General features: G+C 55.2%; 95 protein-coding genes across 95 annotated transcripts in view; 51 read left to right on the top strand and 44 right to left on the bottom strand.

The window, feature by feature from the left end:
* KRP23_9038 (MORC family CW-type zinc finger protein 4) overlaps positions 1-1676 on the bottom strand; it is a gene marked incomplete at both ends in the record, with an annotated part of 1927 nt that extends 251 nt beyond the window's left edge. Inside the window, 4 exons of the mRNA XM_067894551.1 lie at positions 1-316; positions 398-468; positions 544-1554; positions 1655-1676. The exon at positions 1-316 is cut by the window's left edge and continues 251 nt beyond it. Coding sequence (XP_067743977.1) covers positions 1-316; positions 398-468; positions 544-1554; positions 1655-1676 — 1420 coding nt within the window. The remainder of the gene's footprint in view (positions 317-397; positions 469-543; positions 1555-1654) is intronic.
* A 129-nt stretch (positions 1677-1805) lies between these two features.
* On the top strand, positions 1806-2390 carry KRP23_9037 (putative gamma-glutamylcyclotransferase; the record flags this gene model as incomplete). The annotated part of the gene is made up of 1 exon (XM_067894550.1): positions 1806-2390. One exon carries the CDS (start codon positions 1806-1808, stop codon positions 2388-2390), a length of 585 nt encoding a protein of 194 aa, XP_067743976.1.
* Positions 2391-2474: 84 nt separating this feature from the next.
* Positions 2475-3923, bottom strand: KRP23_9036 (ATP-dependent protease ATPase subunit HslU; the record flags this gene model as incomplete). Its single annotated transcript, XM_067894549.1, has 1 exon — positions 2475-3923. One exon carries the CDS (start codon positions 3921-3923, stop codon positions 2475-2477), a length of 1449 nt encoding a protein of 482 aa, XP_067743975.1.
* A 111-nt stretch (positions 3924-4034) lies between these two features.
* On the top strand, positions 4035-5018 carry KRP23_9035 (Non-structural maintenance of chromosomes element 1-like protein; the record flags this gene model as incomplete). Its single annotated transcript, XM_067894547.1, has 5 exons — positions 4035-4076; positions 4152-4212; positions 4276-4400; positions 4510-4598; positions 4664-5018. The coding sequence occupies 5 exons, from the start codon at positions 4035-4037 to the stop codon at positions 5016-5018; spliced, it is 672 nt and encodes a 223-aa protein (XP_067743974.1).
* Positions 5019-5123: 105 nt separating this feature from the next.
* On the bottom strand, positions 5124-5902 carry KRP23_9034 (NADH dehydrogenase [ubiquinone] 1 alpha subcomplex assembly factor 3; the record flags this gene model as incomplete). Its single annotated transcript, XM_067894546.1, has 5 exons — positions 5124-5347; positions 5407-5482; positions 5552-5593; positions 5662-5733; positions 5807-5902. 5 exons carry the CDS (start codon positions 5900-5902, stop codon positions 5124-5126), a joined length of 510 nt encoding a protein of 169 aa, XP_067743973.1.
* Positions 5903-5992: 90 nt separating this feature from the next.
* Positions 5993-6880, top strand: KRP23_9033 (tRNA-specific adenosine deaminase 2; the record flags this gene model as incomplete). Its single annotated transcript, XM_067894545.1, has 5 exons — positions 5993-6043; positions 6106-6210; positions 6290-6510; positions 6590-6699; positions 6786-6880. 5 exons carry the CDS (start codon positions 5993-5995, stop codon positions 6878-6880), a joined length of 582 nt encoding a protein of 193 aa, XP_067743972.1.
* Positions 6881-6902: 22 nt separating this feature from the next.
* KRP23_9032 (putative tRNA (cytidine(32)/guanosine(34)-2'-O)-methyltransferase) lies at positions 6903-7870 on the bottom strand (the record flags this gene model as incomplete). The annotated part of the gene is made up of 2 exons (XM_067894544.1): positions 6903-7781; positions 7844-7870. The coding sequence occupies 2 exons, from the start codon at positions 7868-7870 to the stop codon at positions 6903-6905; spliced, it is 906 nt and encodes a 301-aa protein (XP_067743971.1).
* A 265-nt stretch (positions 7871-8135) lies between these two features.
* Positions 8136-9410, top strand: KRP23_9031 (uncharacterized protein; the record flags this gene model as incomplete). The annotated part of the gene is made up of 1 exon (XM_067894543.1): positions 8136-9410. One exon carries the CDS (start codon positions 8136-8138, stop codon positions 9408-9410), a length of 1275 nt encoding a protein of 424 aa, XP_067743970.1.
* Positions 9411-9485: 75 nt separating this feature from the next.
* KRP23_9030 (CBL-interacting serine/threonine-protein kinase 17) lies at positions 9486-10888 on the bottom strand (the record flags this gene model as incomplete). Its single annotated transcript, XM_067894542.1, has 2 exons — positions 9486-10583; positions 10679-10888. The coding sequence occupies 2 exons, from the start codon at positions 10886-10888 to the stop codon at positions 9486-9488; spliced, it is 1308 nt and encodes a 435-aa protein (XP_067743969.1).
* Positions 10889-12248: 1360 nt separating this feature from the next.
* KRP23_9029 (Phosphatidate cytidylyltransferase) lies at positions 12249-13937 on the top strand (the record flags this gene model as incomplete). Its single annotated transcript, XM_067894541.1, has 1 exon — positions 12249-13937. One exon carries the CDS (start codon positions 12249-12251, stop codon positions 13935-13937), a length of 1689 nt encoding a protein of 562 aa, XP_067743968.1.
* A 244-nt stretch (positions 13938-14181) lies between these two features.
* KRP23_9028 (Protein/nucleic acid deglycase 3) lies at positions 14182-14888 on the bottom strand (the record flags this gene model as incomplete). The annotated part of the gene is made up of 2 exons (XM_067894540.1): positions 14182-14517; positions 14595-14888. The coding sequence occupies 2 exons, from the start codon at positions 14886-14888 to the stop codon at positions 14182-14184; spliced, it is 630 nt and encodes a 209-aa protein (XP_067743967.1).
* A 186-nt stretch (positions 14889-15074) lies between these two features.
* On the top strand, positions 15075-15746 carry KRP23_9027 (Glutathione-independent glyoxalase DJR-1.2; the record flags this gene model as incomplete). The annotated part of the gene is made up of 2 exons (XM_067894539.1): positions 15075-15140; positions 15210-15746. The coding sequence occupies 2 exons, from the start codon at positions 15075-15077 to the stop codon at positions 15744-15746; spliced, it is 603 nt and encodes a 200-aa protein (XP_067743966.1).
* Positions 15747-15855: 109 nt separating this feature from the next.
* KRP23_9026 (uncharacterized protein) lies at positions 15856-17232 on the bottom strand (the record flags this gene model as incomplete). The annotated part of the gene is made up of 1 exon (XM_067894538.1): positions 15856-17232. One exon carries the CDS (start codon positions 17230-17232, stop codon positions 15856-15858), a length of 1377 nt encoding a protein of 458 aa, XP_067743965.1.
* A 278-nt stretch (positions 17233-17510) lies between these two features.
* KRP23_9025 (uncharacterized protein) lies at positions 17511-20129 on the top strand (the record flags this gene model as incomplete). Its single annotated transcript, XM_067894535.1, has 1 exon — positions 17511-20129. The coding sequence occupies one exon, from the start codon at positions 17511-17513 to the stop codon at positions 20127-20129; it is 2619 nt and encodes an 872-aa protein (XP_067743964.1).
* A 227-nt stretch (positions 20130-20356) lies between these two features.
* On the bottom strand, positions 20357-21676 carry KRP23_9024 (EARP-interacting protein-like protein; the record flags this gene model as incomplete). Its single annotated transcript, XM_067894534.1, has 4 exons — positions 20357-21089; positions 21163-21425; positions 21488-21571; positions 21635-21676. The coding sequence occupies 4 exons, from the start codon at positions 21674-21676 to the stop codon at positions 20357-20359; spliced, it is 1122 nt and encodes a 373-aa protein (XP_067743963.1).
* A 78-nt stretch (positions 21677-21754) lies between these two features.
* KRP23_9023 (putative zinc finger CCHC domain-containing protein) lies at positions 21755-22968 on the top strand (the record flags this gene model as incomplete). The annotated part of the gene is made up of 3 exons (XM_067894533.1): positions 21755-22346; positions 22405-22551; positions 22616-22968. The coding sequence occupies 3 exons, from the start codon at positions 21755-21757 to the stop codon at positions 22966-22968; spliced, it is 1092 nt and encodes a 363-aa protein (XP_067743962.1).
* A 230-nt stretch (positions 22969-23198) lies between these two features.
* Positions 23199-24167, bottom strand: KRP23_9022 (uncharacterized protein; the record flags this gene model as incomplete). The annotated part of the gene is made up of 2 exons (XM_067894532.1): positions 23199-23274; positions 23389-24167. The coding sequence occupies 2 exons, from the start codon at positions 24165-24167 to the stop codon at positions 23199-23201; spliced, it is 855 nt and encodes a 284-aa protein (XP_067743961.1).
* A 188-nt stretch (positions 24168-24355) lies between these two features.
* Positions 24356-25291, bottom strand: KRP23_9021 (uncharacterized protein; the record flags this gene model as incomplete). The annotated part of the gene is made up of 1 exon (XM_067894531.1): positions 24356-25291. The coding sequence occupies one exon, from the start codon at positions 25289-25291 to the stop codon at positions 24356-24358; it is 936 nt and encodes a 311-aa protein (XP_067743960.1).
* Positions 25292-26255: 964 nt separating this feature from the next.
* KRP23_9020 (uncharacterized protein) lies at positions 26256-27303 on the bottom strand (the record flags this gene model as incomplete). Its single annotated transcript, XM_067894530.1, has 2 exons — positions 26256-26334; positions 26408-27303. The coding sequence occupies 2 exons, from the start codon at positions 27301-27303 to the stop codon at positions 26256-26258; spliced, it is 975 nt and encodes a 324-aa protein (XP_067743959.1).
* A 157-nt stretch (positions 27304-27460) lies between these two features.
* On the bottom strand, positions 27461-28461 carry KRP23_9019 (uncharacterized protein; the record flags this gene model as incomplete). Its single annotated transcript, XM_067894529.1, has 2 exons — positions 27461-27566; positions 27653-28461. The coding sequence occupies 2 exons, from the start codon at positions 28459-28461 to the stop codon at positions 27461-27463; spliced, it is 915 nt and encodes a 304-aa protein (XP_067743958.1).
* A 132-nt stretch (positions 28462-28593) lies between these two features.
* KRP23_9018 (uncharacterized protein) lies at positions 28594-29529 on the bottom strand (the record flags this gene model as incomplete). The annotated part of the gene is made up of 2 exons (XM_067894528.1): positions 28594-28678; positions 28760-29529. 2 exons carry the CDS (start codon positions 29527-29529, stop codon positions 28594-28596), a joined length of 855 nt encoding a protein of 284 aa, XP_067743957.1.
* A 352-nt stretch (positions 29530-29881) lies between these two features.
* KRP23_9017 (uncharacterized protein) lies at positions 29882-30535 on the bottom strand (the record flags this gene model as incomplete). The annotated part of the gene is made up of 1 exon (XM_067894527.1): positions 29882-30535. One exon carries the CDS (start codon positions 30533-30535, stop codon positions 29882-29884), a length of 654 nt encoding a protein of 217 aa, XP_067743956.1.
* Positions 30536-32375: 1840 nt separating this feature from the next.
* KRP23_9016 (uncharacterized protein) lies at positions 32376-34210 on the top strand (the record flags this gene model as incomplete). The annotated part of the gene is made up of 3 exons (XM_067894526.1): positions 32376-33575; positions 33641-33922; positions 33986-34210. 3 exons carry the CDS (start codon positions 32376-32378, stop codon positions 34208-34210), a joined length of 1707 nt encoding a protein of 568 aa, XP_067743955.1.
* Positions 34211-34306: 96 nt separating this feature from the next.
* KRP23_9015 (uncharacterized protein) lies at positions 34307-35725 on the top strand (the record flags this gene model as incomplete). The annotated part of the gene is made up of 1 exon (XM_067894524.1): positions 34307-35725. One exon carries the CDS (start codon positions 34307-34309, stop codon positions 35723-35725), a length of 1419 nt encoding a protein of 472 aa, XP_067743954.1.
* Positions 35726-35967: 242 nt separating this feature from the next.
* KRP23_9014 (RING finger protein 148) lies at positions 35968-37208 on the top strand (the record flags this gene model as incomplete). Its single annotated transcript, XM_067894523.1, has 4 exons — positions 35968-36015; positions 36083-36549; positions 36612-36864; positions 36936-37208. The coding sequence occupies 4 exons, from the start codon at positions 35968-35970 to the stop codon at positions 37206-37208; spliced, it is 1041 nt and encodes a 346-aa protein (XP_067743953.1).
* A 238-nt stretch (positions 37209-37446) lies between these two features.
* Positions 37447-39168, bottom strand: KRP23_9013 (UTP--glucose-1-phosphate uridylyltransferase; the record flags this gene model as incomplete). Its single annotated transcript, XM_067894522.1, has 5 exons — positions 37447-38517; positions 38588-38704; positions 38771-38873; positions 38939-39036; positions 39112-39168. 5 exons carry the CDS (start codon positions 39166-39168, stop codon positions 37447-37449), a joined length of 1446 nt encoding a protein of 481 aa, XP_067743952.1.
* Positions 39169-39448: 280 nt separating this feature from the next.
* KRP23_9012 (Lysosomal Pro-X carboxypeptidase) lies at positions 39449-41285 on the top strand (the record flags this gene model as incomplete). Its single annotated transcript, XM_067894521.1, has 2 exons — positions 39449-39626; positions 39694-41285. 2 exons carry the CDS (start codon positions 39449-39451, stop codon positions 41283-41285), a joined length of 1770 nt encoding a protein of 589 aa, XP_067743951.1.
* A 148-nt stretch (positions 41286-41433) lies between these two features.
* On the top strand, positions 41434-42691 carry KRP23_9011 (Dolichyl-diphosphooligosaccharide--protein glycosyltransferase subunit 2; the record flags this gene model as incomplete). Its single annotated transcript, XM_067894520.1, has 2 exons — positions 41434-41664; positions 41741-42691. The coding sequence occupies 2 exons, from the start codon at positions 41434-41436 to the stop codon at positions 42689-42691; spliced, it is 1182 nt and encodes a 393-aa protein (XP_067743950.1).
* Positions 42692-43754: 1063 nt separating this feature from the next.
* KRP23_9010 (FYVE, RhoGEF and PH domain-containing protein 6) lies at positions 43755-48784 on the top strand (the record flags this gene model as incomplete). The annotated part of the gene is made up of 6 exons (XM_067894519.1): positions 43755-45783; positions 46747-47430; positions 47502-47628; positions 47695-48175; positions 48265-48494; positions 48640-48784. The coding sequence occupies 6 exons, from the start codon at positions 43755-43757 to the stop codon at positions 48782-48784; spliced, it is 3696 nt and encodes a 1231-aa protein (XP_067743949.1).
* Positions 48785-49709: 925 nt separating this feature from the next.
* KRP23_9009 (uncharacterized protein) lies at positions 49710-51602 on the top strand (the record flags this gene model as incomplete). The annotated part of the gene is made up of 1 exon (XM_067894518.1): positions 49710-51602. One exon carries the CDS (start codon positions 49710-49712, stop codon positions 51600-51602), a length of 1893 nt encoding a protein of 630 aa, XP_067743948.1.
* A 234-nt stretch (positions 51603-51836) lies between these two features.
* On the top strand, positions 51837-52475 carry KRP23_9008 (Pre-rRNA-processing protein TSR2; the record flags this gene model as incomplete). Its single annotated transcript, XM_067894517.1, has 1 exon — positions 51837-52475. The coding sequence occupies one exon, from the start codon at positions 51837-51839 to the stop codon at positions 52473-52475; it is 639 nt and encodes a 212-aa protein (XP_067743947.1).
* Positions 52476-52565: 90 nt separating this feature from the next.
* On the bottom strand, positions 52566-55210 carry KRP23_9007 (X-ray repair cross-complementing protein 5; the record flags this gene model as incomplete). Its single annotated transcript, XM_067894516.1, has 6 exons — positions 52566-54197; positions 54266-54392; positions 54463-54781; positions 54844-54895; positions 54982-55140; positions 55196-55210. 6 exons carry the CDS (start codon positions 55208-55210, stop codon positions 52566-52568), a joined length of 2304 nt encoding a protein of 767 aa, XP_067743946.1.
* Positions 55211-55326: 116 nt separating this feature from the next.
* Positions 55327-56795, top strand: KRP23_9006 (DnaJ-like protein subfamily C member 8; the record flags this gene model as incomplete). The annotated part of the gene is made up of 4 exons (XM_067894515.1): positions 55327-56049; positions 56109-56169; positions 56238-56653; positions 56739-56795. The coding sequence occupies 4 exons, from the start codon at positions 55327-55329 to the stop codon at positions 56793-56795; spliced, it is 1257 nt and encodes a 418-aa protein (XP_067743945.1).
* Positions 56796-56847: 52 nt separating this feature from the next.
* On the bottom strand, positions 56848-58267 carry KRP23_9005 (uncharacterized protein; the record flags this gene model as incomplete). The annotated part of the gene is made up of 4 exons (XM_067894513.1): positions 56848-57061; positions 57121-57614; positions 57687-58062; positions 58254-58267. 4 exons carry the CDS (start codon positions 58265-58267, stop codon positions 56848-56850), a joined length of 1098 nt encoding a protein of 365 aa, XP_067743944.1.
* A 103-nt stretch (positions 58268-58370) lies between these two features.
* Positions 58371-60107, top strand: KRP23_9004 (2',5'-phosphodiesterase 12; the record flags this gene model as incomplete). The annotated part of the gene is made up of 1 exon (XM_067894512.1): positions 58371-60107. One exon carries the CDS (start codon positions 58371-58373, stop codon positions 60105-60107), a length of 1737 nt encoding a protein of 578 aa, XP_067743943.1.
* A 215-nt stretch (positions 60108-60322) lies between these two features.
* On the top strand, positions 60323-63568 carry KRP23_9003 (uncharacterized protein; the record flags this gene model as incomplete). Its single annotated transcript, XM_067894511.1, has 2 exons — positions 60323-60908; positions 61872-63568. 2 exons carry the CDS (start codon positions 60323-60325, stop codon positions 63566-63568), a joined length of 2283 nt encoding a protein of 760 aa, XP_067743942.1.
* A 127-nt stretch (positions 63569-63695) lies between these two features.
* KRP23_9002 (uncharacterized protein) lies at positions 63696-64091 on the bottom strand (the record flags this gene model as incomplete). Its single annotated transcript, XM_067894510.1, has 1 exon — positions 63696-64091. The coding sequence occupies one exon, from the start codon at positions 64089-64091 to the stop codon at positions 63696-63698; it is 396 nt and encodes a 131-aa protein (XP_067743941.1).
* A 486-nt stretch (positions 64092-64577) lies between these two features.
* On the bottom strand, positions 64578-65066 carry KRP23_9001 (uncharacterized protein; the record flags this gene model as incomplete). Its single annotated transcript, XM_067894509.1, has 1 exon — positions 64578-65066. One exon carries the CDS (start codon positions 65064-65066, stop codon positions 64578-64580), a length of 489 nt encoding a protein of 162 aa, XP_067743940.1.
* Positions 65067-66873: 1807 nt separating this feature from the next.
* Positions 66874-68103, bottom strand: KRP23_9000 (uncharacterized protein; the record flags this gene model as incomplete). Its single annotated transcript, XM_067894508.1, has 1 exon — positions 66874-68103. One exon carries the CDS (start codon positions 68101-68103, stop codon positions 66874-66876), a length of 1230 nt encoding a protein of 409 aa, XP_067743939.1.
* Positions 68104-97127: 29024 nt separating this feature from the next.
* On the top strand, positions 97128-98300 carry KRP23_8999 (Phosphopantothenate--cysteine ligase 1; the record flags this gene model as incomplete). The annotated part of the gene is made up of 1 exon (XM_067894507.1): positions 97128-98300. One exon carries the CDS (start codon positions 97128-97130, stop codon positions 98298-98300), a length of 1173 nt encoding a protein of 390 aa, XP_067743938.1.
* A 100-nt stretch (positions 98301-98400) lies between these two features.
* KRP23_8998 (putative bolA-like protein K11H12.1) lies at positions 98401-98875 on the bottom strand (the record flags this gene model as incomplete). The annotated part of the gene is made up of 2 exons (XM_067894506.1): positions 98401-98787; positions 98849-98875. The coding sequence occupies 2 exons, from the start codon at positions 98873-98875 to the stop codon at positions 98401-98403; spliced, it is 414 nt and encodes a 137-aa protein (XP_067743937.1).
* A 196-nt stretch (positions 98876-99071) lies between these two features.
* KRP23_8997 (AP-1 complex subunit sigma-2) lies at positions 99072-99851 on the top strand (the record flags this gene model as incomplete). Its single annotated transcript, XM_067894505.1, has 5 exons — positions 99072-99074; positions 99154-99332; positions 99410-99518; positions 99594-99629; positions 99702-99851. The coding sequence occupies 5 exons, from the start codon at positions 99072-99074 to the stop codon at positions 99849-99851; spliced, it is 477 nt and encodes a 158-aa protein (XP_067743936.1).
* A 283-nt stretch (positions 99852-100134) lies between these two features.
* KRP23_8996 (uncharacterized protein) lies at positions 100135-102888 on the top strand (the record flags this gene model as incomplete). The annotated part of the gene is made up of 12 exons (XM_067894504.1): positions 100135-100147; positions 100212-100315; positions 100383-100448; positions 100524-100568; positions 100646-100921; positions 100992-101078; positions 101145-102016; positions 102095-102227; positions 102296-102418; positions 102486-102566; positions 102635-102718; positions 102778-102888. The coding sequence occupies 12 exons, from the start codon at positions 100135-100137 to the stop codon at positions 102886-102888; spliced, it is 1995 nt and encodes a 664-aa protein (XP_067743935.1).
* A 67-nt stretch (positions 102889-102955) lies between these two features.
* Positions 102956-103793, bottom strand: KRP23_8995 (uncharacterized protein; the record flags this gene model as incomplete). The annotated part of the gene is made up of 2 exons (XM_067894502.1): positions 102956-103378; positions 103449-103793. 2 exons carry the CDS (start codon positions 103791-103793, stop codon positions 102956-102958), a joined length of 768 nt encoding a protein of 255 aa, XP_067743934.1.
* A 148-nt stretch (positions 103794-103941) lies between these two features.
* Positions 103942-104340, top strand: KRP23_8994 (uncharacterized protein; the record flags this gene model as incomplete). The annotated part of the gene is made up of 1 exon (XM_067894501.1): positions 103942-104340. One exon carries the CDS (start codon positions 103942-103944, stop codon positions 104338-104340), a length of 399 nt encoding a protein of 132 aa, XP_067743933.1.
* A 1313-nt stretch (positions 104341-105653) lies between these two features.
* Positions 105654-106756, top strand: KRP23_8993 (uncharacterized protein; the record flags this gene model as incomplete). Its single annotated transcript, XM_067894500.1, has 3 exons — positions 105654-106317; positions 106386-106511; positions 106575-106756. The coding sequence occupies 3 exons, from the start codon at positions 105654-105656 to the stop codon at positions 106754-106756; spliced, it is 972 nt and encodes a 323-aa protein (XP_067743932.1).
* Positions 106757-107156: 400 nt separating this feature from the next.
* Positions 107157-109456, top strand: KRP23_8992 (Copine-4; the record flags this gene model as incomplete). The annotated part of the gene is made up of 3 exons (XM_067894499.1): positions 107157-109087; positions 109164-109218; positions 109304-109456. The coding sequence occupies 3 exons, from the start codon at positions 107157-107159 to the stop codon at positions 109454-109456; spliced, it is 2139 nt and encodes a 712-aa protein (XP_067743931.1).
* Positions 109457-109667: 211 nt separating this feature from the next.
* Positions 109668-111676, top strand: KRP23_8991 (Copine-4; the record flags this gene model as incomplete). The annotated part of the gene is made up of 3 exons (XM_067894498.1): positions 109668-111307; positions 111384-111438; positions 111524-111676. 3 exons carry the CDS (start codon positions 109668-109670, stop codon positions 111674-111676), a joined length of 1848 nt encoding a protein of 615 aa, XP_067743930.1.
* Positions 111677-112299: 623 nt separating this feature from the next.
* KRP23_8990 (Two-pore potassium channel 1) lies at positions 112300-113337 on the top strand (the record flags this gene model as incomplete). Its single annotated transcript, XM_067894497.1, has 1 exon — positions 112300-113337. The coding sequence occupies one exon, from the start codon at positions 112300-112302 to the stop codon at positions 113335-113337; it is 1038 nt and encodes a 345-aa protein (XP_067743929.1).
* Positions 113338-114390: 1053 nt separating this feature from the next.
* On the bottom strand, positions 114391-115353 carry KRP23_8989 (uncharacterized protein; the record flags this gene model as incomplete). Its single annotated transcript, XM_067894496.1, has 1 exon — positions 114391-115353. The coding sequence occupies one exon, from the start codon at positions 115351-115353 to the stop codon at positions 114391-114393; it is 963 nt and encodes a 320-aa protein (XP_067743928.1).
* Positions 115354-116518: 1165 nt separating this feature from the next.
* KRP23_8988 (uncharacterized protein) lies at positions 116519-117403 on the top strand (the record flags this gene model as incomplete). The annotated part of the gene is made up of 1 exon (XM_067894495.1): positions 116519-117403. One exon carries the CDS (start codon positions 116519-116521, stop codon positions 117401-117403), a length of 885 nt encoding a protein of 294 aa, XP_067743927.1.
* Positions 117404-117473: 70 nt separating this feature from the next.
* Positions 117474-119420, bottom strand: KRP23_8987 (Nicotinamide/nicotinic acid mononucleotide adenylyltransferase 2; the record flags this gene model as incomplete). The annotated part of the gene is made up of 3 exons (XM_067894494.1): positions 117474-118520; positions 118583-119068; positions 119130-119420. The coding sequence occupies 3 exons, from the start codon at positions 119418-119420 to the stop codon at positions 117474-117476; spliced, it is 1824 nt and encodes a 607-aa protein (XP_067743926.1).
* Positions 119421-119528: 108 nt separating this feature from the next.
* Positions 119529-121043, bottom strand: KRP23_8986 (uncharacterized protein; the record flags this gene model as incomplete). The annotated part of the gene is made up of 2 exons (XM_067894493.1): positions 119529-120299; positions 120381-121043. The coding sequence occupies 2 exons, from the start codon at positions 121041-121043 to the stop codon at positions 119529-119531; spliced, it is 1434 nt and encodes a 477-aa protein (XP_067743925.1).
* Positions 121044-121498: 455 nt separating this feature from the next.
* On the bottom strand, positions 121499-124135 carry KRP23_8985 (Leucine-rich repeat-containing protein 9; the record flags this gene model as incomplete). The annotated part of the gene is made up of 6 exons (XM_067894491.1): positions 121499-123019; positions 123105-123176; positions 123254-123481; positions 123558-123829; positions 123891-124011; positions 124082-124135. 6 exons carry the CDS (start codon positions 124133-124135, stop codon positions 121499-121501), a joined length of 2268 nt encoding a protein of 755 aa, XP_067743924.1.
* Positions 124136-124920: 785 nt separating this feature from the next.
* Positions 124921-126182, top strand: KRP23_8984 (E3 ubiquitin-protein ligase DA2; the record flags this gene model as incomplete). The annotated part of the gene is made up of 5 exons (XM_067894490.1): positions 124921-124994; positions 125071-125203; positions 125275-125369; positions 125426-125510; positions 125604-126182. The coding sequence occupies 5 exons, from the start codon at positions 124921-124923 to the stop codon at positions 126180-126182; spliced, it is 966 nt and encodes a 321-aa protein (XP_067743923.1).
* Positions 126183-126585: 403 nt separating this feature from the next.
* Positions 126586-127200, top strand: KRP23_8983 (RNA-binding protein 48; the record flags this gene model as incomplete). Its single annotated transcript, XM_067894489.1, has 1 exon — positions 126586-127200. The coding sequence occupies one exon, from the start codon at positions 126586-126588 to the stop codon at positions 127198-127200; it is 615 nt and encodes a 204-aa protein (XP_067743922.1).
* A 17-nt stretch (positions 127201-127217) lies between these two features.
* KRP23_8982 (putative kinetochore protein SPC25) lies at positions 127218-128135 on the bottom strand (the record flags this gene model as incomplete). Its single annotated transcript, XM_067894488.1, has 4 exons — positions 127218-127336; positions 127424-127525; positions 127596-127844; positions 127919-128135. The coding sequence occupies 4 exons, from the start codon at positions 128133-128135 to the stop codon at positions 127218-127220; spliced, it is 687 nt and encodes a 228-aa protein (XP_067743921.1).
* Positions 128136-134662: 6527 nt separating this feature from the next.
* KRP23_8981 (Secreted RxLR effector protein 73) lies at positions 134663-137383 on the bottom strand (the record flags this gene model as incomplete). The annotated part of the gene is made up of 1 exon (XM_067894487.1): positions 134663-137383. The coding sequence occupies one exon, from the start codon at positions 137381-137383 to the stop codon at positions 134663-134665; it is 2721 nt and encodes a 906-aa protein (XP_067743920.1).
* A 314-nt stretch (positions 137384-137697) lies between these two features.
* KRP23_8980 (Ultraviolet-B receptor UVR8) lies at positions 137698-152124 on the top strand (the record flags this gene model as incomplete). The annotated part of the gene is made up of 1 exon (XM_067894486.1): positions 137698-152124. The coding sequence occupies one exon, from the start codon at positions 137698-137700 to the stop codon at positions 152122-152124; it is 14427 nt and encodes a 4808-aa protein (XP_067743919.1).
* A 99-nt stretch (positions 152125-152223) lies between these two features.
* Positions 152224-153774, top strand: KRP23_8979 (DEAD-box ATP-dependent RNA helicase 36; the record flags this gene model as incomplete). The annotated part of the gene is made up of 1 exon (XM_067894485.1): positions 152224-153774. One exon carries the CDS (start codon positions 152224-152226, stop codon positions 153772-153774), a length of 1551 nt encoding a protein of 516 aa, XP_067743918.1.
* Positions 153775-153917: 143 nt separating this feature from the next.
* Positions 153918-154831, top strand: KRP23_8978 (putative holocytochrome-c-type synthase; the record flags this gene model as incomplete). The annotated part of the gene is made up of 2 exons (XM_067894484.1): positions 153918-154348; positions 154426-154831. The coding sequence occupies 2 exons, from the start codon at positions 153918-153920 to the stop codon at positions 154829-154831; spliced, it is 837 nt and encodes a 278-aa protein (XP_067743917.1).
* A 205-nt stretch (positions 154832-155036) lies between these two features.
* Positions 155037-157214, top strand: KRP23_8977 (Kinesin-II 85 kDa subunit; the record flags this gene model as incomplete). The annotated part of the gene is made up of 1 exon (XM_067894483.1): positions 155037-157214. The coding sequence occupies one exon, from the start codon at positions 155037-155039 to the stop codon at positions 157212-157214; it is 2178 nt and encodes a 725-aa protein (XP_067743916.1).
* A 775-nt stretch (positions 157215-157989) lies between these two features.
* Positions 157990-159366, bottom strand: KRP23_8976 (uncharacterized protein; the record flags this gene model as incomplete). The annotated part of the gene is made up of 2 exons (XM_067894482.1): positions 157990-159285; positions 159364-159366. 2 exons carry the CDS (start codon positions 159364-159366, stop codon positions 157990-157992), a joined length of 1299 nt encoding a protein of 432 aa, XP_067743915.1.
* A 330-nt stretch (positions 159367-159696) lies between these two features.
* KRP23_8975 (uncharacterized protein) lies at positions 159697-160221 on the bottom strand (the record flags this gene model as incomplete). Its single annotated transcript, XM_067894480.1, has 1 exon — positions 159697-160221. The coding sequence occupies one exon, from the start codon at positions 160219-160221 to the stop codon at positions 159697-159699; it is 525 nt and encodes a 174-aa protein (XP_067743914.1).
* A 341-nt stretch (positions 160222-160562) lies between these two features.
* KRP23_8974 (UPF0705 protein C11orf49-like protein) lies at positions 160563-161788 on the top strand (the record flags this gene model as incomplete). Its single annotated transcript, XM_067894479.1, has 6 exons — positions 160563-160995; positions 161059-161226; positions 161279-161375; positions 161441-161506; positions 161569-161632; positions 161696-161788. 6 exons carry the CDS (start codon positions 160563-160565, stop codon positions 161786-161788), a joined length of 921 nt encoding a protein of 306 aa, XP_067743913.1.
* A 130-nt stretch (positions 161789-161918) lies between these two features.
* Positions 161919-164116, top strand: KRP23_8973 (Aurora kinase A-A; the record flags this gene model as incomplete). The annotated part of the gene is made up of 10 exons (XM_067894478.1): positions 161919-162201; positions 162269-162937; positions 163028-163097; positions 163172-163216; positions 163297-163372; positions 163449-163501; positions 163571-163628; positions 163689-163778; positions 163851-163940; positions 164009-164116. 10 exons carry the CDS (start codon positions 161919-161921, stop codon positions 164114-164116), a joined length of 1542 nt encoding a protein of 513 aa, XP_067743912.1.
* A 568-nt stretch (positions 164117-164684) lies between these two features.
* Positions 164685-167121, top strand: KRP23_8972 (E3 SUMO-protein ligase SIZ1; the record flags this gene model as incomplete). Its single annotated transcript, XM_067894477.1, has 4 exons — positions 164685-164840; positions 164909-165352; positions 165420-166175; positions 166267-167121. 4 exons carry the CDS (start codon positions 164685-164687, stop codon positions 167119-167121), a joined length of 2211 nt encoding a protein of 736 aa, XP_067743911.1.
* Positions 167122-167356: 235 nt separating this feature from the next.
* On the top strand, positions 167357-169281 carry KRP23_8971 (Splicing factor SF3a60-like protein; the record flags this gene model as incomplete). Its single annotated transcript, XM_067894476.1, has 6 exons — positions 167357-167455; positions 167533-167633; positions 167698-167854; positions 167932-168014; positions 168075-169063; positions 169148-169281. 6 exons carry the CDS (start codon positions 167357-167359, stop codon positions 169279-169281), a joined length of 1563 nt encoding a protein of 520 aa, XP_067743910.1.
* A 171-nt stretch (positions 169282-169452) lies between these two features.
* KRP23_8970 (uncharacterized protein) lies at positions 169453-170952 on the bottom strand (the record flags this gene model as incomplete). The annotated part of the gene is made up of 1 exon (XM_067894475.1): positions 169453-170952. One exon carries the CDS (start codon positions 170950-170952, stop codon positions 169453-169455), a length of 1500 nt encoding a protein of 499 aa, XP_067743909.1.
* A 293-nt stretch (positions 170953-171245) lies between these two features.
* KRP23_8969 (Protein DJ-1-like protein B) lies at positions 171246-172041 on the top strand (the record flags this gene model as incomplete). Its single annotated transcript, XM_067894474.1, has 3 exons — positions 171246-171335; positions 171402-171596; positions 171694-172041. The coding sequence occupies 3 exons, from the start codon at positions 171246-171248 to the stop codon at positions 172039-172041; spliced, it is 633 nt and encodes a 210-aa protein (XP_067743908.1).
* A 4443-nt stretch (positions 172042-176484) lies between these two features.
* On the bottom strand, positions 176485-177549 carry KRP23_8968 (uncharacterized protein; the record flags this gene model as incomplete). Its single annotated transcript, XM_067894473.1, has 1 exon — positions 176485-177549. The coding sequence occupies one exon, from the start codon at positions 177547-177549 to the stop codon at positions 176485-176487; it is 1065 nt and encodes a 354-aa protein (XP_067743907.1).
* Positions 177550-178081: 532 nt separating this feature from the next.
* Positions 178082-178981, bottom strand: KRP23_8967 (uncharacterized protein; the record flags this gene model as incomplete). The annotated part of the gene is made up of 1 exon (XM_067894472.1): positions 178082-178981. The coding sequence occupies one exon, from the start codon at positions 178979-178981 to the stop codon at positions 178082-178084; it is 900 nt and encodes a 299-aa protein (XP_067743906.1).
* Positions 178982-179220: 239 nt separating this feature from the next.
* On the bottom strand, positions 179221-179598 carry KRP23_8966 (uncharacterized protein; the record flags this gene model as incomplete). The annotated part of the gene is made up of 1 exon (XM_067894471.1): positions 179221-179598. One exon carries the CDS (start codon positions 179596-179598, stop codon positions 179221-179223), a length of 378 nt encoding a protein of 125 aa, XP_067743905.1.
* Positions 179599-180299: 701 nt separating this feature from the next.
* Positions 180300-181401, top strand: KRP23_8965 (Mitogen-activated protein kinase kinase 3; the record flags this gene model as incomplete). Its single annotated transcript, XM_067894469.1, has 3 exons — positions 180300-180879; positions 180945-181271; positions 181349-181401. 3 exons carry the CDS (start codon positions 180300-180302, stop codon positions 181399-181401), a joined length of 960 nt encoding a protein of 319 aa, XP_067743904.1.
* Positions 181402-181602: 201 nt separating this feature from the next.
* KRP23_8964 (uncharacterized protein) lies at positions 181603-183108 on the bottom strand (the record flags this gene model as incomplete). Its single annotated transcript, XM_067894468.1, has 1 exon — positions 181603-183108. The coding sequence occupies one exon, from the start codon at positions 183106-183108 to the stop codon at positions 181603-181605; it is 1506 nt and encodes a 501-aa protein (XP_067743903.1).
* Positions 183109-184100: 992 nt separating this feature from the next.
* On the bottom strand, positions 184101-185175 carry KRP23_8963 (Very-long-chain 3-oxoacyl-CoA reductase 1; the record flags this gene model as incomplete). The annotated part of the gene is made up of 2 exons (XM_067894467.1): positions 184101-184172; positions 184261-185175. The coding sequence occupies 2 exons, from the start codon at positions 185173-185175 to the stop codon at positions 184101-184103; spliced, it is 987 nt and encodes a 328-aa protein (XP_067743902.1).
* A 248-nt stretch (positions 185176-185423) lies between these two features.
* On the top strand, positions 185424-186077 carry KRP23_8962 (uncharacterized protein; the record flags this gene model as incomplete). The annotated part of the gene is made up of 1 exon (XM_067894466.1): positions 185424-186077. One exon carries the CDS (start codon positions 185424-185426, stop codon positions 186075-186077), a length of 654 nt encoding a protein of 217 aa, XP_067743901.1.
* Positions 186078-186707: 630 nt separating this feature from the next.
* KRP23_8961 (E3 ubiquitin-protein ligase RGLG3) lies at positions 186708-188158 on the top strand (the record flags this gene model as incomplete). The annotated part of the gene is made up of 3 exons (XM_067894465.1): positions 186708-186912; positions 186970-187101; positions 187167-188158. 3 exons carry the CDS (start codon positions 186708-186710, stop codon positions 188156-188158), a joined length of 1329 nt encoding a protein of 442 aa, XP_067743900.1.
* A 348-nt stretch (positions 188159-188506) lies between these two features.
* On the bottom strand, positions 188507-189535 carry KRP23_8960 (uncharacterized protein; the record flags this gene model as incomplete). The annotated part of the gene is made up of 2 exons (XM_067894464.1): positions 188507-188522; positions 189036-189535. 2 exons carry the CDS (start codon positions 189533-189535, stop codon positions 188507-188509), a joined length of 516 nt encoding a protein of 171 aa, XP_067743899.1.
* Positions 189536-190284: 749 nt separating this feature from the next.
* On the bottom strand, positions 190285-190839 carry KRP23_8959 (uncharacterized protein; the record flags this gene model as incomplete). Its single annotated transcript, XM_067895890.1, has 1 exon — positions 190285-190839. One exon carries the CDS (start codon positions 190837-190839, stop codon positions 190285-190287), a length of 555 nt encoding a protein of 184 aa, XP_067743898.1.
* A 1409-nt stretch (positions 190840-192248) lies between these two features.
* On the bottom strand, positions 192249-193535 carry KRP23_8958 (Phosphoglycerate kinase, chloroplastic; the record flags this gene model as incomplete). Its single annotated transcript, XM_067894463.1, has 1 exon — positions 192249-193535. One exon carries the CDS (start codon positions 193533-193535, stop codon positions 192249-192251), a length of 1287 nt encoding a protein of 428 aa, XP_067743897.1.
* A 1471-nt stretch (positions 193536-195006) lies between these two features.
* On the top strand, positions 195007-197943 carry KRP23_8957 (Phosphoserine aminotransferase; the record flags this gene model as incomplete). The annotated part of the gene is made up of 1 exon (XM_067894462.1): positions 195007-197943. One exon carries the CDS (start codon positions 195007-195009, stop codon positions 197941-197943), a length of 2937 nt encoding a protein of 978 aa, XP_067743896.1.
* A 169-nt stretch (positions 197944-198112) lies between these two features.
* KRP23_8956 (uncharacterized protein) lies at positions 198113-198937 on the top strand (the record flags this gene model as incomplete). The annotated part of the gene is made up of 4 exons (XM_067894461.1): positions 198113-198191; positions 198263-198585; positions 198649-198781; positions 198840-198937. The coding sequence occupies 4 exons, from the start codon at positions 198113-198115 to the stop codon at positions 198935-198937; spliced, it is 633 nt and encodes a 210-aa protein (XP_067743895.1).
* A 320-nt stretch (positions 198938-199257) lies between these two features.
* On the top strand, positions 199258-207638 carry KRP23_8955 (Protein NO VEIN; the record flags this gene model as incomplete). The annotated part of the gene is made up of 2 exons (XM_067894460.1): positions 199258-199546; positions 199612-207638. 2 exons carry the CDS (start codon positions 199258-199260, stop codon positions 207636-207638), a joined length of 8316 nt encoding a protein of 2771 aa, XP_067743894.1.
* Positions 207639-207713: 75 nt separating this feature from the next.
* KRP23_8954 (COP9 signalosome complex subunit 3) lies at positions 207714-209277 on the bottom strand (the record flags this gene model as incomplete). The annotated part of the gene is made up of 3 exons (XM_067894458.1): positions 207714-208572; positions 208640-208972; positions 209051-209277. 3 exons carry the CDS (start codon positions 209275-209277, stop codon positions 207714-207716), a joined length of 1419 nt encoding a protein of 472 aa, XP_067743893.1.
* A 236-nt stretch (positions 209278-209513) lies between these two features.
* KRP23_8953 (uncharacterized protein) lies at positions 209514-210512 on the top strand (the record flags this gene model as incomplete). Its single annotated transcript, XM_067894457.1, has 1 exon — positions 209514-210512. One exon carries the CDS (start codon positions 209514-209516, stop codon positions 210510-210512), a length of 999 nt encoding a protein of 332 aa, XP_067743892.1.
* Positions 210513-212485: 1973 nt separating this feature from the next.
* Positions 212486-218250, top strand: KRP23_8952 (Chromodomain-helicase-DNA-binding protein 6; the record flags this gene model as incomplete). Its single annotated transcript, XM_067894456.1, has 2 exons — positions 212486-212537; positions 212612-218250. The coding sequence occupies 2 exons, from the start codon at positions 212486-212488 to the stop codon at positions 218248-218250; spliced, it is 5691 nt and encodes a 1896-aa protein (XP_067743891.1).
* Positions 218251-218344: 94 nt separating this feature from the next.
* KRP23_8951 (NHL repeat-containing protein 2) lies at positions 218345-224284 on the bottom strand (the record flags this gene model as incomplete). Its single annotated transcript, XM_067894455.1, has 4 exons — positions 218345-220026; positions 220987-221149; positions 222101-222679; positions 222737-224284. The coding sequence occupies 4 exons, from the start codon at positions 224282-224284 to the stop codon at positions 218345-218347; spliced, it is 3972 nt and encodes a 1323-aa protein (XP_067743890.1).
* Positions 224285-224421: 137 nt separating this feature from the next.
* KRP23_8950 (Ribosomal RNA small subunit methyltransferase mra1) lies at positions 224422-225307 on the top strand (the record flags this gene model as incomplete). Its single annotated transcript, XM_067894454.1, has 4 exons — positions 224422-224652; positions 224727-224817; positions 224888-225126; positions 225209-225307. The coding sequence occupies 4 exons, from the start codon at positions 224422-224424 to the stop codon at positions 225305-225307; spliced, it is 660 nt and encodes a 219-aa protein (XP_067743889.1).
* Positions 225308-225496: 189 nt separating this feature from the next.
* Positions 225497-226539, bottom strand: KRP23_8949 (Nuclear migration protein nudC; the record flags this gene model as incomplete). Its single annotated transcript, XM_067894453.1, has 4 exons — positions 225497-225928; positions 225999-226063; positions 226132-226270; positions 226345-226539. The coding sequence occupies 4 exons, from the start codon at positions 226537-226539 to the stop codon at positions 225497-225499; spliced, it is 831 nt and encodes a 276-aa protein (XP_067743888.1).
* Positions 226540-226616: 77 nt separating this feature from the next.
* Positions 226617-227816, top strand: KRP23_8948 (Peroxisomal biogenesis factor 3; the record flags this gene model as incomplete). Its single annotated transcript, XM_067894452.1, has 1 exon — positions 226617-227816. One exon carries the CDS (start codon positions 226617-226619, stop codon positions 227814-227816), a length of 1200 nt encoding a protein of 399 aa, XP_067743887.1.
* A 362-nt stretch (positions 227817-228178) lies between these two features.
* KRP23_8947 (Histone-lysine N-methyltransferase, H3 lysine-79 specific) lies at positions 228179-229711 on the bottom strand (the record flags this gene model as incomplete). Its single annotated transcript, XM_067894451.1, has 1 exon — positions 228179-229711. One exon carries the CDS (start codon positions 229709-229711, stop codon positions 228179-228181), a length of 1533 nt encoding a protein of 510 aa, XP_067743886.1.
* Positions 229712-230008: 297 nt separating this feature from the next.
* Positions 230009-231658, bottom strand: KRP23_8946 (Glucose-6-phosphate 1-dehydrogenase; the record flags this gene model as incomplete). The annotated part of the gene is made up of 1 exon (XM_067894450.1): positions 230009-231658. One exon carries the CDS (start codon positions 231656-231658, stop codon positions 230009-230011), a length of 1650 nt encoding a protein of 549 aa, XP_067743885.1.
* Positions 231659-243683: 12025 nt separating this feature from the next.
* On the top strand, positions 243684-244109 carry KRP23_8945 (uncharacterized protein; the record flags this gene model as incomplete). Its single annotated transcript, XM_067895889.1, has 1 exon — positions 243684-244109. The coding sequence occupies one exon, from the start codon at positions 243684-243686 to the stop codon at positions 244107-244109; it is 426 nt and encodes a 141-aa protein (XP_067743884.1).
* A 15399-nt stretch (positions 244110-259508) lies between these two features.
* On the top strand, positions 259509-259934 carry KRP23_8944 (uncharacterized protein; the record flags this gene model as incomplete). The annotated part of the gene is made up of 1 exon (XM_067895888.1): positions 259509-259934. One exon carries the CDS (start codon positions 259509-259511, stop codon positions 259932-259934), a length of 426 nt encoding a protein of 141 aa, XP_067743883.1.
* Positions 259935-264423: the final 4489 nt, after the last annotated feature.

Genomic DNA, 264423 nt, shown 5'->3' with positions numbered 1-264423 from the left:
GTGGGAATAGCGGGCCTTCTGGTGCTGAGCAGCTAGCCAGGAGCTCGTCCCAATTCATCCAACAGGCAAAGGGTTCAGCAACCTTGTTCGGGTCCATGCCACCGATGAGAGGACGCAGCTTCAGACACTCCGTACATTGCACAAACTTACGTTCGCCATCATCGTCATTTGAGTGTGTGTACTTGTAGTGATGCGCAGACTTGTCCAGGCGCTTGCAGCGCTGAATATAATCCTGCGCAAATTTGCGTTGGCGGTACTCTACCAAATCCGCTCCTTTCATTAGCACAACGAGCTTCTCCTCTGGGGCCGCGCATTTCTGGGATAGCGAAGAGTTAATGAGTTTAGGCGCAGGTCGTTTCACTAATAAAAGGAGGTATCGCCCTTACTAGCAACTTACATTGTGCCGCTTGTCCCATCGATTCATTTTGCAGTACCAAACTGCCGGCAGCTCTGACACATTCACTTGGTCTGTACACACACGGTCACGCATTGTAGAGGTCAGTCTCGAATAAATCATATCAACGTACCGACACGATATCTTACTTGGTAGTCGACGCCATTTTTGACATTTGTCGCACTGTACCCAGTCATCCTGCTTCGTTGCAATTGGATTCGGTTTGATGTCGTCGTCGTCTTCCGCTGCCGCTTTCTTTAGTTTTTGTAGCGCAGCGCTACGTGTTTTCACAGACAACTCCGGTGACGACGGGGTATCGGGAGCAGCCGTCTCGGAACTATTAGCCGCAGCTTTCTCCTCCTTCATGGCTGCATTTACATTTGCAGACCGCATCGCAGTCGCTGCTATCGCCAACACTTCGCGTTCGTTTTGCTCATTGTTGCTGCCATCCCCTCCCTTCTCCACGGCCAGCTCCTGCTCCCTCTCCTCCTCAGAAATGAGCTGCACTTCAATGCCATAATAGTCCATGATGCCATCGTCGTCGTCAACAGGCGCCAAGCCTGGCCACAGAGATGACACGTACTTCACTCGTTCGTCGAGAGTCAAGCTCCCCGGTTTATCACCCGTCAGCGGGGCAAAATCTTCACCGCCGACTTTCACAGGTTTGTACTTCGGAAGAGGACGTCGTTCACGCGGAGCCATTACAGAAAAACTGTTCGTCTCCGTTTGACCCTCATTGTCGTTACTAGACGCCCAACCTGGCTGTTGAGACGGCTGCGTGCTTCTGCTAATAAGCGCGTCAAATAGCGCTGCCTCTCGGTCGTCGTCCTGGACAGACGCGTAGTATTCCTTCAGCAACTCCCTCTTCAGTCTGAAGATCTCTGCATGACGACTGGGGTTACTGAAGCCGCCATTGTGGCGTGGCAGACGCTCCGGCAGCAGCACCGTCGTGGTTGTACCGCCTGGGGACGTCACAGTCTTCTCCTCGGCCGGTAGTGTGGCTCGGTACGAGATCTGGCAGTGAGGGTAGAAGCGCACAAGGCGATGCATCTTGTTGTTCTTGGGTTTCATGATGGTGAAGTCCTTGAGCTCGAGCTCGCGCGGCTCCTCCGGCCGCAGCAGATACACGTCCACGGTCTCCGTCTGCGTGGGCACAGGCTCTGCAGCGAGGAAAGCGACGGCCAATCAGTCAGCTACAGAGCGTTCACATGTTGCAGAAGCAAGAGGTGCTTCTACATAGCAGACAGACGGAGCTCGCACCGTCGTCGTAGTCAGTGTCCATGGTGTTGAGCGCCGCACTGCTTCGTTCCTGAACTGCATACATGTACTTTGCTGCTCATTAAGTACGTCATGTATATATTTAACTGCATAATTTCGCTGTTCATGTGCGAATCTTCGGAAGACAAACGCAATGACCTCGAAGGAGACGAAGGCGCAGCGGACGGTGGTGTTTGTGTACGGGACGCTCAAGACCGGTCTCTACAATTACACGGCGTATATGAAGCCAGCAATTGAGCTGGGTAAGGCTTCGTTTGTTGGTGCGGCTCGTACGTCGCACGAGGAATTCCACATGGTCCTCGATGATCAGGCCTTCTACCCGTGTCTCTATCGAGCGCCGACCGAAGGCTACTGCGTGACCGGCGAGGTCTACAGTGTTGACGACGATACACTGGCAGCTCTGGATGTACTTGAGGAAGTCGATGAAGACTTGTACGCGCGCGACGTGGTCGATGTGGAGCTTGTGGCTGGTTCGCGGAAGGGGGAGGCTGTGTCCTGCCAAGTCTACCTCATGCCAATCTTCGACGACTTGCCCAAGCTGGAGCGTATCACCGACTACACAGCAGCGATGAACGCAAAATATGACGAGCTTATGGGTGACCCCCAGCTCGAAATTCTGGAGTGTATCTACGGCAAAGAGATCACCGACGCTGTGGAGGCTAAAGTGAAAGCGGGGATTGAGTTTGCAGACGCATGGAGAATGGTTGTCAAAGCGTGACACCGTGAGAGCTGCTACGATGAAGGGCCAATGCAATTACGACACTGAATCTATCCGGTCTGCATTTGACGTGCGTTACTTTGCCTACAGAATGAACTTGGACAGGTCTGTGCGGTCCAACACGTTGGAAAGACGCTGCTGCACATACTTCTTGTCGACCTCGAAAGTCACCCCGTTCATCTTGGGTGCGTGGAAAGACACCTCCTCCGTGATCTTGCTAATGATGGTAGCAAGACGGCGTGCACCGATGTTGTCCGTCTGTGCGTTCACCTGCTCTGCAATGGACGAAATCTCGCTGATGGCGTCGTCCGTGAATGTGAGCTTCACGCCCTCCGTTGCCATCAACGCACTCGTCTGCTCCAGCAGATTGTGATCCGTTTCCTTCAGGATCTTCTCGAACTCAGTAGCGCCCAGCGGTGAAAGAGCCACTCGAATAGGCAGGCGGCCCTGCAACTCGGGCATCAGGTCCGATGGCTTGGAGCGGTGGAAGGCACCGCTAGCAATGAACAGGATGTGGTCCGTGTACACAAGCCCATAGCGGGTGTTGACAGCGCATCCTTCAGTCAAAGCCAGCAACTCCTTCTGCACACCTTCGCCCTTGCGGTAGCTCGCACCGTTACCACCAGTACGACCCTGGTCACCAGCGCTAGCCAGCTTGTCAATCTCATCCAGGAACACAATGCCGTTGTGCTGCACGTTCTCCAACGCCCTCTTGACCACCTCGTCATCGTCGATAATATCATCCGCCTCTTCCGCTTCCAGACGGGGCAAGGCCTCCTTCACAGTCATGCTCTGCGTCTTGTCCTCGCTCTTAGCACCACTGCCGGAAAAGCGTGAGGCCATGAGCGTATCCAGGTGTTTCATCATGTTCTCCAACTCGGGCGGCATCTCCATCATCATGTCGGGGCTCGCCGACGTCGGGCGCGTCTTGCTCGACAGCGGTTTCAGCTGTACACGCACTTTGCGGTTGTCCGCCTTGCCGGTCGAGATCACATGGCGAAGCTCAGTCCTTGAGATATCGCTGAGCTTCTTGCGGTCCAGCAGGTCCACGAGTCGATCGATCGCGCGCTCACGAGCTGCAGCCGCGTGCAGTTTCTGCGCGGCCGCCCGCTCTAAGTTGACAGCCACATCCACGAGGTCCTTGATCATGGAGTCGGCGTTGGCACCGTAGATGCCCACTTCGGTGAACTTGGTCGCTTCCACCTTGAGGAACGGCGAGCCGGAGATCTTGGCCAACCGCCGCGCGATCTCCGTCTTCCCGGAGCCCGTGGGGCCACTCATAAGGATGTTCATGGGCGAGATCTCAGCTCGCAGCGCGTCGCTCTGCAGCTGGCGGCGGCGCCAGCGAGTGCGCAGTGCCACGGCCACCGCCTTCTTGGCCTCCTGCTGCCCCACGATAAACTTGTCTAGCGCGCGCACCACGTCCTCCGGGATGCGGTCCGCATCTCCTCGAGGGATCGTGCCGACCGGCGCCAGCGGGAGGTCCGTGGCGATGGAGCTGAAGCGGCGAAGACCCGAGCAGCGACGCAGCATCACTGTGACGTGGTGATTTTTGGCGAAAGTGTGGCGCGAGGATGCGTATGATGTTCGATGGGAATGCCGTTAGAGAGGTAAAAACGTTGGCGCCATATTTTCATTGTAGCCATGATGAACGACTCGGACCGCATGCTGCTGCAGCGCATCATGGTGTGTGCGCTGCGCTTTTCACGTAATAGAGTGGTCGGAGTGTGACTGGCGACGTTTTGGATGTGCTCTGAGCAGGCGGCGGGCGCGATGGAGGACCAGGAGTTGCGGCGTCTGGCCCGGAAGCTCACGGGCGAAGGTGAGTTGCCTGTTCCAGCTAACACAGTGCAGACCCCGTAGCTGACGCTGTGCCATGCAACAGACATGACTGCCTCGAACGTGGACCAAATGGTGAACAAGGTCGCGGAGAACATCCGACCATTTGCGCTCGACGTGCGCCGCGGCATGTTCGACGACGGAAAAATGTACCTGGCGGTGGTCAACACGGTAAGAAAGCAGAGCAGTTTACATTCAGAAGTATTATACTACTTCGAAGTAGATAACAGCTAGACGTACTGGAGTTTTGGCTGAATTTTGCTATATGCTGCTTCCTTAGAGCAACGATTCGCTCACAGCGTTCGGCAGTAATTTCAAACCCTGGGAGATTGTGTTCCTGCGCACGGCCATGGAGGAGATCGTGGAAACGTAAGAAGGACGTGCAGCCATCTTCGAATCCGCTCTACTAACTTATTTCTGCTGTTTGTGTGCAGTGAGGAAGGTGCTTTGGAGGAGGCGGACTTGTATAACCTACGCAAAAGTCCCACCAAAATCGATGAGGTGCAGGAACTACTGCGCAAGCTGACAGCTGAAAAGTGGTTTGCTCCCAGCGCTGTGCAACTGCCCACCCACAGCTACACATTAGGACCACGCGCATACTTGGAGCTGATCGCGTTCCTCCGCGACATGCAAGTGCAGAAGTGCCCAATCTGCCAGTACGAGCTGTTGCAAGGGGCGAGGTGCCAAAGGAACTGTGAGACTGTGGCTCACCATGGCTGCATCGACAAGTATGAGAACAGAGGAGTACGCTATAAGTGTCCCAGTTGTGAGAACCAAATGCGACGGTAAGCGGGAGACCTACAAGTATCTTCGGATAGCTCGGTTGGTTCTTTGGAGAAAAGCTACTCTTGAAATCTCTTGTAGTCGGTAGTTGTCCGTTTTCCTGTTGTGGTTTTAATTGAAGCCTTCCAGGCCATTACCAGTAGGGGCAACATTGGGGTCATACGGCAGCAGTGCAGCAGCCACTCTGCGGTCCTCAGCGTTCAGGATATTGAAGGTGGCGCAGGCGTTGACTGTGTCTAGATATTCCACCACGATGCCGTTCACCTTGAGCAGCTCCTTCAACTCCGGTGCAAGTCCGTGGTTAATGCGCTCTCCGCAGCCAAGCACCAAAATCTCTGCAGATAGCAATCAGAAGCCTGCATCCCAATCAAAGTGAAAACCGCGTCTGACGTACCAATCGGCGGGTTGGAGACCGTGAACACGGCGAGGTGCTCGCGTGTGATCTCCTCGATCCTCTTCGGCTTCCAAAGCTGCAGCAGCATAACAACATCCATGAGCCTCCTGCAGCAATAGATCTGCACCACTGCCTTAGCACTTACCATGGCGATCTCAGAAAACAGCGCCACTCCGCCCCGCATATTCTGCAGTCAAGACAGATATCAATTCACCGCAACGATAACGAAGCAGTAGAAACTGGAGAACAACGCACCACATCATTGATGACGAAGCCTCCTTCGTCGTACTCGGTCACAGACACTTTGGCCGTGCCATTAAGCATTTCCTGACCGTAGAAAAACAGTCCCGGCGATCAGAATAAAGCAAGATGCGAGGTCCAGTTCAGAGAGGAAGTCCACCTTGTGCATGTCGTGGCCGTAGTTGATCCATCGGCGCGTCAGCTGCGTCGTGGGCCCGCGGAGACTCCGGCGAAGCTGCAGCAAGGAGAGGCTCATATTCGTCTGTGCACCACCTCAATAGTGGCCCACCAGAAATGGGTACGCCAAAATGGGTTTGCCGAATGACCCATTTTGGTATATAGAGCAATGGTGGACATCGATGAGCATGAGTACTTCATGCGAGAAGCTCTGCTCGAGGTGAGCGTCAACAGATGAAGCTATCTGTAATCTAGATGCTCATCTTGTATTTGATGCAACAGGGCGAGAAGGCGTTGACTCGTGCCGAAGTGCCAGTGGGATGCGTGTTCGTGTACAAGGGCGAGATCATTGCTCGCGCGTCCAACCGAGTGAACGAGCTGTACAATGTAAGCGAGATAACAACAATTGGTGCTTGCTGCTAAGTGCGCATTGTAGTGGGCTAATTGTTTGCGACTGTTGCTGCAGGCCACCATGCATGCTGAGATCGTGGCGATCGAGTCCATTGCCGCCACTTACGGCGACACAGCAAAGGAGGTGCTGACTGAGTGCACACTGTACGTGACGTGTGAGCCATGCATCATGTGTGCGGGGGCTCTCGCACATGTGCTCATCAAGCACGTATACTTTGGTTGCCACAACGACCGCTTCGGAGGGTGCAGCTCTGTGCTGAATTTACACGAGCGCAGGTGAGCTACTGGGTATTTTGCTGATGGTTCCCTTTGATACTAACACATATGTGCTGCTTGGACTTTGGCCACTGAACAGTGCTCTCCCGAACAGTAATGTCCATCGTGGCTTTCCGTGCGTGTCGGGCATTCTCAAGGACGAGGCTATCACGCTGCTCAAAAAATTCTACACCAGCGAGAACCCACGAGGTAGAAATTCTACGCTCTACTAGAACGTGCTTACTTGCCTGAGGGTGATAGCTTGGTTCTAACTGCACTTACTCGCCTACCTGTAGTTGAAGATTCCAAGAAGAAAAGGAAGAAACGTGGCCCGGGAAGCGAGGAGAATGAGCCCATCGGTCAGCTCGCAACAGTTGAAAGGCATGATTGAATCTCTAGGTGATATATGTGGTCTATTGCTTGCTCTGCTGCTTCTTAAGTGCATTCGCGTACGGCGGGTTTATGGGCTTCTGCAGCGGCTCCTGATGGACATACTTGGCTGCATCGCCCTGTGCAGCATCATTTCCGTCGTCTTCATCAAGCGGGTACGATTGGTCTGCATCGTAGCCAAACACGTCGCCAGCGCCCAAAAACACCACGTCTACACAGACACCCCTTTCCGCCGACACCTCACTGGTGTGCCAGTCGTCTTCGTCTTCGGCGTCTTCGATGTACCGCAAATCCAGCAAGTTCCGCTCCATGTCCGGCACGAAATCCTTGGGCAGATGGAAATCCTGGCACACGACGAACGACTCGAAGCTGGAGTTACGACTCGTCTTGGGCTTAGCACACGTCACTTTGCTGAAGAAGCGACGCAGCTGCGCATACAGCAGCGACACCTCCTTGCCTCGGAAAAGTTTGGCCACGAAGGTGCCGCCATCCTCCAGGATCTGTAGGCTGATGTTGAGTCCTGCGAGAACGAGCTGCGCCTGGAGATACTCGTCCAGATCGTGCAGACCCAGCACGTCGGGGGCGCCGTCACTCACGACGACCTGCGCCTTCAGGCCACGGAACTGCGCCACGATCTCGTCAGCCGTGACCTTGTGCGTGATGTCGCCCTGCAGCTGTACGACGCCGTCCAGCGGCGCCATCTCCATGAGGTCCACAGCGATGATGGTGCTGTCTAGAGGAACGTGTTCGGCGATCACCTGGCTCCACCCACCGGGGGCCGCGCATAAGTCCACGACGCGCGTGGCGCCGCGTAACAACTGGAACTTGTCATCCAGCTGCAGGAGCTTGAAGGCCGAGCGCGCGCGGTAGCCCTGCTGCTTGGCCTTGCGGTAGTAGATGTCCTGCGGAAATTGCAGGTGAGCACGAAGAGAGGCCTACGCCCAGCAGAGAGAGGGAGACGCACCCGCTTGTCCTTGGACGTCCTGCCCATGCTGATGGAGTGGAGGCGATCGTCTCAAAGGGATTGTTCCGCCCTTCGATGTGCAGATGGTGACGAATGTGGCAGCAGTCATCGACTGTCCAACGTCTACTGTGCAAGAAGCATTATACTCTCCAATTGAGGCCCTGTGATTGGCTTGTCCATATAAGCGACGCTTACAGGACGTCAACTTTGAGAAACGTCGCAGTGCACCCAAGACGGCGCCGACTTGCTCACCAGCTGCATTCTGCTATTCACCACCGTGACACCACCTCCCATGAGCTACTCACACCCGAGCCACACCAACTTCCACGCTGGCAGCGGCACCTACTGCTACCCTAACGCCGACGGATACCAGCCGTCGTCGCCCTACGCCTCGTACACCCGGTTCGTCCAGCCGCCAGTGCTCGCTCAACCGCCCCAGGACGTCCCGTACGCCGTGCCAGTCGACGCCGCCCCCATGGCTTCTCCGCCTCCAAACGCGATCGACTACGCGCGCCCGCAGACGTGGCGCAACCTGCCGCAGCAGCAGGAGCGAGGAAGCCACATCGACGACGCGTCGAGCTTCAAGTCGGAGCCCATGCAGCGCTCCGAACGCTCCTCCAGCAACGCCAGCAACGCCAGCCTCGACAGCACGCAGCCGTCGACGTACAGCGACGTTGCCATGGCGGCCAACGCTTCGGTGGCCGCTGCTGCAGTCGCCCCAGGAGCAAGCTTTGCTTGCGAGAGGAGAAGTGCATCGAGTGCGACGTCCAGCGCTACCAGAAGCAGCGTGGATGCCGCAGTGGATACTATGTGGGGAGCCCGCCGCGCACGGGAGAAAGCCGAAGAGGAGGCTGACCAGAAGTTGCTTGATGCCGTGTGCAAGGCGTCGCTAGCTGAATACAACGAGCGCGAGCGAGCGCTCAAGGATTACGAGTCTGTGACCTCGCAGAGGTCCCTGGAGCACCAGACGTCCTCCGTGGCGTTGCAGCAGGCGAAGAGTGAGGCCGAGCAGCGCAAGCGTGCAGCAATGCAGACCGTGATTAACAGCAAGACGCGTGCGAGACAGATGAGCGAGAAGGCGCGTGAAGCCACCTCGCTCTACGAACAGAAGAACAGCGAGCGCCTCGCCAAGCAGGCCGACGTCGAAACGCTCAAGCTCCGAGAGGCGCAGGAGGCCGAGCTGCTCGCTATGCAGAAGCGCAAAGAGGAGGCGATGCGCAAACGCACTGAGGCAGAGCAGAAGGCGCGCGACGCTCGCGAGAAAGCAGAGGCAATGCGCCACCAGGCGTTTCAGGCTGCGTCCAAGGTGCGAGCAAACTCGCGCCGACAGATCGAGACTCAGCTCAGCGTGGAAGAGGACCAGCGTCAGCGAGAGATGCAGCGCAAGCTGGACGAGATTGAGAAGAGCAAGAACCTGGCTCGTCAGCGAAAGGAAGAGGCTGCCAAGAAGGCGGAGGACGCGCGTCGTCGTGCTGAAGAGCTTCGTGCGAGGGCGGAACATGCCCGAGCTGGACTTGAGGCCAGCTTTAAGTCTGATGCTGCTGCGGCGCCTACCTCGTCGGCGTAATACTTTAATATGAAGAAGTTGTAGCAGTTAAATATATTTTAACTTTCGCGTTGCCTTACCATTGAGCAATAGCTGTCATACGCCAGCTTCGTTCTCCAAGCTGGAGAAATTCGTGGGCGACGAAGGACGGCGCTTGATGACGTCCTCAAGACTCGCGCTCGAGCTGTATGTGCCATCTGAGCCGCTGGTGCGGCGACAGGAAAGAGAGCGACAGCGAACGTCGTCCTCGCCTTTGTGCTTCGAGCACAACCAGTCTTCCTCCACCTCTGTGGTGATTGATTCCTCTTGATTGTTGGCAATAGAAGAGTCGTCCTCGGGCGAGTCCTGGAACCAGCCATACGACAGCAAGTCTGTGACTGTGGGGCGCACTAGCGGGTCCGTCACGAGCACTGATTTCAGTAGGCCTTTCGCCTGGTCGGAAATGTGCGCAGGGTAGTTGATGCGATTGCGTGAAACATCGCGGCGCAATCGTTGGAAGTCCGAGTCATCGAAAGGTGCACAGCCTGTTAAGAGCGCAAAGATGAGCACACCCACACCCCACACGTCGGCAGGGCCCCCGCGGAAACCCTCACGACCGGCTTCGACCGTGGCGTGGAGAAAAAGAATCTCTGGGCTGCAGTACAGAGGCGTGCCACACACCGTCTTGAGTGGCTGCTCAGCGTAGGCCACCACCTCGGACAGTCCAAAGTCAATGAGTTTCACTTTCAAGTCGTTTGTGATCATGACATTCTCCAGTTTCAAGTCGCGGTGAAAGAGGTTGCGGCCATGGCAGTACTCCAGCGCCGACAGCAGCTGCCGGAACACGCCAGCCGCCTGGTCCTCGGGCATTTTTCCGTTCTCCAGCAGATGCTCGAGCAGGTCCGAACCCTCCACGAGCTCGTGAACGATGCAGATGCGGTGCGACGTCTCGAAGGCGCCCAAGTACTTGATGATGTTGGGGTGGTCCAGCGACTTGGAGATCTCGAGCTCCGACACGAGCTTTAGCAGTCGTCGACGCACGCGGTGCACGGCCTTCTCCGGCACGTACTGACCATCGGCCACCATGGAGCGGCGCGCCTCCACCATCGCCACCTTGTCAAAGACCTTCACCGAGACACGCTGACCCGAGGTGGTGTCCACGGCCTCGTAGACCTTGGATGTCGCACCGGAACCCAGCATGCGGCCGAATGTGAGCTGCAGAAAAATCAAGTCGCAGGGCAAATCGTCAGTGTCTCTCCATGCGTCACACACACCTCTTCTACCAACAGTACGCGGTGCTTAGTACGTACGCGTTGCTTGAGCTGCTCCTCGCTCAACACGTCGCCGATGAGCGCGCGCAGTCGGTCGTCGATTGACAGCTTGACCGGCTTCTTGTGCGTCGATGGCTTGCGTCCCAGCGGGGCGTGGACTTTGGCCGACATCTGCGGCGAGCCGCGGCGCTCGTTCAAACAGAAGAACGACGCGTAGCCGCCCACGAGCGTGTCCAGCATTGACGCCATGATACGAGTTCCTGATCCACGTGCGCTTGCTCTCCAGGCCGCAAAATGCAAAGTGAGCAAAATGGAACCGACACGGCGCGGGCGTGGATCCGCGTGCTATTTTTAGCCAATCGGAGCTGGGATACCGCGCATAAAGCGGGGTCACTCATTAGGGCTGGGGCTTAGACGGGGAGGATGAGTTACACTGTGGGACCGAATACCTAATGCCCACTGCATCATAATCAACATTACCGGCTGTAGCAGCTTTGACGGGCACCTATGGTCATAAATCTACCTGGACGCTGCACTGCACGGATGGAAGGTCATCACTTTATACAGTCATCGATCTCAGCGGGGGAGCTAGCAGTTTCGTCAGAGCTGCCCCCAACAACCACGAGAAAAAGGAACCAAGCGGCGCTGGCAGCTTTCGCGTCGGTGACGGCGGGCATTTCAACACGGCTGATACCACGGGCGTGCCGCCGAGAAGTCGTCGCTAGCGCGCATGCTGCGGTGCAAGCGCCGTATCAGCCAGGCCCTTCTCTCGCGATCGACGCGAAGTGTCATCACTCCGGGCTCAGCATGGCGTGCGCGAGTGCCCAGAGGGTTCTTTTTTCGAGACCTGGGACGACTGGCTGCCATCGTCCCAGCTGAAACGAGGTTGCTGGCTCGCGGCAAGTCCCGAAACGCCCCCCCCCCCCCATTTCCAAATTGAATGCCCATCTACCATCATGTCAAGTGGCTCGCCCTTGGCAATTGTCGAGGCTTATACAGTATATACCTCTCTCGCGTTCATAACGACCAGTCAGCGGCTGACTCAGCCAGAGCAACGAGTCTAGCAGCGCCAACTTGGTGTCACCAACTATAGCTACGACGAGCTGGAATCCTGCTGGCGCTGCAGCAAAAACTTGCGCGGGACACCTGATTATTTGCGGAATGATGGTAGTAGCGGTGTCCTGAGTTGGTGTTGCTTGGCTCGTTGGCTAACCGTTATGGCATCAGCCTCGACAATTGTCGAGGCTGCCAAGTGACACGCTTTATACTGAGCTCAGCTGCGGGGGCGGGTGGCAAGCGGACCCAGCACTCTCGCCAGGGCCGCTTGCAGGAGCATGTCGCTAACGGCGCGTTGAATGCGCATATTCATCTGTTACCATTCGTGGTGCACTGCGAGGTATCATCTCGTGGTTGAACAGCTCTGTAATAAGAGTTAGAGCATATCCAAAGGCGATGGCTACCGGTTGTCATCGGGCTCTGATGATCGCACTGCTCAAGGTTACCAGAACGTCTCCATTCCGATCGAAAATGGGCAGTTTGACCTGGTTATGCTCGTTGCCAGCGATTAAAGACGACCCAATTATTAACTTAACTGACTTCTCTCGAGACCATGGCGGACACTGCTCCGCCGCTCCTGGCGCCGTCGCCCGAGCCAAGCGCCGGTAGCTTCACGAGGCTGCCCGTGACACCCATGACGCCTCGCTCGCCAGGCTCCCCCTCCGCCTTCTTCTACCACACGGCGTCCACCAATATCGTCGTCCTGGCGCCGCCGTCACCGAGCGAGTCCAGCGTCTCGTGCTCCACCTCTGCGGGCTCATCGGGCAGCTTCAGCTGCTGTATAACCGCCAGGCGGTGTCTGCGCATGAACGTGGTGCAGCGTGTGCTGTCCGCGCTGGTGCTGGTCCCGCTCATCACAGTCTTCCTGTGGCTCTCGCCGGCATTCGCCACCGCCACATTCTGCACCTTCGTGACGAGTATCTGCTCCTACGAGTACGCGTGGCTGCAGCACCGCATCTACCTGCGCGTGATGACCAAGATGAACGCTTGCGAGCCACATCTAGCGGCCAACTCTAGCTCCGCTCTCGACGGAGAGAGCACTCGGTTGTCCGACAGCTTCAGTCGCAGCACGAGGAGCGAGAGTGGGGGTAGCAGAGAGGACAATGTAGCAGCAGCAGGTGGGTACATCGATCGAGGACGCACTGCAACCAGCATCAGTGGCGAGACCGTCCAGTCCTCGCCATTGACACCTCCGCCCCCACCCAGAGCGAGTATCGCGTCTCCACAGCTAGAGGACGAACCTCGTCAACGAAGACTCAGCCATGACAGCAACGTGCAAGACGATGAAGATTATCTGCATGACCCGAGCTTTTCAAACTGCGCTGTGTCAAGAATCGCCGACAAGTTCTTCCACCAGAACGAGTGGATTGCCGCGTTGGTCTTGTCGGCGCTTACAACTGTCGCTACCACGTCCGTGTTCCTCATCTACGTGAGCCATATCCCTGAGCTGCAGGAGAAGCAGTTGTACAAGCTGCGGTGGTTCTACAGCATCGCCACGGACTTCGTCGCCGCCCTCTGCGCATTTTCCACGCCGAATTGGAGGTACGCCTTCATCTGTCTCGTCGAGAAGGCAGTTTTCACGCTGTTGACCATGCACTCGACCGCCTGCCCGATCAATCGCTTCCGTTGCGGTGTATCCTTGGAGCCGGCTCAGGTATTTCTTTCCGGCGTGGTGGTCATCGTGTTTTTTCGCCTGCAAACGCGCACTTCGGGGCCCGCCACTTTCCTGCACATTGCGCTGGACATGCTCGGCTATCTGTACATCATCGGTAGCCTCTCAGTCATTGTGGCGTTTGTTGACGACGAGCGACTTGAGTCATACCGCAAGCTACTGATCGTGCTGCTCTACGTAGTCTGGGCCTCCGACACTGGGGCATATCTCACCGGAAAGCTGCTCGAGCGCTTCCACTACAGCTACTACAACCCGTTGGCATCACATTTGTCCAAGAACAAGGACTACGAAGGTACACTGGGAGCAATTTTCTTTGGTGTTACCGCGATGTTCATCTCGTCCGATCTGCTTAGTGTACCAGGCTCCGCGGTTGCACAAATTGGATTCACAGTGCTGGCGGTGATTGTGGGGCGGCTTGGAGATTTGTTTGAGAGTTTGCTGAAACGCGCTGCTGGTGTAAAAGACTCGGGGAAGCTGATTCCCGGGCATGGTGGTGTATTGGACCGCATCGACGCGCTCATGTTTGCTTCGCTTGTGTTCGCGCGATATTACGCTTCAATCGTGATGTGACGTCAGGCGTAGGCATCTCCCAAGCAGCGCGCACGAGGAGCCAGCAAAGATTTTGTCGTGAATATATTATCCAGCTCGCTGGAGGCTGGTTTGAATGGGACTTTAGTGGTAAGTGCAATGCAACGTGTCGTTGAAAAATAGATTGCCACGTACTTCGAAGTACTACGTTGTACATATGACGTGCTAAACGGGAATGCAACCACAATTCGGCGTGAGCCGTGCACACAAACGCGTCACGTCTTGGTTACGGCCAAGGGTACAGAAGCTCCTTGGCAGCTTTCTCAGCTGCTCGCTCTCCATTCAACAGCTGGACCAACTTCAGCGCAAACTCCAGTACCGTTCCGGGGCCTTGGCTCGTCACGCAGCAAGTGTCGACAACAACTTCTTCGTCGATGAACGCTAGGGTCATTTCAGACTCGTGGTTTAGCGAGCAAGTAGCGCGATTACCAAGCAAGCCGTGAGGGCTCAGCACAACTGCAGGTGCCGAGGAGCTTGCAGCAATCCAGCGCCCAGCTTGTTTCTGCCAGAGCAGCATCTTGATCACCAGGTCCGAGTCGCGCACATGGCTGACTCCATCGCCCTGGTCATGCATACATGCCATCAACAGTGACCAGTGCCGTTCAATTCTGAACTACCGATTTCCAATTTGCTTCCTACCCCAGGAATCACGATCAACTCGAAGTTTTCGAAGCTGCACTCTTCAATAGGCTTTTCAGCCTGAATGTGCAAGCCGTAGTTGCCCATGACGATGTTGCCCTTCGTCCGCCCGACCGAACCAATGATAACATGAAGACCGCCGCGGATCAAAACGTCGGACAGTGTAAGCGTCTCGAGCTCGTCGCTGCCGTTTGCCACGACAATCAAAGCTCGAGGCTTCACATGAGGTAGCGCCTGAACTGGGAGATCCTCGTCCTCCAGCGCTGTGTACTCGGATGTTCCACCCGCCATCATGGTTGCCGCTTCCAAGATCAATTCCGTTGTGGGCAGAGAACCAGGGCTTCACACGTAACTTGAAGACCGTTAGGCGAATTAGGCGAAGAAAATAAGGCGTCTGGGAGCAGCCATAGTGAACTTCAACAAGAATTTCGCTCGGATATCGGGCGATCACACTCAAATTTGTCGTCAACACCAAAAAACATGGCCCGAGTTGCGCAGGCTATCAGTGAGATCGTTAACCCGAAGCCCACGGCGCTTGTTCCAGTGGTAAGTTGAGACTTTGAGAGAAAAGCAGGTTTGACTCGTGTGTTTTCTGACGAACAGCTATGAATGCAGACTGTAGGGAGCGAGGAGATCGAAGTGGCAGCTCTTTGCGCTCTACTTGCTCGTGGTGGCGTGCGAGTGACAGTTGCAAATGTCGGGGGGTATCTCCACCACATTGTCAAGTTGGCCAAGGGCACCGACATCCAGGCGGACAAGCCGATCGATTTTTGCGTGAATGAAGACTATGATGTCATCGCAGTGCCCGGTGGGCCAGGAGCAAGGACCTTGGGTGCTTGTCAGGCACTCACGGCGCTACTGAGGGAGCAAAAAGCAGCGGGGAGGCTGTACGCCGCAGTTGGTGAAGCCGTTTCCAACGTGCTCTACCACAACGCACTCGTCGAAGGGCCTATGGCTGGTGTCCCTGATGACAAGCTGCTTCTGGGTGATCTGTACTCGGACGACAAAGTGGTGATTGCGGAGAACTGCGTGACAAGCGAAGGTCCTGCCACTGCCATCGCGTTGGCCTTGACGCTGGTGGAGCTGCTTCGGGGCGAGAAAGTGGCGCGCGAAATCGCCAATGACATTGCGTTCAAACCAATCAAGAAGTGAAGCTTGAGAAAACAGCAAGGCTAGTGAATGAGCAAAATTATGAGAACAATGTTTGCTGGATGGAGAGCTGTAGCTGAAGGTAGCTACCGGTAGCCTACGGCGTTGATACTTACTTTTTACTAAACGAAACACGAAGAATAGGGAGCGTTAGCGCTGCTTGCAATGAGCCAGCTGCTTGATCAACTTCAAATGGTAACTTGGTTTTCAGAAGATACTTCCCCGGCACAAAGACCGTCAGCACGGAATTTGTGAGGTCCACAGCAATTCGCTCCGACGCCGACTTCATTTTGGGCACGAGAATGGCTGCGACGACCTCATTTTCTCGTTGGCCAGGCAACAGTTCGAATCGAGGAGTCTCCAGTTGTGAGCTTTCGATTGCAGGCGTAGCTACCTTCGTTTGTGGCATCGGCGCCTGACTACCGTTTAGGGCCTTGCACCGTGATGCTTGCTCTTTTGTGAGCACCATGCCTTTGTAGAAATGACGGCCCAGCTCGTCTTGCAAATGGATATCCAGCTCCATATCCAAGCGCTTCTGAAGAGAGGCCACATCACCAGGAGCTACATCGAATCGTCGAGCCTTGTCGACGCCGCGTATGACGTACAAAAAGCTGCTGCCTCGCGACCAGGCCGTGTCTCGCTGCCCTACTTCGTGAAAGTGAGAGGCAGCACTGAACGGGTTCTGCTTTGGTAACAACAGCATATTGGCCCCAATAACCCTTGACTGCACTGCAAACTCTCCGTTCATATCAGCGTAGTCGTTTGCACAAGTGAAGATTGCTGGAATCCTCGACTTTGCGATGCGGTGGAGATCGGGCAGCCAACTGAAGAGCAGCTCGTGACGGTGCGAGTCCACAAAGTTGCCGAAGCCAGTGTTGTACCCGACAATGACCGACGTCTCAGACGTGCAGTCGCTGAAGTGCTGAGAGTCCTGAAAGTCTCCAAAGGTTCCTCGGAAGTGATACACCGAAAGATTGTCCGGTAAATCCTCTTTCACTGTGCCTGCATCTCGCTCGTCGACTTCTGGGCCGATGAAGAAGAGCGTGACTTTGGCGTTGGTGTACAAGGCGGCGACCTCGTTCCAGTAGCCGGTGATGCGCCACACGCGCTGCTCCGCCTTCTGGGACGCGCCCACCACCAGCACACGCAGCTCCGAGCCTGTGCAGAGCTGCAGTAGCTGCGCCACATGCAGCAGCGTGACGGGGAAACTCAGCGCGTCCAGCATCGACGCGTCGTACGTGGCCGTGGCCACCAGGTCCACGTGTTCATTGGGCGAGCTCCGAGACGCGAGAAACTCCTTCCACCCGGCGGAAAAGTCCACGGCGTGTGACGGGAACGGCGGCAGGTGTGGGAACGCCTTGGACTCGAGCCAGCGGAAGGTGCCGCTGTACATGCCGTCGCCGCGCGGGTCCAGCTTGAGCTGCGACACGACGGCATCATCTACCGGTTTCCTCTCAGCCAGGCGTTGGTGACGTGACTTCTTGCCCATGGGAACTTACAGCTGGCGACTAGCAAGAGCGGAAGTGACCGTCGAAAGGTCGCACGATCTTATGTTAGTTTGTAAAATTACGGTTCTAAGCGTATACATTTCTCAGATGTTTACGAAGACGCATTTTTGGCCAGTTGTATCGCGTCTGGAGAGGGGGAGGCCCAAAGAGCCTTCCCAATAGCCCACGAGCTCAAGCGAAGAGAGATCGTCCCCTCCCCAGCAGACACGCCCGTGTGTGTCGAGTGTCGTCTCGTGCGTGTCGTCGTCGGTGGTGCACCATGGCGGACATGAACCGTCGCAAGGGAGGCGTGCGCTCGCAGCAGAGCTACATGCAGCAGGCGGCGGCGTCCCAGCAGCAGCAGCAGTTCTCTCCCTACCAACAACAATTGCAGGCTCAGGCTCAAGCGCAGGCTCAGCAGAACCCGTACCAGTACCAGCAGTACCAGAAGCAGCAGCAACAGAGCAAGGCCCCAGGCTTCCACCCCAACAGGAGCGGAGGATACCGCAGTGCAGCCGCCACCGCCCGCCCGGGAGCGCCTCCCACGGCCGGAGCCAAGATGGGCATCAAGAGCGGCATGACGGTGGAAGATCTCAAGCGACTCACTCAGAAGAGGATGCAGCAGTCGTCCAACCCAGCCACGCCTAAGGCCACTGCGCCCGAGGGCTTCTCCTCCTCACGACCGGCCACACCCAAGATCAACATGGCAGTTGTCAATGCCACGTCCACCCCAGCAGCGGTGGCCACGCCGCCGGTTATCCCTAAGACTGGCATGTCGGTGCAGGAGCTGAAGCAACTCACGGCGATGCGCGTGGCGTCGCAGAATGCTCCAGTGCACGCGAGCGAAGTCACTGGACTCGTGAGCAAAGCGGTGCTGAACAACGCCGCCAAGTCGCACTACCGGGACAGTATGCGCAGCTCGCTCACGCCAGGAAGCACACCCAAGCGTTCGCATCACACACGAAGCAGCAGCAGCACCCAGTTCGGCAGTGCACAGTACGGCGGCTTTGGAAACCAGACCAGTGACCTTAGTCGCAGCCATGGACCAAGCGATCTAAGTCGCAGTCATGGCCCATTGAGCTCGGGCATGTCGGGAGATGTGATCCCCGTGCGTGGCCATCGGAGTCGTTCGCGCAGCTCGCAGCTGCCGAACGTTGACTCGTCCGTGGACAACATGCCCATGCGCTACTCGTACACGAGCGGCCAAACGCCGGAAGACTACTTCTCTACGTACGACTTCGGGGGTGGTGGAAATTCGACTTCGTCGCAAGAGACGGACCCTGGCCGCGGCAGTTTCGACGATGCTGTCGCCTCTAGTCGCAGCGCACTGTTGCAGTTCCCAGAAGATTCGTTTCCTCCGCCACCACCGATGGATGAAAGTGGTGGGTTTGTTTCTACAGCACTGCCGTCGTGGTCTCCGCCTCCGACACGAACGAAGAAGCTCAACGCCTCCGCAAGCAGCGGTGCTACGTTCTACAATCAGCAAACTTCCTACTACAACATTGCGTCGAAGGATGAATCGGCCTCCGCAAATGACAGTCGGGTCGCTGCAAATGAAACGCAGGACCAGAATGCCGTACTTGCGCCGCCACCTGGTCTCACGAGACGACCGTCAATGACGGTTCCCTGGCAAGTGGCTGAATCTGTGCTTAACACTCCGCAAACCAATACTGGTCGGAAGAAATTGCTTGATTCGGATGCTGATACCAACTCCGTCGGCCTTAACACGTCCGCTGCTGAAGCTGCAGCCCAGCTCACGGGACTCTCGCTTCAGTCTTCAACGCGGAGCCGTGGCAACTCAGGTGCACAACCCCCGGCGTCATCGTCTTCGGTGACTTTATCAAGCTCGCCGTCCAGTAGCGGCAGTATTCCCCAATCTGGAGGAGCAAGCGCTGCTCGTCGTGGCAGCTTCGGGAATGCTGCCGAGTTCTTCAAGTTCCGTCGACGTAGTAAAAGCCGTCTTGAACTTGCGCGCGACTTGTCTTTTGGTGACAACGGTGAGCTGGGAGGATACCCAAGTTACGGGACAGCGGGCGCGATGCCTGGCATCGCTGAGCGTCACGGGGACGCCGAAGATGGGATCCACGAGGATTCGGCCTCAGATGCGAGCTCATCTACTTCAGCCAATGATGAATCCAGCTCGCAGGACTACACGGATGAAGATGTTGTGCAGGTGACCGGCGGCTACGACGATACAGCAGAAATCTCGGGCAGTTTTGTGTCCTTTTACAATGCTTCTCGGCAGCAACAGGGCGGGCTTTCAGCATTATCGATCCCCCCTCCCCCCCCACCACCTCCTATGACGGATGACGAGGATGATGCTTCTACTACATCATCGACAAAGGGCAACGGCTTGCCTATGATGAGCCCAAACGGTGCGCGCCTGCGGAAGGTAGCGGAATTGGCCCGACGGGGCAGTCTGAGCAGCGAAGACAAGACTCGCGCTAAGGATGAGATTATTCAGAGCTCTCTGGGAATTGGCGCGAACAACGCGGCGCGCCTGCTAGCTACTAAGAAAGAAGACCGAGGTGACCGTGTGCCAGCTACCGCTCCGTCGATAATGGCGCCGCCCGGGTTCCCTGGTATGGGCAGCTCCGTCCCCCCACGCACAACGCCGAAGGCCTCCGGTAAGAAAATGCTTGCACCTGGATCTGGGATTGTGCGTAGCAGTACAGCAGCGCCATCGAGCACCTCTTCTGGTGCTTCCGCCGCTCCCGGGGCTAGTCCTGCTTCTCAGAAGACCGCTGTCGCTGGGAACAGCTCCTTGGAAGAGCGACTTGCTGCCGCGGCGCAGAGAGTAGCAGATTGCGTTGGCAAGGGTGATATGGCTGGATTCCAGCAGGCTATGGACGAGCTCGACTGGCTTCGCAACGAGGCCAGCAAGCTTATGCGCGGTTGAGTAAAGTTTGACGTGGAGCGTGAGGTGCGTGAAGCAAGCGTTAGTAGAGCAGCAGCGAGTAGCAGAAACCAACAACAACAACAAAAATTCAACGGTGTAGATATCGAGCGGAGGTGGGTTTTCCGGTCGACAGACGACACACAGACAGCAGGTCTCCAGGCCCGACGTACGAACCAGCCATAAACAACAAGACACACTAGCATGCCCAATTCACTTTGCCTTGCACACTAAAGCAGAATTTTATACTTCTCCGTAGATGGCACGTGGTTGATGGCAAGACGGCCGTCGTACGACACGGAAGCGAACATCCACGCATCTCCTCCGGCGGCCCATCGCGCGGCGTACACGGCATCCTCATGCTCTTCAACACGTCGAATCAGCGTGTCCGCAACAGCGGCCCCACCTGCCGTCTCGTCCATAAGGTCACGCTCATCCAGCTCGACTAGCGGCGACGACGAGATGGAGGACACTCGCCACAGAGCCAACGTTGCGTCCGAGCCTCCAGTGAGGACGAGCTGGTCGTGCTGCGGGTGATAGCATGTGCTCCAGACCCAGTGCGAGTGCGCTCCAAGTGCCAGCACCGGTTTACGAGCGTAGCGTAAGTCCCAGAACTTCAATTTGCCGTCGTCTCCACCGGTCGCAAGCGCGTAGGGCTTGTTTGGGTTCAAGTCGAGCGAGAGCGTCGCACTTGGGTGCGCGTCTTCTACACTGACGCTGTCTTGCTTCGCTCGAAGGTCCCACGTGCGTACACTGCCACCCAGTGCAAAGGTCAATTGCGACGCGTGATGCGGATCCCAAGCCAGTGCACAGACTCCTCTCTTCGTGGTGCCTCCGAGCATCGACACGTCCAGCTCCAGTTTGTCCTGCGCCTCCACGTCCGCCGTCATTTGCCACGTGCGCAGAAGCGTCTCATGTGCTGACGCGAGTGTCGGCGTGTCGGCCGTCGCATCCCACGCGACTCTAATTCACAAAATCACACAAACAGCTCATCAGTTGCAGCTCAAAGCTCTTCATCAGCTGATCCGCCGCTTACTCAGTCACCGGCAGTTTCTGAACCGGGAAAGCTGCTAACTGCGTCAGCTCTTGAGGTGCAGCAGAATCTTCTGCGTCTTCCTCCACAACGTCCGGCACTCTCCAGAGCGAAGCGTCTGCCGCTTGTCCGCGCTGCTTCCCGACCGTCACCAGCAGCTGGCGATCCGTCGGACTTGGCGCGAGACTCCGCACTTCCCCTGGATGGACGAGCACCTGCCGCGTGATGACGTCGCTGGCGTCGTCACGCACCTCCACCATGTGAACCTAATAGCAGGAAATAGCCCTCAGCGAATATATCTCGGGACCACATAAGAGGATCTTCGTACCTGATTGGGCTGGTTCAAGGTGCTTGAGCCCACGAAGAACTGCGCACGCTCCTTCTCCGCCAGTACCGGCGCTAGCGTCCGCACCTGCTCTCCAAGCAATTGCATCAGCCTCTAGCAGCCTCTGGATTCACACAGAGCCGTCCGCACCTTAGCGCCGAAGCTCAAGCTGCATCCTCCGCCGTAGTTCATATTTGGTTCAAATGACTAATTTGTGGTCCCTCTATTTTTTGGCCACCTCACAAAATTAGTGTCCAATACTTGCCGTAGATGTCGCTCAAGTTCCTGGGCCAGAAGAGCTGGCATCCCGCCAACAAGGCCAACCAGAAGCGCATTTGGGTGGCAGAGCAGACGGCGAGGGAGCATGAGGAGCGCGAGAAGGACAAGGCCAAGGAGGTGCGCAAGGCCAGGGACGCGCTACAGGCGCAACAGGCCGCTGCCGATGCGGGAGACGCCGCCGCTGCTCGCCGAGTGGCCAGTCAGCAGGTGAATTTCCTATACGCGGCGCCCCCAGGACTCCCAGAGGCCAAAGAAACGAAGGAATATCCTCACCAGACGCAGCTGCAGGAGGACGAGGCCGTGAGGGAGTTCCGACGCAAGGCCGACAGATGCGCAGAGCCGCAGCGGAAGCTCGAGAGATACGTGGGCAGGAGGGCGGACGAGACGCTCACTATTAGGGACCAGGTAGAACGATTTCCGATGCTCAAGGACGCACCGGTGCAAGGCAAATACACAGAGTCCATCCGCGTGAACTTCAAGCCTGTGGGGGTCCAGCTACGCAATGTGCGCTGCATCAGGTGCGGGCAATGGGGGCACCAGAGCGGAGACAGAGAGTGCAAGTTGAGAGACCAGAATCCGAATGGTGAGTGATTTCTTGTTGTTATTGGGGGATGTACGGGAGGATTCTGATGGTGGGGTAGATGCTACTAGGCAAAGGTGGGAGGACCCGGTGACGGAAATCAACAAGCTCAAGTCGGCGAAACAGGACCTTGAGTTGCGACGAGCGGCTTTGCCGTTGGAGATGCAGGAAGGAGGAGAAGAGTTTGAGATTTTGCAGTCGGACGATGGTAAGAAGTCAAGTTCGGCTATTTGTTACAAAGGTGACGAACTGACCCGTGGTTTTGGTAACAGATGAAGCGGAGGATGCGTATCTAGCTAGCTTATCGGCGAAACAGAAAAGGAGATTGCTGAAGAAGCTTAAGAAACAGTCTCGTGTTGCCCGAAGTAGCTGCGATGGCGATGGCGATTCAGAGTCGTCATCTCATCGTCACCGCTCCAAAAAGAAAAAGAAGCACAAGCGCAGACATCCGCACACGCATCGTTCGAGAAGTCAATCAGAAGACGAAAGAGGGCCCAGAAAGGAACACAAAGACATCCCTCAGCGTCGAAATGCGTCGTTGTCGCCTCGACAGAGCAAGCACAGCCGACGTTCACGGTCACGGTCACAAGATAGAAAAGCTCAGCGTCGGGATTCCAAGTCGTGAAAATGAAGATTGATATTGTCGACTTCAAGACAATTCCAGCAAGATAATCCAAGTGTTCACAAGGCTAACAAGGGAAAAAGAAGTCGAAACTTGTTCTGACAAGCGAATGAAGCTTCAGCTGCCTACAACTTGCAGTCAACTCGACATGCTACGGGACTGGAACCCCCATAGCGGAGTGCACGGCAATAGAAACGCGGGCAGTAGCGCGAGGAACAGCAGGAACTGCGCTGTTATGCACTGGTGGCGCCGTAGGTGGCACCCGCGACGCCAGCCATTCCCGAAGCCATACCCGAGGCTGGAGGACTGCTTCACTCCATGCGCGCGAATTAATACAAGACAGCAAGTACAGACAGGCACACAGAGTTGCACGCTCATTAGCCATTCTGCTTAGTCCCAATACGCAACGCAAGTGCGGCTCACCTGTCCTCCATGAGAGCCTGACAAAGATTGATAGCCAGCACAGCAGCAATGATCGCAGCTCCTTGTCCAGCGCTCGCGCGCACAGCGATGTCCGCGCATTCCACGGAGCTTGAGAAATGCACGTGTTTGATGGAGACTGCGATGAGGTACCAGACGATAACGAGACCACTGATCCAGTCTTGCGCATAGCGTGAAGTCAGCAGTCCCAGCACAACGACAACGCTGAGGTACGAGACATAGGTTGCGAGACCTAGGTAATCGTGATCCGAGTGCTGCATCGACATCGCCAGCTCCGTGAAGGCGACAGTCGTAACCCAGGCGAAGTACATCGAGATGGGGACTTCGTTGCACAGGTACAGGATCCAGTCAAACGGCCCGGCCTCGCGCGCATTCCGATCGTTAACGGCGTAGATGTAAAGCACCAGTATCGCCAGCCATAGCGCGAAGATGATCACGGTGGACGCGTACACATGGCTCCAAACGTACAAGAACACCCAAATAGTGTTGAGGATGCACGTCAAGCCGAAGCACAAGCGAAGCTGCGCAGGCTGGTTGGCGTCGGCGAACATCGAGTAGCGTGGTGCAAATACGTCCACCGATACAAGCACAGCTTCCGACGCGTAGACGAGAATCCACAGCACAAGGGCGTAGCTTGCAGGGGTGATCAGTGTTTCGTAGTCCCGCGCTACTGACACGAACTCCTTGGCATATACGATATTCACGACAGCTTGCATCACGAATAGCGCAGCGTTGATGAGAGCAAACCAGGTTCCTTCCATGGTGAATGGTACGTCCGAGTAGAGAGTTCTGCCAACAAGCGAGTTGAATGCAAAATGTTTTGGTGCAGGCATGACTGAGAATGTCGAAATTTAATGGTGTGATGTTTTTATTCTCGACAGTTAGGAGGCTCGACTGCAAGCGGAGACACGTACTCCGTTAGGCAGCGCTTCTCAGGATATGGGCCGATTCACACCGTCCCGTACACAGCAATTACTAGTTGCTCCTCGCCCTCCCCGTTAGCCCCTGTGCCGACTTCAACATGGGCAACGGTTGCACTTACGCTTTCAAGAAAGTGACGAATGCTCCGGACGCTGTCGATGATCAACAGCAGGAGAAATACGGGCTTCACGACAGTAGCTGCCGTCTTCAGCTTCTCGAAAGTCTCCTTTGTTTCACCCTCGAACGCGCACTTCCTGTGTGCCAGACCGACCAAGAACCAAGTTGCCATGAGTGCTACAACTGGGTCTCGGCCTTGAGTGTACGTTCCGAGTGCCAACGCCAGTATTCCTCCCATCAGCTGAGCGTAGACAATGTAGCTGAAGAAAGCGCCGTAGAGGTACTGGATTTCGTCAAGAACCGCAAAGGCGACAGCTCCAGTGAGCCACGTGAAGAAGAGCCGCACGGACAGTTCTCCCAGAGTGAAGATAGCCACATCAACGAGAGTATTCGGTGCTCGATAGCATCGACTGAGAACCAAGTAGAAAGGGAACGACCCGCACCACATTACAACAAGCGCGAGGGTGGCTAAGTGGCGTTTCCCATACAGCATCAACACCTCCCACATCGTAGCAGAGACGGAAGCGAGGCAAAGTGCCGAACTCAAGAAAAGTGGCTCACGAGATGCCGGGGTGGTGTAGCGCGCGATGAAGCTGCCAACTGTTGACTTGGGACCAATTGCAACACCAAAGTTGAAGCACATCAAGAGCGGTAGCGAGACGCTGAGCACGTAGGTGGGTGGGGCCAACAGGTTGTAGAGGTCTTGAAGGTATATGGTGTCGAGTGTGTCGAACTCGGTGGCCTCTGGAGTTGTTGCCGCCAGGACAAAGGTCCTGAGGCAGTCGACGTGCAGCATGATCTGCATTACGAGCAGCATCCCCTCGAGGGACATACTCGGTAGCGGCATGTCTGATGGTGTATTATCGGTAGCGGGAGGTGACTGCGCGAATGGATTAATGACTGGGAGGAACGCGTCAGTGATGAAGCGCCAGTACGAGATGAGCAAACTTGCGTCGCCATTCCGTAGAGTGCGTCAGATATGACGAGATGACGAGGCATCTCCGGCATCAGTAACAGGGCTGCCTTCGTACGTCGTTATTCACTGGAGTGACGATACTTCTTGCGCAAAGGCTGTGGTTGTATTTTGGTGGTTAGCCACTTCGAGCTTACGTTTTGACAGCAATAACAGGTACATATTAGATTTCCCCTATAGACGCAGTAAGCAAGATGCTGAAGCTCAATCTCCTTCCTTCATAAAATGCGTTGCGTACACGGCGTAGCTGAAATAATCGCCGTGGAAGAACTGTAGCATGTCAATGGCTGCAAAGATAACAGCTCCGTTACCGGTAAGCCACACGAACGTGAGACGCACGGACAGCCTGCCGATAGCAAGTTTAGTCAACTCTGGCGGACGCCGATGCGACTGCTGCGTTCCGTCCTCTAGGTTTTTGTAAAATATAACATCTGCACCACATTAGAATGAATGCGATGGGGGCCAGGAACACCCAGAGTTCCCCTAAGAGCATGTAGGACCCAAAAAGCATTGCTCTGAAGAAGGTGAATACAGTTTTCAAGTAAACTTTGCAGTGTGTGATGCACTCGAGAGGGCTTTGTGGACCAACACCACAGGTATAGAAACCCAGCACGAGTGGCAGCCAGACACAAAGTACGTAGCTTGGCGGTGTTAGGAGATTCTATCGCTGTTCAGGTTGGTTGAAACGTTGCTTGCTTCCTGTGGGGAGTTTTAAGCAATCCAGTTGATGCAGGAAAGCATTGAAAGCGGAGAGGGCATGTAACCAAGAATGGGTCAAAAACCTGGGCGGACCAATTGTATAAACAAACGTACACTTCAACTACGTATGGCATCGTGCTTATACTGTCCCATACTCTGCTGTCGTCTCGAACGCGAAAGGCTTAAAGTACTCGTCGCTGCCACTTGGAACCCTTGCACTACAGAGTCGCAAAAATGACAAAGTAAGCTACAAAATATCAACACACAACAGCAATGGGCACAGTCACGTACGCTTTCCAATGCACCACGTAGACGTATCGGACGCTGTCGATGAACACGAGAATCGGGAAAACGGGCGCGACGACGATGGCGACCGCCCGCAGTTTCCAGAAAACCTCCTGTGTATCTCCTGGGAAGGTCGCGTGTTTGAAGACAAGGCCGACCAATGCCCAGGTGACAACCAAACCCACCACTGGATCGCGGCCGTGGACGTACGTGCCAAAGGCCAGCACCAGCAGTGCCCCCAGCAACAGTGCATAGACACTGAAGCCAAAGTAGTTTCCGTGCAGATACTGCATCACATCCGCGATGCCAAAAATCACGTCTGCACTGAGCCATCCGAAGTAGAGTCGCACCGAGAACTCGCTGCAAAGGTAGTAGACCCAGGCCTGCGAGTATCTCGGCGTAGGGTGGCGCACTACGAAGAGGTAGAGCGGTAGAACAGTGCACCAAAGCACCGCCAACGCGAACGTAGCCATGTGCACCCAGCTGAACCACATGTCCAGCACCACCCAGGCCACGTTGGCCAAGCAGGAAAGCTGGAACCATTGGCGCAGGAAACTCGGGTCGTCTGACGTGAGGTAAAAGCTATACGTCGGGTAGAAGCGGTCGGTGACGACGGTGACGCCCGTGAAGATGTAGATGGGAACCCAAATGTAGAGCACGTAGGACGACGGCGCCAGAGGATTGTTGGGTGTGAGTGTGGAGGCTGTGGGGGTCGCGGAAGGCAACAGCGCGAGGGATCCGCTGCTATCCGAGGCGCCGGAGGCTGCGTCCGGAGATCTGGAGGGCGCCCAGGAGCCCTCGGGTGCGAAGAAGTAGACGCCTATGACGATCGCAATCTGGAGCAGGAAGAGCACAACGTTGGCGCTGGGCAGATGCCGCCCCGGAGACGGCGGGTCGATCATGGCTTGAGAGAGCACTTGGTGGCGGTAGAGGAAGCCGAAATGAGATACTGGTGGCTTTGATTGGCGGGAAATTCGAAATGAGCACTCAGGATTGGATGAAATAATTTCTGAGTTGAGATGGATACATTTCTGGCAGAGAGACACTGGCGAACAAGCATTAGGCGGTTGTCACCAAACGGATGGAGCCGTACTCGTTGTCCTTGGTGGATGCTTGGGAGAGTCTTGACAGTTTTCTCGGTCGTGGCGACAGCGGTTCTGGTGCGCTGAAGAGTGTCACAAGCCAGCAGTAGCAGCACAAGTTAGCGATCGGTTAGTTGCCTTGCTGGACGGATGAGAGCAGCCTCCGTACCAGTTGAATTCAATGGCCCAGTAGCTGCAGGAAACGAGCACCATTCCAACCAATGCTCCCACTCCGAGTGTCGCCGCCGCTTGCACTTTCTCGAGCTCCATGGACACGTCCGCGTCCAAGCCCGAGGCGTCTTTTGAGGTGACGCCAACGAGCGCCCACGCGACAACGAGAGCCATGATGGGGTCTCGGCCGTATGAAAGCCCCGACAAAGCCGCTACTAACAGCACAGCCAGCAGCGTCAGATACGTCGACAGGTGGAGAAAGCCTCCGTCTGTAAGCTGCAGCGTCATGGTCCAGCTCACTACAGCTTCCACCGTGATCCACGCGAAGTAGAGTCGGACGCAGAGCTCACTGCAGAGATACTCGTGCCACAGCACCGTCTGGACACTGCGCTCGTAGCTGGCGAACACGTAGAGCGGCAGCAGCGTGATCCACAGCAGCGACACGAGCACGCTGGCACCCAGCACGTGGCCGCTGGCAAGGACGATGCACCACGTGCCGTTAGCCACGCAGGACGCGGCGAAGCACAGCCGCAGCGCGTTGGGCTTGGCGGCCGAGTCGTAGAGCGACAGTCCGGCGTACGAGACGTCGGTGATGAGCAGGATCATGCAGAGCAGGTAGATGACGTTCCAGATGGAAAAGGCGTAGGCCGCGGGTGTGATCAGGGTGTCGTGCAGATCCCGCACGTCGCCAGCGTCGCCCACCGCCAGCCCCACGCACGTCAGCAGCGACTGTAGCACGAAGAACGCGGCGTTCACCCACGGGAGTCTCGCCGTCTCCTGCAGCAGCGTCGCGCGTCGCGTCGCCATCTTCTTCTTCTGCTTCTTTCCCGACAATGAGCCTCTGGCTGCTTGAAGCTGAGGTACTGCATATCGGTTTGAACGGGGTCAAGGTCAAGTCATGTTATAGGCAAAATTATGCTGTCTGCTACAGTTTAGGAGCTAGGCGTGGGTGGTGCCGTAGTCGATGTGTTGCGCAGTCTTGTCGCTGTAGAGCGGGGCGCCACTTTGCAGAGGTTGGAATTGCCTGGCAAAAAGAGAAATCGTTGGTTAGCAACCTCCACAAACGTTAGGTATGAACCACTTCACATCAAACATCACCACGTACGTCTTGGGGGCCAGCAGCTTATGCGCGATGGAGATGACGATAAAGGCGGCGACGATGGCCGCGCTCTGCGTGGCGCAGGCGCGGATGTTCACCGCGATGAGCTCGACGCGCGCCTCCAGCGTGGTGCTCTTGACTGCGAGGCCGACCAGCGCCCAGATGGCCACGAGTCCGAACGCCACATCACCCTCGTAGATGACGGCCGATAGCGTCGCCACCGCCAGCAGCGATAGCAGCGCAATGTACGACGTGAGCGACAGGAAATCGTCGGCAAAGTACTGCGCCGTGACGGCGAAGCTGATGAGCGTGGCCGCGCAGGTCCAGGCGAAGTAGACTGTCACGCCCAGCTCGCTCAGCACGTAGCGCTTGAGCTCGAAGCCGGCGTCGCGGCGCTCCTGGACGATGTGCACGTAGAGCGCTAAGAGCGCGAGCCACAGCACCACGAGCGTGAGCGTGGCGACGTTCACGTACTCGTTGGTGAAGAAGACGATCCACGCCATGTTCATGAGGCAGGACACGGCGAAGAGCGTGCGCAGCAGGTTGGCATTGGCGGCGCTCGAGTAGAACGAGACGGCGGGCCAGAAGCAGTCGACGACCACCGTGGCGCCCAGGAAAGTGTAGATGAAGCCCCAGATGCCGAACGCGTACGGCGCCGGCGTGATGAGCGTCTCGTAGCGACGCGACATGGGCCCGATGCTGCGGGACGAGTGCCCGTTCACGAAGAGCTGCAGCGCGTAGAGCGCCAGGTTCACCCACGAGAGCAGCGCCGCCATGATGTCGGAGACGATGTCGAATCTGTCGGACAGTTGGAGAATGACGTGCGGCTGGAAGAGAGGGGCGTTAGATAAATCGGAGCGATTTGGGATAAAAGAAGAGCGAGCTAAGGATTAGCGGCCGTCTTCAACATGATGAACGCGAGCGAAGTGCTTCCGGCCAATTGGATCGGGTCAAGCCAGGAGCACAGCAGGAGCAGGAGCATCGAGGAGGTGCTGTCAAGCAACTGGATCTGGGGTCCTCCGGTTCGTGGAGACCTCTAGAGACGAACTTTTCCCATGTATTTGCTCTTCTTGTCTTCTTCACTCAACACGTTAATAGTAACTTATCTAATAGCTTATTGGGGCAGCCTCACACGATGCTCGTGTAGTAATGGCACGTGGGCGTGTGGACTGAAGGCGAATCTCGGTTTCGGTGGGTCGCGTCGGAGGTCATGAGGCTGCAAAAGATGGCGAGCTCCTCGCACCCCAGCACCAGCGGGGCCTCTTCGAGGCTGGTGGGCAGGAAGAGCTCCGTATCGGGCTCTGAGGCGATTAGCTCGGGCTCTGCCTTGATGAAGAACACGTCGCTGGTCACCGAGGCTTCCACGGTGCGCGGTGATCGGTCAGTGCGGTCGGTGGCACACGCCTTGTCGTCGTCCTCGGCCGTGACGGAGTGTTTGGACCGCTGCATCCGCTTCTTGCGGTCCAGCTTTTTCTGGTTCAGGTTGGCTCGCTCGCGGTGGAACTCGCAAAGCTTGTGTAGCTTGCCGTTGCGCTTGATGGCCTGCAGGTTCTGGCACTTGCCCGTCCGGTAGCCGCAGCGAGCGGGCACGACCGTCGTGCTGGGCGTTTTGGTGCTCGACGCCTTGGAGCCTCGCGCCTTCTTCTTGCGCGCTTGGCTGCTCGAAGGCTTTCTGCCCGCGCGGAGCTGTCGATGGTCGAGCATGGAGTTGCTGGCCCCGTGTGAGGCGGGGGAGAACAGCACCGTGAGCTCCTCCTCCGACAGAGAAACGGCGTCCAACATGAGTCAAGTGCGGCGTCGAACGCAAAATCCTAAATGGGGTCTGCCTCGATTGAAGCGCGGCTGCACGCGGGTGGGTTGGCACTTGACAGCGGGCGCCCACAGACAGGCCCCAGTCGATCATAGACCGCGCTCCGACGCGAGCTAAGGAGCGGAGGAATTCAATGTGGGACCATGGGACTCCGCGGGAATCAAGCTGGCCGAGCGACAACCGAGGCTGGCAATGAATCGCGGCGACTGCGGACGACCATGTGGGCGCAATGGCGTGCTGGGACGTTAGACGATGGCGAGTCCCCTTCGCAGGAGCCCGCGTATAGCGAGCATCGTGCGACGGAATAGGACAGGAGGGCTCCGACGTCTAGTGCAGCGATTGCGGAGCTGTCGGAGCAAGTCAAGCAAGTGTGTCTGCAAGCTAGTCGCGACGCTTTAAAGCTGAAGCATCTGGGCGAACCTCGGTGCTTGCAACACTGCTACTGCTGCGCGGTGGCACGCCAACTAGTATAATAGTCGGCGTGCAGCTCCGACTTTCGTGCTGCAAGCCCACCGCACGTCCCACACGTCTGAAGCGGAGCTCGATTGACCCACGCTGGAAGGCCAGCGCCTCGACCGTCGATGCCTTCTCCTCTGGCGAACGCTGCGACCGGGTGCGCCGTCCTGGATTTATCGGGTGCATCTACGTATACTACGCGTTCAACTGGAACAAGGGCCGACGCCTTTTGCTCTGAGGAAGCTCTGAGGCTTCACGCATGCGTACTGTTTGTCCGCGCTTTGTGTGTGGGTTATCGCCATTATTGAGCCGCCCCGCAGTGTGAATACTTTGGTGACAAACAAACCTTTTTCTCGGTGTTGGTAGGTGACACCAAGCATTGGCAAGATCGCTGATCACGCCGCGGCAGCTGCAGGCTGGTAAACCACAGCGGTTCACGGATAGCTCTGCTCGACAAAACTGTAATCAGGCAGAGCTGCAGCTTGTCACCGACAGCGTCAGCGGTGGACTGTGCTCGCATTGGAATCGTGTCGCAATGGATCGCAGCAAGCAATACTCAGACCGCATCGGTCGTGCTGTTGAAGGTATGCGCGGTTGACTCGAAACGCGCCGCCTTCGAACACCAAGACTCGTCTTTACCTGTCCACGGCAAAGCAAAGAAGCGGTGGCTGCTGTCGCAGGCCATTTTGTGCACGATCCACCCATGACCAAGATGCTGGCGCCCCAACTTTATGAACGTCACCATTGTATCCTCTGGGCCATGCAACAACGCTACGGTGTGGCATGCAGATGATTGCAATGGATCAAAGCGAACACGGGTAATGGTGTGTCGCCGATTCGTGTTTGCTTTTGTTGCTGTCACTACGAAGCACTCGACACTGCTGGCGTCGGTGGGACTGCATCGGCCAACTCGCCAGCGGATTGGATCAACTCGTTTCCGCAGTGTGGACAGTTCTCATCTTCTTCGTCGAACGCTGTCAAGTCCTTCCGAAAGGGGTTGCGGCATTGCTTGCACACGAAGGCCATTTCGTCGGCAGCCTGCTGTCTATGATCGCTCAGCTCGAAGTGGCACTCGCTGCAATCGAACCAGCGGTTGCAACACGGCGCTCGAAATGAAACCTGCCCTTTGCACGTGAGCACAACGTCCATGAAGAGTTGAATGGGTGCGATTGCATACCTGCGCATTGGGAATGTGCTTGCACATGGCCGAATGGAGGGCGTGTTGAGAATGTGATGAGTATGTGTATTCTCGAATTCGCTATTCCTAGTCATGGGATGCTTCTCGTGTTTGTTGTACGAAGATCACCCGTATGCGGATCATGGTCTCAAACTCGAAATTGCAGCGAGATCACAAGAATGGCATCGGCACTGATGGCATTTGTGCAGGGGCTTGGGGCCGAAAAGCAGGACGATGATACCGCTGAAAGCAAGAAGAACCCAACTCCAGCGCGAGATGTGGACGAAGTCGATGAAGCAGAGGAAGAAGATATGTTCGGGGGCAGTGGCGACGAGCAAGAGCCGCCCCAGAAAGCACCGACGCTGTTGGACGTTGCCAAACAAGAAGCTGCTTCTGCCGCACCATCACTTCTGCAGGTTGCCCAAAGTCTCGAAGTCACGCAGCAGATTGACCACCCCAGACCGACGCTAGCAGCATTGGCAGCAGAAATGAACCAAGAGGAGCACGCTCGCGAAGCGGCTAAAGCTCAAGATAACAAGGTGCAGCGCGCTTTAGATGCTGCTAGCTCGGAGGTCAGAGTCGAACGAATCGCGCAGCGCAAGGATAAAGTTGGATCGGGTCTGAAAGCTGCTGTAGCAGAACAGCAGCAACAGTACGAAGAAGACGAATTCGAGGATGACGCTGCAAGTGTTCGCGCTGCAGCAGAAACTCTGGCAGCAAGCGTTGCAAAGGTGAAGTCTGTCGGCCATCGGTCACCCAGCCGTACTCGAGCGAAGGCCCCGAAGAAAGGGCCTACTTCCAGTCAATCCATGAGCAAGCTCGAGTTGCAACGTGCAATGCAGGATAAGCTGAGCGCATTCCAGTTCCAGCAATTGACGATCACTCAGCGACGCTTATTTCTCGCATCTCTGGCCCAAGCAGACAGCAGTAATAATGCAAAACCAAAGAAGCGAGTTGCTAACCGAGAGGCGTTGAATGAGCTAGCAAAAGACAAGTTCACGCTTGCTCGTCAGAAACAGAAGCCGCGGAATGAGTTTGCGCGATTGGACGACAACCGCCACTGTCGATTTACTCCACGTCTGCACAACAGCTCCAGCAAGAAGAAGCTTCCGAATAATGATTCCGATGACGAGGAGGGGCCGGGAGGCAGCAGAGGTGCCGCTCTTCGACGCAACGAGGATTTCGTACGGCGAATGGAGGCAGCGGAGCGAGCTCGTCGGGAACAACTCCGCCGAACACGTGAAGAAGCTGCGTATTTGATACGCGTGGACAAAAAGGAATGTCCTAGCTGTGGCAACCCGCAGTCGTACTCGGAACTCACGCAGAAGCGCAAGAAGTGTCCGAACTGCGGCGTCACCTACAAGAACCGCATCGCCTGGGTAAGTTGCATCAAGCCAGTGACCTTGATGTGAGGGCCACTAATCCTCGCTGTTCTGCTTTGTAGAGCGACGTCGCAAAGGAGTTTCTATCGCGCATGGACGAGTTCGAGCAAAGTCGCAAGAACAAGCACCGCGAGCAACAGGAGGAGAGCGAACGTAGAGAAGCTTTGAGCTGCAGACCCGAGGAAGACGAGGACTCAAAGAAGACATGGGAGGAAGTACGCGACGAGTTCCTAGGACGTCTGCAGTTGGATCTGCAGTATCGTGAGTTGTCTCGAGCCGCCATCTGGGACGAAATCCAGCGCGAATGCTCCTTCTCGCCCTCCATCACACGCCGAGCGCGTCAGGTATGTGGCGTGTTGAGTTGTAATTGCTGTTTCCCTTTTAATTTTTGACGTTGCATCCTTCAGCAGGAACTGGGCGACTTTGACGAGCGAGTGCAACGGGATCTGGACGAACGTCGACTGCGTCGTGAACAACTTGCCGCGAGAGCGAAAGCGGCAGCTGCACGGGAGCGAGAGTTCGAGCGCCGCAACTCGTCGGTCACGTCCAAGAAACACTACGCGCCGTCCGCTCCGTTCCAGGAGCGACTGCGCAAGGATCTCGAGAAGCGCCGGGCTCGCGAGCGAAGTTGAAATGAACTCAACATGGCTACTTTTTTTAATTTCGGTAATGTCTTAATTTCGGCGTTTATTTTCGGTCGCTTACTCACTTCAAGTCATTTCCCAAAAATGGCGGGTGGGGGACGGCAGTCCGTGAGCTCATCGCGCCACGCACCACCGCTCCCATTCGACCGCAGTCAGAATGAACCTGTGCGCGTGTATCCGCCCGAACCCGGTCGCAGCGCGTCCCTCGCAGCGTTGCAGTCGCTACCGAACAAGAGCGTAGCGGTTGTGGGACTGCTGAGCGCGAGCTCCTCGTCCTCTTCGCGCGCCTTCGCCTTCGCCAATCGCGTCATTGGCCGCTGCGTCTTCCGAGATGACGAGATGGAGTTTGCAAGCACCGTGAGAGATAACCGACTGGCTGCCAGTATCCATCTCTTCTACGATGACGAGGCCAGATGCATCTACTTGCTGGGTGTGGCACGGCCCGAGAGCTTGTGCTTCAGCCCCCTTGCAACGACCAAAGCAGCGACGCCAAGTGGCAATAATAAGAGCAAATCTCCACGTCAACGACAGTCCGTGAGTGGAGATCAAGATGAAGAGCAGACGCCGCTGAGCGAGACGCAACGGATGCGCAACGAGATCGAAGCGTTTGAACGCGAGAAGCTCAAGATGCAGGTGCTGCTCTACTCCAGCTGCAACCTCGTGATTGAGGTGAGGGAAAACGTGCGAGTGACGACGAATGTGCTGAAAGAGGTGCGTGCGCTGGGAGTGGAGAAAGCGCAGCTACAGACTTTCGTGCCGACCAAGCACTCGAAGCGTGATGGAGGACACTCGAAACACTCGTCTTCATCGAGTGGAGGAGGAAATGCTTTCGCCCCTGGTCGCTGTGTACCGCTGGTGCTGTATGTTGTCCCGGCTCCTGACGAGATTGTGCACGCTTCGCTAAAGACGCAGGGCTCTGGTCCTTCACGATCCGCTACGGTGGCGTATTGCAAGTCGTTGGAGGGGCGCTTGACCACGTTGTTTCGATCTCTTCGGGGCAGCACTGTTGGCTCCGTGCGCATGCGTGATACTCTCAGTGCTGCCAACCTGAGCAAGGAACGGCGCGTATTCAACATGGACCCTGCACACGGCGTGGTGGTGGTGTCTAGATGCACAGCCACCGCAGACGGACGACCCGAGGCGCAGCTTGAGAACCTCCTCGATGCATTGGACGCAGATATCTCTGTCGATGACATTCTGAACGACGAGTCGCTGCTACAGCCGCTGGCGGACGATGATATGGGGTTCCAGCGGCTGCATCAGTACTTGCGAAAGTATCTCGATCTGCTATTCTCGTTTTCGCCGAGTGGCAGTAAGGATGGCGGACGCACCGAGCTGCTGAGTCCACCGCAGTGGCTGAAGGCCTTCCACGCGCTTGTCAAAAGCTACAGTCGCCTGGACTCCAAGCGGAGACAAGAGACTGTAGCTCAGGAAGCCGCGGATAGCGGTCTTGGCGCGTCGAATTATCATGCGCCGGCGCTGTCGGCGTACCAGTTCGACTGACGCAGATACGTTACCGGATGGCTACACTCTGATATATGTATGCAATACCTGCCATAGGTTATGACTCATAACATACCAAAGGGTCTGTCGATTTGACTTGGATTCACTATGTGCTGCCAGATGTCCATCACACTGCTCCTCATTCAACCACGAAGAAGCTGCTGGGAGAAGACGCCGCGCCTGGTCGTCCAGATCGAGATCCCCGTGTTCTCAGACAGTCTCACGCCACCACCTCTTCCGACATGTTCCTCCGGTCACTCTACGGCTCGCGCATGCCCCAGTCGCTCCACGTACGACGCGTGTCGTCCTCCAGTTAACTCTCGTCAATACTAAAGTGTTTCTATCGTTTGTCTACAGCCTCGCGTGGACCCGCAGGCCTCCAGCTACTGGGAGGAAGACACTGCCAGCTCTCGAGAGATCGCGCGGGCCATGGACGAAGCAGATGATGAGCCCGAGGACGAATGCAAGAAGAAGAACAGCAGCGTCCTGGTTGCGGCTCTGGCCGGAGACGAGCACGCCAGCCGTCGCTACTCCGTGCCCACGCTGTCGTCTCAACTAGCGGCACTGCTAGGCCCCGACGGCTTAGCGCTGGAGGACGTCGAGGGTCTGCGGGTGGAGGACATGGGATCCTCACCCCTCAACGCGCAGCTGTCGCCCGCCGGCCTCATTTCCATTGCTGCTGCCGACATCGACGAGGCGGCCACCAACAACTCGCGCAACGTGCCTCCGGTCAATGGGGAGCTGGACTTGGCGTTCATCCGTTCGCTGCGTCAGGCGTCGACGGCTGCGGACGAGACGGAGGCGGACGCGCGTAACCCTTCGCTGTACGTTTGAACTTTGACCCAAATTGGCTTGCGAGACTCATTTTGCTGTGGAAATATTGCAGTGCAGCGATTAGTCAGCTACTCAGGTCCCTTCCTCCATCTACCAGAGTTGCGTCTGAGGAGTCGCCCGCGGATGTTGGAGCTGTTGAGAGTGAGAACAAGCTCCTCTCGCTGGTGCGTCGTCACCTGCAGATGCTCGGATCAACTTCATCATCGCCGACGCCTGTGGCTGATAACGAAGCGGAGGGGCGGAGCAAGTTGCGTTTTCTGTCGCTGCTCCGTCGCATCAACGAGCTCCGCTCGCAGCAAGTCGATGTACGCTATCTAACTTTTATGAGTTCTCGTTTTGTGTTGCTACTAACGGCGCCTGGATGATGATGGTGTAGAGCGAGAGCTGGGATGGTCTGCCGTACCCGCAGATCATTACGCTGCCAACGTTCAAGTATCAATTGCGTGAGCGCCACGAGGATGGAAATCAGGCGGAAGAGGACAGCGAGGTTAATAACACTGTTTGTGCGGTGTGCTATGACGAGTTCGAAGCGGAGGAAGAGGTGCGCGCGCTACCGTGCCTGCACTTCTACCACCGCGAGTGCATCGACCAGTGGCTCATGTGCCACAGAATGTGCCCTATCTGCAAGCACGTCGTTGCCGTCTATTAGGCTCAAGAGCCTCAACGCGCTCCGGCGCAGTACTTCTCATTCTCTTGGGGGCTTTCGTTACTGTGTGTGTGCGAAAGCGACGAAGTATGCCTATCACTCGTAATGTAAAGACAATAATGCATATGCATGTATTCCTTCACATCCTTCAGTCTCCTTTGCTTCCAGCGCTTCAAGTACAACTACGCAAACTCGTAAACCGAGCCTCTTTCTCCCGTCTCGTTCCTATATGCCGCCTGCGCTAATGATCCAAGATGCGCAGGTTGCCCGTCACCACCTTGTTTTCAAGCACAGTTCCTTCGGGCAGATCAATATGAGCACCCTCGTTCGCAACAAGAATTACTGTCCCCTTGAGTGTGATGTTGGAGCCGAACTTGACATCGCCGGCGACCGTGAGGTGATCTAGCTCCGTGATGTTGGGGATGCCGTGCCCGAAGCGCGCTAAATACTCCTTGGCGACCTGAAACTCTAGCCCAAGCTTCACGATAGGAATCGTAGGGGTGGTGCGAGCCGGGTTCATGATCAGACTACCGTGCTTGATCTGGTACAGGTTCGACTGCACGAGGAATAGGTCCGACGACGATTTCACGGGCAGAAAACGCGAACGCGGCACCTTGAGCCCAATGAAGTTCTTGAAAAGGTGGATCGCCTCACCCGCTGCAGTTTCCAGCTGAACGACCTTGTGGTTCTTCACGGTGCGGAACGTGACGAGGGGCTCAATGTCAATGAGATCCTGAGCCACCAGCCGCTGAATTGCGCGCAGATTTACCCAAAGATTGTTCGTGTTGAAAGTCTCGAACTTGTTGATGGCACGGAAATCATCCATGTGTGCCGGGGGCACCTGGCTTGCTTCCAGGAGATGAGGCTTGTCCTTGTAGCTCACAAGCGTTCCGCCCTGCACATCAGCGCGAGTCTTCTCGGTCACCTCCATGACAAATTCGGAGTCCTCGTTAATCATGTGGTACAGCATGTCCAGATTCACCGTTGCGCCCAGGTTGTCCACGTTCGAAATGAAAATGTACTCCTTGCCTTGATTGATGAGGTTCTCCAGCAGTCCAGACTCAAACAACGCGTGGTAAACATCGCCGTGGCCTGGAGGGAACCATTTGTTCCGCGTAGAGCGGTCATACTTGGTGTTCGGCAGCGGGAGCATCGTCTCCTTGACGATAAACGGGTAGCAGCTCTGGTTGAACGTGTGGATGCTCAAGTTGTGCATGCGGTACTTGCGAATGATGCGCACAGTCTCCTCGTGCGTGTTGAACGAGTTCATGAGCACAAGCGGCACATCCACACCATACACGCTGTTCAGGTACTGTGTCACAGTCAAAGCACCATCATCGTTAGCTACCAAACAACGACAATTGCGAAGCCATCGGGCGCACCTCCACTTGGCGCACAGTGAGGTCAAGGAACGACAGGTCCTGGCGCACTTCAATCGCGCTCTTGGGTCCTTCACAGCCCAGCGTCGTGCCCAGACCGCCGTTGAGCTTGAGAATAACCTACACATCGACACATATCGTTAGATTAAATGTCATGGCACGACAGACGCGTCACCTCTGACGCACCAGCTTGTCCAGCAGCTCGTGACGGAGGTTCATGTCGTTGGGGCAGCTCTCCACCGACGTGTTGCTCGTGAGCATGCCATTCGTGGGCGGCTTGACCGAGTTCCTGCATTGCACTCTGCGTCAGTCTCACACTGCACCACAGAGAGGGGGAGGAGCAGTGCGTCTCACCAGTCGATGGAGGTCTTTTTGACCTTGGAGTACTTGCGGAAGAGTTTGAGAAAGTTCTTCCGCTGGCGGTTGCCCATGAGCTCCTGCGACGCCAGCGCCTACAAGCAATAAAGCGGAGGACGAGAGTATTAGTCAGTTGAAAGCTTTGCAGGGAGGTCCAGGAACGCCCGCACCTCGGCCATCTGGTCGTCCACGGAGAACCGCGCCGGCATGTGCGTCTTGTAGTGCATCGCTAACTCTTGTCAAGTGTCGATGAGGTCGGGAGTCCAGGCGATAATGAGTTGGAACGAGCCGCGAACACTTCTCCGCCGCAGGTGCAAGTGAGGATGAACCTGTGTTGATCGCGAGCTGAAGGGCCCGTGTCCTTGTCGCCTCGTCACTCTTCTGAAACTGTGGCATGTGACGTAAAAGGGATGAAACTCAGAAATTCGAAGCTTACGCTTTTGGATCGCGGAGGTCGCGCAGCACCAGCGCTGCCGATGAGTGTCAAAACGCATTTTGCTGCCAAGGATGGCGTCGCGCAGTACCCGCCCAAACTCGGATTCCGCTCGCACGGGGGAGGTGCGACCGCTGCTCGCGCGCTCCGTCGGCTCGTCCCAGGGCTCCACGTCCAGTTCCAGACGCGTGCGCATCAACCGCTGGCACAGCCTCAACGCCCCACAGTTCTACGAGAGCATCTACAACACCCGTGCGTGCTGCCTGTCGTCTAGGGTCTAGTCTATCACTGGTACTGACCTGTTGTCTGTCGATTGTAGTGCTCAACTATGCGCCAGCCAGCGTCGTGGCGTTCGGCGGAATGGCGCTGCTCCTCGGCGTGTTCGTGCTGATCCACACGCAGCATCTCGTGGCCACGGCGGATCTCCCACGCAGCTCTCTGGAGGCGACGAGTCCTCGCACTGAGGTGTCTGCAGTGCCTCGGGTCCACGCAAACGCCGGCAACTGCTCGGAGCTGTGGATCGAACAGCGTGTCGACCACTTCTCGTGGCTGGGTGGCGCACCTGGTGGGTTGCCAACGACGTTCAAGCAGCGATACCTACTGAACACGCAGTTTTGGGACCCCAAAGACCAGAAGGCACCCGTGTTCTTCTATACGGGCAACGAAGGCGACGTGACGCTGTATGCCAATCACACAGGACTCATCTGGGAGAACGCTCAGACGTTCAAGGCACTCATCGTGTTTGCCGAGCACCGCTACTACGGCAAAAGTCTTCCGTTCGGTGACAAGTATATGGACCACCTGGCCTACCTCACACACGACCAGGCGCTCGCCGACTACACGGAGCTTATTTATCATCTGCAGAAGAAGTACGATGCATTCAACCACCCCGTCATCGCGTTCGGCGGTAGTTACGGTGGCATGCTGTCGGCTTGGTTCCGCATGAAATACCCCAACATCATTGCAGGGGCGATCGCTGCTTCGGCGCCTATCTACGGCTTCGGCGGGTTCCCGGACTTTGACGGCCAGAAGTACTGGCAAGTGGTGACGCGCGACGCAAGTCGTGCGGCAGGATCAGCAGAAAATTGCGTACCCAACGCTCAAAAGTCCTGGGCTCAGATGTTTGCGTTAGCCAAATCGGAGAGAGGACGCGCCACGCTGTCGTCATTATTCAGGCTATGCGAACCGCTGACAAAAGAGGAGCAAGGCGAGGATCTGGCGATGTCGGTGCTATTCGCCTTCGACACTTTAGCTATGGGAAATTTTCCGTACCCGTCAAGCTACCTCACAGGTGGTGTTGTGAGCCTTCCAGCTTGGCCCGTTCGCGAGGCGTGTTCTCATCTGGCTGGTGAGTTCCTCGCACCGGAAGAAGGTCAAGAAGTTGTGAATACGACGCTGCTGGAGGCACTTCGCGACGCAGCCAATGTCTTCCATAATGCGACCGAGGACCTGGCCTGCTTTAAGATCCCGACTCTGTGGGACTATGATGGTATCTGGGACTTCCAGTACTGCACAGAGATGCTTCCGCAGGAGACGTACTTCAGCACCAACGGCGAGACCGACATGTTCTGGCCGCGCAACACGACGTTCGAGGAGATCCGCGCGCACTGCCAGCGCGTCTGGCACACGACGCCCGACCCGGACGGCATCCGCGTCAGCTATGGCGATGAGATGCTGCGGTCAGCCTCCAATATCGTGTTCAGCAACGGCCTGCTAGATCCCTGGAGCAGCGCCGGCGTGCTGCACGCCCCGAAGGACGCCAAGGTGACGATCGTCGAGATCGCCGAGGGCGCCCATCACCTGGACCTCTTCTTCAGCCACCCGAAAGACCCGCCCTCAGTCGTCGCGGCACGGAATACTGAGGTCAAGATGATCCACGCCTGGATCGACGAGTTCGCAGCGTACAAGTAACGAGGTTGAAGTTGATGTAGCCATCTCTCGATCGCACCGTACAATAATGGTTACGTACGATTTGTTTAAAACGCTTCGACGATTTTTTTGCCAATCATACAAATCACACTGTATCCTGCCACGCGGTCAATTTTGAAGGAGACTGACGATGGCGCTCTCGAGTCGGCTGCTGGCCGCGTGCGGCGCCGCGCTGCTGCTGCTGTCGCTGTCGGTGGACGCCGCGCTCAACGTGAACATGAAGCTGGCCTCGTCGCGCGTGACGCTGACGGCGGACGCGCTGGAGGTGGCCGTCGTGGTGACGCCCAAACAGCCCAAACTCAAGCAGCTGACGCTCGAGACGCTCGTGGACACGTCGGGCGCCTCGGTGCTATCAGGACTGGTGCGTAGCAGTAGAAGGGACATCATCTTAATGTTATGCTATATGTACTGACGGGGGCGTGTTAACTGTTATGCAGACGCTGAAGGGCGACGGCAGCAAGTTCGTGACCAAGCTCTCAGGCGACAACAAGCTGCAGGCTGGCATGTACAAGCTCAAGGTGTCAGCCGTGGACGAGGAGACCAAGCAGAGTGCCTACGAGGTGCTGCAGCTCAAGGTCACGACCCCCGTGAACGTGGCCAGCGCTAAGGTGAACGGCAAGGCGCTCAAGCCGGGCGACAAGCTGTCGGGCCAGAGCTTCAACGCCGCCGCAGAGGACGCGCTCAAGATGGAGGTGGCATTGCAGCAGACCCACGACAAGACGCCCGTGGCGGCACACCAGGCGTTCCTCCGCTTCACGCACGCCACGGAGAAGACGGAGACGTACTTCGTGCTGACGGCCGACAAAGGCCTGGCCCACAGCACGACGCTGCAGTTCGCGGCGCTCAGCAAGAAGTTCGGCTACAACTCGGGCAAGCACCACGTGGAGCTCATCCTGGGTGCATCCACCTTCGAGAAGGCAATTGTGTGGGACCTGGGCAACGTGGAGCTGCAGCTTGGCGCGGCGCCGCCCGAGACGCCCTCTCCGCTGTACAAGAAGCCGCTGCTGTACGAGAGTGACACGACGTTGAAGGCGCTGCCCGAGATTGCCCACGTCATGCGCGAGCAGGACCCGCGACCGCCTGTGACCGTGTCAATGGCCTTCATGGGCGCTGTGCTGGCCCCGTTCGCCTTCTTCCTGCTGTTCGTGGCGCGTCTGGGGCTCAACGTAAAGCGTCTGTTCGAGGGCTCTGTATTCGTTTTTGGCTGCGTGTTCCTAGCGTCTCTGGGTGGCATCTTGGCTCTTTTCGGCTTCTACTGGCTGGAGCTGACCATGTTCCGCACCCTCGGCTACCTCAGCGTGCTGGGCTCCGTGAACCTCTGGTCGGGCCACTTGACGCTCAAGCGTCTCGCAGAAGCCCCCGCCAAGAAGACCACCAAGGTGGAATAGTGGGAAGCACACGTTTTGGCGTCTTGCTGTCGATAGTGACAGCGGCAAAGGATGCGAAGGTTGTGCACGGATAAAATGAAAACAAGAATTTGTGTGCCTTGCACGGTGCTTGCTCATAGTTCGCCAAGGGTCCTTGCGTGGAAGCAACCGCTTGACCAGGCCAGACTCATTCCCATTTTCATCTCCAGGTCCTCGTTATCCATGGGCGCTGATGGACAGCCACCGGCTTCAAAAGGTGCTTGACAGCTTTCACGCCGGACTTACGCAGACAGCCTCAGTGCCTGCTGGATGGAGGAAGGTCCCAGTGTCTTGCTCCAGAACCACCGTGTGCAATCGAGCAGCTACGCGCATGGGACCTTACATTTCGTCGTGCGTGGCGGCGAGCACCGCAGCCTGCGATGTAAAAGTTCTTGTGCCTGGATATTGCCCCAACACCGCCCGTGCTTCTCCCACCTCCTCGTCGGAGCTGACAGCGCAGTTCAGCGCCAATGCTAATATCGAACGCTGCCGCACCGTCGACACCCGCGGCCGCATGAGGCGTCCGAAGTGCCGAGGCGCAGCATTGGACAGCCCCGACGCGCTCTCACCGCAGGTTCAGCCGCACCGCCATCGCAAGCGATCTTTTGGGTTGGCGAGGAAGGTCTCAGGGTGAAGCCGCCATCATGCGGCAATTGAACAAGTTGCAGTAATAGTCAGCACCGAGCCAGTAGTCGGCGCACCACCGAGCCAAAACGCGTCTTCTCTCCTGAGCTGGTTGCACTTCATGTAGTGCGTACGTCGCCCCTCTTCGTCGACGTACTCGCTTCAACTTCACACAAAACGAATACCCTCCTGTAAGAGCTCGTGACGGCTTGACACCTTGCATGATAATTTACGTTATTTGCACTTTAAAACCCTATACCCGGCCAAACAGAAGGCCTTCCATCGGCGAAAACGATCTGGCCCCAATTTTCTGCGGAATTGCCGGAAGAAACGTCTGCCGAGCTATCGCAGTGTTCAGCCAGGGGCTCGCCGCTGCGCCGGCCGGCGCGGACAGGCGCCTTCATTCTCAAGTTTCACGGCCATGAGCAGCCCGCAGCCGCAAGCCGCCGCCCCGCGCACCGCGGCGCAGCGCAGACGGCACGTGGACGCGCGGCCCTCGACGCACAAGAAGCTGGCGCTGCGCCCGGGCATTGTGCTATTCGACCCGAAGGCTCTGGAGGGCGGCGCGGACTGGCAGCCGTCGCTGACGGTGGAGTTGCTGCCGGACAACCAGGACGAAGAGGAGGACGATGAAGAGGGCGAAGAGGAGGACAACCAGGAGGGCAATGATGTGGACCCGGACTCACCCGCGGCCAAGCAGGTGCGGCTACGTGCGCGCGTCATCGACGAGATCTGCGAGACAGAGAAGAGCTACGTGAGCGACATCCGCACGCTGCTGGACCACTACATCGTGGCGCTGGAGGACAACGCGCACCCCATCATGGAGGACGCGCAGATCGCCGTCTTCTTCAACAACCTGCGCCACCTCGTCATGCTCAACTCGAAGCTGCTCACGGATCTGCTAGACATCGTGGAGAGACGCGCGGCAGCCGAGGCGCTGAAGCGGAAGACTCGACGCAAACGCAAAAGCGTCAAGAGTCCAGTAGCAGTCGCCGTGCAGTGCGAAGCAGAAGGCGTCGGAGCGGTTTTCTGCCGCTATGCGCCGCTGTTCAAGCTTTACGGAGGGTACGCCAAGGATTACGAGGAAGTGGCGGCGCTGCTGCAGAATTTCGGGCGTGACACCCGCTTGGGGTTCACCAAGTTCTTGGAAACGTGTCAGAAACGCAGTGGCTCGCCCAAACCGTTCGAGAGCTTGCTAATCATGCCAATTCAGCGCATCCCGCGCTACAAGTTGCTGCTGGAGCGGTTGTGCGAGTTGACTTCGCCCGAACACCCTGACGCAGCTTTTCTAACAGAGGCGGTGAACCGCGTACGCGCCGCGGCGTCGCTGATCAACGAAACCGTGCGCCGCCAGGAAAATCTCGAGACAGTTCTGCAGGCTCAGCAAAAGTTTGCGGGCCAGCTTTCGCTGTTTACAGCGGACCGAAGGCTACTGAAGTCCGGGAGGCTCACTAAAATGTCGACGAAGCGCCAGGAGGACGTCATGCTTCATCTTTTCAACGACATTTTGCTGTATAGCGGCGTGCTGATCACCGGCGGATATCGTGTGCGACGAATTGTACACTTGCACTCGAAGGCTGTGGGTGTCAAGACGGAGTTACCCGCCGCGATCAGCGCTCTTTTCGAGCAGCAATCGCGACGCCGCGTACGTAAGGACTGCGGTTTCGTCGTGACTAGTCGAGAGAAAACGTTCATCTTGTTTACTGAGACCCCGGAGGCGCAGCGCGAGTGGGTTGACGCTATTGCAAGTGCTGCACAAGAAGCTCAGAAGAAGAAGCAGACTGGGCTCAAGGATGCTCTTGATGGCGACTGTAACGACCTCGAGTTGTGTGAGGGTCCGGCTGACGCTGCAGCACTTTGGGTTCCTGATGAAATTGCAGGCGTGTGCACAATTTGCAAGGCGTCATTCCGTGCCTACTACCGAAGACGACATCATTGCCGTCGCTGTGGAGCTGTGGTATGCGATACTTGCTCTTCGGGACGTGCACCACTGTTTGTTGGAGAGTCATCACGTGCTGAGCGCGTGTGCAGTCCTTGCTTTAAGATTCTTGACTTGGTGCGTCAAATTGCTACGCATTGGCTATCGCGGGTGGTCGAATTTCGTGGTGTTCTCCGTCGTCGTCGCTTCAATAAGTGGACTGAGCACTACTACGAGCTTCGTGCAGGAGTGCTTAAACAGTTTACGCTGGAGACGTCGCCGAATAGTGCCACGCCGGTTGCTCAAAACGGCAATGGTGCAGGACTTCCTAGCTCGGGAAGTGGCAGCTCTGTTGTTGTCGGAGAACCTCCAGGAGCAGGTGCTGGAAACACACTGCGGTGCTGCACCGATGAACTTACACTTGCCGGCGCCATTGTCATTCACCGCTCAGACAGCCGCGCACACAAGAATCGCTTCTGTTTTCAGATTTCGACTTCTGAATACGACGAGACTGACTCCAAAAGCCACCCAGGTAACAATGGACCTAATCAGCACAAGACAAGCCCCATTGGCAGGCGCTCGAGTCAACCTTCAGTTCGGCCGAACATCATGAAAAAGCTCTCGCCACTAAAGCAAGCTGTCACCCGCTTCGGAGATGCTGTATCCCGTCGACGAGAGCCTGAAAGTCCTGCCCCCTCTTGTGACAGTGCCGTTCTAGCACCTTCACCCCTTCCGCTGCACTCTGCACCAGACTCATCTCCAACCTCATCGCTTCTATCATCATCTTCGTCTGTGACGGCTGCAATGCACGAAAGCGAGTGGATCTTGTGTGCTTCAACCATTCAAGAAGAGGTGGCTTGGCGTGTTGCAATCCAAAGTTCAGCGGATAAAGCATTGCATCGCATGCGGCGTTCGCGGGTCACGGATTTTCCTGGTTCTCTCGCACAAAGCGGCATTTTAAGTTTGAGTATGACTTTGCCTTCGAGCAACTTGCGGGCCTCCTTGTCAGTGATTTCTGGCCCGAGCTTTATTGGAGCTGCTGGAAGGCGACGCATGTCGTCCCTCGACCGTGGAAGAGCGACAGACACCGAGCTGTCGATGGAATTTGCCCATGCTGCAGGAGAGGATCGCGATGCGTATTTGTTGGAACGTCGCCGCCGCCAAATTCTGAAAGAGATTATTCGGTCTGAGGAGAGCTACGTCCAAGCATTGGGTGAGTGCATTCGACTATTCGTGCAGCCATTGCTGCTGCGGCAACTTGAAGGACGGCAGATGTACCGACGCCGCCAGAACAAACGCAGGGGGTCCTTACGCCCAGTTCTTGGTGGGCCTTTGACTGCTTCTAGTCGACATGGAGTTGCACCCCCAACCCGGGGCCATCGTCGAGCAGGGAGCAGCGGTAGCATCGGTATCACTCGAGCTGGTGGCAGTAGCAGCAGCTTGCACAGTATGCTGACGGCATCTTACAGCGTAGCTGCTGCTGCTGCAAATACAGCGTCTTCGCTATCGAATACGTCGACGCCAACACCTAAGATGCTGATCATGGACGCTGATCTGTCCATCTTTTTTAGCAGCGTGGATCAAATTTATACGCTCAACCAGCAACTCTTGGACCATTTGTCGCGCCATCTCGAAGAAACCAGTGCGGCAGCATCGCTACCGTCGACCGCTGAAGATAGCCAAGCGGATGCCGTCGAATTTCCTGGCGTACGAGTGCACCGCGCTGGTGCCATCTTCCACGCATACGCCCCGCTGATGCAGCTCTATACATCTTACGCTAGTCGGCACAGCGCAGCGTTAAACGCATTGGACTCGCCACAGTTCGCTGGATTTCTTCGCGAGCTGCCTCCTGAGGCCGATGTGACTCGGCTGAGGCGCTACCTCAACATGCCAGTGGAGCGGATTCCGCGCTATAAAATGCTTTTTCAGGAGCTGTTAGGATCAACACCGTCCGAGCATGTGGACTTCGTGCCATTGCAGGCAGCCATTCGCAGCGTGGATCGTGTCGCGAGTAAAATTGAGGAGATCAGTGAGAGGCGCGAGAATGCGCGCGCTGTGGCAACAGTGAGTGCCAAAGTCGGGATTGATCTCACAAGTCGGCATTTCGTGCGTGACGGAATGCTGCGCAAAGTGTGTCGAAGTAAGGTGCAGACGTACTACTTCGTGCTGCTGGAAGACGGTAAGTGAGCCCCATGCATGGGTCTTGGAGATGAGCTTTCTAACGATGTGCTGCATGTGGATCGGTTTCAGCTATGGTGTACGGACGCCATGGTGGCCTGCACAAAAAGTTCCGCATGATTGATCTGTGGGAGTGCAAGGTGGCGGACGATACGGAGTCGATGCCGGGTGTCATTACGACTGTCGGGAATTCGAACAAGTGAGTCGTATCCGGTTTGTGAAGTTCAATTGAGTTGCTAACGCTTGCTGCTTGACGAAACTGTAGCGCTTTTTGTTTCTACTCCCCGCTCAAGTCGTTCATCTTGCTGGCCGAGTCAGAGGGAGATAAAGTAGCGTGGACAACCAGCATTCGCGATTACATTGGCAGGAATCTTCGAGGCCAGACGCACCCACGGCGCGGGAGCGCTCGCTCGGAGCTGCTGGTGGACAATGACGACGACTCCTCCAGCGGCTATGAGCTTGAAGGAGGCTTCGTTATTAAGAATGGGTGGCTGAACGTCTGTGGTGGCGCAGTGGCGACTGCAAGTGGGCCTAACGGAAGCAGCATCTCAAGCCCCAGCCCGAAGTCTAGCTCCAGCGTTGGCAAGAAGCCTCGACGACTGTGGATCACGCTGACGCTGCAAACGATCACGCTAGGCTCCACCTTCAAGACCGCTCAGCCTGAGGAGACGATCCCCATTGAGCTGTGCGAGGTGGCTCCTCTCGAGTACGAGAAGAGCTTCAGGATGCAGTTTTTGCACGACACGGTAAGTCGTTCACTTCGACATGCTCTCGCGACAATCGCGGAGCGACTCATTTTGCTCACTCGCTTTGCTCTCTTGCAACACCACCACAGAAGACGCGGGTGCAGACGACGTATGTGTTCGAGGCGCTGTCTCTGGCGGAGAGGGACGAATGGGTTCGAGCGCTGACTCATTGTATCTCGGGGGGAAACGAGCTGGACTTACGTCGCCGCAGCCTCAAGACGGCGACGCTGGCCCCGATCTTCATGTTCGACAAGGTCTCGAACGTCTGCACCATCTGCACGCACAGCTTCGCGGTGTATCGACCGCGCCACCACTGCAGGTACGGATACAAATGAGCTCGTCAGTGGCTTCCGGCCACTGATTCCTGCTGCCTTGCATTTGCCACATGGGAGGTCGTGGCTTCGCGGTGGCATCGCTAACTCGTATGTTGCTGTGGAAAAATGACTGGCTTGTGCGCTGGACAGATTGTGCGGGTCGCTCGTCTGCGGGAATTGCTCGAAGCGGCGGTGGACGTTATCGTACAGCTCGAGCAAGAAGGCGTCGCGCGTCTGCGATAGCTGCGCCGAATCGACTATGAGCATCACGCGCTCGTTCGCCGTCGAGGTGTAAAGGCAACTTCACCGCGCAATCCGATATCTTTGCAAAACCGCATCTTCAGAAACGGCGGTTGTCGCTGCGTTTGTATGAGTAGAACCTGTATAATAAAGTCGGAACCTGTACCAGTTTATTACGAAGGGTCACGTCAACGACTAAGCCGAATGGACCGGACGTCTCGGGGTGACAGCAACTTGTCTAACGGTTGCACCAGCTCTACATGTATTAAGCCTGTACTGCTGAATTGGAAGGTGCAGCCCTGAACGCGGCGGCGGACTGTCCTGCTGTGAGGACAGCCTGCTGCTTATAGGCGAGCCCGAGCCCCACGCAAAAGCGTCTTATCAAATAACACGGTAGCGGTGCTGGTGCGACGACATCAGCCGGGCGAGCCACGTCGGAAGGAAGCAATCCAGCGACCAAACGTGGCGACGGCTTCACCGAGGCGCATCTGCCTGATTTCCGGTCCATTTAGCGGAGCTGGTCGTGGCTGGCATCGAAATTTTAGAGCACCGTGCAGAGCACTGCCGGCTATTGCGCTGAGCGTCCACCGCAATCAATTACGCCGAGCATCAGCAGACCGAACGCAGGAAGGGAGGAGTGGCTCCGCTCTCTGGTCGCCAAGCAGACAGCTCTTGCGCCACTTTGCAAGAGACAACGTCGCTGCACCGGTCGCCCTGTTGCAAACGTCGACGGGCGTGCGATTGGCTGTACCGGAGGCTCTCCCGCGCGCGGATTGGACGAAAAGAGCCCTTTACGCCAACAATCGTTTTTTTAGAAGCCAGTCGCGTTTGCCGCCTTCGGGTCATTCTCCATACTGCGCGGCTTGGTGCTCCTATCCGCCGTGAGGTCGCGGGAAGAAGCTCCTCGCCTTACGAACACAGTAACTTATATTGGGCCATAGACCTCTCTACCCACTGCGCCTTCGGTCGTAGTACGCCTCATGCCGCTTTTCTCCCGGTCCTCGGAGCGGAAGCCCAAGACCAAGTCGCACCGTTTCTCGCTGCGCAAGCACCACCGCCACCTCTCGGACGCCAGCGACGACGTGTCCGCCAGCCTCAGCAGCAGCCACAGCAGCCACTCGGACCGGAAGGCGCCGCCGCGCCGCCAGACGCAGCCCGTGAGCCGCGAGCCCGAGCAGACGATCGTTGTGCCGCCCTCGACCAACGCGGTACTCAACACCAAGGCCCCTCCGTCCGCGCTCTCGTCGTCCGCGCGGTCCTCGGCCTCGACGCTCCGCAGCACCAGCCCCACGCTGCACGAGAACCTGTCGGGCGGGGAGAACGACACAGAAATCTCCGAGATCTCGGAGGAGTCCGAGACCAGAGACTCGGTCAACTCGCCGCCCCCGAGTATGCGCAACAGTCGCCACAGCGGACAAAATTCTTCGCGCAGCGCCCGCAATAGCCTGGCCGAGTACCGTCAGCTCCAATGCTCCATGTCGTACAAGAATCGCGTCAACAGCGACGCGTACCGAGGCACCAGCACCACGTCCAGCTCCAGCGACTTGAGGATGAGCGAGCGCATGAGCGACATGCGGACGTCCCTCGTGGACGGATTCCGCTTCACCAACACGTCAGTCCGCTCGTCGGACGGCCACAGTCTTTTGAATGCTCGCATCTCCGAGTCGTCCACGGCCATTACACCAGCAGGCCCCGCGGCGTCAGTGGATCTATCTGTTCCTTCCCCGACAAACCGGATTTCAGAGCTCTCGACCTCGTCTGGCTCGGCCAGAATGACGGAGGCCAACGTGGCAGCCCTACAGACACGCCGCGCGTTCCAGCAAATGGTCTTGGCCATGGAGGACGAGGATTCAGGTGACGAATACGAGTCGGACAGCGACGCATGGCACACGAGCAGCTCTCATAGCAGCACTGGTGTAGTACGACTCGGCGCGGACGAGTACAGGAAGTTCCAGTTCCGTCTTCGTCAACTCGAGGAAGTCACAGCGGAGCAGGCCAGGAAACAGGCAGACATGGAGCAGACGATCGAGCAGGAAGTGCAGAATCGAACGCAGAAGGTCGTGGAGGCCATGGAGAAGCAGATCGGCATGTACAAACAGGCGAAGGAGCTCGAGTGCGAGCGCGAAGTGCAGCGACGAGTGTCGGAGCACTTGGAGAACCCCAGGATGAGTCGCAGCGCTAGCCGAGCTAGTATGACGTCGGGCAGATCTTCGGCCTATGGCTTGCACACGAGCAGCAGCGTCGGCAGCTTCCGGGAAAGCTACAATATTTCTAGCAGCATCAAGGAGGAGGGCTCGCTGGAGAAGCTGCTTCACCCTCGACGATCGCGAAAGCGCCTTGAACAAATGAAGGAGCGCGAGGAGGCGCAGAAACGCGAGATGGAGCAGTTCCGGGAGTTCATTCGTACCACCGAGATGCGTGTCACCCAGACGCAGGGCTTGGATGTCGTCATGTCGGCGACACAACTGGAAAAGGCCAAGAACTGCCTGGAAGACCTGGCAGACCCGTTGCTACCGGAGTCGCTAGTGCAGTCGTCACCTACTGACCTCATCGAACTCATCTGTGTGCTGCGCAAGAACGGACGCGAGCAGGAGAAGCAGATTGAGGAGGCCAAGGGCCTCGTTACCGCCGCGATCGAAGCGCGCGAAGATGCCGAGGCCACGGCCCGCGAGGCTGTGGAGCTCACGCTCATGCTGGACGCTAGGTTAGACCGCGCGGTGCACGACGAGCAGAAGTTGGTGTGGCAGGCGCGCAAGCTCTCGGCAGCGGACGAGTTCCGACACGCGCGCGAGTCGAGAGAGACCCGCGGAATCAGTGCGGGGTCGTCCGACTGGCAGTTCGGCACGCCGGCGTCGTCGTCGCTGCTTGAATAACTGGCATGTTGATCTTAGTGTTCGTGCGTCGTAAGCGTCGGAGGCTCCTCGAGAGCTACACTAGCAGCCAGGCCAGTGTACTATAATCCATCCATATAAAAAGTTCCGAAGTCTCATAACTTGTCGGCAACTTCAGTTTTGACTCGCTCCGCTGTGATTGGTCGAAAAGTCGATCGCAGTAAGCAATGGCCGCAATCCATTCACTTGGAAACTACCAGTAGCGAGAGTAGCAATATGAGCACGACGGAGAGCATCATGCTGGCGGTGGCCCACGAGCACTCGAAGCAGTTCGAGGCCGGCACCATCAAGTCTCCGTGGGACTACTTCGAGTACAGCGTGAAGCTGGCGCTGGCTCGCTGGACGGCGCTGCGTATGGCCGTGGAGGGCGAATGGGGCGGCGGCGACACCCGACGCAAGTACGAGATCCTGCTGGAGGAGATCCTCAACGTCTTCAAGTACAACAAGGCGGTGTACGCGGACGCCATGTCCGACAACATCGGCGGCTACGTGGAGACGGAGTTCGGACTCATCTGCGAGGACGGCAGCGTTGAGGAGGTGGCGCAGCTGCTCACGGTGCTGGCAGACGAGTGCAAGAACGCGCGGTACGACCGCGTCAAGGCCATGCACGACCAGATCCGCTCGCTCTTCCCCATCGACCTGAAGGCTGCCAAATTGAAGACGCAGGACGATGGCGTCGGACTGGCCGAAGGCAGCGCGGAGGCTCTGGGAGCCATCGCAGAGGAGACCGGAACGCAGGAACCAGACGAGCCTCTGGTGGATGAAGACGGGTTCACGATGGTGCGCCGTTCCGCCAGGCGAAAGGCGCTCACCAAGTTCTACGACCCGTCGGCCGAGTTCCCTGGAGCGGCATAAACTGGCGTTGCAGCTGTGCCATAGAATCAAGTTTTGTTTTGCAACACAACCTCATGCTGTTAGTGACGCTCACTACGTATTCTCTTGACTCTACTCGAAGTCAGCGAACATGTCGTCGTCCTCCTCCATCGCCTCGACCTGGGACGACAGCGAAGCAGCGGCCAGATTGACGTCCACTTCTTCCTCTCCGTACAGGAACGCGCGCGCTTCTGCCGGTGAAACGTCGAGACTGGGATCCTCCGCGGAGCTCAGCAAGGAGATGTCGGCACCCTTGACAGCCTTCCACGCCTCCGAATCTTCTGTCAACGTTGTCTTCAACTTGGTCAGGAACTCGTTGAATTGAGCAGAGTACTGGATTTCGCTGCTTCGCTTACGGAAATGAGCTAGACACTGCAGTGCTTTAGGGAAGAATTCTGACCCGCTCTGGCTGAGGAACTTTTCAGTTTGCGTCTCCATACCAGTGACAGCCACCGTGAGCTGCTGGCGACGACTCGCTTTCGCCTGGGAAGACTCGACCAATGCCTCAAAGTCGGCGATGGGGTTCATCGAGCCCACACTGGTCACGTCGCCGCCATCCAGGAGCTCGTCCAAATCAAGCTCCAAATCGGAGCCTGCATCTCCTCCTGCGGCATCGTCATGCTCCTCCTTGAGATCTTCCTCTTTCACAGAGACACTAGGGACATCGCTCCAGAATGCTTTCTTCTTGCGGTCCTTGGCTTTTTTCACCGCTTCCTTCAGCTGGAAAGCGTCGCCAAAACTCTCGATGAGAGTCGAGATTTTTTCTTGCCTCGATGGGTCCATCTTCAAGCTAGATTCCATGTCCGCCGGAAGCGGAGGGACCCTGACAGACTCGTCTAGTGCCCGTGAGGACACCGCATGAAAGAAGCGACGGATCACTGGGTTGAAGCACGCACCCACTTCATCGGCCTTGTCGTCACGGATGCTCAGACTATCCACCAGCTTGTCTGCTAGCGATTGCTGCTCCTCGGAAGGAGCATATTTGCTGGTCTTCAAAGGAGCAAACTCGTAGTTCCGCACATCTTCCTCGTACGGCAACTGTTGCGACCACATTGCGTAGTAGTTTTCACCGTGTGAAGACGGTGCGTGGGGAATCAGCGCCACAATCTTGGGCGCAGCGTTCTTCCGTGACACGAAGCGAGCGATTATGACCTGATCAAGCTCTACCATTGCATCAATTAGCGCAGCGAAACACTGTGCTGCATGCGGCTTTCCTGGCTCAGCAATGAAGATATCGGTACCAGCCACAAACTTGGCATGATTGATCTGTGTCTTATCCAAGAAGCCCAGCGCCTTCAGCGATTTTTCCGTCAGAAACTTGAGAAATTCCACATCTGCCGAGGCGAAGGGGACCTTCTCCGCGCCGTAGCGATAAGCTTTCACCTGCTGGTCTGGAGGGACTTCCTCGTCAATATTTTGCGGCGAAGTGTAGCGTCGGTCGAGCTTTACTTTGCCTGCAGTCTCCTTTTCGTACGAGCTTTGCGACTCTTTTGAAAGCGTTGGCAACGTCGCTGTTTTGGTCTTCAGGTAGCAATACACAGGGATTTTCAACACGTCTCCAAACTCCAGAGGACCACGAAACTTCGTCGTCAAGGCTACCGTTTTCTTCATACCCTGCGCAAGCAGCTGCATCCGCTTGGCTACCGAGCACACCTCACCACCCACTTCGTTCGCGATGGATACGAGCATTTTCTCGTTCTCGGCCTGCCATATCACAAAATCGTTGGTGAGCTAGATGAAAAATAAAGCATGATCTCACCGCAGAAGCCTACCTTGATACGTTCCATGTCGCTTGGTTCTGTTGTTGGAACTTCAGCCTTAACGACTGCCTCTGGCATCTCTTCATCTCCGCCCTGGTTCTGCTGAGGCTTGGATGTCGTATTCTGGAAATCCAGGCCGCTGCGTCAGCAACAAGATACAAAATATCAGCGACCGCCACCTCAAACTAACGTAATTTAGCAGTACTGACATCACTTGCAGCTTGACCTCCATGTTCTGGATCATTGCAACAATGGACTCCAAGTCTCCAGCATCCGCGATCTTGGCCGCCGCGTCCGTGATCACCATCAGCCGTTTGTCGTACTTCTTGCCGTCCGTCCGGCGGAACAGCAAGTCTAGCGCTACGATCATTCCGTCCAGGATATCCACCTTGGTCTGCTCCGGCTTGGAGGGCTTCAACTCCCGCAGCCTCTTGACCATGTGCAACGTCGGCGCGTCGATGGAGTTCACCACCTGCACGTTGCGATACTCGTCCGAGCCCTGCTCCTCGTTCAGCTGGTTGTCCGTGTCTACGGCAACCACACAATGTTAATAGTTATTCACAAATTATAATATTTTACACACCGCAGACCTTCTGAGCCGTACGCGATGATGCCCACTTCGTCCTTGGGCTTGAAGAAAAGCTGCCACATCAGAAGCAGTAAATAATTAGCACACTTTCAACACTATACATTTAATTGGTCCACTTCCGTTATACTGTATTTCTAACCTTTTGCTGCACGACGCTCTCGACGGCAGCGAGGGCCGCGGCAAAGCGCGTGTGCTGCAGGTCGTCAGTTGCGTCCTGTCGGCTTCTGTCGGTAGCTACGCGTTCGCGCAGCGGCACGCGCATGGAGGCGCCCACGTCCAGCAGAACCACCACAGCTTCCTGTACACACACAATCAGACACAACAACAGCCAGGCACAAACCTGCAGCACGCACCTTGGAGCGCGACATCGTTCAGATTGCTGGATGAGTCACTTTGGGTATCCGAGTGAAGTGCAACCCTTCGTAATATGATACACGAACTTAACAGATTACCAAGGGTTTACACTTTTTACATCATCGACGAAATGGAGGAGTGGGCGGCGCAGGCCGAGGGCTTCAAGGCGGAAGGCAACCGGCTATTGGCCGCCAAGCAGCCCGCCGAGGCCGTGGAGATGTACACGCGCGCCCTGGAGCTGGACCCGGAGAACGCCGTGTATTTGAGCAACCGGTCGGCGGCCTATTTGGCGCTGGGAGACGCGCGCGGCAAGGCGCTGAAAGACGCCGAGAAGTGCATCGAGCTCCGGCCTGACTGGTGGAAAGGGTACAGCCGCAAGGGCGCGGCCCAGCATGCACTGCAGCGCTACGACGCGGCGCGGGCGACGTACAACGAGGGACTCAAGCTGGAGCCGGATAATGGGTCGCTGCTGCAGGCGTCGGAAGACGCGTACGCTGCTGGCCAGGCGCACTCCAAGAAACTGCGCGAGCAGGAGCGACTGCGGGCAGAGATGGAGCAAAGAGAGGCAGCTAATAGAGAGGAGCAGCGACCCAAGGAGGAGAAGAAGGACGAGCCTAAGGAGGAGGACGCGCTGCTGGCGGAGTTTATGTCGGAAGTACAGGAGCTGGAGGAGAACGCCAACTGCATCAAGAAGGAGGAGAAGGAGAAGCCGCCGGTAGATTTCGGCTCGTCGGACGCACAGGTCGAGAGGCTGCTGCAGCCGCACTTTAATTGGGTCAATTTGAACCCGTTCAGAGTGTTGATGCTGGAGGTGGACGCGACGGAGGAGGACATGAAGCAGCATTATCGCAAGGTACGAAGGTGGTTTGTTGCAGATTGTGAGCATGCGAATGACGTTCATGAATGATGTAGATTTCGACGATGGTGCATCCGGACAAGTGCCGCAACCCCAAGGCTCGCGAGGCTTTTGAAGGTGCAGTGCTGATTCTGGATGAATCAATTAGTTTGTACTGACTGAATATAATTTTGCTAAACGAACAGAGGTGAACAAGGCGTACAACCTCATCACGCAGGAAGACCGGCGTAAGGTCTGCATCCGTACGATTGAAAACGCCACTCAGCAGGTTGAGAAGGAGCGTCACCAGAAGATCAAGAAGGGAATCAGAGAGAGTGAGCTCGGCGACCTGAGTGATGCAGTGGAGAAGGCTGTGATGCGAGCGTTCGCAGAGATCGAGAACCGTCGCCAGAACATTGAAAAGCGCGAAGCTGCTCAGCGACGGCGCGAGGCACAACACGAGGAAAGAGAGCACGAGAAGGTCGTCAACATGTTCAAGCGCGAGCGCTCGTGGGCCGAAACGGATCGCCGGGATCAACGCGTCGGGAACTGGCGGTCGTTCCAAAAGGGAGGGAAGCGCAGGAAGGAGATGGATGCCCAAGGATGGAAAGAAGAAAAGAGGGTGCGTGAATTTTGTCATGCTGTTAGATGCCATCGCATGGTCAGACTACTAACGTAGGCATTTTCTCGTTGTGCTGACTGGGCAGGATGAGAAGAAGTTCGGAGAAGCAGACAATGACGCTTACAAGAAGGGATGGAAATAATTTAGACGCTCACGCAGCACTTCTGTCTTGTACGAATCGTTTCGCCTGTAGTCTAGTATGGATCGATCTCCATCATTTGGTCGTCCTGTGCAGCCATACTTCCATTGCTCGCGGTGGACTGCTGCTGCTGCTGCGGGTAGTTCCCTGTATGCTGGACTTGACTGGGCATGTATTGCTGCTGCCGCTGCTGAATCGCATATTGCTCCTGCATTTGGAGAAGGAAGGCATCCAGGTGACCCACAGCTTGCTGCCGACTCGCCTCAGGACTGCACAACCCAAACAAAACTGTTAGCGACCTACAGCACAGTCAACGAGACAAGCTTACCCATAAATCGAAAGCGTGAGCACGTTCGAAAGCTGCCTCGGTGAAGGCGCTTCTAATGCTGCGTGAGATGGCAGCACAATGTACGTTCCCGTGAACTCCTGGAACTTCTCCATTGTCTGGCCGTCTTCCCCGTGCAGCATAGGCAGCAGCCCCCGTGGAACTTTGTAGTACGTCACCTCAGACAGGTCGATGGTTTTGCTGCGCTTGGTGCCAGCGTGGTCAACCGTCATCCCGTCGTCACCAGCATCATCGTCAGCATCCCCTACATCATTCTCGCTACTCGACAGCGTCTTCTGCACCCTCAAGGACGAGGTACTGTTTGACGGAGTAATGGTTGGCGCAGCAGAAGGTAGCGGTTCCATTGTTGATGGCTGGAAGTTGAACACGCGCTCCATCGCGCGCGGGTTGGGCATGAACTCTTTGCCAACGAAGGTGAAGTCGATGCAGTGAGAGCGCACCCACGTGCTCGTCAGCCGCTTCCCGTGAAACGAACGCTAGACAAAGACACCAGTCAGTCATGAGTACGCTACACAACCAAACACTGCAGAGAGCGCTATAAAGCCCACCTTGTTCGAGACATGGTCGCGGAACATGTCGTTCGTGACGATGAACCCGTCGTACTTGACCGCGTAGTCGATCACATAGAAGTCGTCGTGGGCCTGTGACGGGGTCAAAATCACGTGGTCCTTCTGCACCAACTCATTGAGTAGCGCCCAGTCGTCCGTCTCCATTGCCCCGTTCTCTCTGGGGCCGGCACTGCCTGGCGTGGGTTTCACATTGAGCCAGAAGTTGGGCGCGAACGCCACGCACTTGACGGGGAATCGACCAGCCGCCGGCTGCAGCGAGCGGAAGAACTGGATGGCAGCCGCGAGCTTGGGAATGTGCGCTTTGCCATCCTTTTGACACGCCACGTTGGCTCCATCGATCACTACGACGCACTCTCTGCGTACAATCGACAAGCAGGCAGTTAGCACACCTAGTCGTCAGGAAGAAAGTGCTACCACGCTCTCAAAACTGCACACAGAAGAGTGCCTGAGGACGCAAAGCACGAGCAAGATGTGTGTCTACTACACTGCCGCAACGGTAGCAGCCCCGCATTGCTGTCTGCACAGATATACATGTTCGTCACGTACTCGATCGCCGCCATATTCACTTTTTGTTTGCAATTCGCAATTGACAAACTCTACCCCATGATTGGCTGAAAGAAGCCCTTTTCAACGAATCGAGCAGTGAGTGAGCTCCTCGCAATAATGGCCGACACCAGCGCTGCCCGGGTGGCCCACGTGAGCTTCGCTCCGGGCGCGTCGCACCTCACGTTGCAGCTGCGGCTGCACGACGACCGCAAGACTTTCTGCCGCCTGAGCGACGAGAAATTGGACCGCGTGCGCTACCGTCTGCAGCTTCTGGCGTCCAATGTATCCACCAGTTCCAAGAAGACGAAGAAGAAGAAGAAAAACGGAGCCACCGGCGGCTCAATGCCCTCCGTCAGCGTCAAGTTCCTGGACGCAGAGAACCAGGAGATCAATGCGAAGGCGGTGACGGTGGGCGACGCATTGATGCGCACCAGCACCCTCCAGGTCGGCGCCGAGTGCTTCGTGGTGTTACACAACCAGCCAATCGTGACGGGGCTCCAGGTGCTGGAACCTGTGCTGGTTGGCATCCCAGTGAACCCATTACCAAAGACGCAGTTTTGTACTGCTGACGAGTGCACGTGGCGCTGGTTTCGACTGCAGGACGAGGAGAAGACACTTGTGGGCACGGAGAGACGGTACACTCCTACGCTGGAAGAGCTCAACTGCAGGTTCTACGTGGAATGTCATGCTCCGACCATGAAATCGGAGTTTGCAGAAGATAGTAAAGCGGAGGTGGTGACGAGTCCTGTGATGGCAGGACCTAATCGCGATGTGTTTAAGGAGAGAAGACGCCTGGCCGCCCCGAGTGCCACCGAGAAATACCCAGATGCTGCGGAAGCGTTTCGAGTCATGAGCTACAACGTGCTGTACGATGGCTATGCAACGACGGAGCACGCGCAGAAGAACTTGTTCCCGTACGTCGATGCGAGCGTCATGAAGGAGACGCGTCGCATCCAGCTCATTTCCCAAGAGATCGAAGAGAACAACAGCGATATCGTCTGTCTCCAGGAAATGGGAGAGCATGTGTTCAAGATGTTCTTCAACCCGATGCTGACATCAATCGGTTATCAGGGATTCTACTCTGGTAAGACGGGAACGACGAACGAGGGCTGCGCAATATTCGTCCGAACAGAACGCTTCTTAGTGGTTGAAGAAGATACCCTCAACCTCGCAATGGCTGTCAAGAACTCGACCAACCCAGCAACGCAAAGTATTTTGCAGGACTATCCTGAAATCGCCAAGGGCATTAACCGGATCCCGTCAATTGCTCAGGTGCTCGTCTTGCGATCAAAGTTGGATCCGGCCAGGAATATCATTCTGTCAAATACGCATCTCTTCTACCGAGGAGATGCACATGTAATTCGGTTGCTGCAAGGCGCTGCAGTGGTGGACAACGTGAGCCAACGTAAAGCTGAACCAGGATTTGAAAATGCGGCTGTTGTCATGTGCGGAGACTGGAATGCACACCCCAGAGCAGCGCTGGTTGCCTTTCTCTTGGACGGGCAGATTGATTCGAGCCACAAGCACTGGCAGCTAGCCCCGTCATTCCGCTGGAACCTGTCCCGGGTTGATGAAAAGAGCACCGGAAGCCAAAATGGAGTCTCTACTCAGGTTCGTCCGAATCGCTTCGAGCATGCGCTTCAACTTGTGAGCGCGTGCGGCATCCCGGCGTTCACGAACTATGTTGCAACTTTCGTGGACACCCTGGATTACATCATGGTGGGGTCCAAGGTGTTGCAAGTTCGCGACGTATTCCCATTTTTCACTGAGGAGGAAGTGACTCACGAAGTTGCGCTTCCGTCATCCACATTTCCATCGGATCATATTTCTCTTGTGTGTGATTTGACCTGGTGAAGCACAGCACATAGAGCATCTCACTTCCAAGTTGTGACCCCATTTGATAAAAGAAGCGAGTGATGATTTCAGCAATGCTCCTGGTCTTCGATGTGTCTTGCTTGACTCGGCATCTAAATGAGGGTGAATGAACGCTATGACTGCAGACAGCCGACACCTTCATCGAGGACTGCTATTTTTACGAGTCAAGCGTCTTCATTCTGGAATTCGGGAGCATGGGTACGATGAAGAAGGCTCCGCTGCTGGGATCGTCGGCTTCTGTTGGGGAGACTGGCCGGTCGGTCATCGAGGGTGATCGTAGTCTGCTTAGCCACTATGGTGGTAGCCCCCAAAGGCAGAATGGCACTGTTAATGTTTCAGAGAGGAAGTCGGCTGCTCTTCGTCGAAATCTCGTGGCAAGGGGGTTAGCGAGACAGTATGGTGACCAGAAAGCACGAGAAGACAGCTTCAAGACCCAGATGCCTCGATATCAACGCCAGCAAAGGATTCTAGAAAACTATCAGCGTCACCAGGCACAGCGCGATGCAAACGATGAAAAGAGAGGGAAGGACGCAGAACGACAAGAGGGTCCTGACGACGAAGATGCTTTTAATGAGAATGTGGTCTTGATAGTTCCTAAGCGAACGAATTCTGCGCCGTCTAAGTCAGCAAACCGAGCAACACGCCACATGTCTCCCATTGTGCCGCCAAAAGGTGCGACGAGCTTTTTACGCAACACCAACATGCGTCAGCATCGCGAGAATCAGGATGAACTAGGCCAAGAGAAGGCTGGCGCGAGGGGAACTGGGGAGCCTGACCAAGGTAATATTTCGACCAGCTTTAAGTACTCTCCTCGTGAAGAAGATATATCTCGTGGCCAACTTCGACCAGTACCGCGACCGTCATCAAGCAGGCACCGTCAAATACAAAAGGAACTAAAGGCGAAGGAGTCAGTCCAGAGAAACCTTCCAAATGGGCCCGCACCATGGCTTCCGGTCGCCAATCGGTCGTCACGAATTGTTTTGCGCGAGCTGGGGATTACGAAGGACATTATGATGCGCGAACAACTTGTTTGCCAACTGAAGCAAACGCTACCGGTCATTGACACCCTTGCTCAAGACTCCCTCAGAAGCCAGGACGATCACAAGCAAGCGCTAAGCTCGCTGGAAGCAGTGAAGGCGATGTCTCCATCTCGCATGAAGAAGACGGGTTCGTTGATCGGTCTTACCGTAGCTTCTCCAGCAGATGCGGATCAAGCCCAAAATGCCGTGGCGGAAGCCGAAATGGCAGTAGCCGAGTCTAAAGCTCGACTAGCGGAGCTTACCAAAAGATTGAGGCACCATGTTCATCATGTAGAAATAATAGTCGCCGGCTTGCAGCAAGCCACTCTAAGTATCGTGGAAGGCATTTTGGATTGGCGACAGATGCGACAGCGACGGCGTCAGATGAGCAACTTCCAGCGGTTGTTTCGCTTCCCGTGGCGAAAACAACGGATTTCCAACTATCTTCTGCAAGTGGATGGTGACCTCCGGGATCTGTTCCCTTCTGTGGCACTGGAGTTGCTTCTGGGCCCAAAGGCGAGATACAGTCCGCTGCTTCTGTCACGAGCTGCTCTTCAATTACTTGGAACATCATCAACCGGGAAAACGTTTCTGACGGAAAGCAAAGTCTGTGGAGCACGCAAGAGTTTGCCTGCGTTTCATGAACGGGTTAAAGAATGCTGCATCAACCCAACAGACTTGCAACGACTCCAGGTAATGTTAACCAGCTGTACCAATGATCCAGATAATCTATCTGTGCCTGCCAAGCTGAGTGGCCCACCGCCCGATCATGATCGGTTGCGGTGCTGTCTTGAGGCAATCTACCAGGAAAAGGTTCTTGAGGCGAGCGAAAAAGAGAGATGTGGTGAAGAGGAGCAGCGAGCTCAGACCACTTACGACCCATTTTCAACGATCAAATCCGCAGGTGGTGTTGAAGAAACGCTCACCAACATGATGACTCTGCAATCGCCAACCTCTCACCTGCTTGGCGAGCAACTTCGCATTCGTCAGGAAGACACTACGCGCGCTTCCCCCTTGTCAGTTGTGGCTCAGCCCGATCAGAAAGGAGCACCGACAGAAGTTCTTCGTTTAAACCACGAACGCTTGAGACTGTTCTTGGAGAAGCGAGCAGTTTCGCTCGAGTCAGCGGCCGACTGCGAGATTCGCGACATCCAGCGATGGGGACAGAAAAACAAGTTGCAAGGCAAGGTGGTGGTGCGCAAGAACAACGAGACGCGAGTCCAGAACCACCTAGCGCGGAAGATTCAACGCCAGTACCTCGCGCATCGACAGCGCAACGTGGTGAAAACCAGCTTGGCTGAGCTCGTTCGGAGTGTCCACGTCAGTGTGGTCAACATCCAGCGCGTGTTCCGTGGCCATCGGGCGAAACTCGACTACGCATGTATACGAAATACGTGGCTTGAGCACAACAGGCAAGTCAATGCTGTCCGCACAATTGTCAACGCATTCCGGCGTTGTCGACGACGGCAGCGCCATCGACGCTCGATGACTGTCGAGTCGATCGCACAGGCACAACTCATCGGTATTTTAACACACAAACTGCACGACTCGGGTGATGATCAAGACGCTGCAGATCGATATCGCCGTGTGGGTGAAGAGCGACGTCGTCAGCGTATTGTACTGCTACAGAAACACAAAATGGAGCAGCAAGAGATGGAGCGGAAGCGCGTAGCTGCTGCAGTGCGGATGCAGGCGGTGGTTCGTGCACACTTGGCGCAGGGGCAAGCAAAAATACTCCGGCAGGAAAAGAAGGCACATATGACCGCTGTGAGTGCGATGGCAATTCAGTCGACTATCCGCAAGTTCCTGAACGTTCAGCTGGATAGGCGGCAGCGCTTTCGAAAAGATTTAGAGCGCGTGAACCAGTCGGCAGTGCGGATCCAGTCGATCTACCGCGGGTACAACTCGCGAGCCAGTCTTCTGGGGCAGCTGGATGAACAGACTCGCCAAGCACTCAGCAGAGAATTCACGCTGCATGAAGGAGGCAGCGATGATGACGAAAATGAAGATGACGATGAAGAAGAGGACTCGACTAGTAGTGACGAAGAAGACGAACCACTTCACGAGGACGACCGAGAGAATACTCCAATGGCACACTCGTCGCAGGAACGATTGCCTCCTATCGTCACAGCTCGTTCGCGTCCATCGAGTGGAAGGGGCAACTCGGTTGAGCCGACTGAAAAGTCCGACTTACGAAGTCGAACTCCAACGAATCCGGTGTCGTTGCCTTCGCTGTGGAATCGTGACGGATCTTCCAGTTCGTTGCTGTCGTCGGCATCTTCAACCGGAACTGGAAGACGCACCTCCGTGGGTATGACGCGCATCGAGTTGAAGCTGAAGGAAGCCGAACTTGGAGACAAGTTCGACACACCTGCGTCTCGACGGAATTCCTTCGTGGGGAGTATGCGGCACCTGTTGTGATTGAGTTGGAACCGTGCACAATTGGCTCTGAACAACATCGAAAAGTACACAATTTGCAGTTTTCAAGATCAATGTTCGTTGATTTTATCGGTGTACAACGTAATGGACAAGGCCCTTCCGAGTCTGTTTAGAAGAGAGCGGTGGCTGCAGTGGCCACAATCGCCGACGCGACGAACGTGATCGACTGGAGGCTAACGGCTGCGTTGGACCCAGACCAGTCGCCGACGTTGGGGGAGCTACCGCCAGATCCACTTTCGGAGCCGGAGGCCGACGACGTCATGGCGGCTGCCTCGCTGCCGTCGCTGAGACCCACCGACCAGGACCCGTTCGTCGCTTCGGTTGAGTTGGTGGACTCCGTGCCAGTCACCGCAGCGGTCGAATCGGCAGTATCGGTGGTGGTACCCGTCGCTGTCGTGTCAATGGAAGTGGATGCATCCGCGGCAGCGTCTCTCGCATAGGTGATGCCTGCAAGGCCCTGGGTGGCGATGGTGGCGACGATGAGGAAGGCGGTAAAGAACTTCATCTAGAAAAAGACGATCGGGACTGGGGCGCTTGTGGTAGATGCGAGTACTGGAGAGCAAATGTGCGAATGAAACTCGGGGCCGGACGAGCGACTTGCTGCGAACCAACAACACCCAGGAGCCCGTGAGCGGGTAACGGACTGCGAAATTCTCGGCCGTTTTGCAACGAATATATGCATGAGATACATGAAAACCGTCCGAGAAAAAATAATGAAAACGGAAGCTCCGGCCAACCGTGAATGGTCTGCTGGTAAAGGGGGCGATGGAGAGCACCTGCACTTGAAACGCCAACCCGTTGCTGGTGATGACGGGCTGCGTATGCGTTTTGGATTCCCTGGAATTGGCATGGGGCGAAGATTCGGAGGGGGGGGGGGTTCTTTGGAAAAGTTGAACTAGAAGTGGACGATGATGGCAACACCAACATGTTTGTGTATTTACACTGTTGTTGCTACGGTTGGAAACCAAAAAGAAGCAGAGCTTGGAACAGCTTAGATGAGCGCTGCAGCCGCCATGACAATCGTCGCGGACGTGTAGAGCGCCACCGACTGGATGTTCATAGCCCCCGATTTCGATTCCGAGCCGGTGGAATCGCTGCCTTGGGATTCGGCGCTACCAGCTTCACTGCTGCTGCCCGAGTTGTCTGTGGACACGTCACCTTCGATGCTGAATTCTTCACTGTTGGAGCCGACCGAGGAGGTGGCCACTACGGCATCTACAGAGCCGGAGTCACCTACCTCAACGTCATTCGAGCCGCTAGACTCGGTCTCATTGAAGTTAGTAGCGCTGCCTCTGTCGGAGGCAATCGGCGACTCTGACGAGGTTTTGTTGGCGCTTCCAGAGCCGATCGAAGACGCCGAGGCGGACACCGACGAGGAAGACAAGGCGGACACCGACGAGGACGACGAGGACGACGAAATCTCAGCTGCCGAGGCGGCAGTGATCGCGAGAGCGAACAGGATCGAGGTCAGGACCTTCATATCTTGGTTTCTTGGAGAGCGGTGGTCGGCTAACGGCGCGAGTTGAGAAGTGAGCGATTCCTCTAGCCAGCGCCGGTGTCTTTACGCGCGAGACTCTTCAGCCGGTCGTGGAGGCAGAAACTGCCGACAGACGCAATGCTGATGTTACTCATGAGATGTCTGTAGAGTTCAGCATAGCAGAGCTCCAGAGAATACAAGGAGTTGGGGCTGGCTGATCGATGTATTGTTTGCAAGCGGTCTGACCATCTAGGTGGTGTTGAAACCTTAGAAGGAAGGCCACTCTTGGATGCGAGCTACAGCAAGAATGATCAACGTCGCAGCTCTTGCCGATGTGTACAATGTACTCGAGAGTCGAAGACTGGCACCTCCCGACCCAGCGTCGGAGTGCGAGCAGACGACTCGACAATTGAGGTGTCGCTACCAGAAATGCCACCGTCTAAGGACGGATAGTGGTTGTTGCTGTAGTCGTCTTCGTCGGAACCGCCCTCGCTGCTAAACTTGGCCGTAGCATAATCCTCATCGCTTCGTGTCGTCGTCGCTTGACTCACCGTTAATGCTGGAACTGCTAGATTCAGTGGAACCGGGGAAAGTGTCGCTGCCGCAGAAGCTGAAGAGGTTAAACTTAGCACTACATGTAGACCTGAAGTCACCACCACCAAATCGGAAACCTCTTGGAACGTTCCATCTCGTTAGAGCTCGTGACGTCCGGATAGAAGACCAGCTGAGGCCGTAATATTTGCCGGCGGAAGCGTCAGACACCAACAGCAATAGCGAACACGAGCAAGGATCCAAAGATATTCATCTTGAACGGCTTCTCCAGCTGAAGTGAACGCCTAGAAGCAAATTGAAGAATAATTAAGGCCACCAGAATGGGGACTTTTGAGGAAGGGGGGGGGGGGGGGTTAAGGCTTGCAGTTTTGAACTCTTTCTGTACTTGCTGCTGATATTGCAGCGAAGATATCGCAACTGGTGAATGCTGTTAAATGAGGGCAATAACGAAGACGACGCTAGCTCCAGCGCCAACAAACGTGTTTCACACACGAGAATGAATGCCTGAACTTCTAGATCCAGCATCTGATTGCGAGCTGGAGGTACCATCAGCGATGGAATTTATACTAAATTTACTGGACTTGCTGGAGCTTGTAGCTAGTAGACCTTGAATTCGTTCTTGACATTCGAAGCACCGGTGAAACTGGTTGATTCACCGGCTTCATTGCTTCATGAGTTTGACCACCCTGCACAAATCGGCTTTACCTTAGTACCAGTTGATACATAATACTAGTATGGTGGAGTCCACAATACGGACTCAACCATCAAAGAAATCGCGCTTTCTCGTGGGTTTAGTCATTTCAGCTGGTTAGTTGGGGAAGATCACAAGGACCTTAGGGAACGCGTTACTATCGACCAACGAAGACCTTGGTAAGTTATAATCGGGGAGATTGTGAAATGACAGTCAGATTGCTGGTTGTCGAGGTCGCACGGGTTGAACTGGCATCACTCCAAGGTAGGATCAAGCGTTAAGTTCTTTGGCAATGACGAGACGAACGTCAAGATACCAACACATTAAGTTGCTTTAGACACGCACATATAAAAAAAATGGTGTATTCGTTGTTTTTGCATTTACAGCGTGCAGAACAGAGTGCCATTGTCCAGAACTTGCTTATTTTCTGCCTGCCATTGTGTAGGGAAAAAGTAGAAATGGCCGACTAAGACCAGAGAAGCGATCGAACGGTAAAGCCAAGTGAATTTGTAAAGGAAGTGCAGCACGAACGAAGTTTGCTACCCGCGGGGTTCTTCTAGCAACAGTCTACGCAAGCGTCATCGCTATGGTAACGACGAGCGCCGACACAACGGACGTCCAAAGTCCGCCCTCTCCAATTCGGGGACTAGCACTGCTACTGCCCGAAGCAGAAGCGTTGGAAGAGTCCTGCCCGATGATATTGTCACTCTGCCCCGACTGGCTGTTGGTAGATTGGTAAATGTTAGCACTGCCATCACTTCCTGTAGATCTGCCGTCGGTCCCAGCGGAGGACGAGATGCCGGCACTGTTGGCCGAGCTGGATTCGCCCCGAAGCGAGCTGCTGGTCGAGGAAGTGACCGTGCTTCTCGACGATTCACCCACATTGGAGCTCGTCATGGAAGACATTTGAGATCCCTGCGTCGAGGAGTTTCCGGTGGTCGAGTTCGTTGAGGTGGTGGCGGAGTTCGTGCCTTCAGACGTCGCAGCAGACCCTTGGGTCGAGCCACTGGCCGGGGTCGAAATGGTGGTGGCGGAGGAATTGGTCGTTCCTGTCGACGACGATTCGGTTGCAGTATTGGTGGCGGCGCCAGTACTGCCCAAAGCTGCCGCAGCTGTGGAGGATCCTGTCGTTGTTGTTGCAGCGCCAGAATTTGCTGCAGTTGCCGTGGTGGGATCCGAAGTGGCTATACCGGACACGGTCGTGGCCGCAGCGTCACTCGTAACAGCAGCAGATGTAGAACTCGTCGTCTGGGGATTTGGTGTTGCTGCCGCTGCATCCGTACTAGGAGAGGAGGTCGAAGAACCGGACGTTGTAACCTGAGGACTTGTCAGTGTTGTCCCCTCTGTCTCGGTCGTTGTAGTGGTAGCAGCGTTGGAAACATCCGAAGTTCCCGCATCTGAAGTTGGAGGACTTGTCGCCGCGGTCTCTGTACCAGCAGCAGAGTTGATGGTGGTTGTCTCTGTTGACCCCGAGACAGCCGGTCCTGACGTCGGGACTTGAGGAGTCGAGGTGTCTGAAACAGAGGACGAGATGCCAGTGTTCGTGGACGTTGGTGACCCGTCAGTGGTCGTTGTGGTTGGCGAGGATGAAGTCGTCGTCGAAGTGGAGCTGCCGGTTGTGGTAGATGTTCCTGCAAGGACTGAGGAACCGCTGGTGACAGGCCCGTCGCAATTATCCAGGACAATCACTGTGTTGCCTTGGGTGTCCTCCTCGAAGTGGAAAGTGGAGCATGTTGTCTGGGCAGACGCACTCGAGACCACCACAAGGCTAAATAGCAACGCTGTGAGGACCTTCATGGCTGAGTCGAAAATGGACCGATCGAAGGAGATGAAACAAAGTAAATTGGTGAATGGCGAGAGGAATGAGCTCCTATCTCGGTGGCGAGGAGAGGGCAACCGCTCCGAAGGTTGGTGAAGTCTGCGTCTTTCGTACTTCTAAACACCAGAACTGTGTCGTGCACTTGCGGTGCTCTCTTGAGCAAACGGGTGGAGTATGAAGCAATCCTCAAGTAGTAACCAGCATTTCCTTTCCATTATCTCAGCGTTGCATGCTGCACATGCTGGTAACAAGTGCATTGTTCTAAACTTTTCACGCGGTGTTTTTCCTAGCCATTCCTTGCCAATGTGTGTTCGACTCACGCGACAGGCTATCTCAACTTTACTGAACGCTGTTTATCACAACTGAAAAGCGCGGCGAAAGCCTACTTGGCAATGAGGGGCAACCGACAGAAACTTTCGCGTCGTTCTGAAGAATGACTCGCCCACTCGATGAGCGTGTGACGGATGTAATGCAGATGCCTGTCTGATTCTCAGTCAAAGAAAGCAGCAGTGTAGCGAGATTATCCGCAACCAACCGAGATAGCGAGGCTGCTGCAGTGGAACTGCTCGCGGTTCTTGGTGTCGTAGCGTGCGCCACTGTTACCAGCGTTGCGCAATAGTAAGATCGACTACCATAGGCCGTGCCAAATGCGTTGGAGCTCGATGTTGTGGTCTGAATAGCTACCTGGTTTCGTAACACCCAGGACTTGACTTGAACTAGATTACGTGCCTCAGCACAAACACGGCCAGTGCAAGGCATCATATATGATGATCGAAGCCTTGATCAGACGCCTCGAAGAGAGGACGGTACAGTATCCTAACCCACGGGCGTCGTCGCTTCCAACCTGCAGACCAATCATCTTCGATGTTCCACATCGATTGCACTTTGTGATGTGTCTCCATTGAGGAGGTCTGCGCCTTGATCATAATGATGCAGACTCTTTAGACGCAGCTTCAACGTAACAAGCGTCGGGGTTGTAGGCAAAAGAAAAAAATGCACACTTGTTTGGAAAACGCTCGATCAAAGCTAACGTACATCTACCCACAAGCATATCTTGTCGATTGCCTATAATACCGGGCAATGCCTAGCAAATGTAGTGTCGATACGCTCGCTACATGCACTGGTGCACCAGTGCAAATTATCGATAGCTTGTGCCGACTCGGCACCGCCGACTGCACCGCCTTGAAGTTCCTGTCCCCTTGGCCTTTTTAGTTGAGAAAAAAAGACCGGCAACGGCGCACGACGCCACCACCAGACTGTGGTTGAAGTTAACATGTACTTGAAGGCAGGCAGACCGCTCTACATGAAGCAGAGCTGCCCGACTTGCTTTCGAGTCGGATCAATTGGAGTTGACTACGAGACAGGAATCCGTTTGTGAATTGCAAGCTTCCCGCCGCCTATCGAGTCGTTGCCTCCGCCGACTCCAGTGTACATGTGAACACATGTATCCTTAAAACCAAGCGCTGTACTCTAACGTTGTACGGACATGTTAAACGAAAACGTGTGACCCATTATCCTACCACCAACCTTGCGTCTCACGGAGGCAATTACTTCGTCGTGAATGGGTCTCTGTCACAGAGTCTGTGAGACTCACGGTGAGTCGCATGCGAGCGCCTGGATCCCACGACCAGGACGATGCCCGCGCGAACTTCAACCACCACCAGGTTTTCGTTGGCGATTTGTTTCTGTTAAACCGCCCCGTTGCTGCTTCATCAAGTCATCTAGAATGACTCAAGAGCACAGCACCCCCGTGCTTCGATTAAGGTGCACTGCAAGCATTATAATGTAGCAAACTTGATGTCGTTCGACGAGCGGTCCTCTGCGTTTACTTCCTGAGCCGGTCGCCGCAAGTGTGTTTCATGTAGTCGATCTCAAATCTTCAGTCTGAAGTTTAAACTTCAGATGTTAGCTCGCGTCCATCTCCGACAAAACGCAGCTTGCCGCCATCTTCCCGACGGTTCATGGACTCTGGTTGAAGTGATAGCCTGTCAGCCGCGATTTGTCAAATCCAGAAAAAGGCTGATGTTCAATTGCCCTCCACGCCATCGTCATCGTGGGGATCAATCCATTCCGCAAGGTTGAACTCCACCATTGTGCCGTCGAGACCGACTCGATGGTCTCCTCTGCAAAAGCGCCCCGAGAAAGTCGTGTCCTTAGGTCATTCTCCAATTTGCTTTCTTGAGCAACAAACAACCACCACTCGAGACCCCACCGCCCTCGCTAAACCGTCTCCGCCCTTTTCATCTACTATGACGGCACATGTGGTGATACCCGCTGGTCGCCACACGATGGACTCTGCACCCACCGACGGCAGTCGGACCTACGCTATCATCGTCTGCGCGTTTGCGTCGCTCGGCGGCTTCTTCTTTGGCTATGACCAGGGTGTGACTTCCGGCGTGCTGATCATGGACTCGTTCCTGAACGACTACTGCGTCGGGTGGCACAACTTCACCTATGACGAGTGCACACGGTCCACCTCCGACCTGCCTGGTGAGTGGACGACGTTCACGGTCTGGTACAACATGGTCTACAACCTCGGCTGTCTGGTGGGCGCCCTGATCGGCGGATACGTCGCTGACAGGTTCGGCCGTCGCGCGACCATTTTCTCCGCTGGTGTTCTGTTCTGCATCGGAACGACGTGGGTATGTCTGAACCCCGCACAGGACCACACGCTCATGTACCTGGCGCGTATCGTGCAGGGCTTCGGCGTCGGTAACTCGTCCTTTTCGCTGCCGCTGTTCGGTTCCGAGATGGCCCCGAAGGAGCTTCGTGCTCGTCTTTCTGGCCTGATGGTGTTCCCTGTCACCTTCGGTCAGTGGCTCGCCAACCTGGTCAACATCTTGGTGGAGAACGACAACAATGGCTGGCGTATCAGTAACGCCGTGTCGATGATTCCTCCGATTATCGTCCTGATCGGCATCTTCTGCGTGCCTGAGAGTCCTCGCTGGACGTACCAGCAGAAGGGTAAGGAGAAGGCCGAGGCGGTGCTCAAGCGTCTGCGGCAGACTGAGAACGTGCAGCGTGAGTTAGCTGCTATCGGAGACCAAATCGCAGAAGAAGACGCGGCAGGGTTGGGACTCAAGGAGCTCTGGGAGCCGTCGATCCGCAGGCGTGTGATCATTGCCATGGTGTTCCAGCTCGGTCAGCAGGCCACCGGTATCAACCCGATCATGACGTACGGTGCATTAATTTTCAAGGACATCACCGGTGCCGGCATCTACGCGTCACTGCTCCTCAGTGGCGTCAACTGCTTGAGCACACTCCCTGGCTTATTCATGCTGGACAAGTATGGTCGCCGTCAGATGGCGCTGATCGGGGCGGTTGGCATGCTCGTTGGTCACTTGTTCGCTGCTGTTCTGTTCACTGCAATCTGCAGTGGTGATGTCGACAACGCTGGGTGCCCCGAGGTCGGTGGATGGTTCATCTGCATCGGTACAGCCTTCTTTGTCTTCAGCTACGCCGTGTCGTGGGGTGCAGTGCCCTGGATCTACTGCTCCGAGATTTTCCCCATGAACGTACGAGCGACGGCTGTGTCTCTCTCGACGGCCGCCAACTGGGTCGGTGGTGCGCTCATGACGGAGGTCGTCAAGCTCTTCCCGTACATGAACATCAACGGCGTCTTCTTCATGTTCGCTGGACTCAGCGTGTGCTGCGGCCTGTTCGTGTACTACTATTGCCCGGAGACCAAGGGCCTGCTGCTCGAGGACATCGAGGAGCTGTTCCGCAAGCCCGGCACCTCCGCCAAGTCCCCCGCGTACGTCGAGGCGAGATCTCCCGTGGAGGTGGCGTAAAATGTACGGCGAGCCATTAATATCCGTCAAAGTAGCAGTCTAAAGTCAAGCACAATACGAGCCTGTAACTTCAACTTCTAGCTCATATTAGTACTAGTACCAATATTAGTATTACTACTAATACGTACATATTGGCCTATGCTGATCCACAGTTCTTCGTGACCTATCTTAGCGCATAGTATGACTACCAATATTTGTAGTAGTACAACTTCATATAGTACTAAGACGTACTCGTAGTACCGTATATATGCTAACTATGGCGACAGCACTAACCGGGCTCGAAGAGCCACTATGGTGATAGGCGCAAAAGTAAACAGTCGCCCCTGTCACTTGGGGTGTATACCCAAAATACTACACTCGGGGGATCAAGTATTTTTCGTGTGTCATGGTAGACTCAGTCAACCCGACTGGCCACTAGATAGTGTCAATTAACTAGAATAGCGAAGTAAACTGCTGTTCTACCAGCTCACCACACATATATGTAGAGGAAACACGCTAGCAAGTCCTGGGAATGCTCGCCTTATCGGCAGCGTATCCCTGTGCCCAACTAGTCAGTAGGGTTCAGTCGGGTACCGTATCGCTCCTGTCCTAAGCGAATTTTATAATAGCCAATAGAAACCAAGTAATTATAATTATATGATACCCTCTTAATCCCATATAATTCGCAGTATTCAGCGAGCTAAACTTTACCTAATTGTGTAATAGCTTCGCTTCCTGAACGAGGGTGGACGAAGGCACCTTCTCATTCCACAAGTATTTCTCCGATGGACCGACCTCGCACTACCGAGACTGGTAAACGACTGAAGAAATATACACACATTCCAGTGGACTACACCCACAAGCTTCGCATTCTCGATCATCTTGGCGAGGGTGCTATGGTGACCCAGGCGTTCGACGAATTCTATCCATCTATCACCAAGGCAGATAGGAAGAGGAAGCAAAAGTAGATATCGAAGTGGAAACATCAGTCAGGTTGCACTCAGGACGTGTGCAATAGCGGCAAAGGCCGCTTGCACAACTACCACAACCTCGATGATGTGACTATTCTGTCTAGAGATGCAGGGAGAGGACATCATGCTGTGGAGGAACTCCACGCGAAAGGAAGGTTGTCCGGTCTCGGCGAAAATGCTGGAGATCAAAATGCTAGAGGTAGCTGCAGATGACGGACTCTCACCGGACGTGTTTAGCGCGTCGTATTCCTGGAGGCGGCGCTCTATGCGCAGACACAAGCTGTCTATACGAGCACGAACACGTCAAGGTCAAACGACACCAGAAGATGCAGCGGCTACTCCGGTCAAGTTCCGAGGCGATGTTAGAGCTACAATTCTAGAACACTACATCAGCAATATGTTCGACGCGGACCATACGGGTAAGCACCACGCTGTGAGCGCAGGTTACGTCTAACTTTGTCTGTGCTGCAGTAGCTGTCTTCTTCAAGTACCTCCTACCCGCCTCCTTCCTGGGCCCTCCGTCTGAGGATCCCGAATCCGTTCGAAGCCTTCACGTCGGCTGGCCAAGACGACGAGGAGAAGTACCCCGAACCTGACGAATAGATTGAGACGGCAAGTCCTCGTTCCGATCAACAACGCGCGCCTACTGCGCCAGCATTATCCCAGCCGCCGCGCTACAAGGGGCCCACCATGAAGAACCGCCGCAAGTTTATGGCTGACTACGAGACCTACCTGTCGGCGATCAACTCTCTCCAGACCCAGTGAGCGGGCGTTCTTGTGATGCCTGTCGGAACGTGCATTGAGGGCAGAACCAAGCGAAAAATCGCGCGGTTCACGTTCGCGTGCGCCCCACACCTCGTAACTGAGCAGCAGTGGGTCGACTACTTCAAAGAAGCCTACTCTCCTAGTCATGTGGACTATGGAGCCATCGACGAAGCCATGAAGGCTCTGAGTATAAGCACGACATTGCCCGAGCCTGAAAGCCGGATGACGACTCTCCAAGCCGACTTGGGGGACGTCCTTCGCGAGTTCAATGTGACAGAGCTTGCGTTCGAGAGAGAGCAGCGACGCTTGGTCACCTACCTGCATAACGTGATGGTTCCGCCCGCGTTCAAGAGCGTGGTCACGAGAAGACTCTCGTTGCAGGAGAGACTCTCGTTGCAGGAGAATAAGCAGTACAAGAAGGAGGTGGCCCCGTTCTGTACGTGGGCCACGCACTTGCTAAATGAGTACATGATGTGGTAACGTGCATCATTGACCTACGGGCTACCACAATCCGGTCGCAGTACTGGTGGAAACACCCGCGGAAACAACAGCGGCCGTGGAGACCGTGCCAGCCGTGGAACGAGCTCGCAAGGTCATGGTGGCGCTCGCACGGGTGGCGGAAGCAGAAGTCGTAACGGTCTCGAAGGCCGTGGCAGCAGGAACGCCGGCGGTCCGGCGCCTTCTGGTACTGGGTCTGGTCATGCAAGTTCACCAGGGGCACCAAGAACTCCTGGACCGTGTCTCAAGTGCGGCTCAACCGCCAATCAGGTACGTGCATGCAACCAGTTGGATTCACCCGCGGAAGCTGGGCAGCTTCTCAAGGAGATGCGAGACCGTCGGCGCTCCAGCCAGACCAAAATGAGGAAGTTCGAGCTGTCAGGCAGCCGAGGTCTGACGACTATCCCGGTATTGTTGCCGCAACCGTGGATGGCGTGCCCGTCAAGACACTGCTGTTGGCTTCTGGTGCGGATGCCTCGCTTGTGGCTCGCGGTGTCTTGGACGCGTTGCGCAGCAAAGGGGTCGGCGCAGACGTGAGCTCGATCCCGCCAAAGTCGCTAACACCCGTTGGAGGTAAGCATCTCTCAGTGACCCGCGTGGCTGCGTTCAAGGAGGTCAAGCTAACGACGTCCGCGGGTCCGCTTATGCTGCGAAACTTGAGTTGCTATATCGAGGAAGACACCCGACGCTAGACCTTACAGTGAGCCGCCCCATCCTGCAGGTGCTCGGGTATTCGACGGACGAGCTGCTTGTCCGTGCCCGCGATACTGAACAAGAATGGCACCTAGACCCTTCCGACACGGCTGTTCCCGGAAATGATGGCGAGCCGACCGCTCTCGGTTGCGTCTGCCGACTGCAGGAATCTGCACTAGCCCCACCTCCGACTGCGCTCGATGACGCCGAGGAGTGATATGAGTCGAGACCAGCGATGCCGACACTGACTAAAAAGACGTTGGACGACGTGATCGCAATGTTGGAGAAACGCGCGGAAGATGCCGCGTCTGCATGGTTATGCAAGGATTTGCAGCCACGCCTGCGACGGATTTTACAGGTCCGGCTGGACACTTTCCGATTGGAGTTTGGAAACGGTCCGCCTGTGGAGGTTGCGCCGCTAAATGTGCGCTTGAAGCTGGGCGTGGCGCCGACCAGAGCGCACGCGCGACGAGCACCGCCGTTGGACCGTGAGTTCTTAAAGCGACATGTTGGCAAGCTGCTTGCCACAGGACTTGCTTACCGGAACTCGAGAAGCCGCTAGGCGTCCGCGCCAAGGATTGTGCGCAAAAAAGAGCAGGACACGGACCCAACCGCTTACCTGAGAATTACTGTCGACACGCGCGCTGTTAACGACAGAACGGAAGCGATGCCGTGGCCAATGTCTATACTGTAGTTCATTATTGGCGAGCTCGAAGGTACCACAGGTTTCTTCAGCTTAGACTGGTTTAGGGGCTACTGGCAATTGCCGTGGCACCCGGATTCACAGGAGTATTTCACCTTCGTCACGCACCGCGGCATGTACTGTAGCGGGGCTACACATTCGGTTCACCTCCTACCTTAGTGCAACATGCACTAAAGCATACATTCAGGTGACCACCACAGGGTGGTCCACATTCATAGCAAAAAGCATATGACTGGTAGAAAGTAACACCTTTCTACCAATGAGAGTCATTCAATAGATAGGGGTTCTGCCAGCCATCCAATGGCAGAACCTCTCATTAGAAATATCAGTTTTAGGAGGAAACCCCATTTACAATCAATACAGTTCTCATTTGGCACCAAAGCTATCGTTCGGTTCCTTTATCTAGGTTTAAGTATACTTGCGGATACAAGTATACTGAACTTAAGTAAATTACTCCTACGCTTCCTCATACACGTGCGCACACGTGTAAGCTTAATAGTGGGTCTAAGCAGACCCATTACACCTGGTAGCACTTTGTAGTCCGTCCAACGACCGACTAACACGTTCGTATGGAATACGCACGCGGGGCTGAGAACCTGCCCTCGGACAGTAACATGTCCGTGGGTAGCCCAAACACGTCTGCAACGCATGTTGCGCGTGCAGACTGCCCCCACCTGTCGGAGCCAGAGTGGGAGGCCCTCCAACGACTGTCAACAGTCATTGGGGAAGCGGCGGTAGCAACGATGTTGCGAACGCTATCGCCGACGGAGCAACACGGTGTTGCTCTGGGTTTCATCGTGAAGGAACAGCGTGAAACCGCTGCTCGAACTTCGGTGTCGCCATCGGCCACACCGCGCGTGGAGTCATTGAAACTCCACGTAAGCAGCTACGTTGGAAGAGAGGGCGAACCTCTCCTCCGTTGGCTTGTCGAGGTCGACACTGCCATTGCGGCTCGACGTATCGTCGACCCGTTGTCGAAGGTTGCGTTCGCCATGTCATGTCTTGGCGGACGAGCGAGGAGTTGGGCGTACGGACGCCGACTCACAGATCCTACGTGCTTTAGCACGTACGAGGATTTCAAGGAGGAGCTCAAACTAGCGTTTGAGCCCCCGCAGAACGAGTTCCGATCGAGGGCGGAGTTCCTCGATCTGCAACAGGGCAAGCATGACGTGCATGCTTACGCCCAAAGGGCACGGTACTTGGTCTCGAACATTGTGACCAACCCGATTGACGAGGCGACAAAGGTCGTCACGTTCATGAAAGGCCTTAGAGATGGGCCTGTGAAGACCTATCTCTTCCGAGAGTATCCAAATACTCTCGAGGCTGCAATTGCGCCCGCAATGCAAGAAGCGTTTAGCCTACGGCAGGCTAAACTGCATGTGAACGTCCCGCGGCTAATGCCACGACCGGTGGTAAGGCCGTCGGGAGGTCCCGAACCAATGGACCTCTCGAGTGCGACCGCTGCTGGTTCCCAGCAGCGTCGTGGATCAACGAATGTGCGTTGTTTCCGCTGCGGAAACATCGGTCACTATGCCCGCGAGTGCACAGCACCTGTGCACGCGGCGAGGAGCCGTCGTGGCGATACTGGGTATCGTCACGGGCAATCAAAAAACTAAAGGGACCAGCAGGCGCGGGGCGCCCTGCTGGTGATGCGATCGAGCGTGTCGACATCGGACACGCTGCAATGAAGATCGCAGTGAGAGTCAATCTCACGGCAAGAAGCAAGATGACAAGCTGAACCTTGTCATCCTGAAGGTAAGCTCGATGAGAGAGATCTCTTCGTGCTCTAGTGGACTGTGGAGCGTCGAACAACTTTGTTCGACTGCAGAGCCTTCCAAGGCTTGACTTCGAGGAGGTGAAAACACCTCGAAGTCTATTGGAAGTGAGGCTAGCAACGGGTGTCGTTGTTAGAACCGAGAAGCGTATCGTACGCGTACGCTTCTCTTATCAAGAGAAGGAGTTCGTCGACGAACTTATCGTCCTCGAACTGGACGATAAGTTCGATATGGTGTTGGGCATGCCGTGGCTTGCACGGTATGATCCGGTGATCGACTGGATGAAGCGCACGATCGTGCGCTTCGGGAGCAGCAGCAGCGCGACAGAGAGCGATGGCCCTGTCGGCGCAGCACATGCACCACGTGGTGCATGCGGCCCTCCATCAGAGACAGCGCGGGATGCGGCTGTCTCCGGTCACCCCAAGCGAACGCCAACGACTGCGAGAGTCGTTGGAAGAAGATGTGAAACGAATCAGCAGGGCTTGATTCAATCGGATTCGAGAGGGTCTCGAAGCGTCCGGGGCGACGCGGTCGTGTCGACAGATAATGTCGACACACAATTTGTCGAAAGACACTCCGCCGTTAGGCGTAGAGGTAAAGAAGGCGCGTCGGCTCTGGGAGCCGACGCTGCAAGCAGTGCGGACGGTCGCAAACGTCCCGCACCGGAAATGCTTGCGAGCTCGCGTGCAGCCGGGCTGCACGACGAAGCGGTGCGCGATCAAGCCGGGCTTGAACGCGTGCGCCCGCGGGTAAAACCCGCCGGCGAATACAAGGAACAACTGTCCACGGCCGGGCCTAGACAAGAAGAAACTCGCGGAGCCGGGCTCCGCACGAGAAGTGAACGGCGCAAGCAAACTAAGCTGCGCAAGTCTCGGTCAGGGACCGAGACGCTACAAGCAGTGTCTGCTGGGCAAACACAGGAGTTGGAGACGACCGTCGAGACATTGAGTGTCTTGACGCGTACGAGTACTGGTCTCCAATACAAGAATATGAGGCTGGAGAATCCTCCGACGTTAACGTCGGAGTTGATGTCGCTCCCAGTCACAAGCTGGAAGCGTTTCGCTCGCGAACTGCACGAAGGGCGCATCGAGCAGATCTTCATCCTCTCGGACGTCGAGAGGATGACGTGTGAAGCAGAAGAGCAGAATCAGCTCGTCTCTGAGGGCGCGGACGCCCTCAGCGCGAAGTCGAAGAAGGAACGCTTCGACGAACAAGGCTGGGACTCGCTCAAGGCGAGACCCTTTTACAAGGTCTTGCGTGAGTACAAGGATGTACTCCCGGACGACATTCCTGCGGAGTTACCGCAGGACAAGGGTATTCAACACGAGATTGATCTCGTGCCGGGAACGAAGTATTGCGTCACGCGGCAGTGGCCACTGCCGCGTGACGCAAGTCAAGGCAATCGACGACTTCTTTGAAAGTGTAATGGGTCTGCTTAGACCCACTACTAAGCTTACACGTGTGCGCACGTGTATGAGGAAGCGTAGGAGTAATTTACTTAAGTTCAGTATACTTGTATCCGCAAGTATACTTAAACCTAGATAAAGGAACCGAACGATAGCTTTGGTGCCAAATGAGAACTGTATTGATTGTAAATGGGGTTTCCTCCTAAAACTGATATTTCTAATGAGAGGTTCTGCCATTGGATGGCTGGCAGAACCCCTATCTATTGAATGACTCTCATTGGTAGAAAGGTGTTACTTTCTACCAGTCATATGCCTTTTGCTATGAATGTGGACCACCCTGTGGTGGTCACCTGAATGTATCCATTAGTGCATGTTGCACTAAGGTAGGAGGTGAACCGAATGTGTAGCCCCGCTACACCATCCCCCCGTTAGGATTTGACGTGCCGGTCTCGACACGTCAATCCTTATTTTCTTCGGGAGAACACGTGCTCATTCCCAATGAGCACGCCAACGACGTCTTCGTCTAAGACGCCGGCCGCTTCGGCAACAGCAAGTGCTGTCGTGGCCTCCATGGCGACGACGGCCGCTGCCTCAGCCACGACCGCTACTGGCATCGCCTCGACGGCGATGCCGACAAGCGCGGCAACAGAGAGTCGCCTCTTTGTTGCTGGATACCACTCGAGATGGCATGACAAACATGCCATCCGAAACAAGACAGGCAAGATCATTGCTGTCAAAACCGGAGTGGGTATCTACTCTCCGGGTGAAGAGAGAGTTTCCCTCGACTACGGAAGTGAAGTCGAGGAGGGGGAACTCGAAGGAGACAAGGATACCTTGTCTCCGGGCCACACTGACCCCAATGTGGGTTTGCGTCGTCCACGCGAGGACGACTCGAACGCTTAGGGCTCGAAGCGTTCGCGCAGCGGCAGTGGAACACCGCTCGCTGCCGCTGGAGTCTTGACGACTCCGCGGGATGGAGATGACTCCACTCCATCCGCTGGTGTTGCGGCCTCGCGCACTGGCTCAGTGCGCGAGCCGTGGATGCCGTCTCAATTTGAGATCAGCAGCCGATTCGGTGCGACCGTGCCTCCGAATCTGTACGCGCTGTATTCGTGCAACGCCATCGTTGACGATGACGTTGCGAAGCGATTGCACTTTGATCCGATGACGGACCAAAGGCGCGACTACTACATCGGACTCTTCCATGAGCTCCGATGGTTTGCGAGCAAGAAGACTTCTCGCAGAAGCAAAGTGCCCGAGTGGCAGGCACTTTGTCAGAGTTGGAGTGCCTTTGTTGAAAACTTCAACAAGAACCCCGCTGGGTATCGCGATCGGATTAGCCAGGCGCGGGAGCGCTACGAGAAGTTCTCGAAGCGTGGTAAACTTGAACGACTGCACCATGGTGCAGTCGGTATCGGACTTCCTTGCGCAGTGCCTTACGACACTGCTTGTGAGTACTGCTACCCCGGAGCAGTACGCATTACTGAGCGGGACATCAACGGGTACACGTCCATGTGTGTACCTGACGACCTCAAGACCCTGCGCGCCAGTTTTCAGGCGCAGGCGTCTTCTAGTGCTGCGGATAATCGCAGCACTTATCCGAGTGCTGTAGGCGACTACAGCGCTCGCCCAAGTTTTACGCCCTTCGGCGGAGGTGGCGGTGGCGGCCTTCGTACGCCGTCACCATTTCCGGAATGTCCTCCATCAGGACATTCCGTGATTCCCACGTATCGTGTAGGGGAGGAAATCCTCTCCGACGAATACGAAAATGAACCGAACCCGAGGTCCGGTTCCAATGACCAACAATTCGCTGGACGATCCAGCGAGTTGACCCGCGTGCGTCTCGCAACGGGGGTGGGAGCGGCGGGAAGACGCCCCGGGTTTGGTCAACCAAACCTTGAGTCTCGCTTGGAGGCTGTTGAGCGTCTCCAAGCGTCGCAGTTCGCTGCTCTGCGTCAGGATCTGAGCTTGTTGAATGCTCAGCTCGCGGACGTTGCGCAGACGACCTCGAACGTAAAGGTCGAGGTCGGGACGAAGCTCTCTTCCGCCTTGAAGCGCGTCGCCGCGCTCGAGAGCGCTTTGGCGACTCACCAGACGTAGGTGACTCGTGCTGCACGTACGGCTTCAGTCGCCCAACGTAAAACGTTGGGTGCAAGCGCATGCTGGACGGTATGTCCAGTGTGTACGCGTTGCCATGCTTCGCCAACACGGTGAATGGCCCAATGAAGCGCGGAGCAAGCAAGCTTGCTCCGAAATCGGAAACTGCATGCTTAGCTAGGTTCTGCGTAGCTAACAGAACTAATGAACCAACTTTGAATTCATTTGTGTTTCCCCTGCCGGTGTTATCGGCATTCAGCTTCTGGACAAACCGGATTACGGCTTGTCGGCGCTGGACAAAGTCCATTGCATCCGAGCTGAACCCCTGGTTCAGTTCGTGCTCCTTGTTCACAGCAGGCCCGACCTGCGCGTGGTGTTCGTTGTCATTTAAAGTGTCTACGCCCGTCGTAGACACTGTGTCGTCGTCACCATGACTGCGCGCAATACGTGCGCGAGTCGTCACAGCTGATACATTGCTTGTATCAGCGTGCTTATCCGGTTGTTTTGAATTAACCGGATATCCTCCCCTACTTAAGGAAGGAGCTACCGCACCGAGTACGCTCGGTACGCGTGGGTGCCTCATGGCATTCACGTAGAACGGTGTGTGTCCTGTCGAGACATGCACCGAGTTGTTGATGGCGAACTCCGCCATCGGCAAGCAGTCGCTCCATTGATGGAACGAGTGCGCATAGCTCTTCATGGTGTCAACCAACACGCGGTTGACACGCTCTGTTTGTCCGTCGGTCTGCGGGTGATCCGCAGTCAACATGGACAACTGCGTCCCAAGAAGTGTAAACACTTCTTGCCAGAATCGTGCTGTAAAGCGCGGATCCCGATCCGACACGATGTCGAGTGGCATACCATGGTGTCTAAACACCATGTCAACGAACAGACATGCCGTCTGTTTGGCTGTCACCTCGGCTGGTACTGCAGCAAGATGCACCATCTTGCTGAAGCGGTCAACAAAGACCACAATACCAGTCCTCCGCTTGTTGTCTTGCGGAAGACCAAAAACAAAGTCCATTGAAATGGACTGCCAGCATTCCGACGGAGTCGGTAGTGATTGAAGCGGAGCCTGCGAGTTGGGCGCAGGCTTCACGCGCTGGCATATCTCGCAAGCACGAACGTACTTGCGTACCCATTTGTACTGGTGACTCCAATAGAAGTCACGCGTGAGAAGCAAATATGTCTTCTCACGGCCAGGATGTCCCGATGTCGGGGCATCGTGGTACTCGTACGTGATCTTGAGCTTCAGCTCATGATCATCTGGCACGACAATGCGATCTGCGTTGTCGTCGACTGCGCTGTAAAGCAGCAGACCATTGTGTACACGATAACGGTGTACACGGGCACGAAGGTGTTTGGCCAGCTTCTGACGAGACTTGTCAGAAGGTGTGGAGAAGTACTCCAACAATTGCTTCGCATCCGCATCATGTGCGTATGCGGCCTTCACTTCGTCCAGCAAGGACGACGAGGGTGTGGTCGTCCTGACGACGCCAACTGCGTTGGCGTCGGCCTCTTGCACCGCATAATCTGGTCGACGCGAAAGCGCGTCGGCCACGACATTCAACCTTCCAGGTTTGTACTCAACCTGGAAGTTGTATTCAGCAAAGAATGACAGCCACCGTGCCATTCTTTGTGATATGTGCGGCGACTTGGTCGCCGTGCGCAACGATGCGTGGTCGGTGTAGACCACGAATGGTCTACTCCCAAGTAGATACACTCGAAACTTTGCGAGTGCATACTTCATGGCAAGGAGTTCCTTGTCATGTACCGGGTAATTGCGCTCAGCTGGCTTCAGCTGACGCGATTGGTAGTAAACCACACGATCAGTGCGCATCTGATCGCGAAATCGGATGCATCGCACACAACGTGGAATGGGCGATCTTGGTCGGCCACCGCCAAGATCGGCGCCTCAGTCAAGCCCTGCTTGACTGCTTCGAAGGCCTGCTGACAATCAGCAGTCCATTCCCATGCAGCCTCTTTCTTCAAGAGCTGCGACAGCGGGCGAATCTTGCCCGCGTAGTTGCTCACGTACTTGCACAAGTCCAAGGAACTGCCGCAGTTCCTTTACATTTGAAGGCGTAGGCCATTCATTGATCACTCTGACCTTTCCTGGGTCAGGGCGTACGCCGTTCTTCCCCACGAGACACCCAAGTACGGTATCTCGGTCGCCCCGAAGATACACTTCTTCAGGTTCGCGTAGTGCTTGTGCTTTCGCATGAGCTCAAGCAACTTGCGGAGATGCTCTGTATGCATCTCCACATCCGATTTCCCATTCACAGCCCGGCTGTGAATGAACACATCATCGAAATAGCTCGGTGCGAAGTCGCGCACCGAGCGCAACAAGTGCGTGACGCACCTGTTGAACGTCGCTGGGGCGTTCTTCAGACCCTGCGGCATCACGAGCCACTCCCAGAGCATGCCGCTCGGAGTGCTTACCGCCGTGAGAGGGATATCACTCTCACGCATGAGGATCTGATAGAACCCGTCTCTCAGATCAAGAGTATTGAAGATAGTACTCGAGGTCATCGAATCGATGATCACATCTTTTCGAGGTATCGGCGTCTGTGCCGGTACCGTCGCATCGTTCAGCTTGTTATACGCATGAACGATGCGCCACCCGCCCTGTGGGTTCTTCACACAGAACGTAGGCGCGCTGTGCGAGGACTTCGATTCCCGCACTTGTCCTGTCTTGCGACGACTTTCTGTAGCGGGGCTACACATTCGGTTCACCTCCTACCTTAGTGCAACATGCACTAAAGCATACATTCAGGTGACCACCACAGGGTGGTCCACATTCATAGCAAAAAGCATATGACTGGTAGAAAGTAACACCTTTCTACCAATGAGAGTCATTCAATAGATAGGGGTTCTGCCAGCCATCCAATGGCAGAACCTCTCATTAGAAATATCAGTTTTAGGAGGAAACCCCATTTACAATCAATACAGTTCTCATTTGGCACCAAAGCTATCGTTCGGTTCCTTTATCTAGGTTTAAGTATACTTGCGGATACAAGTATACTGAACTTAAGTAAATTACTCCTACGCTTCCTCATACACGTGCGCACACGTGTAAGCTTAGTAGTGGGTCTAAGCAGACCCATTACACCTGGTAGCACTTTGTAGTCCGTCCAACGACCGACTAACACGTTCGTATGGAATACGCACGCGGGGCTGAGAACCTGCCCTCGGACAGTAACATGTCCGTGGGTAGCCCAAACACGTCTGCAACGCATGTTGCGCGTGCAGACTGCCCCCACCTGTCGGAGCCAGAGTGGGAGGCCCTCCAACGACTGTCAACAGTCATTGGGGAAGCGGCGGTAGCAACGATGTTGCGAACGCTATCGCCGACGGAGCAACACGGTGTTGCTCTGGGTTTCATCGTGAAGGAACAGCGTGAAACCGCTGCTCGAACTTCGGTGTCGCCATCGGCCACACCGCGCGTGGAGTCATTGAAACTCCACGTAAGCAGCTACGTTGGAAGAGAGGGCGAACCTCTCCTCCGTTGGCTTGTCGAGGTCGACACTGCCATTGCGGCTCGACGTATCGTCGACCCGTTGTCGAAGGTTGCGTTCGCCATGTCATGTCTTGGCGGACGAGCGAGGAGTTGGGCGTACGGACGCCGACTCACAGATCCTACGTGCTTTAGCACGTACGAGGATTTCAAGGAGGAGCTCAAACTAGCGTTTGAGCCCCCGCAGAACGAGTTCCGATCGAGGGCGGAGTTCCTCGATCTGCAACAGGGCAAGCATGACGTGCATGCTTACGCCCAAAGGGCACGGTACTTGGTCTCGAACATTGTGACCAACCCGATTGACGAGGCGACAAAGGTCGTCACGTTCATGAAAGGCCTTAGAGATGGGCCTGTGAAGACCTATCTCTTCCGAGAGTATCCAAATACTCTCGAGGCTGCAATTGCGCCCGCAATGCAAGAAGCGTTTAGCCTACGGCAGGCTAAACTGCATGTGAACGTCCCGCGGCTAATGCCACGACCGGTGGTAAGGCCGTCGGGAGGTCCCGAACCAATGGACCTCTCGAGTGCGACCGCTGCTGGTTCCCAGCAGCGTCGTGGATCAACGAATGTGCGTTGTTTCCGCTGCGGAAACATCGGTCACTATGCCCGCGAGTGCACAGCACCTGTGCACGCGGCGAGGAGCCGTCGTGGCGATACTGGGTATCGTCACGGGCAATCAAAAAACTAAAGGGACCAGCAGGCGCGGGGCGCCCTGCTGGTGATGCGATCGAGCGTGTCGACATCGGACACGCTGCAATGAAGATCGCAGTGAGAGTCAATCTCACGGCAAGAAGCAAGATGACAAGCCGAACCTTGTCATCCTGAAGGTAAGCTCGATGAGAGAGATCTCTTCGTGCTCTAGTGGACTGTGGAGCGTCGAACAACTTTGTTCGACTGCAGAGCCTTCCAAGGCTTGACTTCGAGGAGGTGAAAACACCTCGAAGTCTATTGGAAGTGAGGCTAGCAACGGGTGTCGTTGTTAGAACCGAGAAGCGTATCGTACGCGTACGCTTCTCTTATCAAGAGAAGGAGTTCGTCGACGAACTTATCGTCCTCGAACTGGACGATAAGTTCGATATGGTGTTGGGCATGCCGTGGCTTGCACGGCATGATCCGGTGATCGACTGGATGAAGCGCACGATCGTGCGCTTCGGGAGCAGCAGCAGCGCGACAGAGAGCGATGGCCCTGTCGGCGCAGCACATGCACCACGTGGTGCATGCGGCCCTCCATCAGAGACAGCGCGGGATGCGGCTGTCTCCGGTCACCCCAAGCGAACGCCAACGACTGCGAGAGTCGTTGGAAGAAGATGTGAAACGAATCAGCAGGGCTTGATTCAATCGGATTCGAGAGGGTCTCGAAGCGTCCGGGGCGACGCGGTCGTGTCGACAGATAATGTCGACACACAATTTGTCGAAAGACACTCCGCCGTTAGGCGTAGAGGTAAAGAAGGCGCGTCGGCTCTGGGAGCCGACGCTGCAAGCAGTGCGGACGGTCGCAAACGTCCCGCACCGGAAATGCTTGCGAGCTCGCGTGCAGCCGGGCTGCACGACGAAGCGGTGCGCGATCAAGCCGGGCTTGAACGCGTGCGCCCGCGGGTAAAACCCGCCGGCGAATACAAGGAACAACTGTCCACGGCCGGGCCTAGACAAGAAGAAACTCGCGGAGCCGGGCTCCGCACGAGAAGTGAACGGCGCAAGCAAACTAAGCTGCGCAAGTCTCGGTCAGGGACCGAGACGCTACAAGCAGTGTCTGCTGGGCAAACACAGGAGTTGGAGACGACCGTCGAGACATTGAGTGTCTTGACGCGTACGAGTACTGGTCTCCAATACAAGAATATGAGGCTGGAGAATCCTCCGACGTTAACGTCGGAGTTGATGTCGCTCCCAGTCACAAGCTGGAAGCGTTTCGCTCGCGAACTGCACGAAGGGCGCATCGAGCAGATCTGCATCCTCTCGGACGTCGAGAGGATGACGTGTGAAGCAGAAGAGCAGAATCAGCTCGTCTCTGAGGGCGCGGACGCCCTCAGCGCGAAGTCGAAGAAGGAACGCTTCGACGAACAAGGCTGGGACTCGCTCAAGGCGAGACCCTTTTACAAGGTCTTGCGTGAGTACAAGGATGTACTCCCGGACGACATTCCTGCGGAGTTACCGCAGGACAAGGGTATTCAACACGAGATTGATCTCGTGCCGGGAACGAAGTATTGCGTCACGCGGCAGTGGCCACTGCCGCGTGACGCAAGTCAAGGCAATCGACGACTTCTTTGAAAGTCGTCGCAATGCAGGACAAGTGCGGGAATCGAAGTCCCCGCACAGCGCGCCTACGTTCTGTGTGAAGAACCCACAGGGCGGGTGGCGCATCGTTCATGCGTATAACAAGCTGAACGATGCGACGGTACCGGCACAGACGCCGATACCTCGAAAAGATGTGATCATCGATTCGATGACCTCGAGTACTATCTTCAGTACTCTGGATCTGAGAGACGGGTTCTATCAGATCCTCATGCGTGAGAGTGATATCCCTCTCACGGCGGTAAGCACTCCGAGCGGCATGCTCTGGGAGTGGCTCGTGATGCCGCAGGGTCTGAAGAACGCCCCAGCGACGTTCAACAGGTGCGTCACGCACTTGTTGCGCTCGGTGCGCGACTTCGCACCGAGCTATTTCGATGATGTGTTCATTCACAGCCGGGCTGTGAATGGGAAATCGGATGTGGAGATGCATACAGAGCATCTCCGCAAGTTGCTTGAGCTCATGCGAAAGCACAAGCACTACGCGAACCTGAAGAAGTGTATCTTCGGGGCGACCGAGATACCGTACTTGGGTGTCTCGTGGGGAAGAACGGCGTACGCCCTGACCCAGGAAAGGTCAGAGTGATCAATGAATGGCCTACGCCTTCAAATGTAAAGGAACTGCGGCAGTTCCTTGGACTTGTGCAAGTACGTGAGCAACTACGCGGGCAAGATTCGCCCGCTGTCGCAGCTCTTGAAGAAAGAGGCTGCATGGGAATGGACTGCTGATTGTCAGCAGGCCTTCGAAGCAGTCAAGCAGGGCTTGACTGAGGCGCCGATCTTGGCGGTGGCCGACCAAGATCGCCCATTCCACGTTGTGTGCGATGCATCCGATTTCGCGATCAAGATGCGCACTGATCGTGTGGTTTACTACCAATCGCGTCAGCTGAAGCCAGCTGAGCGCAATTACCCGGTACATGACAAGGAACTCCTTGCCATGAAGTATGCACTCGCAAAGTTTCGAGTGTATCTACTTGGGAGTAGACCATTCGTGGTCTACACCGACCACGCATCGTTGCGCACGGCGACCAAGTCGCCGCACATATCACAAAGAATGGCACGGTGGCTGTCATTCTTTGCTGAATACAACTTCCAGGTTGAGTACAAACCTGGAAGGTTGAATGTCGTGGCCGACGCGCTTTCGCGTCGACCAGATTATGCGGTGCAAGAGGCCGACGCCAACGCAGTTGGCGTCGTCAGGACGACCACACCCTCGTCGTCCTTGCTGGACGAAGTGAAGGCCGCATACGCACATGATGCGGATGCGAAGCAATTGTTGGAGTACTTCTCCACACCTTCTGACAAGTCTCGTCAGAAGCTGGCCAAACACCTTCGTGCCCGTGTACACCGTTATCGTGTACACAATGGTCTGCTGCTTTACAGCGCAGTCGACGACAACGCAGATCGCATTGTCGTGCCAGATGATCATGAGCTGAAGCTCAAGATCACGTACGAGTACCACGATGCCCCGACATCGGGACATCCTGGCCGTGAGAAGACATATTTGCTTCTCACGCGTGACTTCTATTGGAGTCACCAGTACAAATGGGTACGCAAGTACGTTCGTGCTTGCGAGATATGCCAGCGCGTGAAGCCTGCGCCCAACTCGCAGGCTCCGCTTCAATCACTACCGACTCCGTCGGAATGCTGGCAGTCCATTTCAATGGACTTTGTTTTTGGTCTTCCGCAAGACAACAAGCGGAGGACTGGTATTGTGGTCTTTGTTGACCGCTTCAGCAAGATGGTGCATCTTGCTGCAGTACCAGCCGAGGTGACAGCCAAACAGACGGCATGTCTGTTCGTTGACATGGTGTTTAGACACCATGGTATGCCACTCGACATCGTGTCGGATCGGGATCCGCGCTTTACAGCACGATTCTGGCAAGAAGTGTTTACACTTCTTGGGACGCAGTTGTCCATGTTGACTGCGGATCACCCGCAGACCGACGGACAAACAGAGCGTGTCAACCGCGTGTTGGTTGACACCATGAAGAGCTATGCGCACTCGTTCCATCAATGGAGCGACTGCTTGCCGATGGCGGAGTTCGCCATCAACAACTCGGTGCATGTCTCGACAGGACACACACCGTTCTACGTGAATGCCATGAGGCACCCACGCGTACCGAGCGTACTCGGTGCGGTAGCTCCTTCCTTAAGTAGGGGAGGATATCCGGTTAATTCAAAACAACCGGATAAGCACGCTGATACAAGCAATGTATCAGCTGTGACGACTCGCGCACGTATTGCGCGCAGTCATGGTGACGACGACACAGTGTCTACGACGGGCGTAGACACTTTAAATGACAACGAACACCACGCGCAGGCCGGGCCTGCTGTGAACAAGGAGCACGAACTGAACCAGGGGTTCAGCTCGGATGCAATGGACTTTGTCCAGCGCCGACAAGCCGTAATCCGGTTTGTCCAGAAGCTGAATGCCGATAACACCGGCAGGGGAAACACAAATGAATTCAAAGTTGGTTCATTAGTTCTGTTAGCTACGCAGAACCTAGCTAAGCATGCAGTTTCCGATTTCGGAGCAAGCTTGCTTGCTCCGCGCTTCATTGGGCCATTCACCGTGTTGGCGAAGCATGGCAACGCGTACACACTGGACATACCGTCCAGCATGCGCTTGCACCCAACGTTTTACGTTGGGCGACTGAAGCCGTACGTGCAGCACGAGTCACCTACGTCTGGTGAGTCGCCAAAGCGCTCTCGAGCGCGGCGACGCGCTTCAAGGCGGAAGAGAGCTTCGTCCCGACCTCGACCTTTACGTTCGAGGTCGTCTGCGCAACGTCCGCGAGCTGAGCATTCAACAAGCTCAGATCCTGACGCAGAGCAGCGAACTGCGACGCTTGGAGACGCTCAACAGCCTCCAAGCGAGACTCAAGGTTTGGTTGACCAAACCCGGGGCGTCTTCCCGCCGCTCCCACCCCCGTTGCGAGACGCACGCGGGTCAACTCGCTGGATCGTCCAGCGAATTGTTGGTCATTGGAACCGGACCTCGGGTTCGGTTCATTTTCGTATTCGTCGGAGAGGATTTCCTCCCCTACACGATACGTGGGAATCACGGAATGTCCTGATGGAGGACATTCCGGAAATGGTGACGGCGTACGAAGGCCGCCACCGCCACCTCCGCCGAAGGGCGTAAAACTTGGGCGAGCGCTGTAGTCGCCTACAGCACTCGGATAAGTGCTGCGATTATCCGCAGCACTAGAAGACGCCTGCGCCTGAAAACTGGCGCGCAGGGTCTTGAGGTCGTCAGGTACACACATGGACGTGTACCCGTTGATGTCCCGCTCAGTAATGCGTACTGCTCCGGGGTAGCAGTACTCACAAGCAGTGTCGTAAGGCACTGCGCAAGGAAGTCCGATACCGACTGCACCATGGTGCAGTCGTTCAAGTTTACCACGCTTCGAGAACTTCTCGTAGCGCTCCCGCGCCTGGCTAATCCGATCGCGATACCCAGCGGGGTTCTTGTTGAAGTTTTCAACAAAGGCACTCCAACTCTGACAAAGTGCCTGCCACTCGGGCACTTTGCTTCTGCGAGAAGTCTTCTTGCTCGCAAACCATCGGAGCTCATGGAAGAGTCCGATGTAGTAGTCGCGCCTTTGGTCCGTCATCGGATCAAAGTGCAATCGCTTCGCAACGTCATCGTCAACGATGGCGTTGCACGAATACAGCGCGTACAGATTCGGAGGCACGGTCGCACCGAATCGGCTGCTGATCTCAAATTGAGACGGCATCCACGGCTCGCGCACTGAGCCAGTGCGCGAGGCCGCAACACCAGCGGATGGAGTGGAGTCATCTCCATCCCGCGGAGTCGTCAAGACTCCAGCGGCAGCGAGCGGTGTTCCACTGCCGCTGCGCGAACGCTTCGAGCCCTAAGCGTTCGAGTCGTCCTCGCGTGGACGACGCAAACCCACATTGGGGTCAGTGTGGCCCGGAGACAAGGTATCCTTGTCTCCTTCGAGTTCCCCCTCCTCGACTTCACTTCCGTAGTCGAGGGAAACTCTCTCTTCACCCGGAGAGTAGATACCCACTCCGGTTTTGACAGCAATGATCTTGCCTGTCTTGTTTCGGATGGCATGTTTGTCATGCCATCTCGAGTGGTATCCAGCAACAAAGAGGCGACTCTCTGTTGCCGCGCTTGTCGGCATCGCCGTCGAGGCGATGCCAGTAGCGGTCGTGGCTGAGGCAGCGGCCGTCGTCGCCATGGAGGCCACGACAGCACTTGCTGTTGCCGAAGCGGCCGGCGTCTTAGACGAAGACGTCGTTGGCGTGCTCATTGGGAATGAGCACGTGTTCTCCCGAAGAAAATAAGGATTGACGTGTCGAGACCGGCACGTCAAATCCTAACGGGGGGATGGTGTAGCGGGGCTACACATTCGGTTCACCTCCTACCTTAGTGCAACATGCACTAATGGATACATTCAGGTGACCACCACAGGGTGGTCCACATTCATAGCAAAAGGCATATGACTGGTAGAAAGTAACACCTTTCTACCAATGAGAGTCATTCAATAGATAGGGGTTCTGCCAGCCATCCAATGGCAGAACCTCTCATTAGAAATATCAGTTTTAGGAGGAAACCCCATTTACAATCAATACAGTTCTCATTTGGCACCAAAGCTATCGTTCGGTTCCTTTATCTAGGTTTAAGTATACTTGCGGATACAAGTATACTGAACTTAAGTAAATTACTCCTACGCTTCCTCATACACGTGCGCACACGTGTAAGCTCAGTAGTGGGTCTAAGCAGACCCATTACACTTTCAAAGAAGTCGTCGATTGCCTTGACTTGCGTCACGCGGCAGTGGCCACTGCCGCGTGACGCAATACTTCGTTCCCGGCACGAGATCAATCTCGTGTTGAATACCCTTGTCCTGCGGTAACTCCGCAGGAATGTCGTCCGGGAGTACATCCTTGTACTCACGCAAGACCTTGTAAAAGGGTCTCGCCTTGAGCGAGTCCCAGCCTTGTTCGTCGAAGCGTTCCTTCTTCGACTTCGCGCTGAGGGCGTCCGCGCCCTCAGAGACGAGCTGATTCAGCTCTTCTGCTTCACACGTCATCCTCTCGACGTCCGAGAGGATGCAGATTTGCTCGATGCGCCCTTCGTGCAGTTCGCGAGCGAAACGCTTCCAGCTTGTGACTGGGAGCGACATCAACTCCGACGTTAACGTCGGAGGATTCTCCAGCCTCATATTCTTGTATTGGAGACCAGTACTCGTACGCGTCAAGACACTCAATGTAATGAGTCTGCTTAGACCCACTACTTAAGCTTACACGTGTGCGCACGTGTATGAGGAAGCGTAGGAGTAATTTACTTAAGTTCAGTATACTTGTATCCGCAAGTATACTTAAACCTAGATAAAGGAACCGAACGATAGCTTTGGTGCCAAATGAGAACTGTATTGATTGTAAATGGGGTTTCCTCCTAAAACTGCTTAGACCCACTACTTTAGCTTACACGTGTGCGCACGTGTATGAGGACGCGTAGGAGTAATTTACTTAAGTTCAGTATACTTGTATCCGCAAGTATACTTAAACCTAGATAAAGGAACCGAACGATAGCTTTGGTGCCAAATGAGAACTGTATTGATTGTAAATGGGGTTTCCTCCTAAAACTGCTTAGACCCACTACTTTAGCTTACACGTGTGCGCACGTGTATGAGGACGCGTAGGAGTATTTAACTTAAGTTCAGTATACTTGTATCCGCAAGTATACTTAAACCTAGATAAAGGAACCGAACGATAGCTTTGGTGCCAAATGAGAACTGTATTGATTGTAAATGGGGTTTCCTCCTAAAACTGATATTTCTAATGAGAGGTTCTGCCATTGGATGGCTGGCAGAACCCCTATCTATTGAATGACTCTCATTGGTAGAAAGGTGTTGCTTTCTACCAGTCATATGCCTTTTGCTATGAATGTGGACCACCCTGTGGAGTGGTCACCTGAATGTATCCATTAGTGCATGTTGCACTAAGGTAGGAGGTGAACCGAATGTGTAGCCCCGCTACAGTGTCTGTGACGACAGATTAGTATTGCACGCGACCACTGGAGGTGTCGGCGTTGAACATCACTCCGTCGACCTGGCCGAATTCATAGAAGCCGTCGGGGCCGAACACCATGTCCCCCTTTGCGTACCCTTTCTTGCCTTTAGCATCCCACATAGTGATCTGGGCGATGTATTGCTGGTCGTGAGTTCCATGAGCCCTTGGAACGTGGTCTCAAACAGACCACGTTGACTGGTGTCAATGACAGTAATCCGTGTCCCGTTGTCCCAGTTGAGGTGCTCGGACGAAAGGCAGCACGTCTTGATGGTGATGTTGACGTCGGGGCCGTGGCTGCGAGGAACATCCGTAGATCAGAGACCCTGGAGAAGCAGTTCACGGATTCCTCCTCTTATTGCTTTAACACCTCTTGACGGATAGCGTTGAGTAGGTCCATCGTAGTGTCAGGAGCGCTCGCTAGCACGGCGGGGTGGAAAACAGGTTGTAGGTAGAAGGAGTGTTTCTGGAGAGCTTGAGTGCTAGAAAGAAAATTGCACAATGAACTCACAAAGTGCAAGGCGCTAATTGTGGTCATCCCAGTACGCACCCTTCATTTTTGCAAAAGCCGCAGTAATACACCAAAGTTCCTAGGTAATCACGTCCGCTTTGCGCGGTCCCCATTAAATGCAATAATGCGTCTGCAATGTACTAAACTAAAGTAGTTGGTGTCAAGAGACATGCTCAATGTACCGTCAAGACGTTTTACGGACTTCTTACCAACCAAAACCGAGCCTGAGTGACCCTGATTCCGCCTGTTTACCAACTAAATCATTGCGACCCTTCCGCCATATCCCTATGCGTGGCTGAGTTGGCGCTCCAAGTCATCAGCTCTAAAATCTAGCTAAACCGCCGTCAACTCAGGTAATCCTCTCGTGAGTGAGGAAATATGATACAAAACGACCCTTCCCGGGTTCCATAACTGTTTGCCCCGACTTTAAGGATCGTTAATTCATTATCAGAAGGTGATTTTTAAAAACCGCTGTATAACCGCCCAGCCACTCGTACTTGAACGTCCTTAGACAGATGTTGTTTCGAGAGAAAAAATGTGTTACGTGAAATGACAAATCGTCTCACCTAACCCGCTTTCTATATGTGTGTCTTGAGCCCTTAAAAAGGGTAAATGAAGCAGTAAAACAACGTAAAATATTTTATATGTGTTTCATTAAAGCGGGGAGCTTTGCCCCAACGAATAGTTACGATGAAGTCCTCGTTTCGTAACATCGAAGAGGATTGGCCTGCAGGTTCGAAGCGATGGCAGTGTCATTGGCACCCGTGGCATCCTTTGGCCAACCCTGGGCACGAATTTCATCATCAAAGAGTACTTTGCACTGGCTGCGTTTGTGCCAAGGTACGTGATCAAGTTCAAATTAATTCTTTGGTGTCTCACATCGATTGCACTTCGTGATGTGTCTCCATTGAGGAGGTCTGCGCCTTGATCACAATGATGCAGTCTCTTTAGACGCAGCTTCAACGTAGCGAGTTCGGGATTTAGGCAAAAGAAATGTACAGTTCTTGGAACCCCTCGACCAAAGCTAACGTACATCTACGCACATGTATCGCTTGTTGAATGCCTACTGGGCAATGCCTAGTACAAGTAGTGTCGACGCGCTACATGCACTGGAGCGCCAGTGCAAATTATCGATACTGCAGCTTGTGCCGACTGCACAGTGCAGTCTGCACCGCCTTGAAGTTCCACCACCAGACTGTGGTTGAAGTTAACATGTACTTGAAGGCAGGCAGACCGCTCTTCTGTAGAGTCTACATGAAGCAGAGCTGCCCGACTTGCTTTCGAGACGGATAATTGGAGTTGACTACGAGACAGGAATCCGTTTGTGAAGTGCAAGCTTCCCCCCCCCGGCTCCATTGTTCACTTAAAATTATGCACCGCGCACCAACGTTGTAATTGTACGGACATGTTAAACGAAAACGTGTGAACCATTCTACCATCAACCTTGCGTCTCACGGAGGAATTCTTTCGCCGTCACTGAGACTCAAAGTTTGTGAAACTTACAGTGAGGCGCTTGGATCCCACGACCAGGACGATGCAAACTTCAACCACCACCAGGTTTTCGTTGGCGATCTGTTTCTGTTAAACCGCCCCGTTGCTGCTTCATCAAGTCATCCAGGCTGACTCAAAAACACAGCACCCCCGTGCTTCGATTAAGGTGCACTGTAAGCAATTATAGCAAGCTTGACGTCACTCGACGAGCGGTCCAGCCTTACGTTCTGCGTTTACTTCCTGATCCGGTCTCCGCAAGTGTATTTCATGTAGTCGATCTCAAATCTTCAGTCTGAAGTTTAAACTTCAGATTTAGTTCGCGTCCATCGCCGACAAACGCAGCTCGCCGCCATCTTCCCGACGGTTCATGGACTCTGGTTGAAGTGGTACATGTAGCCCTGCCAGCCGCGATTTGTCAAATCCAGAAAAAGGCTGATGTTCAATTGCCCTCCACGCCATCGTCATCGTGGAGATCAATCCATTCCGCCAGGTTGAACTCCACCATTGTGCCGTCGAGACCGACTCGATGGTCTCCTCTGCAAAAGCGTCCCGAGAAAGTCGTGTCCTTAGGTCATTCTCCAATTTGCTTTCTTGAGCAACAAACAACCACCACTCGAGACCCCACCGCCCTCGCTAAACCGTCTCCGCCCTTTTCATCTACTATGACGGCACATGTGGTGATACCCGCTGGTCGCCACACGATGGACTCTGCACCCACCGACGGCAGTCGGACCTACGCTATCATCGTCTGCGCGTTTGCGTCGCTCGGCGGCTTCTTCTTTGGCTATGACCAGGGTGTGACTTCCGGCGTGCTGATCATGGACTCGTTCCTGAACGACTACTGCGTCGGGTGGCACAACTTCACCTATGACGAGTGCACACGGTCCACCTCCGACCTGCCTGGTGAGTGGACGACGTTCACGGTCTGGTACAACATGGTCTACAACCTCGGCTGTCTGGTGGGCGCCCTGATCGGCGGATACGTCGCTGACAGGTTTGGCCGTCGCGCGACCATTTTCTCCGCTGGTGTTCTGTTCTGCATCGGAACGACGTGGGTATGTCTGAACCCCGCACAGGACCACACGCTCATGTACCTGGCACGTATCGTGCAGGGCTTCGGCGTCGGTAACTCGTCCTTTTCGCTGCCGCTGTTCGGTTCCGAGATGGCCCCGAAGGAGCTTCGTGCTCGTCTTTCTGGCCTGATGGTGTTCCCTGTCACCTTCGGTCAGTGGCTCGCCAACCTGGTCAACATCTTGGTGGAGAACGACAACAATGGCTGGCGTATCAGTAACGCCGTGTCGATGATTCCTCCGATTATCGTCCTGATCGGCATCTTCTGCGTGCCTGAGAGTCCTCGCTGGACGTACCAGCAGAAGGGTAAGGAGAAGGCCGAGGCGGTGCTCAAGCGTCTGCGGCAGACTGAGAACGTGCAGCGTGAGTTAGCTGCTATCGGAGACCAAATCGCAGAAGAAGACGCGGCAGGGTTGGGACTCAAGGAGCTCTGGGAGCCGTCGATCCGCAGGCGTGTGATCATTGCCATGGTGTTCCAGCTCGGCCAGCAGGCCACCGGTATCAACCCGATCATGACGTACGGTGCACTCATTTTCAAGGACATCACCGGTGCCGGTATCTACGCGTCACTGCTCCTCAGTGGCGTCAACTGCTTGAGCACACTCCCTGGCTTATTCATGCTGGACAAGTATGGTCGCCGTCAGATGGCGCTGATCGGGGCGGTTGGCATGCTCGTTGGTCACTTGTTCGCTGCTGTTCTGTTCACTGCAATCTGCAGTGGTGATGTCGACAACGCTGGGTGCCCCGAGGTCGGTGGATGGTTCATCTGCATCGGTACAGCCTTCTTTGTCTTCAGCTTCGCCGTGTCGTGGGGTGCAGTGCCCTGGATCTACTGCTCCGAGATTTTCCCCATGAACGTACGAGCGACGGCTGTGTCTCTCTCGACGGCCGCCAACTGGGTCGGTGGTGCGCTCATGACGGAGGTCGTCAAGCTCTTCCCGTACATGAACATCAACGGCGTCTTCTTCATGTTCGCTGGACTCAGCGTGTGCTGCGGCTTGTTCGTGTACTACTATTGCCCGGAGACCAAGGGCCTGCTGCTCGAGGACATCGAGGAACTGTTCCGCAAGCCCGGCACCTCCGCCAAGTCCCCCGCGTACGTCGAAGCGAGGTCTCCAGTGGAGGTGGCGTAAAATATATGGCGAGCCATTAATATCCGTCAAAGTAGCAGTCTAAAGTCAATCACAATACGAGCCTGTAACTTCAACTTCTAGCTCATATTAGTACTAGTACCAATATTAGTATTACTACTAATACGTACATATTGGCCTATGCTGATCCACAGTTCTTCGTGACCTATCTTAGCGACCACCAATATTTGTAGTAGTAGTACTTCATATAGTACTAAGACGTACTAGTAGTACCGTATTTATGCTGATCCACAGTGTCAAAGAGCTTTCATGTCGGACGAGGACCAGTGCCGCACGGAGGCGTATGTCCACCGCACGGAGGCGCCCAAATGGGCCGACGAGCGCCGCGAGCAGGTGGAGGCGTTTCTAGACCACCACCGCGTCGTGGGCAAGTGCGTGGCCATCGTCACGTCTGGGGGCACTACCGTCCCGCTCGAGCGCAACACGGTGCGCTTCCTGGATAACTTTTCGACGGGCTCCAGAGGCGCCGCATCCGTCGAGTATCTGCTGGGACTGGGCTACGCTGTCATCTACGTGCACCGACCGGGGTCCATCGCCCCGTTTGCCAGGCACCTGCAGAGAGCGACGTCCGCGTCACTGGATGTGAATTTCCTCGAACATGTGGACGTTCCGGCACGAAATGGCAGTGTCCATGAACAGGCCATTCGGCTGGTGGTGGAGGACCCTACGGCTAAGGAGAAGGTGGTGGACGCTGTGAACCAACTCCGGACTGTGCGCGCAGCTAACACGCTGCTCGCGCTGCCATTCACGTCCGTGGACGACTACTTTTTCGTGCTGCGAATGGTGGCAACGTGTGTGGCACCCTGGAAGGAGCGCGCGCTGTTCCTGCTGGCGGCGGCGGTGAGCGACTTTTACATCCCGCAGCAAGATCTATCCGAGCACAAGATTCAGTCGCGCGCGGGGCCGTTGGAGCTGACCCTGCAGCAGGTGCCCAAGATGCTGGGCGTGCTGCGTCACAATTGGGCACCACAGTCGTTTGTGGTATCGTTCAAGCTCGAAACGGACTGGGATATCCTGCGCAAGAAGGCCAAGCAGGCGATTTCCAAGTATGCAATGCACTTGGTGGTCGCCAACGAGCTCCACTCTCGCTTCGACGAGGTGCTGCTGGTCACCGACAAGGACGAGCGCTCCATTGCACGACCGAAGGAGGACGCGGACATCGAGTTGGCTCTCATGGAGGCGGTGGCGCGCTTGCACTATCAGTACATCGCGTCTAACGACGTGTCTATGCCGGAGGATATCGGCCACCGCGTCTCGCGCTGGAAGGTTTCCGGCGCGTGGAAGCAGCGACTGCCCGTGTCGGTGCAGAGCTTCCTGTCCGTCGTGGTCGATCACAAGGAGGAGATCCTGGGCGTCGTGGTGGGTGGTTTGCTGTCTGTCATGCTCAACACGCTGCAGACGCAGCTGCGTCGGTCTCGCTAAAACAAACACAAGAGTCAGCAATCAGCAAGAAGATAAATAGGATAATACTGGTAGCCTATATAGCTGGGGATTCTGTCTGTATTCTGTCTTGTGTGCTGACTCACTCCTTGTTCCGGAGGTTCTCCAGGAACTCCTTCTTAGTCTCGTCCACGAGCATCCCGCCGCGGCAGTTGGGCGACGGCTTGACGTGTCCGTTGGCTTCCCACTGGGCGGGCGTCTTGCTCAAGATGGAGAGCGCATGCACGCCAGCGTCCAGTTCTGGCTGCAGGACGGCGTTCACCATGCGGTGGCGCTGTAGCAGAGGCTTGCCGTCGAACTGCTCGGTCACCACTACCACCTTGAAGTGCGTCTCGGAGTTTTTGGGCACGTTGTGCATGTGGCTCTCGTTGATCACGTCCAGATGGGACGGGGCGAAGGCGGTCAGCAGCTTCTCGTGGATACGGCGCGCCACGGGCCCCGCGGCGTCGGTCATTAGGCAGCGGCGCAGCTAAAACACGGGCGAGAGGATTAGGCGCACAACGCTAATGGACACTCCACGACGAGCTCACCTGCGAGGGGAGCAGCAACGACATCATCCCTCAACGGCAGATTCGATTCTGATTGGCGGACGCCACGAGCGTCAGCAACAGTTACAGAGCGAAACCGACAGTTGAAGAGCTGTGTGGCTCCCGTCGGATAATTGGTGTCTGACACTCAACAAACGTACCAGAACTTCGGTACACCTGCAGACGACGTGGCTCTCTGCTGATAAACGCCCCAGCGTCTGTCGCCATGGTAATGCGTCGTCTTCCTGCTCTTCCTGCTGCAGTCGCTGCCCTCTGATTAGGCGTTTGTGATCCCTACGTGTGCGTAGATTGAGACCGTGCTGCTCGTGAGCCGTCAGGGCAAGACGCGCCTGGCCAAGTGGTACCTGAACGCGTCGCTCAAGGAGAAGACGCGCATGATCCGCGACATCACGTCGCTGGTGCTCTCGCGCCCTCACAAGCAGTGTAACTTCATCGAGTTCAAAGACAAGAAGATCGTCTACAAGAGGTGAACACGCTGATGCTCTTACATTGGGAGCCCTGGAGGACCATTATTGACGTGGGTGCTGTCTGTCCATTTGCCAGATACGCGAGTCTCTACTTCATCGCGTGCATCTCCAAGGACGAGAACGAGCTCATCACGCTCGAGGCTATCCATCTGTTCGTGGAAGTGCTGGACCGCTACTTCGGCAATGTGAGCTGCTCCTGCTATCAAATGGAAGACAAAAGTATCCTCTGACGTGATATTGTCCACATTTGTCGAGTGCAGGTGTGCGAGCTGGACATTATCTTCAACTTCCACAAGGTACAGATGTTGTGCTGGTGGAACATTCTACTAGCTGTCCTGGGTCTGACGCTGTGATGGGGTTTGACGCAGGCCTACTACATTCTGGACGAGCTCTTCATCGGCGGCTACCAGCAGGAGTCGAGCAAGAAGGAGATCCTGCGCATCTGCACGCAGCAGGAGGACTACATGGACGAATCCAAGGAGGAGGGATTCACGCGCCCCCGCACGGGCACGCGCTAGTTGTCTCCTCTCTTCTGTTACGTTCCAACCTGCAGCTCCGAAGGTGCTGGTTACTATCCGCCTTGTCATCGGAGTCAACACTCAAAATGAACATTGCTGCTTTCTTTTCTTTTGCGTGGATGGTGATGAGACTCCGAAGCATGTTGGAGTTATGCCTGGAACGGTGGTGCTGGTGTTTGTTTCCAGCATTTATAGTTGCGACCTTTGGCGGCATGCTGCATTGCGTTGTCTGGTCTGGCATCAGGACTGCCGCGTGAGAAAGATGCCGACAACGAAGAAGTCGATGGCTCCCGCGCGTGAGTTGCGCCTGCACGGGGTTTCAACAGTATGATTTGTACTTACTCGTGAATTTCTGCCAAGCCGGTGTGCGAAAGAAGGTGTTTCGCGCTACTGCTGGGTTGACCATAGGTGAACAGCTTCAAGTAGTCTCACAGTTGCAGGCTCAAGGTGACGATGTCCTCAAAGCAAGTCGTACCTGAGTGGAAATCTTTCTCCTCTACCAAAGCTAAAAGCCCGCGTGGATCCATGTAGACAATCCAGCAAATGAAAAGGACCTCGAAGAACCAGAAGCAGGCAACCAAGACAAACAATTTAAAGGTAGCAAACAGCATCGACGGCGGCTGTGTCATTTTTTTTAGGTACCTTATTAATGAACTAACTGCGTTGCTGTAGTTCGAGTGGCTCCAAGAACACAGCCATCTAAAAAGACTAGAAGAGGTGATGAAGTGCTTCTGCCTCGGAATCTTCCAGCTGCAACAGCTATTGACACACTATGACGGGAATGAATCACTTAGAATTGCTCGAAGGAACTGGAATCGCTGCTGCTGCGCATGTTTAATGATGCATCTACCGTGCGTGAGTCACACAAGCAAGAGCCTCAAGTTACCTCAAGCAAGGAGGAGGCTTTCACACTGGCCAACGACGAAGATAATAACTGCGATGATCCGGGAAACAGTCCGTCCTTGATGTCCACCAGTACGGCATACGCCACAGAGTTGGAAGGCCTCATTCGAACAGAGCAGCTTAACCGTGTTGCACTCATAAAGCAGATTTCCTCGGAGCGAGAGCAGGTAGGACTTTCGCAGTTTTTGAAGTCAGGAGCTTGTGCTAATTCATCAAATGAGTGTCGTGGATTCTTAGCGAGCGGCTTTAAAACAGCTTTTGTCTGCGTTTTCCCAAGAACGAGATTCGGAGCAAAACAACCAAACTCTATCGGGAGATATGCAGGTGTGGCGTTGCTGTTCTGGCTGGGTAAAATACGTAGCGTTCTCATGACATGCTATGTTTGTGCAGTCCAACGTCCATGAGCTAATCTATGACGCTGTAATCGGCCGACAAATGATCGAAGCTACGTTGGAGGATGAGGTCCAATCGTGCGAAAAAGAATATGCTGCTAGTCATCGGAAGGTGTTGGAAACGCTACGGGATGGCGCAGCGAGTGTGGAGAACCTTGACGCTCAAGAACAAAGGATTAACGCTATCCTTGACGCGGCAGGAGGAACCGAGTGTCCAGATGAAATGCTGCGAATTGAGATGGCTGATGAACTTCGCAAAGTTTTTGCTGACCTCCAAGATGATCTATCACAGTATGAAGACGAATTTATAAGCGCTGCATCTGCTACCGATGCAGCGAGTAGCATTGAAGCTGCTAAGTCAAAATGTGGAGGCTGGACTGAATCCGATGACGAGCGATTTTTGAAGGTCCTGCGGAGCTATGAAAGAAAGCATGGCACCGGAAAAAAACCACAAATGTTGTACGATCAGCTTGCTTTGGTAGTACCAGCAATTTCTCTGGTCGAGATAAAGAGGCATGTTAAGTTCCACCAGCACCTTCGCTTTCACCAGCAGAAGTGTAAAGATCGTCAACGAGAGCTGCAGCGAAGGCTGGAGGAGTTGCAAAATAGAGCTGCCACAAAATTCCGGTTGTCAATTGAGCAAGAGCAGGACAGACTGCGCAAGGTGGATCAATTCAGCGAAATGCAACAGCAGTGCGAGCAACGCCACAGTCAGGTCTCCCAGTGGCGTGTCACCAAAGAAGCGAAAGAGCGGATCGAGAAGCAGCAGCGTGAAATTGAACGAATGATCGAAGCTCAAAAGCAGCAGGAAGAAGAGCTCCGGTGGAGAAAGAAGAACGATCAGCAGAAACTTGTGGTTGAAGAGTACAAGTACGCCGATTTCTCCATACTTCGCCTATTGTACTGACACAACATAACGCTTCTACCCGATTCTGTTGGGTGCTTCAGGAAGGGCAAAGCTTTAGACAAAATGGCAGATGAAAAGCTTACGATCGAGGAAGAGCAGAAACGGGAAGCGGAAAGAACCCTTCAAAGTGTAATTAATGCCGAGCGAGTTCAGTATCGGCACCACGAGTTCCAGGTGTGCAGTGATAGAAGAATTGTTTGTTGCCTTACCTCTGTGCTCACATAGTGGTTTGTATGTGAAAGCAAAAACTGGAGGTTATGAAGCTGGAAGAAATTCACAAAGCTCAGCTTGAAGAACAGAGGCTAGCAAAACTGAATGAGCTGAAAGAGAAGACTCCCTATGCGCAAATCATCGCAAATATAACGGTACGAGCACAAGAACTGATTTGATCTATGCACGAGCTGCTGTGTTTACTGTGTCGTTGCTGTGTAGCCGGATCCAGAACGGACTCGTCAGGAGACCATCGCCTTCCGCGCGAATGTTGAAGCTGCTCAAGAGGGCCTTCCAATCACGGTATACTCACAGCTCAATTGACTTGTTCTCGCAACAAGGACTCAACGCTTGGACTATGGCATATACAGGAAACGGGACTCTTTCCCAGCCATGGATACGACTGCCAAACGCTTTTCAAGAACGCAAGATTCAAGCTTGGCATCGCACTTCGGGTACGCTGATTCGTTCTGGGCTTGGCTGTTGGACCTCTCACGCTCACGTTGTGTTGCAGAATGCTGGATTGAATTCGAGCGAGTACGCTCGCCAAGCACTGGCCAACGTCAAGGTTTGCAATGCTGGGGCTTATCGGAACCATGTAGCAGAACCAACGACACTGTGGTGACTTAGCATTGTTTCATAGATACAACTACATGTAGAGTTTTAGTAACGCTATTCGACGATATATACAGCTACGCGACAAATTCTACAGCATCAGTGCGAGCTCCCAAGTCACGTAGCAACCTCGTACCACTCGCAAGTTGAGTGTTGAGTTTGTGCAGGCTCTTCGTGGCTCGCTTGCGCAGTCCAAATTGCTCCTTCGTGTTGGATTGAATCGCGCTCTCCACACTTTGCAGTCGCTCAACCAGTTCCGCTTTCGATAACGCCGCGTGCTGGGCTTGGATCGAATTCGTGGCGGCCGCTTGCCTGCGATGCGTGCGATTCATCCACTTGATGCAGTTCATCTGAAGGCGTCGAGTCCGCTTGTCAGCATGAGCTTGGGACTTGACATTCTGGATAGCTTCTTTGAGCTGCGCGCGTTCCATCTTGAGCTCCTGAATTGCACTCAACGCGTGTGCGAAGCCCGAATTGTTGATTCGGAATCTCACAAGAACCTACGTCACACAAGAATAAAACTCTTCATCAATCCATTGCTCAGCGTCACGCAAGACTCGGTCGTCTCACCACGTGCGTGTCTCGACACCAAAGTCTCCAGTCCATGGCGTCATAAGGCCCCACTAGTTCCTCTTCATCCTGACGCATTGGTGTTACCAACCGCTGCTTGTTGTCCGCTGCCAAAAGGTTGCGACTGCCCAAACCCCGTTGCAACCGACTGCCCAGCACTCCCGTCTCGCCTCCAAGTGCTTCCTGTCCCGTGGCCAGCAACGTCCGAGCGTGTCGTTGCCAGATGGGCCCCATACAAACGCCCTGCTCGGCATTGCGAGCCACACACGCCACTCGACAAAGCTCCCGCACTCCCAGAAACTCCCAAATGCGCAGTTTGCACTCGTCCACGAGCTCCAGCAGCATGCGCTCTTCAGCACGGCTTTCGTGAATATTCGGTTGTAATGTGACTTTTTGCCCCAGAAAACCGTTATCATGGCTACATCTTCTTTAGTTATGGCTACATTTAGCCACTTCAACGTGGTCGTGGCATTCCTCGTTGCTACAGTGAAAAATGACGATTACAGGCCCAGCTCCAGCGCACTACGACCAGCACTTCGCATGTTGCGGCGGCTGCTCCTCGTCCAAGCGCGCCGACGCGTACAATGGGAAATTCGCGACTGGGTCGCTCGTGTTCATCTGGGACATCAAGCTCAAGACGAACCCGCAGCCCGTCTGCTCCGTGACGTTCCCGTACGACCCAGCGCTTAATGAACAAGTGGGGGAACGACGTGTGAGAAGTGGTCGATTGGTTGGCACAAGTTATCCCATTGACAACGACTATGACTATCTCTGCTGCGAACAACGCGGAGAGTGTCTGGCGCTCAATGAAGACGCATCAGGGAAGTGTCAGTGTGTTCATCGCTGGGGCTTCACAGGTGATCACTGCGAGTACAGCGGTAAGAACAACTAAACGAACGCTTTAAGATGTTGGCTGTGTCATTCTGACGAGTAGTTTTTGCCAATTGATGTGCAGTGTATGACGTTGCAGACGAAGCAAATGCAGCGGTGTTTCCCAATTCAACCAACTTGTCATCCGTTGATCACTTACTACCAGATCTACGGCAGTATCTCCTGTCATTTGACTACGATTCGGCAATTGCTACATATAGTGCAGCACCTTCGACTTCTTCTGGAATTTTTGGTGTACTTGAAGCAGACTCCTATCGCCAGTTTGCTTGGTCTACTACCGCCTACTTCATTCTCGCAGCAGCATGGTTCGCACTGTTATTTGTTTTACATGTTCTGTGGACGCTTTGTTTCTTTAAATGTGGTTGCCGCCGCCGGAATCCACTTGCCAAGCCCAAAATTTACAGTAAGCTTCAGAAGATTGTGTGGGGTACGGTGATGATGTTGTCTCTGCTCGTGAGTACTGCGGCTGCCCTGATGACATTGTTTGTGGTGAACAATGACATTAAGCCCTTGGCAGCATCAGCATTTACGCTACTGAACGAGACATTGCCAAGAAATCTAACGACATTCGAGACGAACTTCCTGCTTCCAATGGACGAGCTCCTTGCCAAGGGTTATGTGGTGGCAAACAGTGAATCGTTGACTCTTTCAGCAATCCAGGAGCGCTCGTTAAGCGACTTGAAAGCTCATACATTTCTGGACAAACAGAGCTACGCGGACGACGTGATTGGAAAGCCCGTATTCGACCTCCTCACTCCTCTTACCAACTACTCTTTGCTCTATCCGACCGTCAATAATCGCTCGATCGAATGCGAGTACATGAACATCACCCAGCCAAGTGTAGTATCCCGAATGACAATAGGAGGGAAAACTGGATGCTTCAAGTGTAAGACGTGTTTAACCATCGTGGACGTGATATCGGAGGCAAAAACGTCGTGGCGAAAGCATATATTTGAAGTTCAGATCGATATGCTCACGGCTAAAGGCCAGCTCATGGAATTCAATCAAGCACAAAGCACACTCACACCCGCGATTCAGGGTTTTCTTGACCGAATGCACCGAATGTGTGCTGACTTTCGTACCGCTACGTCAAGGCTTTCAACTGGATACGATATGCTTGCATCAGAGCTTCGACAGATTTCACTGTTCAGTCTCTTTGGACTCTGTGGCCTGTGTGGGTTGTCAATTGTACTAGGTGCTAGTGCTTTCGCGCATGGTATCTTTACCGGGCGGCGAAAACTGGGTCGCGCCACGTGCTTCTTCTCGGAGTTAGCACTTTTGATTGCCTTGATTGTAACGGGGGTGCTCTACACCATGAGTGTTATGACGCAAGATGCAATCATTGTCTTGCAGCGTCTTGACCAAGACACAAATGTATTCTTGCCGTCGGCTCAGTCGGCCGAAGGTGTGAACAGACTTCTCTTTGACCAGAACTTTGTCGAGGCGACAAGTATGACCGCTACCCTCGAATTTAGCGACACTCTACGCATTCCGCCACATCCGACACCTGCAACAGATAACCCCGAGCGATTCAACTTCTCGGAGCTGTATGATATGCCGGCACTCTTTGCCCTTGAGGAATTGACTGCTGATTCAGACAAGGCATTAGTGGAAATGTTTGCATGGAATGAAGAGTTCGTATCTGACAAGTTGCAGCAGCTCCGAGTACTGGCCTTGACAGATTCCACAGTTGCAACTCCCTACAACAAAACTCTGCACCAGGACTTGCTTAACTCGACGATCCAGCAATTGATGGACCCTGACAACGACGGTGACCTTGTGACGGCAAGAGATCTCTCAGAAATCCAGACGGTCTTCAACGCGAGCTGGCGCGGTCTCGACGACCAAGGTTTGTCTAGAAACGAAGCAATCCAAACACAGTGGCTATTCGTTGCACAGTTGTACTACCAGAAGCAGAAGCTAGAGGTCTACGTGGCTACCGTCTCCAGTCTCCTCATTACAATTCATCCAGTACTAGGTACGTTCTGACATCATCATGAAGAACCTCATCCCTGTCCAACCTCTAAGCGCACTCGTCTCGTGCAGACAATCTGATTGAGAAAACCAAGGCCATGGAAGACGCGGAATTCCGTCTCAAAGCCCCCGTCGAGTTCGTGACGGACTCCATTCGCGCTAGCAAGATCGCCGACTGTAATTACAACGGGAACTGTGGTACGCAACAACCTTACCACCAAAGAAAAGCTGCCCCATCTAACGCTTATTTTTCGTCTACAGCATGGTTTCGAACAGCACTCAACGAGCTCTTCGACCTGTTCCAGAAAATGGCTCTGAAGGCCGAGCGCGCCACCATTTCCTGCGCAGTGAGCGCCGTCGCCATGGTCATCGCCATTCTATGCACGAACGCCTTCACTTCTCGAATGCGTCGGAATGCCGTTAAAGTCTACATCTCCGGCTAGAAATGGCTGTGACTATGTAGCCAACAAAGACCAATATCCACCTGGAACAAACATTCTCGCTGCAAACAGCAACTACGTGCAGGCGCAACTAGCAAAACCGTGGATTCTTTATTTTCGCATAAAAATCGTGTACATTTGAGAATGCCTGCTGTTCCCGACTGGAGCATCCCCTTGTATAGTTACATCCGGTTAGGCATAAAAGTGCGGCGAGAGGTTTGGGTTCCAGGGTACAGTTTTTAGTATCCGGACACGTATAGCTTAGTTTATAAAACGTACTAGACGGGTACATTAGACAAGCTAGTATGCCCATATACTCGGGTACAGCATCACATGTCTTACTTTCTTTATTGCCTAGCAATTTCAATCCCGAGAACGGTTCATTTCAGAATTTGCGTCCCGAATGTACGCACAGCCTCCGTACTACGAGAGAGAGCGGTCGCTCTCGTCGCCCTCGGCGCCCCCCGTCAACTCCGGGTACCAAGTGGCGCCCCCGGCGCCGCCTCCGGATCGTCGCGGGTCCTTCCCCAACCAGCAGAGCTTCGTACAGACTCCGTACCAGCAGCATCAGGGAGTGTACCCAGGCCCTACAGGGCCCAGTGTGTCTGTACCATCGTACCCAGACATCGGACAGCACAACCCACAGCCTACAGCCCCGTCCAGAGACAGCTACAACCACCAACCGCCGCCGCCAATGCAACAACCTCCGGCCCCGTTCGAACGTGAACCCACGCTGCATGGAGGCTACGGACCGGTTCAACCAGGCAGCTTTGAATCGTCCAGGAATTCCAGCTCCATGGCTCTAATGCCGGACGGGTTGGCCCCCACCCCTTCCAGTGTCGTGGAGCTTCGATTCCGCTGCAAAGGACTCAAGAAATCGGATTTTTTGAGTCAGTCGGACCCATTCATTGTGATCTACATGCAGGAAGCACAGAAGCGTGGGTGGCGGGAGATTGGACGCACCGAGACGATTCAAAACACACCGGACCCGACGTTCGCCAAGTCGTTCCAAGTGGATTTCTTCTTTGAAGAGGTGCAGCGACTGCGCGTGGAGGTGTTTGACAGGGACAGTTCGTCCGAGAGATTGTCGGACCACGACTTTCTCGGGTGTGTGGAGATCACAATGGGCCAGTTGATGTCGTCGAAGGGCCAGTCGGCGGTGCTCAAGCTGCTGCAGAACGACAAGAGCAGACACCACGTGCACAATCTATCGGGTCATGTGGTCATTGATGCCGAAGAAGTCTCGACATGCGCCGATATGGTGAACGTCCGCTTCACTGCGACCAAGTTAGACAATAAGGATGGCTGGTTTGGTGCGTCCGACCCGTTCCTGAACATCTATCGACTACGTGACGAGAACGCCGACCCACTTGCGACTACCTCGTGGAGTTTGGTGTGGCGGAGCGAAGTCGTCATGAACAATTGCGACCCCAAGTGGCGTCGGGCCACGTTAAGCGTGCAGACACTTTGCAACGGAAACCTGTCACGTCTGCTGAAAATTGAATGTATGGATTGGGAAAAGAGCGGCAAGCATCAGTTTATCGGGAGCTGTACCGTGAAAGCAGCAGAATTTGTGACTGGAGAAGTCCGCAGCCTCGATCTCATTAATCGCGAAAGACAAGCGAAAAAAGGTAAGAGGTACAAAACTTCAGGCGTGCTGGTCCTCGAGCAGATCGAAATCTTCAAGCGGCATACATTCGCGGAATATTTGCGCGGCGGCTGCGAGGTCAGTTTGATCGTTGGTATCGACTACACAGCGTCCAATGGCAGTCCTTCGGACCCATCAAGCTTGCATTACACTGGAGCAAGCTACCAGGGACAGATGAACGATTACCAGGCTGCAATTTCCGCGACTGGCGCAATTTTGGAGCCGTACGACGCGGACAAGCGCTTCCCAGTATACGGGTTTGGTGGACTGGTCAACGGAGCTGTGAGTCACTGCTTCCCGCTGACGTTTGATCCATCACAGCCAGAAGTGGAGGGTATTGGAGGCATTATGAATGCGTACTCCAACTCTTTTCAGTTCGTACAGCTGCATGGCCCAACGATGTTTGCGCCGTTGGTGCACCAAGCTGCAGCTATCGCCAGGACGTTCTCAGCGCCAGTGGAGCAAGGTGCTAGCGGCAACCTCAAGTACTTCGTGTTACTGATCATTACAGATGGCGCGATCATGGACATGCAGCAAACAATTGACGAGCTGGTGGAGGCCTCGACGCTCCCGCTATCTATAGTGATTGTTGCGGTGGGCAACGCAGACTTTACTGCGATGAATGCTCTCGATGCCGATGACAAGCTGCTTGTTGATTCCAGGCGGCGACGTGCTGCACGCGATATGTACGTTGACCGTGAGTTATTCACGATGGTAAGGGTGGTGACTGACTTCTGTTTTTGTGTTGATTTGCTCTTACAGTGTCCAGTTTGTTCCTTTCAACCAATTCCGCCGCAATCCGGCAAGACTCGCGAAGGTGCAGCATTGCAATCCCTGCGTACATGTTTCTTGTGCCTGTTGTATTAATCTGGGATGCCTATTTTGCTGTACTGAAAACATAGGAAACTCTGGCAGAGATACCAACTCAAGTATTGCAATACTACAATATGAAGGGCATTCAGCCGCGAACGCCTCTGCAACGCCAAGGAACGAGTTACTTGGTCAGCAGCTCCATCAGCAGTGGAATGGCTAGTGCATTAGACGTAGAGGTTTAGAGGCATGCGATAACCAAATGTCGACAATAGGATTTTGATTTTGTCTGCGTTGGTTGCCTTCAACCTCCTAGCAACAGCAAATGTACCATCGTCAATAGTGCTGTGCTCTTCGCGTGCGCTAGGTAAATTTAGCTGCGTATAAAGGAAGGCATGAGATGCAACGACCTGTTCAGTCGCTCACTTCTCGCTACACCACTAACCACCGCCGCCAATGCAACAACCTCCGGCCCCGTTCGAACGTGAACCCACGCTGCATGGAGGCTACGGACCGGTTCAACCAGGCAGCTTTGAATCGTCCAGGAATTCCAGCTCCATGGCTCTAATGCCGGACGGGTTGGCCCCCACCCCTTCCAGTGTCGTGGAGCTTCGATTCCGCTGCAAAGGACTCAAGAAATCGGATTTTTTGAGTCAGTCGGACCCATTCATTGTGATCTACATGCAGGAAGCACAGAAGCGTGGGTGGCGGGAGATTGGACGCACCGAGACGATTCAAAACACACCGGACCCGACGTTCGCCAAGTCGTTCCAAGTGGATTTCTTCTTTGAAGAGGTGCAGCGACTGCGCGTGGAGGTGTTTGACAGGGACAGTTCGTCCGAGAGATTGTCGGACCACGACTTTCTCGGGTGTGTGGAGATCACAATGGGCCAGTTGATGTCGTCGAAGGGCCAGTCGGCGGTGCTCAAGCTGCTGCAGAACGACAAGAGCAGACACCACGTGCACAATCTATCGGGTCATGTGGTCATTGATGCCGAAGAAGTCTCGACATGCGCCGATATGGTGAACGTCCGCTTCACTGCGACCAAGTTAGACAATAAGGATGGCTGGTTTGGTGCGTCCGACCCGTTCCTGAACATCTATCGACTACGTGACGAGAACGCCGACCCACTTGCGACTACCTCGTGGAGTTTGGTGTGGCGGAGCGAAGTCGTCATGAACAATTGCGACCCCAAGTGGCGTCGGGCCACGTTAAGCGTGCAGACACTTTGCAACGGAAACCTGTCACGTCTGCTGAAAATTGAATGTATGGATTGGGAAAAGAGCGGCAAGCATCAGTTTATCGGGAGCTGTACCGTGAAAGCAGCAGAATTTGTGACTGGAGAAGTCCGCAGCCTCGATCTCATTAATCGCGAAAGACAAGCGAAAAAAGGTAAGAGGTACAAAACTTCAGGCGTGCTGGTCCTCGAGCAGATCGAAATCTTCAAGCGGCATACATTCGCGGAATATTTGCGCGGCGGCTGCGAGGTCAGTTTGATCGTTGGTATCGACTACACAGCGTCCAATGGCAGTCCTTCGGACCCATCAAGCTTGCATTACACTGGAGCAAGCTACCAGGGACAGATGAACGATTACCAGGCTGCAATTTCCGCGACTGGCGCAATTTTGGAGCCGTACGACGCGGACAAGCGCTTCCCAGTATACGGGTTTGGTGGACTGGTCAACGGAGCTGTGAGTCACTGCTTCCCGCTGACGTTTGATCCATCACAGCCAGAAGTGGAGGGTATTGGAGGCATTATGAATGCGTACTCCAACTCTTTTCAGTTCGTACAGCTGCATGGCCCAACGATGTTTGCGCCGTTGGTGCACCAAGCTGCAGCTATCGCCAGGACGTTCTCAGCGCCAGTGGAGCAAGGTGCTAGCGGCAACCTCAAGTACTTCGTGTTACTGATCATTACAGATGGCGCGATCATGGACATGCAGCAAACAATTGACGAGCTGGTGGAGGCCTCGACGCTCCCGCTATCTATAGTGATTGTTGCGGTGGGCAACGCAGACTTTACTGCGATGAATGCTCTCGATGCCGATGACAAGCTGCTTGTTGATTCCAGGCGGCGACGTGCTGCACGCGATATGTACGTTGACCGTGAGTTATTCACGATGGTAAGGGTGGTGACTGACTTCTGTTTTTGTGTTGATTTGCTCTTACAGTGTCCAGTTTGTTCCTTTCAACCAATTCCGCCGCAATCCGGCAAGACTCGCGAAGGTGCAGCATTGCAATCCCTGCGTACATGTTTCTTGTGCCTGTTGTATTAATCTGGGATGCCTATTTTGCTGTACTGAAAACATAGGAAACTCTGGCAGAGATACCAACTCAAGTATTGCAATACTACAATATGAAGGGCATTCAGCCGCGAACGCCTCTGCAACGCCAAGGAACGAGTTACTTGGTCAGCAGCTCCATCAGCAGTGGAATGGCTGGTGCATTAGACGTAGAAGATTAGAGGCATGTGATAACCAGATGTCGACAATAGGATTTTGATTTTCTCTGCGTTGGTTGCCCTCAACCTCCTAGCAACAGCAAATTTACTATGGTCAATAGTGCTATGCTCTTCGTGTGCGCTAGGTAAATTTAGCTGCGTATAAAGGAAGGCATGAGATGCAACGACCTGTTCAGTCGCTCACTTCTCGGAGCTGCATTTTTGGCGACGCCCCAGGACACAAGAGCTGGGCTGTTGCGGCGGCGCTATGGCTATGGTAAGTTGTTCTTGGGTTCTGGTGGTCTTTTAAAACATTCAGGAAGTTAACAGCTGTGTGCTAAGGCAAACAAAAAGAGCCCAAACGCGAAGCGAGACGAGATTCTCGGTGCCGACGTGGTGATATCGCTGGTTAGAAGATCAGCTTGAGTTTTGGAGTGATAAATGGCACGCTAGACACTGACACAATGACATTGTCCAGGATTCTGTACCAGAAGATGCTCCCAGCAATCCCCGGACGACCAGCATGCCCTCAACTGCTCCTCGCATAGATAAGGTGGGTACGGCGGTGTCAATGTATATGAAAGTTCATGAATTAATGCCACCGCGTCTTGCAGTCCATATTCGACTTACCGGCATTGTCTAATCGCATGGTGACCAACGTGGCACAACAAACCATCATTGCTGGTGCGGAGAACGCTCGGTCAAGTAGCGATAGCTTACGATCCAACTTAATTGCGCTGGTCCTCGTGCTATCGTACGTGGGGGTGAGCATCCTGGTGTTTCACTTCGTCGAAAAGTGGTCCGTCGTTGACTGCGTTTACTACGCGATGGTCATCGTTACCACCGTAGGCTACGGCGACGTCGTTCCTGTTACGACAGCCGGCAAGGCGTTCACGATATTCTTTGCATTCTACGGCATCTGCACGATCGGTGTGGCCCTCGGTCAGTTGGCGACCTGGTTCCTCCAACGCCAACGTCACGTCACGAAGATGGCGACCCAGAAATTACTTGACAATGTCGAAGCTGCGGCGGCGACAAGCTCCGGACCGAGCGGCATGCAGAACAAGATAGAACTCATGGGGCACAGATCACGAACCAAGAGAGAAACCAAAACCTACTGGAAGAGGTTTCAGGGCAGTCTTCCGAGCTGGGCGCGTAAAATCTTCTCGGATAGCAACAAGGCTCTCTTTCATGCTTTCGTGCCTATCATCGTGTCCATTCTGGCCGGGCTTATCGTGGGAGGAATTGAAGGCTGGCCAATACTGGACTGCTTCTATTATACTCTGATCACCATCACAACCGTAGGTTTTGGAGATCTCTCCCCCAAGTCCCAAGGAGCCCGCGTCTTTGCCATCTTCTACTTACCACTAGCTGTGGTGACGGTCGCGCATGGCATCGGCTCGATCCTCAACGAACTCAGCGCGAGGTCGGTGATGAAGACCAAAATCAGCATGAAGGAGCTTCTCGACATGGACGCTGACGGCGACGGGAAGGTTTCGCAGATGGAGTACTTGTGCTACATGCTCGTGAAGCTCAACAAGGCAGATCAGGATGACATCGATGGCATCATTACTCAATTCCACAAGCTCGATCGCGATGGCAGCGGTGAACTCGATCGCGATGACTTGGAACGACTTGACCGCGAGCTTCAGCGTCAGCATGAAGAGTTGATGGAGAATAGCTAGTGGGCTCTCCACGCTCAACAACGATAGAGGGAATTCCTCCCACACGGCCTTCTCAGTGTCGTGCTGCAAGAATGAATTTATTTGCATTACTACTGCTATGCTGTGCGAGCCTCACCAGTGTGTCTGTATGTTGAAAAATTGCTTGGAGATAAAACAAAATCGTGTTGAGAGAGCACAAGTGTCCTAGACCTTCGGAACTTACGCTGAACTTTGTTTGTTTGTTTGCCGTCCCAGCCTGAGATGGATGTCCTCGACGTCTTCGTCGCGCCTTTTCCTGGAAGTCAGGGATTGCTATTTCTTGTTTACCTTGGCGTTCTTCGTAGCAGGCTACACCGCCGACTAGATATTCTTCAGAAATGCGTCTGGGCATCAAAAGTGAGGTTGGCCGTTGAAAATGAGGCTTAACGTTGTCAAGAATCGCTTACGGGGACACAACCTCCAGTGTATCCCTCGTATATCTGGCGAGACGACACGTGAATTATGATAGTAAAACTCAAGACCCACGAAAACCTTGGTGCAGCATCACTTCACGTCCAGCGAAGCGGCCGATTGCGATGTTTCCGTGGACGACAAACGGCGTCGCGCCAATTACGGCACCTGGATGCCAACCGTTCTCAATGACGCGGTGGTAGCCTTGGCGTAGTATCCGTCCAACTCGTCGCGACAATTGAAAGTTCGTGCACTGAGCAATTGTTGGTACTCCTCCGGGTGCTGGGTCTCCTGTTGCGAGGATCGAGCACGGGTCAGGCGCACTAGAAGGTTTCGGCCACCAAAGCTGATCTATGCCTGGTAGGAAGTAGGGCTGGTGGAAACTCCTCGGTAGGTTCGCAACTGATCTGCTAGAATTTCGACTATAAGCTTCGGCCGTTTTTTTCTTTTGGACAGAGCAATTTTGGACTGCACCGCACCCACGGTGTCCACCATTCTCGGCTACAGCACACTTGGTGCGTGGATCACACGTTACCGTCGTATCTTACGGGTCCAAATCATCAGCTCTCGTTTTAAAAAAAGGCGTTCTATTCGTAACTTTCGTACGGGGTGCGTTTCTGTTGTTCAGCTAGAAGCGAGAATATGATCGAGTTGCAACTTGTGTAGATTAGGAGACTGCTGCCCGCCTTCACCGTCATCGTCACCTTCGTCTGCATACATCGAAATGTGGTATCGCGCTTCGTCTTCGAGCTGGAGCACGGGGTAGCTGTCGGTGTCACCGACGAAGTACTGCTCAGAGATAGCAGCATTTTCGAAAAGTAGACACAGCTCGCTGGAGTCCTGCAGCAAGCCTGCAAACACCTCGAAAAAGTTGACTTGGTTGTCGTAGCACACCACGCGATGGGACTGAGCGTCGAACGTGAAGGTGGCCACACCGGCGCCTAGGAACTGACGACCGAGCAGCTTTGCTCCAATTTGCGGCTGCTCGCTCGCCATTCGAGGGAACAGGGCGTTGAGCGTCGTCTGCGTGATGTCGAATGTGTAGGTCGCTGTAGTCGACACAATCGTCACTTCATCAGCCGAGGCGATCCGAGACTGGATCAAGCTGCACTGCAAACCAGGAAATGCCGCCGTGTAGCGTGCCCACTGGTCCAGAATCACTTCGTGCCCAACAAATCGGCCCACAGCGACCTCGCTGTCCATCATGTGCTGTACGAACTCGACCGCGTCTGCTGAGGTTAAGCTGCCACTGTCAGGCGGGGAGGACTGCGCACTGTAGCCGCGTTCGAACACCTTGTGGTACTGGATGATGCGATTGAAGTAGTAGTCGTCCAGCGTTTCTCGCTGGTTGAGTGTGTGGGTACGCAGAACTTGCTCGTACTCTTGCAGAGCCTTGATTTCTTGGTGTAGGTCATGGAGGTCTAGCTGCAGGTTGTAGAGCTGGGAGCTCTGCTGGTCGCGGGTGCGCCACTTGAGTTTTTTGTGTCGAGGGCCCCGAGCAGCAGCAGCATCGACCGCAACCTGTGGCACTCGAGGTGCCAGGCACTTTGGTCCAGCTGGGGCTTTGGCTTCGTCTTCTTGTCTCATTCTGCGGGTGAGGAGGGATACGAACACCGTGAACGATGCGTCTACTCTGTGACGAATTGAATAATGAGTGGGGCAAACCACTTAACATCCTTCTGTAAGAAGGGGGCTCTGTCCTCGTACCTATGCCCCACTCACGAAACAATGCCCCGCACAATCGCGGCGACTGAACCGATCTCATTTGGTTTAGTCGTCTTCCTACGTTCTTTCAACGCCGAAATGCTGCACGGCCCCAGGCATGCTCGACTAGAGTGCATTGCTTCTGACGCGTCAGTTTAAGACGAAGGTGCTGGGCACACAAGTGTAAAGATATGCATCACAATGAGTCGTTAAACTGAGCCATTACCCACCGCAGCGTCTGAACCTAAGCACTAGCACTCCACTCAGCCACTGCATGCAACTGGCCTCCCACTTGTGCTTGGCAGAATACGTTCAACATAATGCTGCGGTGCCACCGGTTTGCTATCCTGCTGCGTCCGTTGAAGCATAAACATGTACTTGCCCCGCCACCTCCACCGTGCGGAATGAGGACTCGAAATCCGGAAGTGCCGAACAACTTTTCGCCTGTCGTCAGTACGATCCAGCGGCGGCGAATAAGTTCCTGCACGGATTCCGACGTTGCTCGATTCCAGGCCCACGTCTCAAGCAATCATCCGTGCGCCGAGTGAGGCCAACGACGGCAGCGATCGTCAACTCCAGCTCAACCCAGCCTGACGCAGGCCACTCATCGACGCCAGAGATAACGCTTTAACGGTGAAGCTGGGAGAACGATCATGAACGAAGTACAGTAATGAGCCAGGAGCCGATGCGGCAATTTCTCTTTGGCGTGGCGACTTTCGTCGTCGTTGCAGCTTGCAAAGCTGCGAAACACGAGCGACGACGGGTGCTAACCGCGAACCTGATGACTCGGCCACATGTATCATTTTGCGAAGCAAGCCTTCGAACTGCACTCAACTGCCACCGCTTTTCGTTTATTGCTTACCTGAGCAGGGCACAGGTTGCGCAAGCATTTCAATTCGCCGCAGGGGACCAACACAAACTGCATTACATCTACTAAGACACACGTAAAAAAAAATGCACACAATCACAAATTCACAATTCAGAAATACCACATGAGCATCTGAACACCCGCGCTGACTCGCTCATTCTGGATCTAGACTCGCACGAGATGAAGGTCTGCTACGCTGTTTTCGCAATGGCGGCTGCGCTGTTGGCGTCGTTGCCGGCGAGCTCGAGCACTGAAGTTGCGGACTTACGTCAGCAAGTTGCGACTACCGAGAAGTGGGTCCATCTGCAAAGATCTCTGGAGGACACATCGACGACTAGCGATGATGCCGAAGATGAGGAAGAGGACGACGACGAAGTGGAGTACAAGTCGGCAGCTGAAGAGGAGGGAGAATTTGGCGCGTCTGAGAAGGAGGGGAATAAGAGGACGCGAGCCCCAGTTAGTGGTGACCCGTCCGAGTCGGTGGCTGAAGAGGAGGAGGAGTTCGATGAACAAGAAGAAGAAGAGGACGAAAGCGCTAGTGCTTCAACGAGTCCGCCAACCAGCCCAACAGAGTCGTCGGATGTGGCGGAGGAGGAGGAAGAGTTTAACGAAGCTGAAAAGGAGGAGGACGAGAACATGGCGACAAGTGCAGCCGCCAACGCCACTACGGAGTCTTCCAGCGTGGCTGAGGCTGAAGGGGAATTCGATCAGGCCGAGCAAGAGGACAGGAACACGCAGGCACCGACAAACGCTCCGGCAAAATCTACAAACAAATCTTCGAGTGTCGCCGAAGCGGAGGAATTCGATGAGGCTGAGCACGAGGAAGACAAGAGCGTGCAAACATCATCGAGTACGATTCATTACAAGTCGAAGTCTGACGAGGTAGACATGGAGAGTGAAGACGACAGCGAATCTGGTAGTGGTGAGGATTCTAGTGATGAAGTGAGTGGCGACGAGGACGAGGAATCGTCTGACGAAGTCGAGAGTGGTGATTCCTCTGAGGAGGACGCGAGTGATTCTGTAGATGACACGTACGAGAAGGAACAAGGCGGTCCGAGGGCCTAAATCGTGAACCACAGCCATTTCGCTTTCTTGCCACCAAAGCGCTATTTGGGGTTCATTTCATACTTACAATCTAGCTCTCGGTATATTCAACATAGGTAAGGTCTTCTTGCCTCCAATGCTTGTCGTCATCAGTCCAGCTCACTTTGCCAGCGATCTTGTCTCCGATTTCGTGCTTCACAAAATACTGGAACACGGGTTTTCCTACCATCATCTCGATATTGCTGGCATTCGCTCCAACTTTCGTAAGTGCCTGGCGTACGCGAAAACTGGTCGCGCGCTCCAAGTCGCAGGGCAACACGCCGGTGTCTTCGACTATGGTTGTCGTCTTTGCCAGCGTCTTGCCTAGGTGCTTGATCACCATGTCGGTTTGTGTGGGTCTGCACACGGTAATGCACCCGAAGCCTTCGTCGCGCAAAGCGGAATGGCTCAACTTGACCACCGTGTTGCATCCGCACACGTACATGACGTGAAATCGGTACTGCGGGAAGTGGGACTCGCACATTTCGCGCACGTGGGTCAATGTACTCAAGTAGTCGAGCACGCGCCGCCGAGTGATCTCCCATTTGTCTACTTCGATCCATGAAGACGACGCCACAGCCGTTTCTATCAGTGCCAATCGATGCCGTTTGGTGATCATTTCACGCGGATTGCGGCGGTTCTTGACACGCACGTACGTGTCGTGCGATGGAGAAATGAATGCGCCCACGACAGGAAACTTATAGTTTGACTCGACGTACTGGCGAGCGACGTAGAATGAGCGGATATGTAGCATGTGAATCGGGTTGTACGCTCCACTCGAAACCAGAACGATCACGTCGGTCTTCTTGGAAGGTGACGCTGTAGGAGATGAAGCAGCGACCTTCGAATCATCTTTGGTGCTTCGTAGTTGTTCGAGGTTCTGCGCAACCTTGAGGAGAGGGTACTGGATGCTCCAAACAGGATGATATCTGGGCAGTGCTGGTCGAACAAGGCTACGGTGCTTGGAGGGCGAGCCATCCTTAACGAGTACCGCTAGTTTGTCGCGGATAACGGTGACAGATTGCTCTGCTTCAATGTCAACGAGGAATTTGATCACATCTCCGATCTCTCCGTCCACCAGTTTCTTGAGCAACATCAGCTGCGAGAGCATACAACAGATTAGGAGCCGGGTCGATCGTTATACGGTTGCAGATAACGTACCTCATCCTCCGGGATCGTTGCGATCGTGCTCAAGCGCTTGAGGATCTGGTAAAGTCGATTTCTCTGGGAAATAGCAAAAGTTGCCGCCTCTCCTTCTAGACCGATTGTGATCTTGGTTTCTTCACGATGAGGGGATACTGCAGAAGGACTTTCTTCGCCAGTACCTCGATTGCTTGTTGTGCAGTCTGCCTCAGAATCTTCAGAGTGTTCGGTGTCATTGACGAGTCTAGGACTGCTGACAACAAAAGCCAATGTTCTATCACGAGACCCAGATCTGTTGGTAGCTGCTCCACTGCATTTTACAACAGGAGACGCCAACTGAGGGGCAGCGGCAATACTCCGGGGTGTTGTGGCTGGAGCTGTGGCTGGAGCTGTGGCTATTCGGTTGGTTAGAGACAGGATTCCACCGACGTTGTGAATGGTTTTCAGTTCGCTAGCAGACTTTACACCACTCGCTGACGACGTATGAAGCCCAAAAGAAGGAAGCTAACACCCACCACAACGAACACGATCAGCATCGTGATAACAACATAAACAGTAAACTCACCACAAGGTCAGCATTTGCAGTAACAGGGTCTGCAAGTGGCGGCAACTTTGTCGCTTTACTTGGTGTCAGTGCTTCTATCTGGTGTTTGGCAAGCTGCTGCTCGAGCTCTACCACTCGACACCTCAGCGCCTCTAGCTCAGTCATACTCTTCGCCAGCGACCTGGGTGTAAGCGTCTGCAGCTTCGGATCCTCTTCCAGTCGTTGGATTTGACGTCCATTGGCGTCATGAACATTGCCAGATGCACTGTGCTCAGCTTGCCGCGGAGTGGGCAATGTCCGCTTCCTTCTCATCGCCACTGAGCAAAGTTCGTCGAGATGGCAGTCAGTCCGTTTCGTCCGTCGTTTCAACGCAGCACCAGCAACGGAAGCTCAAAGTCTCCACTATTATTTTAGACCAAATTAACGTTTGTGGGCTGAATCATTGGGAGTCCTGGGCGTGTCCACCACCTCCAGCATGATGTCGCTGTAGCTGCCCGAAGTCTTTCGTCGTAGCACGTTGCGGATACGGCGCTCTGGGTCGTTGTCACTCATGTTATCATCGGACGTGACTCGGGTCAAAAGTCCCTTCATTTGCCGCAAGATGCGACTTCCAGCTGCTTCCGACTCGACCCCCGAGTTGGTCCGAGTCTTCAGGTTGCGCAGATGCAGTCCCTGCGGCGTCAGATAGATGTCTCCAAAGAGCACCCACTGCTCCACGACGGCGTGGCTTGTAATCCATCCGTCCGCTGTCCTCGTCAAGGGCACGGGCACAGCGCCGCCCTTGGAGGCCATGAGCTCTTCCACGTGGTGGCGACCCACAATATACATGGCCACACACGCGCACACGAGTCCAAAGAACATCATGCCGGACGGGAAAGTGAACGTCCCCCAATGGTAGTCCACTTGTTCCAGCAGCATGAGCTCGCCACTCACCCCTGCCACAAGAGCTAAAGAGTATAGCACACTGGCCGCCAATTGCCACCGAGTGAGTCGGTAAATGCCCGAGAACTCGTTGTACAGCACCAGCAGCAGCGACCCCGTCATCAGCAGCTCGAAGCCAAAGAGCGGCGTGAACACGAGCCACCACGACAGCGGGGGCTCCGACATCTCGAGCGACCCAAAGCGTCTCTGTGTATCCGTCTGATACGCCAGCAGCAGCGTGAACACGAACATGAGCACCCAGCACACTCCCTACAGCGACAAAATCCCAGTCAGCTCAGCAGAATCAACACAAATGGCCAAGTAAAAGCAAAGGCTAAACTGTAGCCTTACCGGCAGTGTGCTGTCGGATCTGCAAAGCAGATACCGGACGACAAAGGCCACTTGGATCACCATGAGCGGCGCGTAGCAGATGTAGAGGCTTGTAGCTGCCGTGTGCTCCAGACTAGCGCAGAACGCCAGCTCGCTCCAGAGCAGCAGCACTGTGAGCGGGAAGCTCATGGCGTAGACGAGCACGATGCGGCGCAGCAGCGGCAGTAGCGGCTCGTTGGACATGGACTCGACGTCGGCCCAGCGCCGTAGCGTCTTGGCATGGCGCACGGACGCCACGTGTGCGTACAGCATGGCCACGTTGGCCAGCCAGAAGGGCAGGAAGACGAGCCACCAGTTGACGCGCGCGCCCAGGACGCCCTCAAAGTTGAGCGACACGAGCGCCACGCCCGCGATGCAGCCCAGCGCGTACAGCAATACCCCGTTTAGCAGCGCGCCCAGCGCCTTCTCCGCAAAGATGAGCGGCTGGAACTGGCCGTTGTCCGACAGCCGCCCGGCGTCGCTCGCGGGCGCCGGCATGGACATGTACGAACCCTCGAAGGATGGCGCTTCGCCCTGGCCCAGTGCGCGCAGCAGCGGAGAGCGCTCGCTCAGCGCGCTATTGCTCGGCGCGCGAGGAAGCGCGGCGGAGCCCCCGTTGCCCATCATGTCCACAGGCCGGATCATGCAGGAGATACTGAATGAGGTGGTGACGTCTTCTGCCGAACGGCCGGGAGAAGCGGATTGGGATCGATGTGTGCAGGGAATACGTTAAGAGAGGTTGGTGATTATACTGAAGAAGAAGTGTGGTGTACATAATGATTGACATATGCGTTGTAAGAGTATATGTGAGTTTGAGTGAAGACTACGGTACGTGTTTTGTTTTGCGTGGCACACATCACTGCTAGTCTACTGCACGACCACCTTGGAGCCGTTTCGCAACTGCCGCTGGTGAGATGTATCCCCACGCAATGGCAATGAATGGAGCTGAGGCAACAGATTGCCAGTGCCGTCTTGCCATCTCCAGGACAGATCTTTCTGAGTCAGCAAACGGCAGCTGGACCTCGAAAAGTAGCCATGTTGGATCGTTTTTTTTATATGGCTACATTATCAGACCAGGATGGGCAGCTTCAATTCCTGCATCATCTCCGCCTAACGTTACCATGACTTCGTTCTTCTTTGCCGTTGGTGTCACCTCGAAGTGTGCGCAACAATCTCTCCTGCTCCAACTTCTCCTGGTTGATCCGCTCCTCGTTGTCCTTCAGTCGATTGCAGAGCAGCTCGCTCTCATGCTGGAACTGCGCTCGGACGCGAACTGTGGCGGGGTCCATTTCGTGATACAACCGCGAGTGGTAGGCACCCACTTCAGCACGCAGTCGCTGCTGGAACTGTGCTAGTAAGAGTTCGCTACTTAGAGCCTGGTCCTCGGTACGCCGACCACCGCGCTGGTTGCCGCTAGAAAGCTCGCCTCTCCTCGAGCACAGCAGCACAAACTGCGGCAAAACCTGAGCGTGAATAACAGTTCTCCGAGCCATGTAAACATGCCCGCCCGACGATGAAGCAGACCACGAATTTTGATCCCCAAGTTCTAGTTGTAGAAATGCCGCCGGTGGTGGTGGAAGAACTGATCCTCGTGGGCTTGCAATGCTGTGGAGCGCCTCCAGCGAGGATAAGTGCACCTTTTCAGGACGAAAGAGTTCAATAATTTGGTGCATCCGCACTTGGCATAGAAGCAAATTGAGGCTCTCGACTGCCACTGCTGGCTGGACCTTGTCTGCAGAATCTTCATTGGGAAACACGGCAACAGGCTGTGAATCATCGTCTGTCTCGTTGCCACTCAGTGCTTCCAGCTCGCCGACCGTACCCTTGTAGAATCGCAAGGCAACCAAAGGATTTGAGAAAAGAAAAACCCAGCCATGAATCGAGCTTCCGTTGCCGCTATCGTGTACTGCCGATGCTGGAGAGACTAGCCCATTTTGAAGAATCGATATGACTTCATCGTCGTTGGCAACCATGTACAAATACAGCTCACTGCCCTGCGCTCCTTGTTTTTCCATTTGCTGCCTCGCAGTACTTTCAAAAGCTGAAGTCAGGTCATCGTGAAAAAAGCGGTAGATCTGCAAGATGTGCACTTCCCGTTCATCGTGATCCTCGTTGCCGTACACAGCCTCTTGCTGTTGGTTTGTCGGGCGCCGAAAACTTTCAGCGATATATCGATAGTCCGGCATGTGCTGCAGTAGTTGTTGAAATGCAATCTTTCTCGGATATGCATTTTGTAGAGCAGCAATCGTCATTGCTTGATTTTGTTCGGCCAAGGCCTCGAGCTCCATGATTTCGTAGTCTCGTTCTTCGTCGAGTAACGCCCTCTCTTCGCGCTCGAACTGTTCCTTGATTGAAGCGCGAAAGTCTTGCTGAAGCTTCGCGATATTTTCTCGCAGCAACTGAGAGTTTTGTTCTCGTAGCTGTAGCTGCCGGCGCTTTTCTTCTTGGATCTGAGTTTGACCGGTCATAACACAAGTCTCCACATCGTTCAAGGCTTCTATGAGTTCTTGCTGTAGCATCTGTGCATTTGAAGTGCCCCGCTCTTTCCTCGTGGAGATTGCACGCAGCTCCTGCTGATATGCAAGGGTCAGCTCTGCCAGCTGATCATTAAATTCCATCGCCTTGAAAGATAAAAACGCCAGAAATTAGTTTTAGTTGTGAAATACTTCAAGTATACGCAAAAAAAAAACATTGTTATGGAAGTACCTGGGTGAAGAATCGATCTTCAGCAGTGCTGCGCTCGTCGCTTTCAACAGGAGTTCCGTCCAGGTCGTGCAGCTACATCCAACGTCCATCACAATAAAGTCAACCATAGTTCGTTCATGCGAGTTGCATGTACCATACATAGTTCATACCTGCTTGAGGACTGTGATAGCAACGGAGCGATAGTCAGGATGGCTTACAATTGGATTCGATCCAAAATGTTCATCCGCAAATGTTATCTGGCGCAGCGCGATCAGCTTGCGAAGATGCTCAAACTCGTCCACATCACGGATACAGTTGTTGGCCAAGTTCAGCCTTTGCAGGTTTACGAGCTCGGATATTCCGCCACTAGCTGCCTTTAGGGATTGGATTTTGTTGTTCTGGCAAGGATAGTGCACAACAACAGTGAGCAATCGTACGCTGTGCTCCGATTTGACTGCACAAGGTACCACCGACCTGAAGCCACAGCTCACGAAGGTCTGAGCAGAAACCAAGATTATCCACGCTTGTGAGGTAGTTGTCGTATAGCCACAGCGTCTTCAGCTTCCGACACCTTTCCAGTCCCTCAATTCGACTAATGCGGTTCTGCTGAAGGTACAGATGACGCAGTTGACGCAGCGCGGACAATCCACTCATCTGAGTGATATTTTGGTTGCTCAGGCACAAGTGCACGAGCGACGCCCCCACGGACTCGAGGCTGGAGATCTCCATGAGGTTGCAGTTCACCACTGCAAGTAATCCGTCAGCAATGCTTCAATAGACGGCAAATGGCATCGTGGCTGTTCTTACTCGTGAGTCTGCTCAGGTTCCTGCATTTGCGCAGGGCGCCGTCATCAATGCGATGGAAAGTGCCGAAGATCACTTCGATCTCCTCGAGCTGCTCGTGTTCGGCCTCGCCCGTGGCTTCGGTCTGCAATGGAGCGGTGCAAGGTTAGTGCCTGCATAGATACCGATTCTCAGGCGCACTACCAGATACGTACGACCGACGCGAGGGTGAAAACGCTCGAGTTATCCAGCGCGCCGGTTGCCTCCATGATGTCGCTTCAAGATCTGAAGTGGCGGATGCGTATTTTTCACGAAAGGACTTTTTAGCATCGGGTCAAACTTCGCAAAAGGCCAGCAACATCCACCACAACGCCGGCACAGTCCAGCAATCGGTGGAGGACAGGAAGGTCGTTTCGAATGGGACGGCGCTGCTGGTTCAGCTGCGGGCCGACCCAGCGACGAGGCATTCCGAACGCTTTGATTGTGCCGACCCGGACAGCAGGCTAGGGCTACTGCAAACAGCGTGTTGCAGCCACACAGATTGGCAGCAGGTGGCAAGCAGCGTAGCGATCCAAGGATCGGCGACTGTGAATGTCCAACACAGCGAACGGCTTTGCTGCAAGGCGAGGAGGTATCGCAAACCCGCTGCCGCTGCCATGGTGGTAGTGCCGCCGCATTTGGAGACCGTCCATTTTTGCGACAAAATGCACCCGTAAACTTCAATTGCTTCGGTCAACCGTGAGGACGGTGCTAAGTGCGAACGATATACAGTGCCAATTTTCACGAGTGGTATCTATTTTCCCATGCGTAATAACAGGCGAATCCGTTTATGCAGGTACACTGCAATTCTGATCTTTTTATTTCCAGTATTCGGTATGGAAGTATATTAGAGTTCACGTACCACCCATACTCAGAGGCGGTACGGTACCGGTATTCCGTAGAAGCTGCCGCTCTGTTTCTGCACGTGAGCTAAGAAAATGTGTGTGAACAGAGAAAAGTAAGCAGGGCTCACTCGGCAAGCAACGCGAAGAGAATCACTCGGCGCGACCTCACCATGGGCAACTCGACGTCCAAGCGCCGCCACTCGACCAGCACGCGCGAGCTCGAGAAGTACGCGCAGCCAACGGGGTACGTCGTGACCAGTCGCTTTCTCTGTGTGTGCCACGAAGACTGACTCATCACGGGGTACGCTTTTGGTCCGCAGACTTTATCCGAGCTGTCCGTGGGAGCTCAAGACGGCGCGGAGACTCATCGTAGAGCGCAAACTGGCGCCGCGCTTCCCCGGCAAAGAGGCCAAGGACGGCGCCTTCACGCTCGAGTGTCCGATCTGCTTCATGGTGAGGACGCGCAAGACCTGTTCCGGCGTCTTAAGGCCAGTTAGTTACTCACCGTCTTCTTTTGCTGCCAGTTTTACCCCGGGAGCCTGAACATGTCGAGCTGCTGCAGCAAACCCATTTGCTCCGAGTGCTACCTGCAGATCCGCCCTCCGCAGAAACCCATTTGGTGCGTGACGACATCGTCGAGAGGCTCGCTGTTCTCCATACTGACGCTGTTTCCAGCTGCCCATTTTGCAACCAGGAGGCCTTCAGCGTCCGCTACACGGCGCCATCGCCGACCGAGCTGGCGTCGATCCGCTCCACGAAGGTGCGTCGCGTGCCCGGCGGTTTCCGGCCTTGTTCTGATTTCCCGGTCCTCTTCATGTCAACTCACTGTCTCCTGTTTTATGTCGCGTTGCAGAACGTGAGATCTCCACGTCGGAGCTGCGCCATCGGCATCCCCAAGCGCCCGGAGCCTCAGCCACCGACGACCAGCCCGCAGAGCGTGCACTATGCCTCGGTGGAGGACCGCCATCGCATCCGCGACTCGCTCCGATCGCAGCTCAGTATCAGTAACAAACCCGTGACCGACAGCCCACACCCGAACAGCGTGGCCGCGCTCAATGACGCCGCGTCACATATCCTGTCGACGCCAGCGGACGCTGCTCGTCTGGAGGAGCTGATGCTCATGGAGGCCATTCGACGGTCGATGCAGGATCTCCGCGTCGGAAAGGACAACGAGGACAGATCAGGGTCGCAAGGCAGCCGACACCCGACTCGCGGGAGCGTCGAGGACGGTGACGACGACGACAGCGACGCGGACTACACCGACGTAGCGCCGTTGAGCGCGTCCCAGATCACTGTGAGTGCCTCGGGCGCGGTGCACTATTCGTCGTCGAACCCGTTTGACTCCGCGCACAATGTGCGCAATGTGCGCAACAGCAGCACGCCCCCGCCACGGTCATCGAGCACTCCGAGTTGGGACCCTTTCGACGATTGAAAGCGGGTGTGTACGCAAACCCAATGGACGGGGTGGTTGTGCAGACAGTCAGACGCCTGTGGACGGGAGATGACGGCGTCACTGTCAAATGTGGACGTTGGTGCGTTTGGTGGATGCTGCGTTTTGCATGGCGGCGGAAGGTGTATTCGTGCTTGTTCGGCAGCGAGCGGGTACGTACGAGAGCGATCGAGGAGGAGGGGGAGAGGGGCGCAGACGAGTACGACAAGCGGAAGGCGCTCGATGTTAAGTTATTAGGCGTCGTCATGCTCATATATAAGTCGATTTTAAGCATTTTCGTTAGCGGAGACCACCTTGAATCCGCGTGGATGCCATCTTCACGAAGGTGCCCGCGCACAGTCGCGTCTCTGTTGCATTTTCCAGAATCGATTGGTTGAAAACGCTCATGACGGTGCGCGTCTTCACGGTGGCCAGCGAGTCGCGCTACGTCGTGGTGCGCAACGTGCCGGCGCTCGGGGTGATCGAGGACCTGCTGAAGCGGCTCAGTCTCTACGGGAAGGTCTGCGAGTACCGACTGCTGGACCACCCCGACGACCGACAGGAGGCACTGCAGTTTGAGGGCGTTGCCGACGACGACAATGAGTTCACGGACACAGTCTGGGTGCAGTACGAGACGGTGAACAACGCGCGCCACGCCAAGGTGCGCGGCGTACAAAAGCCGTTCTTCGGTAATCGCCTACAGATCTCCTACGCGCCGCAGTTCGAGTCACGGGAGGACACAGCGGACAAACTGGCACAGAGACGGCAGCTGCTACTGCGGCGCGCTCGACCAGGTTATCATTCTGCTGCACCGATGAGTAGCAACAAAAGACTGGTACCACAGAACCCACCGCTGCCTCCACCGCTTCCTCCAGCTCATGCAAAGGTCGATTTCATCGGACCGCAGTTGCCGCCGAGACGTGCACCAGCGTCGTCAACAGGACCGCAGGAGCCAAAACCGAGCTCTGCGGCAGCAGCAACAACAAATCCACAGCCAAATACAAAACGACGCCGTATATGAAGTGCTTGGATGGAGAATCACACGAGCTGCTTGAACTGGCGACGCATGGAGCGGATGAACAGCGCCAAGTCGCCGGACTCGTTGAGATCTGTCACTAGCTCGTTCAGCGACGCCACATTTTCGTTGCAGTCGTCAACTGCATCAATGCACCATTAGGACAAGTGAAAGCCGTCGGTTAGACTGAATTGAGTACCAACTGCACGCAACGAAAGCTTTGGCCCACCAATATATCGGTCTGTGATGGGATCAATCGTGATCCGGAAGGAGAACTCCCGACTCGGAAACTGCGCGTCGATCTGCGTGAACCGTACTGCAATGCGATCCGCTGTGTGATCCATCGACAAAACATCCATCAGCCATAGTCCTTGGGAATTCATCCATAAATGCCCGCCAACCTTCTGCGTGCTCAAAATGCAGTCCCAGGCGCTCGTACGTGGCGAGTCCCTGCTTGAGCTCCTGCAGCTGCTGCTCCTGCGCCGTCCGTTGCTTCTGCGTGTCCGCCAGCAGCTGCTTGAGTCTGGCGTCCTCCTGCACCGTCCTCTCGACCAGCTCCTTGACCACCGGCTCGCGCTTTCTCTTCTCGGCCTGCAGCACCTCAATCTCCACTTGGCTGGCGTTCAGCTCGCGCTCCTTCGCGTGCGTGTCTGACAGTGCAGCCATTCTTTATTAGCATCGTGTGTTTTCAAGTATAAACTGATCATCTACGTTTGGTACACACCCGTCGACAGCTTCTGGTACTCGACCTGCAGCGTCTCGCGCCTGCGCTGCGCGTCGTCCGATTCGTGCGCATGCTCCTGAGCCTGCAGCTGATCGGCGCGCTTCTCCTCCAGGATGCGCGTCTTCTGTGCCTCCACCCATGCCTCCAGCTCTGCGCGCGTGCTCAGGTTCTGCTGCGCCAGCGCCTCTGTCTCGAGCGGCCGCCAGGTTTCCTGCATCACAATGCAATCTGAGCCCCAAATTTCATTTGTGGGTCATATTTGTGTCCTAAAACTATATTTTGGTCCATTTACATGATGTACGCTACACAAATGCCATGAAGTCGTGATGGCATCACTTTGCTTGTCTTCGGACTTGGCCATCCTGCCATGTATTACATGTACAACATGCTTATTATCTACTGCCTACACTAACTACAACGAGGACAAACCCGACCACTACAGTATACAAAACTTAGGCCGGGCTCTTGGCAGCCACGGGGGTCTTGACCTCGACGTACGACGGTGAAGTGGCCGTGTTATTGCTTCGGGTGAAGAGCGTCTCGATGTCTTCGAGCAGCAGGCCCTTGGTCTCCGGGCAGTAAAAGTAGATGAACACACCGCACAGGAACGCGAGGCCAGCGAACATGAAGAAGACGCCGTTGATGTTCATGTACGGGAAGAGCTTCACCACCTCCGTCATGAGGGCGCCGGCCAGCCAGTTCGCGGCGGTGGCCACGGACACAGCAGACGCGCGCACGTTGAGCGGGAAAATCTCCGAGCAGTAGATCCAGGGCAGAGCTCCCCACGACACGGCGTAGCTGAAGACGAAGAAGGCCGTACCCAAGCAGATGAACCAGCCACCGACAGTGGGGCAGCCAGAGTCGTCGACGTTGCCATCGCAGATCGCGGTGAACAGAATGGCAGCGAACAGGTGGCCGATGACCATGCCCACGGCACCGATCATGGCCATGTAGCGGCGTCCGTACTTGTCGAGCCAAATCAAACCGGGGGTCGTACTCAAGCAGTTGACGCCACTGAGCAGCAGCGACGCGTAGATACCGGCGCCGGTGATATCCTTGAAAATTAGCGAGCCGTACGTCATGATGGGGTTGATACCAGTCGCTTGCTGACCGAGCTGCAGCGCCATGGCAATGAACACCCGTCTCCGGACGGTGGGCTCCCCCCATAGCCCTGCCATGCCCTTGTTGCCAGTCTCCTCCTGAGTAATCTGGTCGCCGATCGCTTCCAGCTCATGACGCACGTCGTCCGTCTGTCGCAGGCGTTTGAGCACTGCTTCGGCTTCCTCCCTACCCTTCTGCTGGTACGTCCAGCGAGGGCTCTCGGGCACGCAGAAGATGCCGCACATGACGATGATCGGAGGAATCATAGCCACGGCGTTACTGATACGCCAGCCATTGTTGTCGTCCATGACGAGGATGTTGATCAAGTTGGCGAGCCATTGCCCAAACGTGACAGGGAGCACCATCAGACCCGAAAGACGACCACGAAGCTCCTTCGGGGCCATCTCCGAGCCGAACAGCGGCAGCGAAAAGGACGAGTTACCGACGCCGAAGCCCTGCACGATACGCGCCAGGTACATGAGCGTGTGGTCCTGTGCGGGGTTCAGACATACCCACGTCGTTCCGATGCAGAACAGAATGCCAGCGGAGAAAATGGTCGCGCGACGGCCGTACTTGTCGGCGACGTATCCGCCGATCAGGGCGCCCACCAGACAACCGAGGTTGTAGACCATGTTGTACCAGACCGTGAACGTCGTCCACTCACCAGGCAGGTCCGAAGACGACTTGGTGCAGTCGTCGTAGGTGAAGTTGTGCCAGCCGACGCAATAGTCTTCCAAGAAGGAGTCCATGATCAGCACGCCGGAAGTCACACCTTGGTCGTAGCCGAAGAAGAAGCCGCCGAGCGACGCGAACGCACACACGATGATGGCGTATCGACTGCTGCCGGTCGTGGGGGTGTCGGCATCGTGGAAGCTGTGGACACTCACACTCGGGTTGGCCATCGTGGTCGCGTGGCCGTGAGTCGCGAAGATGTGAGGAGGGGTCTTCTTGTCCCGAGGAGAGCGCAAATTCAGGAATGAACGAGCACGAGGAATCGAGCTCCATCGTCGGCTTGGGAGCCAGGTCCACGCGGCGCATAGTCTCGGCCCCTCTTGCACGCGATCCTGTGGATGGTGCTGCGAGCATGAGCTGGCCCCGTCTTTGAGTAGCCATCTGCGAGCGTAATGCACGCCGACGGGGCCCTACCTGCGATCCCGCATGCCTGGCGGTCACGCAAAAGTACAACTTCAGAAACAGGCTCGCCCGTCTTGCGCACTGTAGCGGAATGACTGCGGTTGCTGCCACGGACCCCTGCGTCGTGAACTATCCCGCTGAAAGCGATCTCGTGCACGCGCCGGGCTCGCATGGGTGTGCTGTTGATCAAAGCTGCCGAGGGGGTTGAACGCAACACCGACGTGGCACGTGCTCTCGCGGCCGAGAGCAAGCTTCAAGAGGTGCTGATGATCGCAACCAGAAAAATGGCAATGGATCCGCCGACTAGGATCTCGTTCACCTTGCCGGCGGCGTGTTCAGCAAGAAAAGGCGACTAATTTTTAGTCTGTCTGGATCATCTTCACATCAAGTCGATCGGGATGCGCCGTGAGCAGCAACGACGGTCATCTTCAGGTTGTGGCGTGCATGGCATGGCTACTGCGAGCAGCGAGACGCCAACGCCCCCGGCACACAAAAGTGCAATCTTCATGCCGCTGCTTCCCGTGCGATACCAGCTTAAAATACACGCTCGAGCTCAGCTCATTTCGCACACCGACAGAACGTGTAACGCGCCAGGAGATTTGCTGTCACAGGACAAAACCACCAGGCCGGTGACGGTGCCGACGAGGGCAACCCATGATGAGATGCAGGACGAATCCAACAGAGTCCGGGTTGCAGACTGCAACTTGCAGTTGATTTGAGGTGGTAGCGACTGCACGATGCTGATCCGGCTCGATCGGGGCAACCAACAAGTTCAAAGTCGGCAGCGCGAGTGCAAGCCATGCATGGCATCCAGCACTACATACCGCTAATGCGACTCGCGTTGGCGATCTTGTCTCTCGCTGGTCGCGCGCGCGGTGCCAACCAACCGTCCATCACCCCAAAACTGAAGCAAAACGCATGTTCTGTCCGGCTCAGACCATTTGCAACAGATCCGCTTTGCAGCAGCAGAGGCAAGGACTTTTGCCTTGCCATATATTAGCTCTCCTCTTCTCGGGTATCCTAGCTGCTGCTACAACTATAGTACGGAAGTGAGGGCGTCACACACTGACGGACGGGGCGGATTCACGTTGACCACTTTACAAAAGCCCACAAGACTGGAGACGGACAGTGTGTGCGTATCGCCTCGCTTGCACTAGAGTGTCTGTCGCTTTGGACTATCTTAAACCATCGCGACAGCGCTCTTGGGAGTCTTCACCTCCACGAAGGACGGCGAAGTAGTCGTACTGTAACCACGATCGAACAAACCCTCGACGTCTTCCAGCAGCAGGCCCATAGTCTCCGGGCAGAAGAAGTAGATGAATACGCCACAGCATACAGCAAGACCCGCGAACAGGAAGAACACGCCGTTGATGTTCAGGTACGGGAACAGCTTCACCACTTCAGTCATGACAGCGCCGCCCACCCAATTCGCAGCGGTCGACATGGAAACAGCGGAAGCACGCACATTGAGTGGGAATATCTCCGAGCAGTAGATCCACGGCAGGGATCCCCACGACACAGAGTAACTGAAGACGAAGAACGCCGTACCGATGCAAATGAACCAGCCGCCAACGGAAGGGCACCCGGCGTTGTCGACGTTGCCTTCGCACACGGCGGTGAACAAGATAGCCGCGAAGAGGTGACCGATGACCATACCGACAGCGCCAATCATGGCCATATAGCGACGCCCGTATTTGTCCAACCAAATCAATCCTGGCGCAGAACTCAAGCAGTTCACACCACTCAGTAGCAGGGAAGCATAAACGCCAGCGCCAGTGATGTCCTTGAAAATCATGGATCCGTACGTCATGATGGGGTTGATGCCCGTAGCTTGCTGGCCCAGCTGCATGACCATTGCGATGATAACACGTCTCCGGATCGACGGCTCCCAAAGGCCCCGCCAGCCCTTGTTTCCAGTCTCCTCTTCAGTGATCTGGACCCCGATAGCGTCCAATTCGTTGCGCACGTTGTCGGTCCGACGCAGACGCTTGAGAACACTCTGAGCCTCTTCGCGGCCCTTGTGCTGGTACGTCCATCGGGGACTCTCAGGCACGCAGAAGATGCCGCACATGACGATAACTGGCGGGAGCATCGAGACAGCATTACTGATACGCCAGCCCTCGTCGGTGTTCTCCACCAAGATGTTGATGAGATTGGCAAGCCACTGACCGAAGGTGACTGGGATGGCCATCAAGCCCGATAGGCGACCACGGAGCTCCTTTGGTGCCATCTCCGAACCGAAGAGAGGGAGCGAGAAGGACGAGTTACCGACACCGAAGCCCTGCACGATACGCGCAAAGTAGATCATCGTGTGGTCTTGAGAGGGGGTGACGCACAACCAGCATGTACCAACGCAGAAGAGAATACCAGCAGAGAAAATGGTCGCGCGACGACCGAACTTGTCGGCGACGTAGCCACCGATCAGGGCGCCCACCAGACAACCGAGGTTGTAGACCATGTTGTACCAGACCGTGAACGTCGTCCACTGTCCAGGTAGGTCAGACGAAGACCTCGTGCAGTCGTCGTAGGTGAAGTTGTGCCAACCCACGCAATAGTCTTCCAAGAACGAGTCCATGATCAGCACACCCGACGTGACGCCTTGGTCATAGCCGAAGAAGAAGCCACCAAGCGATGCGAACATGCAGACGATGATGGCATAGGTCTGGCTGCCCTCTGTCGGGCCATCGTAGTTGCTATTGACGTTCACTCTCAGCTCAGGTGCAGCCATGAGTTGAAGATGCAGTGGCGGTGAGTCAAGAAGATGTCAACCGAGACCGGTTGTGGTGGTGCGGGGGTGGTGGTACTTCTCGTCGAGAGAGCAAATTGAAGAATGAGCAACTCGTGCTTTTGACAACCATCTTCGACGTTGTCTGATTATAAGGCCCCTCGGTGGGATTCACTACGTTCCAGAAGGGAAAAACGCGCAGGCCAGTGACAGGGAGGTCTCCATGGTGGAGATCATCAAGTTGGAGCATAAGCTTTGCGCCTGACGTCTCATTTAGTGATACGGCTCCATCTGAAGCGACCGACCAGCCTTGACCGCTTCAACGTTCGGCAGCACAACTTGGGTATGCGAGGATCCTATCGAAGGGGCCCGGCACCAAGCGTGAACACTAATCTGGCTTTGCGTTTCGTTCTCTTGGGTAGTTCTTGTGACAGGGGGCCTTCTTACCCATTACCTCACGCGTGAAGCAAATCCCGACTTCGGAAGAGCTCGGTCATGGGCACGCCCCGTTTGTCCGAGCATTCTTTCATAAAGAGACTTTCTCGAGGCTTGTTTCTTGGATAACTGTGCTGCGATAGTCCTTGGCTGCAGATAACGTTGGCGCACCAGAGGCGCCGATTAATATGATACTCGCGCGAAAACGATTTAACGTCTGGCACTTGTGGATCACCGGTCAAGACTACGGCAGATGACTGCACTGTTCGCAGCTGCTCGAGCCCGGGGAGTTGTCGCAGCTGAATTGAGAGGGTGTTGAGTGCATCTTCTTCATTTGCCTTGCCTCGAGGCAGTTGCCGATCCTACATGTATCTATCTCAACTTCAGATGAACCCTGCCCCAGCGTCCCTACACGTGGAGATACATACAGCAGATCGTGCACCGAGCGGCTCGAGATGTTCATCGTCAAATATCAACAAGGGTATAAGCGGCAGCACGACGAGGCTCAAATGTCGCAGCCATAGAGTGACTCCTGCAATCAAGCGAATCCTCGCGGTCCTGGTTACGGGTAATGAATCCGCCGTTGATCTCTCACACTACTTGGTCCTAGGAAGATAGCACGGTGTGTTAGAACTGCGATGTATAATAGTTGCCTCTCATGTTGAAGCTCGACTGGACATTGTTTACCTTGAATTTGTATGGATACTGAACTTCATAATACGATAGCCTGCTAAATCAGAACGGGTATCTCCCAGGATAAACATGTAGTTTGTTGACCAAGGAAGACCAAGAGGAATTGACGGCAGCGGATCGATCGTCTGGGCAGCGGTGATCGATTCTGTAAGGCGCTGGTCTCACACCAAGATCGGTAAGGAGAGATGGTTACATGCAGTAGTCATTATCAGATGTGCTGATCGCGACCACAGCTCGTTTGCTAGGGTCGTGCGTAGTGACTTGGCAGTCAACTTGACCAGCAGATCCCTTCGAGAACGCTCGATCCCCGCGAAAAAAAATAAAAACGCACGTGGGTAGATGACGGTTTGCTCGGTCTGGATAAGCATCGCAGATGGTCAAGCTCGCGCTGGCCATCATCCACCGAGCGTGGCATTCGCGTGTCGATGGGGGGCACTGGGGCCGGGCTTCATCATCTTCAGTCGGAGGGATTAAATGCTTTCGGTGCGCATCTGAAGAATCTCAAGTTTTGTAGACTATGGGAACAGGATGAATATGAAGTTTTGGCAATAGAAATGTATTCATGGGACCGAGTTCGTTCCTCTAGTCCTTCAAGCGAATCTTCAATGGTAGCAATATCGTAACGCTGTCCATGCCTATCATAGGCTAATGAGCCGTTAGTTCTGTTCGACGTCTTCCGATCCAGTACTGCTACTCGTCAACGAAGTTGCAGCATGCGTTGGGGTCGGTGTAGGGGGCTTCGGCGTCGTGGTGACCGTCAGTGCCGGCGTTGGGGTCGGCGTTGTGGGCTTCGGGGTCGACGTGACTGATGAAGCAGGCGTTGGGGTCGGCGTAGTGGGCTTCGGGGTCGTGGTGACCGTCAGTGCCGGTGTCGAGCTGCTAGTCGTTGTCGGCGTTGGGGTCGGCGTTGTGGGCTTCGGGGTCGACGTGACTGATGAAGCAGGCGTTGGGGTCGGTGTAGTGGGCTTCGGGGTCGTAGTGACCGTCAGTGCCGGCGTTGGGGTCGGCGTTGTGGGCTTCGGGGTCGACGTGACTGATGAAGCAGGCGTTGGGGTCGGTGTAGTGGGCTTCGGGGTCGTAGTGACCGTCAGTGCCGGCGTTGGGGTCGGCGTTGTGGGCTTCGGGGTCGACGTGACTGATGAAGCAGGCGTTGGGGTCGGTGTAGTGGGCTTCGGGGTCGTAGTGACCGTCAGTGCCGGCGTTGGGGTCGGCGTTGTGGGCTTCGGGGTCGACGTGACTGATGAAGCAGGCGTTGGGGTCGGTGTAGTGGGCTTCGGGGTCGTAGTGACCGTCAGTGCCGGCGTTGGGGTCGGTGTTGTGGGCTTCGGGGTCGACGTGACTGATGAAGCAGGCGTTGGGGTCGGTGTAGTGGGCTTCGGGGTCGTGGTGACCGTCAGTGCCGGTGTCGAGCTGCTAGTCGTTGTCGGCGTTGGGGTCGGCGTTGTGGGCTTCGGGGTCGAGGTTACCATTGATGCAGGCGTCGGAGCTAGTGCAGTTGGCTTCGGAGTTGAGGTCAGCGTTGACACAGTCGCTGTTGTCAATGTTGAGCCTGGTGACGTCGCAGTAGGAGTCGATACAGGCGATGTGTCGGACGAAGACCCAGTCAGCGCAGTTTTAAGCTGGCTAACGAGCGTATCATTGTCGACAATACTAGTGCTTGAAGAAGCTGTTGTCGGTGGTGAAGGAGTCGAGTCGCAATCGGCCATCGCAGCGCTTTTCACCGATGTCATCTTCGTTGCCGTGGAGGTACTAGTAGTAGACGCCGTGGAGAGAGTAGAGTTTGAAGCGGTCGTTGAAGAGCTAGTCAGCGTCGACGCTGCAGTGGGGGGCGACAGCGTCGTCTTCTTTCCGCCTTTCATCGTCACCACAGAAGCGGATGTCAGTGCCGCTGAAGTGGACGTTTTCGCAGCAGTCGTAGACGTTGTGGTTGTGGAGCTCGAGGTTGTCTTCGTAACGGAACCTGCCGTTGTAGTGCTTGCTGGTGAGGAGCCCTTGGAGGCGGTGACTGTCGCAAGAGGCGAAATGCTGAAGCTCGTAGCTGCTGGGGGGGGCGCCGACGTGACTTTCGCAGTGGAATTCGTCGTCGTTGACAGAGCCAACTTGCTCGACCCCTGTGCCGTCAAATGTCTGCACGGCATCGTGCTGTTCCGTCCTGCAGTAGAATTCTTGGGCGATTGAGAAGTGCACGGCGTCTGGGCGTACAACGGGGGACCGCTCTGGCCTGCATCCTCCGACGCCACGAGGTTCTCGATCGTGACGTTCTTGGACGCCAAATCTGCCAGCACCGTACGCACGTCGATCGCCGTGTTGGTGCATCCTCCGCAGTGATGAATGGCGACCACCAAGTTGTCACTGTTCGCGACCAGCGGGGACCCTGATGAACCTCCTTGCGTGTCTGCGTCGTGGCCCACCTGGTCGTTTCCGCAGTCTCCGTCCTCGCCAACGCTGCGAATTGTCGTGTCGTCTCCGTCATCCACCGTGCTCACGATGCGCTTCGCATAGCCGTCCGGGTGCTGCGGCACGTAGATCGACTCGTTCAACACTGGCCCGGACTCCCGCAGCTGGAGATACCCGTAGGGCGAGAGGTCCACGCAGTCCGGGAGCTGCACCACCGAGTAGTCGATGTCGTCACTGTCAGCGATGAAGGTCGACGTGGTGGCCACAAGTGTCCCGGGACACCCGAGCTGCGTCTCACACTGGTCGCTGCAGGACGAACTCTCGGCTGCAAACTCAAAGTCCGTCGTCAGCGCCCAATCTTCCTCTTCAAAGCAGTGGTGGTTGGTGAACAAGTGGCCTTCGCTGCCTCCGAGCCATCCAGTGCACAGATACGTGCCGTTGATGAGCAGACGAGCGACAGCTTGCGCCTTCCCGTACGCGTGGGGCAGCTCCTCGGACAGGTTGGAGCCTGGCGCGTAGCACTTGGCAGGTAGCGACTGGTCTCCGTCGCCGCAGATCGACTCCTGCCGCATGGTCGGGTACCCTCGCGAGTACCCGGTGATACGATATCCTTGTCCAGCAGTAGCGTCGCCCACGGATTTGTATGTGACGGTGACGGAGTTACCAGGGACGAAGCTAGCGATGAACGTCCCTCTTTGGTCTCGACCCAGACCCGTGTACGTGTGGGAGACGGTGACATTATCATCAGGAGAAGCGATGACCACCGAGTCTCCGTCCGGTAGATTGAAGCCGGCAAAGTGCACGGCGATATACGACGCGAACTCGTGGCTGATGACGTCTTGACGGGACGTTCCGGCCGTGACGACAACGTCCAGAGCTTCCGTCGTGCCCACGATGGCGATTCCGTTGTCGGTGTATTCCAGCGCAGAAGCCGCGGCCGCAGCGACCCCGAAAGCCAAAACAAGGCGACGCAGTGACATCGTAGCAGGGAGCACAACGTGCGCAGCAAAATGTAAAGTGACGAGCCGAATCCGCCGCCCCGAACGCCCGCTACGCTGGTGCGACCGGAGGTGGCGATCGGCATTCTTGTCTGGAATTTCGTGCTTCGAATCACTAGAATTCGATGCGTTCGGCGTGGGAATGAATGGGTCGGGCGTTGTCCATTGCCCCCACCGCCTAGTGACGGGTGTCAAGCTCCCGGTCTCGCCGCATCGGGGGGTCGGAGTCGAGTGGCACTTGGCGCCGTCGTCGAAGCGTCGCTCTATTTTTCCGCTAGTGATCGCAGGAGCGGCCCATGCAGCGCGACAATGCGAGCGGCACCGGCTACGAGCCCCGGTCTGTGCAACTTGCCACCGCGAACTCCTCGCTTCGGCCGGACTTGCGGTGGGGGCGCCTTTCGTTCGCCCAGTTCCGGGACGAGGAATTCCTGGCCAAACAACTGAGACGCATCGAAATCACGCAAGGAGCTCGTCGCGCGGGCAGATCCGCTCACGCGGAGGCCGTGACCTTGACGGGGTTGGCACCCGACAAGACCATCCGTCAGCGGCTGGTGGCGGCGCAGACCAAAGCGGCTCGAGGAGCTTCCGAGGACGAAGAGCTCGACTCGAAAGCGGAGACTTTGGCGACGGAGGTGACAGTCAAGACGGATGACGAGCACGAACGAGAGCTCACGAACGCTCTGTGCGTGCTCGGAGACTTGCAGCAACCAGAGCTGGCGACGTTGATGGCGACGACACTCAAGGACGCACTGGGACGAGGCTGCACGTTCCCCAACCCAGTGTACCAGTTGATTGCACTGCGGCGGCAATTGGTCAAGAGTATGCATGAAGCCGTTGCGGCTCAGCATCGACAGAGGAAGACGGCGGTGCAAGTGAATGTGGCCATTGTCAAGTGCCTGGAGACCAGCCAAGTGTCCGTGGAAGCTGCACAGTCCGTACCTGACGTTGTCGGAGCCTTGACGACGATCAAACCCAAGGAGAAGGTGGCCAGGGAAGCTTCCATGGGCATTCACGTGCTAATCAGCTTTCTCAGCGATCTACACGACCCTGCAGTCTCTACTTTGAGCCAGCGACGGGAGTTTCTAGAAGACCTACTGCCGCTGCTACGTTCTATGGGGTTTCTGTCGCTCTCTCCGAGAACCAACTCGTCAGGGGCTCCGTTAACTGCTCGTGGAGTGTCGTCACGTTCTTCAACGTCGTGTGGACCCTCACCAGGAACTACGGACATTGCAGAGTTCACGGAGAAGATCCAGCGCTTCTTGCTGGACATGTGCCCTCGATACACGAGCATCCCTTCGTCGTCGCCCAAGCTGCCAGCCATCTCGTCGGGAAGCAGCGAATGTGACGTACTGGATCGAACCAATGCAGTGAATGGTCTCATTCATCTCGCAGCGGCGACGGGCTCGGTACGGGACTTCCTTGTGGTATTGCGAGTGCTTCTTGGAGCTAGTGACTATTCGTCCGACAAAGAGCTACGAAGTTCGCTCTCGTCACGCTCGCTGCTCACTTCTTCGGTGCCTTTGCTGGCCCCTGTGCGAGCCGAGGAGCTGCCTTCGCCAACAAACTCTGGACGGGACGATGACGCAGTAACTAAGGTGAAGTTAACAGCGAAGGAAGCAGGTGTTACCCGTCCGGACTCCAGCAAGCCGCAGAAAGGAGGCCCGTTAAGCAAGCGGGAGACTGAGATCCTCGGAGATGGAGCAGTGCAAGACACTCTCCGACGGAAGGCGCTGCCAAAGGGCATGAAGGCGATCGGTGCAAGCACTAATGGTGGTTCAACGACCGTGAATATCGCGATGTCCCATTCCCCGCACCACCGATTGTTGTACAGCAGTCCAGGCAACAACCTGATGAGGACGAAAGATGAGCTGAAGGACGCACTACTCCTGGGCAACGCTAGTCTCTCCCTGGATATGTCAAAGATGAAGGAGTCCCTGAGTCGAGATACGCCGGCTTCAGCAATGCTGACTACTAGGAGTGAAACACCAGTCGTCACCGCGAGGTGCCCCAAGTTTAAAGCTCTCAGCATCCAGTCAGTCCTCGTCGAGCTGAATCAAGCAAAGCCTGCAGCTGTTACCCGAGCTTCTCGAGGAAAACCATCGAGCTCGCTTCCCACTGCCAACGCTGGTGGTTTTAGTAACGACGCGAGTGCATTTGCTGGAGACGATGATGAAGGAGACCGCGAAGCGTGGAGTTGTGGCCAGAACTCGTACGGGGAGCTCGGACACGGAGACACGGCGTCTCGTAAATCGTTTGAAAGGATCGAGTCACTCCAGCAGAAAGAGATTGTGCAAATTGGCGCTGGAAACGAGCACACCATTGCCTTGACAGCCGACGGGAAGGTCCTCACGTGTGGATACAACGACAACGGTCAGTGTGGCCAAGGAGGAACCGCTCGCGTAAGTCACTTGAGTGAAGTTCCAAAGCTGGGGGAGAACAGCATCTCGCAAGTTCACGCTTACAACGGATGTGAGCACACGATCCTGGTTACGATGGAGGGCCGAGCAGCAACCTGTGGCTACAACTATCGTGGCCAGCTTGGCCATGGCAATACTGCAAGTGAGAGCGTGCCCAAGGTTGTGCGGAGTCTGGAAAACAGGATCGTACGGCTGGTCTCGTGCAGTTATTACCACACTGTCATGGCCTGTGAAGAAGACGGGAGTGGCCAGCAGTTTCTCTACACGTTCGGACGGAACGACTACGGACAGCTTGGCCACAATGACTCGATTGATCGCAAAGTCCCACAACACGTCGAAGCGCTGAACGATCAGCACATAGTTTCCGTCGCTTGTGGGCAGTACCACACGATGGTAGTGACAGCCACCGGCAAGGCGTTCGCGTTTGGTAAAAATGACTATGGCCAGCTTGGCGTCGACTCCATGGAGAACCAACTGGTTCCTGTGCAGGTAAGAGCTGGATTGGAGAAGCAAGAGTGTCTGGAGATTCGATGCGGATACTATCACACTATTGCTCTCTGCAGTGGGGCGCATTTGTTCGGGTTTGGCCGAAACGACTACGGACAACTTGGTTTGGGTCGCTCCGGTGCAAGTTTGGCTGCAAATCTCCAGCTTCAGCAGCAGCGGTTTTCGTACGCAAGACTGATTGAGGAGTTGGAAGGAAAGGACATTGTTCGCTTTGCTTGTGGGTGCTACCACACGGTCGCCGTGTCGGACAACGGCGTGATGTACGTCTTCGGTCGCAACAATCATGGTCAACTGGGGACTGGAGATACGAATGAACGGCTCTATCCCTTCCCCATTGATGACTTCGTGGGGAAGCGAGTGGCTTTGGTTGCGGCGGGCTTCTACCACACTGTTGTGCTCACGGGAGGAAAGGATGACGAGAAAAACGACCAAGACGCAGCGGGGAACGACAAGGGAGAAGCGTCTACTGCGCCAGTCTCTACTGGTATCACACACTCGGCGATTCTCTCAGCCGCTGCTGTCCAGGAGCTATTAGATCCAAACAAACGCCTCGAGCTCGAAAACAGCTCGAGGGTGATCAAAAGCGAGACTTCCAAGGACGATACCGACCCCGGTGCTGAGACTCCAGCGGTCGACCCTACCGACGACGATTTCCGAGACGAAGACAGAAATCCCAGCTCGAAATCTGGAGGAGGAAGCTCACGTACTGATCCAGGAGACGCCCTCTTCGTCGCGACTGTCATTCTGGCGCAGCTTGAGAGGCTCTGCCAACCGTTTATTCCCAAACCCGGAAGCTACCCGACGCTGCACCATCCTCCGGTTGGTGTGGTTGAATCGCTCGTGGCCAATACGGCAACCTCTTCATTTGACGTGAGTGGAGCATTCGAGGGAAGTTTTGAGTCTTTTGGTATTCATAACTGCAGCTCGACGTTCGAGAGCCTTGCAGTGTTGCTGAAGCACCTCAGCACCAAGAAAATAGAGACCTCTTCTCAACTGATGTCATGCCTAGTACCTCAGTGTGCAGCTTCGTCAGCAGCAGCCACTCCAAGACGCCAATCTCAACAGAACCTGGCAAGTCAACTCCAACTGTACATGCTGCTTGGATGTATTCGCGTTCTCCAAGCCAACTTATCGCAGCTTTTACGATCCGGCATGGCTAAGGCAGTTATCCTGCTATCAACAGGAATGAAAGCGCGCAAACCTCCAGTAAAAGACGCCAAGGCTTGGGCAACAGAGCTCGATCGCATGCGAGCGGCAATGCTGCAGGTTCGAGAGGTGCTGATGTCTCTGATCGACATCAAATATCGCCGAAACGTTTGCTATGTTCTTGACAACGTACCGAGCGAAGGTGAAAGCGCAACTCGAATCGCCGAAGCGGCCACCGCGACTCTGATGCAAGGCTTTGAAGTTTTCTTCCCGTGCCAATGCCTACAACGCCAATTCTGCATGCACACGATGCACGAGATGTCGACCAGCGAGAGCATCGATCGGCCATGTGGAGCGCTCTGCCGACGCGATTTGTGGTCAATCGACGCGCTGCCAAGATCGAAAACGTTGCTGCTTGAGCCGCTTTTGAGGAGAATAGCAGAAGACTCGCTGATTGTCCGGTTCCTACCGCTGGCACTAACGTCACCGCCTGCGTCGTCTCCCCCACAGAGTTCGGGTCAAGTAGCACAGCAGGAAAATCAAGGCGAGTGTGTATCATCCGTGACTGAATTGTACCAACTACTGCTCGAGCGCATCGCAGCCGATTTTGCGCGTCGTCTAGGAGAAGTAGTTGCAGCTCGACCATCGTCAGCAGGTAAGCCTCGACAAGACGCCACGTTACGAGCATTCATTGACGCCCTGGCTGGACTTCAGAAACACCTTTCAAGCTGGGCGGCTAGCGTTACCGAGTGGACAATGAAGGGCGACTCTGAGCTCTCAACACCAAGTACTGGGATCGAAACGCAACTTGCACGTGTTGTCGACCGAGTTTTTCGAGTGGATGAACACGATTTAGATAAAGTCCCAGTCGCCTGGCGCAGCTACATCGAGTTCGCTATGGCAGCCATGGGCCAGTGCTGTGAAGTTCTCGGGCAGGTGTTTTCGATGGAGTCCATTCCCAGCCCAACGCATGGATACGATCGTGGCAGTGAGCTCAGCGCTGGTCTGCAGGGTCAATCGTTACGTGCTAAAATGCTCGAGCTGGTCGAGCATTCTCTTGTCGGTCGATTTCTGCCCTTGCTGACTGTAAGTTTGTTCGAGTTCAGCAACAATGCGCTCTTTGCTGCAGCGCTGCTACCTACACTGAAAACGCTGCTGAGATTGTTGGATGGCTTCAATCGTCGAGATGCCGGCGTCGAGGACGCAGAAAAACTGTTTGTGGACAGCGTTGCGTCTTCTGTCGGTCCTCGGCCACCACAAAAGGAAAACGGGGGGAGCTTCCGGCGCAAGAGCGACGGGAATCTGCTTTCTCTTGGGTCTGCTCGAGATGCGGATGGGAAAACTACCGGTAGAAAGGGGCTAACTACGTCCGAGGCCATGGCGCTCCCGTGGCACTACAGACTCGAAAAAGAACTCGCAGTACTCGCTGCCGAGATGGCTGTCACGCTAGTGATCGGCGACCCTTTCTTCACGTATGGTCAAGACGATGCTCTGGGTAGTGGCAAATTGTCAGAGCGTTGGCTCTCGAGCCCGTTATTCCGGGGTGGCCTGAGCTCGAAGCACTTGACGCAGAGTATTCAGCACGGGAGAAATCAACGAGGAGCAGACTCTTCCAAGCATGCCCGCGTTGTCCAGCACTCACCTTTCCCGGCTGTAACATCAGCGTTGTGTGTCGCACTGAGCTCTGGTTCCCAACCATTTTCTTTGATGTTGCCCCCACCGCCTGCGAGTGAAGATGATACCGACCAACGCTGGGATCTACCTACCGAAGAAACGTACGGAGAAATGTTTTGCCCCGATTCGGTGCGAAGGTTTCTTGCTTCGCTGCAGAGAGCACCCGATCCGCTGGTTGGCGGGGCTGCAACTAAGCTGTGCGAGTGGGTTCGCGACAGCTACGCGAAGAAAGACCCGTCGTACCGAATGATCGTGCGGCAGTCCCAACTGTCCATGAACCTCAAGACGCCTGCCAATGCTATCGACAGACAAGTTCATGAAAATGATATTCTGATCGAGACATGCTGTTTTGCGGCCCTGCTTCACCATAATACGCTTGGTTCTCAAGCATATCACTTTGCTCTTGGCATAGAGCGATCGCCTCCAGAAGCTCGAGGGCCTCCTCCTCGATCGTTTCTCACGTTATGGCAGTGTGTGAGCCAACTACGCCGCCGTGTCGCTGCTAAAAAGACCGAGATCAAGAGCACACCCACCGAAGCGGCTGAAAGCCCGCGGATGAGTGCGCAGGATCGGATAGTCGCCTTCCAACAAACGATTCTGGATCGATGCAAGCTGCTACTGCTAGTTGACGTGCACGAGGAGCAGGAACACTTGAATCTCCAGTTAGACGCAGGCTACATCGCGCCCTACGACCCTGCATTCCTGGTATCAGCAAGCTCAGCGTTCAAATTATCTGCTCCGTCAGCTAAGAGACACCTCCACGCAACGTACACGGACGACAAACTACCATTCTTGACTGCATTCCCGTTATCGAAGTGGAGAAAGGTGCGTATGATCCTGCATAGTGTGATCCGGTGGAAGTCTCTAAACAACCGACAAGATGTATCCAGTCGAGTCTCCCAGGAGGTCCTGGCTTATGTTACGACGGACGAGGCAGTGTCCTCTACGAGTGCGATCAAAGCGCTCCTCGTTGACCCTTGCCGGCGCGTGAGCTGCTCCATCCGTGGACTAGAGACTTTGTGGGAGCTTCTTACCGTGGTCTCGTTTGATTCAATCCAAGCTGACATCGTTTACCAAGTGACGCAAGTGTTTGTTTTTCAACCCTCTGGACACTCGCTGCTCACGGGGTCTCAGAACGTCGGGTACTTTTATTCAAGTCTTCAAAGTGAAACATTCTCCGAGTTTCTTGGACGGCTGACCGCGATGATGACCGACAAGGCGGTACTCCTAATGGAACCGGGCGAAGCGGATACCACCGCTACGTTTTGGATCGTCATTGTGCTGCTTAGTGCCTGGGGTATCCACTTCAAAGCTGACCAATTTGAATTCGTCAGTGACATTGGAATCCTCAACGTTATTCAAGAAATGCTGCAGACACTTTCAAGTAAACGCGGGGGAGATATCGTCAGCGAAGCCTCCGTGCCAGTTCCATCTGTAGACAGTATTGTGGGCAGAAGTGGAGGGCAGTCAACGCTGGCACAACGCACTGTTCAAAGCCAGCTAGGTCGGTTGGAGGATACGCTGTGGATACTGTTCCGCTACATCTGTGTGCATTTCGCAGTGCAAAATGGTCGTGAAGCGAGTGGTGGCCTATCGACACACGAGGTTTACGTACCCACGTTCCCTGTGCTATCTGGAGTTGCGAATTTGCTCTTCACCGAAGCGGTCGCCATTTCAAACCGATTCCTACCATTACCAGCTTCTGTGAACGGTATTGACATGGCCAAGGAAGAGTCTCTTCCTGTCGTCCCCGTAGCAGTTCGGAGGAGTATTGAGCTCATTACTGAGCCGCAAAGATTTTCTTCTCAGAGTAAGGGAGTCACCTCCAGCTACGAAGAAATGGTCTCCCCGTCCGGACCCGAGAGCATCACTCCGATGTCCCCATTGCTTAAACCAAACGAGTTTAGTGTCACTACGTGGCTCTACATCAACAATTCACAGGCATCTCCTTCACAAACCACGGACAGTGATCTTTTTCATCTCGGCCAAGACCCTCAAGATCGTCAGTTAGTGTTCATGCGTGGTGCGGCGCGCGAGGTGTCGCTCTATTTGGTGCTTGTACCCGAGAGTATTGACAATTGGCAGCTGGAAGTGGGTATTCTCATGGATTTGAACAGAGAAGCGGATGGAGGAGTCCGCGAGTTTGCCGTTAAGGGCCGCATCTGGGAGCGTGTGCTGTCCAAGCAAGCAGTAGCTGGAGGAAAGTGGATCCACGTTGCTGTCGTGCTGGAAGCAACCAAAATTCGTCTGTACTTGAATGGTGTTCTCGACTGCCAGCGTTCACTTGCAGCGCAAAGCGTTCCTATATGGACGTCCGGGAACGTCGATCTTCCTATTCATTTTGGTCGGTTCCCAACGCCACTCGAGTCTACCCAGACCCATCCCAGCTCTCCAGCGGTCGCTTCCGCTATCGGGTTTTTGTCACGTTCACTTGGACTTATGAAGAGCGCGAGCTGGGATGCAGGGATGACACTATCCAGTAACACACTACCAGTAACGGAACTTAAGACTGCAGCTTTCAAGAGCTTTGACGGATGGTTGAGCCACTTCCGCTTCCACAACCGCTCCCTGTCTCCTATTCACGTCCGAATTGTCTTTGATGAGAAGAAATCTCCGTCGGATCTGTCTCCGGGTGGGGCTGTGAACGCGTGCACCAAAGTTGTCGAGTTGCATACTCTGCTTCTTCTGCTCAGCTCTTCGTCTGAAGGTCTAGTGCACTTTACGTCCCAGTTTTCGCAGTGGATGAGACTGATTTGGGGGACGGTTTTGGGCAGCAATTCAGTTGTGGTACAGCAGTCGGCTTTGCGGGTGCTTCGTGCTTTGGTGGGTCTGCAACAGCCTCTGGAGGCGTCTAAAGTGCTTGTACAGGATTGTACGGATGTTGTAACCCTCGGGTTCTACAAATTGGAGGATGTTTTTGTGCAGCAGGTGATACGGTTGATCGGGTTTTGCCTTAGCAAATGTCCTACGAATGGTTTGTCCGGAGACTGCAGCCAAGTTACAGTGGTGCCGTGGTCTCTTATGGTTCCTCACGGTATTCATGCGAACGATTTCTCGTCTGAGGCTCGAGATAACACAGACCAGCCAAGCGATCTGCTCAATGACATTGAGATCCGCTACCAGTCGTCCAAGCGTCAGTGCTTGGTGGTAGCAAACGAGCTTATCCATCTTCTGCAGCGGTTATTCAGATGCGACGATGCGTGGAAGAAGAGCATCGCTAGCGTGACTTCCAGTATCATGCAACATTTTCCCAGCGCGAATGAAAAGGAAGAGCCCGAACAAATTGAACCGAGGGCTTTTCAATTCGGAAAGCACACACTTAGCTCTTCAGCCATCAAGAGCGTGGAATCAACCGGGTGTGTCTACTTCCTGTGCGGAGGAGTGGAGTTCTTGCGCCCAGGCGTCACTGTGGAAATGCGAGGGTCGAGAGATTTTGCCCAAGTACTATCACTGGAGTATGCTTCTCCTCAGCATCCTGCTGAGACTCCGAATGGCACGAAATTACTACCCACTTCCAACACGCTAGCACACGTTCGTATCGATAGCAGCGTGAGTACCCCGGAGAGTGGAGACAGTGGCTCGGTACCCGGAAATCGCAGAGGGATGACCTGGTACGATAAGGTATTTGGCCATGCAAACAACTGTCCGACGTATTCCAAGATAAATGTTGACGAGCTGATTCCTTCTGAAGCTGGCAATCCCAACTGGAATGACGGTTCGTACTCGAGCATTATCTTCGATCTGGCGTCTGAGCAGCGTCATCAGCAGGTTTTCAGTGTGCTAGTGGAGAAGGCGAGTGAGGTGATCCCCGTCGTGTATAGCCAGCAGCACATAGCTACTAGCGCCGAGAGTGAACTGGCGTCTAGCAAGGTTGGCTGCATGCTGTTGAAGGTTTTGGCTCAAATAGCTGGAAGTGACGCTGGGGCTGATGAACTACTGGAGAAGCCAGCATTAATTGACGCCGTTGCCCAATTAGCCACCAGTGAAGACAACAACCCGACGCACGAAACTCTGTTCCAAGTCGAGAAAAGAGTTAGTGCTCTGCATCGAGAGGTCTACGCTGCATTGGTCGAACTGGGTGGAGAAGGAGACTATGAACTGGGAAGAGCGTACGACTCAAGATGTGAAAAACAGCCCAGTTCTCCCAGTTCATCTGGCCTAAACGGAGACGACTTGGTCTTAAGAGACACAACTAGTGGAAGTAGAAGGCGAGATGAGAGCGATACCACAGAAAGGAAGGAATTAAGCTTACCCGATGCAGATGAAGGTGGACAAGGCAACGAAAGTTGGGACCCTGCTCTGGGCGATGAAGAAGAATCCAAACTTCCTGCCCAGGATGATGACGATGACGAAGATGGCGATGATGAGGATGACGATGATGAAGACGAAGACGATGAGGGAAGCCTGGACGATGGTGACAATGACGACGAAGATGACGACGACGCAGAGGAGACCCGAGCCGAATTCGTCGAAGAGCTTATGCTGATGGGATTCCCAGAAGATTGGTGTGTCTTGGCGTTGAAGCAAACAGAAAATGACATCGTGAGTGCATCAGCCTGGATCGTTGACAACCTAGAGTATCTGAGCAAGTTGCAGTCTACGCTAGACAAGGAGCGGGACAAAGGACGAGATTCACCTCGCTTCGACGAAGAAGAAGACGATGTTGTGCCTTGTGACGATACAGCAAATGCCTCTACTCAGCCTCCACCGTTGAATTCTTCCAACAGTTGGCTGCAGGCCACCGTCTGGAGTGAAAACGACGAGGAACTCGCAAAGGACGACACTCACACTAGCAGCGACTCGCCTACGAAGGCTGTGGTATCAAGTTTCAATGTGCAGGAAGGAGATAGCGTCACTGTGCCACCGTTGAATGACAAGGAAATGGGCCGGAAACTGTTTGGGGAAATGTACTTCCCTTTCGAAGATGGAGGCTACCTTTCAAATACCAAGACGCGGTTCATGCGCTCGTGGAGAGCTGAGGCAATCGAAATGAAAGCGAGGACTGCGCCGTCTTCTCCGCAACCTATTGCTGACAACACACCTGAGACGTCACGATCTCCGTTTGAAGAGGATTTCCAGGCAGAACTCAATCAACTTGATCTCAGAGGACTTCTTGAGCAACTGCGAACGTTTGAGAGAACGTTATCCATTCTTTATGCCCGTCAGTGCATGATGACGTTACTGCATCAAACCACGGGCTCGATCGCTCGGTTAACGATCTCGTACGCTCAATGGTTCAAGCTACTGAAGCTGGTTCTACTGCGCGGTGACCAATTTACAGTCATTTCGAGGAGCAACAAGACCCCGCAGCTCAAAGAGGTTTCGGTTGATGAAGTGTTTTCAAAAGCGTTTGAGTGTTTTGTGGATCAGGACGCAGGCCGCTTCGTGCCAGACGCCTTAGAGCTTTGTCTTAGCGAGCTGGAGGCTGCCGCTTCGAGCAAGAGGTACGAAGCTGTTCTGTGGACTCAGAGAGACCTCAAACGACCGGACAAGACTGTGGCGGAGGAACCTGGAATCGAAACAGTTATCTGGATACTGGACGCTCTGCTGGCAGGGGCCACGAGAAGTACTTTATTATCTCTTTCTGCTGGGTTTACCACGACTATCCTACGTCGACTGCGAGGTTGTCTCGGCACGACGAATCTCCCGTTAAAGTTTGTAGTGCTGCGGACGGTCAGCAGACTGCTGTCTACCCTTCCTAGTGAAGGCAGTGTCGGCCAAGCGTCCGAGATAGTAAACGAGGCGCAACTGGTTGTCGGGGAGTTTTTGACAGCAGCAATTCTGCGGCACAGTCGAGAACTGGTTCAAGGACGCCTCCTTTTCTCGCAGTATCTCCAAGGATACGTGGAGCTCCTCCATGTTCTGCAACGCTGCACGGGATTCAGTGATCTTGCAGTGGCCCGGTGTTTAACACAGGACCCTGGTGGAAGTGGCGATTATTTCTCCCAGCCACCTCCTACCGCTCCGATTCACCCGAAACTTGAGGGTAGTTCGCTGCACTTTGATCGTAAAAGGAGCCGAAGCAGTTTGCTGGCGTTTGCAGAAGATGGTTTGAGTGTGTCATACTCGGGCAATGAAGTCTGGAAGGCAGCGTGCGCTGGCGTGGGGTTCTCCACGGGAGTTCATTCATGGGTGGTTCGCATCGAGAAGTCCAGCTCTCCCTACCTTTTCGTTGGTGTTGCAACTCGACAAGCCAACCTCGATTCGTTTCTTGGAGCTGATGATCAGTCGTGGGGGTTCATCGGCGACAAGGCACTGTACTACCAGCGCAACCGAGTGCGAGCGTATGGCGAGACGTTCACCGAAGGCGACTGCATTGGTTTGCGCTTAGACTGCGAGAAGGGCGAGCTGTCTTTCAGTAAGAATGGCGTGGATCTCGGGCTGGCATTCGACAACATCGCTGGAGAAGTGTGTCCTGCCGTTGCGTTCTACTCGCGCCACCAGAAGATCTCCTTCGCAAAAGACAGTTGTGTCAGCAGCCACATGTCTTCAACGGGTGAAGACGCCAGCGCCAGTGTCGAGGACTGTTTGGTCGCTTGTGAGATCATGGCCAACTGGGTGGCAAACAAGCCGATGCGTCCTGCGATGTGCGCTGCAGTGTCCAAAATGACCACCGAATGGCTCGCTGGGTCGACAAAGTTTGTAGCTACGCGATCGGGCAAGTCGCTGTGGGTGGACGTCACCCGAGAGACGTGTGGCAAGCTTGGGTTTTACGCTAACGACCGGGTTCGGACGCCCCGTGGTAATGGGCTTGTCGTGGGCGCTGCAGCTGGAAGAATGTGGGTCGAAGTGGACAACGAGCCTGGAGCGTGGTTTTTCCATCCGTCAAAAGTGCGGCTAGTGACAATGGCCAGCTCGACGACGAGTACATTGCCCACACCTCCCGCGGAGTCTGTAGTAAGCCCACTACCGCCGCGTATTGATTCGAGCTCCGTGACATCTGACAGCACCATTCAAGCGGAAGTATCATCGTTTGTGCTTTCACAAGAAGAGCTCGTTGAGTATGGTGAGCATGTACTTTGGAGCCTCACGGTGGATAGAGACCTGCTGAGTGTTATCAACGACTTCTGCGAGGTCTCACAAACGAGTCCCTGGAATCTGACACCAGCTCAGCTTGTCAATCTCGTCAAGGAGAAAACGCCCGCCTTGGAGCTTACGTCCGTGGCGAGTGTGCTTGCACTGCCGCAGGAGAAGCGCGACAAAATGGTGACTGCACGCTTTGCCCTGCTGCGCTACTCCAACATGTACGTGAGCCGTGCCTTGCCGTTCTTCGATCTCACGTGGCACTACTTCTTGCGGACCTCGACCTCGTTGCCTTGTCGCCTGATCTCTCAGTGTCGCGGGAGTCTCTTTGTCTGCGTGAAAAATGCTCTCTTCACAGCTTTGATGGAGAGGACGGCGAATTCGCCCAAGAGAGCGGATGACGAGTACGACTACCCTGAAGATCTACCACAGCTGCAGGTTAACCGCCTGAAAGCTGCAGCGGCGAAATGCCACGAGGGGACCATCAGCAGCCTCTTCTTGTCGCTCTTTGGTCAGGCGTTTGAAGAGCTCCACTTCTTGCCAGTTAAGACGCAGCGCATGGTGTACTCGCACCCGATGGATGACGGCCAGTTGCGCAGCTTTAAGGTCAAGTTCGAGGGAGAAGGCGTCGATGACTACGGTGGTCCGTACCGAGAGTTCTTCTCGCAGTTCTTCGCCGAGTTGCAGATGCTGCACGTACCGGAAGGCGGAACCCACTCCGAAAACAATGCGGACAGCTCAGTGAACGGAGGACCCAGTAGCACGTCGTTGAAATTGGAGGCAGGCGTGGCTGTTTCGGAGTGTGTTTTACCGTTCCTCATGCCTAGTCCAAACTGGCGGAACGGCGTTGGAGCGAGCCGAGAAAAGTTTGTACTGAATGGTGCGCTAATCACTCGTCACGCTGGAGATGCTGGTAAACCATCAGCGAGGGTGCGTTCTTCAGCAGGAGAAAGCGCAGAAGAGAAGCGTCAGCTCTACTGCGAGATGTTCTACTTCCTTGGTCAGATGATTGGGACTTGCCTACGAACTCGAGTCTGTGTGCGCCTCGATCTGGCAATGTCGGTGTGGAAACAGCTCGTGGGCGAGGATGATTCAAACCCGGAGAACGCACTGGAGACGCTGAAAGAGATCGATTTTGTCGCGTTCTCGCTCTGGAAGACGCTGCGAGGCATTTTGGACGATCTCAAACGTCTTCAGGCTACAGCATCGACAAAACGTCGTGAGTTGGAAGAGCAGCTGGAAGCCATGGACTTGGTCTTCACGACTGTGCTGTCCGATGGACGCACCGTCGAGCTGTGCGAAGACGGCACCAACACTGCTGTCACCTTGGCCAATCTGGAGAAATACCTGGACGCTATGCTGCGAGCTCGCGTTCAAGAGACACACGAGGTGATGAACATCGTCAAGCAGGGGCTGCACTCGATCATGCCGATCTCAGCGTTAGCTCTCTTGACGTGGACTGAGCTGGAGAAACGCATGTGTGGCGTCGCAGAGGTGGACGTGAAGCTCCTCCAGGCCAACACGGAATACGACGAAGAGCTCTCAGCTACTGACGACTTCATTCAGCGCTTCTGGCGAGTGCTCGAAGGCCTCGAGTCCGAAGACAAGCGTGCGTTCTTGCGGTTCGTGTGGGCCCGATCGCGTCTACCTCTGGGCTCCGCTCAGTTCCACCAGAAGTTCAAGATCCAAGCTCTTGCGTCTTCGGGGACTGGAGACAGCAGTTCGTCAAGCGGAGCGGCGTCAACCTCTGGCGGGTGGATGGACTCGCAAATGCCCAAGTCGCACACGTGCTTCTTTGCACTGCAACTGCCTCGATACTCGAGCGATGAGATCTGTCGCGAAAAACTACTGTACGCCGTCCGCAATTGCGTCGAAATGGACGGCGACTTCCGTCTCGCTGACACGGAGATGACGGGCTGGACAGGCATCAGCCCCACAGACCAGCTCCGCATTTGAATGTTGACGTTGAAGTGTCTCTACATGGCTACATTATGTAAGATACACCGTTTTGGTTTGCTTTCAGTTTTGACTGGCCAGTACGTCAGCCATTCCATCATGAGCGTCCTCTTCGGCAAGCGTCGTCGCCAGCCTGCAGCCACGCTGCCAACCGAAGAGCCCAAGGCTGCAGTCTCGTCGGACGTTACCAGGAGCGACAAAGTGTTGGTGGAGAGCGCGGCGTCCAATGTGCTCATCTCGTTCCTGAACTTGGGCCTGGACCCGTGGCTGGTCAAGCGCTGCGAGCTGCTGGGCATCCGCCACCCGACGCCCGTGCAGGCGCATTGCATCCCTCCCATCCTCGCGGGCCGCGACGTCATTGGCTGTGCACAGACCGGCAGCGGCAAGACGGCGGCCTTCGCGCTGCCGATCCTGCACGCGCTCAGCAAAGACCCGTACGGTCCTTTTGCGCTCGTGCTCACGCCCACGAGAGAGCTGGCGTTCCAGATCGCAGACCAGTTCAACGCCTTTGGCAGCTCCATGGCCGTGCGCTGCGCAGTGATTGTGGGCGGAGTGGGCATGCTCAAGCAGTCGCTCACGCTGCAGCAGCGGCCGCACGTCATCGTGGCCACTCCGGGCCGACTCCGCGACCATTTGCTGCGCGTGGAGCCGCCCAATATCTCGCTGGTCAAGTACGTGGTGCTGGACGAAGCGGACCGACTGCTGGACGTGTCGTTTGCCAAGGACCTGAGCTTCATCTTCGACAAGCTGCCGGCCAAGCGCCAGACGCTGCTCTTCTCCGCGACGATGACGGCCAATCTGGACCGACTGGAGCAGACAGCGCTGTCCGACGACGCGTTCCGGTTTGACGCCACGCCCAGTGTCAAGACGGTGGCGACGCTCAAGCAGTTTTATTTATTCATCCCGGCGCAGATCAAGATGACGTACCTCATGTACCTGATGAAGATGCTGGACCCGAACGAGGAGGACGATGAGGAAGAGCAAACTGGACGTAAGGCGTCCAAGGGCAAGAGCCGTAGGGGCAATAAGGACCAGAACCTGGAGCAACTGCTGGAAGCTGCCACTTCGTCCAAGCGCCAGCTGCGGTCCATGATGATCTTCGTGTCGACGTGCAAGATGTGCGAGCTCGTGGGCGAGATTGGCAACGAGCTGGGCACCAAGTGCGTGACGCTGCACTCGATGATGTCGCAGAACCGGCGTCTAGCGGCGCTGGGCAAGTTCAAGAGCGGCTTGAGCCACATCCTCGTCAGCACGGACGTCGCGAGTCGTGGTCTGGACATTCCTGAAGTCGACATAGTGCTCAACTTCGACCTGCCGCGCGACGCCGACGACTACATCCACCGCGTGGGTCGTACTGCTCGTGCCGGACGCAGCGGTCAGGCTATTTCTCTGGTGACGCAGCACGACATTGAGCTGCTGCAGAACATCGAAGCCAAGGTGGGCAAGAAGATGGACGACTACGAGTCGGACGCGCCCGAGAAGAAGGTGCTCAAGCTGCTGAACGACGTGACCACTGCCTCACGCGTGGCCAAGATGCGGCTCACAGAGCGCGGTTTCGATGATAAGGTGAGCGCGCGCAAGGCCAAGCGCCAGGAGCAGCAGCAGCAGCACAGCAACAAGAAGCACAAGAAGAGCACTAAGCAGCAATAGCTACCGTCGTAACATGGCTACATCCACTTTATCTCGCTGCACCTTTTTTGTCAGAACTATTTCTAGCCGCTCGATCTTATTTGGGGTCTACGGTACATCTCATCCATCACCATTTTCTGCGGTCACTATCCAGCCAGCCAAATATGACTGCAGACGTCAATGCTGCTGCTGCCGCGTGCCCGCACCACAAGGCGCCGGCCCAGGCTTCCAATGCAGCGCAAGGATGCCCAGTGGACCACACCAAGAGCGGCGATGCCGATGCCGATACCGGACTTAACGCCGAGATGATGCGCGTGGCCAGCCACGCCGCAGGGTTCACGGTGAACGGGTCACCACCCGCCCAACTGTCAAAATCTCGCGCTGTTTCCTCGATCCCGAAAGGAGATTTCACGCCCGAGCATCAGACGGGCACTGAAGACAAGTGGGAGTACCCCAGTGAGGACATGTACTTCAAGGCCATGAAGCGCAAGGGCTGGGCACCCAATGCGACCCAGATGAAGACCATTGTGGCGATCCACAACACAGTGAACGAGCAGAGCTGGCACGAAGTGCTGAGATGGGAGAGCTTCCACCCGTACGTCGAGGGTTACGCTGGACTATTTTTTGAGTTGACACTAATTCTGGACTTTGTGACGCAATGTTGCCTTTTAGAGCCAAGGATCCCGTCAAGCTGAAGACGTTCATGGGCAAGCCCACGGAGTATAGTCCGAAGGCCAAGATTATGAACACGCTGGGCTGGTCTGTACTGCCCTTTGATCGCCACGATTGGGTCGTGGACCGCGACGGCAAGGAGGTGCGATACGTGATCGACTTTTACTCGGGTCAGCCAGAGCCTGGTCGCCCACTGTCGGTGTATCTGGACGTGCGACCAGCGCTGGACTCCGTGGAGGGCGTTGTGGACCGCTTGCGGTGGCAGTTCCACGAGAAGATCATGCCGTTGCTGCCGTTCAAGGGTGCGATGTTCGGCGGAGCTGCCTCGAAGACTCCGGCGGACGCCGATGCATCGAAGGATGAAGCGCCAAGTGGCCACTCGAAAGTCACCCCCAAAACCAACTAGATCCTGTTTGTCTCCGCAGAGAACGGTGTGAAGTTACAGAAGCATTGATCCCAGACAAACATGAGCAGTATATTGAGAGCAAGAATCCACGACTCACGCCGCCTCGTTTGTTGTGTTTCCATTGCTATGTTTGACGAGCAGGTGCTTGGATCAGGAAGAGACGCGCGCAATCCGACGCCTCACTTTGAAAGACAAAGATCGGGAGATGTCGACGGATGTTAATGTGAAGGTGGCGGTGCGATGCCGCCCCATGAGCTCGCGCGAGACTCAGATGGGAGCGCGTGGCGTCGTTCAGGTGCTGGACGGCACAACGGTGGTCATTTATCCCAACGCTGACGCAGAAGCTTCCACCGCCAGCTCTGCTGCATCTGCAGACTCTTCCGACGCGACGTCGGAAAAGAAGCAGTACACGTTTGACTTTGCGTACTACACTGAGAGCACACAAGCGCAAGTCTACGGGGACATTGCCAAACCTTTGGTCGACCAGGCTCTGCAAGGCTACAACGGTACCATCTTCGCGTACGGCCAAACAGGATCGGGCAAGACGCACACCATGATGGGGAGTGGAGACGACCACGGTATCGTGCCGCTCATGAACGCAGACCTCTTCGCACGGATCAATGCTAGCGACGCAGAAAATGCCAAGCACGACGATGAAGGAGCCATCAAGTACCTCGTGACGGTGTCGTTCCTGGAGATCTACAACGAAGTCATCAAGGACTTACTCAACCCCTCGGACAAAGTGCTCAAGATCCGCGAGCACCCGGACATGGGCATCTACGTCGAGCAATTGGCTGAGCTTGTGGTGCGGGACCCTGCGGATGTGACTCGATTGCTGGAGCAAGGCAACAAAGTGCGCCAGGTGGCGGCTACGCAGATGAACGAGCGAAGCTCTCGCTCACATAGCTGCTTCACCATAAAGATCTCGTCGAAGCGCTCTCAGGTGATGGCTGGCGTACAAAAGGAAACCTGCATGAACGCCAAGATCAACCTCGTCGACCTTGCAGGCTCAGAGCGTGCATCGAAAACTGGTGCAACAGGCGACCGGCTCAAGGAAGGTGCTGCGATTAACAAGAGTTTGAGTGCACTGGGCAATGTGATCAACATGTTGGCATCGGCCGACAAGCCACGAAAAGGTGGAGGAGGCAAGACGGCTCACATTCCGTACCGAGACTCGAAGCTTACGAGGTTGCTGCAGGAATCGCTGGGTGGGAACTCGCTCACAGTGATGATCGCAGCCATCTCCCCAGCGGACTACAACTACGACGAGAGCCTGGGTACTCTCGTCTACGCCAACCGTGCCAAGTCCATCAAGAACGCGACCAAGAAGAACGAAGACATTAACGAAAAGATCATCCGAGAGCTGCGAGAAGAGATCGAGAAGCTCCGCCAAATGGTGGCGCGTCCTACGTCGGCATCAAGCGGCAACCCTGAGATGATGGGGCAAATGGAGGAGACTATCGCGAACCTTGAGCGTGCGAAGCAACAGTCGTGGGACGAGAAGCAGCGACTGACGGAACTGTACGAGCAGGAGCGGCAGAACTCGCTTGCGAACGAAAAGAAGATTCTGGGTTTCATGCAAACGGTCAAGCAGGAGAAGATGGACATCATGAAGAAAATCAAAGGTCTGCAGCAGAAGAAGGTGCAGCTCTCGAAGGCGATGCGAGTGCGCAAGCAAAGCTATGCAGACAACAAGAGCAGACTACAGCAAGGCGTGCAAGCTTTCCAGCAGATGAAGTCGGAGACTCCCCGTGACAAGCAGCAGCTGATGGAAGAGATCGACTCACGGAAGTCCTTGCTGATCACTGATCGAGATGAGCTGGCTCGTTTGAAGGAGGAGCTGAAGCTGTGTGAAGAACGGTTAGTGGAGGAAGAGGCCGAGGTTGCAGCGAAGAGTGCCTTGCTGGAGGAAGATGACAAGCTACGCAAGGCAATTCAGGACGACGAGCGTGAGAAGATGAAGCAGGAGCGCGTGGCGTACTTGCAATCGGCTCTTGATGAGGAACGGCAGCGGTTCCAGCAAGAGGCCGAAAACGACAAGCAGCGACTCAAGTTGGCGCTGGAAGCTACCGCAGACAAGGAGAAGAAGCTCGCAGAAGAAGTGGAGACACAACGCGGGAGAGCTCTTGAGTTGCAACAGCAAATGCACCAAATGCAACTGGAACACGCCGAGTGGAAGCACGAGACGAAGCAGAAGCTGTCGCAAATGGTGGAAGCGCTCAAGAACGATTTCCTGCAAGAGCAGCGCGAGATGCAAGAGAAATATGATTATGCGGTGTATCTCCTCCGGAACGCTCGGGATGACATTGTGGAGCTCGGTAAATGCAACGAAGACCTTGAGAAGCGACTGCATGATATGATTGTCTGGGATAGAACGTGGTGAGGGTCTTGACATCACGATAATTCGATTGCGTTGCGGTTGTCGTGGCCATTGTTGGTGGCTGTTGAAGTTCTGGTGTTCTCGTTGGTTGCTTTTAGACTCTGGGTAGCACTACAGCTGGCCATTAGGCTGATGCGAGCTCTCCATGGACGCTTCATCTTCTGAAAGGCTTGACGGGACGATGCTCGTGGCGCTGATGCTGATTGTCTCGGTCTCACTATCGTCGGTATCGTCGATAGTCGCAAATACAGATAGAGTCCGTCGCAGTCCTTCATGAGCCTCCGCAGCAGCCTGTGCAGCACGGGCGAAGCGGTACAGTCGGGCGAACTCGCGAATGTTGGTCACTAGGTCTTCGAGTTGTCTTGTCCGTGCTGCAAGGCGCCTCTGCAGCACTCGTCGCTGACCTCGTGAGCGATCAACCTCTTGTCTTAGCAACAAATTCTCACGCAGAACCTCGAGAAGCCTTCGTACGAGGAACAAAGTGGTTTCCCGACTGTCATTCTCATCATTGCGATGAGCTGCTGGAGGCTCGAGACTGTGACGACGTGGCATTGCTGAGTGCTGTCGACTTTGTTATCGGGCACAAAGGTAAAGTAGAGTCTTGTGTGCCGGATCTTGGAGTGGAAAACGGTATTGAGAAGTGTCGTCGTTTTTCAAGCAGGTTCGGTTCTTGTTTAAAAAATGAACTTTCGCAGAATGGAAAGCCAGGAAAATAATCGCTTGAGGCAAGGCTGTGGCAGGTACTTCTGGTTGAAGAAATGCTTGGTCTTCAAGGGCGTTAGTCGATGATCGTAGACGAGAACGACTCGGCTCGGTTGCGGCGGAGCTCGCGCTCTCGCTTGAGATGTTCCAGAGCTCTGCGGTACCAAGTCGAGTCTTCGCCGTCTTCGGCCGGATCTCGAGTTGCAGCAAGCTGCTCGTACTCCCTCGGGTTGTGGACATCGAGCAACAAAATTGTTTTGGTGGCTTCATGCGCTGTAGCAGCGGCCACGCCAGTCTCTTTAGCTGTCTTGCTGCCGGCGTTGCACTGGAGTCGGCGTCTCTCGCGCTTCTCCTTGAGCGAACGCAGTGCTTGGCGGTACCAAGTCCCGTCGTTCTGTTCGCTAGCGCTCACGTGGGCGAGCTGCTGGTAGTCGGAGTCGTCGGAGTCAGACAACGTAGCCATCACAACGGAAGAAACCGTAGGCTCTACAATCAATTGCTTGGAAGACCGCAACACCTCTGTTTGTCGGACCTTCACGTTTTCGCTGGCAGGAGTGGGCGGAGCTTGCTCTTGGTAGGCAGACGTAGCTGCTTCCGAATTGATGTCTTCGATGTCGCCAGGCACCCAACGATCATCAACTGAAGCATTTTCGACTTCCACCTGGTTGCTGTCTCTTCCCAAACCACTCGCGAGAGTTGAATCACTACCCGTGACTCCATCAGCGCCTTCAAGAGGAACGGTACTAACCGCATCCACCATGCGGAAGGTGTTCTGCATTTGCCGAGCGAAGTCTTTTGGGTCTTCACCACGCGAGATATAGTCGCCTAGCTGCACGCCCATGACATGGCGTCGAACTTGCAGTACCGAGAGTTCCTTCTCACGGTGCAGAGCCTGTTGAGCCTCAAACGCACGAGCGAGGGCTGCTTGCAGCTGGGTCTTCAACTCTTCGATTTGAGCTGCGAGACCGGCGTTCGTCTGAAGAAGTCTGTCGCCGCGTTGCATGTAGTACTCGCACGCCGTCTTGAGCAGTTGGATGGTATCGGCGCTGTCGGGACGAAGGACTTGTTCTAGTGGTTGATTTTGAGGCTGCTGATCTTCCAAGGCGAGCCAGGGTTTTTCACCGTACGACGGTCCCCACTCGATGCCATCGGTACGAGTGTCTGCAAGGACTTCAGCGACCCACCGATTGAAGTCAACCATCCGTTGGTGCGCTCGGGTCGGTGTGTCTGCGAACAGGAGATTGTAGTACTTTTTCACGAGGTCGATGATATCGATGCAGGCCTTGCGAGCCGTTGTCGACAGCAGATGCACAAGACGGCGGATGTTCTTCACTAGAAGCTCTTGCAAGCACCGAAGCTCGTCCAAAATCCACTGAAACGAAGCGAATAGTAGAGAAACGTAAGCGATTCAACGGCAACTAGCAGAGTGCAAGGCTAGTGGTCTACCCACCATGAATGTAGCTCGTGTGTGAGCCTTGGAGCTCGATAAGCTTGGAATGGGCTGCTGTCGTGCTTTCTGTGTCTTGGTCGGCTTTTTGAGCAGTGAACATATCTCTCGAGCTGCTGGTCCCGTTGGGTTTGGCTGCTGTCCTTTCCCGATCGTTGCCTTCAAGTGTCAAATCTGCGACGTGTGAGCGTCAATCGATGCCAATCAAAACCAAGAGACGCCTGAAGTAGTCTCTCGCCTCAACACCAACGCTCTTTCAAGTGGTCAATGCATTAGACCAAGCATCTACAGTATCCACCCCCGTCCTCCCCAATAAAATAATCCTAACGTCGTCTTCTACGCCGCCTTGAGTACCGGCGGCGCGGGTGTTCTATCTCCCCCGCAGGCCATGGCCAGCAGCATCCCCGAGAACGCCAGCACACTCGCGCCCGCGCGCACGGCATGCAGCTGTCCCCAACGCCGCAGCATCTCCTGCATCCACGACTGGCCGCGGTGCACGCAGCGCTTTGAGTCCACGAGCTTGTAGTTGAGCGCCAGCATCTTGAGGACGGTGAAGGGCACGACGCCGCCGATGAGGCAGCCACTCGCGACCCAGAGCCGCGGCATACCGGCGTGCGGCCCACGCTGCTGTTGTAGCAGCGACACCAGCAGCGCGCTGAGGCCGCTACCCACGGCCACAGGACCCTGCATGCGTGCGGCGTAGAAGTACATGCGGCGGAAGAAGGGCGCCTGGAACGCCAGCGCGTCCGTCTCCATGAGCGCCGGGTGCTGCGCCACGCTGATGTACGTGGACGCGCCTGCGAAGATGCCTGCCAGCCCCGTGGCCGCCAGCTGCGCCAGCGCCTCCGCGTCCACGCCCATCAGAAGGTCGAGTGTCGATTCTCTTGTTTTGGCCTCGTCAGCGTGGAACTGCTGGCGACGCCAAAACCCGCTATACTCAATACCTGTAAAACATTTTGACATAAGAAAAGAGGTTGGGAACAAGGAACAGAGTTGAAGAACAGTCGGTGTATATTTTAGTAGTTAACGACGAGAATTATCCGAGTATAGTGATACAGAGGTTCAAGTGGCAAACGCTGAATTCGTGACGCGGTGCGTCTATGTCGCATGGTCTTTTTATATCTTTTTATAGCGCCAAAGGCGACGTCATTCGCCAAAAAAACATGTACCCCTCCGAGCGGTACATCGATCCAAGTTGAAGCATGAACGACGGCGGCGACGATGGCGCCCGGCGGATGAGCCGCGTGCAGGCGGAGCGGCTCATTGCCGGCGCCTATCGAATTCCTGCAGCTGTTAGTGACGGAGACAGCGCCGCGCCGCCCACCACGAGCGGGCCCAAGCTGCGCGCACTCACGCGGCTGCCGTCGCGCGGCCTCTCGTCGTTGCTCACGTCCTCCAACGAGTTTTACCTGCAGCAGTCGGGCGTGCAGTTCTACGTGGACGACATCGTGCGCCAGCTGCAGGACAAGCGGCCGGATCACCCGGCGCAGTTCATTGCCAACTACTTCAGTGCCGTCGTCAAGGGTTCCAATGTCAAAGGACGTCCCTTCGAGTACGTCAACGGGTGTCTGCAGAACCGAGCAGCTTTCCTCGCCCAACTGCAGCGCAGCTACGCCAAGATTGACCAGAATACGTGTGAGTTGCAGCGGATATTGATGTGGCTAATTTGCTTGCATGCTGACGAACCAATCGCTGTAGTGCTGTCTGTCGGAGACTTCACAGAGATGCTCTGGTGCCAGTGCAGGGACTTACCGCAGCCATTGGTTAGGCAGGCGACATGCCATCTACCTGAAGGAGAGGACGGCCAACGACATGCATCGCTTCGAATATTCCTAGCAGCTTTCAGCGCGTGCTTCTTTTACAACGGTAAAGTTTGTTCGTGTGCCTGTCATGCTGCTTTCTGACCACGTGATGCCAGAGTTCCTGAACAAGACGCACGACATTTACAGCGAGATACCAGTGTCCATAGACAGTCGAGTCAGCTCACCTCGAAGCACCAGCAATCGATCAGAGAGGTCTCGTTGAGCTGTTCAGGATTCCTTTGCAAGCACAGCAACTAACGCCTCGTCGTCACGTACAGCATCGCGAACGCCGTAGCCGCCGACCGAGTCATCGCCAGGCTTCGAGTTGTGGCTCAGCAAAACACGTGCGTCCCTCTAGTGTTATTCACCACGACTGCAGCACTGATGCCTCTGCCATCCATCGTAGATTCAACATCCCGCCCATGCCTGAGGTCGAACTGATCGCCGCAAAGAGCTCGAGCTTCACGGAGGTTGGCTGCGATCGTATTATAACAACTGCACTATGGCCCAGTTGACTCAGTCTGATGCTGCAGTTCTGCAATTTGTTTTACGAGAGTCCAGTGCTCGCAGGCTGCATTCTGAACCTGCAGCTCGCCTTCCAGAAGCTGGCGCCGGTCCAGAAATAGTAGCAATATACTTGTCACCACGTACTTTTCACATGTCTAAACACAAATAGTACTTGGTATAAAGTAAAATACAGGAAATCATCCAGCGCACATCGTGTTTTTTGGCAGTTGCGAATTGACGCTCCGGCCCATGTATACTAGGCCCGGCTCGGCGGACTCGCGCATGGGCGCGCGCCCCACGGGCGCCAACTCGTTCCGCCTGCGGTCCGACGAGAACCGCCGCCCCAATTTCGGTCGAGGCCAGCCCTCTCCGAGCGCTGCAGACGTCGACATGAAAGACGCGTCGCCGTCTTCTGCCACGTCCGGACGGTTCCAACGTCCGTCGCCCGCGTCTGCCACGTCGTCCACCTTCGGGTACAACCGCCAAGGGTTACATGAACGCGCTACTACCAGCGCCCGACCGACGGCTTCAAGTGAGTTGCGGAGACAGCTCTACCATCGGTGGGAGAGGAGGCGACCCTAACTAGGCTTGCATTGTAGGTCGCTTGATGGCCCCAACAGCTTCTTCACTGGCACATCGAACGGCACCTACTTCAGCTCCGTCGTACGCTAGACCGACAGCTAGCAGCGCTACTGGAAGGTACCGAAATTCCAGGATCCCCGGTGCACCGACGAAGCCGACGTATGGAAGCGGCACAAGCAGGTTGCAGACAGCCACGTCGGGTTCTGCAACGCGACCAGCACCTACGAGGCCTCCGTACACTGGTCCTTCCACTGCTGGCAGATTTCAGACGGCTTCGGAGTCTCAACCACATTTCGGTGCCACTCGGACGCAGTACAAAGCACCGACCCCGCCACCGCAACGTACGCACCAACAGGTTGCTCCGCCACCAGCTCCAGTCGACACGGAAATGACCGACTGTGAGCAACAACAGGACCAGCAGTTGCAAGAGCCACAGCAGCCACCGAAAGCGTGGAGCTTGGACGATTTTGAGATTGGGCGCGAGTTGGGAACTGGCAAATTTGGCCAGGTGTACCTAGCACGCGAAAAGCGCTCGCGCATGGTTGTGGCGCTGAAAGTTTTAGTGAAGGAGCAACTGAAAGCTGCAGGCGTGGCCCACCAGCTGCGCAAGGAAGTGGAAATTCATTCGCGCATTCGGCACGAAAACATCCTCCCGCTGTATGCTACATTTCAGGATGCTACTCGGGGTAATGGGGATGACGCTCGATCCGCTTGGAATCATCGTGTTTTCCACCAAACTCACGATTTCTGTTTGTGTGCATTTCATTGTTTTGCAGTGTATTTAGTGCTGAAGTATGCTGGGGGAGGTGACCTCTACAAGAAGATGCGTTCCATGCCCGGACGCCGGTATGCTTGCTTGGAGACTCTTTTGTGCGCAATGTGTCTTACAAGTGATGTTTTCATGATCTTTTGTTTACCAGCTTTCCTGAACGTCAAGCAATGATGTACACTGCTCAGCTTGTCAGGTAAATGACAGTTTACATAAGTGCGGATGTTGTGAATGTTGCGAATTACACTTTTTTTCTGTGTGTGTTTCTTTGGATAGTGCGTTGGAGGCGTGCCATAACCAGCACGTAATTCACCGTGACATCAAACCGGAGAACATTCTTCTGTCAGAGGAGGTATGGTGTGTGCAGTCGCGATACTCTAGAGGAGCTATCCTTACTGAGCCCTTCATTTTATTTCCTATTTGATCAGGGTACGATTCAGCTCGCAGATTTCGGTTGGTCGTCTGCGAACGTGACGGCAGCGTAAGTGATGTTGTACACCTGTGGCAGCGCTCAATCGGGGTATTTAACAATGCGATTGTGATATTGTAGGACACGCCGCGATACGCTCTGTGGAACTTTGGATTATTTGTCGCCGGAGATGATTCGGGTACGTTCATATTTTCAGTGATCAGCGTTTTTACTTGAAGCCTAACTTCCGCATATCCAGGGTGAAAAATACGACGAATCCGTTGACATTTGGGCAGTCGGCATCATCATGTACGAGCTCCTGGTAGGCAAGCCACCATTTGAAGCAGCGGTACGTTGTCTTCCCACCCATTTAGTTATGCAGGGATTCGTTTGTAACTCGCTGTTGCTACCTTTGGTGCAGGGACAAAACGAGACCATCGAGCTCATCACGGAGGGTCCGCTTCATGTGCCTCCAATGGTGTCTCTGGCGGCAAAGGACTTGATCACACGGGTACGATCTCGACTGTGGAAATTCTCATCCATGTAGGTGTATTCTGACACTTGTGCTTCTTGCAACAGATACTGCAGAAGCTGCCTGAGAGGCGACTGTCGCTGCAGGACATCAAGGCCCACCGCTGGTTCGCTCCGCTCGCGCTCCGTCAACGATCGGCCAGACGCGGATTCTAGTCCGTACAGTAGGCACAATACGCAGTAAGCCTGCTCAGGCCACACGTATACTTGCATATTCATACGCCAAGCATCCGTCTAAGTATCCAACGATGAGACTCTTACACAGTCCGAACAGGACCCCATAAAGTGTTCTACTGCAACAAAATACTCGTATTTGTCAGCATTTGACCGCCCCAGCGTGTCCTTATCTACTGCTTCTCGCAACTATGAAGTCGTCATAGCATAGAGTTTGGTTAGAAGCTGCTTGGAACACTCGAACGTCTGCCTAGACCGAGGAATCGCGCGCTACGAAGCGTCCTATCGGAAATGCGTCACAAACCTCAGTCACAAAATACGGTGAGCACGGTTCTTTATTTACAAAATATGGTACAGAATGACTAAATCTACTTCTTTGTTTTACTATGGGTCTATACATTTTCCCTGCGACGCATTTCCGTGTGTCCTATTGCCAAATTACGCCCGTCCTCAGCCCACCAAGCTGGGGCATGCCTATAGAGAGCGAAGGGCGTCCGAGAAGAAGCTTTTAGGCGCACGCCGCCGTCCACACCGAGGAAGCGCCACCAACATGAGCGACGCTGCCACGCGTCTGCAGCTGCGCGGCATCCGCTCACGCCTGCATCAGCTGCGTATGCCGGAGCTGCGCAACATCCTCATGGACCTGAACCTGGCGCGCTCCGGCCGCAAGTCGGAGCTCGTGGACCGCATCGCTAGCGAGCTGGAGGTCCGTGGTCTCTGTTAAGTATTAGATGAACCCTTTTCGATGCGCTCACCTGTGCCTGGTTGTATTAGCTGTTCGCGGACAAGGCCCGAGGCACGACATCCGCCACGTTCTACGCCGAGAGACTCTTGGCCGGCATGCACAGCATCGAGGCGCAGACGAGGGGAAGAGCGTCCCAAGTGTCGGCTGCCTACCACGCGGGCAACGTGTCGCCTGGGGCGCACTACACACCCATCACCCCGACGACGCCTCCCACGCGCTCCATCCCCGTCCCCATTTACGGACGGGTGGCGCCTCGCTCCTCGGCAGGGATGCCGTATGGAGCGGTGAACGTCGCGCCTGCTAGCACGGGCGTGATCCCGCTCACGAGTGGAGTGGACCTGTACAACCCGACGAAAGCTGCGGCTCTGGGCGGAGCTAGGTGCTTCTGCGCGACGCAGGGAGTGTCCGGCAAAGTGGTCAAGTGCGCTGACTGCAGCTTGGCTGTGCATGCCAAGTGCCATCAACTGATCACGGTGCGTTGAGAGAACTGCGTGCTGAGGACTGTGTGGCCACTGACGACGGTGTTTGTGGTTGATATAGCTGAATGGCGAGTGGTATTGTGAAATGTGTCGAGCGAAAACGTACGACCCGTTCTATCGGGTGCAAAAGACAGTGCTCGACCCCAACTTCGTGCGGTTCGCGAAGAGCTCGAGCTCCTTCCGGCTAGAGTACTACATCACGGACAACGACCTGAACAACATGTACGGGAACCGGGATCCGAAGCCGGGCTCCATGACGCCAGGCTCGTTGGAACTGCAGCTGCGGTGCTTCGCAGTGAAAGAAGACCTTGCAGCGGGCCACTGCTGGCCAACCTCTACGCAGCTCAGTGTGAACGGCTTTGGTGTGCCGATCACGCAGCGAGCTCCGCCCGGCCATGCGAACCCGTCCAAGGTGCTTCGAGAGCTCCCAGCAAACATTTTTCAGTACTCGCGGGTTGGACGAAACGTGGTGGACATCAGGACGACCGAGAACCCATCCGTGTTTGGCTTCATGATACAGATCGTGGAGGTGCGCAACATTAATGATCTCGTTGCGGAAGTGCAAGAGACATCGAAGGGTTTAACGTACGAGAGCGCGAAGCAAGACGTCATCAAGTCGTTCGGGAGCGAAGACGAAGACGACGTCGTCGCCACAGTCACAATGCTGTCCGTCCGTTGCCCATTAGGTCTGTGCGTGATCAACTTACCAGCACGAGGATTGCACTGCAAACATTTGCAGTGCTTCGATCTGAAAACGTTCATATTGTTCAGCAAGAAGGCGAGATCAAAGGCATGGCGGTGTACAGTGTGTCATCATGTAAGCAAGCGTTCCTATTCCCAACGGTCCTCGTTGGCTGACTCATCTCTTTTGACTGACGCCTTTGTGCGCATGCTTGGTCTTATCACAGTTTATCAAGGCATCCGATTTGCGTATTGATCCATATTTAAAGAAGCTTCTTGCAGAAGTCGAAGGTGAAGATGAACTGGAGGAGGTCGAAATCTTTCCTGATGGATCATGGAAACGGAGACTAGAAGAAGAGCAGGTGCCAGAGCCCCCAGCAAAGAAACTGAAAGCAGAGCAGGCAGAGGTTACTATGCCCGCAACAGATAGCACGTCGGCTACTGTAGCATCAGCGACGTCGAGTGACGCGGCGCATGGTCCACCAGGATCAAGTGCAGCAGCACCAGTGGAGATTGATTTGTTATCCAGTGACGATGAAGATGAAGACGCGGTAACCACGCAGGCATCAAGTGGCACAACCATTTCTGCTGCTGCATCTGCGTCAGCTCCGATCTTGCTTGATGACGACATCGATATATTGACCGTGAATAGTGATGCGTGGGATACGGCGCCAGCTTCCGGTAACACCAACACAGCAAACGGCGCGGGTGATGACAACTGTGGTGAGTATTTTCCTTTCCCGTTGGATGAGAACCTGTTTCCTTCCAATGGTGCGGCAGCCAGCAATGCAGGTACCTCGTCCTCGTGGATGTATTCGGTGCCGGCGAGTACCATCGTGAACAGTATGCCTCCGCCGACTACGACGACCGCAGTTGCATCAGCCCCGCTGGCTGCGCCCCAAGACCTCTTGAACCAAGCAGAGTCCAATCTAGCGAGCTCCATGGCCTCTTTGTCCAGGAATCATAACGTGAACAACCCATTCGACCAGCGGCAACGACGCCAAGCGCGACCACCTCCCAAACCCACAGCGATGCCGAACGACATGGATATCATCTGCTTACTGGACAGCGACAGCGATTGATCCAGCAACGTACGACGAAGGTTACTGGTAGTCCCAGGAAGGTCGACAGTGTCGCAGTATAAACCAGGCAGTGAATAGTTACCCAGTTGTTGAAGGCGCTCAGCGGACACGCTGGAGTCGATGTAGCCATTTTGTCACAAGTCACAGATAAAATAGTACCGTAGAAAATCCTCTTATTTCCGAAATAGCGGGAGGGCACCGCCACTTACTTGATCGTCTCCGAGTCCCCGTCGCGATGTCGTCCACGGTCCTGGAGCAGCTGCGCGCCGAGCAGGAGGAGGTCGAAGCGTTGGAGCGCGCTGTCGTGGCAACGCTGGGCGAGAAACCTCGCAACGTACGAGGCTCTGGTGCCAAAGTTTGGTCCTTTTTCATCTTTCTGACGCTACTATTGACATATTGACGTTAAAACAGCATCGCAGTCGAGTTCTGCATGGCCATAAGGTGAGCAACTTGCTGGACGAAGTGACACATCACAGCAAGCACGTGAAGGAACTCTACAATGACGAGGATGGGTGCGTCATTGCGGCATTCAGTGGCTTGTGGGGAGTATGGGACTGACCCTGGTCGGTGCTGCAGGATTTTCGCAGATGAGACGGAGAGCATGCGTGGACGGGCAGTATTCACATCGTTCTACGAGCAGCTCAAGTCCATCCGCTCGTTCCACCGCAAGTACCCGAACTCGGTGGTATCTCACGAGCCCAATTTGGAGGAGGCGCTGCACCCGAACGTCCAGGTGGGTGTTGCCTATATAGTGCTACTATTGTGGCAGTAGAAGCTGAGGTGTTGAGTGCTGTAAATTTTATTTTACAGTTCTCGGGCGAAGAGCGCTTTGGGAAGTACGTGGACCTGAACGAGTTCTACACGCGATTCCTCAACATCCCAGAACTCAAGTGGTGAGTAGCAGTGATGAGGTGCTTACGCTTAGTAGGAAGCTGACTGGTCGGTGTTTGCAGGCAAGCACGGAAGACACAGGAAGCACTGAGCTCCAGTGCCAAGACCAAGGGGAAGAAACAGCCAACTGGATCTTCGATTGATTATCTGGCGTATCTGGCATCGTTTTCCGACTTCTCGGCTATTCCAGCAGCACAAAAGACCCATTCGGTCCCGTACCAACAGTACCTGAAGGACCTGAAGGAGTATTTATTGGATTTCTACCGCCGCACGCAGCCTCTTGTGGATCTCGACGACGTGATTGACGAAACTTCTGCCAAGTTCGAGAAGCAGTGGGTCCTGCATCAGATTGCTGGATGGGACTCGAACCAGGACGCTGATAATGCGGACGATAGCAGCACCCCTGCGCACTTTTGCGAGCTTTGCAGCAAGCAGTTCAACTCAGAGGGTGTGTTCAACGGTCACCTCACAGGAAAAAAGCACAAAAAGTTTGCTGCTGCTGCCGCCACAAAGGCATCAAATGGGAGCGATAGTAATGACGCAGCTTCGAAGGCCCCGACTTCGGGTAAAGACACCAAGAAAGAGTTGGAGGCGAGACAGAAGGGCATCGCATTCGACGAGGTGTTGATCCGACGGATGTACGAGCTCTTAACGGAAGTCGTTCAAGGCACGATTTCATATTTGGAGCTGAAGCAAACCCGTACACACGAGGAACTCCAAGCTGAAATCGAGGAGGAGGAAGAAGGAGCATTCTCCGATGTGGATGTGGAGAACGAAAATGAAGAGGGTGAGGACGAAGAAGAGCAGCTCTACAATCCATTGAACCTACCGCTCGGTTGGGACGGGAAGCCGATTCCGTACTGGTTGTACAAGCTGCACGGACTTGGCGTCGAGTTCAAGTGCGAGATCTGTGGCAACCACAGTTATTGGGGGCGGCGTGCGTTCGATCGCCACTTCCAAGAATGGCGTCACGCCTTTGGCATGCGCTGTCTGAAGATTCCGAACACGAAGCACTTCCACGATATCACGCTCATGAGGGACGCCATTCAGTGTAAGCGTTGTCTTGTGCTTCAACCGGATGGGCCGCTGAGTACAAACTGATCGCTTGTTATCTTTTTTGTTGTTGTTGAAACAGTGTACGAGAAATTGAAGGACCAGATTGATACAGAGGTCTGGAATGCTTCAAATGAGGAGGAGTTCGAGGATTCAGAAGGTAACGTGCTGAACAAGAAGACGTACGAGGACTTGGCACGCCAAGGACTTCTGTAGATTCCAGCGCGAACCCGCTCGGCTCGAGAGTACGAACACGTAAGGCCCGCACCTTCATTGGAATCATCGAATCCACTCTTTTGACAAGTTGTTCATTCACTCACGGAACTCAGGTTATGCTACTTCGACTTGCTATCATATAATGTTCTTCGTGTCTGTAGCGAAGACCGTCTACGGCTTAACCATCTCAATGCCTTGCTGTGTGTTGTATCCGTTGGGGCAGGCGCGCTGTTTGTACTTAACCATTGCCTGGTTGACTATCTTAGTAGTCGAGCATTCGACCCAGACCTCATGCCGCTTTTGCGCTAGCAGCTCGCGTGCCGTCGTTGTCTCCAGCGCATCCCAGTCGGATGTAGGAGGCACCATCAGCAAAGGACTATCACAGTTCACGAGTGTCTCGGGCAGATCGTACTTGTAGTAGTAGTGGCCCTTGTGGTCCCCTTCGACGAAGCCATACTTCTGGCAGTAGTGGATACCTACCGGCGGATCGGACGGCATGACGACCGCGGACGTGTTCTCGCAAGGGTTCGGCAGTGTGTCGTCCACAAAGTCCCAGTACTCACGCTCTTCCACTGCTAGTTTCGGGTGGGTCGCTCCCAGGTTTGTCAACAGTGTGTGCTTGATGCCGTGGTTTGCTACAGCCAGAGTGTACGCGAACATCTCCACCATCCAAGCCTGTTCCACTTGCCGACCACGCACGACGAAGTCGCAGTAATCGTCAATCATGGCCTCCATGTCGTGCCGCGTCATGATGTACGGAGGTCCCGTACTGGAGTAGTATTCACGCGCATCGTCGCGAGTCACATTGATACAAGGTTTGCCAGCGCAGACAGCCTCCAGTTTATCTCGGGCGTGGGCGGCATACCAACCGGAGTTGAGGTAATTGTGCCAGTCCTGCGCGATGGCGATGCCGTCCGCCACCGTGTCGTTCACTGTGGCTTTGTCTCGCTTGCCGTGGTAGTACTTGGTGACATCCCGACCCGTGTTCACTTCCAGTGGCTTGAAGAGCACCATATCTCCGTCAATGAGCGCGATAATGTCGTGCTTTACTGGTGGCTGCGCATTCCGCAGGAAGTGGCGCAGAGCGAATGGTTTGTTGTACGGCGTGTACTCATCCGTGACGTTGGGTGTTGGGTGCGGCGAGTACGACGGTGTGAAGTGTCTCCGGAAGTCGTAGTAGAGCGTGGGTTCCTTCATGATTTTCTCACGCTGGACATCCGTGCAGCCTGAGAGGATCTGCGTGATCGGCCCACGCTGGCCGACAGCGACGGCCGAGAACTGCAAGATGGTCTGCAGCGGTACGCGTCGACCTTGGTCGCAGCTCATGCTGAAGACGATGTGGAGCTCGCTTCGATCCTCGTCTCCCTGGTAAATGCTGCGTGGATCTGGCTGTCGTTGCAACGGAGGCGCAGCTATCGTTGCAGTTGTGGTGGTGGAGTTGGCGCTGCTGTCGACGTCGTGATGTTGCGTCTGCTTGGCCAGCAGCAGCGTCACCAACTCGTCCACGACCTTGGAGCTCTGCAGCTGCGTCTGGACACTGCGTTCCTCCTTGGACCGGTTGATGTACGTGCTCGCAATCATGCCGCGGTAGTTGAGCACAGCCACGGACGCGAGTGACGTGAGCAGCAGCGCCACCACCAGCCAGCGCTTGGTGTGCGAGGCTCGAGACATCGGTGGAAGTCGTTGCGGCGCCATGGCAATCACAAGTGGCCAGACACTTGGCAGCTCGACGGAGAAAGCCAAAGTGAAGCTACTGACGTACGTGTCATACACATGGCCCTAGCCCGCGATCCAATACTATCTCGATAGTCGTCGATTCGGCGAAAGCAGACGTAGCGACGTTGCCAGGCAATGGCAAAGGCAATGGCTGCAACGGAAGTCTTGGTCAGTATCTGTAGTGGTGCACACCACTCCATTGTAGTATCTTATGCATCCGAGTCATTCTCGAACAAGCAGCCAAGTGCATGCTCCGCCTCGCTCGTCTTACGTCGCAGCTCCGTCCTTCAAGCACCCGCCAGTTCTCCACCAAGATGACCACCGCACTGATCCCCATTGTACGCTAACTAGTACTGGACTCAGCAGGATAAAAGTACTAACGTGAAAAATGCTATTTCTGGCAGGCCGACGGCTCCGAAGAGATCGAGGCTATCACGCTGGCCGACGTCCTGACCCGCGGCGGCGTGCAGGTGACGCTGGCCACGGTCGGCAACAAACCGCAGAACATCGTGACCATGTCGCGCGGCGTCAAGGTGCAGGGCGACGTGGCTATTGAAGCCTGTGCCGGCAAGAGCTTCGACCTCGTCGTGTGCCCAGGCGTGCGTTATTTTCCCTTCAACTGCATGTACTATTTTAAGTTGCCAAAGTACTAACATACATGCAATTTATTTTGTGATCTAATACTACTACTTGCAGGGTATGCCTGGCGCCGAGCACCTCCGTGACTCCAAGGAACTTGTGGCTCTGCTGCAGAAACAAAAGGACGACGACAAGTTGTATGGCGCCATTTGCGCCGCTCCGGCGGTTGTGCTGCACGCACACGGACTACTGCCCCCCGGCGCGGCGACCAGCTACCCGAGCTTCGAGCCCAAGATGACGGGCGTGGACTTCAAGCACGAGACCGTCGTAGTGAACGGCAAGTGTGTGACCAGTCAGGGGCCAGGCACGTCTATGGTCATGGGCGTGAAGCTCGTGGAGCTGCTCTGCGGCCACGAGAAGGCCCAGTCTGTCGCCCAGGGACTGCTCAACACCCCCATGCCGTAATGCAGCGCAAAAGCCGCTCAACGGGCTCCCTACAGCTTGTATGACGTTGGAGTGAGCTTCAGGATGCTGGAAATAATGAACCGCTCACTGATTGTTGGTCACCGGTTTCCCTTGAACTTCCAGGTTAATCTTGTCCAGCCACGAGTCCAGCAAGGCGAGATAGTACACCGCTGTCAGGTTCCTTGAACGGACACTACTACCGCAAGATATTCCCCTTCTGGACTCTGTAGCCAATTTATTCTGCAGAACTCCTGGTCGGGTGCCATTTACCAATTTGCCGTCGTCATGACACGCCAGAATATGAAGCTCCTCGCAACGTTGGTTTTCGTCGTCTGGCTCAGCTGCGTCACGGGTCAGAATCCCTTGTCTGGTTCTGCTTCGGAGCTGACCTCCGTGGTTGAAACGTCAAGCGCGGATATCAACGCAGACTCCGGCACGACCGATACCAGCGCCATCACTGGCTCCGCACACGACGATGGTATCCAAAGTTCTGCTTCAGCCGGCCGCGATGATTCGACACCAGTCTCGCCTGCTCCTAGAACACCAGACCCAACATTTCGCTTGGTGACAAGCGATACAGTCGCTCCAGCAACACTCGCGCCCACTGAGACTCCGGCATCGCCTCGTATGGCTGCGACAATGCCCCCACCGGCCACCTCAGCAGCACTCGTATCAACTGACGCTCCAGCGCCGCCACCTACCGACACAAGTATGCCACCACCGGATGCGTCAGCGACCATCTCGTCTTCTGAGGCTCTGGTCCCCGACGCGTCAACTAGCGTCCCGAATAATGCACCAGTCACCCCTCCAGTGAGAACTCCGGACCCCACATTTCGCTTGGTAACAGGAGACACGGCTAGTCCAGCGGCAATTGTATCCACTGAGCCACCACCTCCAATGCCTGCAGAGTCTAACGCGCCCTCCCCGAGTGATCCAACCACGATTCTCCCCTCCACGACGGCTGCATCCCCCGAGACTCCACCTCCGGTGCCTAGCGAGCCCAGTACCAATAACGAGGCTTCGACTATGTCTACTACACCCGTAGCCCCAGCTTCAAGAACTCCAGATCCGACATTTCATTTAGTGACAGGCGACACAGTCAGCCCAGAGACGGTCGCGTCTACCAATTCCCCAGCCTCGGCACCGTCTGAAACGAGCAGCACCTCCACTCCAAGTAATGGTGCGATACTGCCTGCATCTGGAACCTCTGCACCAAGAACACCAGAATCAACAGTTCATTTGGCGACGGACAATTCGGTTATTATGAGTACAATTTCCCCAAGTGAGACGCCAGCACCTCAAACTGACACGAACAGTAACCCTGCTTCGACCAAAACCTCTGCAGCCATTTCCACGACGGAGACGTCTCCTACAACCACGCGGTTTCCAACAAGTGAGCCGTCTACATCGACACCACAACAACCTGTTCATGATTCAAAGCCAGATACTGTACAAAATGCAAGTCACCAAGGCACGACTGCAACCAGTTCATCCAGCTCATCGACTAGGGGTAGTCACTCCAGAACGTCTGAGGGCACCTTCAAGGATGTGGTTCGCAACAGAACTGTCCACACCACAGGCGGTAGCAACGATACAGGGAAACTCGCAAGCTCTCTTGATGATGCAACATTGAACAGCAGCATGGATTCTCGTACCTCGAGTTCAGGCAGCGATTGGAATGATCATGATGGCGACACCAATCGTAGCGACAGCATCGAGTTTGGATCTCCCTCCGGAGAAATTGACGAAATTGGCAGTCAAGCAAGTGGTTCAGGGGCCGTCTCGGGCGCTCGAGAAACGAATACTGTCACCGACTCTGCGCTGCTGACGATGATAGTCTTTGTCTTGACGGTTTACTGCTAGACTCTAGCCTTATCGATGCATCTGCCAGCTCCTGGTCGGGCTGATCAGGAGTAGCTGTTGATCGACTGCAGTGCCTTGAGCACGAACGCGTTGACACCTTCAAACAATCAGGATCGGCATGGCCTGCTAGCTTAGGAGATGCTGACGATCAACTTGCGAAAAAGACACTTTCTTTCTGCAAATGGCTACTCTTGGAAACAAAAGTGAATGCGCTGATAGCCTCAGCAGCAGCATACCACAAGAGTTCAACAAGCTCTTCATAGACTACACGATGCGTATTGCTGCGCCACAATGACCACTGCACTGTACTTCTCTGTTCCGCATGAAAATATAGTAAACCCTCCAAGTAGTCTGAATTGCTCAACCAAGTTCTCCACGCGTCGCTGTGCAACTTGGCTAGTAATGCGACATCAGAGCGCCGTCGCTCATAATTCTTTACAACTTTCTTCTATACTCCGCCTGGTTGGCAGCAGTGTAGTTCCTGCCGACCATTTTACTTGCCATAAAACCTTTACATATCACAATATCGTGGAAGAGCTCGAGCCAACCTAGCTACACGTCGCACAGCGAACTGGATAGCACAGGATCAGTGGTAACCTCATTTATCAACTTTCGTCCAAGTGCGTTAGGTGTTCTGGCCAGCACAAGACACGCAATGGAGATCTTCGCCACTCTACTGCTTACGCTCATGATTACCGCTGTATCGACTGAGGCTTCGCCTTCTGTGGGCTCTAACACTTCTTCGACTCAGCATGTCGGCGGATGGGCGGAATCTCAGGAATTTCGAGATCGATTCACAGGTATTAGCTAGAGTTTGCGTTCACTGTTGTCTGCTGCCTACTTCGAGACTACTAAACAATTAGTCGACAGAAATTCCTCAACTTCCATCACCGACATCACCAACAGCCAAAACCAATTTTTCTGATGCTGGGAGTTCGGAAGACACCGTCGGACCTAGCACTACCACCGGCTCCACCCTATTCAGCGGCTCCGACGACGCTGGATCGAGCATGATCGGGTCTAGCAACAGAACCCATTCTGCTGGATCGGGAGATGAAGACTACCGCATCGAGTACCCGTCGTCGGACGATAGTTCTGTTGGTCGCGACTCAGGAAGTCAAATGTTCATCATCGACGCATCTGCCAGCTCGGATTCGGATGCAGGCTCAGGGGGATCTAGAGTTCGATCCATCGCGTTCTACACCTCGACAAGTGCAGCGACAATCGTCGTGATTGCTCTCACTCTCATCTAAAGCAAGAGCGGTTGCATTGAATTCATTCGTTAACGTGCATAAAGAAGTGATGACTGAGCAATGAGCCTCAATCGGCTACCTTTGTCGTATCTTGGCTCGTGGAGACGCCAAGATGTGCAATGGATCTCCACCTCAAGGCTTCACACCCGCGTCTTCGTTTGCTTTGCTTTGCTTTCGCTCGCCAAGCCAGTGTCGTCAACTGCACAATTGGCGTCACTGGTACCACGACGACAGAACTTGGAGTGCGCAAGACCCAAGATCGCAACTACGAGTGCCATGCCTCCTACGCAGATGAACAAAGTATCAGTGAAATGCTTCGGTTTGGGGGCTTCCGAGCTGTCTGCGGTCTCGTCTGAGGTCATCCGTCGAGCCAATGGCTTTTGAAGCACGGCACAATTAGCGAGGAATTGGTTGTCTTCGTTCTTTGTTGTTCGACAGAGTCTGCAGCTTGTGAGAGCAGTGCAGCCATTTGCCGTCGGGCGAGTAACGTTGCAAGTTTCGTCCGTCACAAACGAAATCCCTGTCATACTCGACTTTTTCACAATCGCTGCACAGTCAACAACGGTAGGTGCTGCAGTAGCGACTGGAGTTGGCGTTGTCGGGGTGGGTGTTCTCACAGGTGTCGATGACGGACTCTGAGTACTTAGGACCTCGCTGGTGCATGTTAAGAGGTGGTTGCTTTGAGCGGATGCCCACTTTTGGCAGAACCGACAGGTGCCGTCCGAGAAGCAGCCCACGCCGCCATTCTTGCAAGTAGAGTCTTCCATGGCTGAGATCCCCACGTCTTGATCTCCAACCGCCACGCGAGACTCGCACGAAGTAGCCCCTGCTGCATTGACGAGCACCCAGAAGCTTGCAAGTCCTGCCCAAACGACAAAACAAATCCGCTGGCGTGGCATCCTGGTCAACTCTCGCTCTCGCCGCTTGTACCAGGTGTGCTTTGAAACCTAGTAAACCGAAAATGCCGTAGATTTGGTGCTGGAAAAGTGTAGGTATTCTCGGTGATGAAAATCGCAACATTAATGCGATCGAGACGGTAGCGGCTACAACCCTACATCGACCTTGGAATAAAATGGTGAGCGTTGAGAACTTTCGTGAAAACTACCACCACTGGTCCCATGGCAGTCAATGTTTAGGCGTTTGCGAGTGATGCTCGTTTGAAGGTTGAAAGGGTCCTAGAAGGGCAATGGGGCATGACTTCAGGTGAATATCAAAAATATATTCACGTAGTACTCTGAAACGAGTGATGAAAGCACGAGAAGAAGAGGATCTAGTGTGCTCTAGACTACAGACTGGAAATGCCAACGCCCTGTACGTGTCACTAGCTTTAGAGAGTGGCAATCGATGACTGGCTCACGACCATCACTAGAGATCCTTCACGCGGAGTGTATCCGCGTCCACCGTGAGGAGTCAACAAATCGTCACCTGGGCCATCGTCGGGGGTCTTGCACTCGTCCATCGGGTTACGACGGCCCTTAACGTACATGACACTCATCATCACCACCACCAGAAGTGCCACGACTGCTGCAGCAGCGAAGACGGGGGTAGTTGCCGTCGCTACTTGAGCAGCACCGTTCTCGGATTCAGTCGACACCGACAACTTCCCGGAGCTCTCAACGACAGTATCTGCTGCTGAGGGTTTAATCGCAACCGACTCCGCTGCATCGGTGGCAGTAGGTGTAGAGCTAGCCGTCGCGCTCTCGGTAGCCCCTAGGTCTTTCAGGACTTGGCAGCTGACGAGGTACTGGTTGGCTTCGTTCTTGTAGTTACGGCACAGTCGACAAGACGTACGGGCTGAGCAGCCCAGCAATGAGGGTGCGGCGACGTTGCAGCGGCTCTCAGAGACGTACGAAACCCCCTCCAGTCCCGACCGCGAGACAACAGACGAGCAACCGGTGCTTGTCGAGGCTGCAGTTGGAGCCGGGGTGTACGTAGGAGACGATGTCGGCGATGATGTCGACGTTGTACCAGTTGATGTCGAGCTTCCTCCAAAGCTTGAGCATTTGGCGTATGGAGCACTTTGCACGGTGGCTCTCGACTGGCAGAATCGGCACTTGCTGCTCTCGAAGCAACCTAATCCGTTCGCAGAGCAAGAGGCGGTTGTGGATGCCACCGCTGAAATGCCGACGCCCTGGTCACCGACAGATACGCGGGACACACAGTCGACAGCCGCCTCAAGCGAGTCCGACATAGTCGACGATGTTGTTGTTGACTTGGTTGTCAGTTCACCCGAGCCGGCTGTAGTCATCGAGACTTGAACGTCCGAGCACAGCATGAGGTGGCTGCTCTGGGTTGCATTTGGCTTCTTGCAGAATCGGCACTGATCGCCATCAGGGAAACAGCCCAGGCCCCCAGTCATGCAGGTAGCGTCTTCCACTGCAGTAATTCCCATGCTCTGATCACCGGTCGACACTCTTTCAGAGCACGTAGCTGCCGAAGCTGTGTTAGTTCCTGCGTTCAGTACAGCCAGCACCAGGCAGAAGGCGCTCGAAACGTGGAGGACTCGCATCGTGTTACTTGACCGGAAAACGACTGGCGTTGTCAAGGCGGCGAGCCTACTCTGCTGAATCTGTCGACTATGAAGCGGTCTGCGAATTGGGGAATGACTTGCTCCACCAAGAAGGACGAGGCTGCTTCAGTGCGCGCAGGTAGGTAGTAGGCGACGATCGAAACCACTAAACGGATCCCAACATAGGACAACTTCAAGCACGTTCTCCGCACCATTTCCTCCTTGGTGTCACGTCACGAGTCTCGTTGCGTCAAGGGTAACGTTAGTAGAGACCCCGTTGAGCTGCAGGTGTCAAGTTGATCGTTGGAACTTCAGCGAAACCACTCGATTCATCCCAACCGCAACGGCCGCAACGTCTCGGAGCACCTGCTTCCTCGCTCGTTCCGCCTGCATCTGAGTTACAGTCCGATTGCTGCTAGTGTCTCCACTTGGTCTCATGGCCATTGACCATTGGCGGCTCGAGAAAGCCCCTGAACGTCCGGGTCTCCGCGTCCCATCGAGCACCGTACCCCAACGCGTTGCGAACTTCCATCGTCGCATGAGCATGAGGGAGGCTGTGGATGTTTTTCCAAGTGGCAGAAGCCAGGACGTCACGGACTTTGCTCTCGGCTCGCTCGTTTTTCGCTGCGTCGTTCCCCTTGAGCTCGCCCCACCAGCCACTCGAACTTCTCGCACAATGCTTGCTGAACGCTCGCGCGCCGACTGACAGCGGCTCGCCAGGAGTGAACCGCTGCGTGAACGCGGCAAGGCATTGATGGAGCGTAAGTGGGGCCAGGCTGCGACTGCCCACCGTCTGCTGGAAGCCCAGCAGGGTCAGAACTCCACGCGCGCCGCCGATCTCACCCACGAGTGACGCCGTCGCCTTTAGCACGTTCTCTTCCTCGTCCCGTTGGACGCCAGCTACAAATGTGCGAATGGCGTCCACGGAGACAGCGAGAACTGCTTGTCGACTAGTAAACTCGGGAGTCACGCCCTCGATTGCCAGCGCCGAAGCTTCGGAGTCAGGCGTTATCGACTGGAGCGGGTTTACGCCGGTCTCATGCCACGCGTAGAGAATCACCGCCAACTGAGCCGCGTACGGTGCACCAGATACCCCCACGAGCACTCGATGGACTGGAGCGAGTCCTGTACGCTTGTCGCCCTCCTCTTTGACGCCGACGCCGCTGTCCGTGTCTTTATTATCGTCACGTAGCATCTGCGCTCGGAATTGGGCCGAGTCTTCGGCGTCCTGGACGGACAGCTCACTAGAGAAATACAAGCGAAGGGCCTGCTCAATGGAAGCCAAGCGGGACATTGAGTTGCAGTGTGTCGCCATTGCGTTGGAGTCCGCAGAAGTGGTAATGGAGACCGTCACGCCAGGCAAGAGACCATCACTCACACGAGCTCTTTCTGAAGTTTGTGTAGCCATCTGACGTACGTGCGGACGAGAGCAACAGGAAATGAAGTAGGTTTGTATTTGCAAGTCAAGAGCGGCTTCAAATGTTCATAGGTAGCGTAGAGCTGAGATCGATGCAGAGTAATAGTCCATGGCGGCGAGGCGTGGAGGCTGGAGGCTTACGCGATCTGGAAGGCCTCCGAGCAATCATCGTTGGAAGCAGTCGGTGACGTTGAAGCTGCCGTCGGCTTCGGCGTCACTGTCGGAGTCGTGGTCGGAGCCACTGAAGGTGCCGGCGCCTGCGTTGCAGTGGTTGCGGCGCACGGGAGCAGGTGCTTGCTTTGGTCTGTGCTGAACGCCATGCAGAAGCGGCAGGTGGCGCCTCCACCAAAGCAGCCCAAGCCACCTTGTGTGGGGCAAGTCGGCGCGTCTTCCGCCCAAATGCCTACACCCTGGTCGCCGCTAGACACCTGACTCGAGCACGAAGTAGCACTGGTAACTTGCACGCCGGTCCAGACCCACAGCAGCGTCAATCCGGCAATCTGAAGCACGCGCATCTTGGTGTCGAACTGGAGAGAGGCGGCTTGAGTTGCTGTGGAGCTGGTGGCAAGTAGCCAGCCGAATGGATAATGCGTGACGGTCGGGGCGTCCGCATCGAACCAGGAAGCTTCGTGGCTCGAGGTGCGCCTAAAGATATCGGATCCTCGGGATCAGACCATGAAGGCGAAGATGGCAGCGCGCCTAAAGATAATCTGCATGTAGCTCTCGCTTCTCGTCACAGATACAGCAGCGCAGCGCAGCACTGGTCGATTCGGCCTTGCAGAGCCGTCCTGTGCTGACAGGCGTGTCAAGCGCTGCGCTTAGTCGTCTGTCCTTGTAGTTCAGAAGGCGTCGGCACTGGCTGCACAATGGCTGCTCACTTGTAACTCCACTCGCGTGAGTAGCTTCAACCGGTTTGATCCGCTCGCACCCATGGTCCGCCCTTACGCGTGCACACACAACGGCTAGCCATCCGGTCGTTGCATCCGCGCGTTATTAAAACGCGGGTGCAACGCCAATATAGTAGTCATTCGCGCTCGGCACTCGACTTGTCCTGCTTGATCTTCTGCGTGCAACGTAACGTCTGTCAACGCCAGTAAGTTGAAGTCGCACTGGGCGCGTGAGCTCTTCTTAGACGACCCCCGAAGCCTGGCGCGGGGAAGAGACGCTATCAGATCTCGATCGTCCTCTTCGTCAGCACATCCAAGCTCCACGGACCATGAACAGCCTCGAGAACTCCTTCATCGCGGGTGCCGGCGCCTACGTCAAGGGCAAATACGCCATCACCTCCACGGGGGTCGTCCGCAAAGGAACAGGTCGCGCCTTCAGTGTCGTGCCGGAGGAGCTCGAATGGGGTGGACAGGTCATCGGACGCGGCGCCAGCGGCTGCGTGCTCCGATCGCGACACCGGCCGACCAACACGCCACTAGCACTCAAGATGATCAACATGTACGACAAAACCAAGCGCGAACAGATCATCCGAGAGATCAACGCGCTGTTCGACTCGAAATGTCCGTGCCTCGTGACGTTCTTCGGCGCCTTCCTGCGTGACGGCGCCGTGGTGCTCGCTCTTGAATACATGGACGGCGGGTCGTTAGAAAACGTCATTCACCAGCTCGGTACCATCCCCGAGCACGTCCTGGCCAGTGTGGCCTTCCAGATCCTCCACGCGCTGTCCTACCTGAAGACCAACAAGCGCGTCCACCGCGACATCAAACCGCCCAACATCCTGCTGAACAGCCAGGGCCAAGTCAAACTCTCGGACTTCGGCATCGCCTCCGAGCTCGGCAACTCCATCGGTAGGTCTTCTGCTTCTGCTGCTGCCTCTTGACCATGTTCTAGTCTCTGACTCCTTGTCTTGTAGCCATGTGCGGCACCTTCGTCGGCACCTTCCGCTACATGTCCCCGGAACGAATTCAGCACACGCAGTACAGCTACAGCTCGGACATTTGGAGTCTCGGCCTCGTGCTCATGGAGGCCGCCACGGGCGTCTACCCGTACCCGAAGCACAAGACGTGCATCGATATGCTGCAGAGTGTGCTGGAAGCGCCGCCTCCAGCTCTCTCGCCGCAATACTTCTCGCAGGACTTCTGCGACTTCCTGCAGCAGTGTCTGCAGAAGAACCCGCTGGACCGCGCTTCAGCCGACACATTGCTCGAGTCGCCTTGGTTACAGCGCTGCGGAGCCGTCAGTACGTCAAATCTGCTTCGTCCTTTGGGTCTTGGCAAACACTAACGACCCTTCCTGCTTGTTCTTGCTCTGCTGCAGATCTAGAGAGCTCCATTGGCAACGTGCGGCATTGGATCGACTCGCTCCAGTAGCAGCCTATAGACAACCAACACCCTAAACAGCACACTCGTTAGTCAGCCAGAGGAAACAGGAAACCCCGATGTCGATGAATACTCGCTTGTATTGTTACAGTCTCATTAAATAGGTTTCTCGACGGAGAAGTTCCGCCGTTCGGTTCACGACCACAGACGACCAGACTCTTTCTTTCACGTCACACGACTCACAGGCACCCTTTACTGCGAGTCCTCGACCGAGTTGCAGCCCATGATGTAGCTCATAGCAGCCTGCAGACACGCCAGGTAGTAGGCGGCCTCCGATCCGTCCTGGGACTCGTCGATGGCGTACTGCTCCATGAGGTACACCTGCGAGTGCAGGTGGCTCAGCTCGCAGCGGCTCAGTACGTACACGAGCAGCGGCAGCAGCACGTCCGCGGAGATGCAGCTGCTGTCGAGGCCCAGGCCTTGCTTGGCCTCGCGGTAGAGCGTGCACACGGCCCGCATGAAGGCCGCCAGCACGCTGGACGGGACCAGGTGCGGCATCTTGTTGAACGCGGCGATGGACTCGCTGAACATCTGCTGCTGCTTGGCCTCTGCAGGGACGGCTACAGGCAGGCCGACCTGCTCCAGCCCCAGCTCGCGCATCTTGGCTGCCTGTTCGCGCCACGAGCCGTTGAGCTCGTCCAGGTCGGCGGCCGTGCCGCGGTAGCACGCGCAGGCCAGGCGGCTGAAGACCATGTGCTCCACGAACACCCTAAGCGCGGGAACCTGCTGCTTGACCACGTGGGCCTCCTCGGCCACGGCGTTCACGATCTCCTGCACGAGCGACTGCATGACGTCGCGCGGCTCTCTGTCGTCAAAGACGTTCTTAGGTCCTGGCTGGCTGCTGGCGCGCGTGAAGGAGCGCATGGTGTCCAGGCAGAGCTTGTCTAGCGCCTTCTTGAGCTCGGGCTTGAGCAGTTTCTGGCGACTCAGCAGCTTCTCGAAGCGCACAAGCGCGACCGAAGGTTCGTCCTTGGCGGCCGTGACGCTCTCCACCTGATCCAGCACTTGTGAAAGCGTCAAGCCGCTCACCTGCACGCTCTTGCCTCCGTGCAGCGCCATGAGCTTGGCCAGGTACTTGGCCTGCAGCTGCAGCACCTGGCGCATCCAGTCCTCGGCCAGTGCGCGGTCCGACTGCTCGATGCCGTCCAGCAGCGTCTGGCTGGCCGCAAAGCTGCCGCGGTGGCGCGCGGAACCCGTAGCCAGCTCGTCAGCCTCGTCCAGCGCCAGCAGCGTGTGCATGTCGCTGAGCACGGCCAGCGAACGGTTGCCCGTGGCCACTTCGGCCACGAGCTGCATCTGCAGCAGCGCCACCTGGTCGCGGCGACTGGAGCTGAGCCAGCAGCTCACGCTGCGCAGGAGCTCGCGGCGACGCGACAGCCGCGCCTTGCGCTTGAGCACGTGCTGGCTTTCCTGCTGGATGCGGCGCGAGAGCTGTTCAAGCGCCGAGGACGCGGCCGAGTTGTCGACGGCTGCGTCGAAGCTGCGCCAGCGGCGCTGGGCCACGTCGGCGGCCGGGATCGCATGGTCCACGCCACCGAACGAGAAAGTGCTCGGGATGGAGGTGCGGCGACGCAGGGCCGCGGCCTCCGACTCGATGGGCGACGTCTGCGCTGCGGCGGACGGGGACGCGACGGCCTTGGCGTCCACGACGCGCTCGGCCACGGAGATGGCCGACACGCTGAGATCTTCTCGGCCCATTTTGTTGACAGGAAGCTAATTCCGGTTCGATCCACTGCGCGGCACGAAAAGCAATTGTGAGCGATGGGCAAGGCAACGTTGAGTTTGCGGCAGAAAAGCCGCTCCGCACGTGTGTAGCACGCCAGTCGCTAGGAGTGGAACCCCATTCAGCTAACGGAGGGTATCGTATTGTACAGGTCCCAGAAAATCAAAAAGCATAATGAATACGAGTTAGATGCCAATCGTGGCTACCACCGAGGGTAGGGTATTCGCATGCACAGAGGTTTCGATGTGAAATCTCTTCCACCCCGCCTAGCAAAAAAAATCAATTCCACCACCTGGGAGACTCGGATAGCCGAGCTCAACTGCGTGCTGACAGCAGCGCTGTACACGTGCGGCCGCCGCTAGCTTATTATTAGAGCCCGCCGCGCCGGCCGGCTGGCGCTGCTCAGCAGCGAAAGAACTCGTATCCAGCTGCGGCGCTGCTTTCGCATAGAAGAAAGCACCCTTTTATCCTTCATCCGAAAAATGCAGAGCCAGCCCGCTTCTCTTGGCGCGCACTTGAGCCGCTCGACGGCTCTTATGCGCAGCGCTTGCTGCTCCTGGCAAAGACCGGTGCCGCGATGTCCTGCCACAGGACTCCTGCACCGCGCGCAAGATGGGAAATCGACACTAGCAAAGAATCGGCTTAATTTGGATCTTGGCGAGGATGAGCGTTTGTGACGACCGAGATATACACTGGCGCCAGTGCTGCGCCAGCACCACCACCCATTGCATGGAAAAACGTTGCATTGCCCTACCTTGCATTGCCCTACCGCCGCCGCGGTCCCGCCTCCCTAATAGGACTTCTATCGCCGTCGGTTGGACGCATACATTGGCGACGGAGGTATGCTGGTGTTTAGCATAGCATTGGCCGTTTTCCCTTTGCGGCACGACTCCTACTCTTTCTCTCTAGGCTGTGTCGCGTGGCGCGCAGGACGACGGGTCGCTATCCTGTATCGCAAGTTGTCGTCTTACTGGGTCTTCTTGGCCTCCAGCTTCTTGAGCGCGCGCTTGCGCAGTGACAGGTGGGTCATCATGGCACCCTGCAACATCAACACAACCCCAGAGTTCGTCAGCCCGAGATTCGTCCGCGGAGATTTTCACAAGCAAACGTTATAATCCACAACTCACCTTGCTCAGCAGCCATGTGGGGGCGCTCTCGTACAGCCAGATCTGCAGCGCGTGCGGCCAGTAGGGCGACACGAGCGTGTCGTAGCCCAGGTGCGCCACCGACGCGCGCGCGTACGTGGCCGGCGACGGCACCATGAAGCTCGCGTGGCGGATCTTGGCCAGCTTGGTGGACACGAACATGGGCACGTGGCACTGCACGTGCACATTCTTGGCGCTGTACTCGTCCGCGAGGCACAGTGTGAACTGCTCAATGTACTTCTTGGTGGCGCTGTACTCGCTCAGCAGCGGCACGACCATGCGACCCGAGCCGGAGCTCACGTTCACGATGGCGCCGCGCTTGCGCTGCGTCATGCCGGGCAGCACCAGCTTGGTCATGATAGTGGCGGCCGTCACGTTGAGCTTGATGAGGCTGTCCACGCGGTCCTCTGCGAGCTGGTCGAAGAACTCGGGGAAGTCGTACGACACGCCCACGTTGTTGAACAGCACGCCGACGTCCTTGACTTCGTCCAGTTTCTTACGCAGCGCCTCGCGCACACTGGGCTCGTCCACACGGTTGAAGTCCACGGCCAGGATCTCCACCTGCACCTTGGGGTACTTGGCCAGGATCTCAGCGCGCGCGTCTTCGAGGCGGCTCTGCGTGCGGCTCATGAGCACCACGTTCATGCCCTTGCGTGCCAGCTCCATGGCCAGCGCCTTGCCGATGCCGTCCGTGGCGCCCGTGACCACGCCCCACTGGCCGAAGCTCTTGAGGCTGCGCGCCGGACGCAGGAAAAACACGTAGAGCGAGCCCAGCAGCTGCAGTGCCAGGCGGCCGAGCACCAGGAAGCCCACGGCCGCGGAGACCTTCACGGCCAGGGGGGACGCGGCCAGCGCCGCCTGCACGGGCGCCAGCAGTTCGAGCACGCGGTCAGCCATCTTGATGCGCTTGGGGGATCGCCGGATCGAATTGTGACAACCACAGATTGGCAATGGGTTCGGTGGTGTGACGTCATGATCCGTACTTAGACGGAACTTCAGACAGCAACATCCTACGGTAGGTACGTAATTAATGGGTAAGTTACGGTGTGTAAGTTACGAGGCGTCCTATCCTCGCGTGCTGACTACAGAGCCCATCGCCGCCTTGCCATCGCCCTGCTTGCTGCGTCCGTCGATCACCTCTCAGCATGGGCAAGCGGCGCGCGATTCGTAAGATGCTGACGGTGTCGGACGGCTACTGGGGCTTCGTGCACCAGAAGCGCTTCTACCGATGGCTGTACGCGTCGCTGACGTTTTTCGCCATCTTCGCCGTGGTCGTGGCTTTCTTCGACGTGGGCGCCGGCACATCCTACGCCGCGAGCTTCGTGGCTAGCAAGTACACACAGGGTGAGTTGGACGAGAACGAGCGGCTCCTGCAGTGGATCTACGTCTTCTACCCGACGCCCTTCGCCTTCGCGTGGTTCCTCGTCTACTTCGCCAAGTTCCTCTTTTGCTGGAAGATTAAGCGCCTGCGCAAGGCGCGCAACTACAAGTACAACCTCATGCTGGCGTCGCTCGTGGTCGCTGTGTTCTACGCCGTCGTGCTTAAGTCGGTGCTCAAGATGACGCTCTACTCGGGCCCCAAGCTGCGTAGTGCCGTGGTGATTGGCCTCTGCGAGCTCGGGCTCGTGGGCATCGAGGTGTTCGACGAGCGCAAAGAACGCAAGGAGCGGCACCACAAGAAGAAGCTGTTGCGTGACCAGCAGGCAGCGGAGGAGCAGGTGTATCGCCAGCACCAAAAGTCCGACGCGGCGGCGCAGCAGCAGTTGGCCCAGGCGAGAGATCCAGCCAGTGTGCTGTAGATGGCGAGAGAGACCACTGCATATACTCATATTTAGAGCTTGGCCAACTACTAGAACGGAGTCTCGATCAGTCGGACTGGGAGGCGTGGAATACAAATACCTTTGCACACAATTGCGCTATCTCTTTGCAGCCTGTGTTTGACGAGAAAATGCTGCGTTAGCAGGAGAACAGCTGCAAACCCCTGCTTGTCAATAATCGTGCTTGTTTAATGCACCTCAGGCCGTCATCGTGGTCTTCTTGGAAAGGTAGCATGTTGTCTTGGACACATTGCCGCCAAAACCCCCAGCTCCGATCGTAGTCGCAGCAGTTAGCTCCACCAGCTGGATGAGGGGTCGATTCGCAGCTACTACGACGTAGTATATCGTTGATTGTTTGAAAGCAAGACCATTCTAGCATTACAAAGTGGAATGCCAACGACAACTTGCTTGATAACGCATCGACGCCTGCGCATTCTTCCCGGTCAAGTTGAAGCTCGACCAGCGAGATACCCATAGTGTGGTGCACACCACACCTCCTTACTGAAACCAAGAGAAATCCATTTTTTAATGGCTCCATTTTTTCTTCTTCCACCTGGTTTGGACGACATTCTACAAATTTCCATCAAGGCCCAGACTTCTCAGTGTGACGCAATGGGCAACGAGCCGAGCAAGCAGCAGCGGCGGCGGCAGTCGACTGCACGGCGCTCCGAGACGCAGACGGGTCCGCGCCCCATCGCCGGCCACTCGGACGCGCTCACACAGATGATCCCGGACCAGTTCACGGCGCTGCCCCAAGTGACGCAAGCGCTGCGTCGTAGCGGCCTCGAGAGCTGCAACTTGATCGTGGGCATCGACTGTACGTCGACACAACATTCCATAAAGCATCACTTTTACTTACAATATTGTGGCGCAGGCACGAAATCCAACGAGTGGAGCGGCAAACGCACGTTCGGGGGCCGCAGTCTGCACGAGATCGACGACCCGGACGCCCGCAATCCGTACGAGGACGTGATCGAGACGATCGGCAAGACGCTGCGCGATTTTGGTGCGTTGAGGGCTGCTGAGATTGTGTGGCCTGAGGTGATTTAACGCCTTTTGCGTGTTGTGCAGACGAGGACAACGTCATTCCAGTCTTCGGCTTCGGGGACGAGTTGACGTGCGACCGCGCGGTGTTCACTTTTGCAGAGCGGGAGGGACAGGCTGGGCTCCCGCTGGAGCATATCCGCTCGCGCTACCGTGAGGTGGTGCGCAATGTGGTCATGGCGGGGCCCACGTCCTTCGCGCCCATTATCAATGAGGCGGTGAACATTGTCAATCGCACAGGCGACTTTCATATCCTCGTCATTATTGCAGATGGACAAGTGACCCGGTCGGTGGATATCCCGCCCCATGCAGTCAGCAAGAACGAGAAGGAGACGATCGACGCCATCACGTACGCTAGCAGCTTTCCTTTGAGTATTATCATGGTGGGCGTGGGCGACGGCCCGTGGGAATCCATGATCTACTTCGACAATTATCTCGTGCACAGGAAGTTCGACAACTTCCAATTCGTAGAGTACCACAAAATCACGTCCCAGTTCAGTGACCCACAGACGAAAGAGGCGCAGTTCGCGTTGCAGGCGCTGATGGAGATACCGGATCAATACCGTACGATCAAGGCGATGAATTACTTGGATCGCGGGCCGTTCAGGGTTCGCACAGATCTGCCGCGTGTTGACATTTTCCCTCCCCCTCAACCTATTGAGCACGTCCACCAGAGCAACTACGGTGTCTTCCAGCCACAAACTCAGGCCCACAGCGCAGCTACTGCAACCACAACAACGCAATACGGCCAAGCGACATCACCATCAGCGCCTCTCTTCGGTTCGGCAGACGATGCGCGTAACGGATCGGCACGTCCAACACTGCAGCATCGCTCTTCGCGCGCTGAGGACGAGCTCGCTCGACTGCAAGACTCGTTGCTGTGCTCCATATGCGAGGAACGAAAGAAAGACACGGTGTTTCAATGCGGGCACGAAACGTGCCAGAAGTGTGGCGACTTCCTTTCTCACTGCCCCCTCTGTCGGCAGCAGATCCAGGTGCGCATCAAACGGTTTGGCTAAGGGTGTATGGGTTTATCGGACCGCAGACCAATTTGATGGCCGAAAAGTGATCGCTGGGGCGACGCGGGTAGAATGTAGATTGAAGTTGTCCGAGATTCGCGCCCAGAGCAATTCGCGCTCCTCATTTTGTTGATTTATTTTCTAAGAGATTTTTAGTAGCTGTGTGCCTCGAAGTGGGGTCGGAGTTGTCTCTAAACAAGTTTATCGGCTTCATTTTCGCCTGGAACTCGATAGACTCGGCCCTGTACATCGACACAATGCAAAATTGCGCTGTTGTTGGTAGAAGATCAATTGAAGTGTGTGTGGAGTGAACAAAATGTATTGCGGCCACTTCCGATGGCAACCACGTTACGATTCCGTCACTCTGTTCGAGGATGGACCGACCGGCCTCCTCCTGCAGCATTAGGGCGAGGCCGACGGGTGGTCCCGCTTGGCGCCGTGGCGAATGCACACGCCGTTGCGTACCGCGCCCTTATTGCAGCCCTCAGCTTGGCAGCGCTTGCCACCTCCGTGCGAGACGCACAGCGTGCCCCCCACCGCACTCTTGGAGCAGCCCTCGACCTGGCAGCGCTTGCCGCCTCCGTGCGCAATGCAGAGCCCACCCAGCAACGCCGTCTTGGTGCACTCGGGCGTTTTGCACTTGCGCCCGCCGCCGTGCGCGGAGCAGAACCCACCCACGAGCGCCGACTTGGTGCAGCCTGCTTCGCTGCATCGCTTGCCTCCGCCGTGCGAGATGCAGAGCCCGCCTTGCTTGGCGCTCTTGTTGCAGTCCGGGTGCGCGCAGCGCTTGCCGCCTCCGTGGGAAATGCAGTAGCCTCCGGTCTTGGCGCTCTTGGAGCAGCCCTCGGCGCGACAGAAGCGGCTCTGCTTGTGGTACTTGCAGAAGGTGCCGTTCGGGCCGCGGATGGTGCGGTAGCAGTCGGGCTTGGCGCACACCGTGTTGAGCATGGATGACAGATCGAAGCCGCCGCGCGAGCTGCCGCCAGTGCTGCTGCTGCTGTCGTCGTCGTCCAACGCGGCCTGCGTCATATCTCCGTTGATGATGAAGCTGAGGCTCATGGCCGCGATGCCGCTGACCGCTTCTCCATCTCCGTCCTCCGAGCAGCGAAGAGGCGAGGCCGCCGCGTGCAGGCTGTTGCCGCGGTTGACGTTCTCATCGTCATCGCTCGAAGTGCCGGAGTCGAAGCGGCCCGCCATAGCGTGCGCCATGGGCAGCTTGGCGGGCTCTCCGCCTGGACGAGCCAGGGTCTTGGTCAGCGGCGAGTGCAGGTGCTGAATCTGAGGGAGTACAGGGTAGCGAGAGGCGGACGGCGAGTCCGGGAGAGCGCCGTGGGGTGGGTGGTCGGTAATAAATGAAGGGAATGTACTCGAGGCCATCAACGAGACGAGCGACGAGTTGGGGTGGGAAGCTGCTAATGCTTTAAGCTGAGCTTGGGGGGGGGGAGGTACGACGCTGAGTCGTGTGGGGGCGCGAGTGTAGTAGGATTCCGATACGGAAGAGCTACTAGAGCGGATGTATCTCTCGCTCCGGTGTTACGCGGGACGAGTAGATGGGGTTTGAGAGAAAATCTCGAGTGAACATGGAGGTGTCGATGGTCCCCCCTTGGAATGACCTGCCAGATGGGGAAACGACGCGTTTTGTGCACCGGTGCAGAGAAAGAGACGGCCAGCCCTGTGCGAGTCTGCTGTTGCTGCTGACGCTGGTCGTCGCCTCCTGTCGACCATCGCGGTCGCCTGTTTCGGGGACGCGTGAGCGGCGAGTTCTATGCGGATGTTTGCCTCGCTACTTCGAGTTCAGACGCTCGACGCTACCAAAACGCAGTGGCTGTGGCCCAGCAACTCGCTCCGTCTGGTGGCTGCTGAATCCTGGACACGACTTGACGTAGCGCTCGCCGCGTCTGCCTGCATGCGTCTTCCGCGTACTATTAGCCCAGCGACGACAGATCAAAGCGGTGTGGCGAGTGCTGCCTTCGCTCGAAGACGCACCGCATCAACCAAGAGCGGCCCCTGCACGCAGGACAGGAGGCGAGAGAAACCTTCATGGGTATAATAGCACAACTGGCAAGAGCGCCATTTAATACGTGTATTACAGAGTCTCATGTACAGGTAACCTCGAAGCGGGTTGACTACAACGATTGCTGAACTCGGTGACGCTCCGTCGGCCTGTGCGTGCCCCGTAAAGCGCGCTCGCCGCCACAAGTTGGTCGTTGCTGTGACCGGCGCTGCAGCACTTCATCTTCCGCCCCCGCGGCTCTGTCCGATCGCCGCCTCTGGCTTTCCCGAGCACGATTCGCAGCGTGCGAACTGCGGCCGGAGCAGTTAGTGGTACGCACAGTGCCGTGCTCCGGACACGGTGCCAAGGCACCAAGCAAATCAGCACCGTCGTGCTGTATTATAGAGAGCAGTCGCACACCGCGCGGCCGATCCAGCGGCTTATCTCGGTTGTACACGTATTGCACCTGTTCGCCGATCACCTGCCTGTGTACAACAAGATAATTGAAGGCAAGGTCCGACCTTGCTCCTGTGCTATCTGAAGTCTGAAGCGGGCGAGGTGCCTCCATTTTCGGAGCCGGTATCATAATGGCCACTTCACCACAGGTCACGGCCCGCGATAAATTCCACACGCTCCCGATTTCATAAATGCACCGATCGGTTTGGCGGAGACCTCGACGATAACACATGGGGCTGCGAGTAATGCGTGAAGGTGCTCGTCTTTATGATCGCTGCTTGGCCGGAGAGGGGGCAGTCCATCGTATGTGGCACTCGTTGAACGTCTCGACTTCTTATTCCAGTGGTTCTCATGAAGGACAGAGCAGCAGCGGCGAGTACGCGTAGCTACAGTGCCGTCAACGCGTCCGCTGCCCACCCACTCGTTTGCCCAGCTCGGGCGACCACGCCCATATGGGTCACGTTTTCGTTGCCTCGGCCGAAGCGATCGGCTTCTGCATCAGCCATCCTCGTCGACACCAAGATGGGGAAAGGCAGATCGACTAATAGCCGGTGCTCAGCGAGCGGTGCCCTCGGAGTCTCAGACCCGCTTCGGCGCTCGCGTGTTCGTACTCACGCACGCAAGTCGCTGCAATTGCACGAAGCAATCCTGGTGCGCGCACCAGTTCTCTCGGTGCCGTCACTTGGAATAAGTTAGTAGTACAGCACTACGACGAGATAGTGCAGCCGTATTCTAGAATACGCTCCCGCTGGCACGCTTTCCGTCGGAAACGTGTGGATCAAGGGCAGTCTCAGCAACCGAAGATTTCCCGCTTGAACATTACTAACCTCGCGCATGACTCACTTACTCATTCATTGTGATGCATACCTCAAATTACTAACGCCACAGCCACAGCCACAGCAAAAGAGCCTTTGCCCACGGCGCACAAAAAAAATTGCTGCTCATTAGCTTCTCTCCTCCCAGGTGCTATCCGGATAGGGTGGCCAAACCACGCTCAAGAAATGCCGAGGTCACCTGCTGCGAAAGCCTTCGCGTTTGTAATATCCAGCATGGCGATCGGAAAATTTCCTGACGACCACTCCAGGCCGCACCAGCGTGGCAAGCTTGCACCGACCGGCTCGTACACTCACGCGCACATGGATCGGAAGACCTACACAGGCACCACGCCCTTGAGATGATAACGTGGTGTGAGGAGATGGTACATGTACCTCGTTCACCTGTTACCTATGACGAAGGCTGCAATTCTACTCAAGCTCAGGCTGAAACGTGGCGGCTGTCTCCACTGCAACTGGTATTATACAATAGAGAAGGCAAACCGGATGCCGAGGTGATAAGATTCGTGCTGCCATACATAACTCCAAACCAGGCGATACTGAGGTCACATGGGGAGTTTTTACGCACTGCAAATTTAATGTGGCAGGCCAACAAGTGAACCAGCGGCAAAGTAGCTATACAATTCAATATTCACATTGATTTACGACCAACGTATGAGGCAGCATCACTAATGACAGCGGCGCCAGCCTTCATGGCCTCTTTGTCGATAGCCTTCTACTAGTAGGTATGAATCTGTCACGAGCATTATCGACGATGAAGTCTATAGACAGCAGCCCCATCGAGAAACGAGTTGCTCTGGAGACTAACTTAGGCGTCGTTCAGAGCCGCGACACCCGGGAGCACCTTGCCCTCGAGCAGCTCCAGGCTGGCACCGCCACCCGTGGAGATGTGGCTCATCTTGGAACCAAGGCCAGCCTGCTCAACAGCGGCCACAGAGTCGCCACCGCCGACGATAGTGGTGACACCGCTCTCCGTGCTCTCCGCAAGAGCCTTGGCCACGCCGAACGTGCCCTCGGCGAACTTGGGGAACTCGAACACCCCCATGGGGCCGTTCCACACGACAGTGCGGCACTCCTTGAGCTCCTTGGCGAACGTGGCCTGCGAGTCCGGACCAATGTCCAGGCCCAGCCACTCGGCAGGGATAGCGTTAGCGGGGACGACCTTGGACTTCGCGTCGGCGTCAAACTTGTCGGCAATCACAACATCCGTGGGGAGCACGATCTGGACGCCCCGCTCCTTGGCCTCTTCCAGGATCTCCTTGGCGAGCTCCACCTTGTCCTCCTCGATGATGGATTTGCCTACGTCCAGGCCCTGGGCCTTGTAGAACGTGAAGATCATGCCACCGCCGATCATGATCTTGTCGCACTTCTGCAGCAGCGACTTGAGCACGGGGATCTTGGTGGACACCTTGGCACCGCCGATGATGGCACCGAGCGGGCGCTCGGGCGCGTCCACGGCGCTGGACAGGTACTTGAGCTCCTTCTCAATGAGGAAGCCAGCCACGTTAGTCTTGATGTACTTGGTGACGCCCTCGGTGGACGCGTGGGCACGGTGGGCCGTGCCGAATGCGTCGTTCACGTAAATGTCGGCGCCGTGTGCGAGCTGCTTGGCAAACTCGGGCTCGTTCTTGGTCTCCTGCTTGTAGAAGCGGACGTTCTCGAGCAGCACGATTTCGCCGTCCTGCAGCGCGTCGATGCCGGCATCCACCTGGGGACCGATGCAGTCGTCCAGCTTCTTCACGGGGCTGCCGAGCAGCTCGCCGAGGCGCGCGGCCACAGGCGTGAGGCGCAGCTCGTCCTTGGCCTCACCACCGGGACGGCCCAGGTGCGAGCACAGCACAGTGCGCGCTCCCGCGCCCTGCAGCAGCTTGAGCGTGGGAAGCACGGCGCGGATACGCGTGTCATCCGTGATGCTGGCGGGCGTCTGGTTCTTCTTGAGCGGCACGTTCAGGTCGGCGCGCACCAACACGCGCGCGCCCTTGAGGCTCTGGCGCTGCGCGAGCTGCTCCAGGCTGAGCTTGGCCGTGCTCATGGCGCGCACCACGGCGCTGGAAGGACGAGCCACGTGCGAGCTCATACGCGAGAGGCGCAGCATCTTGACGGAGTTATAACGAGGAGAGGAGACTTGCGGACTCGACACCAATTGCGAGAATGCACACCAAGCACCAAAACCGCGAGCCAATCTATCCCTGCGCGATGGGCAATCGACGCCTCAGATTGGGACCATCTCGAGTTGGGCGGGGTATTTGTTTCTGCAAAACCTTTATCAGTTGAATTGAGTGTACATAGATCCGTAGCTATATCCAGTTCTATGGGAGATGTGATGTAGGAGGTTACTTTCAAATCGTTGCATGTACTGTAGATGTTCGTTTAAGTACGATACGGTTTGCAAAGATACGCGTTTGGGACTCGAGCAATCGGCAGATCAGGTTGGAAACAAACTTCCGGTACGCTGCCCTTCAAAATGCTGGCCCGCTGCCATTGATAATCTTCGTGCAGGACCTGCACGCGGACAGAAGTCGAAGCAACTCTATTGTGAGTTTGCAGGCTACCTGTGCTGGACGCGGAGCCAACTTGCGGCAGGTGCACGGGAAAGCAAGTTTGATTCGATTCGATGGTGCGGTGTCGGATAACTATGTGAGTTTCTTTTTATCAAACGCAACGAAGAGCTTCGTGCCGACAACCGAAGTCGTGGTGTGTTCCTTTCTCCCACATGAAGCACCGAAGTCCGATATTTTCGCGTCTGTTAGAAGCACGTTCCTGGACTTTAGGTCGCGGTGAATCACGATCGGAGTGCATGCACTGAATATCGACGCTTGCGCAATGTGCTGGCGATGCGGACTCGAGTCTTTGCGTTTATCTCGTGCGCCGAACTCTTTCAGAGACCCCTTCATACATCCTGTCTGTGGGAAGAGATCAGTGAGGGACCCCAAGACACGGCAGCAAACTGCACCCTCCATAAGCTTGGTATTCGTAAAAAACAACGCTCACTTTCTTCAGATCACTGTGGCGACGGCTTCGCTGTTGTACGTGCCCTGATAGCCCTCTCCGAATCCACCACGACAGTTGAGCTTTAACAACGAACTCGAGTCGCAACCATGGCTCTGTCCATAGGCCCCGACAGCTCCAAGCTAGCAACGACAATGGGGCAGGTGGTCAAAAAAGAAGACAACCAAATCGCCACTACAAAACTTTACTTTCGATGAAGATCTCCGGTACTCGACAGTCTTACGTGTAGCCTGCCAGTGGCAGACTGGCACACACTTGCGTCCGTGGTGGATTCACAATTGAAAGCGCCTCTTTCATGACCGCTTCGTCTCTAGGAAAAATTCTCGTGGTGCTCAAAACACGGCGAAATGAGTAATCACAGCGCTTACTGGTCAGTTTCGCTCCTCCACACCGCATTGGCTAAAACTCAGAATAACACTCTCTCCATTGGCCAAAATTAATTCATACAAATGACGAGTGTTCCGATCTCCGTCAGTCACATCCTGCGCCGTTGGTGGATGCGCATTATTTAGGCCGCTCGCGACCGCGCCCGCCCTTCCCGCCTTCCCTCCAGCTCCATGCTGCGCCGCGCACTGTGGACGCGCGGGTCTCGCTTGCTTCAGCCCCAGACGCGCGCCTTTCACCGCTCACCCGCCGCCATGGCGCGCATCCTGTGCAGCGACCCCATCGACCCCGTGTGCCCCGAGCTGCTGCGCGCCGCCGGCCACGACGTAACGTGTGGCCCCGCGGCGCTGTCGCACGCCGAGTTGGTGGCGCAAGTGGCCGACTACGACGTGTTGGTGGTGCGCTCGGGCTCCAAGGTGGATCGCCAGGTGCTGGAGGCCGCGCACCAACTGCAGCTCATCGGCCGCGCCGGCACGGGCGTGGACAACATCGACATGGTGAACGCCACCAAGCAGGGCGTGCTGGTCATGAACACGCCCTTCGGCAACACCATCTCGGCGGCCGAGCTCACGTTGGGGCTCATCTCGGCCGTGTCCCGCCTGGGCCAGCCCGCGAGCGACACGGCGGTGCGCAACTCGGAGATCCACGGCAAGACGCTTGGCATCGTGGGCCTCGGCCGCATCGGCCGCGAGGTGGCCACGCGCTGCAACGCCTTCGGGATGAACGTCATCGGCTACGACCCCATTCTATCCAATGCCAGCGCCAAGACGCACGGCATTGAGCCCGTGGAGCTCGACGAGCTCTTTTCCCGCAGCGACTACATCTCACTCCACGTGCCGCTTAATGCCAACACGAAGCACTTGGTGAACGCGCAGCGCCTCGCGCTCTGCAAAGACGGCGTCAAGCTCGTGAACGGCGCCCGTGCCGGACTCATTGACCACCCGGCGCTGCTGGGGGCCATTGAGAGCGGCAAGGTCGCCGGAATGGCCTTTGACATCAACGCGCCGTCTCCGGCCTCGGACACGTGGCAGAAGCTCGTCAAGCACGAGAACGTGATTGTCACGCCCCACATCGGCGCACTCACCACGGACGCCCAGCAGAAGGTGGCGCGCGACCTGGCCTACAAGGTGAACGACGCTCTGGCGGGCAAGTCCTTCAAGGGCGTGCTCAACGCGCCCAACATTGATTTTGGCAAGCGCGAGGAGTTCATGCCGCTGCTGTCGCTCGCGGAGAAGCTCGGCAGTATGCAGGCGCAGCTGCTGGACGACAGTCGCCTGAAGCGCGTGCTCGTGATCGCCGAGGGCCCCAAGGTCACGTCGTCGGAGCTTTCGGGACAGCTTGTGAAGGGCGTGCTGAAGGGTCTGCTGTCGCATATGCTGGAGGAGGAGGTGACGTTCACCAACGCTAAGCAGCTCGCGGACGTCATGGGCATTCAGACTGTGGAGCACAAGCACGACGAGGCTTCTGGCAGCAGCTTCTCGGACCAGCTTACCGTCATTTTCGAGAAGGAGAACGGCTCGTCGAAGAAGATCACGGGCACGGTGTTTGGCAAGAGCCAGCTGCGCCTTGTGTCGTTCGACGACCTTCCCATGGATGCTATCCCGAGCGGATCCATGCTGCTGTTCAACAACACGGACCAGCCTGGTGTATTGCACAAGGTGACGTCGGTGTTGGCGAAGCACAAGATCAACATCGGTTGCTTCGGCCTGGCGCGCGAAAAGTCTGGCGCCGCTGCTGTCAGCGTGCTGAACGTGGACGAGGCGATTCCGGATGCTGTTGTGGAGGAGCTGGAGGCGCTGGGCATGCTCACGAACCTTCGTCGCGTGAACCTGCTTGAGCTGAACACGGCTGTCTCTGGTGGAATTTGGGAGAAGTTCTTGAAGCCGAGCACCAGTGCTGTTGAGGAGGAGGAGGCCGATGCGGCGGAAGGTGAGGGGGGAGTCGAGATCGTTCGTCACTCAAAGCCGCGAGTCAAGCCGGCGTCGGCGAACTTCGGCTCAGGACCTTGTAAGAAGCGTCCGGGGTACTCGCTTTCCGCGCTCCCTGAGATTGTGCTGGGCCGAAGCCACCGTTCTAAGCTGGGCAAGGGCTTGCTGGAGGAGGCGATTGTGCGCTCCAAGAAGATTCTGAAGCTCCCGGAGGACTACCACCTCGGTATCGTGCCCGCTTCGGACACTGGTGCGTTCGAGATGGCCATGTGGTCTATGCTGGGCGAGCGTCCCGTGGATATCTGCTACTGGGAGACGTTCGGTAAGCAGTGGTTCAAGGACGCTACTACGGAGCTGAAGCTTGAGAACGTGAGGGAGTTCGGTGCGCCGTTCGGCCAGCTCCCGGACCTTTCCCAGGTGAACTGCGACCACGACGTGCTGTTCACGTGGAACGGCACTACGAGTGGCGTCCGCGTTCCGAACGCCGACTGGATTGCGGATGACCGCAAGGGCCTCGTCTTCAACGACGCTACGTCGGCTGCGTTTGCCATGGACATCCCGTGGAACAAGATCGACGTGTGCACGTTCAGCTGGCAGAAGGTGCTTGGTGGCGAAGGCGGCCACGGTGTTATCATTCTCAGCCCGCGTGCCGTCGAGCGTCTCGAGTCGTTCGTGCCGGAGAACCGTCCGCTGCCCAAGATCTTCCGCATGACCAACGCCAGCACGGGCAAGTTCATGAAGGGCATCTTCGAGGGCAGCACCATCAACACGCCCTCGATGCTGTGTGTGGAAGACTACCTTGACGCCCTGCGTTGGGCCGAGAGCGTGGGTGGCCAGGACGGACTGATTGCCATCTCCCAGCGCAACCTGAAGGTCATCGAGGACTTTGCGGCGGAGAACTCCAAGTGGTTCAAGTTCCTCGCGGCCGACAAGGAGACCCGCTCCAGCACGTCCGTGTGTCTGCTGATCGACGGCATGTCCAAGGACGAGGTGAAGGAGATGCAGAAGCTGCTCGAGTGTGAGCAGGTAGCGTACGACATCGGCTCGTACCGTGACGCGCCTCCCGGCCTGCGTATCTGGTGCGGCGCCACGGTGGAGACCAAGGACCTGGAGGCTCTGCTGCCGTGGATCAAGTGGGCGTATCTCGAGGTGAAGAGCGCCCGGGACGTCAAGGCCGAGTAGGCCGACTCGTATTTTGCCAGCCACACGCCGAGGACGAGGTGGCGACTAGAGGCTCCCCGTTCTCTGCGTCTAAAAGTAAACAAGACCTTGCCAAAAAGTATCTTTCTTGATGGGCTGAACACGAGTGACGCGTGATCTATGTGCTCGAACAGCTCCATCAGGCGATAATATGTCTCGCCGTGAGAAGCAGGACACGCCGGAAGCGGGCGCCTCGCAGCGCATGACGCGGCGACAGACGCGTCGGTCAGGTATGTACAGTAGCGTCCGGCAGCTCCAGGTCCTGTGCTTGTGCCCACACTGGTGGTGGTATCCCTGACAGGCGAAGGTGCAGACGCCGGCAGCGACCGAGAAAAGAACCCCCAGCCAGCAACCGACAACCCCAACAGCAGCATGAGCTACGCGCCGTATCGTGTGGCCACGCGCTCGGCGCAGGCGAGAGCTGTCGAGCTGCAGAATCTGCGCCACGCCCAGAGCAGCAGCCCGCGTGGACGCTACCAGGACCAGCCGAGGCAGGAGTGGCCGGAGGCAGCGTCGCCCGTGTACACAAGAGTGATGGCGAGACGCGAGGAGAACACGGACCCGTCCACGGACAATGGGGAGTCCAGCGGCAACTCACAGGAGACGCAGCAGTGGACCGACACGGTGCGGGCAGTTGGGGGACGTTTGCTGCGGTGGAGGCTGATGGTTGCTGATGGTGTTTGACAGGAAGGGAACAGTCGACCGTCGTCGGCGCAGACCACCGAGCTCAGTGGTGATAGGCAGACAGAGGTGCCTTGCCGAGTCACTTGGTGCGAGCACGCTGGCAAGCGCTACGGGTTGTGCTGGGCACACGGCGGAGGTAAGTCAAACGAGTCTGCAGTGCAGATTGCATCGACTAACTCTGCTGTTGATTGCAGTGAAAAAGTGCTGCCACCACAGCTGCCCCAAGATCGCGCTCGCGACCGGCGAGTTCTGCTCCATCCACGAGCGCGAGATCAGTGCCGGCTCCTATTGATGCCGTGGCGGCGGTTGCTGGTCAACCATGGACGGTATGGCATTGCCAACTACCCTAGCGATGGACCGAAACACGGGAAGGCATATCCATTGTCACAACTCGCGCTGCACATGCACGTAACTAAGTTGTGTAGGAAAGCATGCAATTGCCCACACGTCCAGTCGAACATGGCTACATGTGGACAACCAGTTTCAAAACCCAAATTACCACTCCACATCAGCCCAAAGCACGCTAAATTGGGTTCTTTATCTCCAATATTAGGCTCTGAGATGCACACCAACCAGTGCAACATCAGACAAGTCTCGAGCGCGTCTGCAGCCATGCGCCAGGGCCCCGGAGGTCGCGGCGGCCGCAACAATTGGCAGCGTTTCCAGCAGCAGCAGTATAGAGGCGGATACGATCCTCCAGCGCCTCCACAACCCCAGCAGAGCTTCTACCAGCAGTCCGAGACCCCGTTTGAGTCTCCCAGAGCGCCGGCCAATGCGTCGCAGGTGCAGAGAGACGTCGTGGCCTTCGTGGAGGCGTTCCGAGCCAACCAGTCGAATCTCGCGGCGCCACCCAACGCGTTGACGCTCGATGTCGTGGTGCGCGCCATTTGCGGCCACTTCCGTACGTCCCACTGCAGGTTTTCCAGCTCTCGAGAGCGTTTTCTGACTGGTTCTCTGCTGCTGTAGGTGTCAATGCATTCGAGGAGCTCATGGGCACGAGCGCATTGCAACTGCCGGCGCTCAGACAACTGCACACGGTGAACCAGCGAGTCTGGACGTTCGTCACGTGCTTCATGCAGAGTCGACGCGTCAATACGCTCTACGAGTGTCAGCAGGCTTTCCTACAGCACGAAGGACTGCGGTCTTTCCACGAGCTGAAACTCGGCAACTCGTTCCTGCACACGGAGGCGGTGCAGTCGCTGTACCATTGCCCCATTGCCATGATGACCATCACAACGAGGGATGTTTTGAGCTCGTTGAGGCAGTTTGAAGACATGCTGGGCCATGACGCCTTTCGGGCGTCGTCGCACATCGATCTGAACGAGTTCTTGCAGTACCTCGCCCAGCAATATCGACAGCCGAGCGCACAGGCGATGGGGGTGGCCATCGACCCGTCGGGCTTTGGTGTGTACGTCGGCATGCTGCGGCGAGTGGCGAACAGCGAGATGAAGGAGATCAAGACGTTGGAGCAGCAGTTCCAACGTGAAGTGGCGGAGAAGATGTTCCGACTCACAAAGGAGAAATTCAGCGACGACAATCGGAAGCAGGCGCTGGAGGAGTTGCTGGAGCAGACGAATTCACGCTCAGCGCGGCATGAAAACGATGAAAGCCCCCAGAACAGGCGGAATAGCAAGAAGAGCGGCATGCAGTCGCTCTCGCTTGACATGCTGAAGCGTGTGACGGACGTTGACGTGTACCTCGACAATGTGCTGCGTCGAAAGTCTGCGGCGGATGCGAAGAGCCCAAACAACTTCCGCAAACCGATTTCGTCGCAAGAGATTGCCGAGACCGACTCCAAGCTTCGCAACCAAATGACTCGATTTCTTGTGTCGTCGCAAAAGAGCAAACACCACTCGAGGCTGAAGGTGGTGACGTGGGTGATCTGCAGCATCATGGCGAAGACCTATGCACTGCTGTTGAGCGATGATAAACTACCCGACGAAGAGGCTGGTGCTGATGGAGAAGGCTCAGAGGCTGCGAAGAAAATATCCGAAAGCGACAAAGAGGAATGCGATTGTTGCTGTGTGGGCAAAGACTCGTGCACGTGTTCTTGCACTTGTAAGTGCCACGTCGAGTCGAGCGACGAAGAGGATGAGGAGGATCACGACGAAGCTGCCAAGGGTGTCAATTCTGACGAAGAGCCTCCAGGTTCTGGCACCTCGGACAAGTTCCCCGTCATGCCAACAGATCCGTTTGCTAGCAGGCTTGGTAAAATCGCCCCGGAAGTCAATGTGACGCTAGAAGATGTGGAGAATGAGGTTGAAAGCTTCTTGGGCTCGCAGCTGTCACAGGACGACGACAAGCCACGTACAGCGAAGGATACGTTGCTGGTCTTGTCGCGTCTTGAAAATCATTTAGTGGACAAGTTTTCTGCCAAGCCCAACACCACGACCTGGGCTGGACGGCGTTCCATGCTCGAGGTTCTGGGAGATTTGGCTGGCGACATCGATGACGACGCCAGTGAAAGCGAAACGAGCGCTCGCGGGTGGATTGTGAATCTGATGGGGTCCCTCGGAGGGGCTGGGAGGAGCGTGAGTCCATCGCTTCAGACAAGTGAGAGGCGTCTGCAAGACGAAGTGCTGCCCTTTGTTCGAGAGTGCCATACCACAATTTCTTGGTCTCAGAGAATCTCCGGTCTTTCGAGCGAGCACCGGCAGCAATGGATAGCGCGTCGTCTTGCTGTTGAACTCGGATGCTCTCGCGTCGAGGACCTTGGACTTCCCAGCGTAGAAGACATTATCAAGCTTTCGGTTCCAGTGGCTGCCAGTCCAGATGCCTCATTTGTCACGTTCACTGGCAGTTTGGATCTAAACCGTGGCGACGGCAGCGCGGACGGTGCGGAGGACGCAACAGGTGAGTCAATGCAGCAGAAATTCTTGACGGAGCAAGCGCTAGAGAAATTGCGCAAGTGCCCGTACTTGGTTGATGTATCGCTGTATATGGATTGGCAAGAGCGGTATGCCCCGTTGTGTGGGTCTTTGCTCTCGTTTATCCGCGTGCATGAAATGATTTTATTTGATCATGCACCGTCTTCAAGCAACTTCATGTTTGTGTGCTGTTTGAACGGAACAATTCTGCGCGTCAACGAGAAATCGACACCGTCCGATGTTGAGCTGCTGCTTGCGCGAGCTCAGCAAGCCAAAGCTGCGGTGGCTGCCAGCCAAGTGGCAGTTCACGTAGTGTCGATGGTGGTGACATGCAGGAGCCAAACTAGCTACCCTGAGCTGCTTGTTCAAGCGCATTTGCGCTCCTATTTGTCCAGCTGCGCAAATGACAAAACAACAGCCAACTACCCCGAACGGTTTGTGCTGGAGGTTCTTCTGGAGACGCCGGTCGAGTTCGGAGACTTCGTGATGAGGTTGCTGCTCGGCGCGCTTACTCGGGCTGCTGGCTCGGGTCCTTCAAACGAATGGGATGTTGCAGATCGGGTCTGGAAGGCTTGCAGAAGTGATGCCGAACGAAAAGCGCTCGTGTTCATTTCAAAACGCAGCTCGTCGCCGCTGTGGTCAAACCAGACGGACAAGTGGTGTAGCCTGCGTGAGAATCTGACGACTACTAGCGTCGAAGAGAGCGCTGACAACGCGGATAACGATAGCCGTAAGGATACCACCGAAGTGAAGTCCAAGGCCTCTACTGATGCAGCTAGCGAGGGCGACGAAGACGAGAGCGTGTCCCCCAATTTCCTCGACACTTCCAATCAAGACGCGGCATCGGCAAGCTTTCGAAGGCTGGTTACCTTGAAATACGAGGACCCCTCTCAGCCGGAGAACGACGCTAACGCAGACTCATGCCGCTCGTTCATTCAGGATCTGCGCAGAAAGCAGTTCGGCGTTGGGCTGCAGATTCAGGATGAGGCAACATCATCTGTGTTGCTTATTCAACAGCAGCGCCTGGAGCGTGCTCTGAAGCGGCTCAGCGACGAGCTCTACAGCGAGAGCACTCACTTTGTTCTCGAGTTGCTGCAAAACGCTGACGATAACGCTTATGACGACGCGGTGGTTCCGCTTGGTGATTTCACGTTGACAGCGGACAAGGAGATCGTGTTCTACAACAATGAACAGGGATTCTCACAGGCAAATGTCCAAGCAATCTGTGACGTCGGCGCGTCTACCAAGGCAGCGATTGATTCAGAGGCGAGCATCGGCAAGAAGGGTATTGGCTTCAAGAGCGTGTTCAAGGTGTCGGACAACCCGCAGGTGCATTCGAACGGGTTCCACATCTGCTTCCACGCCAAAAACGCCCAGCATGGGACTGGCATGGGATACATCTTGCCGTATTGGCTGGAGGATACCTCCCAGTGGAAGCAGCACCGCGGTACAACATTTGTGCTGCCGTTGAACGATGCATCAGCGCAGCGGGTGGATGACATCTCGCAGTCGCTCATGGCGTTTGAACCTTCTGTACTGCTCTTTCTTAGACGTATTCGAGAGCTCCGGCTACGCGATTCGGCTCGGGATCACGTGCTACATTTCCTCAAGAAGGAGAAAAGGTTGGACGCACACTCACACCTTGTGCAGCTGTACTCGCAGACTAAGCAAAGCCAGAACAGTGTCGAGGTCGTACAGCAGAACTGGCTGGTGGTGAAAGAAAAGCTGGAGCCGCCGCAGTTCTTCGGCCGGCATGCAACTGAGATTGCGCTAGCGCTCCCTCTTGTGACCCAAAGAGAGGATTCGAGCGAGCCAGCGGATCGGCCAGCTCTTCAGCAGGTTTTCGCGTACCTACCGCTGCGGTCGTACGGCTTCCGCTTCATCCTGCAAGGAGACTTTGAGATTCCAAGCTCTCGAGAAGCGATTACCAATGGGAGTGACTGGAATGAGTGGCTTGTATCCAAGTTCCCGAAGCTGGTTCGTGCTGCGGTGAGCAGCTACGTGTCAAGTCTCCGAGCCGGACAAACGAGTAACAGTGATCTTGGCAGCGACGCGACTATCGCGGCAATTTCCCACTTGCTGTCATTGCTGCCTCTTGAGAATGAGGTGCAAGCTCCGTTCCGTAGCGTTATATCGGAGATCATGCGTGAGCTGCGTCAAGTGAAGTGGCTGGCTTGTGCTTCCTCAACAGCATCTCCGGTCGGAGAGCTTTTCATGCCTGCGGAGTTGATTGATTGCAACGAGCTCACGGGAAGCGAGGCTAGTGAAAGTACGTCTACGCTGATGGAAGCACTGAGCGAAGATGTTCTCGCGTCGACGTTTAACAAGCGCTTCTTGCATTCCACTCTTTCTCGGGGGATGACGGGTTTGATGAAGAGTCAATTGCGGATCGAACAACTGCATTCGTCTCATTTGCTGCGGGCTCTGTCGCTGTCGCCAGACAAGAACGATATTGGCTGGACGGTGAAGATATTGACGCTGCTGTCGAAGCTGTGGCGGAAGGATCGCCACGCCAATTTGCTACGGCAGGAATTGCGGCTAATCAAGTGCTTCCCTTTGCAGCGAAAGAGCGATAGCAACACTGCGAGGTGGATTTCGTTGGCGGAAGGCCACGACTCTCTCTTTGCGGCTAGTGTTCACGGTGGTGACGACACGCCCAGACGCGAGAAATCGTACGAGTTCTATGGAGACCTTCGCATTCTGGACGACAAGTTTACGCTGGCCGTCAACAAAAGCTCCAAGCTGCGCACGTTCCTGATGAAAGATGTTGGCATCCATGTCATGGAAGACCACGATTTGATCCGGCACCACATCCTCCCGAAGATGTCAACGCTTCGTTCGCCGACGGAGGGTTCCACTGCGGAGGCAGGCGTTGGCGTGGTGATCGAGTACGGGAGGTTCCTATCGTCCCATTTGGCGTCGTGTAGCAATTGCCCGATGCGAGCGGATGTGAAGAGCAGCTTTGTTGTTGCAACGAGCAGTAGTAACATTGTCGCGATCGACCGCTCCAATCTGTTCGTGATCCTGCCATCAATGCTCAAGGACATGGCTGAGCTAGTGTCGTGGGTGGAAGCCAAGAGTAAGACAGCCGACCAAGATGAGACCGCCTTCGCCCTTGTTTCAGGCGGATATTACCCCGATTTCGGTAGTGAGAATGGCATTTTGTCCAAGAAGTCTGTGGACGCACCGTGGCAGAAGCTGTTGCTGGAAATCTGCGAGCTACCGCTACTGATTGACGTCGCGAACCTTACATCAGACACGCATTCACAGGCTGGAATGGAGCAGTTGCTGAAGTGGATTGAAGCAGAGGAGGATATCGAAGTAAAGCGCAGCATTTCGAAGTGTTTGGCGCGGTACTTCGACCAGCACTGGAGGGTCACTGGAGATAGCAGCAACGCAGATAGCGTTGATACTACCGACGATGATCTGCAGGCTGGACTTGACATGTGGAGGCGATATCTCTGGCTGGAAGGATCCGACGGGGAGTTCCATCAATCGACTGAGCTGTGGCTGTCGGTTGAGAAAACCACTCGGTTGTTCACTCCAAGCATGGTGACGTTCTGTTCAATGACGTGGAAGCGTGACGAGTTCTCCAGACGCATTCTCGGCATGAAAGTCACGCCTACTGCTGCTGATGTGCTTCCAGTTCTATCAAGTCTCGCAGTTGACTCAACGTTGGCGTCAGTGGTGGAGATTGACCAAATGATCCGAATGTACTCGTTCTTGTGGGAAGAAAGCCAATGCTCTGGAGCATGTCGTGACGAGATCACCAAGGCATTCACACGTAAATCGATGGTCTTTGTTCCAGCCGATGTTGATAGTGTTCCTCACTTTGTTGGCGTTAAGAGCGCAGTTTGGTCGTCGACTACGCACAATGGAGAGCTCGTTGCGCTGGAATCGCTGTACCCGAAGACGCTGTGTGAGTTCTTCACGGAGGTGTGTGGTGTACAACGGAAGCCATCCGTGTCGTTCCTCTGCGAAATGATCACAGAACAGCAAGAGTGCCTTGTAAGCAAGCGCAGTGACTCCAGTCTATCCGAGAAGTTGAAGATGTGGAAGAAGAAGGTGCTACCGCTTCTTGAAGCCTTGTCTAAGAAGGTGAAGAAGCGCTCACTGGCCAAGACGGACACAAAGGAGATCAAGAAGACTCTAAAGTCCACTTCGTGGTTACCAGTGCGACGCATCGGTGGGTCTAGCTGTGGTCTTGTGTTTTGTAGCTCCAAGGACCTGCCGGTTCAAGCAACAACCGATCGCGAGCGGAAGTTGCAGAAGTTGGTCCTGTCACTTGCTAAGGAGGCGTCAACAAACAGCGGCGACAGCTCCAAGCAACGCAAGAAGCGCAAGGAAGAAGGTGAGATCAAGGTGGTACAGCTTGAAGCGTTTGGGGATGATGGAAGTCTGGATGCGCTGCTCAGTCTTGCCAAGATCGAGACCTTGTCGATGCATCTGGAAGCCCACGCAAGTGCGTGGTGCAAGGCGTTTGCTTTGTTTGCGAAATCCTCTCAGCTCGACAACAAGAAGGGACGGAAGAAACTGGCAAAGCTCGGGCAAATGTTGGTGAAAGCTTGGGCAAGTACATACGCAACGTCTTCATCTTTTGAAGACACGCAGTTTCAATGGGACGCACAGCACTTGAAGCTCTTCCTCACAATGGGTGAAGGTCATCGATGGGCATCAGCTGCTGACACGTACATTAACGACCAAGCAGATCTGTCGAGGGACGATTTGCAGCAACCAGGACAAGGCGAGCAGCTCCCAGTGCTTGGACTATTCCCTTGGAACTACTTCGTGGATAACTCACCCAGTGAAGAAGATGGCAGCGAGGCGACTCGAGTACAAAAATTCCTCACCCAGTTCTGTGGTATGAAGTCGCTGAAGGAGCATCTGCAATACGAAGTGAGCGTGCTCAGCACGCAACGTGCTGCTAGCGAGGCATTCCGTGAGAAGCTTCGTTCTGCGTTTGCTCTGGCCCAGCGATACCTATTCCATAGCCACCACCACCTGTATGACACGCTCAATCACGACTCAATGGCAAAGCTGGCGTCACAGCTTCAATGTGTGCTGGTTGATGGGCACGACGGCTTTCAAGTGGTGTATCGAGTCGGGAGTTCGTTCAGTCTCCGACGCGGCGTTGACGCAGTGTCGAGTTGCTTTCTTGATGTGCCTAATGGCACCCTGTACATGCAATCTGTGACGGGTGACGAGGAAGCGAGCTCGCTCTCTCCGGTGTTGATGGAACTATCGCGGAAACTCTTTGGAGCTCAAGTGGCTTCCAGCTTGGCGAATCTGCTCTACCTCAGTTTGCTGCAGCCTAGTGCGCTCATGAGAGAGAAGTGGCTAGTGGAGACTCAGCTCTTGCCACCGCTACCGTGCAGCGAAGCGGACAAGCTATGGGTCGAGCAAGCTGAGGACTTCGCCACTTCCTCAACGTCGGGCTCTGAGAATCGGAAGCGCTCTATGGAGCTCTTGGAAGACGGCGAGATTGCTGCTGAGGAAGCACCAACGAAGAAGCTCTACACTTCACCCCACCAAAACTACGAAGCTCAGAGACCTTCCCAGCCTTTGCCACCGACTGGAAACGGAGTCAACTATGGCATGCAGATGCAGAGGCCTCCTCCATATCCACCGCTTCCACCACATCCAGCAAATGGAAATGCGGCAGGAGCTTCGTATCACCCGCCACTTCCTCCGTCGTCGACTGGTCCTGGGATGCAGTCACTGTCGTTGTCGAACTCGATGACGAAGGAGGAACGGGAAGCTATCGGTCGCTGGGGTGAAGAGTACGTGTTCAACCAGCTGAAGCAGCAGCATGGTGATAGCGAGTCGAACATGACAGTCGAGTGGGTGAACGAAACGGAAGAGTCTGGCTTGCCGTACGACCTTACCGTCTCGTCAGGTGGGAAGGTGGTGGAGTACGTCGAGGTCAAGTCCACGCGCACCATGGAGAAGGGCGTGTTCGAGATCAGTATGAACGAGCTGGACCAGGCAGCAATTCGCGGCTCCACTTACTGCATTTACCGCGTCTTCAACGCTGGCAACCCCGCGCTGTGTCGTGTGATCCGCATGAAGAACCCTGTGTCGCTGGTGCGCCAACGCAAAATTCAGTTAGCACTCGTGATGCAGTAGATAGATTAAAGCATTGAAACCATTTATCTTGTCCGTCACGTAGGTGATTGTGCCTTTGACTTTACCATTGCCACGTCACTCCATTGTATCCATGCCGCTGGCACCGTCGATGAGCATACGGTCGTCGCCTTGCTGGTTGTGAATATTAATCCTCGAACGCCGATCCTTGTCCTTCTGCAAGCGCGACTGGAATTTGGAGCTCGTGACCAGCTCAACGTCCATGAAGCGCAGCTGCGACGCCACCATCACGAGCTTCTCCATCTCCTCCTGCAGCTTCCGCGTGGCTTCGCCCTGTACTTGTTCCTGGTAGGCCCCGCCATCTTCGTTCTCGAGCACAAAGCGCACCATCGCCTTCTGCTTGTCGATGACAGCATCCATCTGACCAGTCGAAATCAGCGCCAGCAGCATCTTCTCGGCGGCCACCGCGTCACTGCTGGACATGCCCGCTGCCGTCGCGATCTCTGTCAGCTCAATCGTCGCATACGTGCGCGTCAGTTGAAGCAGCTTTCGCTGTTTAAACGCCTGCACCACCTGCTTGACGAGACCGAAATTTCCCTCCTGGACGAACAATTCTTCGTGCTTGGAGGCAACTTCCTGCACCGCCACCAAGTCCTTCTCGACAGCAAATGCATTGACCAAGTCCACGTACGCCGTGCAGTGGTTCTCAACGTGACGTGTGACCACAAATGGCGTGTACTTTGGCAGCATCACGCTTTCACCACGAAGTAGAAGTGTCACAAGTTGCAGCTTCTTGTACGCTTCAATCACGAAGGCGCTAAGAGAAATGGCTGGGGCCGTAATGGCAAGCTGGAAGAAGTCGAGCGCGTCCTGGTACCGCTTCTCTCCCAGATACAGGAGCCCTCCATAGTACGCGTAGCCCAGAAAGTCCGCCGTACTCATCAGATGCGGCTGCGAGTGCACTTCCACCAACGTTCTAGCACCAAAAACGAAACATCGTCAGACATCACATCTTCAAACAGCAGCAGCTCGACAGCTCTCACTCGTCCAGGATCTCCATGGCTGCGAAGTAGCACTTGGCATTGAGGCATAAATACAAGAACTGTGCGTGCAGCGGCGTGATCACAGCGTGGCCCTGCTGGTGGAAGCGGCGCAGGAAGCTCTTGAGCGGGAACACGGCCTTGATGCTCTGCTGCATGTCCACGGCCAGACGCGCGTACTGGTCGCAGAGCACGCTGAGTCTCTTGATCTCCTTGGCGGCTGCAGCCACTGGCACCTGGTACAGCAGCTGTGAGACCTGCATCAATAGAGTGACGCGCTCCTCGCTCAGTTCTTCCTGGCGCCGCGCGTGCTCGAGCTTGTTGGCCTTGGCCGACCTATAGATCATAATACAGAGCACAACACTTGAGTTTACTATGTGTCACAGCCTCTCTAGAGTTATATTTCCCTCGTACAGCAGCAACAGGAAGCTCAGAGGCAGCCGTTCGACCGCCAGCGCCTCGTGACGCAGCGCCACGTCCAGTTGCGCGATGGAGGCGGCGCGCACAGCGCTCGTGAGCTCTTCCCCGCCTAGTGCCTGCGCCAGTGTGGCGTCTGCCTGCTTGCGGTCCACAATGCCGTCATTTACGCCCTCCTCGGGCGTCAAGAGCGACACAATCGGCTGCAGAGGACCCCACTCCATGTTAGAGATGTCTCTTCCGAGCCAAATCTTCTTCTGATTGACGAGAAGGTGCTTGCCGATAGTGGAAATATGGTGTGGTGGACTGGATGACGTAAGTACGGATTATATTCGAATCTTCTGTGGTGTGGTGGAGAGGATGAAGTAAGTACGAAGCAATAGACGAGACATATAGTCAGCACAAATTGTACCTCGTTAAGTGCGAGAGTCGGAGTTTGCTTCAGAATTGCGCTGCCGAGATGGCGGTGGGATTCGACAACGCGATGGCGGTGCGGGGGCTGGTGGACCAGCCGCTCAAGGGGCTGGGCGAGCTGTACGAGAACTCGTTGAAGGCCATGCTCGTGTGTGGCTTGGAGTTCTACCTGTCGGCGTCGCTGGTGGCGTCTTTTTTCCAGTGTCCGGACCAGAACGTGCAAGCGGAGCAGGAGCTGCAGACGCTCTACACGTTGGCGTGGGTGCCGCTCGCGTTTTCCTCCATACTGGTGTACGGCCCCAAGATATCGAGAACCATCTTCCCGTCCCCCGAGCACTTTGAGCGCAACATGCTGCGCTGCAAGATCCTCACGTGGATTTACGCCTTCTGTTTCCTCATCTGGGATCCGGACATGGTCATCAAGACGGGCCCGTCACTGGGCGTGTCGATTCTCTTCTGCGTTGCTGATGTTGGGCGCTTCGTTATGGATATGAAGCACTTGACGGACGTCGAGTACGACGAGAACGGCAACTCGTTCATTATCCGTGACCAGCCATCGCAGCTTCCACCGCCGCAGGAGCAGCAGCAAAACGATCGTCAGCAGGCTCAGCAGCAGGTTCAGCAGCAGCAGGTTCACCCGCAGGAACATCGGCAACCTTCGCAGCCACAACCGCCACATGAGGACGAGAGCTATACCGTGCATGTAATTGGCGGAGCTGAACAGGAGCCTGCACGAAGACAGTGGCAAAACAGACAGCAGAACTCCGCTCAGCTGCAAGATAACCAGCCCCTGCAGAAGCAGCAGCAGCAGCAGCAGCAGCCTCAGCAGCCACAAAGACCACCAGCACCACTTTTTGGGACCACCAACAAACCAAGTAGTCGGCGAAGACTCGGCCAGTCTCGCAAGGGCAAGCGGAATTTGGATTTGGGGCTGGACGAATCTCCGTCAGCTATCAAGAGCGAGTATGTGGCGGTGTTGGACCCGGATGCAGAGAAGGAAGCTGCCGAGTTGGTTGCTAAGAAATCCTTCACGTACGAGTTCTAGAGCGGATTTGTTTCAACTAGTGTAGCGTTACTAGTACATTAATTGTATAAACCATGCAACATCTCCGACTGGCACTAGGCAGCTCTGATGGACCCCCCTTCCGACTGCTCGACATGCCTTCTCAGCCACGTTACCACATGATCTGCTCGGCCTCGTCGAGCGGAATCCATTGCATCCTCAACCTGTTCGGGTACATCAAATTGTTCGGGAAGATGGCTCAAAAGCCACCTTACGCTCGCGAGCTGGCCGGTGTATGCCGCGCGAGCTAGAGCGTGCGGCGTGCAACCTTCGGTGCGCTTTGAATAGAGGAATTCCAGCAAGTGCAAATTGCCGTTGCGTGCAGCCGCGTTCATAGCGTCTGTGCTGCAGCCTTCTTCGCGGTGCTCATGAAGCCAACGGACAACAGCCAGGTGACCATTATCTGCTGCATGATCCATAGCTCGAGACGTACAGCCCTCGGGTCGATTCTCATGCAAGAAGACGACGACGTCTAAGAATCCACCTTTTGCAGCGAGATCCATTGCATTGGTCGTGCAGCCTGCACTTGTGTGCTCGTGCAGCCAGCAAACGACCTCCAAATGGCCATTGCATGCCGCCAGATCCATTCCTTTCGTGGTGCAGCCTTCGCTTCTGTTTGCATGTAGCCACTGCACCACGTCTAGATGACCCCTTGCCGCCGCGCCGTCCATAGCGGCGCTTGTGCATCGTTCAACATTGCTGCCATGTAACCACTGCAACACATTCATTTGTCCGCGAGAGGCTGCGTCATCCATAATGTTCACCTGCGATAACTGGAACACGGCCGCGTAGTGCTTGTAGAGCCACTGCAGCACCTCCAAATGGCCGTTCGCAGCCGCATGGCGCACACCCACACCTGTACATCCTTCTCCTCGATGCTCATGTAACCATTTCACCATTTCCAGGTGCCCATCCGTCGCAGCGCCATTCATGGCAGCTGCAGTACATCCTTCCGTTCTGTGTTCATGTAGCCACTTCACCACTTCCAGTTGTCCATTCTTGGCCGCCAAATCCATCGCAAGACGGGAACACCCTTCTTCTCGGTGTTCATGCAACCATTGGACCACCTCCAAGTGGCCATTAGCTGCTGCTCGATCCATGGCGTGCACTGTACACCCTTCGTCTCTGTAGTTATGCAGCCACTTGACAACGTCTAAGTGGCCGAACTCCGCCGCGCCCGTCATGGCATCGTAGGTGCAGCCTTCGTCCCTATTGTAGTGTAACCACTGCACCACATCCAAGTGACCATTAGCCGCCGCTCTATCCATGGCAGCGGACGTGCAGCCCTCCGTCCTGTTGCTATGCAGCCACCGCACGATCTCCAGACGCCCGAACTCCGCCGCCGTGATGAGCACAAACACCGACACGCGCGCCTCTGGGCGGTACCGTTGCAGCCACCGAACAGTCTCCAGATGTCCGTGCTTGGCCGCCTTCCCCATGGCCTCGTCGACATTTATCTCCTGCGTTAGGAGCCCACGACGCTCATTTAGCGCCAATCGATCGAGCAGGTGCAGGAGCCCGTAGCGCGACGCACGCATCACCGTCCAGCGCGATGACTGGTCCACGAACGAGTCCACTTCTTGCACTACATGATGCAGCGCGATCACCTCCGGAGACACTCCCAGAGCCACACGCACGCAGGTTAACGGCGGTTCTTCCTCCAGCTCCAGGCCTTCCTGTTGCATCACACTAGCAGAGTGATGGTCGCATTGGATCTTAGTGGGCTAGGGTTGGTAAAAATAGCGTGTACAAACTGTACACATCAAGTCACCGACCTCATATTGAGTGAGGCAAATGCCGGTGGCCGGGAAGAGAGAAGCCTGGCAGTTTGCGGAGCGAGAGAGCGACACTTTCGAGAAAGGGCCTCCCTCCGCCCTCCGCCCGCCCGCGCGCGTCCCTTGAGCCTAGAACAGAGCTCTTCGCCCCTCCCCCTCCCTTCGCCCTCGCCGCCCGTCATGGCGACGCCCGCGCCCACGACCTACTGCGTGTGCCAGCAGACCGATGGCGGTGCGTTCTTGCGCGCGCTCTTAATGCGGAAAGGTTACTTGACTGATATGTTAACGGTTATGTGTTCTATCCAGCCGGCATCATGATCGAGTGCATCCGCGGCGCCGGCGGCTGTAACGGCTGGGTGCACCCGGCGTGCTGCGGCCTCATCCTGACGCAGGAGGAGCTGGAGGCGCTGGACTCGTACGTGTGTCCGTTGTGCGAGAAGCCTGACGACGACTTCTCCAAGCTCACGGCCTTCAACACGAGTCTGGCCAACCGCCAGGCCAAACGCGAGCGCAAGCGTAAGCTGCAGGACCAGAAGCCCGTGAAGAAGCCCTGGCTCTGCGACGCCTGCCAGCACCCGAACCGAGACCGACGCACGAAGGAGTGCGAGGCCTGCCACGTGCGCAGAGTCATGCCCCCCAAGGAGAAGAAGACGCACCACAAGAGCCACCACCGCGAGCTGGACAACGACGAGAAGTCGCGGCGACTCGCCCAGCAGCTGCAGGACGAGCGACGCCACAGCCAGCGAGCTGCGAACAAGAAGAGGAAGTCGTACCACGTGCCCAACTCGGACGAAGACATCGGCAGCTCGGACAGTGAGGACTACGACAGGAAGAAGAAGCACAAGAAGCGTCGGCGGGACCATGAGGACAGCGACTCGGACGAGGCCGAGTTCCAGCTGGATACCAGCAAGCTGAAGGAGGTGAAGCAGGAACAGACCGCATCTGCGAATATGGTGATTGACAAGATCATGGGCGTACGACAACGCGAAGTTGATGAACCAGCACAAGCCCCAGATGCCGACTCGGCGAGTGCCGCCTTGTTTGCGAACCGACCCACCACGACGCCGATTTCCGAGTATCTTATCAAGTGGAAGGGCTTCGCTTACATGCACGCCACGTGGGAGACCAAGCAAGTGCTGTTGGACCTGGATCCATTGACGAATAAGCAGAAGATCAAGCGATTCCACGAGAAGGAGCAGCATCGCCTTCATCACCCGCATCGACAGACGGGTGAGTTGGATGAGGACTCGCTTGCTGCTGACGAACTCGAGTACTTCAACCCTGAATACCTGGAGATTCAGCGCATTATTGCCCACCGGAAGGACACGCCGATGCCTGCCGATCCAAACTTTCCAGAGGCGCCTGCTGACGATGGCATGCGCTATTACATCAAGTGGCGCATTTTACAGTATACCGAAGCCACGTGGGAGCGTGCATGCGATATCAAGGATGATATCGCTCTTGCCAAGTACAAGGCGTCGATAATTGTTCCTGACGAAGAGGTTTGGAAGGCACGACCGCGTCCTAGCCTACGGGAATACCGCAAACTGGACGAGTCTCCTAAGTTCGGTGAGGACCAGTCGCTTTCGTTGCGCGCTTATCAGTTGGAAGGCCTGAACTGGTTGCTTTGGAATTGGTTCAATGAACGACCGAGTATCTTGGCAGACGAAATGGGCTTGGGTAAGACCATTCAGACGCTTTCATTCCTGAATCTCCTTCGCGATGACCCCACGATCAAGATCCGTGGACCCTTTTTGATTGTGGCACCTCTGTCACTGATTGTGCAGTGGCAAAATGAATGTGAAACCTGGACTACCATGAATTGCGTGGTATACCATGGCAACAGTGCGTCGCGAGAGATTATTCGCGACTACGAGTTCAACTACCTCGATGAGAATCTCCGCCCAGGCAACAAGAAAACCTTCCGCTTCAACATTCTTGTGACGACGTACGAAGTGGCGATCAAGGACATTGCCGTCCTCTCGAAAATTCACTGGCGTTGTCTCGTGGTTGACGAAGCCCACCGGTTGAAGAATCAGTCCTCACGGTTAGTGGAGCAGATGCGTTCGTTGCGTCGCGACCACTGTGTACTTCTCACGGGCACCCCGTTGCAGAACAAGACAGAAGAGCTGTGGGCATTGCTGAACTTCTTGGATGGGAAGTCTTTCCCTAGCGTGGGTGATTTCCTTGAGAAGTTTGGTGATCTCCACGAGGCTCAGCAAGTGGCCGACTTGCACAAAATGCTGAAGCCATATTTGCTGCGTCGTGTGAAAGAGGATGTCGAGAAGTCGTTACCTCCAAAGGAGGAAACCATCGTTGAGGTTGAGCTTACACCCGTGCAGAAGCAGTGGTATCGCGCCATTTACGAGAAGAACACATCGTTCCTAAACCGTGGTGGCAACCCGCGCAATGTTCCAAACCTGATGAATGTTATGATGGAGCTACGCAAGTGCTGCAATCACCCGTATCTAAACAACGGCGTCGAGGACATTTTGAACGAAGGGCTGACGACAGATGCGCAGCGGCACGAAATGATGGTGAAGTGTTGTGGCAAAATGGTTCTCATTGACAAGTTGCTGCCACGGCTAAACGCTGGAGGGCACAAGGTGCTTATCTTTAGCCAAATGGTGCGGGTGCTAGACATCATCGAAGATTATTTGCGTTACTGTGGACATCTCTACGAGCGATTGGATGGTAACATTCGTGGCAATGACCGCCAAGCTGCGGTGGATCGCTTTGTAAAACCAGAGTACAAGAGATTTGTGATGCTGCTATCGACCAAAGCTGGCGGTTTGGGTCTAAACCTAACAGCTGCAGACACGGTCATTATTTTCGATAGCGATTGGAATCCTCAGAACGACCTACAAGCTCAAGCTCGTGCGCATCGTATTGGCCAGACACATTCGGTGAAGATCTATCGTCTAATCACCCGAAAAACCTATGAGATGCACATGTTCCACAAGGCCTCCTTAAAACTTGGACTGGACAAGGCTGTGCTCACGCACATGCGTCGTGAAAACGAGGAGGAAGGAGGTAAGAAGCGGAACAAAAGCGCCAAAGCACAGGAAACAAAAGAGATCGACGAGCTATTGAAGCGTGGCGCTTATGATGTGTTCCGCGACGATGACAGCGCTGGCGAGCAATTCTGCGCGCTAGATATCGACCAAATCTTGCAGCGTTCGTCTCAAATTGTGCAGTACAGCGAGCAGGCGCAGTCAAGCTTCTCAAAAGCAAGTTTCGTATCCGCCACAACCTCGGACGATGTAGATCTGGACGATCCTGATTTCTGGAAAAAAGCCGTGGGGCTGACAGAGCCTGATCCGGCGGAAGCAGAAGCCCTCCTGCCGCAGCAGCGCAGACGTACTCGTGTGGCGCGCTTTGGTGACGGCGGCAGTTTCTCTGATGGCAGCGTTTCAGATGACGAATATGAACAAGAAAAGCGTGAAAAAGAGAAGGAAGAGCGCGAACGGCTCGAGGAGAAGAACGTACCCCGTGAATGGACGCAGAACGGGCGTGATCGGCTGCAGCGCGCGCTAATGCATTATGGTTTTGGTCGCTGGGAAATCATCCGAAGTCAGAGCGGGGGTAGTCGCTCTGTGAAGGAGGTGGAGTGCTTTGCCCGCGGATTTATTTATGTGTCTGGTCTTGCCTGCGATCAGCGCAAGGACGATTCTGCATTCGTGAAGGCGTCAATCCACGCGTCTACGGTTGCCCAAAAAGAAAATCTGATCGATGAAGAAGAATTGTCGGCCGTTCTCAAAGAAGAGGATTTCGTTCTCAAGTCTAGACAAGGTGGAGGTCGGCGTATGCTTGTCCGACTCGATATGCTGCTAAGACTTCAGCGGCTGGTTACTGCGGCTTGCGATGTGTGCGATACTCTGTACAAGGATGAAGATGATAGCGCTAAGCCCAAACCCACCGATGGTCTAGACGAACGCGCCAGGTACTATGGAGTGGATAAGCTGGTCCCGCATATTGAACTGGTGGACGTGGGTGAGCGACCGGCGTGGACGCAAATTACACCATGGTGGAATGAGGAGGCCGACAGGAACTTGTTGATGGGTGTATTCCTTCACGGCTACGGTCGTTGTGCCCAGATTTTGGGCGATCCGCGATTGTACTTTGCGCGACTAGAGAAGGCTGCTACTGCTCAACAAGAAGCAGGTATTGGAGCCAGCGCTGTGCAGAACGATGCGGCTCTACATTCAGCTGACCCAGTAAAGAAAGAGAGAAATGCATTTGCGGAAGAAGGCGACGTGGACATGAGTGATGTTGACTCCGAAAGTACGCCGAGCTCAGCTAACGGCGATAGTACCCCCAAGAGCAATGGCAGTTCTGCACTAGTCAAGACTGAAGCTGGTGCTGCAGGAGCTGGAAGCAGTGTTGCAACCACGGCAACAGGAGGCAGTGCGTTCAAACAACCGGAGGTGCAGCATATGAATCGCTTGCTTTCCTGGCTCCTATCTGCAGAGGAGATTAAGCGGCGGCACGAAAAAGACAGGTACAAAAAGGAGCGTTTGGCTATTGAGCAGCGGCGCCAGGTTGCTCAGGAGATGCGCGCGCGTTCTTTGACGTTGCGCCGATTGGAGCTCAAGGCTATGCAGCTTGCGCAGGTGGATATTCTTCGACACATGACGGTATTGCACAATTCGCGTCAACTTCCCGACGCCGCACTGAACAACCCGGCCCCACAGCACCGTATGAAAAATTCAGACTGGACTAAGGAAGAGCGTCGCTCCTTCGCGTACATGATGGCACTCCACGGCGCACCACGCATTCTGGCTAAGCGTGCTGTGGTAGCCCCTGATGGAAGAGCAGCGCAATCGATGCTGCCGTTTGTAACGGAGCAAGCCCGAGACTTTTCGTGGGAGACGGATAGTATTTCATGGCGCAACATTGTGGAGTGGGGAAACCTGAACAAGACCGCAACACTGACGCGTATCTTCTACGAAACAAAGTTCGCGCCCAAGTGCCGTGAAGTTGCGCGTATGCGTGCGGACCCGCTAGGCTCTGACCAACGTGCGGTGGCCTTGGGTGATCTCATCGGCATTGAGTTCGTGGATGCTTTCGAGGGTGTGTTGGCGCATGGACTCAAAGCCCGTAACACCGCTTGGGTGACGATGCGGCGTACGCAGCTACTTGAGGATGTGCTGGATATCCTGTCGACCAAGCAAAGTGCGCTGCAGGCCTTCCTTCGATCTGGGAAGGAGAGTTTAGTTGCGGAAATGCCGGTCTGGTGGTGCCCGTGGATTCATGACCTGGGCGTCTTTTATGGCATGGCCCGCTACGGTGTGTACGGGTGGAAGAAAATGATGCTTGACCGCCAATTGCCATTCTACCGTCAGGCGCGAGAGCGTCACATTCGTGCGGTGTTTCTTGAGGGCACGCCTACCTTCCGCCCACTCTATCGTCACCACTTTGACTCACTAGCCGACATGAACGCTTGGTTCGTGCGAATCATGAACGAGTTTCCGTCTCTCTCCGTGCTGGAGCGCAAGATCGAGACGATTTGCGCTGCCATGCTTGAGGATCATGGAGCTTCATCAGAACGCTACGTGGAGCCAGAAGACCGGCGTGAGTTTAGCTTATCACCGCCAGGCAACTGTTTCGAGGAGCTCATTTTCGCCTGCGTGAAGCAAGAGGAGGAACTGCTCCCTAGCATTGAGCCACTCACGGGAGATCCGACAAGTGCTGCATCTTCCTCGTCCAGTCCGCCAGCAGCGCTCGCCGCATTTTTGAGCGAGTCGCAGAGCCGTCGTGACGAATATTTACGTGCTGCTATTGCCTCGAATGCTGTCGGCTCGCAGTCCTCGGAACCCACCGAGGAGCATTCAGCAGCGACCACCAATGGGGGTCAACCGCAGGACCAACAACAAGAAGGAGAGGGCGACGAGCGGCAGCAAGCGAGTACGTCGCAGTTCCCCATTCAGATGCTGGTTTCCTAGATCAGCGTGCGACTACGTGAAAGCTACCGGGGTAAGTGCTGCAAAATAGAAAATCGTCTTTGTCTATTGCTATGAGGAAGTTGCAGTGCGTATCTTAGTCGTTCTTGGCGTGTGTGAAGGCACCAAGCTTGGGTTTCATGATATTTTCCTCCGAGTTCTTGCGCGAGCGACGGCGCTCCGCCTTTGCAAGCAACAGAGCGCGTCGCACCTTCTTGCGGATGTAGTGCCAAGCGGTAAGAGCAATGACACCAAGCACCGACAGGATGGCCACAACACTAACCGTGTAGCGACGCCAGATACTCGGGACGTAAATTTGCAGATGGCAACTTTGGAAATTCCCGTCGGCGTCTTCAATTCCTTGAAAGCCATCGGCACAGTCACGGGTGCCGTACACGTAGCCCGCTGGGATGGATCGATGAAAAGGGTCCTGCCACGGTTGATCGCACAGCTCACCGGTAGCTGCGCAGAGATTTTTGTCGTATCGCTTTCGACACAAACACGTACATTTCATGGGAAGTGTACAATTGCCTTGACCGACCTTCGCGCCATTGATGAGCTCTTTGCCCCACCGACCACCTCCAGTACCACACGGATCCTTACGAAAAGCTTCAACCTTGAGCTCGTCCACAGTGAAAATTGTTCGACGAACCGAAGCGGCGACTGCTTTAGACAGCTCACAAATGGGTGTAGCACAGTCGAACCCGGTCCAGCCGTCCGCGCAGGCACAAACGTCCGGACCAACGCAGAGTCCGCCGTTCTTGCAGCGATAGCAACCATCGCCACTGCTTACGATACTGCTGGCCGTGCTGTCAATGGCGGCAGTATCCCCACTCGTGAGATTCAGGGCGTCAGCCACGACACTAGCATTGCAAATAGGGTCAAACACACCTTGGATGCAGATTGGCAAGGCACAATCTGACCCAAAGTAGCCTGTAAGCCCCGTTGGTGCTGATGGATGATTCTCGAACAATGTAGACTCGACGGTGATACATCGACATTGGTCCTGGAAAACGCACACGCCTCCGTTGCGGCACCCTGAGGATACTAACCCGTACGTGTCGGCTTTTTGGAATCGACAAAGCGGTACATTGCAATCGATACCAGTCCAGCCGTCGCCACATGCACACTCGTCTGGAGCTACACAAGCACCCGAGTTGAAGCATTCAAAGACACCTTCACCTGGAGTCGAGTTACCGTATTCCCATGTGACTTCGTCCACTTTGGTCACATTCACGTAGTTTGTGCGAATAACGCGGTTCGTCCCGCCATCATTTTCGATGTCGCCTTGCTCCCATACCACGTTCCCACAAAGAAAGCTGTCGGACACACGTGCTACATTGAGGTCATCCCGGTGATCGAGAAGATTCTGGATCTGCTGAGCGCTTGTGAGTGAAGCGTTACGCGTTGGATTGGGCTCGGGATCGCCTACGGAGCAGCCACTTTGAAAGGTGTGTCCGTCATTGGCGACAAGCTCCATGTCGTACTGGGGACAGCGGTAGGTGTCGCAGTTTCGAGCGGCAGTGGCGCTGTCATAGTTTCCACGCAGTGCACGAAAACCGCTGGACGACCGAGACTCGACGTTCAGCACGAATTGCTTTGCCTGAACGCAGATTGGCGTGTTGCAGTCGTAGCCCGTGTAGCCTGTGCGCTGAGCTCTTCCATCAGGAAGCTGGAAAACGGGTTTCCCGCCATTTTCGCGGCCATCACGCCAAGTTGAGTCCCACGTGACGCACTCGCACTGGTCGGACGCTATGCATGTGCCGTTATTGCCGCATTCTTGAGCGCACAGCGCGATAGAACAGTCCGCCCCCGACCAGCCCAATGCACACGTACAAGTATTTGGAAGCGTACAATTGCCTCCATTCAGGCATGTTTGAGTGCACAAGGGTATCGAGCAATCTCCTCCGACCCACCCGTTAGCGCACTCACAGACACCAGGCGCTACACACGTGCCGTTGTTAAAACAGCCACGCTCGACACGGTCAACGCAGTCGCCATAAACCGAAGCATTCCAGAACCCAGTACGAAGGGCATCTTGCGCGGTGTACGTAACTTGCGGTCGGTAGGATGCGTCCGTATCAACCACAAGAACACCTTGTTGGTTTGACAGGAGGTCTTTAGCGCGTTTCCCAGAAGAGCACGTGCGGTTGAATTCGAGAAGACACACACCCTTTTGCCAAGCTGAACCAGATATGTAGCTCCAAGTGCCACCACGTTTCCATCCTTCTCGTGTGTCATCCAGCGGTGGTTTGGACAGAGTGTAGAGCGGTGGCCACACCATGCCAGTCCAATTCGTATGATAGTGACCATCAGCGGACAATTGTCGGTCCATATAGCGCGAGTAGTAATTGGGATGATTGAAGTAGTAGGCTGGGGATCCATCAGACGTTGCCGGTTTTTCCCACTCCGTGATGCTGCGGATTGAGCACGCGTAGCCTCCTTGTGCTGGTTTATATCGGATCCCACCGCGAGTCTCTGAAGTCACAGTAACTTGAGTGTACGCAATCTGTTCAATTGCTGCAGTATAGGTCGGATTTGATACTGGTTGTCGTGGATGGGTAGCAGTAGGGGGCTCCGCTGCTAGAAAGGTGCTCTGGTTGGGTGAATAATATCCTTGTGAACATACTGGAGTGCGGCAGTCAAAACCGGACCACCCCGAAGCGCACTCACACACGTCGGGGGCTACGCAACTTCCTCCATGCGCACAAGCGTAGACTCCTTGTACGATTCGCCTACGCTCTACGAGCGCTACTTGTCGATCGCTTGTTAGAAGAAAAGGTGGTGAGACCCCCACTTCCGCTTGGGAAATCCCTCTCCAGGGTGAGGTAGTATCCCAGCCGTACGGCTTGGCCGGTGAAAAGCGATAGAAGTCGCTGGTTGCATTGCGCTCTGAGAGATACTGGAACTGTGCAAGTGCGTCGTCCCCCAGCTCAAGAAGGAGACAATTGTCAAACGTCGGCGGGGTTTTCCCTGCTGCTGCCAGACCACTTGACGCATTCACAACAGGACTCGAGGTCGAATACAATCGATGAAGGCAGTCAAACTCACCAGTCTCAAGACACCACCGAGCTAAATCGCAAGGTACGTAGCTCTCCACCGATAGCGGCCGCGAGAGAGCATTTGCATAGCCACTTGGGTGCGGTACGAAGTCGCCCTGCGGACAGATCGGAAGACTGCAGTCGAACCCGCTCCAACCAGTAGCGCACACGCAGGAATCGGGTGCCACACAGCTTCCACCATTTTGGCAGGTCTGGGAGCACACTGGCACACGACAATCGGTGCCTTGCCAGGCACTCGCACATGTGCACGTGTTGGGAGCAGTGCAGTTGCCTCCGTTCCCGCAAGTTTGAGTGCACACTGGTGTCGTGCAGTTGGCGTCGAACCACCCCGACGCACAAGAGCAAGTGTCGGGTGCTGAACAAACACCTCCGTGCGCGCAGGTTTGCACACACTGGGCCGTTGTGCACGCTGGAAACCCCGTGTAACCAGGTATACAATCACATTTACCGGGACCCACGCAAACTTGTCGAGCACCGCAGCTTGAACTGCATACAGGCGTCGTACAGTCATCACCAGCCCAACCCGATGAGCAGGAACACACGTCAGGAGCGGAGCAAACGCCACCGTTCTCACAAACCTTGGCACAACTCGCTGAAATGGCACGAATACGGTTATTGCCGGCGTCAGCAACGTAGAGAAAATCTGTTCGCGAAAGTGAGCGGCTTCTTGCGATGTCAAGCCCTGCAATTCCGTGAAAGCGAGCGGCTAGTGGGGGCTGGGCGTCTAGATAGCCACAACCATCTTGCTGGGAACCCAGAGGGGCATTTGGCGCTCCTGCGATGGATTGCACCTCGAGTTTCGGTCGTAAGTATGCCTTGACACTGAAAAGTCGAGCGCGGTCGTTCTGTGACGTCGGCAATGCGAGCGATGTCACGCCATTCGCCGTAGAGCCGATTGTTGCTGATGCCTTTGCTGGTAGCTGCGTGCCACGCTCCAGTGTAATCGTCACAAGCCCGCCTTGTGCTGCCATTATCGCACCGCTGTGGATTGCAGCGAAGCAAATGGAGGATACGTCACTATACAGCCCAGAGCCGAACACGTTAGCCGTGGTGGCGGCAGCATCACAAGCTGCCGGGCATCTCACCTTGATAGCCGTGCCGTATTCTAGATCTTGAAAAACGTCCGAGACGATGGCTTTTGTGGTAGGGTCCCGCAATGGCAGCGCTAGATCACCTTGCACTAACACATCGGCAGGTGGAGTACCTGTACAATCTTTCAAAGTGCGCCCAGATATCGCAGCACCATGGACAGGATCGAATTCTTTGCGCTGGAGGTAGTTGTGGAAAATGTTGTTGGCGGCTGGCGATTCCTGAAGGAAGAGTTCATCCACTGGCTGCTCGTAGGATGCACAACCGCTTGGGCGGAGCACCTGTGTAGCTCGAGTCGAACAAGTTATCGACCGTGAAACTAGCGAAGCGGCTGATACCTGGCGAACTGTGCAGTCAGTGGAGCTGGCAGCGTACACTCGTCCATCCGCAGCGACAGCAACCCCCGCCGGCGCATTAAAAGTTGCTTCGTCTCCCTCGCCATCGATATGACCAGGTACATTTGACCCAGCCAGAGTCACCACACGGTTTGTCGAAGTGATCGTCTCAATGGTAGACGCTGCGCCTCCATCGTACGTGACACGACGAACTCGATGGCCTTCGGTCACTACTAGTGTACGTTGGGGGCCTATCGCAATGGCTCGCGGACTTTCGAAGCGAGCATACGTCAAGCTCCCGTCGCGAAATCCACGCTCACCGCGCAAGCAGGGCGGCAAGCAGCCCGGCGTATCTGCATCTTCCGACGGAACAACACCGCCAGCTATCGTGTGTGTGGTTCCGTCTGGATCCACACGCCGTATCAAGTGATTCCCAGTGTCCGCGACAAAAACTATTCCATCAGCATCAACTGCGACGCCCATGGGGGTGTCAAACCGTGCGCCAAGAGGATCTCCATCTGCCAAGCCAGCGTGGGGCTGTTCTGGTTGCGTTGAAGTCCTGACAGTCTCCACTCCGTTACCACAAAGACCAGAAAGACAAGTCACCACTCCACTTTTGATCTGGCGGATGCGGTGGTTGCCGGTATCCGCCACGAAAACAGTGATCGTCGCCCCTGCGTTCGTCTCCAGCACAGCAACATCCGACGGATACGAAAACCGCGCGGCGGAAAGCGCCGCTCCGTCCGTAAACCCCTCGATCCCATCGCCTGCCAGTGTGGACACCGTATTCGTTGTCGGATCGATTTTCCGTATCCGATGATTGGCCGTATCCGCCACGTACACGACGCCGTTCGAGTCTACCGCCACGCCGCGCGGATGGTTAAACCTCGCTGTCACTGTTGGCCCGTCCAGAAACCCAGCAGTGCCATCCCCCGCTACAGTCGTCACTCGTCCTTGAGCGCGTCCAGACGCCCCAAACGCGGGAGAATAGCTCCAAATATCCGACGCACTCGCATCGGTTGCATTCCTCGTCGGGTGCGCTCCTTTGCTGGTCAAGGCGCCGGACTGCGCGCCCCAGCACCTCACATCACACTGCGAAAAATCCGTCGTAAACGGCGAAATACACGCGCCTCCCGACAGAAAAACACAAAGCTGCGAGGCTGCTCCGTAGTCGTAGCGATGCCGACCGCCTACCGCCCACGGGACGTCCGACACCGTCGGGATGTTCGTGGGCAGCGCCGACCACGGAATCCCTTGGAGCTGGAAAGCGCAGCGGTCGCCGCTGGCGGCGTTGCAGGCAAAGTCTTCGCAGATATGGCACTTGCTCTGCACACCGAAGACGACGCATTGGTGGCGGATGTCCTGGTCGTTCGGGTTCGCTCTGCCCTGCCACTCAAGCGTCTGTGTCGGCGTCTTCTGGTACGCGAAAGGCCACTGCGGCTTGCGCGCGCTCTCACACCAGGGCTGTGTCGTCCACGTGCGTCGTAATACGGCGCACTCCACGCACGCAACAGACAAAACACACGCGAGCAGGACGCGCAGAGGCATCATGTGCGACTTGTGATACACCTCGTGTCGCCTCAAGATCACTGATGTTGCGATACATCAATGTTGTGTACCGTACACCAACTGTCGCTACCAGTGCTTTCGATCGTCACTATTGAATTTGAAGAGCTACCGACACAGTCATGAGCGCGAGCAAAGAAGACGTGAAGCGGCGCCAGGTGATCGTGATCCTGGAGCAGGCAGCGCTGGAGACGGTCAAGACGTCCAAGGGCTACCAGCTGCTCAACTGCGACGACCACAAGGGCATCCACAAGAAGCTCAACCGCGAGGCCAGCCAGTCGCGGCCCGACATTCTGCACCAGGAGCTCATGGCGCTGCTGGACTCGCCGCTCAACAAGGCCGGCTACCTCAAGGTTCTTGCTGGCAATAGTACTGTTATGCTGCACTACTATTTCAGGTCTAACGGAAGCTTTTGTTGCTGCTGCAGATGTACATCCAGAGCAGTAAGGGCGTGCTCGTTGAGGTGAGCTCGCAGATGCGCGTGCCCCGCACGTACAAGCGATTCGCCGGTCTCATGGGTGAGTGGCTGCAATGCAATTTACAAAGTTGTGCAGTGGAAACTCATGATAATTTTCTGGTTATTTGCAGTGCAACTGCTGCACACGCTCAAGATCCGGTCGTCGGACGGCAACCACACGCTGCTGAACGTGATCAAGAACCCCGTGACCAAGTACTTGCCGGCTAACAGCAAGAAGTACGCGCTCTCGCGTACCGGTACGCTGGTGAACCCGTGGGAGTGGGTCGAGTCGCTGCCGACCGACGAGCCGGTGGTGTTCATCTTCGGTGCCATGGCGCACGGCCACATCTCCAAGGAGAACTGCAACTACGTACGTGCTGCGTGGGAGTTTTGTCAGCCAGTTGCTTGTAGCTCACGGGTGTTGGATGTTTTTTCTGCTTGGGTTGGTGCAGCTGGACGAGACCATCTCGATCTCGGAGTACCCGATGAGCGGCGCCCAGGCCATCTGCCGTCTCCTGAACGGCTTCGAGCGCCACTGGGGCATCTTGTAACTTTATTCTGGCGGAAATGTGATTGCTGGATCGCAGTAGCGACCAACAGCACGCTTTGGAGCACGGCCTCCAACTTCGTAGCGGATAGAGCAAGAAACAAACAGCAACGAAGTCGGTGGCAGTAAAATGAATCGTGTGCACAGTTCAGCATTGAGCGTAGTTTGGCTACGCAGTCTGCATGAATTTGTACTACGTTGAAGATAAGAACGGGGAGCCCGGTAGGTCCTTAGCTCCTTGCAACATTTGCTCTTCAGGTGTGAGTGCCACTTCACCGTGCAATTGCTGTTGACGCTGGTCGTACACAGCCTTCCTGATGGCACCCTGCGTAGCCTCGTCATACTCCTGGATGTTCCTGCGTGAGTCTACTTGACTTGTGTCGATTTCTGGCCCACCTTTGAGTGCGCTGGCCCACCACGTCGGCTTGATCTTCTCCAGCGAAACGTTCAACGTGTGATTGCTTTCCAAGGACCAGATGCTCTCATCAGCACGTATCTTCTCGGGGAATTCTCCTTCCAGCAGCGGTTTATCCGGGTCGCTCTTGAGCGCCACACGCAGCTTCGTCGACTCGATCCGGCAGTTCAGGTCCTTTGCGCGCGTGCCTTGCGCCAGCTCCATTTGAATCTGCAAATACGAACACAACGTCACCAAATTAACACTAGCTCTACCAGCTTTCACCAGGAATCAAACCGACCGAAACATCCTCCAGTGTCTGCGTCCAAGTGTACGTTGGTGTAGCTCCACCGTTACCCACCGGAACTGCATCAGTAAAACCAAATAACGTCAGGCACACAATTCTTCTCCGCCCACATAGAGCGCCAGCTCACCTTGCTTGCCCTGCTCTGTAAGCTGCGGCTTGGGCTCTTCCGTCCTCACTGTCGTAGCAGCTACTGGAGCTTTATCCTCGTGCTTGCTACTGCCCCCGTCCAGACTTTTCATTGGGTACTTGTGGAATGCTTTGAGCACCTGCTCTTCCACGTATATCACCGCATAACGTGAATATTGCAGCAGCAAGTGTAGTATTTTCCCATTGCAATCACCTTCTGCTGCGCCTGGCCGGGTTGAAACCCCATCTTGTGCCTCGCCGGGTCGCTCGAGACCACGTAAAAGTCGGTTTTGCGGTGCAAGAAGTCGAAGAACGAGTCCAGCAGCGACTCCACACCGCCGTGCTGCTGCGCCAGCTCCGTCAGCAGCGCGTCAAAGCGCCCTTGCGCCGCACTCATGGCGCCCGGCATCCCTTCCAAAAGGTATCTCCGGATAAACCTTTGTCCGGATAAATGTTCGAAATCGAGTCAACTTAGATCCGGATACGATGTGGGCGGCGCTACGGCATGCCAAAGAGGCCGCGTGCGGCTTCGCGCGGCGGCACAAGAAGCTGCTGGTGGTGACGGGCGTGGGCGCCGCGTGTGCCGGAGGCGCCTACTACGCGTACCGCCGCATGCTAGGCGAGGCGGAGCGATTCGCGCAGCAGCTGCAGGTGCAAATGGCGGAGCACCAGCGACTGCAGCTCGCGCTGGGCAGTACAGCGGACGAGAGCCTCGCGACGGTGCGCCGCTTCCTTCCGCGGCTCAAGACGCGGCTATTCGCGCTGCTGGACCTGGAGCGCGTCGTGCAGGAGCTCAAGACGCTCGACAAGACGCACAAGGCGCGGCGCAACGAGTTGTGGGAAGACGCCAAGCTGCTGGCCATCACGCGCTACGTGACGGCGCTCGTGGCCTTCGGGTTGTGGCATCTGCTGGTGTTCGCCCAGGTTTCCATTATTGGTAAGAGGGTTTTTGAGAAAAGTAAGGGCCTGGAGACGCAGAAGCACAGGGAACAGGCCGAGGAGCAGGCGCATCACGCCTTCTTGACCTCCGGACTCGAGTACTTCCTGGAGGAAGCGCTGGGTAAAATCAAGGCCCACGTGGAGGCTGTGGTGAGGCAGAACAAGCAGCTGCAGGGCTGGAAAGTCAGTCGCAAGGCGGCAGTGAGAGCTGATGAACTCAATGAGCTGCTGCAGGCGCTGTTCCTGGCGGTGCTGCCGTCTCCGGCGGCGGTAGCTGCGGCCGAGAAGCAACAGGACTCGGCGGAGCTTCGCAAGTGGCACGAGTTCTTGATCTACCCGGACAAGCAGAAGGGTCAGGACGAGCACGTGATCAGCCTTCTGAACGATCTGTGGGATCTCCTGGAGAGCGACCTCTTCATGCCGGCGTTGCAGCACAGCTTGGGGTTCCTGTGTGGCAACGCGTTCCAGGATCTTGATGATGTTGTGTACGGGCCAAGCAAGCCTGAGCCTCGCGTGGTCGAAGATAACGCTGTCGAGCCGACGAAGAAGCCGGCGCCACCGCTTGCGAAGCTGATTCCGTGTCTGCAGTCCGAGATGAACAAACTGCTGCTGTCCGCTGGACCCGATAGCTACGCTGCAAAGTATTCACAAGGTGTGGGCGAGATGGAGGCATTCCGGAACTTTTACGAGGCCATTTTCTTTGAGCAGGGCTCGCAGGACTCATTCACGGGGTCAGCGCTCATTTAGAGGGAGCTCAACGGCCTGCCGTGGCAACAACCTTCACGCAACAGATCGGTAAGTCAATCACGGGGCAAGGGGGCAATTGATGAAGAGCGCTCGCTGTCAAATGGGGAAGCGCTGGACTTTGCTCGAGAAGTTCTAGTCATCAAGCGTGCGTCTTCGTCTCTATAATACAAGTATCAACAGCGGGCAGTGATCGCAAGTCGAGAGAAGGCGAGCAATCATTATGCATACTCTATTTCCTGGTAAACTTCACTGCAAACGTACGCACGCCCGTTCCATTGCGCTTCACCTTGACAAGCGGGTTGAAAGAGGCGCGTTAGCTGTTTCTTGTGTAGCTGGGCTCCAGCTACGATGCCAACATCCCTTCATGGTGATAGGTCGTCTTCGCTTTCCCAGCTCACCACCTGGTGAGCGCCATGGGCCAACTCCCTGGTCAGCTCGCACAGTTTGTATTCCAGGCTCTCGTAGAGATAAACTGAGGTCTTGTCGGCCCATGACACGTCGATCTCAGCTTCAATGGGTGGGTGCACGTAGGCGATGCAGTAGTTGCCAGCTCGTGTGCACTTTACGTTGCCATGACGCTCACAGATCTTGCGAAGCGTCACCACACACCGCAGCTTCGGCATATCCTTCAGAAGCGCCAAAACCTTCAGCATGAGGACAGGGCCGAACATCACGTTGTTGATGAACACCACAGTAGCGTCCATGAGATGGGCCTCCTCTGGTGGCACAAAGATATCTCCTCGAAACACCTCGATTTGCTTTTCGTGCAGGATGGAGAGGTCGAGGGCTTTCAACCGCTTCAGCGCTTTGTGTCCTTCCAAGACGCGATTCTGCATGAGCTCGATGCCAATAGTCCGCTTACACGGTGTTTGAAGTGCCGCTTGTACCAAAATCTTGCCCGTGCCGCAGCCGAGGTCGAAGAACACGTCGTCCTCGTCTAAATTCAACAAGGGCAAGATCGTGGCGGCGATGGACTCCACCGACACTTCACCGTACGTCATCAACCTTCGGAACTCCTCCAGGCTGAGTTCATCAACCTCCTGGGACCGCGCGCACGAGCTCGTCTCCGTGAGAACCGTCTCCTTCGTGATGCTATACATGCCCCGATCGTCCTGTTCCTGCTCCTCGTACAGCTCTGCAATAAGTTTTGCTACGTACTGGGTCTCCGACTCGTACGAATACTGCGCGTCCAGCGAGCGCCGCGCTTTCCTGTTCCGCTTCTTCTGCGGTGTCTTCTTCTGCTCGTCCTGAACCGGCGACAGCACTCCCTTCGGCCCCTTCCCCGCCTTGCCAACCTTAGCTCCTGCAATTTTGCGCTTTGTAGTTCCAGTCGCTTGTTTCAGTTTCTTCTCCTTTGCAGCTGCCGCCGCTCGCGCTGCATCCGTCGCTGCAGCTGCAGGACGCGTGCGTAGCAGCTTTTCCACCTTAATCCTCTTTGCATCAACTGCTCGGCGTTTGTGACGAGTCGCTGTCTCCTCCGACGGACTCAGCATGTCCACCGTGCGTCGTTTGCGTTGACTGCGCCGCAGCGCCTGCTCCTGTCCCTCTTTCACCTCTCGCTGGCGCTGCAGCTGCTGCATGTGCTGCAACATGGCAGTCGTCTCTCCATCCGAAGAAGCCGACGCGGCGCTGGCATCTCCGGCCGTCTCCAGCTCCGCAACAACCGCCTCAATTGCCGCAGCAGCTGCTGCAGTGGCTTCTTCGTGTTCGGAGGCGTCCTGCGATTCCTGGGACGTCTCTGCTGGCGGCGTCGCTTCGTACGCGGCCTTCGCCATGTCGAGACTGAAGGTCGACGCTCGACTACCGCACGGACTGAGCAGGTGCGGGCTGTGGAGCTTGCGGTGCTCGAGCGAGCGAGGGCCCTTCCGGTTGGCTGGTCGGCGCCTGGGGGTCATGAGCGAAGGACAATTTTAGACTTGGATTCAAACGTTTAAAACGAGCAGTACCATAAAGAGGGTACATCTGTGACGTGTGACAAGTTGCAGTGTTGGACATGCTTGTCAACGAGAGGAGATTTGGTTCAAAAGCTATTGGGTTGCGTACAACAAATTAGGTGCGTCGAACGGGAAAGCGGTCCGAGTGCGCGCTGTCCCGGTCCGAGGGTAGACTCGCTAGCTCAACATCATACTTATGCGCGAAGCTGAGAGGCACTTCCCGCCTCTTGCCCCGCTTTGGCTCAAATGCAGAGACACCTACAACGCACTGGCGGTGCGCACACGCGGCGCCCACTGGTACGCCCCGTGGTGGTACTGGAACCCCACGCGGTTCACCATCTCGTCGCTCTCCTTGGGGCCGCGCGAGCCGAAGGCGTACGGCAGCGGCTTCACCTTGTTCTTCTCGATCTCGTCAAGCAGTGGCGTGAAGATCTTCCAGGCCGCGCGCAGCTCGTCGTCGCGCACGAAAGCGGCCTGCTTGCCACGCAGCACGTCCAGGATCAGGCGCGTGTAGGCGTCCGGCACCTCGGCGCCCTCATAACGCTCTGCGTACGACAGGTCCAGCTCGCTCGAGATCGCCTGGGTCTGCAGACCGGGGCTCTTGACGTTCATCTTCAGGTACACGGCCTCCTCGGGCTGCAGACGCAGCACCAGCTCTTGCACGGGGATCTTGACGCCTGGGAACATACTCTCCGATCCAGGGGGCGGGCGGAACTGCACGCGGATCTCGCCCTTGCGCTCGTTCAGGGCCTTACCTGCCTTCATGATGAACGGAACACCAGCCCAGCGCGGGTTGTTCACGTACATGATAGCCGTCGCGAATGTGGGTGTCGTCGACCCCTTGGGAACGGTCGGGTCCTCAAGGTAGCTCGGCTCGTTGCGTTCCTTGTCGCCCTGGTACTGGCCCAGCACCGTGTTCTCGAGCTTGATGGGCTCGATGCAGTTCAGCACCTTGACCTTCTCGTCACGGATGTAGTTCGAGTAGTCCTTGCCGGCAGCCTGCACAGGCGGCTCCATGGCCACGAGCGAAAGCACCTGCAGCAGGTGGTTCTGCATCACGTCGCGGATGATGCCGTACGAGTCGAAGTATCCGCCGCGGCCCTGTGTGCCGATGTCCTCTTTGAAGGTGATGGTCACGCTTGAGACGTAGTTGCGGTTCCAGATGGGCTCGAAGATGGCGTTGCCGAAGCGCAGCACGAGCAGGTTCTGCACCATCTCCTTGCCAAGGTAGTGGTCGATGCGGTAGATCTCGTCCTCGGTGTAGAGCGCGCCCATGTCTTGTGACAGCTTGTTGAACGAGGCGAGGTCGTGGCCGAAGGGCTTCTCGACGATGAGGCGGTTCCACCCGCGCGACGTGAGCGCCGCCTTCTTGATGCTCGTGCCGATGGGCACGAAGACCGTGGGTGGGATGGCGAAGTAGAAGAGGCGGTTGGCCACGGCCGCGCCCTGGGCCTCCTCGAGGGCATCCATCTCCTTGCTTACCTTGCCCACGTCCTCAGCCGAGTCGTAGTTGCCGCTGCGGTAGATGCACTTGCTCAGGAACGCCTCCTTCCGGGCCTCCTGCGCTGGCGTCTTGGGCTTGATCCAGGGCGCCAGCTGCGCGCGGAATGCGTCCTCTTCCTTGTGGCTGCGCGCGTAGCCCACGATGACCACGTGCTCCGGCAGGTAGCCCGACACGTAGAGCGCGAAGAGCGATGGGTACGTCTTCTTCTTGGCCAGGTCGCCCGACGCGCCGATCACGAAGATCGTGAGCGCCGTGTCGAGGTACTCGCACGCGTTGTGCTCGTCCACGGGGGGCAGGGAGCTGGTGCTGTTGCTGTTCGAGAGGCTCATGGTCACTCTTCCGTCGTCTTGTTCTTCGCCGTGGATCTTGCTGCGGGTAAATCGGCGTTTGAGCTGTGAGAGCATTGCCGAAAGTACGAGACTGGCCGGCCCCAAGCAGCAGTGGCCGACGTCATCCCTCGGCGTTTGCATCAACACATGACCACCGAGGAGGCACGAATTAGACTAAAATGGAGAGAATTAGACTATTTCACGGAAGGTTAGATGGTGGATTACGCGCCACGCCACGCACACACAATGTTTGGACGGACGTGATTGGCTGACGACTGTCAAATCCAGGTTCAACGTGCCATTTACGAAATCTCCGACCTTTAGAAACGCAACTGGCGAATCGCTGCTGGGCCTCCCCAGGCATATCACCGCGTTCGGTTCAGCAGAGGCTCGTGCCCAAAGGGGGATTCTTCGACGCGTGCCTCGGAGCAGCGTATCCAGAACGCTATCTGTCGGACCATATAATCTGATGACAAGAAGCGGAGGTTGACGCGCCAATTTTTTTCTCAGAGACCGATCATTGGTCAAAACTCGACTAAAGATTGACTATTGGGCGTCGAATGGGAAAAGATTACGTAGTTGTACCTCTCAATAAGAATAGGGAGTCACCCAATCGATTTCAGAGGGGCTAGCTACGTGAAAGATATGAAGATCTGCTCGAGTGCTCAGCCGCATGTTCGTTGATTGTCGGTTGGTAGGAAAGTGTAAAGCACTAGCGAGGGGAGCTGGCCTCTTTCTTGCCGTCGTGTATTGATCAAAATCAAAAGTGAGAGCTGTTGCCCAGTCCAGACATTGGGAAGGTCTGCCCGCGCTGTTCTCATGTCTAACCTAAAGCTCTGCACTACCAGCCGTATTGTGCGCCACCACCTATGCAATTGCCTCCCAGCTCAAATGCCGCACGCATTAGGCTGCAGCCTGTACGCACTTCAACATTGTTCTCATGAACCCAGCGTCCGCTGCCAATTTGAAGGTGTCCTCGAAAGTGTTGTTGGATACGCCCCGAGACTTCGCTGCTCCTCCAACAAGCTCTCCCTTTTCATTTCGCTCCGTCAAGCGCACTCGTTCAGTCTCTAAGCTCCAGCGCGCAAGCGCTGTCCTCCGCGGAGGCGAGGATGCGGAGGAGGAAGAAGATCGCTGAAGGAGCCCCGAGAGCCCGTTGTTCCCTGCCCAAGAACTACCCGCCACATCTAAAAATGCTATTCTTGGCGGACCTCCTGGTGCGGACGCAAGGCTCGAGGAGAATGCTACCTCGACTCGAGAGCTGCTCAAAGGATGTCACGTCACGCGACCTGCATGACGAGACTGGGCACCGTCCAAGTTTGCTTCAAGACAAAACGTAAGCAGAAAAGTTTTCTAGTGACGCCATGTGCCTATCTGGAGGTGGAGAAGGTTGCATGGTGATAGCATTACCCCTTTCGGGCTCTGTAGGCTACGTACCTATAGGACGCCCTTCGGGGAATAATGGGGTTGTTACAGTGATCTGACCCGCTCAATACACATCAAAAACGATGCTTGTCATGACAGCCATTCATTCGCTACTTCATATGCGACCCAAGGACATATCTGGGCCGCACCCTGTCCTCTCTAAGTAGAAGCACTTCGGCATGATGCACGAAAAACGACCGCACCCCGACGTCCTTGCCAATGGCAAGTTGCCATCCGAGCGATGCCCAAGCACCCGGTCACCACTTGCGACTCGTTAATGTCAGGAGGTGGATGGTGAAATTCCTGGTAATATCTGTTGCTACTGAAGTTATGAATCACAACTTCGGGTGTTGAGTAGGTAATTCTTCGCAAGAAGTGCCGGCGGTTGTCGGACTGAGAAAATTGTGTCCACCGCAGAGTCGACGGCAGACCTCGATGCCTTCTCTGTTTTATGAGGCAATGCTTTGGACTGGAAGAACAGTTGATTACCCTGTGGTGCATTGATAGTAGTTGATGATTAGTACTCATAATAATACTAGCATATTAGTACTAAGAATATTTTTTATTTTGTCCCCAGCGTCAGCTTTAGTTGAACAAAACGCATTAGTGTCATGTATATGAACCTTACAGGCACGATATTTATTGAATTTTCCAGCAGCACCGCCTCGTACTGTGCCGTAATTGCGTTGAAATTGATCGAGCAAACGTGAGTCGATGCCAATGTTGATTTTAGTAGCGCTAGATATTATTAGTAGTAATGTGCTTTACAAACACTTGATTGTCTTAGTAATAATGGAACAAAACCTCCATTACTTACGGCACAGAGCAAACTGCAGCTTCATATTGACCATGCATTAGCCCACAATCACTCGTAACAGCCACTCTCTGTTCCTCACTCGCGCACGATCCTTTTGCGAGGCTGACATGTTTGCCCTATGAAGTGTTGCCTACTCTGCCCTCTGTACCATAAGGTAGCGGGAATAGTCGACTTGGGGTTGTGATATATAAGGGTACCTTGTGCTCCCCGTGCTGCTGCTAGCCATCTCCGAGCTGTATAGAGAGCCTTCTTTACGACATCCCTCGCCGTTGCTCGGCGTCAACAAGTGCTTGCGAATACGACACGATGCGTGTCTTGAATTGGTGCGGCCTGCTATGGCAGAGTAGCAATATGCAAGTACATCCTGCTGTAAGTGTGCTTACCGATATATGTGTATTGTAGCTAATACATTTGCTCGGACGACGAGGCCGGACGGAGGATATCTTTCACTTTGTATTGTGCCGTGCTGCACAGAGATCCTCCTGTGCGCCAAAGCTTCGTTCGTCCTGCTGCGGGCTTCTGCCCGACACAGTCGGATAGTCAGGACTTGACAATACGGTAGAGTCTTGGTGCAATATCCTTTTTGCGCATTAAAATAGCAAAGTTGCATTGGCCAAATAGCCCATTACAGTCAGCTTAACCGGTTCTCTCAGCCGGATTTGTGGCCAATGGAAATTAAGAAAGGCTTATGTGCTGTCCGTGCACATACGGTGCATGTCACGTGATCTAATACAGAACGACTTGAACGTGGGTCTCTTGAGACACTTGAGGGGACAGTTGAAAAAAGAAGACTGATTGATTCATTGTACAGCGTTGCTGCGCGCCGATCGTTGTAGCTATGCTAAGTGCAAGGGCAGGAGCGCTGAAACCAACGGAAATTGCGATCGAGCAGATCTCCGTAGAGGAAAGAGCTGTACCCTCCCAGGCCGTTGGGTCAGGAGTTGCCACGGCGTCTTTGCGGTCCACGGGATTGTACCCGTGACAGTACATACAAATGAGACTGCTGCAAACAAAAAAGTTGATAACGCTCCTTTTAGAGTTATCGTGATACTTTGTCCCATAGAAATTCGTACGTAAGCGACGTTTGGAGAAATCAGCCCTTTCGTAAATTCAAAACTTTGAACGGGGTGTATCGCCGCTCTCAAGCCAGATCGAGATTCGCTGCAATGCAGGGCCACCAGCCACGCGATGCCCCGCCATCTTCCGCCCCACCTCCATCTCCCGATCCACCTGCTGTTGCCCCGCCTTCCACCCGATCTGAAGGAGGCGAGGGCCAGCCGCAGCCTGAGGTGCATGCCTCCATCCACAGCGATGAGAGTATCGAGGGCAGAGAGGACGCGGAGAGTGAGGACGATTCTAGTAAAGAGCGTGATGATAGTGGCGACGAAGACTTCTCGCCTCAGTCGGGCGAGGGTAGTGAGGAGGAGGCTTCGACAGCAGAGAGTGCAGAAAGCGCTGCTGAGTCTGAAGAGAACTTAAGCAGCTTTTTGTTTGGTGTTGATCTCACGGTTCAAGTGGCCGGGATTATCAGCTCTGACTCGTGCGAGAACTACTGCGTCCGCGGGAAGTCGCAGGAGCTATCTGCTCTATTGTGATCGTTGTCTCAGATGACGAAGAAGAAGAAGAATACGAGCTTGTACACTCTGTTAGCCGTGCTTATGCAAGTACCGGTCGACTGCAAGCGGGTAAGTGGTGATCGCGAGAGATTTAACTATTACCGCCCGCTTGTTGGCCAGGTGTCGCCCTATCTTCGCTCGCTGCTACGACGTTGTGCCGATGACGCTGCAGCGGTACAAGACCCGCATCCGTCATGGCAACATGTCAGTAAAGGAGCACGGAAACAAGCTCAACAAGAACACGTCGCAAGTGGACGTCGTTTGGCTAGTGCGGTGGTTTACCAGGTTTGCGGTGGAGGTTGGAGAGGTGGTCTCGGTGCGCGTTCGGATGCATAAAGAGATTAACGGAAGTATCCAAAAGTACCACATCATCGAGAAGTATACGCTGCTGCCAGCGCACTTCACTTGGGACGCAATTTGGGATGAAATGCACGCCTTCGTGCAGTCTGGCCTGCGAGTTCGTGAGCCTGCACGAGCCACAATGCGGAAGATTCTGTCGCTGCACTGCCCTAGGATACGCATTCGGTCTCCGCGCAGCAACGTCTGTGACGTTTGTGCTATTTACCTTGCCGGGATGCGGAGCGGTATCACAATGGAGAAGACAGAAGCACTCGGGCGTCATACTGAATCGGCTCCGCACATGCGGCTAGTTTTGTATGGGGACGTAAGCAACAAATTATTGTCCTCGGTACATGCTGATGTGGATGTCGGTAACTTTTTGAATTATTTACAGACAAGAATACAAGAAAGACAAGGCATCGTGCTGAAGCGATCATGCAGTTATTGTCATGGACTACTCCCAGAACCTTACCACCCCAAGCGTCGCCAGCACGCCATCGCAATGGTATTTTTGCTCGCTGGTGTCAGTGAACTGCTTCGGTATTTACTACGAGAACGACAACGCTCAGACGAACTACATCTACGCCGAAACCACCAGTGGCAAAGGTAGCGATCAAGTCATCTCCATGCGGACTCACTTTCTCGAGACGAAACTTGTGGCGTCTGGCAAAACCAAGCTTGCAGCGTATGCGGACAACTGCTCGGGTAAAAACAAGAACAACTACGTGATCAAGTTTTTGTTGACCCTGGTGGACATGGGCACCTTCGAGCACGTCGGTTTCAAGTTCTTTGTAAAGGGTCATACGAAGAACTCCTGCGACCGCGGCTTTGGGCATATTCGCAAGAATTTGGCCACTGCCGAGTGATGGACAATGGACCACGTCGTGGAAGCAGTCAATGTGTCTGCATCAAACGCTGCGGCGGTGCATGTTCCGTGTGACAATGGGTTTTTCAAGTCGTACAAGTCGATTTTTACTGATCTCTACAAACAACTTCACGGCGTGCAGCAGTTCCAGATTTTTTCTATGGATAGTGCGAAGCCCGGGGTTGTGGCATGCAAGTAGGACTCACAATCCGCCGCGGAGGATAAGGATTTACGGCGGAAGATCGATGACATCATCCCGGCGAAGGAGAAGGTGGTGCGAATCATGATCGACGACGTCAAAGTCCTGCCTCCTCCGTCTATCAACGCCGAAAAAAAAATGCAGATGCACAAGTCGATACGGCCGTATGTTCCGGAAGCGTTTCGGAACGACCCATTGTACGAGAAGGCGAGTGAGCATGAGGGAGCTGCCGCGAAGATAATAAAGCAAGCACATGCAGTACATCACATTGCTATGGCAGTCGCAGCGAAAAGGAATCAAGACCAATCTGGGAGGGCAGAGGATTAGTCAGACACGGAGTTAATGAAGAAGAGGGAAACTGTAAGCAAGAGAGACACGGTAAACTCCAAGAAGTGCAAGGCTTAGGTACTTGGGGATGAGGAGTAGTCAACAGAGCCAAGTTCGACATGTTGTTGCTTATGGTCAACGACTAATCAAAATGTTACTTAGAGCCCGAAGACAAGATTTGGAAGAAAAAAAACAGTAATATATACCGCGATCTTTTAAGTGGCCCACCAAAACATCATTTTTCGCGTTGATACAGGTTGACTTCGATACTTCTGAGACCACGAGTTGATTCCCCGCGCGATTTTACATTTATATCACCAATAAAAAAACTGAAGTGTCTAAATCCCGATTCGTACCTTGGTTGATAAGGAAGTTTTTGTTTGCCGCAGTCTCAAATATGTTTGTGCAAAATCAAGATGCGGCCATAGACGAGGACGGGAGAGTACACACCAACAATATCATGTACAGAGAGAGCTTTCAAAATTAAGTACACATCGATTCAATATACGTTTTTTGTATTTGAAACGAGTAAGTGAGTAAGTGAGTAAGTGAGTGAGTATATGATCAATAATGACAAAACCCGCCGTAGCGAAGCGGATACATCGCCCTACCCCTCCAACAAGCCAAGCCCACAGCGTCCGCGCAGCGGGCGCCCAGAACGCTAGTCGCATTATTTATAATAATAAATTCCGTGTGTGTCCTTTCCGGCGTTATGATTGGTCAGTTTTAACAACAAAATCCAATATTATCAAACCCACGCCATCGTCAAAGCCGTCGTGTCATGTAATACGCTGCTCATGGGTGCGGCTACGAACGGCTCGCCTCAAAGCTTCCTACTGATACATAATTCATTGTAGACACTTTACCAACATGCATATTTATCAATTCAATGTATTTACCTACAGTTTCAAAAGTATGCTTACCGGTAGCCGAGCGACAGCGAGGTCTAAGCATCTTCGTAGAGCGCTAGTTAGCATATAAGACTGCTTCAGCGTATTAACAGAGAGTCTCTGCAAGAACTGGGCAAAAATAGCTGGTTTTTTTTGGGGGGGGGACTGGATTTTCATTAATTCCGGAAAAAACAAGACGACTTGAAACCAACACAGTCGGAGCGACTGGTATTTACAATGTCATATCGCGCTGGCTGCGTTCGCTCAATACCAAATGCCCTCCCACAACAGCAGCGTGAAAAACATGCCTCGATAGCATTTTGTATGGAAATTTGTGCAATGGAAGCTGACCTAATTTTAGTACTCAGCAAATTCAGGGTGTTCTATGGCTGTGGTCGTATTAGCTACAGACTTACCGAGATTATCGAGGAGAACGTCGATGAATTGCTCTTCGACAGCGGCAAGTCGTGCTCGGTGGCCAAGACCGCTGACCTGGGTCTCGTCATCGAGACTCTTCGCTACTACGCTGGCTGACTCGACAAGATCGACAACTCCGCTATACCCACGTCGAGACCATACCTCTGCTACACCAAGATCGAGCTTGTCAGTGTTTGCAATCAGATTACTCCGTGGAAGTTCCCGTTGCTACTGACGGCGTGGAAGCTGGGTCCCGTGCTGTGGGTGACACGATCGTGCTGAAGCTTGCCGAACAGACACCGCTATCTGCCCTGCGCGTGGGCGAGCTCATTGTAGAGACTGGATTCCCCAAGGGTGTGATCAATATTGTGCCTGGTGTTTTGCGTCGCGTTGGGATAACTAATTCACGAAGGTCGGAATACTTTCTAAGGAAACGATTTAACCATTTGCGGTTTGGAAATGATTTTGGGGTAACCTTAGAATTGCGTGTGGCTGTCGCGTGAACAAGTACGGCAAGCTCGTCAAAGTTGAAATTTGCGTTCGTTTCAGCGCGCTCGCGAACGAGAATTGAATGCGTTCTTCATCCTGATCGGTCAGGTATCTTCGGTGAGCGGATGGGAGTCGCGAGGCTAATATGTTTCGTGTCACTCGTCACCTCAGTGCCGACCTGTCTGCACCATGCTGTCGTGCAGACAAGGTTGCGTTAAAGCCATCTTCCGTTGCTGCACATGTAGCTGGCCGCCATGTAGCTTCGTCGTTATCTCCCATGGCAAAATCTTTTCTGGTGATGCCACGACCGCGCCACATGAAAGGTGACCCGCTTCCACACCAAAGATACACAAAGAAGGACCTCAAAATGCACACAACATCGTTTAATATGGCAAAGAGTATGGATTCATCTGGACGTCGATATGAAGGACAACAACACAGGTTTGATACACCACACGTGACCATGTTGATAAAGACGGAAAGCTGAGTATGTGTACATCAATTGGTGCTTTTCCGGATTTTTTCACTTGCAATTATGTAGTGGATGCCAGATATTTCATCTTCGTTTCGTTTTTCAGTGAGGTACATTGATGTCACTTAGTTGTGCTAACGACTTCCTATGTCCGTTCTAACCATCGCCCCTATGTCGGTAGTTAGCCTTCTCCAGGTCCTAGCTTACGCTTCCCCGTTACGTGCCGGTGTCCTTACTGGCTGTCGGCCACGACGTCCGCTTGCGCCGCGTTGTCCTCGTGTGTTTTCCATTGTATCATGTCTCCATCTAGGTGGCGGAGTACTTTCCTCCATTTTCCTGAATCGGTGCCCGTGTCAGCCGTGTACTGTTGTACGCTCGTTCTGCTTTCGAGCGCTGTGTTTGTTAGCTCCATCGCCATACGGTTGGCTTCTTTGGCGTGGTGTAGCCATTCTACTTCCCGGAGCCGATCCACGATGCGCCGACTCCTCCAGTAGATTTGTGTTAAATGCCGTGCCTTTGGGGGCTTGCGCTGCCGATGCTGTGCAATCAGCATCTTGTTCGTGCTCACCACCCATAGCGGCCAGTACCGCTTCTTCTCGCACGCCTTGAGTCCCATGAGGAGCCCTAAGTGTTCCGCTTCCGTGGTCGTCGGTGACGAGCTGGCGTATGACATGTGCCCGCTCCAGTTGGCCCCGCTCGATATGTCATTACAGCTGACAATGATCGCCCCGCAAGCTCCTGATCGTTTTGTTCCTGCCACCCGTCCGGCCACGTACAGTATGTACCTGGTTCCTCCCTCGGCGTGATCCACTGCTGGCAGTGTGTCCCCTCCCGAGTGAAGGGCTCTACCGACGATCTTCGCCGCCGTCGCTCCAACTACTAGTGATGGCGCTGCCCGTAAGTGTGCCTGGACAGTATTGTAACCCTCTCGCAGCCGCTTGTTAAGGAGTGCCACGTGGTGCCCTTCCGCGATGTTGTTCGACTCGTCAAAGTGGTTGACCCGCCACCGCCAAGCTGCGTGGAGATAGATGGCTACCCCAATGCGCCAGCTGCTCTCAACGAGCAAAGTCACCTCCTCCGCAATCTGAGGGCGAAAGTCCATCACTTCCCGTTGTACTGTAGCCATGCTGCCCCATACGCCTGCCGGTATTTTCGAAAGTTGCATCCCGAATACTTCCTGCTGCAGTCCGTCGTCTGTCAGTCCTAGTTGTCGCCATGGCTGGAGTAGGTGCCTCCGTAATTGTCGCGTCGCTGGGCATCCCCAGAAGACGTGTTCCAGATCCACGTCCAGCAAGTGTACACAGGATTCATGTGGGCAGCCGATCTTGTCGTGTCGCCTGTCAAACATCGAGGTGCTCTGAGCTTGAGGCGCAGTAGTAGTTGTTCTCCCCACTGATTGAGGCCCACTACTCTCCGGATGCGTTTCCATTCGAGTAGTGCAAGCCCTTCCGCCAGTTGTGGGCTCCGTTCCTGCCATTTTTTGGTCCTGCCGTCGAGGTCTATAGCCCCTCGACGTCGTTTCGCCGCTGCCACGCGCTCTTTGTACTCACGGCGAGTCCGTGTCCACCTGCGGCGTCCCGCCCATAAGCACACGAGTCTGCTCAGTCTTGGATGTGGGTGAACCTCCAGATATGTCATCTTGGTGTCACCACGCCTGCGGACAAGCTACCCCAGCATGTGATCACAGATGTGATCACAGATGACCCAGATGTGTCTGACGGTCGCCAGCCTCAGGCAATGGGTCGCCATATTCTAACCGGTCTGGCTGTCAGTGCCACATCCGGCCTACATGAGGAACTTAGTATGTCGAAGTGCATGTTGCATCCAGGACTCTGTCCACTACATTCCGGCTCTTACTTCGTCAGCTCCATGGGGACGCCCTTGGATCAAGCTGACCGAAGTAGACCAGAGCGAAGGGCTGGTTAGCATCAGACCCGGACCTCACTTCTCAACTTTCCATCTAGCTACCAATCCATCAATACACTCGGCTTAGTTCCGTGCGGGGTGGCTCCCGCATCGTCGTGTGTTTACAGATCGGTACTTCTACCCGGGAAACACTACAAATTACCCCCTTTGTCTGCCCAGTTCTTACGGAGACTCTCTATTAAGAGTAATAGTGGACTCATCGATCAGCAGAGAAAGTCTTGAAATAGTGCGCACTTACCCAAATGTATCTAATTATACCCCTCCGGTGACAAAACAATACATGTACGTGTGTACTTGGTTGTGGAAGTTTTTCTCGCTGTAGAGACTTTCTACATGTACAGTACATGTACGCCTCTCCCATCGTATGTCTTCGGTACACCGTTTTCTTTGTGAGTGGGATTGCACAGGCGCGCTATCTCCAGGTAAGTATGCCAATCCCATTACCTAATCTCATCATGCCACAAGTCCATGTGACTCATGGACTTGTGGTAAATCTGAACGTGGCCTGCCGCTACCACCTCCCGTTTCTAATCAACCGTTGGTAATCAACCATCCATCTCACCATGATCAATATCAAACTTTCATCATGAGATGGTTGATTCCATATGGGAGGTGATTCCGACAGGACACGATCAGATCATCCTAGTACAGAGGATCGATCCTCTCGGCCGTGATATTCTGGGATCCCCGTCGGGGTTTCCTGGCAAACTGCAACCGCAGCTGCAGTTTTAGCTCGTACGGCACATGTACTGGCAAGCTTGAACAAAGTCACACGTGCTATTACAATCTTACGTCACAGATGATCTAGTGCATGAGTGATAATTGCTGCAGCTGTTTGGGGAAAAAATCCAGTGCCTCCCCGTGTAAAACACGGCATTAGTGTACATGTACGAATTAGAGACAGGCTGCATGTGCGCTAGGCTGATACTTATCCTGCGGACGTTCGCACTTCAAGGACCCGAGCGCAGACGTGAGGATTCAAGGGTGGTGACACTCGGTGTAAGCACATACGCTGGCACACACTAGGTGTGTTCAACAGACACTTTCCAGTCAAACGCATGCAGATGAACAAGTTTCCAGCTCCACAGCGGCATTTGTCCGCCAATATGGAGTTCGAGTTAATCTGAACGTGTCCGAGTTATTATGAACGGAGCGTTATTTTAGAGTAGCTCTGGACATTTGTGGCATCCTCAACATATTCGGGCTTCTATGCATATTGGTGCGCGTTTTCAGTGCAGAGCTCACCGAGCAAACGGTTTCCGATTGGGCTCACCTCTCAGGCATGCACTTCCTTTACAACCGATAGACAGTCCACTTTGGCTTACCGCACGTCTGTAGGCTGTAGTACAGTACATGCATTACAAACGATCCTCTAGGCTGTGGTATCCTGGATTGTGCTTCACTCCACAGACAGACGGATACGGAAGCTGCTCCCAATGACGGACGCTTTACAAAGTCAAGTCAAGTAGCCTCTTCCCTCTCGTGAATAGATTGCCATGCATAAAGCTGGAATATCATTCATCAAAGGTGTTTAACTATAGAAAGCATCCCTTCTACCAAGGACCCCCCCCCCACAAAAACAAACAAACAACAACAAACGCACCATCGACTTCTACTGTGTGCGGTCCTGGTTTCGGTCTCACTCGTCTCTAAAGCCAGCTACATCGACCGAAGCCCACTAGCACCTCTAGAAGACACTCGATTGCTTCGACCCTAACAAAAAGCTAAGCCCTATCGATCCGAATAGTGGAGCTTGTAAGGAAGCAATACTGCCTGCATCAATTGGTTGACGCGTTTCGCACATGCTGGGCGTGATATGCAATGGGGTTGAAGACATTGTGAGCGTTGGGTCAGTCTTTTTAGAAATCAGCTCGTTCGAGGTTTTTGCCGTGTTGCTTGGTCGCACTAGTGGTCCCCCATTCTCAGCTTCCAGTGTAACGTTTCCGGTATGCACCCAGTATTTCGTACACTCTGGATTGTAATGCCTCCATCCAGTAATGAAAGGTTGCTTCCCACCGCTACCACAGCCTGAGGATCGTCTGTATCACCTCCCATGAGATCATTGATTACAAACGCTTCTGTATATTGGCATCCAACTGGCCCCGCTCGACATGACGTGTGTTGGCTCATACTGCATGTACATGTATAAACTAGACTTTTGTAGTCTATGGGTAGGGTGTCCCGGGCTTTAGCCAAGAGACTATCGTTCCGCCGTGGGGCCAACTGACTTAGTTATCTGAGACCATTCATTTCCCGTTTGGTCTGCAAGTACCGACACCAACAAGCCAGCGTCTTATCCATACCTCGCCGAGCCTACCATGAGGCTAAGCTACTTTCTACTGCTGGTAGCGGTAATGTTCGTCGCGTGCAGGGCAAATTTCACCGACGCCGAAGATATTGCCACGTTTAGAGACCAGGAGGCCAAGACCGAAGTTGCCGGCGATGGTACCCACCGACACTTGAGGGGCAGCAAGAAGCCCACTGCTGGAGGCACTATTGCGGTCAGCGAAGAGAGATTGGCACTCCCAGGTGTGAAGAACGCCCTCAGCAAGCTTCGGTCCATGTTTTCGAAGAACCCTGACCTCGCCAAGGCGTTGAAGCAAAAAAAAACTGGTCGGATCAATCTTAAGGACCCCGCAGTCAGAAAAAAGTTGTTAGGCATGGGGACTCTTGCGGCGTTTGTTATCGGCACCCCTCTACTTGTCGTGGCAGCTAGTGGGGCCTGGAAGGCGGATCGATCTTAAAGACCCCGCAGTCAGAAAAAAATTGCTAACCACGGGGGCTCTTGCGTCGTTTGTTATCGGCACCCCACTTCTTGCCGTGGCAGTTAGTGGGGTTTTTAGGGCCTAGTGGATAGTAACCTCAAAATAAGTATGTGCCTGCTTCTGTTGATAAAGTCTTAGATTTTCAGTATGCTGTCACCAGCCGAGAGCAGAACGTTGGATTCGCCAGCGACGACCACGTGGTGACATTCAAGGTGTAGCCATGTATTATAATACATGTAATTTAGAAACCAGTGACACAAAATGCGTTTAGTAACCGGTGACACAAAGTTAGAAATACACGTGATCCATATTCAGGCACTTCCGTATACTAGTACTTCAGAGTGGGGTGGGTACTGGAGCACCGCGGGTTTAGCCTTGAGCTCCGTAAAAGCGTACATTAGCACATTAGCACACCCTTGGACATAAGCACCGCATGCGAAGACTGCAGCACCGCAAAATAGGAGCTCCCACACCGTAAAAGGAGACAGCAACACCGCATCGAGAGGGCCATATCACTGTAACAGAAAGCACTGCTTTGGCACTCAATGTCCTGATCCATAGCACTTACGCTAAGTGCTGCAGTGAGATACCAAATAAAGTGCACGGAGTACTAGCTGTGCTTGCATTTGAAGCAGTACACTATCTCGCTTACTAATAGCAACACCTATTAGCACCGTTGTCGTTTTGTTTGAGCACACTGTTGCCGCGATGTAGTATTCTATCTACGCCGAGGCACCGACGAAGCGGATGCTTGACTACAGTCTCGCCTCGTGCACACCAAGAATTACTTCCCATCCCTTCTATCACGACCATGGCTGCCGCTAAAATCCGTGTGGGTCTCGTGGGTTATGCACGGGCTCCAGCATTTTCCACGCGCCGCTGCTCATGAGTCCTGACCAGCTCAAGCTCACACGCGTCTGCAGTTGCAAGAGCCAAGCACGGACCGCCACACCTGCAGTCGCGTGCTCCATGAGCAAGCTGCTGACCACGGACATGCAGCTCGTGATCATCACGACGCCCACGACGTCCTACACTTCACGCAGGCCATGGAGACCAAGCACCATGTGGTCGTGGCAACCCGCTGAGCACCAAGACGCAGCAGAACAAGAACCAGTAACAGTAGGTAATACTGTTGGGCAGGCCAACAAACGTGGATGGCGTCAGTGACAGGCTAGCGATAACAGAGCAGAACGGCAGCAGTCAGAATGACAGCAGAGAACAGCAGCAACAGGGGACAACGACAGCTGGACAACACGGGTCTCTAGCGGGCCGGTGACTTGCGGGTCAACCCGCTAGGAAATCGCATTCAGCTAGCCGCAGAAGATCGCGCGACCGAAAAGCCGCGCAGAGGAGGAGTGACCAAGACCACAGACAGCAAGGACAGCAGGACCAGAGGCGAGGCGATATGGACGACGAATGTACGGCTGCGCGGAAGTTAACCCACGGAGAATCAGCCAGAAGTAGGAGTAGAGAGAACTGCTCAGTTCTCAATCCGCTGCGAAGTGAGGAGAACTACCAGAGATAACTTCAACGTACTGCGAGGTGTCGTGAGTGAACAGTAACATAGAAGCGAGCCATCGTTCGGAAAGGAGGACGTGAAGCACCGATTGCAAAGGGTAGGCACAGCAGAGGCGAGGTCCGGAGTGTGTGAAGAAGATCACGGGTATCAAAGCCCCGTTCACGGGTATCAAAGCCCCGTTGGTTGTGCGCGGTATCTGCAGCCCGACAGCAGGTCATTCGGCAGTCAAGAAGGGTACCTGAAGCCCCACGGGTAGACTAGCCCCGCCGACGGAGTGACCTGAGCAACCGTAGGATAGTGAGAGTGAAGATCTCCGGACTGTACGACACCACCTGAGCGGCCACGAGGAGAGTGGACACCGACGATCTTGTGTGTGTGTACGTGTAGGAGTTAGCCGTGTACATTGATCAGTCGGTGGATATTGCCACCGGGCACCTGTCTTGAAGCTAGAGATAAGACCTGGCACGGTACGGGGTGGATTGCATAGCTGGCCTGGAGTATTACTTGGTGGTCATACAGGGGCTTTCCAACACGGTTGGCCTTCTGAGAACGATCAAAGAGATAGCACGAGGCTTAGCTCAGCGGCACGAGTCCGGACCGAGCAACAGAGAGAAAAGAGAAAGGGTAACAGCAGCAGCAGCTAAGAAGTGTGTTAATTGAAGTTTACAGCAGCCGAAGATGACCATGACGACGCGAAGTTCAACGCCGCGAAGCGGTAGGCAAGCCACACCAAAGAGGCAGCGAGTGTCGCGAACACGACTACGGCTTACCGGTAACGACGGCAATGACAATGAAGAAGTGGAAGTTAGCAGCTCGGTCGCTGTGGCAGTTGCTGGCAGCGGTGACACTAGTGATGGTAGCGATGATAGCGACGACAACGATGATAATATCAGTAACCCGCAACACGACAACCAGCCCCCAGCTAGCCGCAGCAGCACAAACAATCAACATCAGGGCAGACAGACCGCACGCCCAAGCCTCCCGCCCCAGCACGGCAACAGCCGGCGCGGCAATGATAATACCAGCAGCAACCAGGACGACACGCTCGAATCGATGGACTGGTGGGACGCCCTCACACCAGGGCAGCAGCATTCAATGATGCGGAGATTCGTTATACAGACCCCGACAGTAGTTGGCGCAGCATCAGCATTAGCATTAGCGTCATCAGTAGCTCCACTACGACGCCGCAAGATGAAGAAGTTGGACATCGAGGACTTCAAGGGGACGCCATCCGAGTCCATCGAAGCATGGCTCTCGACGGTGCAACAAGCTGTTCAGCGACAAGAGATGCTCGGGGGAGACAGCTGGAATACCGTGGAGCTGTTCTACGGCGTTACCGCGCACCTGAAAGGAGACGCGAACACGTGGTTCATGACGATGAGTGACAGCATGGACGATGATGATTGTACATTCACGTACCTGACAAGGAAGCTCCGCAAGAAGTACGGGCGCCGCGAAAACTCGTGGCAGATCCAAAAGCGGCTGGGAAAGCGAGAGCAGCAGTCGGGTGAACGCTTGGACGCCTTCGCAGGCAGCCTAACCAGCATAGGTTTCGGAAAGAGAGTGTCAGCGGAATCGTATTTGGAAGCATTTTATGACGGACTGAACAATCAAGACGCAGCCGCGCACATACGCACCTTGGCGCCGCAGAACCTTGGGGAAGCATTGGAGTACGCTATCGATGGGTACGGAGAATACGGCGAGGGGCGGAAAATCACTAGCTGGCGCAGCGCCAAGCAGCGCTACCGCCTTGGCGGCGAGGGCGAGAATGGATCCAACAAGCCAGTAGCGACAGGAATGTCAGTAAAAACCGATCCAGTAGAAGAGATCAACTGGAAGCAGCTTGTCTTGGGATTCGGTGGCAGCGACACCCCACCCAAGTATGATGACGCTGGAAAAGCTGTCTGCCGAATGGCTGGGGCATCGTCAACAAACGAAGGAGCGCTATCATTGACAGCATTACAAGCAATCGCAGTGGCGGCCGGGGTAGGTCAGGCGGCAGCAACGCGACGGTTAATCGCCAAGCCAGATATCAGTAAATCGAAAGTGGCAAAAGCGCTAGAGGTGAAAGCAGAGGTCAGCACCCAAGTCGATGCCGCGGCAGCAACTACAGTTCCCCAAGCCTCCACCAGCAAGCAGCAGAACGATGATGGCTACGGTGGTACCGGACGAGGCGGCGGCTACAATGGAGGCTACAGCAGCAGAGGACTAGGCGGGTACGGCGGTGGCTATGGCGGATGCGGTGATGGAGGAAACAGCGGTGGGCGTGGAACGTACGGGGACTTGCGCAACTACGGGCCTCCCGACATACGGCCCATTGCGCAACGGAAGTCAGAAACATCGTGCAGGTATTGCGACAAAGCTGGGCACTGGTGGCGAGAATGCCCACTGCGGTTCGAAACTCCGCCAGTCCCAATAATCCAGCCAGCCGTGCAACCTGTTCTCGCTCCACCTGCCACCACCGTCGCTAGACCGACAGCAATATCAAACGCGGGAAACGCGCAGAGGCAGTAGAGGCGGAGGATCTACTGCCGAAAGAAGGCGAATTCTCCCGTACAGAGGTGCATGCGCGCTTGCGTGCGCCACAGCAGCCCAAGAAACAAGCACAGAAAAAGATGATGCAGCGGCCAGGGCGGCGAGCACTTGACGACGCTCGACCTCGAGCAGGAAGGGGTAGCTGCACCAAGGGGAAGAGCGGCGGCAAGGCAGTCTCCGATGACGAAACCAACGGACAGCGTCGAAGTGCTGAACTTAGTGAAGACCGAGTGCTGGGCAAACGTTGGCGAGGTGCAGCAGAAAATAAGAGACACTCTGTGACTGACACTGCAAGAAAGGGCATCAGCGTGATGACAGTCACGAATGCGCCGGTAGTCGCAGAGGCAGCCTCGACCACAACAGTCACCCAGACAGCGACAACCCCTACCGGCAGCACGGTACTTTCAGTATCGACAACACCTGGTGGCAGCGAGCAGAACCGAAAACAGCACGAGCAACGGCCGGTGAACGCTCCACCCAAGGGCGGGTGGCAGAAGCGGTTGTCAGTCAGTGGTGGCAAAGCGAAGGCAGCGCGACGACGGCAGCGGCGTGCGGAGACCAAACTTGCAGCAGTACATGGTATTCTCACGACTGAGTTCCGCGAGCAGCATCAGGAGCGGGCGAGCGTACTGCATGTGCTGGTGCGGCGAATAATCGAGGAACTACATGACGACGCCGAATCCATACAACAACGTCGGCAATTCGTGCAGAGGACGGTGTCGACGGTGCGTAAAGCCGAACGGAAGATGGCGTTGGTGAAGTCGGCCAGAAAGCCAGTTGTATCGGTAATGGCGAAGAAGGGGGAACAAATGACAGACACCGAGTGGTTGCAGCGCGTAATGTCGTACGAAGCTAACGTACCCCAATGGCTAGAAGAGAATGGGTCAATAACTATGATGCGCACTGTGCGGCGCCGTGCTCTGAAAGAAGCTAAACAATTTCGGGTGGAGAAGCGACTTAGACGATTGCAGCAGAAACAGATTAAGCATGATCAACTAGAAGCCGAAGCTACCTCAGGGAGAAGATGTAAAGCAGCGGACATAAGGGTCAAGGCGCGAAAAGCATACCAATACAAGAAACACGGCGGGTACGGTGACATCGAGCTGATCGACGACGGCGAAGGCAGAACGCGGAAGGTAGCACAGCTGCGAGCGGCAGGAAGCGGCGACGTGTCCAGCTTGGCCACTGCCTTACTGACTGTGTCGAAGACGCGCACTTTGGAAGTTCGGCTGGATACGTGCGCCCAGTTTAGCGTGGCCGGCATCGAGCTAAAAAAATACGGGCGGTGTGTGATGCGTGACGCGCCAGTGGACGTCGTTGAGGGGTTTGGAGGCGGACAGATCGGAGTGCTGGGAGTATGGCAGTTCGTCGGCACAACAAAATATCAGCAGCGAGTGACTGTCAATGCCCTGTTAGTTGACGGGCAAGGAAGCGAGTTGCTGATCGGCGAAGACTGGATGGCCGAGTACCAAGTCAAAATGGACTTTAGCAAGCGGGAATTGAAGTACCACGGCGCACAGGGGCAGAAGATCATTGTGCCCTTCACGTGTCACGGAGTCACACCGCTGCTGCAAGCACCAGGACATTGGCGTGCTACCGTACGACTGGCTAGAACAGTGAAGCTAGGGACGAACACGAGGAGCATAGTAAGCATGGCAGTCGACACGGCCGAGGGCACTACGGGCGTGTTTCTGCCAAAGCCGACTGCGAAGCGACACTTGCTCATGGCTCCAACAGTCGACACCGTGAAAAATGGTGCGGTACGAGTCGCAGTTCTGAACGTGGAGGGTAGGCGCGAGAAGCTGCCCGCTCGCGAAGTATTGGGAACTTGGGTTCCTACTGACGAGACTATGCAACTGCTGGCGATGAACGGTGAGCTGGAGAGGAAGCGAGTAGCTGAATGGGTGGCTGACCTGGAAAAGGACGGAGCCAAACCGCTGAGTGATGAAGACAGTCTAGATATTCGCGAGATGGAGCCAGCCGATCGGGACCTGATAATTGCTCTTCTACGGCAGTATGCGCAAATAGTAGAAAAGAAGAAGGGATGTCCACCACTGTCATTAACGGAAGTGGAGCATCACAACAATACAGGAGACGCCGCCCCGATCATGCTGCGGAGAAGGAGGTAGGCTGTCGCCGAGAACCCGGTTGTAGATAAGGAGGTGGATGAAATGCTAAAGGACGGGGTGATAGAGGAAGGGTCTGGCGCATGGGGCTTCCCTGTCGTGCTCGTGCGAAAGAAAGACGGCAGCGTGAGGTTCTGTATCGACTACCGGGCGCTGAGCGCTGTGACAGTCAAAGATGTGTACCCGTTGCCGCGAGTGGACGAAACATTAGAGGCTTTGTGCAAGTCGCAGCGGTTTACAAGCGTGGACCTCCACGCAGGGTATTGGCAGCTAGCAGTGGCGCAGCAAGACCGACCGAAGACAGCATTTACGACGCGACGTGGGCTGTTCCAGTTCTGCCGCATGCCGTTTGGCTTGTGCAATGCACCAAGTACTTTCCAGCGTCTCATGGATTGTGTGCTGCGTGGATTGACTTGGATTTGCTGTTTGGTGTATCTAGACGACGTAATTATCGTTACGAAAGGATCTGTCGCGCAACACGTAGTGGAATTGGCAGTAGTACTTGAGAGAATATCCACTGCCGGGCTCAGTTTGAAGCCGTCGAAGTGTTCGTTTGCTACGACACGCATGGAATATCTGGGGCATGATTTGACGACGAAGGGTATACAACCGACAGATCGGTTAGTGAAAGCCGTTGCTGATTTCCCGAGACCAACCAACGCAGCAGATGTACGGAGGTTCGTAGCTCTCGCCGGCTACTACCGACGTTTCCTACCATCTTTTGGTGCACGCATGTCGCCGTTGACGAGGTTATTGCGGAAAGTCACCAAGTGGACGTGGGGTAATGAGCAGGAAGAAGCATTTAGATGGGCCAAGGCATAGTTGAGCCGGAAGCCGGTGCTAGCGTATCCAGACTATGGCTTGCCGTTCAAGTTCACAACGGATGCGCCGAAGACAGGATTAGGAGCAGTGCTGTCGCAGGATCAGGGTAAGGGAGATCAACCGATCGCGTATGCGTCGAAGGTGAACAACCCCACTGTGGCTAAGTACGGCATCTCCGAGCTCGAATGCCTGGCAGTCGTATGGGCAGTACGGTTGTTTCGGCCTCATCTGTATGGTCGTAAGTTTACAATCGTGACGGATCACGTAGCCTTGAAGTGGTTAATGACGACCAAAGAACCAGCTGGACGCTTGCACCGCTGTGCACTCACGCTCCAAGAATTTGACTTCGAGGTGGTGTACCGGCCAGGAAGGGAGAACCAGGTGGCCGACGCCCTCTCCAGACGTCCAGTACCCGTAATAGACGGAGTCGCAGCCGAAGCAGAGGAGGAAGAGGAAGATCCCGCCATTAGCAGACACTATCAGGAGTCGAAGGAAGCTGTGGATGTCGACCAGTCCAGCACCAACCCCGAGGCCTCGCTGGAGTTGACCGGGTTGCAACAAACGAGACGTCGGGCGCTGGTAGTGAATGGCCAAAAAGGAGAGGAGAATTCGACTAGCTCGCGATGGACAAAGGTGATGCTGACGCAAGCCGCAGTGAAACAAGTCGACCCCCCCACAATCTCGAGTAGCCGCAGAAGCAGCCGTAGAAGAACGTACAGCGGGTATACCCGGATCCGGCGAAATTGGTCAGTCGCGACAGTCCGTATGCGCTACGCATTGCATCCAACTTGAAGATGAAATTGACCAAGCCGCAGAAGATGTAGTACGAGCAGTCGTTGTGCAGCGAGTGGAAGCTGCGGAGCTGGGAATTCTCCAATTTACTGATGACGACGTGAAAAGAGAGCAAACGAAGTCGGTGATGGTGCAGACATTGCAGCGGCGGGGTGCTTATCGTGGACGACGCGTATACACCGGCGATGACGGAGTAGTGTACGTGGAAGTAGACGGTGGAGAGAAGCGAATGATTTTGCCTGCAGTGTACTGGGCGCTAGCTTTCAAGGAGGCCCACGATAGCATTTGGGCTGGCCACTTTCGAGGGCCCCAGACTTATGAACGATTGCAGCAGCTGTACTGGTGGCCGCATATGCGCGAAGCAGTACAGAGCTGGGTGGCTGCGTGCCAAGATTGCGGCTCAAGGAAGGTCAGACCGAAGGCTGTCGTGCCACCACTCCGCAGCGTAAGGACGGGGGCAGTGTGCGACCGATGGGCAATTGATGTGGCCGGTCCGCTGCCGGTAACGATGCACGGAAACCGCTACGTCATTGCCGCTGTCGAATACACTACTCGGTATGCCGTTGCCGCCGCAGTAACCGAGCACACAGCGAAGGCAATCGCCCAATTTCTGATGAACAAAGTGGTTTTGGTCTACGGACCTATGAGGGAGATCGTGCTGGATGGAGCTATGGAGTTCGGTAGTCAAGTAACGGCGGAGCTGCTGGAGCTCTTGCAGGTCAAGCAGTCGACGCCCGTTCCCTATCGACCGAATCTATTGGGACTTGTCGAGAGATTTCATCGCACATGGAAAGACATAATAAGTTTGTACGTGGGAGAAGACCAAGATGACTGGGACGACTTCTTACCTTGTGCGCTGTACGCATACAACTCGTCGCCGCACGCCACGCACGGCTACCAACCCAACGAGCTGATGATGGGGCGAAAGTTGAGATCGCCAGCAGAATTGTTGCGCCGAAGCCGATTGATGCACCCACATAACACGCTGAATGAATACCATGAAGTCCTGCTACGTGACCTGAGGTCGGCTCGAGAACTGGCAGCGGTGGCACTACAAAAAGAGCAAGCCAGGCAAGCAATGTACTACAATCGACGGAATGTCAGATGCCGAGGAGAGTTTCGGGCAAATCAGCTAGTGTGGATCTACCGACCAGCTCGCGGACCTGGCATCACCAAGTTTGGCCATCGGTGGCGTGGACCCGCGCAAATTGTCGAAGCAGCAGGCTATGATAACTATTTGGTTCGGATGCTGGAGTCAGGACACGAGTTAGTAACCCACTGCTCGTTCCTGCTCCCTTATTACTACCCCACCAACCTACTGGAGCAGATGGCGCAGGATATTGCTCTAGACCTGAGGGAGGAAGCCGTAGCCGCAGCGGACATTGACAGCGAGGACGAGCAACCAACAACAATAGTAAACGCCAGGACAGAAACAGGCAACACGACCGCAGCACCAGTAAGGAAGGAAGCAGGCAGAGCCCAGCACGAACCTGGGGCAGCGCACGCAATGGGCAGTCTGCCGCCACAACAGGAGCAGCGTACGAATCCAGCGGAAGGCACGGCCCCGGCCGCAGATAAAAGACGCCGGACTCTGCCCGAAGAAGTAGCAGCAGCGGCTCCCGCCGAGGAAAACGAAGTCGTCGGCGGACCCCAAAAGTTAACGGCGCGAAGAAAGAGGGCAAAAAGATCAATGGAGGTCACACAACAGGAAGGTGTCGCAAGTCGTACACGTGCACGGATTAGGCAAGAGCCATATACCTTAACTGAGAGGCGAAAACTGCGGAGGTGATAGTCCAATCAGAGCATATGCGCGAGAAGAAGCGCTGGTCCCCGAATCGGCCAGTATGATCGCAGCTGCCGGAGCAGACAGCGACGAAGCCGATCATCTGCCGGCAGCAGCGACAAGAGGAGCAGGAACGACAATGGCACCGGTACCAGCGAACTACCAAGTCGGACTGCATGAGAGCATCGCCAGCAGCAGCCAAAACACGCAGTCCGTGGAGCGAGGATCCGTCGCAGACGAAGGAGATGAAGAACCATGTGTTTACGTATTTGCTGGGCGTGGACGGCGAGGTGTCGATTCTTTAGTATCCCCACAGCCGCGTTTGCCGCGACTTCGAGCGCACCAACCGGTAGTAGAAGTACGTCGACGCCGATACCGTACTCGAACAGGGCGATACGCGTTAGAATTCGAAGTGCAACGTACTGGGGAGGACGTGGATGAAAACTTCGACAAGATGTGGATCAACTTGAAAGACTATGAGCAGTTGTGGAGAGAGGGTTGACTTAGCCTCGACTAGAGCAAGAACAGCGGAGAAAACGAGCTTATTCGACGTATAATAAGGGGTCAACCTCGTCGACCAAGCCAGTCGCAAGGCAACGACGATGCGCCGGTGTCAGAACAAGTTGCAGTGCACGATACTGCTCCTGATGTCATCGTCCGAATCGGGGACGATTCGATAGCAGGGGAAGAGAGTAAGAGTAGGTAATACTGTTGGGCAGGCCAACAAACGTGGATGGCGTCAGTGACAGGCTAGCGATAACAGAGCAGAACGGCAGCAGTCAGAATGACAGCAGAGAACAGCAGCAACAGGGGACAACGACAGCTGGACAACACGGGTCTCTAGCGGGCCGGTGACTTGCGGGTCAACCCGCTAGGAAATCGCATTCAGCTAGCCGCAGAAGATCGCGCGACCGAAAAGCCGCGCAGAGGAGGAGTGACCAAGACCACAGACAGCAAGGACAGCAGGACCAGAGGCGAGGCGATATGGACGACGAATGTACGGCTGCGCGGAAGTTAACCCACGGAGAATCAGCCAGAAGTAGGAGTAGAGAGAACTGCTCAGTTCTCAATCCGCTGCGAAGTGAGGAGAACTACCAGAGATAACTTCAACGTACTGCGAGGTGTCGTGAGTGAACAGTAACATAGAAGCGAGCCATCGTTCGGAAAGGAGGACGTGAAGCACCGATTGCAAAGGGTAGGCACAGCAGAGGCGAGGTCCGGAGTGTGTGAAGAAGATCACGGGTATCAAAGCCCCGTTCACGGGTATCAAAGCCCCGTTGGTTGTGCGCGGTATCTGCAGCCCGACAGCAGGTCATTCGGCAGTCAAGAAGGGTACCTGAAGCCCCACGGGTAGACTAGCCCCGCCGACGGAGTGACCTGAGCAACCGTAGGATAGTGAGAGTGAAGATCTCCGGACTGTACGACACCACCTGAGCGGCCACGAGGAGAGTGGACACCGACGATCTTGTGTGTGTGTACGTGTAGGAGTTAGCCGTGTACATTGATCAGTCGGTGGATATTGCCACCGGGCACCTGTCTTGAAGCTAGAGATAAGACCTGGCACGGTACGGGGTGGATTGCATAGCCGGCCTGGAGTATTACTAACCTCTGCGCCATCGACCAGGCATCGGTGTACCCTTCTCCGTATTCCACAAGTGCCACTAGGATAGACGTAGGAAGTCGTCAGCTTAGGTAAGTGACAACAATGTACCTCACTGGAAAACAAAGCAAACGTATTCCACAAATGCCATTCGATAGCGGCTTCCTCACTGTGCGGAGCCTGGTGGGGTGCGGCACGCTCGAACAACACTGAGTGCCGAGGCTCGACGCCCAGTACGACCACTACCGCCCCACCAGGAAGGGCTATTGGAAGGATACGGACGGCTTCTGCGGCGACGAGTTGTACGGTCTGGGCGCTCACGTTGCGAACAGATAGCCGCCGCAATCTTAATATACTTGCCGAAGGACGTCTCGGTCTCCTGGCCCCAGTCATGGGGGCCGACGTCCTTGGCGAGCGGTATGCGCATACCGACGCTCAGAATCACGTCCCTCTCGTGGAAAGTCTTGTGTTTCGTCTCTAGACCGAAGAAGTCGTCGTTATCGGCGCCTTCGCGCTGGATCTGCACGTCAGCGTCGACTGCATCGGGCTGACAGAAGATCTACAGCGCTTGCTAGTGAAAATAAGCTGGTGGTGGACCCGGAGTGCGTGGTCGAGCAGATACACAGCTTGGAAGAGGCCAACGCAAACGAGCTGCTCGATGTGCATGGTTCAGTGACACCGTGGTCGACCGAGCTATGGTAACTCGGCAGAGTTCAAGCCTGCCTGTGCATGGGTAGCAACAGCACGCAGCCACCAATCTTTTTTGTTTTGTTTTTCAGTGAGGTACATTGATGTCACTTATTATAGCTATGCTAACGACTTCCTATGTCCGAAACCACCAATCTTTTTGAAGGAGAACATGCTTGCCCTTCTCGAGTAGATGTCATCTCATGCTTGCCATTGCTGCCTTCATCGCCTATTACGGCATACTGTAGGTAGGGGAGGGGGGGGGGGGTGTTTGGATGGTGTCTCTCATTGCTACGGCGCAGAATTACGGTGATGGCACCTACAATTACGGTGGCGGCGTCCAAACCTTGTTTCCTATTGTGCAGGATCATAGGGGGGGGGGGGGGGGGGGGGCAATCGAGCAGTTCGTTATGGAATATGAGCCGAGGCTTGAGGTGCACTCCGAAGCCGTGCACTGAGCGACTAGCCCCATGAATTGACGGCTCATAGTTGGACATGTTGGGTGCTCGATGAGGCCCTTCGTGCCTGCCCCGAGTTGCTCGTCGTTTCATCCCCAAGCGTCGGGGCGCTCTGGTGCGTCGTGCTGAGGATTTGGGCATGTGCCGGAGGCGCTGAAGTATGTTTCCGCATGTTTGTACGGCGGTAGAATCGTCCTGAGATACTGACTTCTTGTTGCTAAACTGAAAGCTGGCGTCGCTGAGTGCGCGTGCTGAGGTGGGAATCTGTAAATGTCTGTACGATAGCGCTGGGATTGCTCCTATGTTTGTTGATAAATTGGCGTTTGCTGTCACCGAATGCTTGTGCACCGGCGTGCGATGCTGAAGATCTGTGGGTGTCTGCTTACAGGCCGTTGTTCGGTCTCACCAAGCGCCTGCACACGATGGGCTGCGCCGTAGCGTTGGACTTGCTGCTGTCCTGCTGATGCGCTTTCGTTTGCTGCAACCGAATGCTTGTATACCAGTACCATTGATCCGAGGAACCGAATTCTTGCTGTCGAACTGGAAGCTATTGACGACCCCTCTACTCGAAGGCGTCGTTGGGGTGCACTGTCTGAAATATGTGAAATCCGCTGGCACACTGTTGTTTGGTCTCACCAAGTATCTATATACTGGTGGGCTGAACCGTAGCGCTGATAATGCTGTTGTCTAGCTGGCGTTTGCTGTCACGCTAGAATTGCAATGATAGACTGAGTTCTTGTCGTCGAACTGGAACTGTTGTCACCTAGGGCTTGTACACCAGTTCGCTACACTCACAGATTGTTGCTCACTCTCACCAAGTGCCTGCACACTTGTGGGCTGTGCTGGTAGACTGCCCTTTACTGTCATTGAGCAGAGCATTCCACCAGAACGAAGCTCGGATCAGTCTTAGAGTGTGGCACAAGATGCAAAGAATGACTTGAGCGGGCAGTCGCAAAGAATGCTGGAACAATGTGTCGAGTTTAGCAGCTTGCAGAAACACGGGTGGGAGGCCTTGCAGGCCGGCGAGACACTTGTCAAACTATTATGTCTACATTGCCGAACACGCAAATATAGCCACAGCATGTTCATGGTATTGCAAATATCATACAGTGTCAAAGAAACGCTAAAACAAATTAACGCCAAAAGCGGTATTTTCCGTGTTAGAGCGATAACGGTAACGTCGCCGCCACTACATGTGACTAATCGACTTGGTGTTAACCTGAACGTGCCCTGTCGCTACCACTACGACTTACGATTGTAATAGCACATGTGACTTTGTTCAACCTTGCCAGTACATGTGCCGTACGAGCTAAAACTGCAGCTGCGGTTGCAGTTTGCCAGGAAACCCCGACGGGGATTCCAGAACAGCACGGCCGAGAGGATCGATCCTCTGTACTAGGATGATCTGATCGTGTCCTGTCGGAATCACCTCCCATATGGAATCAATCATCTCATGATGAAAGTTTGATATTGATCATGGTGAGATGGATGGTTGATTACCAACGGTTGATTAGAATCGGGTGGACGATCTAGTGCACGAGTGATAATTGCTGCGCGATAGCGCAGCTGTTTGGGGGGAAAATCCAGTGCCTCCCCGTGTAAAACACGGCATTAGTGTACATGTACGAATTAGAGACAGGCTGCATGTGCGTTAGGCTGATACTTATCCTGCGGACGTTCGCACTTCAAGGACCCGAGCGCAGACGTGAGGATTCAAGGGTGGTGACACTCGGTGTAAGCACATACGCTGGCACACACTAGGTGTGTTCAACAGACACTTTCCAGTCAAACGCATGCAGATGAACAAGTTTCCAGCTCCACAGCGGCATTTGTCCGCCAATATGGAGTTCGAGTTAATCTGAACGTGTCCGAGTTATTATGAACGGAGCGTTATTTTAGAGTAGCTCTGGACATTTGTGGCATCCTCAACATATTCGGGCTTCTATGCATATTGGTGCGCGTTTTCAGTGCAGAGCTCACCGAGCAAACGGTTTCCGATTGGGCTCACCTCTCAGGCATGCACTTCCTTTACAACCGATAGACAGTCCACTTTGGCTTACCGCACGTCTGTAGGCTGTAGTACAGTACATGCATTACAAACGATCCTCTAGGCTGTGGTATCCTGGATTGTGCTTCACTCCACAGACAGACGGATACGGAAGCTGCTCCCAATGACGGACGCTTTACAAAGTCAAGTCAAGTAGCCTCTTCCCTCTCGTGAATAGATTGCCATGCATAAAGCTGGAATATCATTCATCAAAGGTGTTTAACTATAGAAAGCATCCCTTCTACCAAGGACCCCCCCCCCCCCACAAAAACAAACAAACAACAACAAACGCACCATCGACTTCTACTGTGTGCGGTCCTGGTTTCGGTCTCACTCGTCTCTAAAGCCAGCTACATCGACCGAAGCCCACTAGCACCTCTAGAAGACACTCGATTGCTTCGACCCTAACAAAAAGCTAAGCCCTATCGATCCGAATAGTGGAGCTTGTAAGGAAGCAATACTGCCTGCATCAATTGGTTGACGCGTTTCGCACATGCTGGGCGTGATATGCAATGGGGTTGAAGACATTGTGAGCGTTGGGTCAGTCTTTTTAGAAATCAGCTCGTTCGAGGTTTTTGCCGTGTTGCTTGGTCGCACTAGTGGTCCCCCATTCTCAGCTTCCAGTGTAACGTTTCCGGTATGCACCCAGTATTTCGTACACTCTGGATTGTAATGCCTCCATCCAGTAATGAAAGGTTGCTTCCCACCGCTACCACAGCCTGAGGATCGTCTGTATCACCTCCCATGAGATCATTGATTACAAACGCTTCTGTATATTGGCACCCAACTGGCCCCGCTCGACATGACGTGTGTTGGCTCATACTGTATGTACATGTATAAACTAGACTTTTGTAGTCTATGGGTAGGGTGTCCCGGGCTTTAGCCAAGAGACTATCGTTCCGCCGTGGGGCCAACTGACTTAGTTATCTGAGACCATTCATTTCCCGTTTGGTCTGCAAGTACCGACACCAACAAGCCAGCGTCTTATCCATACCTCGCCGAGCCTACCATGAGGCTAAGCTACTTTCTACTGCTGGTAGCGGTAATGTTCGTCGCGTGCAGGGCAAATTTCACCGACGCCGAAGATATTGCCACGTTTAGAGACCAGAAGGCCAAGACCGAAGTTGCCGACGATGGTACCCACCGACACTTGAGGGGCAGCAAGAAGCCCACTACTGGAGGCACTATTGCGGTCAGCGAAGAGAGATTGGCACTCCCAGGTGTGAAGAACGCCCTCAGCAAGCTTCAATCCATGTTTTCGAAGAACCCTGACCTCGCCAAGGCGTTGAAGCAAAAAAAAACTGGTCGGATCAATCTTAAGGACCCCGCAGTCAGAAAAAAGTTGTTAGGCATGGGGGCTCTTGCGGCGTTTGTTATCGGCACCCCTCTACTTGTCGTGGCAGCTAGTGGGGCCTGGAAGGCGGATCGATCTTAAGGACCCCGCAGTCAGAAAAAAATTGCTAACCACGGGGGCTCTTGCGTCGTTTGTTATCGGCACCCCACTTCTTGCCGTGGCAGTTAGTGGGGTTTTTAGGGCCTAGTGGATAGTAACCTCAAAATAAGTATGTGCCTGCTTCTGTTGATAAAGTCTTAGATTTTCAGTATGCTGTCACCAGCCGAGAGCAGAACGTTGGATTCGCCAGCGACGACCACGTGGTGACATTCAAGGTGTAGCCATGTATTATAATACATGTAATTTAGTAACCAGTGACACAAAATGCGTTTAGTAACCGGTGACACAAAGTTAGAAATACACGTGATCCATATTCAGGCACTTCCGTATACTAGTACTTCAGAGTGGGGTGGGTACTGGAGCACCGCGGGTTTAGCCTTGAGCTCCGTAAAAGCGTACATTAGCACATTAGCACACCCTTGGACATAAGCACCGCATGCGAAGACTGCAGTACCGCAAAATAGGAGCTCCCACACCGTAACAGGAGACAGCAATACCGCATCGAGGGTTACTTCTAGATTTACCGGTTATGGCGCGCGATTCTTCGGAGCGGCCCTCGGGCTGCGAGTGAACAGCAGGAAGGATGGACGACAGTAGCCAACCGACAGGCGCCACCTCAAGATGATCGCAATTACGACAGGCTGCGGGCAGGGGGACCGGCAAGCGAGGCGACTGCCAAGCAGGGGGGTCCATCTAAGAACACATCAGGAAAATCGAAGTGGCAGAAGAAGAACAACGGAAGTCTACGTAGCACGAATGCTGCGCAAGTAGAAGAAACGAGTAAGGCTGTATTTCAACAGCTACGGCGATATCTGCTGCAGGGAGCAAAGCAAGAGTATGTGCTTCATACGGTTATCCGACTTGGAAAACTAGCGAAGAATCGGCGTTTCCAACGCTGGGCCAGCAGACAGAAGGCGGATACACGAACGGAACAACGGCTCAAGCAGGACTGGCGAGATGCACCGACAGAGATGCAAACGGAAAAATACGAGAACCTACAGAGTTACTGAGATTTACGGCAGCCCGAAGACGACAGAGGACTGTGCAAGTTAGTGTATGGGTGGATGATGGACTAGAACCTGGGCCAAGGCGAAGTGAAGGCTCGACTATTTTTCTGCCGCCTTAAGGACGAGCTGGAGATGAAAGCAGCGGTTACCTGTCGATTGGAACAGATACAGAACGGATCAGGTTTTGGATCAGGTTTTTAGATACTCCAGGATAGACGTCAGGATATGAACATGGGAGTTGGTGCATGTGCTGCTGCTAATGCGGGTCGGTGGTAGGTCTCAGTTTGCAGCAGGCAATGGCAGACACAAGTGCTCAGTCACCGGCGCGAGGTGGAGTGCGCGTTACTGGATCACAGGAACGAGGTGCTGGGTCGCTGAAACGACGAGCTGAGTCGCAGGGGCGAGGTGCTGAGCAAGAGTCACTGGAGCAAGAGTCACTGTCACCGAAGCAAGACGACGAGGGAGATGCTAGGTTGCCAAAGAAGCATCGTCAAGAGCGCACGACGCGCTACTTTCAAGGTTACAAGTACACGCGTTCATGGACTTCATCAAAGAAGGTCGTGTATCGTTGTCCGACATTCCGACGCACAAGGTGCAAGGGGACTATGGAATTCTGCATCTCGACAATGGGCTACTCCAATGCGCAACCGCATACATGCCAGGTCGCGCAGGTTGCTAGTGGACTGTCCGATGTCAACGAGGATATGAAGGCCATGGCAGACAGCTTGGCTATTGCTGACGTCGCTCGACCGGTTAGAGAAATATGGCAGGAGCTGCGCATCATCTTCTACGGCAATGACAACAATGTCATGCTTGGGTTGTCTGAGTCACAAGTGGTCAACCGCGTTTACAGAGCAAGATCTTTTCACTACAGTGGCAACGTGCACGGATCGGTGGAGATTCCACCACTCTCGCTTGCACTCAATGAGTCGGTGTCATTTTTCCAATTTCACTTTGTTTCAGCAAACCGCCACGATGTGAACAGTCCAACACGTTTGCTAGGGTGGGCTCATCCAGCGCTGGTGAACTTGCTTCGCTACCACAACGTGTCGCTCTTTATCGATGGTACCTTTCGGTGCGTTCCACGCAATTTTCAGCAATGTGTGGTTTTCATGGTTCATAACTGTGCGTCAGGCCTGTACATCCCCGTGTTTTATATTCTAAGTACATCGCGCAGTGCTGATGCATATTGGGATATGATGCACTTTGTTCTCCAAGCTACTGACCAGCAACTAAGTCCAGCCGAAGTCGTATGCGACTTTGAATCGGCTTTAGTGGAAGCAGTGCAAACCCAGTTCCGTGACGCCATTGTCTTGGGTTGTCTATTCCACCTGAAGCAGGCGCTGCGGCGTGCGATGAAGCGGTATGCTATACCTGATGCAGAATGCAGTATAGCGATGACAAGAGGCGTCATCGATATGTTGACAGTGGCCAATCCGGATCAAGTGAAGTCGCATGGGATTGCTTCGGCTCAGACGGAAATCAAGCAACGCTGTGAGAAGCAAGGAACTGCGTACTCAAACGCAAAGTGGCAGGAGTTTTGGGTGTACTTTAAGCGTACTTGGATTGACGGATACTCGGTGGAGCTTTGGAACGTGTACGGTCTTGATAATGAGCTTGTTGCGCGCACGAATAACCCGCTCGAGCGCTTCAATCGCATCCTCAACACGCGCTTCCCCACTCCACACCTTCCATGGCCACGTTCGTGACCGTGATCAAGCAACTTTCAGCCGAGTACGTTCAGCAGCTGGGTGATATACCTCGTGACCGTAGCAAGCGCATAACGCGAGAGACCATCGAGCTGCCCATTGCCATCGATCTACCCAAGGCGCTCGAGGATGCGACCACATTTGACACTGATTCTGCGCCAGCGTCGGCAGCTACGACTTCAGATGGCGATGCGCCACTGCATCATGAAGGTGCCTGCTAGCACGGTGCTGCTGCTGTAGTGTTGTAGTAGTCTAGCTATCTAGCAACTAGCTAGTAGCTTTGCATTAATTTGCCAATGCCCTTTGCCTGCAGTCATGAGTGTGTTCTTCACGTGTTGCATTCAAATCGGCCAGCCCGATCCAAAACCTGATCCGTTCTGTATCTGTTCCAAATTCAAATCTACCAAAGCAGCAGATCCAAGCTCGACGAGGGTAGGCCACACGTACCTAGGAGCAGCCAACAGCGGAATCTCTCAGCACAGTCCAACCACCGATACAGAAAAATATAAGAAAATGCGGGGTCTATACTTGCATCCAGTGGAGCGAACACTTGAGCTGAGGCAGAGAACAAAAGAAGAGGACCGAGCACTAGTCATGATTCTAACGCACGAACTGGAAATGGCTTCACCACCAGCCTTCCTCATTCAATCCATGGATGCGGAAGAGCCCTCAGTCTTCATCGACCTTTTGCAACCCACCATACGCGCATTTAGCGCCGGAGCAACGCTTTAGTGAAGACATGCCGAGAGGAGCGATCTTGAGGTTCATCAACGCAGGAAGGGAAGCGGCACCACAGTACGAACAAGAAGTATCAGATTTTAAAGGGCGATGGCCAGGATCACGCTGAACGTGGAGAAGCGGCTAATTACGGTCATATTCGAGTGAAAGCAGTCTGATGTAAGGTGGGTAGGCTGGAAGCTACTGTTGGCGGCAACGTTGCTACCGCTGGTCGACTAGAGAGAGAGAGAGAGAGAGAGAGAGAGAGAGAGAGAGGAGAGAGAGAGAGAGAGAGAGAGAGAGAGAGATAGAGAGAGAAATGCGCTAGTGCAAATGAATTTCTATGAGTTTACGGTGGAGGTGCGCAGGGGGCAACTGAGTTCAAAGGACATGCATTGACTGCTAACGTACGTGTTAGGATTTCCGGTGCAGAGGATGAAGCACCCGGAAGGGACCTTTACAGCAGGAGTCAATGATAATGAGTGGTGCGTCATGATGAAGGGCGTGGCTTGACGTTCCGGCTTTGCCAAACAGCCTTCATCAATATAGACAAGGATGTGGTGGTTCACCACTACACAGTCAATGAAATTTGGCCGTGCCGGACAAACCACTCACTTGGCCATCCCACCAAGGCATGCAGAGTGGGAGAAGGGGATCTGGCGGAACAGCACGCACAGTACGACCTGCGACTTCAAGACAACCCTCCAACCAAGCCGACTAACAGAGGATTGGAAGTGGGAGACGTGGAGTTGCCGACTACTATAGAGCAGCTGCAGCTCCTACTACAAAAGAGCAAAATTCCGATGGGTCCTCGCAAGCAAAACAGCAGGACCAGCACATATGAGCAGCAAGAGCGGTCTTCGTTCGACCTGGCTTTCTAGAAGAAGGAACGAGACTCTAATATTAACGAGAAGATGGCAGACCAAGACCAGATAGAAGTAGCAGGTAGCGGCTCGAACGAAGCTAGAGACCAAGCGGCGGGAAGTCAGAGCGCGGGTGGTAGCCTGGAGGTGAGAGGCCGATCTCCGATGCGACGGA

The sequence above is a fragment of the Phytophthora ramorum genome (genome assembly GCF_020800215.1).
Source record: "Phytophthora ramorum isolate Pr-102 chromosome Unknown Phyram_PR-102_s0007, whole genome shotgun sequence".
NCBI lineage: Eukaryota > Oomycota > Peronosporomycetes > Peronosporales > Peronosporaceae > Phytophthora > Phytophthora ramorum.
This window is presented reverse-complemented; position numbering and strand designations above follow the sequence as displayed.